This window comes from Panthera leo, chromosome B3 (assembly GCF_018350215.1).
Source record: "Panthera leo isolate Ple1 chromosome B3, P.leo_Ple1_pat1.1, whole genome shotgun sequence".
NCBI classification, from domain to species: Eukaryota; Metazoa; Chordata; class Mammalia; order Carnivora; family Felidae; genus Panthera; species Panthera leo.
The window spans coordinates 31,168,771-31,447,723 of record NC_056684.1 but is presented as its reverse complement, the minus strand read 5'-3'; the positions used below and the strand labels follow the sequence as shown (position 1 = coordinate 31,447,723).

Here is a 278,953-nt window from a genome sequence, read left to right as displayed (position 1 = left end):
TGAACTCACGGACCGTGAGATCGTGACCTGAGCTGAAGTCAGACGCTTAACCGACTGAGCCACCCAGGCGCCCCTATTTTGTGCTTTTCTAAAACCAACTGAAGAAAAACAATTTTTATTAGTTGGCTCCATGCCCAGCGTGGAGCCCAACGCTGGGCTCAAACTCACGACTGTGAGATCAAGACCCTGCGGTCAAGACCTAAGTTGACATCAAGAGTCAGATGCTTAACTGACTGAGCCACCCAGACACCCCGCTAAAATCAACTTTAAATCTACCCACTGAGCATGATTCCACATACAGACATCTGCGTGAAAGAACAGGTTTTATTTTTCCCCCTAATTAAGCGCATAATCAATATACGTCACCCCCAACCCCCTTGAATACTACCCACCACACTTGGGGAAACACTGCCATCAGGAGAGCTAGAGATCGTGGGCTTCTTTTGCCTCATTTCACATTTGGGGAAATTGACCTCCAGAGGGGTCATTGACTTGATTAAAGTCACCCAGAACTCACCGACAGAGCCAGGACTCAGACTTCTTATGGAAAGTTCCCTGGTAAGTTTTCAGCTCCTGTCACAGAAACCTCCCTTTGAAGAGTGGCCAGATTAATCAATGGAAAGGTGTTTTTGTTTTGTTTTGTTTTGTTTTGTTTTTCAGAACCCTCAGTTTTTTTACTGCTCACTCCCAGGGTCTAGGGAATCCTGCCAGACCAGACCTTGGGAGGGGAGAAGGGACTGGAAGACCACTGCCTAAGCCACACTACTAAGCCTCAGCTCTCTGAGTTCAACTGACTCATAGTTTAAAAGCAGTTGGAGACAAGCTACATTGAGGTTGCTGGTCACAGAGGTCCAGGCCAGGGTTTTTGTTGGGCTCAGTTCTCGATAAATGAGTAGTCTCAGCCTCCCCCACTTACCAGTCACCAGAGAGCAGAGAATAAAATGGAAAGCCCCCACCAGATAAGGGCTGCAAGAAAACGCTAGACTGGAATAAGGGACATTAGGAATCAATCTAGATTTAACAGAGGTGGAGATAATACTTTCTCTCTAGGCTTGTTCTAGAAAGGGTGCGCAAATTCATGGAGGATTCTCCTCAAGATTTTGGCCTCTGACTGGGGTATCTGCCAGGTGCCCTGGACTGGAGATGAGGAGACTGAGTATTCCAGGTTCCATGGCATGGCCTTGGACTTGTCATTTTGTCTTTCTGGGCTCCAGTTATATCACCTGAGAGAGGGGGTAGGATATGATCTCCGGTTCAGGGTGCCCAGCTGGATCCCAGAGAAAGAAAACCCACATCTGACCTGCGGAACCTCACGGTCTGACTAGTGAGGTTTCCCCACAGGAGAACTACCCAGGATGGGAAGATTGTCTGGCTGCGACCTTACCTGTATAGCCATCTCTCTAGGGCGGCTCCCTGGAGGAGCTGGATCTCAAAGCACACTCAAGCCCTGACTCTGAGTGAACGAGGGATGAGCCTTGGTGTGCCACAGTGTTCCCTTCTGCTCACAGGTGCCCCAAGGACCTCTAGCCTTAGTGAGATGGTAAGAGGCCAAGAGAGATGTGATTGGTGAGTTTTCAGGGACTGATAGTCCAGCTCTCTACAGCTAGCAGTCTTTCACACTGATTGCCCCTGCCCAGTACAAGCCAGAGAAGGCAGTCGATGAGATAGGGAAGGCCCGGGGCAGTGCCCGGGACTCCTATTCAGATCTGCATCTTTTGTACTGGCCAGCACATCTTGGCTCTAACAAGCCATGCCTTGGGAGGGTAGAGACAGCCAGGCGTAGCTTACAGACAAGGCAAGGTACAGCTGGTAAGAACCCAACCTTCCCCTCCATCCACTCTGACCACCCATGAAGAAGCCCTCTCATCACACCGCCTGACAAAAGGGCTGCACATGATCCCAGCTTTCCACAGTTGTGTCCGTATCCCAGCCTCCCAGGTGACCCTGATGGGGAAGCCCCAGGGCATTCAGGGAGTCAGTGGGAATGGAGCTGGAGACTAAATCCTGGAGTCCTTGGAGGGGGGCCATCTAATATCTAGAATTCTGGCACCAGCTGTGGGACCTTGGGCAATACCTGCCCTTCCCCCCGGCCTCAGTTTTCCCACTATGGAGCTGGAGAGCCTGGTCACCAAGGATCCTCTTAGCCTCCTTTTTTGAGGTGCTAGACCGGTGGCCACCTAGGAAAACCTGGAGGCATCAAAATTTTCTTTTTGTTGGGAAAGGGCAAGCCATAAGCTCCCAGCACTCACCTGTGGCTGTGAGGAGTACTGAACTCAGCTGAGATGCGTGGTCTCTTAAGCCAGGACCCCAAAGAAGATCAGGGAAGACTGCTAGACCTGTCACCTTCAGGATGAGGGTGAAGTCACTTCGACCTTTATAAAACAGCTTGCACGCTTGGCCACGCCCTCTGGAGCTCGGACAGAGGAAGGGGCGGGCTGAGGGGGGGGGGGGGGAGTGGTCGCTCTAGGATGGAGGGAAAGGAGGGAGGGAAAGGGAAGGAAAGGGGGATGGTAAGTGGGGGAGAAGACAGGATTGGGGGAACTCAGAGGGACAGGTAAGAACCCACTATGGGCACTCCTCATCTTAGTGCCAGCACGTAAAGGGGTGAGGGCTGGGGACACCTGGGACCCCAGTTCCAAGGTACCCCATGGACAGCACAGAACCCCGCTGAGGTGGGAATTTGAAGGAGAAGTCCCAGGACACCCCGAAGACACGGTATTGGGAGGCCTCCATCCCCGGGCGCGGGGACCCCTCACCCTAATTTTTGCATGCACTGGAACTTGCAAGTGCTTGCAAGTGCCTCCCCTCGCTACTAGTTGACAGGAGCCCGGCAGGCGGGGCCAGGCTGCCGTGTGATGACCTCTTTCCCCCGGGTTACTGAGTCCGGGCTCGGGCTCGCGTGAGAAGCGCGGCGACCCCAGCCTCGAGGTTACCGGGGCCGGAAGGCCAGAGGCGCCGATGGGCTGGCTCCGTTCGCCAAGAGCCCCCAGAGCCCGGGCGACTAGTTGAAGTCTGAGCTCCCGGACAGACCGGCAGGAATGCATGGAAACCTGCGGTGGCAGTCTCGCTGAGGGCTCACTGGCTCTCACTAGCTCTAGGGCCACTTTGGAATACTGTAAACCAGAGGTACTTCCAGCCGGGACCCACCCGCCCTCGAGGTTCCCTCTTGACTCCCGGGGTTGCTAGCGTGTTGGCGGGGCGGAGAAATCGGGAGGCGACTGGGGCTGCGCGGCTAGCTCCCGGTGGCCGAGGAAAGGAGGACCCTCGGGCCGGGCAGGGGAGGGGGCCCAGGGACCGTGGAGCCGGGCGCCAGGCGCAGATGCCTCCCCAGGCTAGCGTGCACGTGTCTGGTACATCCCTCCAGGGGGCAGAGGTCACGCGGCCCATCCCTGCCCCACCTGGCCGGGGGCACGATGCCCGGGAGTTGCGTGAGAAGGGCTCGGAGACCTGCGCAACCACCCAACAGCCCAATTCCCAAGCTCGGGTACCGGCAAAGTCACGCGAAGGGGGCGGGGAGTCGAGGGCGGGGCTCTTAAAGAGCCAGTCCCTAGCGAGCTTGGAGGTGAGGGTGGAGCGGGAGTAGCCGCGAAGCCTCGGGTGCACGACCGGATTGGGGGGCGGGTGCGGTGCAAAGGGCCCAGGTTTGCGTGCGGAGCTGGGCTTTTGCCTCCAAGCAGGCGCCTGCGTGTGTCCGTATTCGTGGCCCACGCCTGGGGGCAGACACGCAGACCCAACGCCTGGCTGGCTGCCTCGAACGCTGTCCTCGCCCTTGCCAAGCCTCCCTCCATAGAATGTGCAGGGAGAAAAAGTTGTATTTGCGTGTCTAGCTCAACCTGTCCCAAACTAATCACGTCACCCGCCCTCCCCATCGTGCTCCCAAACCCAGCAAATGGCACCGCCATCCCCTGGCCCAACCAAAACCAGAGCCTCCTCCCCTCTGAGGTTCCCTCACCTTGCGCTCTACTCACGCACGCATTGGACAAATATTTACCAGACCCCTACTATGTGGCAGGCGCCGTTTTGGATGCTGGCGACTGATATAAAAGTGAACAGAACTGACACCGCTCCTGCTCACACGGAACTTATGTTGGTGGCCCCCGGAGTGGGGTGGGGTCGGTAATGCACAGAGAATGTCAGAGGGTGAAAAGTAAAAGAAGGGGTAGGAATCACGTTGGGGAAAATTGCCATTCAAAATAGGGTGGTCAGGGGCGCCTGGCTGGCTCAGTTGGTGGAGCATGCGACATTTGATCTCGGGGGTTGAGAGTTCAAGCCCCATGTTTGGCGTGGAACCTACTTTAAGAAAAATAGGGTGATCAGAGAAGGCCTCACTGAGAGAATGACACTGAGCAGAGGCAGGTGTGTGGAATCAAGACTCAAGACGCACCGATATCTGGAAGCAGAGTGCACGGGGCTGAGGAAACAGCAAGTTCAAAGGACCCTAACGGTGGTCTTTGGGAGGGAGCAGTACCAGGGGCACTAGAAACGTCTCCTCCATGTGAGATGGACACATTGTGGGGTCTGAGACAAGGAAGATCACTCTGGCTACTGTACTGAGAATAGACTACGTGGAGGACACACTTCTCCACCTTAACATCTGTCCAGCCCTGCTGTGTCTTTGGCCAGGACCCCAGCATTGCTCCCTATTGTTAAAATGGCCTCCAAACCTGGTTCCCACTTGCCCGTGGCTCCCTCCGATTCCTTCTCTGGCCTGTTGGATCCAGAATGGTCTTTCCAAAAATGGAAAATCTCATTGTCACAACCATGCCCCTTCAGTAGCCCCCATCTGAACAAACCCCAGAATCTTCAGCAGAACCTACCTGGCCTGCACCTCGACTTCTAATCTCCCCTATTTGAAATCTCAGCTAAAACATCACTTTCTTTGGGAAGCCCCTACCCCACCCCAAATCCTCCCCACAGCTAGTTTGGGGTCTCCTGATCTGTGCTTCCAACACTCCCCCACCCCCGTGGTGATTCTCAGAACACTTGACCCCTGCTAGGACCCCAACCCAACTCGTCATTCCTGCCTCCATGCCCTAACACAAGACAAACACCAACCTGGGAGAAACAGATTGCTAAGTCAAGGCCTTGCAAGATATTAATAATTGGTAAAGGAGTTAGATCCACTGGGTGATATTTTTTTTTAATTTTTTTCCAACGTTTATTTATTTTTGAGAGACAGAGAGAGACAAAGCATGAGGAGGGGAGGGGCAGAGAGAGGGGGAGACACAGAATCCGAAGCAGGCTCCAGGCTCTGATCTGTCAGCACACAGCCCGATGCAGGGCTGGAACCCACAAACCATGAGATCATGACCTGAGCCAAAGTCAGACACTTAACTGACTGAGCCACCCAGACGCCCCTACCTGGGTGATATTGAGCCCTAATGCTATAATAGTGGAATTTAAGCAAAAGGACAGGCAGGAGACAAGGGAGGTATGGGCTTCCATTCTGCCTAGCATCCTTCCATTCATTCCACCTTTGTACCGCTGGCTCAGCCTGAGGAGCTTCATGGCACCCAGTAAAGGTCTGTCCTTTAATCTCAGTTGGAGCTGGAGCAACAGAGAGTGGAAAGAACCCATATGGAAACTGTGACAAGGGAGCAAAGAACAAGGCACCCCCAGATCCCTATCCTGCTCTGCAACCCAGTCTCTCCCTTTGGCTTCCCAGAATCCCCGCCAATGCCCTAGCTCTAGAAAATCATGGCAGCCTGCTCATCAGGGATGGAGACTGTCTGCTGGGGCTCCTGACCAGGGAGCCAGCAAACTCCTCTTGGTAGAAGATGCTTTGCTCACATTCTCTAAGGGGCTCTTGACCCCAGAGAAATTCATTAGCTAATTAAGCCAATTTCTTTCCCACTTCTCAGGCACTTTGAGCTGGAGAGACTGACACCAGAACGAAGGCCCAAGGACATGTGGTAAATCAGAGTCCAGAACTCTGGCCTCTTCCTTCCTGGCCAGGGCTCTACCCACCATGATTTATTATCCCAGATTACCAGCAAAGCCTCAGGGGTCCAAAGGTGGACAGGCTCAGCCCCTGGATCAGGGGCCCCCATTTCCCCATACTCCTGGACAAGAGTCTGGAGCACTGGGGTGACAGGAGGCATTGCACTTCTCATCAGCAAGCCCTGTCTCAGTGAATAGCCCACAAGAGAGAGGGGCCTCCAAATCACCAGGCAGAGAAAGAGGGAGGCAAGGCAGGTGGCTAGAGAGCCTTGGCATGGAGCTGAACAGCCCATCCTGGGTCAAAGTTTACATGCCTTTGCGTGAGAAGATCTTTGGCTAGGATTCCCTAGCAATCGATTGGTCTGAAAGCAGGAACATGGGGGCAGGGGGGGCAGTGAGGAGGGGGAAAGGGCTCTGGGCTGAGGGTCTTGGTCCAGCCAAGAGTGTTTGGTCAGCACTGCTGAAGGCAGTGTAGTAGGGGGATGGGACAGCAAGACTCACAAGAAACCCCTACCCCATGGTGGAGACGGGGTTGATGCCCCAAACATAGCCTGTGCGGAATCTGGAAGTGCTCCGGGAGCTGAGAAAAAGTTGAGACCCTGGGGTGGGGGGCAGGTAAGGGGACTCTGCTGGAGGGTAGAGTAAGAAGAGTAGAGGAGGGGTATTCCTGGCCTGCGGAGGGGACATAGCACCAACGAGGCACGGTAGCGGGAGGTTGGGGTGAGGCTGTGGAACAAGAGTAGGGTGTGAGTGGATGTGGAGCACCGAGACTTGCCTCCCAGTGTGTCTTCGCCCTCGACCACACTGACCTCTGAACCCTAAGCACCTTCACCTCTCCTACCTGTGCCCCGACAGCCAGACAGACTTGGTTTGCAGGATCCAGGGCTAGGATGGGGCAGTGCCCCCTGGCTCCCTGGCCCTTGGCTACTCTAGTTTGGGTGACAATACTTTCCCACAAAACCTATTGAACTGGTATGACTATTAAAAGTGCCCTCTCTCACTCTCCTCTCAGAGACTCGTGGCTTGGACCATAAGTCATATGATTACCCCAGTGTTAGTGGATATCTGAGGGGTTTTGTGTGCCCAGCATCCATTCTCTCTTCTTCTGGAAGTACCACTTTGATTGTCCTTTGAGGACTACCTCACTTCTATTCTTAGCCAGTAGGTTTGGCCATCAGTCTGGCACATGACTGAGGCCAGTGAGAGCGTTACAGATGTTTTTATGAAATTGCTGGAAAAGAGAAGTTCTCTTTCTGCCAGGGGTGGCCAAGCTAGTAGGAAAATAAGTCTGGGGCTACCAGTGGCCATGTTTAAAGGAGGCCTACTTTAGAATGACGTCCATTCAGGGGAAAGCAAAGCTGAGAGATGAGGAGAGATGGCCCAGGTCAGGCATCCTACCATATGCTCCCTTCACTTCTGTCCAGGGCCAGCATCTGGGCAAGGCCACACTGCTGGCCACAGGGCCGCGATCACCAGAAGTCCTCACTTTCTTTCAGTTTCAAAGCCTCCTGGCTCCTCTCAACAGGGCCACAACCAGGCCCCCCCAATAATCAGCAGAAAGCAGGCTCTGTGGGGGCCCTCCGCAGAGATAGACCTCTGCAGGATCAGGACAAGAGATCTCCATGTTTTGATAGATGGGGAAAGGCTGGGAAGGTACAGACCCTGTGACACTGCACAGAGAAGGCTGGGGGTGGGGGAAGGTGCCCAGGGGTTCCGGGCTAACTCTGGAGGGCAGTGGAGATGAAGGCAGCCCTTCTTTTCGCCTTTTTCTCTTCTTCCTCCAATGGCATCTGATATGATTAATTTAGATCCATATTACATAGCAGAGCTTGACTAATTCTACTCAGCTTGGCAGTTGCCTTTACTGCTAGGGGATGTTTGCCAAGCCAGTGCATTGTGAAAACAGCCTTGCAGGGAAATGTTTGACTAGCTAAAGGGCATGTTCAGCACACTCAGGGAAATGCTCTGATCTCCTGTTAGAGAAGCCCTTTGAATAAACACAGAGGTTTGCTGAGAGCTAACGTTCTTGTCCTCTTATCAAAGCAAGGCCTCTGCTTTGTCAGCCAGATGTTCCTGGATGACCTCCCACTGTCTCTGCCAAGGAGGAGGTCTCATTCAGACCTATGGGGCACAGCCCGGCTGCACCGCTAGCCAGAGACAGGCCACTCAACCAACTTAGCAACCCTTTCCCAACTGCCCTGCCTCTTGTAGGCGCCCAGTAGCCACTCTTCCCACCTTGAGTTTTCCTCCTTTCTCACACCGCCCCCAGCCCGTTTTGTGCAAGTACCCTTCCTCTTCCTTTCCAGAGCTATGTGCCTCTGGAGGAGGCTGACCCTAGCCCCCCAGCCGCGGGTACTGTGTCCTGGCTGCTTTGAACCACTCATTATGGCTCCAGTTGCCTTGCTGGTGATTGGATTAAACACAGATCTGTACTATGATTCTGGCTAATGAGATCTGGAGAAATCTGGTAAATCCTAGGACTCCATCTGGTGAAGGAAAACTGGTTAATGATAACAACGCATCTTCAATAAAACCTTCAGAAAGAAAGGAAAATGTTTTGTGGACCATTTGTGTTGTCTCGTGTATGAAACAAGGTCCAGTAGAGGTGGCTGTCAAGCTGTGGCCTACTGTAGCAACTTTGCTAGGTTGTGTGAGAAAAAATACCCCAGCCTCACTCTCTTGCCATCCTCCCATCTCAGGCCAGCGCCTCCCATTGACTGAACCCAACAAGGAGCCAGAGGATGGTGGTGGGAGGAGGGCACTGATATAGTCTGCAGTGGTTAACCTCTCCATGCACAGAGCAAGGGGGTGGGGGTGGGTCTGGAGGACAAAGAGGAGTTTCAGTGAGTCTGCGATGATCTCATTCCTCTGTTTGCCTGCTTGTTGTCAGTCTCCTCTGTGAAGGCAGGGGGCCTGTCTTCTTCACTGCTGTACGTTTTCTCCCAGAACAGGAGCCGGCAGCATGATCTATGCTCAATAAATATGGCCGAACATCCGCTAATGACAGGCACTGTACTAAAAACTGAGTTGTCTGGTCTAGAAAGGAAGAATGAAACCAAGCAATGTGACACCGGGGTATTAGTGCCATGGAGAGTTTGGCCCAAAAGAGGAGGATCCGAACCAGAGTAAGGGGTCAGGCTGGCCCAGAGGAGGTGGGGCTGGAGCTAAGGTTTGGAGAATTTGCTCTACTGGAGAGATGAGAATCCTTTGTCATTAATGCATCACAATATCGTAATGTAAGTAAGCATTTCTAACCTGGAAGCAATGCTTTTCCTGGAGGGTGTTTGTTGGATGGGGAAGAAGTGGTTGGAAGAGGATAGGGTGTTCCAGGCAGAGGGAAGAGCATGTGTGAAAGCACAGAGGCAGGCAACAAGAAGGATAAATGGTACCTCTGACTGGTGGGAAAGACGCCTAAGAAGGAGGGGACGGTGGGAAGTGAGGAGAGGAGTGAACAGAAAATGGCTCACATGCTGAACTGAGTTTCAAACTGAGTTTGAAATTTGTTTCAAATGTCTTAAGAAATTACTAAAGGCTTTGGGGGCACCTGGCCGGCTCAGTCTGTGGAACATGCCGCTCTGGATCTCCGGGTCATGAGTTTGAGCCCCATGTTGGGTGGAGAGATTACTAAAGAAAAAATTGAATAGGGATATAACACGTTCAGACCTGCAATTCAACAAGTTCACTTGGGTGGTGGTATGGAGCTCAGACTGGAGGGATGAGTCGAGGAGGGAGCCAAGAAGGGTGCTGGCCAATACCGCAACCCTGAGCCACATGCGGCTGCTTCCATTTAGAATTAAATGGAATTTAAAAAATAAATTAAATTAAATTAAATTAAATTAAATTAAATGGAATTTAAAAGTAAATTAATTTAATTTAAGGGAATTAAAAAATTAATTAAATTAAATTAAATTAAATGGAATTAAAATTCAGTATGTTAGGGGTGCCTGGGTGGCTTAGTCAGTGGAGCGTCGGACTCTTGATTTTGGTTCAGGTCATGATCTCACTGTTTGTGAGACTGAGCCTCTCATCAGACTCTACAGTAACAGCACTGACAGTGCAGAGCCTGTTTGGGATTCTCCCTCTCTCTCTCTCTGCCCCTCCCCTGCTTGCGTTCTCTCTCTCTCTCTCTCTCTCTCTCTCAAAAATAAATAAATAAACACTTAATAAAAAAATAAAATTCAGTATCTCAGTTGCACTAACCACATTTCAAGTGCTTGATAGCAGCATGTGGCTCGTGGCTACCCTATCGGATAGCACAGACGCAGAACATTCTACCACCACAGAAAGTTCTGTTGGACAGCACTGGCTTAGAGGCAGTGAGATCAAGTAGGAGATTCCCGCAAAAGCGAGGGCAGGAAGTGGTGTGGACAGCCTTCTGCAGACAGTGCCACAGTAACAGAGAGAAGGAGCAAGGCTTAAGAGGTATTTAGGCAGTAGGATCTTGAGAATCCAGCCGGTGGTGAAGGATTCCTGAGTTTCTGGCTGGGCTGATGATCCAGAGGGAAGGTGTGTGGGCAGGGAGGTGACATGATTCATGTGGGCATGATAAGGGTGCTGTGGGAGGGGGCTCCTGGGTGGACCCATGCAGCAGGTGATTGGATGTCCAGAACTGAAGCTCCAAATCCATATCTCATAGATCGTGAAACTCCCTCCCTAGATTTCATTATCCACCTGTGTCCAGCAAGGTCTCCTTCTCTGCCAGATCTGGGCACAGAGATGAATGGGACTCAGCCCCTGCCTTCAAGGGGCCCACAGTCTCTGCTGGAGTTTAGGTGAGATGACGGGCCAGCCAAAAACTACAGCTCCTTGTGGCCAGAGCTGTGGCAGAAGTGAGAATGGGATGATGAGAGGCACAGAGAAGGACTCACCCCACAAGGAGCAGAAAAGGGGCTGCCAATTGCTGAGTCCTGACCACCAACCAGGCTGATGACTGTGCACTGAACAAATTTGTTGAGTGATGGAGGAGTGCCCTTCACCCTTCCCCTCACCTTAGCCTTAGCCACACTCTGCACTTTCCTGGAATCCTTTCGTCAGGATAGGACTGCTGTGAAGCTAAAACAGAGACGGCCAACATTAAGTATGCAGCACAGAGCCTGGGCCATAGTAGGTGCTCAGCAAATTTTAACTGTCAGGATTATTACTTGAAATTTCCATAGAACTGATGCAGGAAATGCCCAAAGCAGAGTGTTCACAAAGCTCTCATGCAGGTTAGCACTCTTACTTGTGAACACTAATGGATTCAACAAATCTTGCTCTGAATACATGTTGTGTGCCAGTTTTGGTGCTGGAAACTAGAGGTAAGGAGAAAAGCAGAGGCTACCTCGACCCTTAAGCTCACAGTCCAAAGGGGAGACAGCATGAAGGGAACTGTCAAGGAGAGCAGTGTGAGGCCTGGGGGAACTCAGAGGAGCAGTGTGGTGACAGCTCAGCAGGGTATAGAATGATGAGCAGGAACTGGCCAGAGAACACAGGGTAGCCGTGAGTTTCGAGCAAAGGGATCAACATATGGAGAAAGACAATGGAGGTGGGCTGGGGGTATGCTGGGGGCTCATGGCAGCAAACAGAGCCATAGAGGTGAGCAACAGCTGCCTCTGAAGCCTTTGGGTGCTAAGCAAAGGAGTCTGGTTTTTATCCTGAAATCTGAGAAACATCAAGGGATTTTAAAAAGGGAAGTAGTCAATACGCTCTCCAGAATGGACAAAATGAAAAATGTGAACAGTAGTCCATGGTGGTGTGTGCATGAGAAGCATGCACCCTCACACACAGCTGGTGGACGTACCTATTGGTTCAAGTACTTTGGAAAATTGTTTGGTAGAATCCACTAGCACGGAACCTATGTCTAGCCTATGATGTAGCATGTCCTCTTATGGCTTTATACGTAGCAGAAATACATACAGAAATATGTGTAAGAACGCTCTCAACATTCAGGCTCATCATAGTCCGAGATGGAAAACAACCCAAACATCAATCAGCAGTTGAATGGATAAATAAATTGCGTGTTCATGTTATAATGGAACAGCATACAGCAAGGGGAACGAACTACAGCCACATCCAACTTGTGAATAAATCTCATAAATGGATGGAAAGGGACGAAGGTAGATACAAAGGAGTACGCACTGACTGCTCAGTTAGACACTTAAAAGTGGTTGGAATGTGTTTTATGATTTTTTATTTTATATTTTACCATAATAGAAAAAGTAAAAACAAATTCATAGAACCATACAATTCATAGAGCAGAGGGCACTCTAATGTAAACAATGGACTTTAGTTAATACTGATGTATCAGTATTCATTCACCAGTTGTAACAAATCATGCTAATGGGAGGTGTTGATCATAGGGGAAAGGGGGAGTGGAGGTAGGGGGGTATATGGCAGTTTTCTCTACTTTCCACTCAATTTTTCTATAAAGTTAGACTATTATAAAAAATAAAATCTACTGGGGGCTCAGTCAGTTAAGAGTCAGACTCTTGATTTCAGCTCAAGTCACGATCCCAAGGTTGGGGGATGGAGCCTCACATTGGGCTCCATACTGAATGTGGATCCTGCTTGGGATTCTCTCTCTCTCTCTGTCTCTCTCTCTCTCTCTCTCTCACTCTCTCTCTCTCTCTCTCTCTTTCTCTCTCTCCTCTGCCCCTCTCCCTTTCTCTAAAGAAAATCTATTAACTAAAAATATTACAGGACAGGGGCACCTGGGTGGCTCGATCAGTTAAGCATCCGACTCAGGTCATGATCTCGAGGTTCATGCATGCTGACAGCTCAGAACCTAGAGCCTGCTTCAGATTCTGTGTCTCCCTCTCTCTCTGCCCCTCTCCCACTCACATTCTGTCTCTGTCTCAAAAATAAAATAAACATTTAAAAACATTTTTTAAATATTCCATGACAAAAAAAAGAAGAGTAGACACAGCATAATTTCATTTATATAAAGAACAAACACAGGGGCACCTGGGTGGCTCAGTTGGTTAAGTGTCCAACTTCAGCTCAGGTCATGATCTCACAGTTTGTGGGTTCAAGCCCCGTGTCAGGTTCTGTGCTGACAGCTCAGAGCCTGGAGCCTATTTCAGATTCTGTGTCTCCTTCTCCCTCTGCCCCTCCCCCAGTCGTGCTCTGTCTCTGTCTCAAAAATAAACATTAAAAAATTTTTTTAAAAAAGAACAAACACAGACAAGACTAACCTGCAGTCTTAGAAGTTGGGGTGATGGCTTCCCTCAGGGTAGGAGCACAAGGGGGTTTCTAGGGTGCTGGTAACGTTCTGTTTCTTGATTTGAGGGCTGGTTACATGGCTTTGTTAAATCCGTAAAAATTCATCAAGCTGTACACAATATCTACACTTTTCAGTGTGGATCTTATAATTAATTAAAAGTTTTAAGATTTTTATTAAAAATAAGATAGCCTGTTGCATAGAAGTTCAAATATTTTATGTAGATACTCCATCCTCAAGGTTGGGGGTGGGGAGCAGAACTCTCCACTCTGGAGGTGTGGGCTGCTCACAGGGACTTCTTTCCAAAGAGCACAGTACAGAAGTGGGGTGGGGGGGGAGGAGTGACTCACCATGGAAAAACTTGACAAACTCCACTTCAACCGGCTGATCAAAGTCAACATCAACCATCCTGAGCCAAGCTGACAATATGTAGCCTTGACATGATGTGACAAAGATGACACTTTTCTTCTGTGGTCTTCTACAAATAACCCATAGTCCCAGCATCAAACAGATTCCAACACTGGGCCTCCTGTGGAATAACAGACCAGTACTCCTGAGAACTGTCAAGGCCATCAAAAAAGATACTCTGAGAAACGTCACAACCTAGGGGAGCTTAACGATGACTCAGTGTAATATGGGGTCTTCCTTGATGGGATAGTGGAACAGAAGGAGACATCAGGCAAAAACTAAGGAGATCTGAATAAAGTATGACTTTTTAATTAAAGAATTAGAGTGAGAGAGATGGAGAGGGAAATAAAGGTAGAGGGGGTGAGGAAGGAAAGGAAGGAAGGAAGGAAGGAAGGAAGGAAGGAAGGAAGAAGGAAGGACAGGAGGGAGGGAGGAGAGACACCCACAGAAAGAAAGAGAGAAATATTTAATTTTCTGTAAAACTTAGCCTAACCTCAAACTTTAATCTTTCTTTTTAGTGTTTATTTATTTTTGAGAGAAAGCATGGGGGAGGAGCAGAGAGAGGGGGAGACTAGAGGATCCGAAGAGGGCTCTGCGCTGACAGCAGAGAGCCCAATGCGGGACTCGAACTCACGATCCTTGATATCAGGACCTGAGCCAAAGTCAGACACTCAACCGACTGAGCCATCCAGGTGCCCCAAACCTTGATCTTTTTATTGCGCAAGCTGAACCCAGTAGAGATACAGACAGAAAACCGCTTTCCTTTCTCTCAGCCGTGGATCTTCAAACCCTCTCTGCAGTTGTATCAGACTTCTTGACCTTGGCCCAGCTTGACCACACAGCTTTCCCCAGTTCAATCTAAATCAAAATTTGCTACGGGGCGCCTGGGTGGCTCAGTCAGTTAAGCGTCCGATTTCAGCCTGGGTCATGATCTCACGGTTCGTGGGTTTGGGCCCCGCATTGGACTCAGAGCCTGGAGCCTGCTTCGGATTCTGTGTCTCCCTCTCTCTGCCTCTCCCCTGCTCATGCTGTCTATCTCTCTCAAGGAATGAATAAACATTAAAAAAAATTTTTAAATCAAAATTTGCTTCTCACGTCCAATTTAGGGTGTGTTCCCAGCCTCTTGGGGACCTGGCCAGACCCCATGAGAAGGAGAGAATGTTGCTCTGTTTCTATACTCCTTCCTTCCCCTGCCCTGCTCTTTACTGGCCTCTCCACCAGGGAGGGCAAAGAGGGAAGGTGCTGGAAGAGAAGCCAATCTCTTTGTATTTGCTGGGTGCTATTTATCTTCTCTCTTGGCTAAAGACGCCCTTATGTGTAGCAGATACTCCACTGCCAGCTTTGCATCGGGTGCCTTAGAGTCCCAACTGTCCTCCATATCATAGAGTCCCTAAGTAGCGCATGGACTCTCTGGCTGACCTCTTGCCCGCCCCCAGCTCACTCTCACAGGGTACATTTGCAGCCTGTGGCTGCTGAGGTCCCCTCCCTTCTGCAGTGAGGTCCCATGATGCAGCTTATGTCTAATCCCTTCAGGATGTCTACCCAGCCCTCAGGAGACTCATATCCTGGTACTGCATCCCACTCTGGCCATGCAGACTGCCCTCTGCTTCCCCCACCATCACAGCTGCTCCCCCAAATCCAGGGACACATTTCCAGCAGGTGTATAACATGTTGGTCTGGAGGACAGTCTTCTGAAGGTTTGGGTCTCAGCTCTAATACACTCCTCTGGAACCTAGAGCAAATTACACAACTTGTCTGTGCCTCTCTTACTCCATTGTAATACGAGAACAGTATTAATTTCGATTCCATGGGATGACTGAGAATGTTTTTTGTTCATATGTGAAAAGATCTTAGAACAACTGAGTCCATAACTATCAAGCTCTATAAAGTATGTGATAAATATGCAAATAGCACAGTCCTCCTCACCACTGTCCAACCCACCTGGACTCTTGGCCCGAGAAGGAGACGCCATTCTCCCCTCCTTTTTTTTAAAAAGTTTATTTATTTTGAGGTGGGGAGGAGCAGAGAGAGAATCCCAAGCAGGCTCTGAACCATCAGCACAGAGTCGGACACGGGGGCTCGAAACCACAAACAGTGAGATCACCACCTGAGCCGAAATCAAGAGTCAAACACTCAACCCACTGAGCCACCCAGGGACCCCAACAGGTATCCAACTTTCAAACCTTGGGTCTTCTGGACCCTCCTCACTTAGCGCTCTGAGATGGAGAGTTCCTCCTGCCTTCCCCAGGGAGGGAGAGCGAATCACGATGGAAATCCTCACCAAGCAACAGCCCTCTTGCTACCTTAAAGCTCCTTGATAGTCAGTGAACACCCACATACCTTCCCCTAGGACCTTGGATAGCTAACATTTGCCATATCTACTGTCTCTCCTCTCTATATGCATACACCCAGAGACATACATTTTTTCCCATTTTCTTTTTAATGTTTATTTCTTTATTTTGAGAGAGATACTGCATAAACAGGGGAGGGGCAGAGAGACGATCCCAAGCAGACTCCTTGATGTGAACACAGAGCTCAAGGTGGGGTTCAGTCCCACAAACCATGTGAGATCATGACCTAAGCCAAAATCAAGAGTTGGAAGCTTAACCGACTGAGCCACCCAGAGGGCCCTTAGACATTTTTTAACAGAATTATTTAAAAGTTGAAAAAATCAGGAGCGCCTGGGTGGTTCAGTTGGTTAAGTGTCCAACTTGACCTTAGGTCATGGTCTCACGGTTTGTGAGTTTGAGCGCCACATGGGGCTCTGTGCTGACAGCTAGAAGCCTGGAGCCTGCTTCGGATTCTGTGTCTCCTTCTCTCTCTGCCCCTCCCCGACTTGTGCTCTCTCTCTATCGAAAATAAATAAATGTAAAAAAAAAATGTTTTTAAGTTGCAAAAATCATGACACGTCACCCCCAAACACCATAACATTAATCTCCTAAGAAAATTTCCTACAATACCCTCCCACATAACCACGATGCTACATTCACATCTAAGAAAATTAACATTAATTCCTTAATATCTTCTAATCTCCAATCTATGTTCATGTGCCTCCAGTTGTCCCAAAAATGTCTTCTGTAGCTTTAAAAAATTTTTTTCTTGGGGCGCCTGGGTAGCTCAGACGGTTGAGTGTCTGACTCTTGATTTCTGCTTGGGTCATGATCCCAGGGTCATGGGATCGAGCCCCCCATCAGGCTTTGCACTGGGCGTGGAGCCGGAACGTGGAGCCTGTTTGGATTCTCTCTCTCTTTCCCTCTGCCCCTCTTCCCAACTCACACACTCTCTGTAAAATTAAAAAAAAAATTTTTTCCTTTAAATCCAGGGTCCAGTGAAATTTTACATATTGCATTTTTTTTTTGTTTTTTAAAAAAATATTTATTTACTTTTGAGAAAGCACAAGAGGGGGAGGGGCAGAGAGAGGGGGACAGAGGATCCAAAGCAGGTTCTACACTGACAGGCTGACAACAGTGAGCCCAATGTGGGGTTCAAACTCATGAACCGCAAGATCATGACCTGAACTGAAGTTGGACACTCAACCAACTGAGCCGCCCGGATGCCCCTACATATTGTATTTGGTTGCTTTGTCTCTTCAGGTTCTTCACTCTAGAAAAGGACCTTTTTTTTAAATGACGTTGACTGTTTTGAAGCCAGTTGCCATGAGGAACCGCCCACAGCATGGATATTCTTCATTTGATTTTAAATTTCTTATCATCTCTTACCAGGAGGGAGGAGGGCAAAGGGGTCACCTTTCAGAATGCAGGGTCCTAAATGTTTTTCAGATTAAAGATTTGGGCTGAAACTCGGAGTTGGCCGGAACACGCCCATTTCTGACGGGGTTTTGCAGCTTGTTGGAAGGGTGCTACAGATCACCATTCCTGAGAGGAGCAGATCAGCCTGGACCAAGTGCCCAGGCAGGGTGCCTCCTCATGGGTGCAGTGGGAGAGGAGACTGAAACAGCCCAGGGGTCTTTTGCTCCTAGACCCTGACCTGCCCTTGAGAGAAAAAAACATTTTGACCCTGGAGCCTGAAAAGAGCTGGACATTCCTCCCCAGGGACATGACAAGACCTGCCTTGGGCCCTGGGTAGCAGGTGCAGCTGAGGGATCCTTGCCCAAGGTCAAGGGCTGACCCTTCTGATTTCATTTGACATTGATATCAGGTGACCAGGATGGCCAGGCCAATCTGACAGAGGGTGATGTCTATAAAAGGCCCTTCACCCAGAGACAGAAGCTCCATGCCAGACTCCATAATCCTGCTGATCTCAAGCACCTGCCTCTACAGGTACCTTTCTTGGGCGCATTTCCCAGTCCCTGGGAAATATCTTGGGAATGAATGGAGAGGAATAGACCCTGAGTTAGGTGTAGGAGGCCTGAGTTCTGATCCACCCTGACCAGTTCCAGACCTCAGTTTCTACTTATTTATTTATTTATCTTTAGAGAGAGAGAGAGTGGGGGAGAGTTACAGAGGAAGAGAGAGAGAGAGAGAGAGAGAGAGAGAATCCAAAGCAGACTTCATTCTCAGTGTGGAGTCCAACACGGGGCTCAATCCCACGACCCTGGGATCATGACCTGAGCTGAAATCAAGAGTTGGAAGCTTAACCAACTGAGCCACCCAAAAGCCCCTCTCCATTTTTATTTTTAAATTTTCTTTCTGTCTCCATTTTTAAATTAGCAACTTGGACTGGGCCATCTCTGATTAGAATGGAGAGATGGGGAGGGGTCCCCACCTGGCACAAGGGCAGCCCTGGCTGTGGCTTGGTTGTAGCCCAATCTCAGTCTCCAAGACTGTGAGAGGGTGGGGACTCAACCTCAGAGGAGGGACTCTCCTTGATCTGGTAAAGAATGCCCCAGGGGAGGAAGCATCACCAGTCATTTGCATGAGCCCTGGGACCCTGGCCCCCTCAGTGTTTGTTGCTGGGTGGGAGCTGTTCCCCTTTCCCTGGGTAGGAGGAGGTATTGGCAGGAAGTCAGCATCGGCAGGGACCCTTTGGTATAATGTCCAGCATAACCTTGAACTGGGGGTTGGCAAGGGTGCTTCCCTGTTTTGAAGTCGTCCATTGCCTCCACTCCAGCCTCAGAATTGGAAATTGAGGTGATGGGCAGATGGGAGCATCAGGGGTAAGAGTTCAGACACTTAGGTTGGGAATTTTGAGTCTCCTTTCCAGGCCTCAGATTCGGTGATGCTCTAAGAGTGAGCTCTTGGGACATGGGACCTACGGTGGATACACTTAAGTCTTTCTGGCATCTAGCTAGGAGCCAAGTACCAATCATGTGCCAGTGTTTATTGACTGAGTGAGTGAATGAACGAGTGAATGGCTCCATCTTGATGCTCAACCTGGCTCCTCCTTCTTCCCCAGTAGTTGATACAGATGGCAATATCCCCAACGGCCACAGAGCTTCTCCTGGCCTCCTTTGCCTTCTGCCTGGTGTTCTGGGTGGTCAGGGCCTGGCAGCCTCGGGTTCCCAAAGGCCTGAAGAGTCCACCAGGGCCCTGGGGCTGGCCTCTGCTCGGGCACGTGCTGACCTTGGGGAAGAACCCACATCTGGTGCTGGCAAGGCTGAGCCAGCGTTACGGGGACGTGCTGCAAATCCGCATCGGCTCCACACCCGTGCTGGTGCTCAGCGGCCTGGACACCATCCGGCAGGCCCTGGTGCAGCAGGGTGATGACTTCAAGGGCCGGCCCAACCTCTACAGCTTCAGGCTGGTCACTGATGGCCACAGCATGGCCTTCAGCCCAGACTCTGGACCGGTGTGGGCCGCCCGCAGGCGCCTGGCCCAGAGCGCTCTCAACACCTTCTCCATTGCCTCAGACCCGGCTTCCGCATCCTCCTGCTACCTGGAAGACCATGTGAGCAAGGAGGCCGAGGCCCTCATCAGCAGGTTGCAGGAACAGATGGCAGAGGTCGGGAGCTTCGATCCCCATAGCCAAGTGGTGCTGTCAGTGGCCAATGTCATTGGTGCCATGTGCTTTGGGCAGCACTTTCCTCAGGACAGTGAGGAAAAGCTCAGCCTCATACACAGCAGCAATACATTCGTGGAGAATGCGTCCTCTGGGAACCCTGTGGACTTCTTCCCCATCTTTCAATATATCCCCACCCCTGGCCTGCAGAGATTCAAGGCCTTCAACCAGAAGTTGGTACAGTTCCTGCAGAAAATTATCCAGGAGCACTACCAGGACTTTGACGAGGTGAGCCCAGGGTTTTGGAGCGGCAGGGCCTGGGTGCCATCCCTCTCACTCAGCTTCAAGGTACACACGCAGCTGATATGCTGCTGCCAAGGCCTGGGAAGGCTCTGGAACACCCTGGACTAGCTGTGGGACCTGGAAACAATCCCTTTCCCTCTCTGGCCTCAGTTTCCTCATCCCTCCTGCCTCTCTTTCAGGGTGGCTTGAAGCCCCAGAGATATTTGGCTGTGAATGGGCCCCTGGCAGAGTCCTGCAATGTGGGGGGTTGTTGTCTTAAGAAGGCTTTTGTTCTGCAGGAATCTGAATGCTGACAGAGGCTAATCCCCAGCTCAGGTGGCACTTTGCTTCCCAGTACTCACCCCAGCCTCCTCCTTGGAAACTGGACCCTTGGGGTTATTAGGAAGAAGGGTCCCCAGGGCTGCCACCAGCTCCCACTGTAAGCCCAGCTTACTGCCTAGAGGCCAGGGGGAGGTGCCATGTGGAATGGGGCAAGGTTCAGTGGTTGGCCCTGGAAGTGCCAGGGTTGTCCCTAAGCTTGTGTCCTCACAGAACAACATCCAGGACATCACAGGCGCCCTGTTGAAGCACTGTAAGAAGGGCTCCAGAGCTAATGGTGGCCGCATCCCTCACGAGAAGATTGTCAGCCTTATCAACGACATTTTTGGGGCCGGTAAGAGTCAGACCCTTGCTCCTCCATCCATCACTGCCTGCTGTCCACCCACAGACTTGTTCAGCCCCTGAGTCCATCAGATAACTTGCCAACCACATACCAGATGGGTGCAGGACACACAGACACCTGGCCCATGTTCAGGGTCTGAGTCCAGGCCATGCCAACAACTGTCAGTGGAAATTCAACCAAACCCCTCTCTGCCTCTGGGCCTCAGTTTCCCTACCTGAATAATAAAGGGTTCTCTAGCCTGGAAGTCTGGGTCCCTGTAATTCCAGAAACGAATTCTAAAACCAGTGACCAAATTTGCGGTGAGAAGATCTGTCTCTGGCCTCAGAAAACTCATGGAGTGGGTGGAGAAGGTAGGGGGGAAGAAGGCAGAGAAAGCAATGCTTTGTACATTCATGCTGGGTGTTTGGGGAATGCCGGTTTCTTGTTCTTGGCTTTCTTACTTCCTTACCTTGCACCATGCTGCCCAGGATTTGACACTGTCACAACAGCCATCTCCTGGAGCCTTATGTACCTTGTGACAAATCCTGAGAAACAGAGAAAGATCCAGGAGGAGCTGGGTACGTGGCAGAGATGCATTGGCTGAGAGAAGCCTTGGGATCCCCAGGTGATTTGTTCGATCTACACGTGGCCGTTATGGGCCTAACAGGGGATGTAATAGGGGACATAATAGGGGACGCAGATGCTATGGAGCAATCAGGACGGCCCTAAGCCCTGTTTGGTCTTCCGTGTTCTACAGACACAGTGGTTGGCAGGGCACGGCGGCCCCGGTTGTCTGACAGACTCCAGCTGCCCTACCTGGAGGCCTCCATCTTGGAGATCTTCCGACACTCCTCCTTCGTCCCCTTCACTGTCCCCCACAGGTAAGATCTGTTTATGCTGCCCTGCCACCTTTGAAGTCCTCACCATGTCTCTTCTTCCCATCTTCTCAGCCCTGGCCCTGGCTCAGATCTCGGCATCTCATTTCTGGCCATGTCACCAAGTTCCTCACAGACCCTCAGCCTCTAGTCTGTCCCCCAGCCAGTCCAAGCCTGATCAAACTACCCCACTTTCAGGAGAAAGTCACATTCTTGACCTCAGCTCTCACTCACCTCTGCTCACATTCCCTCCCTGCAAGTACTCTCAGCCCAGCCAGGCTGGCCTCACTGTACCTCACCAGCACGATGAAGCCAACCTCCAATCCTGCTGATGCTGGATCTTCTGGCGGGAATGCCATCTACCCTCTTCTCTGGCTACCAGAATCCTGTGCTTGCCCAAGGTCCATCCTGACACAAACTTCCCCTTCGCTAGCAGGCTTTCTTGACTCAACTGGCTGGCACAGATTCATTCTCTGATATCTTGCAGAACTTTCAGCCGTTTGTCTTTGATAATGTCCTGGGATTTTTCACAATGTCAAGAGAGTTAGTGAACATTTACTTCTACCCATATATTGGTCTAGTCATTCCTGGAGCAAGAGGTCTGACTCCTCAGCCAAGCTGGGAACTCCCGCAGGGCTGGCCCAGACTGCCTTCTTCTTGGCTCCAGAGGATGGCCAAGTGCACAGCCAGATGCACAAAAAAGTTTAGTAAACACTTGCTCGGCTGAAGGTGAAAAACAGGCGCTGAGGAAGGGGAAGGATAACTTCATCGCTTCACTGCACCTGACATTCCTTCCCAGTGTGGGGTATGGAGGCTGTGGCGAGCAAGCTATTGGGCTGGGGCGGAAGTAGGAGAGAATAGTTCCCAAAGACATGCCCCAGTTTTCCTGCCCTGAGCCTGACTGCTCCCTCTTCCTTCCTCAGCACAACAAGGGACACGACACTGAATGGCTTCTACATCCCAGAGAAACACCTTGTCTTCATAAACCAGTGGCAGATCAATCATGACCAGTGAGTATACATCTCCCACTAAAAAATACGTGAGGCTCAGCAGTCAGGAAGGCTGTCTGTCCCCCTGGGAACTGGTTATATAATAGAGGAATGGGGCCTTGATTGCTATACATAGTCTGTTCTAAGTAACAGACTTTAGGTCCATGTTTCTCAAACTATAGTGCACATAGGAAATGACCAGCAGGTTGGTTAGATTAGGGTGCCTCATCCCCCAAGATTCCACTTTGGTAGGTAAAATGGAGTACCTCAGGTGATTCTGATGGCAATGGCCTGGTGACCTCTCTTTAGAAAATCCCACTCTAGCCTGTAGGTAGAGGGACCATATAATTTACCATCTAAACGGGGGCGCTCCTGAGTGTGAAAAGGGATACTGCCAACAATTCCTCCAAAGCAATAAGCATAAACCAGGATGTACTGTTGATTCCCCTTATATATTGAGTAGGATGGAGATAACATTTTCCTTCTTTTAATTTCTTGTAATTGAAGCATTATTTCTTTAAAATAACAAACTAATATTAAAAAGCACCATTTGCAAGGCCAATCATTTTAGAGAGAGATTTGTAAAAGAAATAAGCATCAAAATACGGTTTGGCCGCTTTCTCCACTCTCTTTTCATTACTCTCGACCTATCCTAACACTTGTACCATCAACAGAAGTCTCCCCCAGGTCTTTCCTCCCAGGGTCTCCCCCACCCAGAAATCCCATCTCCTCTGTTCCTCTTGCAGAAAGGTGTGGGGAGATCCATTTGAGTTCCGGCCAGAGCGATTCCTCACTGCTGATGGCACTGCCATCAACAAGATCTTAAGCGAGAAGGTGATGATCTTTGGCCTGGGCAAGCGCCGGTGTATAGGGGAGGTCCTGGCCAAGTGGAAGGTCTTCCTCTTCCTAGCCATCTTGCTGCAGCAGCTGGAGTTCAGCGTGCCAGCGGGTGTGAAAGTAGACCTAACTCCCATCTATGGACTGACCATGAAGCACGTCCGCTGTGAGCACGTCCAGGCCCGGCCACGTTTCTCCATCAAGTGAAGACACCAGCATGCCAAGGCAGAGGGAGGGGTGAGGATCACCCATGGGTCCCCAGCCCTTGTTTTTTGCCTTTTTCTTAAATGAAAGCTTTATTGAGGTATAATATACATACCATACAATTCACTTTCTTAAAAGTAGACAATCCAATGGCTTTTAGTATATTCACAGATCTCAGGGGGTTCCTGGATCTAGTTTCAACATGGGGGGGTCCCCACACATACAACACCAAGCAATTCTTGGACACCAACAGGGTGTCCAAGAATTCAACTCAATTCTAACACTGTCTACCCAGAGATAGCATTACACTTCACAGGTTAAGGGCTCAATCCTACAGAACTTCCCCCCACCCCCCACTCCTGACTTTAGTTGCTAGTCACAAGCCCCAAGCTGCTACTTGTGCTTCTGACCAACCAGCTTCAGACTGGGGGTTCCAATGACCTCCCCCTCCTTAGGTTCTTTAATTTGCTAGAGTGGCCCACAGAACTCAGGGAGACACTTACTTATGTTTACCAGTTTATTAAAAGATATGATGAAAGATAGGAATCAGCAGCCAAAGAGATATACAGGGCAAGGTCTGGGGAAGGGGTATAGAACTTCCATGCCCTCTCCAGGCACATCATTCTCCCCAATCTCTGGGTGTTCACCAACATGGAAGCTTTTGATCCCAGTCCTTTTGGGATTTTATGGAAGTTTCATTGCATACTCAGGACTGACTAAGTCCTTGACCACTGTCTCATTGAACCATCAGCCCCTTTCCCCTCCCCAGAGATCAGGGAGTGAGACTGATCCAACACTCTAATCACATGGTTGGACCTCCTGGAAACCATCTCCCAAAGTTACCTTCATTAATGCAACAAAAGATGGAGTGCCTGGGTAGCTCAGTCGGCTCAGGTCACGATCCCAGGGTTGAGCCCACACTGAGCATGGAGCCTGCTTAAGATTCTCCCTCTCTCTCTCTCTCTCTCTGCCCCTCTCCCCTACTCACTCACTCTCTCTATAATACATATATACTTTTTATATATATTAAATATATATTAATATATATTATATATTATATATAATAATATATATATACATTTAATATATACATATATATAAACAAAAGACACCTTCATCACTCTCAACACTTCGGAACTTCCAAGGGTTTGAGAAGCTGTGAGCCAGGATCTGTGGACAAAGACCAAATATATATGAGAAATATGTTTGGCCATTCATATGACCAACATCTATTTCTCATAAACCACAAATTGCAACACAGTTGTACTACCATACCATAATCAATTTTAGAAACTTCTCATTGACTGGAAAAGAAAGCTCATACCCACTGGCAGTCACTCCCCATTTTCCCCAACCCTCCTCCAAGTCCCACCAGTTCTAGGCAACTACTAATCTACTTTCTATCTCTATAGATTTTCCTACTTTGCACATTTCATATAAATGCAATTATACAACAAGAGGTCTTTTGTGACTTTTGTGACAAGTGGTCTTTTGTGACTGGCTTCTTCACTTTACTATACATTACTAGTGTGATGTTTTCAAGGTTCATCCATGTTATAGCATGTATCAGTATCAAATGTCCTGAGTACTATGAGTAGGCCCAGGTTTGTTTCCTCCATCATTGAGGGCACATTGTTCACTGCTCTCTTTTCTCCTTTCCTGTTTGACCCAAGTCTTTGAACACTTGAAGGGAATATGAAGGAAGGGACCCAGGTTTGTGGACCAAACACAGATGGCTGAATGGGGGGAACTTCATGTCCCATCCTCAAAACATCTGACTTCTCACAAGACTTTCATTTGTTCATCTACAGCTAGGGGAAGACAAGTTCCCCAGAAGTCCTCAGGTTATCTGCAAGAGCCCAGGTCTCATCAAAGGGAATTATCAAAGAGTAAAAACATAAGCCATAGAATGGGAAAAAAGATTTGCAAATCACATTTGCAAATCATATATCTGATAAGGGATTAATATCCAGAATACACAAGGAAATCCTACAAATCAACAAGAAAACAAACAACCAAATTTAAAAATGGGAGAAAGACTGGAATAAAGGTCTCTAAAGCAAACATGCAAATGAACAATAAGTACATGAAAAGATGCTGAACATCATTAATTATTAGAGAAATGCAAATCAAAGCCACAGTGAGATACCACTTCATACATACTAGAATGGCTATAATAATGATTTTTAAAAACCTAGATGGTTATAAAAATAATTCGTTATATAAATATAAATGGTCATTCCATTGTAACCATAAAGCAAAACCCTATGGTAGATACACAAAAGATAAAGAGAAAGGAATCTAAACACTCCACAACCAGATGCACACACATACAACACACATTTTTTATAAGTAAAAAAAAAAAAAAAAATACAGAAAATGAGTAATTGTGGTAAGTATTACAAACAAGACTGTCCACTCACTGTTAGCTGTGTTAATACCTATAAATGGATAAATAATTGAAAGGAACTTCACATGGTAGACATTTTTGTTGCAATTTATCTAGTATCAGATGTGGTACTGGTCTCACACTGTTTAATTTTGTTAATATATAAATTCTGCTAGTAATATATCTTGGTCCAAATCTATAATGATAGAATATAGAGTTTGGAGAGTAGCAGACATTCGAATGTTTGTCCACAAGTACATTAGTAAGACCAGACAATAGAAAGATACAGGTTGGGGCACCTCAATGGCTCAGTAGGTTAAGTGTCCAACTTCAGCTCATGCTGTGATCTCCCAGTTTACAAGTTCCAGCCCCATGTCAAGCTCTAGGCTGATAGCTCAGAGCCTGGAGCCTGCTTCAGATTCTGCATCTCCCTCTCTTTCTGCCCCTTCCCTGCTCACACTCTGTCTCTCTCTGTCTCTCAAAAGTAAATTTAAAAAAACATTTTAAAAAAGAAAGGTACAGGCCAATTTCTTTTCATACAATCTAGTTTAATGGGGGTATTGAGCCCTTAAAATGTGGCTAATCCAAATTGATATGTGCTGTCAATGTAAGTTACACTCAAGATTTTGAAGATGTACAAAAAATGTAAAATATCTCAATTTGGTATATTGGTGAAATTATATGTTTGGTATAGCGTGTTAAATAAAATGTTATATTCAAAATTAAAACAAAAACAAAAACAAAAGGGGCACCTCGGTGGCTCAATCAATAGAACATCCAACTCTTGATCTCAGGTCTTAATCTCAGGCTTCTGAGTTCAAGCCCCATGCTAGGTGTGGAACCTATTTAAAAACAAAACAAAAACAAAAATAAATACACCACTACAGAAAATAATCAAATCACAAAGGAAGAGAACAAAAGAAAAAGAGGAGCAGGAGAAATACAAAAGAGACACAAAACAATTAACAAAATGGCAATCACTACATATCAATAATTATTTTAAATGTAAATGGACTAAATTCTCCTATCAAAAAACATAGAGTGGATGAACAGATTAAAAAAAAAACCAATAACTATCTATACGCTGCCTCCAAGAAACTCATTTCAGATGTAAGGACACACAGACTGAAAGTGAAGGGATGAAAAAAAGATATTCCATACAAATGGAAACCAAAAGGAAGTTGGGATCACATCAGACAAAAAAGAGCTTAAAACAAAGACCGTAATGAGACAAAGAAGGTCATTACATAATGATAAAGAAGTCAATCCGACAAAAGGATATGACACTTGTAAATATTTATGCAGCCAACATAGAGACCCCTAAATATATAAATACTAACGGACCTAAAGAGAAAAATAGACAGTAATACAATACTAGGGGACTTTAATTTTTTTTTAAATGTTTTATTTATTTTTAAGAAAGAGAGAGAGGCAGAGAGAGACAGAGCACAAGCAGGGGAGGAGCAGAGAGAGAGGGAGACACAGAACTCGAAGCAGGCTCCATGTTCTGTGCTGACAGCACGTGGGGCTCAAACTCAGGAACCATGAGATCATGACCTGAGCTGAAGTTGGACACTTAACCAACTGAGCCACCCAGGCACTCCTACCACAATTTTTCTAAAAAGCAAGTAACACAATGAAATATTGCATGCGGTAAAAAGAAATAAGCTACCCAAGTGACAAAAAGACAGGGAGGAAGCTTAAATGCCTATCACTAACAGAGAGAAGCAAATCTGAAAAGGTGACCTACTTTATGATTCCAACTGTATGATATCCTGGAAAAGGAAAAATGGTGGAGACAGAGAAAAGATCCGTGGTTTCCAGGAGTTTAGGGATGAGGTGTGGGGGTGGGGGAGAGATGAACAGGTAGAACACAGCACTTTTAGGGCAGTGAAGCTATTCCATGTGATACTATGATGGCGGATACATGGCATCATACATTTGTCAAAACTCACAGAATGTACAACATAAAGTGAATCCTAATGTAAACTGTGGACTTTAGTTAATAATAAGAATCGATACTGGTTCATTAATTGCAAAATATGTGCCTACTCATGCAAGATGTTACTAATAGGGAAACTGGAAGCAGGGCAAGCAGGTATGTGGGAACTCTCCATGCTTTCTGCTCATTTTCTAAACCTAAAACTGCTTTAATCAATTAATTAATTAATTAATTAAGGCCTATCTGGGGCGCCTGGGTGGCTCAATTGGTTGGGCTTCCAACCTTGATTTCAGCTCAGGTCATGATCCCAGGCTCATCCCAGATTGAGCCCTGCGTTGGGCTCAGTGCAGAGCATGGAGCCTGGTTAAGTTAAGATTCTCTCATTCTCTCTCTCTCTCTCTCTCTCTCTCTCTCTCTCTCTCTCTCGGGGCGCCTGGCTGGCTCAGTCAGTTAAGCGTCCGACTTTGGCTCAGGTCATAATCTCATGGTTTGTGAGTTCAAGCCCCGTGGCTGGCTCTGTGCTGACAGCTCAGAGCCTGGAGCCTGCTCCAGATTCTGTGTCTCCCCCTCTCTCTCCCCTCCCCTACTCATGTTCTGTCTTTCTCTCTCAAAAATAAACATTTAAAGAAAAAAAAAAAGATTCTCTGCCCCTCTCAGCTCTCTCTCTGAATTAAAAAAATGAAAGTTTATCAATTAAAAAAAGACAAATAACACAATAATATATTGCCAGAACATTAAACAAAGGTCCAGGCCTTTCCATCTCTCCACATAGCTCTGGGGGGGGGGGGAGCCCCCATTTTCCACTCCGGTGCCCCCTGATTTCACCACCAGTGTTTCCACCTGCAGAATGGAGGCAGAGTTGGATTAGTTGATCTCATAAGAGCCCTAGGTTCTAAGTGTATAAGAAGTTTGCTTTGTTCTTTACAAAAAGAGAAAGCTGTTCGTCATCTTTTATCCCCTCCCCATTGAAAAACAGAAACAGGAAACTAGGGGATGCCGAGATTTAGGCTTCCCCCCTTCCCCCACACACCTGAATGGCCACCTGACTCTTTAATGCCCCTCTGGCCCCAGGCTCTTTCCAGGGACACGCCTTTATGCCTGAAGGGACCAACTGACTCCAGAGTACCCACCCAGGTGTGAGTGGGATGGAAGAGAGAAAATCATGGAGGAATCCTCAGGGCGGGCCCTTGAAGGAGGTCGGACACAGAAAGGATGGCTGTGCCCCTCCAGCTATTATGACCCCCTGCTTTCTGGAATAAACTCAGCCTCATCTGTCCTACAAATTACAATTCTCCGAGATGAGACGAGATGAAAATGAGCCAGACCTTCATTTCTGAAGTGTTCATCCAATGGCACAACGGCCCCCAACGTTCTGGAAACAATTGTGGTCATCTGTAGCTTTGAAAAGGTTGATACATTTTAAGAAGGAAAATCAGCTGGAGTCTGTGCTAAAAGACTGAAGGGAGGATGCACCCCACCTGGGTTCCAGCCAGCTGTGCCCACACCTGTCCTCAAACCTAAAGCAAACTCTCCAAGGAACCTCCATCTGAGAGAAAACTCAGTTCACCTATCGGATGGAAGAGGCACAGCTCTGCCCTAGGGAACACCAGCCTGAGAAGGACTACAAAGTCCTGCCCTGGGGACTTGAGACTTTTCTGGACATCCCAAACTGAGGGGAGGAGACACAACCCCGGGGGGCGGGGGGGGGGGCGCTCCACTCTGAGGGGGAAATGTGCGTGCCCTGAGAGTCTGGGTCTGAGGATGGGGGTGGAGCCCAGCCCTGGAATCTCAAGAAGCATGGCCTTGTCTGAAGAAGGAAACATTGCCTTGTTCTGGGAGCCCCAGTCTGAGGGGAACATGGTCCAATCCTTCAGATCCTCTCCCTCGTGGAAAACTCCATGGATGCACCCTTGTGGCACACATGAAGACCCCATCAAGCAACAAACAGTGCCATACTTTCCCAGTCTGAGATTCCAGCCAGGTCCCAGCTGACTTTCAGGCTCACAGGTCACTCTGCGGTCACCACCCTGTCCTGCTCCCTGTGGTCAGGAGTTGGCCTGAGCTTCTCACGCATGCCTGGCCAATCTTTAACTCACCCAGGCTGGCCTAGGGCTCACCTCTGGCCAGAGCCAAAGTTGGAGGAATTAGACATAGAGACTCCACAACCCCTCACCCCTGCTAATCATCCCTGCCCCCCACAGCAGGCTGGAGACCGATTGGAACAGTCATGTCCTGCCCCTTCCTGGGCAGGTGTGGGACACACATCACCGCAGGGTGTTCTCTCAACCCTAGGAGGTAGGCACCATTATACCCTGCTTGGAGACAAGGAGTCCACGCCTGGGAAAGCATGTGCTGGAACCGGTGGGGGAGGAACTCAGGGCTGTGTCACCTGTGCAGAGCCTCTTTCCCTGCCTGCTCCACCACCCCCCCTCCCCCCCCCCCCCCACTTAGCCAGGACTGTCTGGCTGGAACAGGGTGGCTCTCGAAATGCAGTTTGATCAGTGAACCCCGTGGAGAGTTGGAAAAGCACTCAGTGGGACGGTTGGGAGCCCTGAGCTCAGGTTCCAGGTGTGGGTGACCTTGGGCACGTCCCTCCCCATCTCTGGGCCTCAGACCCCTGTCTTCAACCACCTCTGATGTCTTCTCCAGCACTGTAAACCTGAAGCCAGGGCCAAGAATAATATCCCTGCTCTGCCAGCCTCATTTCAGGCTGTGGGCAAAATCCCATGAGGCTCCGGCACACCTGGAGGGGCAGTGCACAGGGGAGGGCTAATTCTGGTGAACACAGTGGGAACCCCGCCTCTGCCTCAGGGGGAAAATGAAATGACTCCTTGGCCTCCCAGCATGTGCAGTCAGATCCCCAACTTCTTTTATCTCAAGTATCATCCACCTACTAGGTCTTAGTTCATGTTCTTGGAGAGGAATGTGATGGGCTCAAGCCATCTTTTCCACCGAGGCCTTATGGGTGAGAGGTCACAGGTTAGCCAGTGATTGGGTCACCTTGGAGCAATTGCTCAAGTCTGATCCAAGTGGTCTCAGCACGCTGGAGAGACGATGGCACAAGAACTCCCATCTGTCACTTTCCTGCCTGGCCCACCCCTCCTCACACCCTCAGTGCAGAACAACCATATTCTCCTTGATACTCCAAGACTGGGCCTTCTGATTAGGAAAGGAGAAGGACCATCCCTGTTCTTACTCCAAGGCAGCTCAACCCATCTCTGAAGGGGCTATAGTGATGCTGAGCCAGGTGGTCCTGCCTTGATCCTTTTGTCAGCAGGGTGACCTCTCTCCCAGGATCCCCTCGGTCCCGATGCAAATGAACCCAGATCTGCCCAGATAAGTCTCAGTCCTAAGGCAACTTGCTCCCCAAGGAAAGATTTTCCAGTTGACAAAGAAATCTGAGGGACAGGGCAGACTGAAACCAGGGTGGTGGGTGCACGTCTGGGAAACCAAGCAGAGGCTAGATTTTCCTACTCCAAAGTTTATCTGGCTCAGAAAGTCAGTCCCTGAGTCTGTCCTCCGCCTCATCCTTGCTATTGGCTCTTGTGCCCGAGAGGGGGCTGCCAGCAGAGTTCATCACACCCTCACCTGAGTGCCCCACCTTGCAATGATGCCCTCCCTCAAAATTAGTCCGCAAGCCCCTGCACTCTGGTTATGCCTCTACCATGACATAACACCAGGTTCACAGGGTCCCCCTGGAGTTGGGGCCAAAATTCAAAGATGTGCAAGGGTAGGAGAATTTTGGGGGAAGGAGACTGCCCTGTGCAAAGCCCTCACCTTGCACTAACGAGGGGGGCCATCTCTGGTCCTCTCTGAGGCCACCTGCACTCTCCCTGGGGGCCCTGGGGGCCAGCAGATTTCTCTGGTTTTAGAAGGATAACACAGTGATACTCGATACGTTTCCCCACACTGCCCCTTCATGTCTGCACTTCCCACTTCCTTCTGGGCAGGTAATTGACGATTGGAGTCCAATCCCCAGCAGGGCCTGGGAAAGGGAAAGGAGATAAGGCAGGAGGCTGGCTCACAAGGAGAGGTCCAAATCCCAGCTCACCCCTGGGCCAGTTGTATAACCTTTCTGAGTGTAGCTTTTCCCATGGTGCGACTGGGGATGACAATCCTACCCCACAGGGCTGCTGGGAGGCTTGAAGAGATACAGGGGGTAAAGTGCCAGGTATTATTTAGGTCAATGCTCAGCACACACACACACACACACACCAGGAAGGCTGGGAAGAGAGGTCTCGGGGCAAGACCAAAACCATGACACGCATGCTGCATTTGCAGCTGTGCGTATGCCAGGCACACATGTGTGAGCCAGCATTCCCGGGACCCTACACCCTCTCACTGGGGTCTTGCCAGGGTCTGGGCTCAGCCCACTTCCTTCCACTGCTCCCCCCACCTCCCCGCCCAGAAGCTGGGAAGGGCTGGGGGTGCTGGCGTGCCAGGGAACAATAGGCCCCCAACCCCTTCCGGCCCATTGCGTGAGAAGGAGCTGCCGGAAGGAAACTCACCTCCCGGTGGGACAGGCCGCCACCACCCTGACGCCTGCTCCAGGGAAGCCTGGAGACCCCCATGCTGCTCAAGGGGAGGGCCTCTGTGTGCTCCAGGCCTCTCCCTCAGGGTGCATTCTGTCCCTACCACCTGGACTGGCTTCCTGTACTGCTCTGGCCAAGGCATCCCTGCCCCCCTCCACAGGAGCCCAGGACTCCATTGTCATTCATCCCTGTGTCCCTTAGTGTGTGGCCCGGCTGGAGCAGTCTCCATGAGTGTTGACCAACTAAGTGAGCGACCGAGTGCAGGAAGCCAGTCCAGGGATAGTCGGGGGCCCAGGGCTGAGCCAGGAAAGATGAGAGAGAGAAGGATCCAGCTCAGCCAGAACTTGCACTGCAGATAGCGATGAGGCCAGGGCCCCAGAAATCCCTCGAGAGAGCATAGGGCCCACTGCTGGGGGCCAAGGGTTCTCTCCCTCTCCCTCAAAAGTCCTTCCACCATACAGGGTTTCGTTTGTAGAGCAGTTCCTTCACCTACAACCCCAACTTTCTCACGCACATCCCCCTCACCCCGGGTGGGTCCAGTGCCTCCTCCTTCAGACTAGGGGCTCTCTAAGGCCAGGGAGGAGGGTGGAGGGAAGGGGGGCGCTCTTCTCCCACTTTGCCTGTCCATACCCAGCAGCACGTGTCAGAGGGTTCACACCAGGGGGGCTAGCCACCTGAAGCTCTGGACAGCACCCCCATCTAGGCACCAGTTTCCCCACCGAGAAGAGAAGCCGTGTGTGTATGAGGTGTGGACTGGATGAGACCATCCCTGCGGCGGGGCCCTCCTGGCCTGGGTGTGCGGATGCTGCGGCCCAGAGCGCAGCCTTGTCTGATGTGCGATGGAAGCTGAGGTCCGCCTGGATCTCGCCCCAGCTACTTGTTTTCCCCGTGTCGCCCCCGCCCAGAGCTCTGGGCAGGGTCTCAGCTCCCCTGGCCAACAGGTCCAGGTCTCCAGGTTCTCAGGTGCGACCACTGCCTGTGAGCAGGAGGAGCAAACACATACTTCCCAAACCTGCCTAATTACCCTGCCAGCCACCTCCCCACAGCCACCCCCACTGCGGAGGAAGCACTAATCTGGGGACTGAGAGATTCCTGATTCTCACGATTCTCAAGGCAAGGACTCAGGCACGCGAGCGGGCAGCTCCCGTGGCCCGGAGGGCACAGGAGATGGCAGGCACACCTGCGAACACACGCCTGGCTGCAAGCACGCACATACTTGGCTGGTGTGCTGATTCACCTGAACACACACCTGGCAAACTCACGCACACAAATCTACCTGGCCACTCCAGGCCCACACTCGCCCGCGTGCACCCACCCACCGAGAGCAGGTGCCCCCCCACCCCATCCTCAGCCTCTTACACACCCCCCCAGGACTAGTGCTCGATAGGCGTGCCCACGCCTACCGCCACTCCCCACTGGCCCACTGGTGCTCTCGGGCCACCCCCGGACCTACATCTTCTTGTGGACCCCACACTATGTCCACTTTGGAGGTTCAGAGGACACTAGGGGCGTAAAAGGGCTTTGGAGATGAACCCCAGACAGAGCCAAGGGATAATGGCGGAGGTCTAGCGCTGTGTAGCAAGTGATACAACAATGAGTTTTTGTTTTCAGCAATACTAACGATTCACTCATTCATACAAGTTATTACAAAGCATCGTTTCCAACCAGTGTGGGAATCAATGGTTCAACCATTGAATCAATGATGTTGGAAAAAACCAGATACCTCCCTCCGTCCTAACACCAAAATAAATTCAAACAGATCAAAAATTTACATGTTGGTAATAAAACCGTAAAAGGCCCAAAGAAAATGGAATTAATGGATTCTTGAAAATAATCTGAGAGTGGAAAAAGCCTTTCTAAATTTGACACAAGTCCAAAAGCTATAAAAGATTGATTCTGCTACATAAAGATAAATCATTTCTTTTTTTAAAAATTTTTTAATGTTTATTTATTTTTGACAGAGAGAGGGAGACAGAACGTGAGCGGAGGAGGGGCAGAGAGAGAGCGAGGGAGACGCAGAATCCAAAGCAGGCTCCAGGCTCCGAGCTGTCAGCACAGAGCCCGATGCGGGGCTCAAACCCACGAACTGTGAGGTCGTGACCGGAGCCGAAGTCAGACGCTTAACTGATTGAGCCACCCAGGCGCCCCCAAAATAAACCATTTCTGCATGTAAATGAATCATAAAGTCAAAAGACATGCAATGAATGTGTCTTCCATTTTGCCCCTGCAGATCCCCCTCTCTACCCTTCTCTACGCTGCTCTTTGTCATGGGAAGGCGACCTGCAGGAGCCTCCCCCACAGGCTCTCTTGCCCTCTGCTTTCTAGCTGCATTCATGGAAATTAAGCTGTAATGGAAGATGGGGGGTGTGTCCTCTCAGACCTCCCTCCCCATGCAGCTCTCTCCCTGGGGCTCAGCTGTTCCCTCCAGCAGCGTCCTTCAGACAACTGAACTATCCCTCGAGCTCCTCCCTATTCCCTGCCTATGCCCTTGTAAATAATCCCTGTATTTTTTTTTTAATTTTTTTTTTAACGTTTATTTATTTTTGAGACAGAGAGAGACAGAGCATGAACGGGGGAGGGTCAGAGAGAGAGAGGGAGACACAGAATCTGAAACAGGCCCCAGGCTCCGAGCCATCAGCACAGAGCCTGACGCGGGGCTTGAACTCACTGACCGTGAGATCATGACCTGAGCCGAAGTCGGCCGCTTAACCAACTGAGCCACCCAGGCGCCCCAATAATCCCTGTATTAAACCTTCCTCAAATTAAACTTATTTAAGAATGCCATCTGGGGGCATCTGGGTGGCTCAGTCAGTTAAGCGTCTAACGCCTGATTTCAGCTCAGGTCATGATCTCACCGTTTGTGAGTTCAAGCCCCACATCAGGCTCCACCCTGACAGTCTGGAGCTTGCTTGGGGTTCTCTCTCTCCCTATCTGCCCCTCCGCCCTCCCTCCCTGTCTCTCTCTGTCTCTCTCTCTCTCTCTCTTTATATATATATAGATCTATAGATATCTATCTATTTATATAAATAAAAAAAAAAAGAATGCCATCTGTTTCCTGTTGGAACCCTGCATGATACATAGGTACATGATACATAGGTACATACATGATATGTAGGTAAAAGGTTAATTTCCTTAGTATGCAAAGAGTTCCTACAGAAAAACAACAATCTAATAAAAATGGACAAAGAACATGAAATGTTAACAGAACAGGAAAATACAAATGAATTTTAAACTATAAAGAGATACTTGGCCTCACTTGTAATATAACTTTTTTTTTACTTGAGAGAGAGAAAAAATGCAAGCGGGAGAGAGGGGCTGAGGGAAAGAGAATCTCAAGCAGGCTCTATGATCAGCGCAGAGCCCACTGCGGGGCTTGATCCCACAACCCTGGGATCGTGACTTGAGCCAAAATCAAGAGTTGGACGCTAACTGACTTGGCTACCCAGGTGCCCCCAAAAATATAACTTAAAACAAAAATGACAGAGGGGCACGTGGCTGGTTCAGTCAGAAGAGCATGCGACTCTTGATCTTTGGGTTGTGAATTTGAGCCCCACATTGAAGGCAGAGATTACTTAAGTAAATAAAACTTCAAAAAAACCCTAAAATGACAGACATTTTTTCCCCAATCATATTGGCAAACATGAAATATTTGATAACACTGTGTTGGCCACGGGATTAAAAACAGTCACTCATATTCATTACTGGTGAAAGTGAATTTTAGTTAAAAAATAAATCTCTAAAAATGAGTTTTGACAATATTTGTCAAAAATTTTCAAGCATAAGGCCACCTGGCTAGCTCAGTTGGAACATGCAACTCTTGATCTCAGGGTTGTAAGTTCGAGCCCCACGTTGGGCGGAGAGATTACAAAAAAAAAAAAAAATTCTTAAAAAAAAATTTTTAAGTATATACTTTTGGAGGTACCTGGCTAGCTCAGTCAACAGAGCAAGCAACTCTTGATCTTAGGGTTGTAAGTCTGAGCCCCACATTGGGTGTAGAGATAACTTAAAAAATAAATTAAAACAATTTAAATTAAATTAAAATAAAGTAAAATCTTTAGGAAAAAAAGTGTATACCTTTGACCCAGAAATGCCACTTCTAGAAACTCATGCTTCAGTTAAGCTGACACAAATGACAGTATTTTCAGTGATTTTTTTGCAGCATCTCATTAATCCTAATAACCTGGAAATGACTACATAAATTATAATAGACCCATACAAGACAATATGTATGATATGGAAGATTCTCCAGGACAGAATATCTAGCTTTGTTATCATTGATGTTTTGGTTTTTTTTTTTTTTAATTTTTTTTTAACGTTTATTTATTTTTGAGACAGAGAGAGACAGAGCATGAACGGGGGAGGGTCAGAGAGAGGGAGACACAGAATCCGAAACAGGCTCCAGGCTCTGAGCCGTCAGCACCGAGCCCGACGCGGGGCTCGAACTCACGGACCGCGAGATCGTGACCTGAGCCGAAGTCGGCCGCTCAACCGACTGAGCCAGAGCGGCCGACTTCGGCTCAGGTCACGATCTCGCGGTCCGTGAGTTCGAGCCCCGCGTCGGGCTCGGTGCTGGCCGCCTGGAGCCTCCTTTGGATTCTGTGTGTCCCTCTCTCTCTGCCCCTCTCCCTCTTGCTCTCTGTCTCCCTCTCAAAAAAAATAAATTAATTAAAATAATAAAAATAAATTAAAATAATTTAAAAAATTAAAATAAATAAAATAAAAACCATCTACTAATATGTGCAGAGAGTGTCCTGCAAAGATGTAAAAGAACAAGTAAGGCTCTTCTCTAAGGAAGGTAACACACATCTGGAGGACATGGGTTTGAGAGATTTCATCCTTTTGTAACTTTTGATTTCGTACCATGTATATAGATTTCCTATTTCAAAAAAAGGAATTTATGTTATGTTGATTGAACGTCTATTATGTACTACTAGGTGCTGTGCTGGCTGGTAGAGAGACCACAATAGACAAGATTAGCATGGTTATCTTCTGCTTTCACGGAATTTATTATCTACTAAAAAGGCAGATACTAAAAAAGTAAACATACAAATAAATACCCAGTTATAAATTATAATGAGTGTTATGAAGAAGCAAGCGTGCTATAAAAAGACAAACAGGGATGACTTTTTCTGTTTATGTATTTATTTTCAAGAAAGAGAAAGAAAGAGTAGGAGAGGGACAGAGGGAGAGAGAGAGAGAGAAAGAGAGAGAGAGAGAGAGAGAGAGAGAGAATCCCAAGCAGGCTCTGTGCTGTCAGTGTAGAACCCGAATCCACAAACTGTGAGATCATGACCTGAGCCGAAATCAAGAGTCAGATGCTTAACCGACTGAGCCACCCAGGTGCCCCCAGGGATGATAACTTTAGAAGGATTGATCAAGGCAGGCTTCTCAGAGGAGGTAGGTAGAGTAAAATAGGAAGAGCTGAGGAAAGACGTTCTGGTCAGAGGGACCAATGTGTGCAAAAGTCCTGAGGCAGGAAAGGGTTTACTCTATTCCTATGGGCAAATTACCCTACCACTCCTCTCAGAAAAGGCATAGTGTGACCCGTAGACTATCATTTTAGAGATGGAGAGACAGAGGCTCAGAGAGGGGAAAACAGCTTCCCCAGAAAAGTTGATGAGCAGAACTAGCACCTAGATGTTTCAGTCCATAAACTCAGTACTATTCTGGCCATGTATTTGAGGACCTTTTGCAGGATCACAGAACCAGGAGCAGAGATCAAGAGGGGAAGAAGTTTGCCACTCCCCTGGCTCTGCCCTGCCTTCCCACCGCCACCCTGGACCATCTCAGGGACTGAGGGAGGAACAATGACAGGCATGTATGCACAAGCATATATACACATGTCATGAGCACTGACCACAGCCCTCAGAGAGCTAAGCTGCTGACTTACTATGGCCATCTTAGGCTCGGAGTTGGATCCTCCCCCACTTTGCCCCAGTCTCTAAAATGTGCCTCTATTAAAATGCTGCCTGGGGCACCCGGGGGGCTCAGTCGGTTAAGCCTCCGACTTCAGCTCAGGTCATGATCTTGCGATCCATGAGTTCGAGTCCCGCGTCGGGGTCTGTGCTGACAGCTCAGAGCCTGGAGCCTGCTTCAGATTCTGCATCTCCCTCTCTCTCTGCCCCTTCCCCACTCTATCTTTCTCTGTCCCTATCTCTCAAAAATAAGTAGATGTTAAAAAAAAAATTTTAGGTGTTGCTTATTTTGTACATAAACCTCAGTTCACATGAGTGATCGCTATGCAAATTCATGTGCACAGCCCTCTGTATTTATACTGAGGACAGCAACCAGTCCCCATTTTTCTCATTGGCTAATAATAATCCTATGAGGTACATACTATTATTTACCCCTTTTTACAGATGAGGAAACTGAGGCCCAGGAGACATCACATAAATTGCCCAGCAAGTAAAGCGGCAAAGGAAAGAGTCAAACAGAGGGAGGTAGGATGGCAAATCCCCTGTCCTTAATTGAACATTAAATAAACATGCAATGAATAAGTTAATAGGTGATCCTCATGGCACAGATAAGGAAACTGAGGTCTAGACAGGCAGCCAGGAAGCTGGCGTTTGGGCAAGGTTTAAAACCTGGATTTTAGGGGCACCTGGGTGGCTTGGTCGGTTAAGCGTCTGACTTCGGCTCAGGTCACGATCTCGCGGTCCATGAGTTCGAGCCCCGCGTCGGGCTCTGTGCTGACAGCTCAGAGCCTGGAGCCTGTTTCGGATTCTGTGTCTCCCTCTCTCTCTGCTCCTCCCCTGTTCATGCTCTGTCTCTCTCTGTCTCAAAAATAAATAAACGTTAAAAAAATTTTTTTTTTAATTAAAAATTAAACCTGGATTTTAATCGGCCCAGCATAGCCCCCTCTCAGCGCCGGTGCTGCCAGCTCCGGTCCTGCTCCTGCCAGGCTCCCCCAGCTGGGACTGGGCAAGTTCTCCTATTTGCCATCCTGGGGTCTGGCTGGACTCTTTGGCCCCTGCCCTGCACCCCCAACTTGGAGCCCAAGAAGGTCCTGGCCCTCTCTGACCTATACTTGGTGAATCTGACAAGGAGCTGCCTTCTCCTCAAGCTACTCACCACCACCCCCCCTCCGCCATCTCCTTTCCCAGAGAGGGTCCCAGCCCCACTCTCAGGGGGAGGTGGAATCCTGAAGCCTTACCCACTGCTGTGCCTGTGCTAATAAGCCAGGGAGGAGCGACCTGGGAAGACCAGTCCCGAACACCAGCACCCCTTCCAGCCTCCTTTCTCTGCAAGGTGTCTGCAAGCCGGATATGCAAGCCCGGGAGACTGGAAAGCCAGCACCATGGTCTGCCCACCCAGGGGATGATGAGAGGCACTCCAGGCACTCCCTGCCAGCTCACCACTGTGCCTGCTGTCCCCCTCCTCTATGCTTCCCACCTGGGTGTGGGCACTGCCCTGGTTGGGGGGGGGGGGGTCCTCTCCTCCTGTGCCCCACTCCCAGCAGCCACACTCTCCTGTTCTCCCTGCCACACAGGAAGGGTAATCCATTCCTAGATGCCCAGGCTTCCTTGAAGCTTGCCACAACAGTGGTCTTCAAAATTTGTTAACTTTTTCCAGCACTAGGGCTCATTGTTCAAGGAGATCTTCCCACCTGCCCCGCCTCCAAAAGTCAGCCTTGTGAGCTGCGGGAAGGCGAGTGGCCCTTTCTTGCACCCCCGCATAGGCAGCTGTCCAACTCTGTAGCCCTCTTCCTGCCCCCAGCCAGGTTCTCAGCTCTCAGGCTTAGATCTGACCCCCTCACCCCGGCCGGGAGCTGCCGCAGCGAGAATGCAGTCTGGGCCGCCCCCTCGTGGCCACTCGGAGAAGAACAGGCGTCCCGAAGCCGCGGAAGGTAGGGGGCAGCCCTGACGACCCCATCCGGGATGGACAAGCGAAGGAAAAGCAAGTTTATTTTGCAAACGCAGCCTCAAGACAAGTCTCAAGTGCTTCCCACTCAGAAATTCTGGAGAAGCCACTAACAATGGCCAGAGGCAAACGGATGGTTGCCAGAGGGGGAGATGGATGGGCAAAATGGGTGAGGTTTGGGAATGGGAGATACAGACCTACAGGCAGGGAGTAAGTCACGAGAATAAAATACATGGCATGAGGAACATAGTCAGTGATATCGTAGTCGTGTTGTAGGTGACATTTGTGAGCACAGCATAATGTATAAACTTGTCAAATCACCATGTTGTACACCTGAAACTAACGTAGCATTGTTTGTCAGCAATACTCAAATTTAGACATTTTTTCTAGAAAAAAACAATGGTCAGAGGATGCTCTCCCCCTACCCCCCTCCTCCATCATTCCCGGCACGATCTACATAGATCTGCCTGAAGTAGAAATTCCTCGTCCAACTCCCTGCCAGGAGTTAAATTCTGTTCTCTTCCGGGTTCGGGGAATCATTACCCCCAAGGCTGACCCATCATCTTTTCCGTGCTGGGGACACCAGGAACACTGATGGTGTAGACCCTTCCTGACTTCCAGGGACTCACACTGCTACTGGAGCAACAGGTGAGCAAATGAGGGTTACAGGTGCACTGACAGGCCCAGAGACAGGAGCGGCCTGTTCTACAGGGACCTACACCTTCACCTACCTCTTCTCAGAGATCTTCTATCCAAAGGGGTTAAATGCTAGAATGTGGAAGATGTCCAGATGCTCCCCTGATTCTGCTTGAGAATCCGCCTGAGTTTCCTGAGCACTTGTTTTCTGCCAGGTCCCTCCTGCTGCTTTCTTTGCCCACTTGGTCCTCACGGCACTCTGTGAGGGCAGGGTGCTCATGCCCGCTGGGTGCAGAAGAGGAGGTCCCTTGCCCAGGATGACACCACTAGTCATCTACAGAGTCAGACTTGACCTCAGCTTTGCTTGTGACTCTTGAAGCTCCTGCAGAAGTCCTTGCACCAAAGCATGCCCCCGGGGCCCACACCAGGCATGCTAAGAAAGCTCACGAGTGACCCCCGTCTGCCCCCTCATGCCCTCCATCCCAGCCCTGCCTCCACCAGTGTCCCAGCTCTGCCTCCCATCTCGGGGTCCAGGACCATTCAACCCAGACACTCCTACCTGGACTGTTTCTGGCAGGAGATGGCTCTGAAGCGGCAGCTTCCTCTCTTCCTCAAGGGAGGCCTGGCAGGCGGGGTGTAAACATCTCCCCCAGCTCACTGCCAAACAAACCTAGGACGTGGGGCCGGCCTCTGGAACCGCTGTCTGAGAGCCTCTCATGGGGTAGAAGAGAGAGCCCAGGCTTTGGGATGGTTCTGAAAATCACCTCTGTGAGCCTCTCTTTTGCTGTACAGATATGATCAAGATGCTACTATTTCCCTTGAAGGGAAATGAGATCGAGTGTACAAACACCCAGCACACGATAGGTGTTCCACAAACGGTGCCTTCTTTCTGTCTCACCCTCCCTTGCTCCTGTTTTGTTTTGTGTTTTAAGATTTTATTTTTAAGTCATCTCTATCCTCAACGTGGGGCTCGAACTCACAACCCCGAGATCAAGAGTCGCATGCTCTTCCGACTGAGCCAGCCAGGCACCCCTGCTCCTGTTATTCAGGAGAATTCCAGTGATGTCAGCAATGCTGAGGCCAGGCCAGATGCCCTGAGAGCCAGTGTGGTGGTGGCCTTGGAATCAGAGAGCAGCCCGAGGTCGGGGACCCTGGGGAATCCTAGCAGCCTGGTGCCGATCTGGCTGTCCTTCACTAGCACCCCATCTGGAAAAAGGCCTTCCAGAGCCAGATGGAGAACGGCTAGGAGTGGTTCTCTGAAGGGCTGACTTCTGCCTCTCTGTGAAGGGATGACCAACTCACCCATGTTTTCCGGAAGTCACCTTATCTCTTCCCCTTCCGGCTGCCCTTGGTTCCCTTCCCTCATCTACACGGGCCAGCCTTGCCCAGAACCTGCCTTGCAACACTGCCAATTGGAGAGGGTCAGCTCTGGCTCTGGCCCTAGTTGAGTCCGGGACAGGGTCCTCTCCAGGCTCCTAGCAGACAACTATTTCCAGACATGCACCTGCTCTCCAGACGTGGCTCTGGGGCTGCTGGCCAGAGCCCTGTGACTCTGCCCTGCCCCTCCAGCCCCTCCACCTTCCCCTTCCCTTGGGACCTCCTCTCTGGCCGCCAGGAGGCGCTGTTCCCTCTCAGACCTGGTGAGACCACAGGCCAGCACCATCAGAGACCAAACTCATTCTAAAAGAGAACAGAAGGCAAGTCATTGTGAGGAGTGCAAGGGGAAGAAAATGACCTTTGTCTGATTACTGTTATGAATCTGACACTTCCCACGCAGGACCTTACCTCATACTCCTGCCACAACAACGGGTATGGGCTCAGGGTGACTGCGGAGGGTTCTAAGTGACAAACGGAAACTGACCTCTGGCTCACATAAGCAAAAAATAAACGTACTGTTCACAAAAGTAGCAGAAGAGACAGAACACGCAGGGGAAATGGCAGTCATCCAAGGAAGACGGCCACAAGGAGACAGCTAAGATCAGGCTCTCAGTGCGGTTTGAACAGGATGCTGCCCCCGGCCTCTCGGCTCCCAGCTGCCACTGAAAATAATCTCCAAGGGTTGCTGGTGTTTGTGGCACTGCATCCTTCTGTCACACACCCTCACGCTAGCTGACATGAGGTCTGGTGTTCTCTGCACCACAGCTCAGGGGAGCAACCAGCTCCTGCCAAGCTTTGGTCACTTTCACCCCAAGCTTAATCCTTCACTCATTCAACCAACACTAGGCCCCTCGTCAACATCAAGCACCAAGGACCTTGGCTCCCAGACTCAGGCAGGCCTGACTTCTCTCTAAAGCTGCCACTCTCACTGCTGACTGGCCAGTGGAGCTGGGGATTGAGGTCTGGCGACACCCTAGCTGCTGAGGAACTGGAGTTGCATGGCCCCCTGGGGCGGGGGGAGGTCTTTGGGGAATAAGAGGGCCATCTTTCCAACCAGAACTGGCCTGCCATGGGCACTGTGCTCCCCCATGGACAGACAGAGGGAAAGAAGCCAGCCCCTGTCCTCAGAGAGCTCACCCCTCCCCAAGACACCCACAACCCAGAACTCAACTCTGGGGGGCTTAACAACCGGAGGGAAGGAACACTTTCCTCCAGGCTCCCTGCAGCCCACTGAAGAAGGGCCCTCCAGGCCTCATTCCTGACTCAGGTGGCTTCTAGAACCTCCTTCAGCTCAAGGAGGGTTCCCTCCCTGCCCAGCTCCACTCCACTCCACTCCCAACCAAAAGAGGGGTCTTTTCAAAGCTCCCCTAATCCCCCACAGGGACAGGTGTTGACACACAGGTGTATTCACAGGTGCAACAGGGCAGGAGGATTTGCATGTGATTTGCAAAAGCTTGACCCCCAGCTGCTCTCATCTTGCTGCCCAAGCCAGGCAAACCTCCTGCTCCTTCTCCTTGCCAGTCCCCACCCTGGGCCACGTTTCCAACCTTTGCACCTCAGAGAACCCCAGGATGCTTTTTCTTGCTTTCCCCCAAACAGTTCCCATGAAGAACCCCCAACAGCACCAACTGGGGCTTCCAATCTGCGAGGCAGAGCCTGGGCACTTCTGGGTGGGGGTTGGTTCAGCTCAAAGATGACACCTGGCAGGTGAAGCTCTCTGGGCAGCACTGAGGGTAGGCATCAACCTGTAAGAGGGTTTGTGAGCCCAGCACTCCAGGAAGCTTTGGCCTTGCCCAACCCCAGGGGCGCCAGGGCCTGGAGAGGAGTAAATACACCCTCAATATTTGGTGAATGGATGAAGGAGGGTTTGAATGTATCAGCCACTCTGTAGCCAACCGTAGGGACAGGCACAGACAAAAGCCTCAGGGCGGTGCACTGAATACTCACAGGACAACAGGAGAGGGCCAGGACTACACAGCCTGTTTCGGGACTCAGAGCAAAAACTCTCTTCTGCCTGCCAGTGAGCGAAAGCATGCTTTGTGCCAAAGCACTGTGCTAAATGATCAGCTTTACATCGTCTCCCGTTAGCATCACAAGTACCCTGTGAGGTGGGCCTCTCATCCCCATTTTAGAGATGGGGAAACTGAGGCTAGGAAAGGTTAAGTGACCTTTGCTTACAGTCACACAGCTGGGCAGGAGTGAGGCCAGGACTCTAACCCAGACTTGTTAAAATAAATTGGGTGATACTGATGCGGTGGCATTCTGGGTCCTTCCTCCCCTACCCAGGATCTGGTGACTGAGTTCCCTGACAGAATCCCTCTTAAGTTTCTGTATCTGCAAAACAGAGATAATGATGATACTTACTTCAAGAGTATATTGCAAGGATTAAATGACTATTAGGACACGTAAAGTGCTTAGGATATTGTCTGGCACATTGTCAGCCCCATATTAGTGTTGCCTCATTATTGGTTTTTTTAATTATTATTGATTGAAATTCACGTTATTCATCCCACCAACATCTGAGAACACTGCATTTCAGCCTCCAAGAGCAGATCAGGAAATCCCCACGAAGGGCAGTCAGTGAGTGCTGACAGGGCCTGTTGAGGGGCCCAGCAGAGGGGAGTGGTCTAGCCTTGGGATCTGGAGAAGCTCATTGCAGGACAGAAAGCAAATTCTCCACCTGTAAGCAGGAGTATCTCTCTTTTTTTTTTTTAAGTTTATTTACTTATTTATTTGGAGAGATCAAGAGTGCACGTGAGAGCAGCGGAGGGGGCAGAGAGAGAGGGAGAAAGAGAGAATCCCAAGCAAACTCTACACTGTCAGTGCAGATGTGTGGTTTGAACTCACGAACCATGAACTATGAGATCACAACATGAGCCGAAACCAAGAGTCAGAAGTTTAACTGACTGAGCCACCCAGGCAACCCAGGAGTGTCGTTTAAAAATTCAAATGCAGGGGTGCCTGGGTGGCTCAGTGGGTTGAGCGTCTGACTTTGGTTTGAGTCATGATCTCGTGGCTCGTGGGTTCCAACCCCGCATCGGGCTCTGCTGACAGCTCGGAGCCTGGAGCCTACTTTGGATTCTGTGTCTCCTTCTCTCTCTCTGCCTCTCCCCTGCTCACGCTCTCTCTCGACTTCAAAAATAAGTAAACATTTTAAAAATGTAATAAGTAAATTTTAAAAAATTCAAAGGCAGGACACCCAGAGGTGCCTGGGTGGCTCAGTGGGCTAAGTGGCTGACTCTTGATCTCTGCTCAGGTCTTGATCTCAGGGTTGGGAGTTCGAGCCCCACACTGGGCTCCGCACTGGGCCTGAAGTCTACTTAAAAAAATAATAATAATAGGAGCACCTGGGTGGCTCGGTTGAGTGTCCGACTTCACACGATCTCACAGCTTGTGGGTTCGAGCCCTGAGTCAGGCTCTGTGCTGACAGCTGACAGCTCAGAGCCTGGAGCCTGCTTCGGATCTGTGTCTCCTCTCTCTGCCCCTCCCATGCTCACACTCTATCACTCTCTCTCTCTCTCAAAAATAAACATTAAAAAAAAATTATTTTTAAGAACAATAAATAAATAAATAAACAAATAATAAAATATTCAGAAACACACAAATGCACAGCTGGACCATGGTAAAACCCTCAAAGAGCCCAGTGTCTCTACCTGGGGAGGAGCTGCACAGACTCTCAAGGTCTGCTCTGCTTCAGGGCTCGGCCACCCTGCCCTGCCCCTCACTCCATCCTGGCCTCCTTCCCCTCCTCTCAAGTTCAGTTCCTTCCAGCTCCAGTGCCTTTGCTCCTGTCATCCCCTCTGCCTCCCCCCAGGCTGGGTCTGAACACTCAGGTGAGGAGGGCTCCTCTGCGCTGAACCCACAGCACATCTGCACATCCTCTTGGTAACGCTCATCACCTTGCTCAACATGTGTGCCCCCCCAACCAGAACATTCCAAGAAGACAGGGACCGAGGAGGAGAGAAACCTGTGCCATGAGGGAGGCACCGAGACGGCTTGCAGGGATGACAGTAATCTTGACCAGTTCATGTCATGGACTTAGCTCTGCATTCTCCCACTTCAGGGAGGTTCTTTTTAATTTTTTAATGTTTTTTTTTATTATTATTATTTATTTTTGAGAGAGACAGAGACAGAATGCGAGTGGGTTAGGGGCAGAGAGAAAGGGAGACACAGAATCCAAAGCAGGCTCAAGGCTCTGAGCTGTCAGCACAGAGCCCAACATGGGGCTTGAACCCACAGACTGTGAGATCATGATCTGAGCCAAAGTCAGCCGCTTAACTGACTGAGCCAGCCAGGCGCCCCCAGGGAGGTTCTAAATCAGGCAGCCCAGTACCCGTGACCTTTGCGGTCAGGGGACTGGCCAGTTAACCCCTGTATAGCGGGGGAGGACCTGTGTGTGGGTGCACTCAGGCCACAATAGTGGGGTCCTCCAACTCCCCAGCGGCCTTTCAGTTGGCCAAAGCCACAAAGCCACCAAACTGCCACCACCAAGACTTCTACCACCATCAAGTCAGAAACAAAGACTAACTTCCTAGGACATTTCCCTTGAGCAAACTGGTGCCGTGAAAGGAAGAGACCTTAATCTGACATCAACAATGCTTGTGCATAGTAAGTGCTCAGTAAATTTTAGCTGTCATCATCAGTAATGATAATGAAGTGCCTGGCACATAGTAGGTGCTCGGTAGTTCTCTGGTCCCAGGGGGTCACCAGTTGGAGGCAGTCGGCAGCCACCTCCCCTCATCCTCAGGGCCTACACTTTTGCACAAGGAGTCAGACCTGTAGGAGACCCCCAAATGTAGCCCTTCACCACATAGGTGGAGAAACTGAGGCCTAGACAGGGAGGACTTGGCCAAAGTCGCAAGCAAGATCTGTCCCTAGAGCCCGGGTTTCCCAGGCCAACACCTCATCCTCATGATAAACTCTGCAGCCCAAGGAAGGAGGTTTTCAACGTGTGACACCTCTAGATTCAAGTGGACACTGCTCACTCTCAAGGACAGCTTTGTAAGGGTGGGAGTTCAGGTTCAGGCACAAGGGCTTATCTGGAAAGCCAAGGCTTCAGGCCTACATGAGGCAGGTGCAGCTTTGTGACTTGATGGAGCCCATGGAAGCCTGCTCCCCTGTGGGTCAGGAAGGGAAAGAGGCCACAGGCGAGGCCCATCCTGGCCCCTGGTTCCCTGAGCTTCTAACAGCTATGGATATCAGCTTGGCCATCTGGCCAAGCAGCCCCTGGCTTTGAGATATCAGAGGCCACTGTGGCTTCTTGCTTTCTCCTGGTTTCTGCCCTTCTTTAAGTACTCCCAGCCGCTGCCATTGGTCTGGTCTCCCTGGTCACTTTCCCTCAAGCCCCCCTTTCTACTGCTTCCACCCCTCAACCCAGCCCTCGGGTCTGCGAGACCCTGCAGCAGGGCAGTGGCATTCACATCAGGCCTGAGTGACCCCAAAGCCATGCCTTTTCCACCTGGTCTCATTGCTGCCCAGGTGTCCCCAGGTGCTATTTCCTGTTGGTGCCACTCGGCCTCTTTCCCAGTGACCGTCCCTTCCACCTTCCACAGCTCCTTCTGGAGGAGGCTCCTTCCCCAAGGGCCTAGCAGGACCTCCCCAGTGGGGGTGGTGATGACAAGGCCGAAGCATATTCCCGAAGCAGGAGGCCACCTGAGGTGCTGTCAAGCAAGGGCAGCTGCTCACAGTCAGCTTGGCCTGAGCACCTGCTCCGCAGGAAGTGCAAGGGGACTTTGCTGGAAATCTGCCTTTAATCTTGGCTTCCTGTTTTCTGCCCTGTGGGACCGCCCAGAAGTTCTGAGTTTCAAACTATTTCACACCAGCTTCTCTAAACTGTCATCTCAGAGCAAAGAGGCTGGGGGAGGGGAGGAGGCAGGATGGAGGGAAGAGAGAGAGAGAGAGAGAGAGAGAGAGAGAGAGAGAGGGACACCCTTCCCTTCCCAAGGGACCGACCCTGGGAACACAGCGCAGTCCGCCCATAAAGGTGGTTAAGCTCTGGACTTCTGGCAACCAATGACCTACCCATCTGTGCATAGCGCTGGTCTAGCTCATACTGTTAAGTCCAGCCCGAAGTCCTGACCTCCACCCTCCACATCCAGGAGTCTCCAGCCTCTCTTCTCTGGACTCCCTCCAGGGTGGCGACAAGTAGCCCATCCTGGGACAGCTAGCAGGAGCCTCCCTGGCTATTTGCCCAGATGCTCCAGCCACACCCAAAGATCAGGCCTGCTTTCTCCTGTGGCCTTACTCCCCACAAACAGCACCTAAACAAGAGCTGTCCCATGGCTCACCTTTGTCCACAGAAGCCCAAGCCCATCACCACTGGCTCCCCATTGGCCACATAATAAAATCCAAACTCATGTCATAAAACACCTGGCCCCCAAGGACCCCCAGGATCTGACCCCTTCCCTGAATACCTCCCTCCCCGACCTGCAGGCCTCACCACCTTGGCCTCCTGACTGTTCCTGAAGCTGCCGAGCCTGTGTGCCTGGCTCCCATAGCCTGCTCTCCTCCATCCAGAATTCACTGCCTTCCTGCCACAGTGTCTGATCGCCCTATTTGTTTATCCTGCTGGGCAAGAACCGCGGTGGCCTTGCCTACACCTTCATCTCCAGCATCCAGGACGGCGGCTAGCACTTAGTAGGTGCTCAATAAGTGTTTGTTGAGTGAGTCTGTGAATGAATAAGTGACTAAACATTGACTGGCTCTTCCACTAGAGAGGACACCTAATAGGGCAGAGTACTTATTGATCTGCCTCCTGGGCCTAGGGTTCAGGGAAGTTAAAACACGTATTTCACTGTGCTATGGAGAGGTGGAGCCAGGATTCAAATGCAACTCTATTTGACTCCAAAGTTCACACTCCTTGCCACAGCAAACCAGGGGAAGAAGTCAAATGTGTTGGAGGCAAAGGAAGATGGGTCGGTAACCAAACTGGGACAGGAATTAGAGCATTTCCCCCAAATGCCCACAGTCCCTTCCCCTTTTGCCAGCCGACTCCATCAGAGGAGGGGAGATGTCAACTTCTCCCTTTCAGAAGCCTTTGCAGAGCTATTGAAGGGCCTTCCTTTAGGCTGAGAGAAGGCCCCATCAGGCACTATTTTATCATTCCATCTTGACCTCAGAGGAAAGAAAGGGAAACCAACTGAGCTGAGAACCCTCCCCAACCCCACCCCTAGAGTTGTTATCTTGCTGAATCTGCAGCATCTCTCATGAGCAGAAGTATATTTTGAGCCTGATCTTACAAAAGAGGAAACTGAGCTCAGAGACCTTAAGTAACTAGCCCAAGGTCACACAGCTAGTAAGTGACCCGGCTGAGATTGAACTTTGAGATCTGAACCCCCAATCCATGCTTTTTTTGCATTACACCATAGCAATCTCTGGGACCTGATGTCTCCTCAAAGGGTAGGAGTGGGACTACTTCTTCCCTCCTTTGAGGAGCTAGTCCCTCACTGGGAAGCTGGCCCAGGGGTGCACTGCGTCACAGAGCCAGCCTGTGGTTTGTCTGGGGAGTCACACCCAACTCCTGCTCCTGGCATTTGAGGCTCTATGCAAACTGCAGCCACACTGTCTCTCCAGCCCACTCTTCGACGGGCCCGTTACTGTCCCTCCCATTCCGTAGGTCTGGGTGGACTAGCCTTTGTCAGTATACCTCATTTCCCCCACCAGACAGTGCCCCTCCTCTCTGCCCACCCAGCCCCGTCCCTAAGAAGTGCCTTGATGCCTCCTACCTACACCCGAGTCTCTGGTCTCTCCTCCATCAATAACCTCCCCCCACACCACCGCCACACACACACACACACACACACACACACACACACACACACACACACACACACACATCTGCTCCTGCAGCTGAGAGCAGACCACTTCCCTGCTCCTCATTAACCATGATATGTAACAGTGATACTTAACTGAGGGCTGATCAGGTGCCAGCCGCTGCATACTAAGCACCTTAGATGAATTAACTCATTTCCTCACCACAGAACCTTAAGAAATTGGTGCTATTATTTTCCCCATTTGGTAACCATAGGACAGAGTTTAAATAGCTTTCCCAAGGTCACAAAGCTACTGAGGACTTCCTCATTGCCTCCAGGCTGAAAACAAAGCGCAAGAAAGTCCCACAAAGTTCTTTGGATCTCTCTCGTCCCTGCACCTTGCAGGGACCCCGTCTCCCACCACTCTCCTGAGCCCACACTGCAATTTGCAGCCATACTGAGCTATTTTCAGTTCCCAGAGCCGTCAAGGCTCTCACCATTCTCTGCCTTTGTTCATGCAGTTCTCCTGCCTGGGGTCCCAGTTCTATGAAGTCTTCCCATTAGCCCTCTCCTCTTTTCTGCTTTCTGTGGACCTTGTACACCACGTCTCCACGTTTATCAGTCGTTTCTTTGCACTTGTGTGTTGGCCTGTCAGTTATCCCACGGAGAACTCCCTGACAGTTACCAAGTGGCCCTACTCGTAGACTTCAGAGCCCGTCACGCTGTCAGAGCCAGGAAATGTTTTTGAATGAATGCTTACTGCTGCGAAGGAGGCCCGCTCTCCACAAAGAGATCCGAGGAGAGAGGCCCAGGTCAGGCCTCAATTGCTGCTACAACGGGGGAGTCTGCGCCCAGAGAAAGCTCGGAGCAGGCTCCACGGCGGCCGGGTCAGCCCTCTGGGAGGGACCTTGGGGAGACTTCAGCGCTGACCTGCAGGTGGGGGCAGGGCGTGGGCGCGGACACACCCCCCACAGTGCCCCCGGCGCCCGGCAGGGGGCGCCGCTCCTCCGGCCCACGCCCCGCCGTGCGCCGGGCAGGCCCCCTCGCGCAGGCGCGCTGCCGCGGGCGGAGGATCCGGGCCGCGCTTCCTCTCGCCAGGCCTGCGAGCTTCCTCCCAGCGGAGCCCCGGGCAAACGGAGCTTGGCCGCCGCCGCAGACACCGCCGCCGTCCTCCCGCTCCCGCCCCACCCCGCACCCTGCCCGGGGGGCCTGCCGGGGTGGGGTCCGAGCGGGGCGACCGCCCGGCCGCGCCGCCGTCGGGGCCGTCCCCCGGCCAGCCGTCCCTCCCGCCCCAGCCAGCCTGTGGCCGCCAGAGCCTCCGGGGCGTGGAGCTCGGGGAGCCCCCGCGGCCCCCGATCCAGCGTCCGGGGCAGCCCCCCGGCAGCCGGCGCGACGTTCCAAACTCGAACCTCGGTGGCGGCGTTCGGAAGCGGAACTCTGCTGGGGCCGCGCCGGCTACATTGTTTCCTCCCCCCGACTCCCTCCCGCCCCCCTTCCCCCGCCTTTCTTCCCTCCCCGACCCGGGCCGCGCGGCCATCCCCCTGCCTCTGTCTGGCCGTCCCTCCTCCCCCTCTTTTCGCACCAATACCTCTTTGTACCGCACCCCCCGGGGACCCCTGCGCCCCTCCCCTCCCCCCTGGCCGCATGGACCGTCCCGCAGGCCGCTGATGCTGCCCGCAGCGAGGTGGCCCGGACCGCAGTGCCCCGAGAGAGGTGAGTGCCTGGAGGGCCTGGAGGAGGTGGGCGTCCAAGTGCTTCTCGAGGGGATGAGGGTGGAGGTCGCGCGTCCCGCTTCTGTTGCTTCCGTTGCAGCTGCGGTCACGTCCACTCCCATCCCCCACCTCCCTTACCCCCTCCTTCCCGGGTTCGAATTCTCCCGGGAGTCGATGTCAGCCCGACTGGGAGGGGAGCTCACCAGGGAGGTACTGCCCTGTGAGCCCCACAGACTTGTCTCAGGCCACTCCGAGTCTGTCCCGTCCTTTCCCCGCCGTGTTGGGGCTGGCTGGAGCCTGGAAGGAGGGGCAGCATGGGCCAGGGCCCTGGAGAGTGGGCACTTTGCCATTCCCTGCCCAGGCCCTCCCTGCAGGTTCCCTGGCCTGCCTTATCCTGCACCTTCCCTCATCCCCCCACTGAGAGGAGCCGGCTGGCTCTACGAAGTCCAGGGCCCAGCCACCTCCCTGGAGCCTGCCAGAGGTTGAGCCTGTCTGCCTCCCAGAAGACAAGGCCTAAGCCAAGGGACCTGTGACCCTTGGGTGGGGAGACTGGGCAGGGCCTCTGTGTGGGTGGACGTGACACTGGGCATCAGGACCATGCTCCCACCTCCTGGCAGCCTAGTCAACTCATTCTCCCAGGCTTCTCAGGGCCCAGGCCAGGTGTCAGGAAGAGGCGTGTCCAGCCACCAGATCCTTGGAGCTTAACTGGGGGTTCACCTCCCCTCCCATTTTGTGGACCAGGGTACTGAAGCTCAAAGGGGGAAGTTGCTACCTTAGGCCTCTAGCAGGGCCGGGCTGTCTGTCCGTTCATCCTCTGCTCTACAGAGCTAGACTCCTGTGGATGGAGGGAAACCAGGCAGGGACCTTCACCCACCAAGGACCCAGGCCCCCAGCCTGACCCAAGGGACCTTGTGGGGTGAACACGTGCTTCCCTGCAGAGGGCTTCCGGCCCCAGCTCTGCCTGGGTCTGGGCTCAGGCAGCATCAGCACTGCCCATGGGATTTCCCCTTGGTGCCTGAGGCTGGGTCCCACTGACAGGATGTGGTGGGAGAGGGGCACCTTGTCTGGTGTGGCCCTGGCGCTAAGTTGAAACAACCTGGTAGTCAGTCCTGACCCAAGCCTCCCACACATTTGGTCTAGCTGGCACAGAAGCAGCCAAGTTCAGAACATGAATGGGATCCAGATGGGGAAGGTGATAGCCCTGTTTCCACAGCCTTGGCATAGGAGCATTGTCAGAGTGGGGACACCCAGGGGGCCTATTCTAGCCCCCCACACTTTGGTGATTCCAGTGTCTTTTCTTGGAGGGGCCCCAGCAGGAACAGGGCAAAGGCAGCAGGAGGAAGGTTGGGAGTGTGGCAGGATCCTCTTGCTCCCTGGAGGGATAGGAGGTTCCTTGGAGGATGCTGAGCTGTGTCTGGGCCCCCTTGGGGCCGCTGGTGGTTTCGTCCTGTTCAGGACTCTGCTCTTGATGTAGGGTTTTTTAACGGTTGCCCCAGCATGCTTGGTGGAAGGGACCCAGATGTGGTGGGCCTGAGAGACTCCTGTCACCCAGCCCCCACCCAGCCCTAACTTCCTTTGCAGCCTGAGGGCCTGGGGCTTGAGGCCTGACTGTTGGGCACTTTGTACCAACCGTGAGCTGTATGGGTGCAGCCCCAGGGTCCCAAGGCCTTTGTAGAAAAGGGTTCTGGCTTCAGGCTAGCACATGTGCAGAGATGTGTTTTTTATCTGGTGAGCCTAGTGCCTTCCTCCCTCTCAGAAGTGGCTGCTCTTTTCTCTGTGTTGGGTCAGGGGCAAGGAAGGACCAGATGATAGTCTCCGGGGCCACTGCCGAGGGCACCAGGCCCCAAGAGGTTGAGCTACCATTGAGCAGCCCAGAGTACAGGCAGGGGGTGAGGCCCAGGATACACAGTGTGATCCAGCCACCCAAACAAGCTGCCAGCTGGCCTGATTGGGCAGAACGGCCTGTGTCCAGTTCTGGGCCCTACCTTTTGAGGCATTTGAAAGCCTTGACACATAGTCCCCAAAGAAAGAGGTGTTCTGTCTGGGAAAGAGAAGGTAGGGAGAGACCCTGAGGTGCCTGAGGGGCTGTTCCATATCAGAAAGGCCATCCCACGGTAGAAGATGTTCCAGACATCAGGGCCAGAGCTGGGGGCCAGATGGGTCCTAGGGAACCAAGTCCGATCTCATGGGAAAACTACGTACGGATTACTTTCTTAATGCATAAAGTAACAAAGCAGCACTATAGGAGACTTAGAAAACAAAACAGAAATCACAATTTCTTCACCAGCAGTGACCGTTTGCATTTTAGAGTTCCCTGCCTGTCTCTTCCTGATCCCCCCCCCCCCCAACTTCATCTCTGTTGTCATTTGAGTATGCGCGCCATGACACCTTTTTTCGCTTCATTCTGTGTTTCTGGGCATTTTCTCAGTCTGTGTAACTTCACCTCTAAGAAGCTACACCGCATTCCAAGTAGCTCCGCTGCAGCAGCGTCACCCAAACCCTCGTACTAAGCGCGCGCACTGTTGTTCCCATCTGTCGCTGGTATAGCTGTTGTTACTACAGGCCCCCAAAGCAGCCTGGGGTATTGGAAAGAGTGGGTAGCTTGGCACCCATCCGATGTTCCCCGCCCAGCTGCGCCATTTAGGCCAGCACGGAGGGGCCTTGGACAGGTCACCCTCTGAGATGGGGTTCTTTTATGTACACAAAAGGATGGCTTTACCTGGGCCAGACGGGAATCTGAGGAGAGTGTGAACGAACTAACCGAAGTACTTAGAACGTACCTGGTGCAGCCCCGGGCCCCCAGTAAGCACTTTGTAAGGGAAGGTTAGCGTTCACAGGGGACCCAAGTGCAGGCTGCCTTAACGTGTGGGGAAGACACCTGGGCCAGAGTTGGCTGGTGGGTCCACCCAGCAGGGCGAGGCTTTGCTCATGGAACCCTTCTGAAACTCTCTGTTCCTGAGGTACTGGGCTATGGTTGGGCATGGACCTGACCCTGGGAAGATGGGCTGCTGGTTGGTTTCTGGGGCCTGACCCTCCCCATCCCCCCTTTGCCAGCACCAGAGCTGACCGGACAAGGTCTATCCTCTGAGAACCCGGCCGCTGCCTGCCCCTGGTTTCGGCTGCTTCCTAGGCCACCCCTGAATTCCCCCAGTGGAGACAGAGGCCTACTTTCCCTGGGAAAACCAAAACTTGGGCAAGGAGCCCAGGCATCCTGAGCCCCAACCCAGGGACAGCATGCCAGCCTCGTCTCCCTACCCTTTCCCAGTGGTGGGGGGAAGGGAAGAAAACTGGAGGTGGGAGTGGGGCAGGGATTCCAGTCTCCCAAATGGGAGTTGGAAGGGAACATAGATGGTCCACAAATCACTGGGAAAGTTTCGTGCATTAGTGGCCTCCTCTTCGGCAGGTGTTCCGGGTCTGACCTGAGCACACCCTCTGCTTCCGCTTGTTCTGCTTCTGTGGAGACCAGAGTAACTGGGAATACCCTCCTGGGGCCACCCCATGGGCAGTAGGAGGAAATCAGTCTCAACCTGGCACTCCTGGGCCTAAGAGACCATAGCCCCAGATGACCCTAAGGCAGCCCGATACTCACGGGAGGCCCTCCCCCAGGTGAGCCATTCAATACAGAGATCCCCAGGCACATGACCTCAGATTCTAGCCACTAGACTTTTGCCTGTGGAATGTCTCCCTCCACCCCGGTCTTGGCTCAGGGGAAGTGGGCATTACAACTGCCCTCCTGTCCCACAGTTTGGGCTGGGATGAGGTCACAGGGTGGGGTCCCCTCCAAGATGCTGGCCTGGCTGGGGCAAACCCTTTGGGTGTTTCTCATTCCCCCCTGCCTTGGTTGGGGACAGGATGGGTGGAGGAGCAGGCTGCCCCCCATGCCAGGCAGGGAGCACTGCCTCCCTTCCTCCTCTCCTGTGGGTCCCTTCATTCGAGGGCTGGAAATAGAATCCGCTAAGTAATGATTAAAGTCAAATTCAGACCTAAAAATAAAGAGCTGGTGAAGGAAGAGCTAGTGTGCTCCCTGTGTGGCTGAGGGGAGAAGTGAGCAGGGCGAGGCTAGCTTCAGAGGCCAAGCCCCTGCTTCCCAGGAGAGGCCAGAGCCCACTGGGGTGCCAGGAGTCCTCCACCAACCGGGGGGCGTCTGTCTTATCGGCATGATGCAGCCTGCACCAATCAGGCAGGCTGGCAGGACCAGGGAGAGAATCTCATTTTTCCTGTGGGGAGACTGAGGCCCCGAAGGGGAAATGTTTTGTCCAGCCACTGTCCCGGAACGCCCCTTGGCAGCCCCCCAGGGACCTGAGGGCCCCACACAGCCTAGCTTGCCCTTTCTGCCTGCTCAGTTTCTCTTCCTGGTTTTGAGGTACTGTGATGAGAGGAGCTTCTCATCACACACTAGCTGTGTACGCCTCAGCGGGGCTGGGCCTCCAACCGCAGCTTCCCTCCGTCCCCCTGCTCCCCCCCACACCCGCCCCTTCCGTGTGATCTGGGCCCAGAGCTACAGGAACAAGCAGAAGAGAGGCGCCCCCCTGCCTGTGCTGCTCTCTGCACAGTTGGAAGCCTTGTGGGCGGGTGAGAACCTGGGTGTCATCTGACGCCTGCCCACCCTGGCTGTTGCTTCTCAGCCCTGTCCAGCCCCACACCTGGTCTTTACCCAGGCCCTGTCATCCTGTGCTGTCCATGCTGCAGGGAGACTGGAGGGCAGAATGAAGAAAACCCTGAGAGCCCCCCTGCTGGCCAGTAGAGACGCAGAGAGGAGTCAGGGGAGGCCTGTGGTTCCACTTCCTGGCAGGGCTGGTGGGAGCTCGGAAGCTGGGGAGCTGCGTAGGCTGCAGCAGCCAGGAGGGCTTCCTAGAAGGGAAAGGCCATGAAAATCAAGAAGTGTTTGAGTTCCTCTCTTGGAGCTTCTGCCTTCCTTAGAGTTGTTGGCTTCTCTAGTTGCTGTGTGGCTATGGACAGACTGTTGGCCTCTCTGTGCGATGCAGGATATGGCAGACGAGCAAGGATTGGGCACCCATGTAACTTCTGCTTCCCAGAGCAGGAGGGCCAAGCTCTAGGCAGACCTGCCTTCAGCCTCCCGCTCTCACCTAGCTGCCCTTTTTCCGAGTGTCATCCGTCCTACCCAAGGAAAGGCTGGAGGTTTCTCTCTTGACCAAGTTCAGACAGATCTTAGTTCAAATCCCTGCTCTACCCCTTGAAAGGTGGGTGTCCTGTCAGCCTGGTTCCTCCTCTATCAAACAGAGATCAACAGTAAAACTTCGCGGGGGTTTTTGAGGATTAAGTAAGTAACATAGGGTTGGGTCAGTGGGCTCTCATCCCATACTTTCATTTTTACAGCCCATCCTGCTAGGGGAGGAGGTTCCTCCCTCAGGTGGGTAGCAAGACCGGAAGTCCTTCGCGTTGGGCCCCCATAGCTTTACCTTCTGAGCTCTGTGTTCTGTGGGTCCCAGTTCTGAGATGGAGAGACCAAGAATCTGGGGGCCAAAGTTGTTAGTTCATGGGCCTCTGGCCCTCAGTCCCCCCACCTGTAATGTGCATAGGAGGCTTCAAGGTAGGGGCCAACACTCATCATTTTTTTTTTATCGTTTTTATTTATTTTTGGGGGAGGGGGGAGTCAGAGACAGAGTGCTAGTTGGGGAGGGGCAGAGAGAGAGGGATACACAGAATCTGAAACAGGCTCCAGGCTCTGAGCTGTCAGCACAGAGCCCAACGCGGGACTCAAACCCACGAACTGTGAGATCATGAACTGAGCCAAAGTCGGACGCTTAACCGACTGAGCCACCCAGGGGCCCCTAACACTCATCATTGTTAAGTGTCTGTTGGAGGTCAGTGCTGAGAGGCTATAAGTAAATGTAGGCAAATGGACACGCAAAGGCTATAGCCTGTGCTGGGGGCAGGAGAACAGAGGCCTGTGTTAGGGCCCTGGGGAAGCCCCAAGTCCCTGCTGCCCAGTGCATGTAGGTAATTAGGCTCCTGAGCGGTAATTAGAAACCTTTCTGGGCCAGGAGTGTCAGCCTCAGGCCGCAGTGGTGCCTGGGGGAGGAGGCTCCCCATTAGCCTTCTGTGACTCCAGCCCCCACCTCTCCCAAACCACTAGATGGGATTTCCGGTCCCACAAGCCACTGGAGGCAGGAAAAAGCCAGTGAGTTGCTATAATTTAGTTTTAAACATTTGTCAGCCGTTAAACTCACCCCTACCCTTGGGGCAGGGGTGCTGAAGGCTGAGGGAGGCCCGTGGCTGGCAGAGGGAGGGTCAGGCAGCGCACTCTGGAGCCGAAGTGGGGCCATCCTTTCAGCCCTTTCCTGACCCCCAGGAGGTTTAGGCATCTCCAAGGGTCTTGTGCCCAATTCTACAGTGCCTGACCCTGAGACATGTGCAGTGGGTATGCTGAGGGCTCTGGACTGCCTGCCTGGGTCAGTGGGAGCCCTCCAGCCCCACAGCCTGGTGTGTGGCAGGGGGGTAGAAGGGGGAGAGCATCACAGTGCCTTCAGCCCAAGTGTCCTTTGCAGAACTAGAGGTGGGGCTGATTTTACTGCTGCCAAACCAGCCTGACTGCTGGTGGTGCCCCACCCTCCTCAGGTGCACTGCTCTTTCAGAGGGGCGTGCCCACATCGGAAATTCAGTTTTACTTATTATCTGTCCTGTGACTGATCAGAACTTCCGGGCTGGTTCAGAGCCTGTGTGGACCCCCACCCTGAGCCTTTTTCTGCCTTAATTAACTCCCTCCATATCCCAGTTTTGGAAGCTTAATTCTGGTCTGGTCTAGCACACCCCCCTCCCAGTTGCTTTCACTGAAATCCTCCCACTTCCCCCCCCTTCTTTCTGGAAGCCTTCCCGGGTTGCCCCTGTCTCTCCTGTCTGTTGGGTCACTGAGCATACCTGGCCGTGATCATCTGGTAGCCAAGAGGAGAGAAGCAGGACTGCATTTTGGTGGTGGCCCTGGGCCAGGCGCAGAAGAGAGACAGATGAGTGGAGTTCTCAGAGCCCCCTGGCGTCTCATGGGCCCTTTCCTCCTCCTGTCCATCCTGGCCCACCAAGCAAGGGGCTGATTGCACAGGGAGGCTCCTGAAACACTGGCTCAAAGAATGAGAAGGCATAGTGAACATGCCTGTTGCTCTGGCGGCCACCCCTGCCCCCCCAGACACTCCAGCTGGGTCCTGTGGCAGGACCGAAGTCTCTGGGGGCCACAGGGTCCCTTGTGCACTTCCCTTTTCGGTGGGTATTTTTAGATGGGTGTAAACAGTTACTGAAGGCTCCCACGCCCCATTAGGCAGTGGAGTTTTGGTGAGGGGGGCAGGGCAAGGAGCCCCTTGACCTGCCCCAGCCTTGGACACATGATAGACTGTGAGGACTACAGCTGCCCCCAGGGCAGGGAAAGGGCAACTGGGGAGTTTCTGGGCTCCCAGTTCTCCTTTCTTCTCCCCTCCCCACCAGCCTGGGCGACCAAGAAAGGCCTGCCTGAGGCTGCAGCCGCTGACCTCAGTGCTTGGGCATAATGCCCGGCCTGTTCCCGGGACCCCGGCACAAGGACTGCTGGGAGCAGGGTTTGGGGCAGGAAGTCAGAGTGAAACGCTGACTTCACAGAGTTCCAAGCCCCCTGTCCCCTAGTCCTCTGTGGGTGTGGTGACAGCTGCTGTCCCTTTGGGGTTAAATATAGTCCTGTCAGTTATGGGACCTCGGTGTGATGCAGCCGGCCTTGCTTCCTCCTTTCCTTTGTTGGTTCATTCATTCATTCAGCACTCATTCACTGAGCTGCCACTCTGGGCTCAGCCCTTGCTGGGGACATGAGTCAGCTCCCGGCCTTCCCCCTGCAGAGCTCCCAGGCCAGGATCAGTGAGTTTCTCACTGGAGCGCAGGGATGTGTGAGAGGCTGCAGAGGCCTAGAGCAGCCAGCACAGCCGGGGAACTAAGGAATGCTCCTGGCAGGGGTGGTTTTCAAAAAGTGATTTATTTTCAATCTTCCTTTTAGGGGGAAGTTAGTAATAGATACATGTGGTTTAAAAAAAAAAAAAAATCAAGAAGGACAAAATAGCAAATAACACCGTAGAAGTAATTTTCCCTTAAACTTGACTCCCCCCTTCCTACCCCAGAGGCAACCGCTGTTGCCTGTTTTCTCTTTCAAAGATAATCTGTGCATGTCTGAGTTACAGAATGACTTGTGTGTCCCCTTAAAAAACACAACTTTTAACATAACATGGAAGATGGGTGTCCTGCCCCTTGCCTTTTGTCACAGCCTTTAAACGTGGAGTGTTCCAAACCTACTAAAAAGCTGAAGTAGGGGCCCCAGGCCAGCTCAGTCAGTAGAGCACGCGACCCTTGATCCCGGGATTGCGAGTTCGAGCCCCACGTTGGGGGTAGGGATGACTTAACAAAAACACAATAATAATAAAAGAAAAGGCTGAAATAATAGTATAACGAATACCCGTGTATCCTTTACCCAGATTCACCAAGTCTTAACATTTTGCTGTGCTCGTTACCTCTTTTGTATACCTACACATGTGCGTATATGTGGTTTTTTGCCAGTTTGAGCATTAGCGTGAGCATCATATCTTTCATTTCTAAGTACTTGAGCGTGCACCTCTTACATAATCACAGCACCATGATCACACTTAAGAAAATTAACATTAAAATTCCATAATATTACCTAACATTTCCATTTTCCTAACTGTCCTCAAATGATTTTTATAGCTACTATTTTTTCCCTCTGAGCCAGAATCCAGTTCAGGATCATTCATTGAATCTTGTTGTCATGTTCCTTTCTCCTTTTTTTCCAGCTTTACTGAGGTGTAACTGACTTAAGATGTTGCATAAGTTTAAGGTGTGCAGTGTGGTGATTTGGTGTACCTGTATTGCTAACCAGTTAACCACAGTAAGGTTAGTTAACACCTCCTTCACCTCACATGAATACCGTTTTGTCGTTTTGTCCCATTTCTTTAGTGTTCTGTTTAATCTAGAACATTCCCCAGCCTGTTTGTTTGTTTTGTCTTTTACGACATTTACTTCAAGAGTCCAAGCCAGTTGCTGGGGCTGTGCCTGACTGCACCTTCCTGACGTGAGTCGTGTTAGCCAGCTCTGCCAGAATACCGCCCAGGGACCCTGTGCCCTCCTCCGTTCGTCGAAGCAGGGGGCGCTCCACTCTGTGTTGTTCCTCTCACTATGGGTGATGCTTATTAATTCGATCGCCTGGTTAACAAGGTGTCTGTCAGACCTACCTGTTGTGCAGGTGCTTTTTCTTTCGATTAATCTGCAGAGTGGTCTTTGGAAGCCGTGTCACTGTCTCGTTCCCCCCAGCAGCTTTTCCTTCAGCGACTTGAACTGGGGGGTGCTCTGTGTCAGCACCTGAAAGTCTGTTTGGGCCCTGTCACCACTGGAATTTTCGTTACGTTTTAGGGATATTGGGCCATTTATTACTTGATCCCTTACTGATGAACATGAAAGGTTGTCTCCCAGTTTCTTGCTACCACAAATGGTCCCACAGGGATTTTTAGGCACACGTGAAACAGAAGCGATTCCTCAACTGCATCCCGGAGGTTGAGAGGAGGTTCCTTGGGCAAAGAAGAGAGAGGGAGTAGAGAGGGAGCAATAGGCAGGGAGGTGGAAACAACAGGTGGGACACAGGTCTGGCGGAGGTGCTGGAGAGCCAGCAAGTCCCAGAAAAGCCAGGTGACTCCCCCAAGGTCACACACAGCAAATTGGTGGCAGAGCCAGGACCAGGACTCAGAGCCTCTGACTCCACAAAGTAGCTTGAAAGCAGGTTCACATAACCCAGAAAGGACCCCTGTGTGCCCGGCCCAGGCCAGACTAGAAGCCTAGGTTCCTTATAGTTCCTCCAGCCCTTCTGGCTCTTAGTCTCTAACCTGGAGGAGGATGGCCCCTGGACCCTCGGGGCCTTAAGGAGGGAGATTACTGAGCCACCCTGGGCTTGTGACTTCACCAGAGAGGAGCTGTCAGAGAGAGCCCACGGCTTGCAGTGGGCTCCCGGCAGCTCCAGGCCTCAGAGCAGCCCCAGGTGTTGCAGGGTTATCACTACCCCAGTGCATGGATGGAAAAACTGGTCCCAAAGTCATTGCCAGTAGAAAAGGGGAGAGGAGTCAGTTCCTCCCCCTGCTTTCCGGATCTGTGGTTGTCATAGCCCAGCCCCTCAAGGAAGCCCCGCCCCCCGCCCCCAACCACTCTAGGTGGGCTCGTCCCCACTCTGGGCACCGCTTGCTTCTCTCCTGCCCTGCATTGTCCTTTTTCTAGGCCAATGTGGCCCCGGGGCATGGTGCTCCCGGAGCATGGTGCTCCCGGAGCATGATGCTCCCAGGGCATGGTGCAGGGGCTCGGGCATCTGACACCTGAGCAGAGCAGGATGCTTACTGGAGGTATAAACCTCAGGCAAGGCCACCTTGCCTCTTGACCTCGCTCAGGGTCCTCGTAGGTAAAATGAGGGTAAGAATAGCGTCAGTTGTTAGAGGATTTGATGAGCCAAGGGCAGGGCCTGGCACAGAATAAGTGCTCAGAAAACAGGGCCTGTTATTATTTTTATTATTATCATCAAGTCAGTGGGGAGGCGGCAGCAGCAGCTGCAGGCCGGGAAGGGAGTGTTTGCAAACTGACAGCAGGGAGGGTGACTAACGGTGCCACAGTCTCCACACCCTCTGTGGTGGCGTAGTGGTGGCGAGTTTGGAGGGGGGGTGGGGTGGGGAGAGGAGGCATGGGGATGTGGAAAGCTAGCAGAGCCCGTGTTCAGAAGTCCTGAAGGTCGAGGACCCAGCCAACCCCAGTGGAACCCTGTCGCCTATAACTAGCTGTGTGACTTCACACAAGGTGTTCAACCTTGTGAGCCTCAGTTTCCGCTTTTATAGAACGGGGGTAAGACAAGCTCACAGCTCACCACCGCCTGTGGAGCCCAGCGGGTGGTTCCTGACCCCAGCCCAGTCACCTGAACATGTTTGATGGTGGGGGGAGGTGTCTAGGCTCAGCCTTGGTGGGCCCCTGTCTCCCTGTGCTGACAGCAGAGGTTGACGGGCTGGCGTCCGGGGACAAGAAGCACTGTGTACCCTGGGAGGAAGGGAAGCCGTTTTGTCTGGAGGAGAGGGAGGGGGTTTATGGCAAGCCCTGTGCCAGACCCTCCCAGTCCAGGGCTCTCCTTCTCTCCCTCCACAGCCTGCTTGCAGGGGAGGCCTTTCAGGGCGAGGGATCTGAGGCTCAGAAGGGTTGAGTCATTCTTCTGAGTTGCACACTCCACAGAGCCAGGTCTGCCTGACTTGAAGCAGGAGTGAGGCCTGGGAGTGGTGGTGGCACTCCCTGGCTTCTGCTCTCCTCAGCCGCGCGCTTCTCGGCTGAGGTCCCCAGAAGCAAACCCCGGTTCCTCACATTGTCATTTGAAGCTCCTGCCACCCTGCAGGGTTTATGCCAGGCGGGCCCACCTCCAAACCGTCCCCTGATAGCAGACTGGTAGGGTGCTCCGATGGTCAGGGTCTGCTTCCCACCCTCCCTCCCCACGAGCTTGCAGCCAGGCCAGTTCCTCACGGCTGTCTCTGTCTGCCTGGACACCCTTGCTCAGCTGTCACACCAAGGAGTGGCGCCTTCTCCGGCCAGCCTTCTTGCCGTCTAAGCCCTCCGCTCTTTAGGGCTCGGCTCTGGGGCTCCAAGAAACCCGCCTACACCCTGAAGGCCTTGCCTCACACCCCAACCCCCCTAAGATATGTGCATGCTGGCGTCTCTTCCCACTGCTTGGCCTGGGGAAGGTGGTATTACAGCCAGCCCTAGACCTGGTCCATCCTGTCAAATGAGCCTGGGAACAGAGCTCATGGAGTTCTTCTTCTAACACACTGTACCCACGGAGAAGTCACTGGCCCTGTCTACACCTCAGTTGCCTCAGTTTCCCCATCTGTAAAAAGAGAACAGGAGCCCTAGCCTGTCTACTTCCTGAGACAGGTACACAAGGGCTCTGGGCTTTGGGAAAATGCCCACAGTCCAGGGAGCTCGGAGCAGGGGCCGCAAAGTATGTGCGGGACGGATTGGCTTACTGCCCTTGGGGTATGCATTGGCTGGGGTAGCTTTTTTGGAGGGGCTCGACTTTATTGAAGTAAACCTACACACCAAAAAGTGCGCCGATCATAAGGGTGCCACAGAGCGAACCCCCCTCCCCCACTTCCAGTCACGCCGCCCCCTCCCGAGGGCACTCGCCATGGTGCACCGTGGATGTGGCATATGCATTGTGAACGGGGTCACACGGTCTGTCCTCTTCAGTCTGGTGTCTCGGTTACTACTACTCGGGAGTTTGTCCTTGTGCTCTTGAACATCCACGTCCACTGCTATGCGGCGCCCCACTCGTGACCGTGCCACAGTTTACCCATCTGACTCTTGATGGGCATCTGGGCAGTTCCCAGCGTGAGGTTGGTTACAGTCATGCTGCGTGAGCGCTCTCGTGCCCATCTCAGAGGACACCAGCCCTGTTTTCTCTTGTGGGTGCACCTAGATGTGGGGCGCCTTGGGGTGTACATTTGGCTGTAGACGTACTGCCCGGGCACGTTTTTATAGGCAGAGGAACTATGAGGCCCACAGAGAACAAGTGACTTTCCCAGGTTGCACTGCACCTTCCCCAGGTTCACACAGCTGCCCTGGGCTCCCTTCCCCCACCGACCACATAAGTCACATCCGGGCCTGGGGCTCGTGGGGTGGGTGGCACTGGTGCTGCTCACCTCTGAGCTTCCTTTGCCTGTGTTGGCCATTCAGTTGGGCTGTGAGGCCCCTGTGGGCTTAGGGTCGGTGACCCCTCTGTCCCTGAGGATCCTCCGCCTTTGTGCTCCTGCTTCGTCCCTATCCAGTGCGCTCAGCCTGCTGAGACTGGAGAGGATGGCCCTGGCCCAGCTTCCGGCTCTGGAGGCCTTTGGTACCTGTTCACATTGCTCCAGGGAAGGAGTGGGAGCTCCGTGAGTCGGGGAGACCGGCTCCTCACACCCCTCCTCAATCTTCCCTTTCTCCCTGCAGCTCTCATGGTACCAAGTGACAGGTTGGCCTTCCTGTGACACGGGGACGCCAGATCTTCTGAGAAGATGTCAGCAATACAGGTACCATGGGGGCAGGGGTCTAGGGCAGTTGAGGGGTGCTGAGCAGAAGAGAGAGAATGAGGGCTCACATAGACCTGCTCCCCTTTTCCCAACCCTGGCTTTCAACAAGGGAAGATTCTAGGGTGCGCTGTTAGACCCAGGACCCTGAAGATGGGAGTACAGATCTGGGAGAGATGGGGGAATCTCAGCTGGAAGGCCCCCCGAGTTCTCATGGGGAGGAGCACCTCACTCAGGCTCACAGAAGCCAACCAGGAGGCTGTGACTTCAAGAGTGGGTGGGCAAGTGGGTGGAGGCGGACCCCGGGCTGCATCCACCCGCCCACCTGCCGCCTGCCCCGCAGGCCGCCTGGCCGTCCGGTACAGAATGTATTGCCAAGTACAACTTCCACGGCACTGCCGAGCAGGACCTTCCCTTCTGCAAAGGAGACGTGCTCACCATTGTGGCCGTCACCAAGGTAATGAGGGACCTCACGTGCCCACGCCTACCCCCTCCCACCTCCAGGTGTTCCTGCTGGGTCCGGGCTCCCCTGCAGGGTACAGTGGGCCTGAGAGTGTGTCTGGGCTTCCATCTCCCCAGGACCCAAACTGGTACAAAGCCAAGAACAAGGTGGGCCGTGAGGGCATCATCCCAGCCAACTACGTCCAGAAGCGGGAGGGTGTGAAGGCAGGCACCAAGCTCAGCCTCATGCCGTGAGTACTGCTGAGGAGCAGTTGGGGTCTCCCAGTCTGGGGAGGAAGGAGGACAAGAAGGCCTGGTTCCCCTAGAAGACTCACGAAAACAGAGGCAAGAGTAGGGGGGGAATGTGTGAAGGCTTCTCAAGATGAGGGGAAGGGTGTGGGTACTGGACCTCAAAGGCGGGGGGCAGGCCCGGGAGGAGGACTAAAGGAAGAAGGGTGGGAGGCAGGAGATAAGGGCCTCCGATACCTGACTGAGCCGGTGGGGGCCGTGGTGCGGTACCAGCCAGAGCCGGGGGCCTTCAGAAAGTGGAGCCCGGCAGACGCGTGGGGCAGGGGTCAGTACCCTTGAGCCACCACGAGCCCTGGCCTGGCCTCCCGCAGCTGGTTCCATGGCAAGATCACACGGGAGCAGGCAGAGCGGCTGCTGTGCCCACCGGAGACAGGTCTGTTCCTGGTGCGGGAGAGCACCAACTACCCCGGGGACTACACGCTGTGCGTGAGCTGTGACGGCAAGGTGGAGCACTACCGCATCATGTACCACGCCAGCAAGCTCAGCATTGACGAGGAGGTGTACTTCGAGAACCTCATGCAGCTGGTGGAGGTGAGCCAGGGCACCCGGCACAGCACCACCGCTTCTGGCCACGTGGCCTCGGCACGTGCAGCCTCTGAGAGCCTGTGTTTCCTCACGCCTTGAGGAAGCACCTGCTACGATGCCACCACAGGGAGAGTGGCACTGTCCCCACTTCACAGGCCGGGAAACAAAGGGTCAGAGCAGTTAAGGGACCTGCTTTGGGTCACATGGTTATAAATTAGAGGTGCCAGGGCTAGAATCTGAGTCTGTCTAATCCCAGAACTCGGCCTCTTTCCAGGCAGTCCGAACTACATGCCCAAGTATGTGTATGTAAGCATGTCCTCATGAGCTACACCTTGATGGCTAGGGTCCGCCAGGCTCCTACACCTACATGGATGTGCCCACGTGTCCCTGCAACTCCCAAGGCCCACTCTGCTAGCCCTGTTCAGGCCACAGCTCGCTTCTGGTAGCCCCAGAAGTCTCCCAGATGTCTCCTGCGTGCACTCTCAGCTCCCTTCCCCCTGCTAGACTGGCTTAGGCCTGTGGCTGGGAGGGTCCTGGCCACATCTGGCTAGAGGCTAGTGTATGTATGGACTGAGCCAGGGCTTACCTTCTGCCTCGGGATGCTCGTGAGGCCCGGAGTGGTAGCAGCAGCCCGCTATCTGTCCAGCACCTGGATGTGAGGTGGCATGGGAAATGGGTCACGGATCTGAGTCTGGGCCACCCTCATCCCTTCCCCTGTGGGAAATGAGGAGCCCTCCCAGCGCAAAGCCCCTCCAGGCTGGGTGGGATCGGCCTCCGCCGCCCTCTGGTGGTCAGATCCGGGCAGTGCATGTGAGCTGTTGGCGCTGGGTGGGCTGGCCCTCGAGTGCCTGTCCTGCCCTCCACAGCACTACACCTCAGACGCAGATGGACTCTGTACTCGTCTCATCAAGCCAAAAGTCATGGAGGGCACGGTGGCGGCCCAGGATGAGTTCTTCCGCAGTGAGTGCCATCCCTGCCCCCAGTCCTCGCTGGCCTGCCTGCCTTCTCCCACTCGGGCTCCCTGGCACTGCCCCCATCCCAGAGGCTCTGGATACCTCCAGGGCACTCCACACACGTAGTCCCGCCTGTGCCGTGGGCCCTGCCCTGGCTTCACCTCTCACTGACACCCTTCCCCCCACCAGGCGGCTGGGCACTGAACATGAAGGACCTGAAGCTGCTCCAGACCATCGGGAAGGGGGAGTTTGGAGGTGAGCGGGAGGGGGTGGCAGCCCTGGGAGGGCCAAGGGCCCGTGGAGAGTCTGGGGGACAAGCTCCAACCTTCCTCCCCCAGATGTGATGCTCGGTGATTACCGAGGGAACAAAGTCGCTGTCAAGTGCATTAAAAACGACGCCACTGCCCAGGCCTTCCTGGCTGAAGCCTCGGTCATGACGTGAGTCGGGGCCGAGGGTGGGTGCGGAGGTCACCTCCCCGGGATGGGGAAGAGATGGGGAGGCTTGGCTGGCAGGCTCTGAGCACGCCATCCTGCCCTAGGCAACTTCGGCATAGCAACCTGGTACAGCTCCTGGGCGTGATCGTGGAAGAGAAGGGCGGGCTCTACATCGTCACTGAGTATATGGCCAAGGTGTGCACCTGCCCCGAGATCCCATCCCCACTCCAGAGCTGAACACTTGGGCTTTCCAACTGCCCCAAACCCCTCACCACGCCCTCTGGTCCCTGCTCCCCCAGGCCCCTCTCCACAGCTGAGCTCTGAAGTCACCAGGCAGGGCTCAGCTTTTGTCCTGACTCATCATTTATTCTCTATGACCTTGGACAAGTTGTGTCACCTCTCTAAGCCTCAATTTCCTCATCTGTGAAGTGGAGATTGTAACACAGTTTATCTTAGAGATTTATGCATGAAAACTGCTGAGCGCAGTGTCCAGCTTATAGAATCTGATATTCAGAAGTGATACCCCAACCCCTCCTTGCTCCTTCCCTCCCCTCGTATATCCCTCAAGTGCTTACTCAGCCCCAGCCCACAATGCCAGAGGGCTGGAGGGCAAGTCTGACCTGTGGGGCCGGTTGGTCTGTCTGTCCCGCCCCAGGGAAGCCTAGTGGACTATCTGCGGTCGAGAGGTCGGTCGGTGCTGGGCGGAGACTGTCTCCTCAAGTTCTCACTGTGAGTGAAGCAGCACCCTTTGGGGGGGTGGGGGGCGGACCCCGTGCTGCTGTGGGACCCCTGTCTGAGGGGACATGTGGCTGGCTCTGTCCCAGAGATGTCTGTGAGGCCATGGAATACCTGGAGGGCAACAACTTCGTGCACCGGGATCTGGCTGCCCGCAACGTGCTGGTGTCTGAGGACAACGTGGCCAAGGTCAGCGACTTCGGCCTCACCAAGGAGGCCTCCAGCACCCAGGACACGGGCAAGCTACCAGTCAAGTGGACAGCCCCAGAGGCCCTGAGAGAGAAGGTGAAGCGGGCCTCTCCCCAGAGCCTGAGGAGCGGTGGACGGGGGTCCTGGGTCACCCCTTCCCCCCACAGCCTCCCAGGGTCTGACACTGCTTCTCCCATCTACGTGGCAGAAATTCTCCACCAAGTCTGACGTGTGGAGCTTCGGAATCCTTCTCTGGGAAATCTACTCCTTTGGGCGAGTGCCTTACCCAAGAATTGTGAGTTGGGCGCTGGGGCCAGGGCATGGCTGGGGCTGAGGGTGAGGCTTGGAGCAAGGGAGGGGGTGGCAGGGGAGGGGGCCCTTTCCGGGCCCTGCCTCCCATCCTGAGGCCTAGAAGCCACAGGCCTGCCCTTGGGACCTTCCAGGTGACCTCCTGGGCCAGGCTCTGAGGCCCAGGTCTGAAGGGGATCCCCGAAGCTGAGTAGGGGTCCTCTTGGGGGTGAGGCCCCGTGTGGACTTATACCACCCACCCGCCCACAGCCCCTGAAGGACGTCGTCCCTCGGGTGGAGAAGGGCTACAAGATGGACGCCCCGGACGGCTGCCCGCCCGCGGTCTACGAGGTCATGAAGAGCTGCTGGCACCTGGACGCCGCCACGCGGCCCTCCTTCCTGCAGCTCCGGGAGCAGCTCGAGCACATCAAAACCCATGAGCTGCACCTGTGACCGCCAGCCGCCGCCCAGGTCTCGGGCCTGCGGGGACTGAACCTGGATAGATTGTGGACCCGGTGCCCCCACTTGCCGGGCCCGAGCCTGAACTGAGCCCAGCGGGCCGGCGGGCCTCTCTCCTCTGACCCAGCCTGCGCCCCCTCTGGCCTCCCAGAGACCCCGCCTGGGCCTGGCACCTTTTCTCATGGACCCACCTGTGGGGCTCAGGAGCCCCACTGAAGGGGCCAAGAAGGGAGGGGGCTGAGGAGCGTGAGGCAGACGCCCCCCGTACCGCGGTCAGGCTCCCCCTGGCCTCCCATCTCTCGCCTTCTTAGAGTTTTATCCCTTTCCTTTTTTGAGATTTTTTTCCTGCGTGTTTATTTTTTATTATTTTTCAAGATAAGGAGAAAGAAAGTACCCAGCAAATGGGCATTTTACAAGAAGTACGAATCTTATTTTTCCTGTCCTGCCCACGAGGGTTGGGGAGACCAGGCCCCTCTCTGGGGACCCATCGCCCCAGCCTTGTTCCCCATTCCGTGTGCCGTGTCCCGTGTCGCCTCGGTCGCCCGTGTTTGCGCTTGACCATGTTGCACTGTTTGCATGCGCCCGAGGCAGACGTCTGTCAGGGGCTTGGAGTTCGTTCATGTGCCGCTGCCGCCCACCCACCTGCCTTGTGAGATGGAATCGTAATAAACCACTCCATGAGGACTCCGCTGCCCGGCCTCGGCGCTTCCTCCGCCGAGCCTGCCCGTCCCGCCCGGCCCCCTGTCCCCGTGCCATCTTGTCCATCCCCCTGTCTCTGTGAGCGGGGCTGTGCTTGCCCTGGGAGTGGAGGGGGGTGGGGAGCACGGCCGGGAGATGTAGCCGCCGCTTTGTGTCAGCTGCACGAGCGAGTGTCCTGTGTCTGCCGTGGGGGAGCTGTCGCCACCCGCCCTCCCCCACCGTCCTGCTGGGACCCGGTCCACAGGGTAAGGTCTGAGGGTCCCAGCCGCCTCGGCTGCCACGTTGTTCAAGCACAAGGAGGGCGGAAGCCGAGCCTGACTGGATGGAAGTGGGGTCCCCCTGGTAGGAGGCAACATACATGTCTCCTGCATCAAATGTCTCCTGACCCTGGAGAGTGAGGGAGGGGGAGGCTCTGAGCTGCCGGTGGTTCTCACGACTCACCTATGATGTAATAGCGCTGCCCTGTCCCCTCACGTGTGCCCAGCCCCGTGCCTGAGGATACAGAAGTTGGGGGGGGGGGGCTTCCCCACCCCACCTGGGGGACCACAGATGGAGAACGAGCACCAGCCACCGTATTTCCTCCCCTTACTCAGGTTCCCCGGGTGCTGTGGTCAGTGCGGAAGCTATAATGGTTGGGGGAGGCTCATTTCATTCCCTGAGACTGGCAGCTGAGGCTCTGACCCTGTCTCAGCCCTGTCCCAGCCAGCAGGACCTGAAATCCAGGGAGTTCTGACTTTGTAGTGTGCCTCGTGTCTGCTCCTCAGCCCCCTGCAGCCCAGCCGCCAGTGTCTGCCCCCACCCCTGCCCTCCAGCCCAGAGCAGGAGCCTCCTCACCTCCCCCAGTCCATCCCTTCTGCACACTGTGAGGCTCGTTTTTCTAAGACCAGACCATTCGTTCAGTGACATTTGAATACCTGCTTTGTGCCAGGACTGGGATGCAGCAATGAGCAAAATAGACCTGGTGGAGTTTCCAGTTGGGAAGACAATCACTCAGACAACTACAAACTGATAGCGTGCTATGGAAAAAGACATGTATAACGTGGGGGTCAGATCTGTCTGTAGGTCAGGAAGGGCTTCCCGGAAGGGGCAGCACGTAAGCTGAGATCAAAAGGATGATCGGGAGGTGGGGAGGTGGGGGGGGTGGGCAGCAGCATTCCAGGAAGAGAGGCTGGGACAGGAGGCAGGATAGCTTGTTCTGAGGTCTCTGGGAAGATGGTGAAGATGGGCGGTGAGCCTTGAGGTGGACAGGGAGGCTGGGGCAAGGGTTTGGCTTTTATCACACTGAGAGCCACGGGGAGCCCGTGACAGTTCTGAGCTCCTGGTGAAGTTCCTGGGAGCACAGTGAAGACTGATGAGTGTAGGAGAGGACGGTGGGAGTGGATGGCCTCCAGAGGGATATAAGGGAAAGCTGAGCGAACTTGCCAATGGATTCGTAATGTAGGCGAAGGAGGGAGAGGAGCCACTGTGACCCCTGATAAGCAGGATGGTTGGGGGTGGGGGGTGCACCAGGAGACTCCTCTTCTGGAGGAAACATCTTGAGTTCTGTTAAGGACGTGCTGAGTTTCAGGCGTGCCTGTGAACTGCCAAGAGGCAATGAGCAAGTTGTTGGAACCCAGAGGCTGGAGAGGGGAATCTGAGAGTTATCAGCATGTGGCTTGGATCTAAAGCCATGGACAAGGAGGAGGTCACTGTGGGAGGACGAGCAGAAGAGGAGAGGTCCCAGGACCATGCCTGGGGGAGCGCTTAACATTGAAAGGCCTAGGAGAGGAGGCTGACCAGGCCAGATACAGAGAGGAAGGCAGCAGAGTGCCCTGTGACAGGTGAGCGACAAGCCAGCAGGTCCCCTCTTCCCAGAAGACCGGAGCCCGCTGCCGGTGTTAGCCATGAGGAGGTTGCCGGTGACATCAGCAAAACCTGAGTTTGCAGGGGTGCAGATTTGAGGCCTCGCTAGAGGAGGGTGCGAGCGATGTGGAAAAGTCGCCAGTCTTGGGAGATCCAGCTGTAAGAAGAGGAAAGAGGATGAGGTAGAAGATTGGAAGGAGGCAGAGGCATGGGCAGATCCGATGCCAAAGGGAATGACATTTACCTTCTGGCCGCACCCATGTGCTGAGCAGACAGAGAAGATAGAGGTGCAGGGATGGTAGTGATCGAAGGGGAGCCTTCCTTAGAGCACAAGGGCGTGTGCCTGCAATGGGAGCCCGTGTCCTGATGAAGGACAGAGGGACCCATGGGCGACGCCCCGGTGACAATAATAATCAGACCCCGGGTGGCATGGCAGGGAGTTCTGGTTTGGAGTTTGCTGATCCCCGTGGCATACTCTCACCACGGCCGATGTCAAGCTCCCAACCTGACTTCACTGAAGGCACATTTGACCGTTGGCTCAGGTTCAGAAACCTGCAATGGGCCACGGGATCAGGAGCAGGAAGCAGGGAGGGGCAGGAAGCGGCAGTGTCCAGCAGATGATGAGCTGCGGGAACGCAGGCTCAGGTAGCCAGGTGCTCCCAAGCTTTCCGCCTGGTGGTATGAGTCCTCCCCATCCCTTCCTTACTTCCTTTCTCTCACTTGGTTTATGGCTTTTTTGTTCCCTCCTTTCTTTTCTCCCATCCTTCTCTTCCGCTCTGTGCTGGACGCTGGCGTATCATAGATGAGCAAAATGGAGTTCTTACCCTCAAGTTGTTCGTGACTAATAGGGATCCCACTCAGGCTCAACTTGGTGCCCAGAGGTCTGGTGAGGTGGAGGAGGCGGGAGGCGTTAGGTGGCTTCTCAGACATACAGAGGTCAGGCAGGGACAGAGAATGAGGTGTTTCTGGCAAAGGAGGGGCACTGCCCAGGCCAAGGTGCTGAGGTGCCCTGGCCAGATGACGTGCTTCAGCGTGGCTGGGCCCAAGGAGCCAATGAGGGTCTTTTGGGAGGAAGTAAGTCCGGAGAGAGAACAGGGCCCAGGCCCACCTGGCTTTGCAGGCCCCATGAATTTAACTTCATACAAAGGTGGCCAGGAGCAATTGTGTTCAGGGACAAGCAAGGAGTGGTGTGGTCAGATCTGCATTTTAGAAAAATAATTCTGGTTATAATCTGGCCCTGGGGGTGGGAGCGTCCAGAGGGGGGACAGGGAGACAGCGAGGAGGCTATGGTGGCCAGGCAGGAGGGGACTGGTGGTGGCCTGGACTGGGGAAGCCATAGGAGATGGAAGGAAGGTGAACACAGCTGACGTTTTACTGAGCTGAGTGCTCAGTGTCTGCCAGGCCCTGTGTTCTAAGCACATTAGACATATCGTCTCGCGTCCCCCTCCAGTCGACTCTCGGGGCCCCATTGTACAGATAAAGAAAAGGCTTGGGGATTAGAGGATCAGGTAAGGCAATATAAGAGTAGCAAGAACAAATTGAAGAGCTTGCTCAGGCTTGACAAGGTGGGGGTTGCCATCCATGAGACCCTAGCCCTGGACCAGGATGGGCCAGAGGCTGCAGAACACGAGTTTCGTTTGGACATGTTGTCTGGGGGCCTTTGTGACATCCAAGCAGAGAGGTCCCCTGCAGAGTTAGACATTCATTCAGGCCTGAGGCTCTGGGAGAAGCCGGGTTGACTGTAAGAGGTTTGGGGATCCATGGCTAGAAGCCATGGACGCAGGTGAACTTGGCCAGGGAGCACGTGGAGAGTGAAGAGAGGTGCAAACACAGGGAGCCCCGGTGTGCGGGGCCAGGAAGGAAGAGCAGTGGCAAAGGAGCAGCTAAGGGGGCCGTCAGGGGTAGGGGAGTCCTGCGGGGCGCGAGGAGGCTCCTCAGAGCACAGGGGAGGGGAGACGAAGCGGATGTTCTCGTCATCCCTCATTGCAGAGACAGGTTGAGAAGTAATGCACTAGAAGCAAAGAACAGGGTCACCGTCAGGCCTGCTGGAGCGGTTTTCATGGGGCAGTGGGGGCCGGAGCCAGAAGGGGACTGACTGAGTGACAGGCGAGGGAGTGGGACCAGACTGGGGCCTGCCTTTCCGCAGCGTGGCCATGGAGGTGAGGGGCGAGCAGGGGGAGGCGGCTGAGGGCTTACTTACTGTTGAGAAATGAAGGTTTGCCTTTAGCATGTCCTGAAATTTTCCATTTACAGCCTTGATTTTAATTAATTGGTAGAGCTTCGGTAACTCCATCCTACTGGGAACTTACAAAGTACAGTGAAACTTCAGCTAGCCAGAATTCTTGGCAAACGAGCCACTCTGGAAAACGAACGTTTATTGGCGTGAAAAGATTTGAAATATAGGATTTCTTTTTAAAAACATTTTTAGTATGGATATAATCACATAAACATATGCAATAGGGAGAAGACTGTAATGAACCCCCACATCCTCACCATCCCACGTGAACAGTAGCTCCAGACCAGTCCTGTGCCCTCCACACCCCGCTGCCCCCAAACTCTGGGACACTTGGAGGCAAACCCTAGACATTTTACCACTTCGTTTGTACAGCTTTGGTACATTTCTCTAAGAGACAAAAAACCCTTTTTTAAAAACTGTGACCACAATACCATTATCACGCCTAAAATCTTTAACAATAATTCCTTAATTTAATCAAGCATTCATTGTTCGGATTCCCCAACAGTCTCATTTTCCGCCCCCAGTTGGTGGGTTAAAATTAGGCTCCAAACAAGTCCACACATGGCATTTATTTGCTCTGTCTGTTAAGACTCCCTTTCTTCTCTTCGTGTCATTTGCGTGTTGAGGAAACCGGGCTGCCCGGAGGCATGTGTGTTTGGGAATGTGGGACAGAGCTGGGCACCACAGCGGAGCGAGCAGGACGGGGAAGTCCGGGGTTGGCAGGATGATGACCAGATAGTCGGGACACCTAGCTGCGGGAAGGAGGCAGGATGTGGAGGCCCGTCCTGAGCAAGGGGAGAGGCCAGGGCTGCTGAGGGCTGGGCCTGTCCTCATGATCCCCGAGGCGTTACGGCTGCCGGAGCTGAAGAGAGGTGGAAAGATGGCCAGGGCCCAGGAATGGGGCAGAGCCAGGTGGGCGACAGGTCAGGGGTCAGGCTGGAGATGAGGAAGGGGCTGGGCCTGAGGTCAGGCCTAGAAGGAACAGGATGTCTGTTGGGGCTGAAGGGAGAGAGGGGAGGGCCAACAGAAACCAGCTCCTCCCCACCTGGCCCCGTCCCCAGGGCCCCTCCCCTGGCCTCCCAGCTGCGGCTCCACTCAGGGGCCCAGACACCAGTTCCCTTCACAATGCTGGTGATCAGGGGCCCTGATCCCTTGTTCTGCCTTCTCCTCCTCCTGCTCGTGGGCCCCCACAACCCCGTGGGGGCCAGTCCTCCTCAGAGAAGGTTTGAGTATAAGCTCAGCTTCAAAGGACCAAGACTGGCGTTGCCTGGGGCTGGAATACCCTTCTGGAGTCATCATGGAGGTGAGGGGTGGGGTGGGGACCAGCCATGCCCAGGGTCCCTCATAGTGCTGGAGGGGCTGACCAGCTCTGGGTGGCTGTGACTTGGGGAAGAGTGGGCCTGCCGGTACCAGCCTCTGCCCAAGACGGGGCCAGGCCTGGGGCAGGCAGGACCTTCGCCCCGGGACCCCTCCCAGGCTTGTCTCCCGTTCCACCCACCACAATCCCACCCCATCTACCAGTCTCCATTTCTCCTCTCTGCCTCTCTCGTTCTCTGCCCTAGGATTTCTCTCTTTTCCTTTTGCCTCTCCTTGGACCCCCTCTCCTTCCTCTGCCCCTTGGACCCGTAAACACACACATGCTCATGTGCTGAGTCCCAGACACGCAGACACAAGGCAGCTGGGACCAGCACCAACCTCCCTTCTCCCTGCTCCTTGCTGCCGGGCCTGCGGCTGTCCACGAGAACGGGGGGACTGCCCGAAGGGAGGCACCCTCGTGGCCAGCTGCTTTGCCAGAGAGGGCACCAGCTCTGCCCTGTGTGTGTGCTGGGTGGAAGCAGGCACGAGAGCATCTTAATTTCAGGAACTTCCAAACCCAGACCTACAAGGAGTCTGTCTTCTACTTGATCTTGTTCATTAAGGATTTTTGAGGACTTACAAGGACCTATGCAGTAGAGAGGAGCTTAAATTAGGAATGAGCAAGAAGAATGAGACTTAGGGTTAGGGCCGGAGGCATGAAATGAATCCAGAAACAGGGCTTGTTGCCAAAATATGCTGTGAGGTCTACCCACCCTTCAGAGTTGGGCCATGGATCTGGTTCAGAGCCACCTAGCAGGCAAAACAAAAAGAGAAAGCAGATTCGTTATGTATTTCTGTGTCTGTGAGATGTAAGTTCTGAGAACGGCATGATTTCTGATTGGGTCTTGGCCCAATCTTCCCTCACAGAGGCACAGGAGGTAAACAAAGGAAGGGGCTGATTCTCACAGCACCAAGCCAGGCCCTGCCTCAAGCCTAGGATGGCAGGGCCTGTACAGCACTCACTGCCGGGGGCCTTGTCAAGTCTGGCGTGTCACAGACCACAGCGGGGAGCAGAGGCACATTCTCCAAGATCACGCAGTGATAAGCTTACCGTCCATTCATTCATTCCTTCACTCACTCATTCACTCATCCTTTTGCCAGAATTCTACCACCATGCCCCTCTGTGCCCAGGCCAGAGACACAGGGCTGAGTCAGACTCAGGGGGCCCACACTTTGGGGTGAGGCCTCATGAACGATCCACATAGAGCTGAATGAGTAAGTGTAGTATACAGTGGGCAATCCTTGCCTCCCACAAGTCACTTCGGAGGCAGTGGTGGCTTCTAAGGCCCCCCAGGACTCCTGGCCTTGCAGCTTCCGAGCCTCCCTGCCCCCAACCCTGGCCTTTGCTGAGCAAACAGCCTGGATTAGCAGTCTCCGGAAAGTCCTAGCAGGGACTGGGCCTTGGGCCAGGTTCCAGGCTGGCAGGCCAGAGGGGTGGGGAGCCAGCTGGGGTGAAGCCTCTGATCTCCCCTCTGATTCCTGCCAAACCTGCCTCAGTTTCTCTCCCCTTTCCTTCGCCTCCCCCACCCCCGGCCTCTGTGAATTCTCTCTCACACACACTCCCTTTCCTCACAGTCCTGTCAGCCAGTTGTCACCTTTGCTTTCAGGTTTTCCTCATCTTGGAATGCCCCCTGGGGACCTGCACCCGGAGCCCCACCCCGCGCCCCCGCCTCAATGGGCCACACTGGAGTCTCTCCATGCTTCCACAGCCTGGAGTCCTAAACCCCAGCATGGTTGTTCTCGCAAAGTACTCTCCTGTGTCTAGTGGCCTCGGGCGTGTCCTTTTCCCTCACGGGGCCTGTTTCCTCCCCTGAGAAACAGAAAGGGGTGGACGCAAATGTCTCTTGTTGGAGAAACGTGTTACAGCTGACACCTGAACAACGCAGGGGTTAGGGGCGCCGACCCCACACACAGTGGAAAATTCGAGTATAATAATAACCCGGCTCCCCCAGAGCTTAACCGCTAACAACCTGCTGTCAACCAAAGCCTTACCAATAACATAGACCGTGGAGTAACACTTTTTTTTTTTTATGTTGTATGTATTATATTCGGTATAAAGTAAGCCGGAGAAGAAAGGAAAATGTTATTAAGAAAATCCTAAGAAAGAGAAAATACATTTACGCTATCGTACTGTATTTATCGAAAAAAAACTCCACATGCGGGGCGCCCGGGTGGCTCAGTCGGTTGAGCGTCCAACTTCGGCTCAGGTCATGATCTCACGGTTCGTGAGTTTGAACCCCGCGTCGGGCTCTATGCTGACAGCTCAGAGCATGGGGCCTGCTTCGGATTCTGTCTCCTTCTCTCTCTGCCCCTCCCCACTTGGGCTCTGTCTCTCTCTCAAAAATAAATAAAGGTAAAAAAAAAGGTTTTTTTAAACGAAACAAAACAAAAAAAACTCCACATGGAAGTGGACCCGTGCCATTCAAAGCTATGGAATCAGATGGAGCTGAGTTCCAATCCACTCAGTTCCTTAACTTCTCTGAGCCTCAGTTTCCTCATGTGTCAGATGGGGTCTTAGAAAAGCAGGCGGCACGGATTTGTGGTGAGGCTTCTGTGAGAAGGCATCCGCCTCCTGGCAAAGGCCCTGCCAGCCCTGCTGGGCTCGGTGTCCCACTTCTCCTGCATCTGACTGCCCACCTCTTATTTAATGGCAAGCCTTGATGTTACTTCCTTCCCGCCCCAGAGCCCAGCCCAGGCCAGTGAGTGAGACTGATGGGGGCGTAGGGGATGGTGGGGCCCTGGCCCTGAGCTGCCCCCGTCCACAGATGCCATACTGGGCCTGGAGGCAGTGCGGCTGGCCCCGTCCATGCAGAACCGCAGTGGCGCCGTGTGGAGCAGGGCCCCTGTCCCCTTCTCTGCCTGGGAGGTGCATGTGCAGATGAGGGTGACGGGGTCAGGGCGGCGGGGAGCCCAGGGCATGGTGAGTGGCCCCAAACCACGCCCGGCAGAGGGGGTGAGCCAGGGAGGTGGGTGGTGAGCCCGAGGTTCAGTGTCCTGCAGGCCCCCTCCCCCCCCGCCCCGGGCTGAGCAGCTGGGGACCCACAGGCCGTGTGGTACACCCGGGGCAGGGGCCAAGTAGGCTCTGTCCTGGAGGGGCTGGCCTCGTGGGACGGCATCGGGATCCTCTTCGACTCCTCCACCGAGGATACCCAGGTGAGTAGTGATCTCCTGTCCCCCTTCCCCCCTTCCGCTCCCCCTCCACCCTGAGCCCACGGCTGAGGCTGCTTGTCACCTCCCATGCAGAACAGCCCCATCATCCGTGTACTGGCCAGTGATGCGCACACTCGCTACGAGCCGCGTGGGTAAGGGCCAGTCCGGGCACAGCCCTACCCCATTCCTGGGCCCCAAGGGCCTCAGCGGTGACCCACACTGTGTACATAAGCCCCTGCCCCAGCCTCTGACAGGGACTCATCTGAGCTGATGGCTGCTGCCCTGGAACAGCCTCTCGCTTGTCCCAGCTGTGCCTCCTCTAGGACGGGGACCAGAGTCTGCGTGCTCTTCCCAGGAACTGCCCCACTGAGTCCTCAATTCATTCAACCTAACGCCCCAGGTTGGGGGATGGGGCATGAAACGACACAGGGCGTAGCCTGCACTGAGTGTTGCCACTCACACCGTCTCATCTGATCAGCAACACTCTTGAGAAGGGGAGATCATTAGTCCCCAACTACAGGTGAGGGCATTGAGGCCCAGAGAGGTGGAGTGAATGGCCGAAGGTCACAGAGCCCTTTTCAGAGCTGAGCTTTGAGGTCAGATGGTCCCCGCCCTTCCCCTGAGCCGGCCGCCTGCCTGCCAGAGCCTTCCCTTTCTCCCCGATGACGATGACGAGGCTTCCCATCCCATCCAGGCCCTTCTTCAGTGTCTCCCAGCACGCATCCCTTAGCTCATAACAATTAGAATAATTGCTAGCATTTATGGAGTAGAGCTTACCTGTCTGCGGGGCACAGCGCCAAGCACTTTACATTCATTGTCTTAGCTAACCCTCATAACAATGTTATGAGCTAGTTCCAATTATTATCCTCATTTTAAAGACGGGGGAGCTCGGGTTTGGAAAGATGTGGTCATTTGCCCAAGGTCACACAGTTAGAGTGCAAATCGCAGAGCTGGCTTCTCCCTGCTCTGTGCGGCCTCCCTCTTAGCCGCAGGTGGAAGCGCGGTCTGTGTGCCCAGAGAAACCTGGGACCTCTCGGGCCCACAGAACGCGGCTCCCGTCCTCTGTCCTGAGTCTGTCCTGCTGCAGTCTGAGTCTGGCAGAAAAAAGAGGAAAGAGGAGCCCTCCCCAGAGGCGCAGGGGAACGAGGAGTCTGGGGTGGGGGGGACAGTGGAGGAGGTGGGGGGCCTGGGGGGTTGAGGGCAGAGCTCCAGTGCTGCTCCAGGCTCTGTCCCCCTAGGGAAGAGTCACAGGAAGGCCCTGGCGTCTTCTGCCAGGCAAGGCTTGCTTTCCAGCTCCCCTCTCTCCTGCTAAAGAAGCAAGGGAGACTCATGCTAGACAACAGGGACACGTTCCATCCCGGGTGACCCGTGGGGCAAGGGGGTGGGGGCGTGCTGTAGGCCTGGGCAGAAGGGCCCCTGGGACGACCCCCACTGTCCAGGCCTTGCGTCCTGTGTGGCCTGGCTGAACTCCAAGTGCCCACAGGGATGCAGCCAGCGGGGTGCTGGGCTCCTGCCACCGGGACTTCCGTAACCTGCCGAACCCCCTCAGAGTTCGGATCACCTACTGGGGACAGAGGCTGCGGGTGAGTAGCCCTTCCTGCTTTCTCAGATTCTCTGGGCAGGGAGTGCAAACTATAGGACTCAGAGCTACGGAGTTGCTATGTGAGTGCCCATGGCCCCAACACACCCGTGCCTGTGACACCACACAGGGGCCCGACACATACAGGTGGCACCCACACGGGACCCTCCTCCCTGCACAGACTCCTAACTCCCAGAGCACATACTGACGAGGGCTAGCATGAGACCAGGCAAGCGTGCCCTTCCACGCCATGCTGACACCAAGCTGGGTGGCCGCTTGCCCACCTTTAGAACCAGGGAAGCCAGTGAATCAAAGGTGGGGATGATAACCCGCTGCCGGGGTCAGGGGAGAGGTGGGGGGTTCCAACCGCGAGGGGCTCACTCCTCTGTGCCCCTCAGGTGTCCTTGAACAGTGGCCTCACTCCCAACGACTTAGATGAGGTCTGTGTTGACGTGGGTCCACTGCTTTTGGCTCCTGGAGGTTTCTTTGGGGTCTCGGCAGCCACTGGCACCCTGGCAGGTGAGGGCCTTCCTTCTGAGCAGGTGAGAGCAGAGGAATGGTACCTAATGAGACATCCTGAGCGCACCTTCTAAAGAGCTCTGGGTGTGGGGCCAGCCACTTCCTCTCTGTGTGGTCTGGGCAAGTCATGAGCCCTCTCTGGGCCTCTGTTACCATCGGGGCAAGGTCATGTCTGCCTTGCAGAGTTGCTGAAAGTCTCAAATAGGATAAAGCACAAGAAGCTTTATTCCAGTGATGGCCCCATAAGTGCCCCAAGCTGGGAACTGTGGGGCAAGTAGAAGAGGGACAGCCATGAGGACATTGAGGAAATTGTTACACCGCAAAGGGGTGTAACATAATGAAGAGTCCACGGAGGGACCCACAGCTGGCAAGCAGGGTGCAGTCTGAGGGTGGGAGTTCTTGAAGGCTCGGACTTTAGTCTTTAGACTGTGAGCACTAGGGAGCAGTGGAAGGTTTCCAAGGAGGAAAGGGACACGGTCTCAGAGCCATGCTGAGGAGGTGGCCATCATATGGTTGCTTCTGCCACTCTGGGGCCTGAGGGTGTCACTCATTCTGTTGCCATGGCTGTATCCCAGGACTGTCCAGTTTTCCCACTCAGTGTGGGCCCACCCTTGGCTCTGCGTGTGGGTCAGCCCTCACAGTCCACCCATCTGCTTGTCTGCCCCTCACACCTTTCCCATGAAGTGAGCAAGACGAAGGTTAGAGAGGCCAAGAGTCACCCAGATCTCCTGCCTGCCTGGAATATAATAGAGCCGGGCGGGGGGAAGGGGAGGGCGGGGGGGTGAGGGCTGAGTGAGTGGGCTGCTGGGCAAGGGCGGGGGTCTTACCTTCCCTTCTCTGCCTCCCCTTCCAGATGACCATGACATCCTGTCCTTCCTGACCTTCAGTCTGAGTGAGCCGGATCCAAAGGTGATGCCACCCCTGGGTCAGCCTTCAGGGATTGCTGGGGGACAGTCCAGGGACCCCTTCCTGCCCCAGATGCTTCTATGTCATGGTGTAGTCAGCCCTGTCATTCGAGCCGCTATCTCTACTGATCTCTCTCTCTCTTTCTCTCTGAGTTGCTCAGACCAGGCCTTGTGCTGGGCAGTGCAGGGGGCCAGAGGTGACCTAGAGCTAGGCCCCGTTCCTGAAGCACCTCCCAGGCCATCAGGGGGCTGTGGGAGCACAGAGGACGGGTCCTGACCAGCCAGGGGAGCAGGGAAAGCCACCTGGAAGGCATGAGCTTGAAAGGCAGAGAGAGTAGCTGAGTGGAGGAGCAGCACAGACAAAGGTCTGAGTCCTGGGCGAGCCGCTGGGGCCTGGGCGGCAGCTGGAGACATAAGCGTGGGGGATTGGCGGCAGCAGAGCCTGAAACCACAGGGCTTGGTGGCCAGGGTGCTTCTTCCCTGGGTGGGATGCGTGTTTGGTCCGGGAGCGGAACTGGGCTTGTGGAGGCCCCGTGGGAAGGCTCCCCTCACCCGCAGCTCTCCCACGGGTCTCAGGCCTGAGTTTGGTCTTCTTCCTCCAGCCTCCCCCACCGCCCTTTCTGGAGATGGAGCAGCTCCGGCTGGTGAAGCAGCTGGAAGGGCTTCGGGCAAGGCTGGCCCTGGGCACCAGGGAGGATGTGATCCCAAGGCTGAGCTCCGAAGTCCAGGAAGAGGGTAGGGACCCAGGGAGCAGGCAGGGGAAGTAGGGGTCCATTTGAGCATCACAGGATCCTCTTCTCTTGGAATCAGGAGTGCTTTAACCAATCGGGAGATGAAGGTTCAAGGAGGCCATATCTAGCAGACCCCGGGGCCCAGGCTCTGTCCGATCCCCACCCCACCACCCAGACACAACTTTCTGGGGGAGAGCTGGAGGCAGAAGCCATGTCTTTCTGCCCCTCCTCTCCAATAAGCCCCAAAAGATAGGATCTGCTACCCCACTGCAGTGGGCTACCGGGCCCAGCTCTGCCCCAATCTCCAGGAAAAAGGATCCTTGGCCTGGAAGAGACGCTGGGCAGACACCGCCAGATCCTGCAGGCTCTCCAGGGTCTCTCCAGACAGTTGGCCCAGGCCGAAAGGCAGTGGAAGAAGCACCTGGGGACCCCAGGCCACGCCAGGCCTGAGGGAGCCTGGGTGAGTGGCCCCTTGGGCACCCAAGGCCCTGCCTGCAGGCCTGGAAAAGCAAGCTCCCTAGCCACTGGGTTCCTGGCACCGGTGAGCTCCCTCGGTCCAGAAAGAGGAGCAAGCACTATACTTAGGATCTAGTCTCCCCCAAGGTCTGGAGGGAAAGGAGGGCAGGGGTGCAGTGCTGCAGGTTGCAGGAGGGGGTAGACCTACCAGGCGGAGGAGCATACAGGAGGGTAGCCCTGCACGAGCAAATGCCCACGGATCCCCGCGGCCGGGGCTGGGGAGAGGAGATGCCAGGTATTTGGACACGGGTCTGTAGACAAGCGCCAGAAATAGACTGGGTGCTAATTTGCATGTAGCTCCACATGTGATTTGGTTCCCATACGGCTTGCTTAATGCTCAGACGCACCAGAATCCTCGTTTTTATCTCCACTGCCACCCTGGCTTCTCCTCCAAACAGTCATGCCCCGTGGCACGCCCAGCCTGGGGCCCGAGAGCTGAACTCAGTCAAGCTGTTAGACGCCAGGCAGAAGAGGCCGGCGGCTCCTGTGGGCTTTGCTGGGCTCTGGCAGCTCAGGGTTTACATCTTGTGTCCTCAGGCCAGAGCAGCTGAGGCTGGGCTGCTGGAGTGGGGGAGTGGGGATGGGGCCACACTCCAAGGCTAGGCCTCTATGATCCTATTTCCAGGCCCGGAACTCTTGCTGCCAGATTCTCTCCACCCCAGAGAGGGGCAGCCACTTCTCCAGGCCACTCACCGAGACAGAGGCCTAAGCATTGAGAGTTGCTCGGCACTGGCCCCATCCTGGACTGTGCCCTGCGGTTGGGGTCGGGGAGAGGGGGGCGGTAGGTAGAAGACTGGACTGGGCCTCTGCCTCCTTTAAGGGCAGAACCACTTCTGAAAGGGGGAGGAAGCCCATGACCCTCAGGGGGAGGGATTTGAGAAGAGGGGGAATCCAGAAGCCCAGATGCACAGGGGATAAACTCAACGTGTCAGATAATGTCCAAACTGAGGAAGGGCCAGGTGAGGTAGTAAGGCGTTCCAGAAGGAAGAGGGCTACAGTGTCCTCGGGAAGGTAGACTCTGAGAAGAGAAAGGCTGTGGCCTGGGCCCTGGAGAACAGGCTGGCCCTGCTGCAGGATTCTGCCAAGGTCAGTGCCCTGCTCCGTGGACAGAGGACTCTGCTCCAGGACCTGCAAGAGATGAGGTAAGGGCACCTGCGAAGAGGGGTTCTGGGGGAGGGGCAGAGAAGTCCGGCTCCACCCACTTGCTCAGCCTCAAGTTCCTCCATTGGCCCCCTATTCCTTTCCTCACTTCCTGAGCATCCAGCACAAAGCCTGGCACACAGGGAGGGGCGGGGGCAGAGTTAAGTCTGTCCAGTTGACCTGAATTTAATTGAATTCAAGTTTAAAGTTTTGAAAATCCTAATTTAAAAGTAACTCTCCCTGGGGAGGGACACAAACCCCCTCCCCAGGGAGAGTTAGTAAATCTGAGCCTTCCTTCAGGGACGGCTCCTGGCATGAGAGGATGTTTTGATGGCGTTCTTGGAGGAACCATAACCAAGATCAGGCTGAGCTGAAGAGGGCAGTCCCTGACTTCTTTTTGCCCCCCTCCAGCCTCCCAGCACCCCACTCTAGGCCAAGCCCAGGGAGCTACCCATGGGGCTCTGGGGACAGGGAAGTCACCCTGATGCTACAGAGCAGGGAAGCTTCAGGCTGGGTGCTGGATTCTGGGTCCCTCACCCACATCTAGATGCTTGGGGATGGGAAGATGGGAAGAGGGAGAGGAACCAAATCCCCTGGGGCCTGGGGATGGAAAACAAAGCCCAGGGAGCCTGGAGTTGAAACAGACAACTTTAAGACCCTTCTCTGAGCTAAAGCTGTCTGAGGATATAGGATAGAAGAAGGTTTGGGGTAAGACCAGCCCCTAAGAAGGGGCCCTATGGATGGTGCCTGTTTCCCACCAGGTGCTGCCGTTAGGGATTGTGAGAAATGGTTAGGAGGCCTGGGTGCAACCAGAAGAGATAATGAGTCATCTCCCTTGGTTTCCACCCCCCACCAGGGAAGCAGCTGCCCACGTGGTCTCAAAAGCCCAGCTCTTCTATCTGCCTGTGGGCACCAAGCATCATTTCTCAGAGCTGGCCCAGATCCTGGGCCTCCTGCAGAAGGACCTTCGGGGCCCACTGGTAAGGGGGAAGGAAGGGGTGCCATGGGGGCCCCATCCTTGAGGTTCTGGCTCAGCCCCCTTCTTCCAGCACTTCTGCGTCCCCAGGCCCCTTCTGCCCTTGCACTCCCCTCCCGGGACTGCTGACAGGCACACCTGTATCTGTGCCTGTGTCTGTGATACAGATCTCACTTTCTCTCTGCCCTCTCTGCACTCTGGAGAGTCCCACAGACTCTCAATGGCAGCAGGACCCTGGGGACCATTTGGTCCAACCCCTTCAGTGACCAGAAGGGAAATGGCAGTACTAGAGATCCATGGTGGAACCTTCCCTTCCCTGTGTCCCTGGCCCATCTTGCTCCTACTTCGGCCCTCACCATCACCTTGTCTTTCACTCTATTTCTTTCTCATCTCTAGAGCCTTCAGACCCCTGGTGATCCCTGGCCCCAGGCCTTCCCAGCCGTCCCCACAGACGGAGCCAGGGGAGCTAGGGTTGGGGAAGTAGCTTCCTCTCCAAGCTCCCTGGATGAGAACCAGGGTGCCCCAAGCCTGGGGGAGGGAAATAGAGCCCACACATGGCCCAGATTCCAGGTCCCCTTTTTCCTTCTGGGTAAGAAGCCGATCCAGGACCTTAGAATGTCCCCTTTCAGAAAGCGGCAGCCAAGAACCGCCGCCCACCTGGCCAACCCCCAGGAGCCTCCTCGTGCCTGCGGCCCAGCATCTTCTTGTTCTTCCTCCTCATTCAGACTATAGGCTTCTTCTGTTACGTGCACTTCAGGTGGGTCTTCCCATGACTGAGACATGCTATACTACTTGACATCTCTTGATTCTGGGTCATAGCCATTCGATTGGAGACATGGGGCACTGAGGCCCAGGGGTAACATGCCTGGTCTACCAGGGGCAAGGAGCAGCACCCAGGCTAGGACCCATTTTTCCAACAAGCTCTACTGGCCCATCTAAGTCCTGCCCTCACAAAACTCACTTGCTAATGTGAGAAACCGATGAGTAACTGATAGTCACACCCTATCTGGTCAGTGCCATAATGGCAGGGAGCTCAGGGGCTGTAACAGTATGGGAAAAAAGCACTTGACCCAGCTTAGGGAGATCAAGGAATTGACTAGAAGGGACATTGGATGTGGGTCAAGATAACTAGGAGTTTTCCAGCCTGACAAGATAAGTAAAGGCATCAATACAGAGGAACAGGATAAGAAAAGGCATGGAAGCATGAAAAAAAAGCACAATATTCTGGAGAAAAAGTGTCAAGTTCAGTGTCAAAGCAAAAGGTGGGACCAGTTTGTGAAACTGGGCAAAGAGAATTTAAAAGAGAACAAAAAGGAGGTCACTAATTCTGCTTGACGGGTGTTTGTTGAATGAATGAAACATTTAGAGATGGTGAGTGTGCTAAGGTGCTCAGAAATCGGACTGACAGTCCTTATTGGTGGAATGTCAAGACAAGAAGAATCAGTGTGGTCTGGGATGCTCCTGGAGGAGGGAAGTGTGCTGAGCTTTAAAAGCAGAGTAGAAGGAGGGACAGCCTCCAGGTAAAAATAGCAAAGGTACCAAGTGGAAATGATGACAAGCTTATGCATTATGTACGAGTTCGACGGTGGCCATAAGGCTGGAGCCACCTAGACAGGCCTTGAATGCCAAGGAAAGAGTCTGGTCCTGATGGGGCAGGCCAAGGGAGCCATAGAAGGTCTTAGAACAAGGGAGGCTGTAATGGAGAGATGGTAGAGAGGTGAATGTAGAAGCCTGGTCTCAAGAGCCCTGAAGGAAGAGATCCAAGTAACCTTCTTCTCCTTTCCCTGGCAGTAGGCAGGAGCTGGACAAGAGCCTTCAGGACTGTTTGTCCACAGGCAGCCCTCCTCTGTGTCCTGCACCACGCATTCCTGGGGCCCTGGGGATTCTGAGGAGGCAGCCTCTCTCCTCCAGCACACACGCATGACTCACCTCAAAGCCCTGAAGGAATCTCCCCAGGAAGTGGATGGTGTCCAGGGGGTGAGGGTTTGGCCGGTACTTCTCCTTCTGGGTGCCCAGCTCCTGCCCACACCTTAGCTTTTGGGTAGCTCCAATCTCATTAAAGGTGATTTCCATCTCCCCACGTTTTGTTTGATATGCTCATTTACCTTCTGGCTTTACCTTAATTTCTCTGAAGGCTTTTTCACCTGCTCTGGATAGGTAGCTGGGAGTGGGCTCCAAGCAGGCAAGGACATCAAGGACTGGTCTGATTGCCAAAAGACCAGATACCCCACAAGCCTCGAGCCCTGGACTGTGGATCGAGAGGGAGTCACAACTGTGGTAATTCTGTCCCCAGAACAAAGCGTGGAATCTCCAGGTGCCCCTCTTGGCCCAGCCCAGCCAGCATCACCATGAACAACTCTCTCCCTCCCCACTTCCTGTAGCTCTAGGGGTCAGCAGAACTGGCATATGAGGGAGAACTCTGAGGCAACCCACGGAGACATAACTGGGATTCCCGCTTTCTGGTCTCCCTTTCCCAGCGTCCAGCTCTTTGGGCAGCTGCTGGGGCAGCGGGGTGGAGAGGATGGTGTAGGGCCCAGGGCTGGATCTTTGCCCCTTGCTGCGACTTGGATCTGCCAGCTGAAATCCTGGCTATCAGCGACCTGGGAGAGGAGGAAGTGGGGGGGAGAGTAGGAAACAGGGTTCTGGACGCGCATCAGTGCAGCCCCTTTCCCTGGGGAGCGACCCCACCCCGCGCAGGCCCTAATCCGTTGTTAGCTATGCCCAGGCGGAGCTTGGCGTTGAAGGAGGCACGTGGGGGAGGCGGGAGTGCGGAGCGGGCACGTGGTCCAGCCTCCTCAGCCCCGTGCATGCCCCCCGCCCCCCGTGAGGAGGGGTTTGGGGAGGTGGGGGCGGGCCTGGGCGGGGGCGGGCGGCGGGAGGCTCAGAGCGTGGGGCGCGGGCCGGCGGCAGGAGCTGTCCGCGAGACCTAGTGCTGAAGTAGGTGCGGACGTGCCTGGCGCCCGGCGCCCGGTGCCAGGGCCAGCGAAGACCATGGCGTTCATGGTGAAGACTATGGTGGGCGGCCAGCTGAAGAACCTCACCGGGAGCCTGGGGGGCGGCGAGGACAAGGGGGACGGGGACAAATCGGCGGCCGAAGCGCAAGGCATGAGCCGAGAAGAGTATGAGGAGTATCAGAAGCAACTGGTGGAAGAGAAGTGAGTGGGATCCCTTCCTGGCTCCAACGACCTTCCCCCCACCCCCACCCCCTCCAGCTACCTGGCCCACCTCTAGGGCGGTTTCAGACCCCGAGCCCTCTCACCCTACTTTTCTAGATGCGGTAGGAGGCTGGGTTGTGCTTTCTAGGCTGCCCCCAGAGCCGCCCCATCTCAGACCCAGGACCCGGCCCCAGCTTCGCACTCAGGGCTCAGAGGGAGTGGGGGCAGGGGCAATAGGGACCTGGGATGGGGTGGGGGCACGTGCATTTCTGACGAAACAAGTAATCCCTTAATCCGATCTGGTCCTAACCGTCTGCATCTTCCAACTGGAGCTCCTCTAAGCCTGAGGCTCCGAGAAAAGTAATGAATCTGAGGGGGCTCAAAATCACGGAGACAGATCTTGAGATGGGGCACTCATAGATACTGAGCCTCAGTGTCTTCTTGTGTGCAGGCAGTGCTGGGACAGAGAGGCAGCTGGGGTGGGATAAGGAGCTGGACCCCAGAGTTAGGTTGCTTAGATTTAGATCCAGGTTTTGTGTCTGTTTAGCTAGATGACTTTAAGCCAGTTACTTAAACCTTTCTGTGCCTCAGTTTCCTCTTCTGTAAAATGGTGATGGTAATCATAAAGCATGCCTTATATGTGTATAAGAATTAAATTATTTAACGCATGTTAATTTCATAGCACAGTGCCTGGAACATAGTAAATCATTAAATATTAGCTATTACTTTGCTTACTCCTGATAACAGTTTTTTTGTAAGTTGCAAAAGAGGAAAATAAGTGACTTATCCAAAGACATACCGAAAGTGGTAGTGCAGCCAGGACGCAAACCCAAGTCTGCCCCGAATACTTTCCCCCACAAGACACAATCTATCAGGAAGGGAAAAGACAGACGGAGTTGGAGGCCGCGAGAGGTACCCATTAGGGTCTGCAGAGTGAGCCAGACCAGCTGACTCTCCAGCCCCAGAGTCCAGTGGCCGGTGCAGAGGCAACAAAGGACAGTTATGATGGGGAGAGAGGCAGCAAAGACTGACGGAGGCCCGCCAGGTCAGACACACAGGCTAACGGGCTGGAGCAAAGCGGTCGGCGCCGGGACACGGAGACCCCGCCGGCCCTTTCCTCGCAGACCCCGCCCATTCTCTCAGCCCTTGAGATGACTCCGCCCCGGTGCCCCCGCAGGATGGAGCGGGATGCGCAGTTCACGCAGAGGAAGGCAGAGCGGGCCACGCTGCGGAGCCACTTCCGAGATAAATACCGACTGCCCAAGGTAAGCTTACGAGCCTGGGCTGGCAGGTACATCTGGGATTCTGAGCTTGGGGCTCCCCACTCTTTCTCCCAGCACAGCTGGGCACCACAACTTTCAGCTCCTAAAACTCATGGAGACGAGTTCTTGGTTGGATCCTTCGTTCTCGGACTCAAAGCCCAGTCTTCCCAAGGCTGATAGGTTTGTGTTTCTGGAGCCAGTTCAGGCCCCTTCTCTCCCCCACCTACCACTCTCCCAACCCCCAGTCAAGCCCAGGCAGATGAAGAAGTGGAAGGCAGTAGATTTTACCCCAGGGTTGAGTACACTCCGAGCTCCTGAACACCCATGGAGGGTGGGGTGGGGTAGAGAATGCACACCCTCTGTGTGCCAGGCACTTGACCTTCATGCCCTTATGTAACCCCTCAATAACACTTCCAGGTAGCTATCACCCACACTACAAATAAGGAAACTGAGACTCAGAGAGGTTGAGGGACTTGTCAAGGCCATACAACCAGCTAGTAATGGAGCTGGGGTCAGAGCTCAGCCTGTGAATACTGAACCTCAGCTTGCTCCAGGACTCCTGGCTGGCTTCCAGGGTGTGGAGTCTGTCTGCAGAGAGCAAAATGCCCCTTGGTTGGTCAAGCAGCCAGGAAGACGTCTCCCATAGGCACTACAGCAGTACATGGGCATGTAAGTGTTGTCTAAGGAGAGAAGTGAGACACAAGCTACTCCCAGTGCCTAGAATCTTCCACTTGAATTGAAAGATCAGACATGTGAACATTACATTCACTCATTCAACAAACGTTTACTGATCCCCTGGCTGCCTCTGACGTTCCACAGGGCACCAGCCTTCTGGAAGTCTCTCAGAGGGAAAACCACTCCAGAAAGCCTAGAAAGCTACTGAGTTAAACCCAGCTAAGAATGGACTCATTAAAAAAAAAAAAAAAAAACCCAACCAGGAATGGAGTCATTCCTCAAATGCTTGCACGAGCCGCATTAAGAGAAACAACTCCTGCCACCAGGAAACTCTGAGTCTAGATGAAGAGGGAAGACTTGGCGGTAACTGAGTAGGACATAAAGTGGAAAGCCCCAGGGTCCCCAAAGGGAAAGAGAAGTGCAATGGCAGTCAGTAGGTGTTGTGCAAAGAGAGCACAGATGTTGGAATCCATGATGTAGGTTTAAAACGAGCGTCTGTGCTTCCTAGTTGTGTGACCTTGCCCAGGTTGCTTACTTGAGTAATTTACTTAAACTGCACCTCAATTTCCTTACTTGTAAAATACAGATAAAAATACACACCTCACAGGGTTATTTTGAATGTCAGCCATACAGTAGGCATTTGATAAATGGTACCCATCACTATTATCAGTAACGTCCTCCAGTGTAGTTAATGATAGTCAGCATGTGACTTAGCTGATTAGCACAGTTTGACTCCTAAGTATTTTCATTTTGCTTTATTCACTATGCTGGTGTCTTCAATATCTCAGAGTGAAGTAAGGTGGTATAAAAGTGCAAGGTCTCCATGTCCAAGAGTCAAAAGCTTGATCCTGGGATGGGGGTGGGGGAGTGGGTGGCTGAACTCACAGGAGTGAGTTCTCATGCGGCTCGAGAATCTAGGGGCTGGGAGCCCAGTCCAGGCCTCCTCCCTGTCCCTTCAACTCTGGGTCTTCATGGACCTCCAACCACACTCCACCCTCCCCTCTTCCCTTCAGAACGAGACAGATGAGAGCCAGATTCAGATGGCAGGTGGAGACGTGGAGCTGCCCCGGGAGCTGGCCAAGATGATTGAGGAGGACACAGAGGAGGAGGAGGAGAGGGCCTCCGTCCTCGGGCAGTTGGCCAGTCTCCCTGGCCTAGACCTCGGCTCACTCAAGGACAAGGCCCAGGCCACATTGGGGGACCTCAAGCAATCAGCTGAGAAGTGCTACATCATGTGACTACTTCCTCTGGGGCTGCCCGCTGGGGTGACCAGAGGGCTGGGCCCACGTGAGGGCTAAGAGCATGTCCCAGTGTTCAGGGACCCATACCCCATCTTAGTTTTGTTCCCCCTGTCCCATGCTAGCTCAGGACCCTTCCCATCTGTGGCCCAAGTCTGCCTTCTGGTCTTTCTCTTTCCACTAGGAACAAAGTCCCCATTCCTCACCCTTCTCCTCAGGACCCACCCTCTCTACTCAGCCTGGAGAGGCCTCCTAAGATTGTAGGAATAGGCCCATCCCTCTCTGGCCATTGCCCTAAGTTCCTGCACACAGGATCACGCATAGAGAGACCCACAGAGGGACATAGAAGCTGTGGCATGTGCAGAGGCGTATGCCACAGCTGCATCCTGGCACACCCTGGCACACCCTGGCACAGACGCACATACACAGGGTCTGTGGGCAGATACCCTCAGGAGACAAGAGGCCCAAGGTTGAGACTCCACGTTCATTCTCCTTGAAAGCCACTGCTCTTTCTGGGTCTCATTTCATCATCTCTAAAATGGCGATGGACTGGCTAATTTCTAAGACTTTCTGGCTTGGCCTCCCCGCCTTCCGAGCCAACCCCACACCACTCCTTGGGCAGGACAGCAGCTGTAGCCGTAGCCTCTAGTGGCTGCCGTTGTACTGTGGGCTCTGGCTCTCAGGAGCTGAGCGATGCTGTGTGAGGGGCCGAGTGCCAAGGACGAAGCTGGCACTGAACGGTAGCCCAGGCGGCTCTAGGCCTTTTCTGGACCCAGGCCCAGGCAATTTCTGTTCTGTTCCCATAGAACTCTCTCCGGATTCCATAGCTGGATCTCTTCTCTCCGCTCAGCGAAAAATAAAAATTTGAAAAGATGTACCTATCCTCCCACTTCTTATGGACCTCCAGGAGTCTTGGGGTTCACAGCCCCACAACCCTCCTCAACCATAGCTTCATAGGAATGCCAGCAAGCTCTACCCTCTGGGGACCCTGGGCAAGAGCGGGGTCCCCACACTGCCCCAGCACCAAGTCCAGCCCGGGGCCAGAATAGGTCTGGGCTTTGAGGAGGATGTGGCAGCCAGCCGGATGGGGATGCACCTGGAGAAGGTCAGGCCTCCGGGCCACTACTTGGAACCTCAGGAGGGGCTGTGGCTCAATCACAGCTGTCTCTGGCACCTGCGCCTATACCCCCTTCTCACCTTGGAGATGGAAGGTATAACAAAAAGAAGGCAGGGCAACCGCTTTCCAGCCCTGGCACTGCTGTGTGACTTAGAGTAGGCCCCTTTCCCTCTCGGAGCCTATTGTCCCTGCTGTGACATGAAGAACTACCGCCTCCCTAAATAATAATACATGTTTTAAAGCCGTCTGGAAAGCCTTTGGCACATGGTAGACCATCAATAAATGACAACTCATTCCTTAACAAAGAAATGAGGAGCCCAAATCTCATGCTACTTACTTGTGGGGGGTCCAGGAAACCAACCAGGCGGCCCCACAAGCAGACCTCCCAAGGGGCCTGAGCCCCAACATGCTACAGGCTAACCCCAGGTGTCCCTGCTTGCACCAGCCCGTGGGGAAGCTAGTCAAGATTTAGAGACCGAACAGCCTTCTGAGGGTTTGGTTTCAAGGGCAGTTTCCATTCGGTTTCCTTTGTAAAATAAGGACAAGAAACATAAAACCTGTTCAGTAGGTAATGTGGGGAGAAGCAGGTGGGAGAGAGAGAAGAAAGAGAGGATGAGGAATTAGGAGGGTGGGGGAGGGAGGGACGCAGTCTCAGGACAGGGAGGCTTGGGCTGTTATGCTGGGCCTTCCCTCCTGAGCATCTCTGGGTAAGGGGCCTAGGCCCCGGGGGTAGTCTCTGGATAAAAACCGATCCTGACCTTCCGAGAGAGCTGGAGGAGACCCAAGCTGGGGCCCCAGGCTGGATGTAGGGCGGGGGGGCCTCCTCAGCAGCATCAGCAGCCAGGCCCACGTCAGCACTCCACCCTCCAGGGGCCTTCTGCCTAATGGGATTGGACAGACCCCTTTTCCCTCAGTGGTTTGCAGGACCCAGAATGAAAGAGGCAGGGAGGCAGGCCTTGCGGAGGTGGGCAGTTAGCACTCACTGAACCCTCACAAAATGAGCTGGTTGGGGTCTAAGGTCAGGGAGCGGGAGGGGGCTCAGCCCTCACACTGGTTTCTTCCTCACGCCTGGGAACCCCAGGAAGCCCTGACGTGTCTGTGTATCCCTGGAATGGGGGCAGAAGGCTCTGGAGCTAAAGGAGCCAGCTCTGGGGCTTGGGCAGAGACAGACGAGAAGGACAGGCTAAGGGGTCCCCAGGCGCTGCTGGCCTCTCCCTGCCTCCCCACTTCCCTCCCCTGCTCTCAGGGTTTCTCTGTCAGTTCCATGCCCCTTTCATTTCTGTCTTCCCCATCTTCTGCCTCATTCCTGGCTCATACCTGTCTATACCCATGCCCTCAGCTGGGGGCTAACAGCCACACTGGGGCCTCCTCTGTACCCGCCGGCACTCCCAAGCCCTCAGCGCCTGTCTACGTGACTACTCTCTTCCCAGCCTGCTTCTGCTTCCACCTGTTCAGTCACTTGGTCCATGACCGGTCTGCCCACCTGGTGTGATGTGAGGGCCACAAAGAAAGCCACTTGCCCCCAAACTTCCCTGTTCATAGCAAGCAAATCCCTGCCATTACGGCACCATCATTTAGTGTAAACCATTTACCTCTCTGGGCCTTTTTCTTTCTCCTTTCTTCCCTCCTTCTTTCCTCTCATGCTTGTAGGCAGTCTGAGGATACAGGAGATGTTGAAAGGGGACGAGACAGCCCCTGCCACCCCCCTGCACGCTTTCAGGAAGAAAGCAATGGCAAAGATGGCCGGCCTGCTCCCCTCACCCTGACTCCTGATTCTGGCCCCATAATACTGGAGATTTCAGGAAGATTGGTGATCCCTGCCCAACTCCAGTCCCTTTCTTCTGCCTTCTACCCACCCAGACAGCTCAGGCCTAGCTCTCAGAGGGAGAGTGGTACAGAGGAAAGCAGTGACTTTCCAGAGGCCAGCTGGTCTCCAGGGAGAAGTTGGGAGGGTGAGGGGGTTTGGAGTTCAGAGGACCTCCCCTTCCCCCATTAGCCAGATGGTACCTCCTCAGACATGAAGGCCCCCGGGCACGCACTGGGGACATCTGGGGGAATGTTCACTTGCTGAGCCTGAGAGGCTGGCCGTGCCTACTGACCCAGCTGATGCCTGAGGCTGGGTTGGGGGTGGGGAGCTGTGCAAGGGGAGCAGGAGGGAGCCACAGAGCCTGCTCCCCTCCCTCTAACCCTGTGCCTGCCAGGCCTAGCTGTTCCCAGAATCCTATGGTGCAAGACAGGGAGAGCAAGGGGGCCAGGGTGGGCTGATCTGGGGGAGCAGTGGCACTGAGGCTGCCTCAGCCTTATTCAGCAGGAACTATGCCTCTGTGTGCGTGATCATGAGCATAAATCCATGTCGGGTCTGCATGGTTCTGTGAACCTGAACATGGCTTTGTTGTTTTTGTATGCTGCCTGTGGCCTGTTAGGGTCTGTGTCTGTGTGTTTGTGTGTCTGTGGGATTTCAAGTGTGGGTATGAGTTACTGTAGAGAAAGTGATATGGCCCTTCCCTCATATCGCAGCCTCAGGGTTGGGCTATCTCCCAGGTCGTGGGGGGGTGGGCGGCGGCTGGGACAGCAGCTGGCTTCTGGGGACAAGAGCTTTTCTCGATGACCTCCTGAAAGGACCAAGGTTCGATGTCCTGCCCTATGTCCCTGCTTAACAAAAGACATGGCAGGCTGGGCCCAGGGACACCTGGGTCCCTCAGTCTGCTCCAGTGGCCCACCTGCTTCTCCCAGGGCTGGTTCCTTGGGAAACAGGGGTCCAGGCTCAGGTGCTCCTCCAGCTTGGCCTGGTGCTGGCTCTGGGCTCAGGGGACTAAGTGGAGGTGGGAGGACAGGGCAAAGTGAGGCACGCAGACACTGGAGCATGTCTGCCCTGCTTTGCACACTTTCAAACTGATAAAGGTGAGAAGTGGAAACTTGCTCCTAGGAGGGGAAAAAAAAAAAAAAAATATATATATATATATATATATATATATATGAACATATATACATACGTATTGTGTGTCTCCCCCTCTGGTCTCCCTCTGAAGGTCTCCCCACTGCCGTCTCTGTCCTTTGCACTTGTGCATAGGACAGATTAGCATATTTCCCATAGGTCTCTGCCATTCAAAGAGAACCCTAGAGAGTGAGCCCCACCTCCTCTGGCTGGGCTGCCTCCCTCCTTGGCAGGTGGCTTAGACAAAGGACAGCCAGGAGGTCATTTACACCTTTTGCTCAGGAAGGGCCCTTCCCCAGGACCTCCTCGCTGGCCTCAGCCTCCCAGGCCTTTGCTATACCCAAAGTGGGGCCACTCCTCTCCACACCCACACACGTGAGTTTTGGGCTCTGTTCTTGCACAGCCAATGCAGATATTGTGGGCCAACCCTCCAGCCCATAATCCTTCTGTTCAACTGTCCTTTGAATCCCATCCTTCCTCATTCCCACTGTCTCCCCCATCCAGTCTTCTCCATTCACCTGCCCACTGGGTCCGGTCATTCTTCTTCCTCCCCCTCATTTTTCTCATTGAAGCTTTCTTGTGCAGCCCATCCCGAGATAACCCAGAGTGCATTCCTCTCCCTAAATCTAAAAATTAACATTATTGAACTTGTACCATGTGTCAGGCTCACAGTAACTCAATCCTTACAAATTGCCACAAGGCGCTTATCTTTATCCTCATTTTACCAAGAAACTGGCTAATCTATGGGTCCCGAGCTTCAGGGCCAAATGGCAGAGCCGAGACCTTAGCCAGGCCTTCTGCCCTCTGGACCACTGCTCTACACTGCCCCCCAACGGCAAGGCCAAGGGTTTTGGGGAAATCCGATCCCTCTGAGCCCTTCCAGTATGGAAGGCTGAGCATCTTGGTGGTATCTGAGCTAGGCAACTGCTGCCTTGGTTGCTGCCCCAGGGGTTGGGCTTTAAGTCCCCAAAGATGCTCCTGAGACCTGGTAGGGGGAGAGTGTGGGGCCCTGGAGAGCTGGGTATGAGCACAAGACACCCTAGAGGATGCCCTGTGTCCCAGTCTGGCTCACTGCTCACTCACCGGTGCAGGGAAAGGGGGGATGGGGTGGCCAGGGGTTCTGTCTGGGACCTTCCCCCGCCCTCCCTGAGGTTTCCCAGCTTTTTCTGGGGCGTCTCCAGCCCCAGCCTGAGAACAGGTGCTACCTCTCTTGTTTTTCCCAGGGCAAGAAGAGAGGCACAAGTTCAGAAAATAATTTAATAGAGAAACCATGAATTATATTCTTTACACCTAGCCTCCTGCAAGGAAGACAGACTCCTCTTGCCCCAAGGAGGCACTGACGGGCACAAAGGTTAGAGATCGTCAACACCCTTGTGCACTTTTTAAAAAGGATCCCCCAAGTAACTCCACGTGTGTACATTCTTCTCCAGATTAAAATCACTTAGCTCACGTGGCGAGCTGAGGAGGTATTAACAGCGCCATTAGAGAGATGGGCGGATCCAGGCCCAGAAAAGGGAAGGGATGCACCCAGGGTCACACACTGGGGTAGCAGCAACATCAGACCTCCTGGATCGCCGGGTCCTCTGCAGCCTGATGGGTCAGGCAGCCCCTACGCGGGCCCCTTCCAGGCCAGAACCAGCTCTGTGGCTAGTAGGGGCCAAGGATAAAGGCTGAGGACCCCTCCCCTCGTGCCCCCTGGGCCAGAGCAGGAACAAGGCATGGCTTTCTTAAATTTGCCCCACCCATATGAAGTACATTATTTTCACGTCTGAAGGATTATCTTAAAATATTGAGAGGGTGGGCAGGGGTCAGCTCCCAGGAAGACTGGTGAGCTCTGTGGGGTGCATACCGTGGGGTGGGTGGTCCCTGAGGGGTCTTGGAGAGCCCCATTCCAGTGCAAGGAGTGAAGTGAGTTGCAATAAGGGCTCCCAGGAAGGGCAGGGGTGGGCACAGGCACAGCTGCCTGCTGACAGAGAAGGGGCAAGAGCAGAGGGCTCCCTGTCCTGTTCCCAGAACAAAAACAGAAGCCCGATGCCCCAGAAGTGACAGGCTCAGGGTCCAGCAACCACCAAATAACAGAAGTCATATGAAGGAAACTTCTCCCAGAGTCCTGCTCCCCTTCCCTCAGGGGCCAAGGCCTAGTGTTCCCAACACAAACACGGGCCATCAGGGTCTGGGAAGTGCAGAGTATCCTGAGGGGAGCTGGGGATCCTCGGATGTGGGGGGTCACAGAGTTGCCCATCCAGGAAACCTGTTCCACAGCACTGCAGAGGACCACAGAATTCTGGGCATCAGTCTAGGTGAGTGTGTCCCCCATTTCAGGTGGCTTATGGTCTGTCCAGTCATCCTTCTGGGGTTACTGCAGGGTGCAAGCTGTGGAGGGGAAAAGGAGAAAGTCAGTCTTAAGTCTCTGGCCAAGAGGCAGAATCCAGGGCTGCCCCCAGCCTTCACCCCTCCTTGGTAGAGGGTCAGACCCCAGGGCAGGACTCACAGCTACGAACAGACTCCGACAGCCCCTCTTTGTCCAGGCTCTCGGCTGCCCAGCGGGACTCCCTCATCTGTGGAGCATAAAGGCGGCACAGGGGTGAGAGGCAGCCAGAGGCAGGCACCGAGCCACTGAGAGCACAAGGGCAAAGGACAGAGACGGCAGTGGGGAGACCTTCAGAGGGAGACCAGAGGGGGAGACACACAAAGGGGCGCAGGGGACAGCCAGCCAGGAGCAGAACTCATCCGGCCCGTGTGCCCACCTTGACCTGTTCCTTCAGGTATTCAGCTCGAGCCATGAGGTTCTGAACCTGCCAAGGGAAGACGTGCCATGGGGTGTGGGTCAAAGGGGCCTTCAAATTGCTTGCCTCCTCACTCCTGAAACTCTCCACAGCCCTCTACCCCATCAGAACAACCTCCCCCTGACCTCGTCATCCCTCCCTTCTCCAGAAAGCCTTTCCACCTGAAGCAGCCCAGCCCACTTCCTGCTGCCGGGTTCCCAGATCCGTCTGTTCCATTGCCCTGACCCCCAGCACCCGTGCCCCCTGTGGAGCGCAAGGGGCTACTGATTTACCAAGTCTGTGAGGACTGACTCGCAGACTTGGAACACGCTGAGGGAAGCTGAGGAGGTCCCCCATGCAGGAGCAGGGTAAGAAGACAAGAGGAAGCCCCCCAGCGCTCCCAACCCCAGTGGGCACCTCAGCGTGAAGCAGTTCCCGCCTCCGGCCTGGGGGCTCCGCTACAAAGAGAAGGAGGACACGTGGTGAGGGCCGGGCAGCCCAGGGCCTGGGGAGTGTGGTGATAGGGGGCCTCACCTGCCAGCAGCACCAATAACTCCCCCAGGCCGTGCTGGTACAGGTCCAGGGCATCCTGCTCCCCACCAGCTTCCTCCTCCTGCAGCCACGGGGACACCAGGTCATTTCGGGTCATGACCCGGACTCTTCCTGCCCCACCGGGACCCCTTGCACTGGGCACAAACCTTGGCCATGGCAGCCGAAGCCACGTCCAGGGCAGCGAGGAGGCGAGGTTTGTCTCGGGCCATCTCTGGGATGAGGGCAAGGAAGCAGGGTGAGGAGAGCAGCCTGTTTTTCATCTCAGGGAGACCACCCCATGTTGCCTCCCCCTCGGGCTGGCGGGACGCTGCTGGGGGCCGAGGCCAGGAACCAGGCCTACCTCTGAGCAGGTCTCGGGCTGAGGTCCCCTGCCTCAGCAGGGCCTGATTGGAGGAGGAGACGATGGCTTTGAGCTCCTCAGCCCGGGACACGTACTGCCCCACCTGCAGAAGGCGAGGGGCTGAAGAGGGGCCATCCCACCCCACCTCCCTCACCAGCACCCACCTCCAAGTTCTCCCTCTGGGTCCTCAGTGACTACTCCAAGCTGTAATGTCAGGGGGTCGACTGAGGCTCAACTAGGAGAGGAAGTTCTGGTTCTAAGTTCTAAGGAACCAGTCTGCAGAGGCCCCAGGCTCCCTCACCTGCTTCCCTCCCGAGACTCCCTCACCCACCTTTGCCTTAATTGCCTCCTTCCGCTGGGCATCCACTTCATCTGTAGAAAGGGGGGGTTCACATGAGGAGTCTGCCCTGCCCCACACCAAATTCTCTGGAATCCTCAAAAGGACCAAGTTCCAGATTTACCCTCTGCTTTGTCTCCCAAAAAATGCTGGGTGGGGAGCTGCTTCTGGAATCCATCCACCGCAGCTGTGGCTGCCCCACCCCTGCTGCACCCAGGGGCTCCAGGCACTCACAGTGCAGGGCGGGCACGAAGAAGTCCAGAGCTTTGCAGTAGAGAGACAGAGCAGCCGCGGCGTCCCCGTCCTGGTCCTTCTTCACTGCCTGCACCACGAGGGCTGTCTGGGGGACAGATCGGGAGTCACGTCCGCCTCCCATGATCACCATGAACAGAGAAGGGCAGGTCCCCCGTTCGCCACCGAACGGGGTAGATGAGCCAGCCCCCCAACCTGCCCTCACCCCACCCCATCCCACCAGCCTGCTCACCGCTCGTGCCAGGCTCTCCCCACTGGGCACATGCTCCAGGTCCACCCAGGGGTGGGCGAAGAAATCCTGGAAGGAGATGCGACGGTTGGGGTCCCGCTCTAGGAGCCGCTGCAGCAGGTCCCGGCAGTCTCGGGAGAGCGGGGGCCGCAAGGGGAGCTGCAGGGAGGATGGAGGACAGATCACATGGGCTTCCAGCACTTCAACCCCACCCAGGGGTCCGTCAGGACTGGGGGGCGCCAAGCTGGGCCTGCGCATGCGCCTGCTTGGCTTTCCTCCCAAAGGGGCCTGCACAACAATCCCTAGGGCCAGCCCTTTGCTGCCTGCTGTGAGCTGGTCTGGGTTTGCAGAACCATACGGAACTTCAACTTCCCCTCTAGAGCATGCCCCAGCACCACAGAGCTGGCCCAGAGCCCACACCCCAATCTGTGCAGCTGGCAGTGAGGTCTCCAAACTCGGGGCCCTGAATCCCTCTGCCCAACAAGTGCCCAAGGCCCTTCAAGACTCACCTCGATAACCCGGTTGCTCCGGATCTTCTCTTCCAGCTCCGCAAACGACCTGGAGGCAAAGGGGGGCTGCCCGAAGAGGGCTTCTGTGGAAGGGAGGCAGATGGCAGGCTGGGAGGGGATAGGGTCAAGCCTGGCCTGGCCCACCTTTGGAAGATACCCCCAGAGCAAGGTCCCTGGGCCCGTAGAGTCACATTCCTTAGACCCCTTCAGGAGTGGCCCAGAGAGGCCCGGTGTGAGGACACGTGATGTAGGATGCAGGCCCCGGGGTAGGGCCGGGGACAGAGTTCTCACCGTACAGGATGACCCCCACGGACCAGAGGTCCACACGGGCGTCGTACTGCCGCCGACACACCATCTCAGGGGCCATGTAGAGAGGGGAGCCACGCAGTACATGCTTCTCGTCCCAGGGGGACATGTGCTGTGCGAAGCCGAAGTCTGCAGGCAAGAGGCAAGGCAGCAGAGCTCCACTTGTAGCTGCTTCTACTCCAAACCTTTAAAGCCTCACCCTGGGCTCCAGGGCAGGGCTCCTCCCTGGCTCCTCCAGGCTCACCAGGATCAATCCTACCCACCAGCCTCTGCTCACAGCCCCTCACTCCAGATCAGCCTAGAACACCCTCCTACATCCTCCTCTGGGAGCCAAAATAAATCCCACTCACCCTGCACAGCCTCCTCAGGCTTCCTTTTCCAGGAAGCCCACCCTGATCGTGTGAGCTACAAGGATAAGGGCCCACTAGGGGTTAGAAGCTCAGGTTATACCTGGCTTTCTGGCCTCCAGCCTCAAGTCCATTCTTTTCCAAGTGCCATCAGGGGCCACAGCCACGTCCTCCCCCACCTCCCACCCTCCAACACTGCCACATACCGAGTTATAGGCTGAGCCCTAATCCTGGTGACAGACCAATTCCTGACCCTGCTCACACACTGAGCCTCGTCACACACTGAGTCTTGACCCTGACACGAGACTGAGCCCTGGCCCAATCCAGTCCACTTCTGGAGTCGAGTGTGGGTAGCCTGAGAAAAGTCCTGCCTTTTGGTGGTGGGGCTGCACTCCCCAGCCCATCACTGTGTGATGACTCAACAGAGGGTGCATGAGAACCAGGGCTGCTGAATGTGCCCAGGCAGAGGGAGGCCTCTGCACACCCACCCTCCAAACTGCATCCCTGCTCTTCCGGACACACCTGCCAATTTAAGGTGGGGCTTCTCTAAGGAGCTCAGCAGAATGTTCTGTGGTTTCAGATCCAGGTGAGAGATATTCCGTTCATGCAGGAACTGCAGGGCACTAGCTGGGGAACAAGACCCACGTGAAGCGACAGGTCAGAGGAGCCCATCTCCCACCTGCCTCTCGCCTCCCCATCTGACTCTTCAAGCTTTAATACTTAAGTATCAGGTTCCTGCCACTTCTAAGAATTTGCCCCTTATGCTCTTGGACCCCTTCACAAGTTCCCCCTCCCGGCAGGCTCCCCAGCCCGTTAGGTTCTTGTTATGTTCCTTGGCAAAGCACTTGGGTCCTACCCCTGGGCCCTGGAACATTCTATGAGTTCCTTATATTATGGAAACCTGGACTCCCCACAGATAGGGGACTCTTCTCTGTCTCTCATGGCATCCTTAAGTCAGGGATAGGCACATGAGAAAGAGGGGGCCCTAAAAATCCAAGCTGGAACAGAGACAACTGCTAAGAAGGGCTCTAAGCCTGGGGAGGGGGACTGAGGGGGGGCAGAGATCATGGGAAGGGGTGTCAGGCTGGGGTCAGAGGCTTTTACCCAACTGCTGCATGAAGACACGAGCCACCTTCTCAGGCAGAATCCTGCGGGTATGAATGAAGCGAGACAGGTCACCCCCTGCACAGAACTCCATGATGAGGTAGATGTTGTCGCTGTCCCACTGTGATTATACAAGCAGACAAACAGCTTGAAGAGAACGGCCCTTCTCCAGGTCCCTTTAGGGGTGGCCCCACCCCAGGCCCGCACCTGGAAGTCTTTCAGCTGTACAATGTGGGGGTGTCGAATGCCCTTGAGGATCTCAATCTCTGTCAGTAGATTCTCCACGGATGCCTTGTTCAGACTCTTCTTGGCCACGCACTTTATGGCTACCACCTCACGAGTGTCCTTCTATGGGGACAGGAGATGAGATGGTTCTGCCTTGAAGGGGCCAGAGGGTTCTGGTTCCCTCTGCCCCTCTTCCCCCATCAACTGGGCCTACCGGCTTTCCATCTTCCCCTTCTCAGGACAGGGAGGCATCGGATTCTGGAATCACCCCCTTCCCTCCCCCCCCCCCCCCCCCCCCCCCGCTTCCCCACCCACTCTGATGTTCACCAACCCTGTTCCATAATCTGTTCCATTGTATTCTAGACTGCCCCCACTGAGGCATGTCATTCAGTGTTCTAGACCGACGCACTCCGCTTCCTAACTGGGTTCAGCCTTCTAGAACCCTGTCCCAGGCTCTTCCCAGCCCAAGTATCCTCCCTGTTTTGCGCCTGTTCTCCGGCCAGTGACACCGAGCTCCACCGAGGTCTCCACCAAACAGGGCTGCGTGGGCGTGTGTTTGTGTTTAAGACCTAAGGGTGGCAGTCGGCTCTCAGCAACCACCTCACCCACCGAAGGACACACGGACGCTGCCGGCCGCCCGCGGGCCCCTCCCTGCTCGCACGCCGCGTCTCACCTCTCGGACGGGCGCCCACCGGGGCTAGCTCGGGGTCTGGCGGGCACAGGGGCCCGGCCCTCGACGCTTCCCCGACCCCGGGGATGCACCGCCCCGCACCCACCTTGGCGTAGGCTTTGTACACTGTGGCGTACGTGCCACTGCCCAGGCGCTCGGTGAGGATGAAGCCGTCCAGCCGCGGGGGGCCCCAACCGGGCCCCGCCATCCCCGCCGCCCCGCTCCCGCCGTTTCCTGCTTTCAGGCGCGGGGTTCCGGCGCGCAGCCCAGCGGGCAGAACGCGCGGCCGCGGGGAGCACTCCACGCTGCCCCCAGCGCCGCCCGCCGGGACTGCAGCGCGGTGGGCGGGGCGCTGGCTTCGCACCAGGTTCCCCAGGTACAGTTCCCGGGCGCCTGGTGATTGCGTGATCCGCCAGTGCCCGCAAGGGTCCTTTGGGAACACTGAGGTCCTTGAGGGCTGAGGCCAGCAGACAAGGTCACCAGGAGGAATCCCATCCAGGCTTTATGGCTCACGTGAGGGGCAACAGGGGAGGCGCCAGGCTGAGCAGGTGTGTGGAGTGGGGGTTAAGTCAAAGAGGCTCCAGAGAGTCCCCCTCCGACCTAGACCAACAGCTCTGAACTAGAGGTACTGGGACAAGAAGGTGCCTTTGGAAGAGACCAATAGTCTCAGGAAGGGGTTTGGCCCCTCCTAGACCAGCCAGAACAGGGTGGCCAGATGCAGAATCGCAGAATCTTAACTGTCCCCTCATCACTGGAGCAGCTCCATTCAGGGTCCGTAGGCCACCCCCATCCTCCGAAGTCCACAAGACATTAGGACCGGTGTTGTCTGAAAATGTCATTTTTATTTAAAGCACAAAAATTGAGACATAACATATACATTTATACATGAAGAAAAAAACACCAGAAAGTTTACAAAACCTTGGTCACTGCCACTATCATTCAGTGGCTCTGGGGCTGGTGAGCTGGCCGTTTGCAGGCTGCCTCGGGATGGGATCCAGGTTCCAGAGGCAGGCAATTGGCCAGCTTTTTGAGAGGTTCCCTCAGTCCACACACCCACCCCTACAGCCTTTGGAGGACAGGGTACAGGTTTTACCTGGGGACTCCCAGGTGCCCATCACACTGACACACCTGAGGAATCCCCAGGAACAGTGAAAGGTGACCTAGGTTCTACTCAGGGTATGGAGCCTGGAACCCTCAGAAAAAATGGCTCATCAGTCCAGCATGAAGGGGTACAGTTCTGGACTGATTCTTCCTGCCCTCCCTAAGAGTCATACAGACGACTTATTGCTGATAGTGGAAGGCAGAGTAGAGTAGAATCTGAGGCCATGGTAAAGGGCTGCTATCCCTCAGGAGGAGAGGAAATCAAACAAACAGGGCCAAACCACACCAGTACAACCAGACTCCACCCTCCTAGAAAACTGCCAAAGGCTGGGCAAGACAACTTGGGGCCAATGTCTTTTATCCCTCCCCTCCCCACCCCACTCCCACATCCCAACAATCCCATTGCACATTCAGTAAGTCTAAAAAGGGAAGAGCTCAGAGAGGGCCCCAGAGGGCACAGGCGCTGCCCATACCAGGAAGGTGCAGGGGGCACTAAAGGTCTATGAATCTGTGAGAAACGTTAAGGCAGGGAAGAGCCTGGGGCGACCACGCCAGAGGCTCTGGAAGCCCAGAGACCACCCCAGAGTGATCTGGGGAACAGAGCCTGCCATCCACCTGGACTGCAGTTCACCTAAAGGGCAGCCCTTGGGAGACTACCCCAAGCCTGGGAGGGAAGGAAAGGAAGGACTGTGGAAGCCACAGGCTTTTTGTGTGGAGCCATATTTGGGCCAGGCCTGCTAGGGGAGAAGTGAAGTCCCAGGACCCTGGAGAAGTAAGACTCCACCTGGGATGGGCCCAGGTCAGTGGCTGATCCCAAGTACGTACGTGTATGTGCGTGGGTACGGGGAAGTGAACTTCAGTCCCACAGCTTCGAATCCTACCAAACTACCACCAGAGAAGGAAAGACTGTTTTGTTTTGTTTTTGTTTTTGTTTTTTTCCTGTTATGTAAAAAATAAGTCCCTGTCCCTCCCTCCCCTTCTCGAGCAGAACGGAGAGCTGGTTGCTGAGGAAGGAGGAAGAACTCCGGCAAGACCCTCCCCCGGTCTGTGCTGGGCATAACCACTGTTTAAGGCACCCACGGAAAGTGCAGCTAGAAGGCAGGCAAGAGAAAAGGCTGGGGCAGAGGAAGGACAGTCAGGGGGACTAGTTCCCCTGGAAGGCTCCTCGGGCAGCATTTGAGGCAGCGCTGCGGAAGGTCCTGTTGCTGAAGATGCCCTGGGAAAACTCCTCCTGGGCCTGCTGGAAACTGGCCCCCGTCCGGCGGTATAGGGAGTGCACCTGGGGAAAGAGGCTGGGGTGAGAAGGCCGCCCTGGAGTCCCACCTGACCTCCCATCCAGAGCCTTGGTGACAGCCGCTGGACCTCTGGGACCCGGGAAGCCCAAATGCTCTAGTGATGGGCTCGAGGCAAAGGCAGGAGAGGGGTGCCGGCTTCCTTGGGCTGCTGTTGGGCCAGCACCCAGCACTCACCCGCTTCAGAAGGAAGAGTGAGAGCACGGCACATAGGGTGAAGAAGCCAGCCACCACCATCATGATGATTGACACAGCCAAGTGGTCTTTCTTCAGTGTAGACAGGGCTGCGATCCAACCACTGCAAAGGGAGGAGGCGGCCAGAAGGGACACAGTGGGAATGGGCCCCAGAGGTCCCTGTGAGGTGTTCTTCTCTAAGTGGCCGCTGTATGCTGACCAGCCACCACCCAGGCACCTCCCTCCAGCACAGAGCCCAGGGGGCCACGAGCCCTTGGCCTGGGAGAGGCCAGGCCTCTGTGAAGGCTGAAGGGAAGGGCCCCACACAGCCCTCACAGTCAGGAGTAGCATGGGGGAGGGCCTTTTCCTGCTCTTCTAGGGGACGTGGAAAGCCTGGCTGCTTGCTTCCAAGGCCCCCCTCTGGGAAGGAGGACCACTGGCCAAGCCATCGCATTCATCCTGTCACCTCAGCTCCTCCTGCTGGGGCCCAGGGCAGCCCCTCTGCCTCCAGCATCACCTTCCTGGCCCCAGTGTCCTTATCTATAAAAGGGGATATCCTCACACTGCCTGAATTAAATAAGAACTTACCACAAAGCCACAGTTCTCAAAATAGTGCAGTACTGGTATAAGGACAGACATACAGATCAATGGAATAGAACTGAGAGTCCAGAAACAAACTGATAATTCTATCATCAACTGATTTTTGACAGGGATGCCAAGACCAGTAAATGGGGAAAGAATCCACATGGAAAACAATGAAGCTGGTCCTTCACTTCAACCATACGCAAAAATTAACTCCAGATGGATCAGAGACCTGGGGCGCCTGGGTGGCTCAGTCGGTTAAGCGGCTGATTCTTGGTCTTGACTCAGGTCACGATCTCATGATTCAGGAGTTTGAGCCCTGCGTTGGGCTCTGTGTTGGCGGTGCAGAGCCTGCTTGAGATTCTGTCTCTCCCTCTCTCTGCCCCTTCCCGGCTCCCTCTCTCTCTCAAAATAAATAAACTTTACGGGGCGCCTGGGTGGCTCAGTCGGTTAAGCATCCGACTTCAGCTCAGGTCATGATCTCACAGTCTGTGGGTTCGAGCCCCGCATCGGGCTCTGTGCTGACAGCTCAGAGCCTGGAGCCTGCTTCCAATTCTGTGTCTCCCTCTCTCTCTCTGCCCCTCCCCTGCTCATGCTCTGTCTCTCTCTGTCGCAAAAATAAAAAAAAAAAAACATTAAAAAACAAACAAACAAAAGGGGCGCCTGGGTGGCTCAGTGGGTTGAGCGTCTGACTTCAGCTCAGGTCATGACCTCATGTTGAGTTCGAGCCCCGCGTCAGGCTCTGTACTGACAGTTCAGAGCCTGGAGCCTGCTTCAGATTCTGTGTCTCCCTCTCTCTCTGCCCTCCCTGCTCATGCTCTCTCTCTGTCTCTCAAAAATAAATAAATGTAAAAAAAAAAATTTTTTTTTTAAAAACAAAAAACTTTGTGCGTCAAAGGACACTATCACAAGAATGAGAAAAATAATACACAGGGGGGAGAAAATGTGTTCACTACATATCTGATACGGAGCTGGTATCCAGACTATATAAAGAAGTCAACAACAAAAAGACAGCCCAATTACTAGAGAAAGACTTGAATAGACATTTCTCCAAAGATACACAAATGGCCAACATCATTAGTCATTCAGGAAATGTCAATCAAAAAACAGTGAGGGGGTGCCTGGGTGGCTCAGTTGGTTAAGTGCCAACTTCGGCTCAGGTCATGATCTCAAGGTCCATGGGTTTGAGCCCTGTGTTGGGCTCCATGCTGACAGCTCAGAGCCTGGAGCCTGCTTCAGATTCCATGTCTCCCTTTCTCTGCCCCTCCCCAACCCGTGCTGTCTCTCTCAAAAATAAATGTTAAAGTTTAAAAACAAAAACAAAACAAAACAAAAAACAGTGAGGTATCTTACCTCTAGGCTGGGAAAAAAACCAAACCAAACCAGAGTTGGTGAGAATGTGGAAAAACCAGAGCCCTCACACACCACCATGTGTGTACAGACATGGTACAGACTTGTACATGTACAGAATGGTACAGACTTCCATCTGACCCCGCAATTCCACTCCTACGTACATACTCAAAAGAACTGAAAATAGGTGTTCAACAGCTCGTACAAAAACGTTCATAGCAGCAGTATTCACAACAGCAAAAAGGTGGAAAAACCCCAGGGTCTATCAATTGATGAGTGCATAAGCAGATGGATGGGATATGATTCAGCCATAAAAAGGGATGAAATACTAATCCATGTTACAACATGAGCCTTAAAAACATTATGCTGAGGGGCGCCTGGGTGGCTCAGTCGGTTAAGCGTCCGACTTCGGCTCAGGTCACGATCTCGCGGTCCGTGGGTTCGAGCCCCGCGTCGGGCTCTGTGCTGACCGCTCGGAGCCTGGAGCCTGTTTCAGATTCTGTGTCTCCCTCTCTCTCTGCCCCTCCCCCGCTCATGCTCTGTCTCTCTCTGTCTCAAAAATAAATAAACATTAAAAAAAACTTAAAAAAATTTTAAAAAAGAAAAAAACATTATGCTGAGAGAAGCCAAACACAAAAAGCCACCTACTGTATGGTTCCATTTATATGAAATGTCCAGAATAGGCTGATCCAGAGACAGACAGCAGCTTAACAGCTGCCAGGGGCTCGGGGAAGGAGGGATTAAGTATGGCGTTTTCCTTTGGGGTGATATAGCGTTTCCTGGAACTAGACAGTAGTGAGGGCTGCACAACACTGTGGATCTACTACACACCACTGAATGTTCTGCTTTAAGACGGTTTAAGTAGTAAATAAAACAAATGTTATGGGTATTTCACAATCAGTAACAAGAAAGGAGGATTACATCCACCCAGCTGTGGGGGGCCGGAGGGGAGGTGAGGAAGGCACTGGGAAACTGGGGGCTGCAGGGCTCGAGAGGGAAGCCCAGGCAGGTCATGGGGGCAGGGGGGCGGCGGAGGGGAGTCTGGACCAGAACTCAAGCCTTCTGACTCCGAGTCTAGAAGCAAACAGCAGTTAGGCCACAGCCTGTCTTCCAGGATCTCACTAAGAGTAGTGAGTAATGAAACCGGGTCACCAATCAAAGAGAAAAGGGCCAGATTAGAAACAGCAAGGTGAGGGGCGCCCGGGTGGCTCAGTTAAGCATCCAACTTCAGCTCAGGTCATGATCTCACCATTACTGAATTCGAGCCCCAGGTCGGACTCTGTGCTGGTAGCTCAGAGCCTGGAGCCTCCTTTGGACTCTGTGACTCCCTCTCTCTCTGTCCCTCCCCTGCTCACTCTCTGTCTCTTAAAAAATAAATAAACGTTAAAAAAAAAAATTTTTTTTTAAAAAAGAAACAGCAAGGTGAGAGGGAAGAGGGGTGGTGGGAGGGCAGCGGGGACGTGCTCGGAGTGCAAGGTGAGTCAGCCCCTCCCTCCTCTCTGGATCAGCTGCACTGGAGGAAGGGGACCAAAATAGTGCAGCCCTTCCAGGCCCAGGCTTTCAGCCAAGCGTCAGCCTGACCATTCTGTGATGTTCCCTGTGCACTGGGGCGGAAAGGAAAACATCAGCCATCAGGTTTTCTTTCTAAGGCTAATTCTGAACTGAGGACTACAGCGCCCAGGAAACTCAAGCCAGTTATACGCTCAAAGCAAGAAGGAGGCAATCCAGGAGAGAGGCTAGGGCTCCATCTCCTGACATTACAGGGCCTCTGGGAAAAGTCACAGCACAGAGTGTGCAAAAGCCAGGGCATCTGTCAGCAGCTGCCCAAATCCAAGAGCTTGTCTGGGGCCTGGAGAAGTAGCCCTAGCCTCTGGGAGGGCGTGGCCGGAGAAAAGGAATAAATGCAGTCCTCCATAGGACTTAGGCCAGGTAGCCTAAGGACTCAGGGCAAGTCCACTTACAACGCCCCAGAAAGTGGTAGATGAGGCAAGGCAGTGAGTTGGTGAGCGGTGAAGAACTGGGGGCGGTGCACGGAGGCAGATGCAAGTCCACCCAACCCCTCTCCCGGCTAGGGTAGAAGACGGGTCATCTGCGAGGGCCCTCTGGCAATGAGGATAGCAGAGCGAGAGAGGCCAAGCCACCTCTAAAATGTAATTCCATCGTGCTGCCCCAGGTCTCACCTGTCCCCCAGGCCAGGGATGCCAACCAGTTGGATGATGTAGATCCCTATTTGACAAAAAAATACGAAGAAGAATACAAAGAAGCTGAAAGAGTTGTCAGACCTGTGGAGAGAGGGGGAAATCCAAAGTCACAAGAGGGCTTGGGGCTCATTCCTCAGGTTCCTCACTTGGCATGGCATCGGTCCTCATTAGGAGCCAGGAGGCAGGATGGGAGCACAGACAGCTCCAGGGGACCAGCCACATTGTCCATAAGGACACAGACACCCACAACCATAATCAAAACAGGCTTGCCCCTCCTTGCCTTCCAGTTTAAGGGGTCAATGCTTGACCCCTTACTCAAAGAGCTAATAAAGTTGCTCACTCAAAAAAACAATAACAGTCCATTTCCTGGTGTATGTGTTTGCATTTCATAGAAGGCAAGGAAATCTAAGCCAAAGGTATAAATATCTAATAATAAAACTGTAGGCCTGGGTGGAAGAAAAGGTATTTGGGGAGCACAGAACCCTAGACCAGACCTCCAGCTCCATGTCCTTGAGGGCTAGAATAGATTGAGGCCGCAGGTCTCCTCTGCAGAGTACATGGGAGGGTTCAGCCATTGCCCCCCAACTTCCCGGGGCCTGATAGGCTCCCAGGCCTGAAAGCATCAACTCCGAGGCACAACTGCACAAGCCCTAGGGGTCTGTGAGGTAGCTCCACTCAGGTCCACAGTATTTATTCTAGGTCAACTGCTTTGGCACTCAGCAGGCTCAAGAGAGCCTGGAGTGATAAGCCATGGAGAGCTTATCAAAGTCAGACTTTCTGAGAGTAGCTAATGCTTCAGAAGGGGGTTGAGCAGCCCCTCCCTCTACCCAGCATCTGAAATCCTAATGCACCAGACAGAATGGGAGCAGTGAGAACACAGGGAAGAGCTGCAGACCCCTCCCTAGATCTCCCATGCCTAACCCAAGGACAGTGTCCAGAGCAGACCCCAGGCACAACAACTTAGGAAAATGGCTCCTGATCCGTGTCTGCTCTCACTGTGGGTGGGAATGGGAAAGTGGATTTCCCCACCAACCTATTCTGCTCTAAGACTAGGATGGGGCCCCTAGGCTTAAGGCCCTTGGCCTGCTACCTGGGATGCCAGTCATACACTTGACCCCTTGTCCAAGCCCCACTCACCTGAAGGCTTTATAGATGGGTCGGTACCAACACAGGAAGGCACAGGGGGTGAAGATGATAAACCACAGGATCGAAAGGCCAAAGTTCACTCCGTTGGTGCTGTCAACTAAGAACCAGGCGAGGCAGGCAAGCAGGTTCAGAAACAGAGTCACCGAGTGCACTGGAGATGGGGAGGAGAGAGAGATATGGGCTCGTGCCAAGGTGACTGAAGGATTCCCAGGCATGGTGAACCACCCCCTGGGAGGACATGAGGTCCATACAGTGAGGGGAGCTGCAGAAATACTACAGGACCTTCGTCTGCACCTAGGTGCAGTGAGCTCCCAGATCCTGATTTTCTGGGGCAGCAAAACCAGGGACCAAACCACGTTCCTAAGAGGTGAAGGGACGGCCCAGATATATGATGGGGGTGGGGAGTGGCAGTGAAAGGAAGGTGCAGACTCAAGGGCTGATCCTTGAGGGAAAGAAGCCCTTGGAGACTCCTGTCCCTGTCCCTAGATGGCCCACACTGGAGCTACAGGGAGCAGCTGGGCTACTTGTGTAGAGGGAGGCCTTCACCTAAGGGTGGCCTTTTAATGCAACGAGCCCCACAGGAACTCTGAAGCCTCCCATTAGTCTCACTCTACGTGATCCATGGTGTGAACTGGCCCTTCTGGGGAGGTTCCCAGCACAGGGAGTAGACTGTGGAGGGCCAATTAGGGGGGCAGAAGGTAACTTCTACCCCGGCCCAGCACTGAGGAAGGTTGGAGTCTGCGGGGAGGAGCAGCCAGAGCACAGAAAGGGCCCTGGAGTCACACCTCATTTCACCCGTAAGCTCAAGAGGGCCGGGGCGGGACTCACACATCCAGAGATAGTAGAGCATCTTGCATATCCGCTGGTAGTCAGCAGGGATTTCTACCGAGAAATCCTGATAGAAGCAGGGCTTGACAGGGCACCAGAAGGGCAGGGGCGGCCAGTTGTTCTCTCTCACTGTGTAGAAAGACGCGACGAGGTGAGGCCCAGCCTCCACAGCAGCATGGCAGGGTGCACACTCCAGCAGTTTACGGGCCAAACCAGGGCTCCAGAAGGGCACCGGCAAGTGGGGCTCAGGGTCTCCATGGGTGGGGAGTGGGATGGGAAAAGGGTGATGGGACACGAACACACACAAGCCTGCTCCAAGGTTAACAGATCCCAAATGCACTGACAAACAGAGCAAAATGGCCTGTGTGATTATTTTTATGAACAACCAACCCATAAGCACAAGGGGTCATCTTCGTGAAGATGAAGGGGAATTGCAGGACCAGTGTCCCTACTTCAGCAAAAATTTCAGGACTGGGAAGGAGTGCAGAAATAACCACACCCGCTAGGTCCACACTGCAGGTCTCCTGGCCCCCATCTCCCTGCCCTGCCTGGCACTAGCACCAGGGCTGCTCTAAGATGATCAAAAGCCCGACAGGGGTCCAGGGCTGCCCCAGGACAAGCAGGCTCAGGAAGAGCTCCCGTGCCAGGCCTGGCAGCCCAGGGCCCGGCAGCCTCCTTTACCATGTAAGTTGGCCACAGTGTTCTGTAGCTCCCGCTCCTTGCGCTCCAGCTCGGCTGCTTTCCTGTCCAGTTCTTCCTGCTGCCGGAGCAGGCTCGCCTGGGCTGCGGAGGCCACGGCCTGGGGGGCACGGAAGTGGAGCAGCCGGACACGGGAGACAGAGGGGCAATGTCAGTCGTCAGTGTGAGCAGAAAGTCAGAAGGGCCTTGCCCCATGCAGGGAGAGACAGTCCCAGCTCCATGCTGTCTTGGGTACCAGAGACCACAGACAGGCCAAGGTGACCTGTCTCCTACTGCCTGGACACCACCTCTGTCCCCTTAGCCGTTAACCAGCCTTAATCTGGGATCAGGGATGAAGGGGAGACCCCTGAGCTGGAGATGAGAGAACATTCCCCCATTCTGGAATGCAGGCAAAGTTCAGTTACACTGACCTCTGGGGTAACAGCGAAGGGAAAACGGCATCACAAGAGACTAAGCTGTAGCCAGAAACCCAGAGAGCTGCACCTCATCTGAAGAGCCTGGAGGGTGTGTGTGCACAGGGGAAACAGTGCAACCTGCTAGCAGTGAGTGCGGAGGGGACACGTGAGGACAGATCACGTGCACCTGGAGCCTCATGGATCCATATTTAAGTACCACCCCACCACACCCCCAGGAGCTGACCCTTTGAGGTCCACCTGAAAATGTGACCGGCTACACCCCAGCGCAGCCCCCTAGGCTTGGCCCTGCTCTGCCCGGCTTTGATGACGTGCGGAGTCCAAGCTTCATCCCCTGTCCAGAAAGAGCCTCTGAGTGAGGCACCTAGGGAACGTAAGGCCAAGCAGAGCTGGCCCTGGCGTTTCAGCCCAGGGCCCCACTCCTTCCAGGGGCTACAGCTGTTGGGGCCTGGTTATTCCCGAAGTCTACAGTCGTTTTAGGAAACAGGTATCAGACCAGTCACCTCGCAGAACGGTAAGCCAGACATATGTGTATATATGTGTGCGCGCGTGCACGCGCGCATGTGCACACACACACCCTCGCTCTCTCACTCTCTCCAAAAGGCGTTCTCCAAAGAGCCAAGGCTGACTTTAGCAGGTCAATTTCAGGCACTGGGGGCCAAAGCAGGACCAGAATGGACGATCCTGGACCATGCTGAACATCTCAGCCTTCCCTCCCAAGTCTGGTCAGAAGGCGAGAGCCTCTTGGGGCCCACGAGAGCCCAAAGCCCGGCTTGGGCCTTGCCCTCCCTCATGCTCATCTACACTTCGCCTACCTTCGGAAGCTTTTGCATGTAGCTGTGTCTGAGAATACTATCTCCTCCTAGTAGCATCTGCCTCTCTGAGAGCTCGCTCACTGCCAGGAATCTGGTAGGCAGGAACCTGCTGGCCTGTCTACGCAGGAGCTGCAACATACAACTCCACTGTGGGTCACGTTCATTGGGGTGGTGAGGCGCACGGGGCAGGACGGCGAGGTGATGGGGAGTCGAGTGTCAGACACAAAGCAGACAAGATTCACGGTATTTGGTGAAGGGACAAAGGAAAATAGGAAGGAAGGCAGAAATAAAAGAGGCTAAAAAAAGAAAAGAGAGAGAGACAGAGGGAGGGAGGACAGGAGAATGGATGAATGGATGGATAGATTGATTGATTCGGGGCCCTGAGTGAGAGGACAAACCAAAGGCCCCACGAGGATCCAGAATGGCACAACAGAGGCAAATGCTCTCTCTGAAGGCACCAACGACCCTAGCCTGGTTATTGTTTGGTGGTGGTAATGGGGTGGGGGTGAGGATATAGGCTGGCTGAGCAGACCCTCCATGTGCAAGTGACCAGCTCCAAAGAGATTATCAAAAGGGCCCTTAAAGGGCAGCCAGGAATTAAGGTCCTCTGTCCACCTCCTCCCCCAATCTCAGGGCTCAGCTACTGGTGCTACCCTCTCAGGAAAAAAGAGGCAAAGGGATTTTTGTCAACAGTACCTGGGGGGTTGGCTGGGTTGGTTCCACTGAGGGCTGGAGAACCGCCGGCTGTGAGGGCCCAGGGAGCTGTGTGACAGGAACTGTTGTCGCTGCATTTGTCTGCGTGGGACACACCAAAGGAGGCAGATGAGTAGGGCTCCACTAGTTGGCCACACGGGGGCAGACCCACAGTGGGGTGAGTGCTGTGCCCCTGCCTGTGAAGGACATTCCCTCTGGGGCAGGCCTCAGCCTGGCCCTGCAGATTCTTAGCCTTTGAGCCTCATGCTCTGGGCAATGTGATGCTTCACCTGGCCCCCCTGGCCTTGCTGGAGCCACAGCTTCTCAGCGCTGTCCTGTCCTCTTCACGGAGGGGCCCAGATGACAAATCCCAAGGGGAGAACTGCTGACTTCTTCATCCTTATCCCCACCCCAAGTTCACGTTAGGACTGCAGTTTCTCAGAGCTGTCTCTGCCTCTGCCAAGGCTCCTTGCCTCAGAAACCTGGCACCACCCACGGGACCCAGGGACTCAGAAAGAGGGCATGCTCACCAACCTCGGAGAAGGGGTTGAATTCAGCCAGGCCACCTTGCGGGGCATTGGTCAGCTGGGTCACGGAGGGATCCTGCAAAGGTAAAAAGCAAAACAAACAAAAACAGCCATGAGCCACTGGAGAGAAGAGAGAACCATCTCTTGGCCCCTCCCAGGCCAGCAGGCCTCAGGGATACAGGGCTGAGGTGAGGCCCTTCCTGGTGGCCTGAAAAGCCTCTCCAGAAAGGGTCCTCTGCCCAGCCCCTGCCACACCAGAGCTGCAACCTCTTCTCCCTTTCTGGGAAAGGAGTTCAGCCCCAATGACTTCCCAGAAGAGACCTAGAGCAAGCTTTACATTCTGAGACCTCAAAACAGACACTACCATGTCCTTGTTGTGCCCTTTACAGATTCAAAAGAGTTTACAGTATTTACCTCCGGGGACTGAGTAGTTTGGGGGGGAGGGAGTGCGTGGTAGGAATACTCACTTTTTAATTTATAACCTTGCTGTACTGTTTTATTATTTTACAGAAAGCATTTATTCCTATTTATTTTAAGAAGTTTATTTATTTATTTTGAGAGAGGGACAGCACGCAAGTGGGGAAGGAGCAGAGAGAGAGAGGGAGAAAGAGAATCCCAAGCAAGCTCTGCACCAGCAATGCACAGCCCAATGAGGGGCTCGAACTTGCACACTACAATATCATGACCTGAGCCAAAGTTGGACACTTAACTGACTGAGCCACTCAGGTGCCCCTTATTATTTTTTTTTTAAGCTCATTTATTTATTTTAAGAGGGGGAGAGACAGAGAGAGTGGGCTTGTGCCCGCACACACAGGGAGAGGCAGAGAGAGAGAATCCCAAGCAGGCTCTGTACTGTTAGTGCAGAGCCTGACATGGGGCTCAAACTCACAAACCATGAGATCATGAACTAAACCGAAATCAAGAGTCGGACACTTAACCGACTGAGCCACTCAGGCACACTCTCCTCTTATTTTTTAAAGGATGGTTTAAGGTTCTGGAACAAAAACACACTGCGGGCTGCCAGTACTGATTTTGTTAAATCAGGCACACTTGCTAAGAACAGAGGCATGAAGGGCTCAGATGAAAAGCGGAGAGAATGTTTTTGGGTTCATTTTTTTTTCCCCTCAAGAAAATGCAAAAATGTCCTTCAGAACGCAGTCTTTCCCTGAGTCTTCAATTTTCCCTTCTCCATCTGACCTCTTCCAAGGCCAGCCCTCCCGCCTAGGGCCTGCACAGCACTTCCTGTCATCTCCTCCACCGAGCACCTCCCTGATGGCCTGGGGCCACTTGGCCTCATGTCACCCCCTCCCAGCACTCCATCATCCTTTCCCCTTCCCTGTACGTAATAGGTAATAGCTCAAGTCCAGCTCCACAGCGATGCCTGGGCTCTGGGAGGAGCAGCTGTGAAGGCTGGGCACACCACGGCTGGACTCTGCCAAGACCCAGGTTACAAGGCCTCCCCTAGGCCCCGCTCTGTGTACCTAACCCCCATCCCTCACTTCTGGTCCACAGGCTCCCATCCTGCTGTCCTGGCCTCACCTCCACCAAGAATCCACAGACTGGATTCTCAAACACAATATTAACATTAGACAGACCCTCAGGGAACAACCCCCTCAATTCTTTAGATGTGGAAACAGATCCTACTGTGGTGCCGTTCTTGTCCCAGGTCTCAAGATGGCTGGCTCCCTCTTCTGTACATTCACAGAATGTCAGCAGTGAGCATGTTCTCTGATGTTTTTCACACATACTAACTCTCATCTTCCCACCTGAGTCTCCAGTTCCTGAAGAGTGAGACTGTGGCTGGCTGGCCCCTGGGCCCAGAGCCCCAACTCACTTCTCTCTAGACGTACCTCATCTCTGGACCCCCACCCAATTTCCTCCGCAAGGAGGCAATGTGGCTATGTCCATTCTGCTGGACAGCATTCCTGCCCGGTGGCCCCTGAAACTTAAAGGGACAAGGTGAGGTTCAGAAGGCCACCTGAGATGGAGGAACTGGCCTTGAGGTTATTTATTGGCTGAATGATTTCTCCCAGAATTACTGGGCTCACTTTCCACAAGGAAGATCTGGAGCTCAGGTTCCATTCCCCTTTCTGACTCAGCAAACACCAAGCCACAGCACAGTGAGTGAGCTGAAGTCACTGAAATCAGATCCACCATGCAAGGAACTGGTTACCTGAGTGTGTGTCACAGGACAGAAGACAGAGGGGTGGCTCTGGTAGCTGTTTCGGGCGCTGACCCACATGTCTGGCTGAGGTGCGTGCATTTAACAGGCAACCTTCAGACCCATGCAGAGATGTCATTTTCTTTACCAAGGTCAGCCAGAAGAGGATTCTGGGGGTGGGCAAGCTGACTACACTGTCCATAGTGATCTCTCCTTTTTCTAAAGTCTTAAAGCTTGGTCCTTTACCCCTCACCAGACTTGCCATAAACAAATACTGTCTCCACCAGCATGCTGTAACCTCCACAGCCAGATGCTTCTCTCTCAAGTTCATACTTCTGGCTCCTAGTGCTTGCGGAAGGGCCGATGCAGAGCAGAAAGTCAAACAGTATTTGACAGTATGTGCCACATGCTCTCCTCTACTTTCTCTGGGTGATACTGCCCCAAAGCTGGAGGGTACCTGCATCACTGTGGCAGCCCCAGGGCCCACAAGCACCCTGCCTCGGAAGACGGTCCTGGAACATTCTGGGAGACCTGGGTGCTTTCTGAAAGATGAGAAGCTCAGGCCTGGTGAAAGAGGAAGGGAGCTGACATTTACTGAGTGTCCTTATACAATGATGCGATTTTGAAGTTCTAGTCACCCCAGAACCGGCCACTGTGTCGAGTTGTCAGAAAAGAAGGTTCTACCAGCTTTCCTCAACCTGGTTCTTCAAAAGAATTAAGGCCCAGTGCCCTAAGGCATCCACTGTCTGAAATGACTTGACTTCTCTCCTGTGCATCTAGAATAATCCTGGTTCTATTCCATCCTTGAAAGAACAGAGATAAATCGTCACTTCAACCAGCTTCTGAACCCTGTGGCTCAGCTGAGGTGTCCCCTCATTCAACCTCATGACCACCCCGTGAGGGATGTCTTTTTAGATTGCAGCTGGAGAAAGCCCCGCCTCAGAGAGGGGAAGTGGCTTGTCCAAGATCCCAGGGGTGGTAGCTGAGCCAGATTCTGAATTCAAGTTGTCTGTATCCAGGGACACGAGTGGGCAAGGTGAGGGTCTACCTTGTTCAGCAGTGTACCCCCAAAGCCTGGGGCACTTGACAAACGGAAGGTGCTCAATGTGTGGTTGAATGAATGAAGCCCCCTCCTGAGGAACACTGACGGGACACCATGAGTGACCAAGACAACTACTTCTGCTCAGTTTTTTATTCCTGGACTTCAGGGAAGTCCTTGGGGGAACACCTGTGTTAGGAGACATGCAGCGAGTCTTGCACTAAGGACCACACTGACTGGTCTGAATGAAGACCCTCAGCTTCTACTCTGAGTCACAAGTAACGAGTCAACAGCAGCAAGCTTCTTTCCCACTAAGCATCAGCTGGCTCGGAAGTGGGTCAAGTAGTCATTTCAAAGGATGGCGAGAGCTAAGTTTCACCTACAGAGAGGTAACCCAAAACCCCCCTGGTACACAAAGGACTGAGCCTGGCTAATGCCCTTTACTGAATATATAACAAAAAAAATGCTCCTGCACTCGGTTCTTTTCACTCTGGGAAGAGTCACAAACAGTGTGAGTGACAAACCAAGATCAACAGGATGCAGCTCTTGACCTTCTGGAGCGGATGACTGTCGCAGAGACACGTGCACATAGTACAAGAGCCCAGGGCAGAGTGAAAAAGAGGGGAAGGGAGGCCAGGGAGCGGAGGAGAGGCTCACCACTGCTGGGGCAGGGGAACCCTTCGTGTGGCTGGGGTGTGAGGACCCAGAGGAAAAGAGGCAGGCGCTGGAGCTCTGCCGGGAAGGGCCTTGAAAAACACATTCGTTTCCAGTTTGGCAATCACTTTCCATGTCACAGGTGTCGGCTGTGCTTGAGCTGTGACTCTTTCTTGCTTTCGCCTCCTACACTCCACCCAAGCTCCCAGTGTGGGGTTTATTTCAGGCTCCAAATAAACACATTAAATAAATACCTCATGAGCTAAAAAAACTCGGCCATTCTCTCTGGGAGGCAGAGTTACCAATACTTTGGAACTCTTGGGAAGTCCTATTTGCTTTGGAGACAAGGCTGTGTGTCATAGGACAAAAGAGAGCAATCATCCCCCAACCAAGTGGCTAGGTCCCAAGTAAAAAGAGCCACAGATAACCTCGGTACTCTCTTACCTGAAAATCCATCCTAAGGAAATATGACACAAATATGTAAAAATCTGTACCTACAAAGAGATTTATTGCACCAGTGCTTACAATAGGAGGTAAAAAATCAGGAAATGACTTAACTGTCCAACGACAGTGAGTCCAAGAATGTTTTGGTACACATCCCCTCAATGGCCTGAACAGCCATTAAAAATCACAGCTATGGGGCACCTGCGTGGCTCAGTTGGTTAAGCGTCCAACTCTCAGTTTTGGCTAAGGTCATAATCTCTCAGTTTGTGAGTTCAAGCCCCACATCGGGCTCCGTGCTGACAGAATGGGCTTGCTTGGATTCTCTCTCTGCCCCTACCACCCCTCTCCAAATAAATAAATAAACTTTATTTTTAAAATAAATAAATAACCACAGCTATAAACATAGAGCAGCAATATGGAAAAGACTTTGTTATATGAATACCACATAACAATTTTGTCAAAAGCATTCATGTGAAAAGAGACTGGCAGGAAAACACATCAGAACAACAATGGTTGCAAAAGACTGGCAGAAATACAAATGATCTATTTTGTCTTCTGAATTTTCCACAATGTGATGTTATTTTTACCTTAAAAGCACACATACCCACACATTTTTAAAAAGAGCCTGAGGACCCATCAAATGAGCAACGTGCACCCAGGCCTCTCTCCTTGCCACAGCAGTGATGGACACAGTGGCCCAGAAAAGTGAGGCTGACCCACCTGGCCTGGCGCCCGAGGCCCTCCCGGACCTGGTGCCAGCACCCCTGGCAGCAGCCTGTCCTTGGTCAAACTGAGACACTTGTCATCTCCTTCCACCTTCGTTTACTCCCTAGGCGAACCGTCCCACGCCAAGTGCGGGGCTAGGACCCTGACCAAAAAGCCTTGGTTCCTGCCCTCAAGAAGTGGACAGGACAGAGAACAAGAAGCCAAGGCAGGAAGTGACAGCACGTGACTAGTGCAGGGCCAGGGCCGATGGGAGGGCTTCACAGAGGAGGGAGGGACTAAGCTGTCTGGGAGTCAGGGTAGGCTTCACGGAGATGGCACCTGAGTTGCATCCTGAGAGAGGACAAAAGTTTAGCAAGAACTAAGGAGGGAGGCAAGAGCAGCACTGTGGGGCGCCTGGGTGCCTCAGTCAGTTAAGCACCTGGCTCAGGTCATGATCTTACAGTTTGTGGGTTCAAGCCCCACACTGGGCTCTGCACTGATGACACAGAACCTGCGTGAGATTCTGGCTCTCCTCTCTGCCCCTCACCTGCTTGTGCTTTCTCTCAAAATAAATGAATAAACATTAAAAAAAAAAAAAAAAAGCAACATGTGCAAAGGCAAACACACCTCTATGTGTTCAGGGCACAGGATGTGGGGCAACTCAATAGGGTGGAGGCCGGAATTCACCCAAGACAGGAGGACAAAGGACACAGAAGTTTATTGAAAACACTGCAAGGGAGCAGCGGGCAGGACAGCAAAGGAGAGACTGTCAAGAGGCAGTGCTGGGGGCTGGAGTTATGGGGGGAAGGTGAGGAGGTATGGGAATGCACAAAATATTCCTTTTCGGTACCTGTAGCCAATTGTCAGTAGTCCATTGGTCAGCCAGGACTAATGGCTATTTTGAGGTGGGTCGCCTAATGAGCCTGTTTGCATACAGCCCAGTGGTCACTCTGGGCCCTTTTACCTTACTCAGGTTTCCACCACTGAGGTCTGTTGCTGAAAAGTGGCCTCTATGCAGAAGGTTCCGGGGGCCGTGCAGTGAAGAGAGACAGAAGCCAGGAGTGCCAAGGAACCAGCCTGAACAAAGGGTTGGCCAGACAGCAGGAGTTTGGACTCCACCCATGAGAGGTGGAGGACAACTAGAGACTGTCATCTCTGCCACGGTGAGGAGAGCACAGTGAGAGGGGAGGGAGGACTGGCCGGGGCCACAGTCCACAGGGGTGATGGTGAGGACTGAACTAAAAGCATGATAACTGGGGGTGGAGAAGAGGCGACAGACTCCAGAGGCCCTGCTCAGGTAGATGCCACGGGCTCAGCCACTCTCTAGGGCAAGAAAGGGGGAGGGGAAGGGAAGTTGAGGAACTCAGTGGCTAACTTGGGTGACCGGGGAACAGTGCCACCCCTGAGCAAGATTAGTGATCACGGGAGAGGAACAGGCTTTTCAGGAGCGGGTGTGTGAAAGCAGGTGCCCCATGTTTGTTTTTTTAAAGTAGGCTCCATGCCCAAAGTGGGACTTCAACTCACGACCCTGAGAGCAAGAGTTTCAAGGCACCTGTGTGGCTTAGTTGGTTAAGCATCTAATTCTTGATTTCAGCTCAGGTCATGATCTCATGGTTTCTGAGATCGAGCCCCAAGTCAGGCCCTGCACTGACAGTGAGGTGCCTGCTTGGGATTCATTCTCTCTCTCTCTCTCTCTCTCTCTCTGCCCCGCCCCTGCTCATGCTTGCTTGCTCATGTGTGTGCTGTCTCTCCCTCTCTCAAAATAAATAAATAAACTTAAAAAAAAAAAAAAAAAGAATTGCATGTTCTTAAAAAAAAAAAGAAAAGGGTTGCATGCCCTACTAATGGAGCCAGCCAGGAGCCCCTAGAGCAGCTCTAGATCTGGGATCACTGGGATGTGGATGCTATTCTGAAGCCGCAGTGAAAGACGAATTTAGTTGCCTCCATTGTGACCTCACGCTTTCTAGTTGGGTTCTTCTTTCCAGTTGGTCTCTGCGCTCAGGCTGAAGACCCTAAGGGCAGAGCATCCCCTGATGAGAACAGGGAACTGAAATTACCCCCTCAAGCAACAAGAACTGCCCTGAGCCAGCAAGGCCCCACACCTGACTGACTCCAAGACTATGCTCGACTTGACCTTCACTGCCCACCTACATGTACACACCCACCACTGTCCCACATTTTCCTTATATAAACCTGAAGTATTTTCGGCACTTTGGAGACAGTCTGAGCTGCTAGTCCGCCGTCTTCCCGGTGTTGGTCTTGCTGAAATAAACTCCTTTCTTGTTCCACCACTGCTCGTCTCTCTGCCTCTGGATTCTGTCAGCGGCCAGTGGCCGAACCTGGTCTGTATGGGACCCCTGTGCACCTTGGCTATAGTGTAAATGGAAAACCTTACTCAGAGAGGTATACAGTGAGAACAAAGTCAAAGGACAGAACTGCAGCCTTCACAGCCTCAAAACAGGTGGAAGGAGGTGAGCGCCCCAGTGTTAAAGAGGCTGAGGGCAGAGAGAAGTACAGGAGAGACTGCCAGGCGAGCGAGTGTGCCACAAGCAGCAGACGTGTCCCAGGCCAGTGGCCAGAGAGGTGGCAGGCTCTAAGAGGGAGGAGGCGCCTGGGGCTGCGGGGCCACAGTATGCACAAGTGCCTTTTGCTTCTTGGTGCTCTGTCACCTGAAATATGAAATATCCTCTCTTCCCATCCGCTCTCGGCCTGAGCCTTTCTACCAAAGGACTCTGCTCTTCCTCCTCAGATCCCTCATAGTTCCTTCTGCCAAGTTTCGAATGCCTTCATCATACCCACGGTGTGTTATCATTGAACAGCTAGCATTTCTTGGCTCTCCTGCCAGATCAGAAGCGCTGGCAGGCCGTGGGCTCATTTACCTCAATCTCCTGCACAGGCCCTTGGAGCAGCAGGAGCTCAGTGATGTGCATAAATGTGTAGGCACCTCAAAGGAGCACTGCTGGGCGGGTCACACCTTGGTAATGTGCACTGGCACTCTTCTCTGAAAGAGTGGCAAGGACCCCTTGTTTGTCCTGGTTAAATATTACCATTTCTCTGAACACAGGATTATCCTGCTCCAAGTAGCTCCAAAGAAAACTTAACAGAATTGTAGGGTTAAAGTCCAGCTGTGTCTCTGACCAAGTGCTTTTGAATCACCCAGCCTGGCTCCAGGTGCCAGCCATAAAGGCAGGGAGATAACTCCCATCCCCTTTACCCTCACCCCCACCCCCCGGATCTGGCAGCTGTCTGGACTCAAACTATATGAACTTCACCATTTTCAAATTTCTTGAGACAATGCTCCTGTTCCACAGGAAAGTTCTAACAGGTCCATCTGGTGGTTGTAAGAATTCCCAAAGCTATAGTCAAGCTGGAGCCCACCCTCTCTGGGAAGTGTCTGTGCAGGGAACTTTGTTCGCACCCAAATCACGTTTCTGCCACCACTTTCTCCTCCCACAGGAGAGAAAAGTTTTAAATCCTCGGGAAGCAGCCACACCACCGAGATTATCTTTTAACTGCAAGGAGGCAATGTGTGAAAGTGATATTCTGCGATCTGGCAACTCATGGCACTGAAAGGCCTTCTCTGTTCAGCACCACCAGCTAGTTCACACACCCCACCGCCCCCCCCCCCCGCCCCCCCCTCCGCCGCCTTGAAGAAATGCCCAGTAGGAAAGCAGCCCCAGCACTGGTCTGGGTGACCTGCTTGTTAGCTAAGCGCTGAAAACTCAAATGGGCACGATGCCCACCTTTAGCCCTCTACTTCTTCACCACCTGACAAGACTGCCTGAGAAATTTTGGGGATCAGACATGCTGGAATCGGTCCATAGTAGGACCCGAAGATCCAGAGAGTACAAAGCAGATGCATCATAATAAGCACAGGAATTAGGGAGTGCCAGGGGGAGGTTGTGAAATCGGCAACACTTGGCTTGCAGTTTCCTGCTTCCGCCTGGAAGTTTGGTAAAACCTCTGCTGCACTCTTGTGACAACTTTGCATTCACAGCTCTTCCTTTGCAGGAAGTTTGCTAAGAATCTCAAGTATAACTCCACACAGAGAAGAGGTCATATAAGCCCACACCCACATTGCAGGGCGGGGAGGTGGGTGGAAGTAGGAGGTGGATAAAAAACAAGGGTAAAGGAGTCAATTTAAAGGCACACCAGAAGTTGCAGGGCATATCACAAGAGTTAGCAGAAAAAGGATTCCATGGTTGGATAACTGAGAAATTCTGGGTCAGATCAACTTGTGCTAGGGGTGCCTGGGTGGCTCAGTCGGTTGGGCATCCGACTTCGGCTCAGGTCATGATCTCACAGTTTGCGGGTTCGAGCCCCACGTTGGGCTCTGTGCTGACAGCTCAGAGCCTGGAGCTTGCTTTGGATTCTGTCTCCTTCTCTCTCTGCCCCTCCCCACTTGGGCTCTCTCTGTCTCTCAAAAATAAATAAATGAAACAAAAAAAAATTTTTAATTAAAAAAAAGTTGAGCAAATGTCTTTATTGCAGGATTGCTCAGAGCCTTTAACAAACAAGTCTTGCCAATCTTTAAGAAAAAAACAGTGATTCCCAAAATTGTTTGACCACATAACCCTGAGCACCTTTCAGGACTGGTTATTACTCAGAACATAACTGCTATAAAGTACTATCCTGGGGCGCCTGGGTGGCTCACTTGATTAGGCGTCCAACTCTTGGTTTCAGCTCAGGTCATGATTTCATGGTTCGTGGGATTGAGACTCGCTTGGGATTCTCTCTCACCCTCTCTCTCTGCCCCTCCCCTGCTTGCACGCACAAGCATGAGCTCTCTCTCTCTCAAACTTGTAAAAAATAAATAAAGTACTATCTTAAAAAGCACAGTATAATCTGTATTATCCCAGCCCCACACACTGGGGAAAAAAACTTGCATAGCTAATACTAATTAGCAAATGGTAAAACTCACTTGGCTAGTACTAATCACCCCTACCAGTACTCTCAAGAATGGGGACAGTGATGACGAAGCTGGCCTAAATAACCCCAACGCAGTTTAAGACCAATATCTGAACTTCAAAAACCTTTAAAACAGCAAGGTCCTGAGAATGAGACCCAGATCTAGGCCCCTTCCCACTGCAAATTAGCTGGTGACTCTGGCAGGTACCATCCTCACTGAGTTCCTGGTTTCCTCCTCTCTAAACCGAGGGGTTAGAATAGATTCCTGAGGATGTTCCCAGCTCCAGTACTCCACCATGGACTCTGAACACTACACTTTCATGAACCACCACGGAGTGATGGAAAGCATGACTCTGCTCTGAAAGCTGGCTAGGTGTGACAGTTTCTGAGTCTGCTGCCTCTCCCCTTGTTTTCTCCTGAGCTCTGTGCTAACACCCTGGGTAAATGAAGCTGGGTTCACACCCAGTCACCCAAGGGCTGCACCCTTCCCATGTCCCAGCCCTGGCAGTCAGGAAAGCAGACACCAGCATCACAAAAAGGGAGGGCAGCTCTCCAGGTGAAAGAGCTTGGGGGGGGGGGGGGGGCATCACGTCCAAAGTTCCTTCTCCCCGAAGAACTGTGCACCAAGAGGAAAAACACGGCCCAGGGTAAGGAGGAGCAGAGTCCCAGCCAGCCAGCTCTTGTCTTCCCACACAGGATTCCCCCACCAGATGTTGTTCTTTACAGGACCACAGCTGCTTCCTGTCCTGCCATATCCTGGAGCTGCCTGATGGACAGACTGTCTCGGTGAATGCAGAAGTTGCTTCTACCACAGTTTGCACAATCATTCCTGGGGCTGGAGATGTGGTTTAAGACTAAGACTTTCAAGCTGCTATTAATCTTGGGCAGCACTCGGGCCAACTATCTCGCCCACTGCTAGCACTGGAGACAAGCTCTCCGCATCTCTGGATGGCTGACTGCTTCTGGCAGACAGCAGCAGACATTTTATTTCCAATTCTGACAGAGGGGGAAAAAAAAGCAAATCATTACACAGAACACACTCCAAAAGACTACTAGATCCCACTCTCTCTGCTCCTCCCCTGCTCATGCTGTGTGTCTCTCTCTCTCAAAAACAAAGATTAAAAAAAAAATTTTTTTTTTTAAATGGGGTGCCTGGGTGGCTCAGTCGGTTAAGCGTCCCACTTCGGCTCAGGTCATGATCTCGCAGTTCGTGGGTTCGAGCCCCGCGTCGGGCTCTGTGCTGACAGGTCAAAGCCTGGAGCCTGCTTCGGATTCTGTGTTTCCTTCTCTCTCTGTTCCTCCCCTGCTCACCCTCTGTCTCTCTCTCAAAAAAAAATAAAGATTAAAAAAATTTTTAAGACTACTAGATCCCAGTGTCATACAGCAGTTCTGTAATTAAACCAAACTGTTACCAGATGACACTGGCAGGGGAAAAAAAATGCAAATGCTTTTTTCTTTACTTAATAGAGATGACTGAATTACATAAGAGACAAGGTCCTTGCAAAGGTCTGTCAAGAAGCATTAAGTTGTAAGAGGAATGTTCAGGATGTTACAAAGACCAAGCTACCAAAATTTGCTTTGAGGGCTCCCTTTGACTAAGTACCTTGAGACCAAGAAAGAAACATAAAATGTTCACTCCCCTGAGAGTGTACAATTATTCCCTTCTAGTCTCCTTTGTCTTTGCACCGACCTTGAAGGAATTCAAGGGGAGAAACCTCACCCTCAAAGTACTTTCCCCACGCCTGCAGGAAACTCTGCAGCTGCCAATGACCAGATAAAGCACAAGCAAGATGAGTTAATGTGCCTAGTAACATACTGACAGAGCAGAAACCTCAGGGCTCATAAATCACCAGTCAGCACAATTAAGCTTCTCTAGAACCGGTTTTGAGCAGACATGAAAAGGAGGCACAGGAGATTTGGAGTTAACAGGAGCCCCAGCCTGTCACTGTGCAAAAGATTACCCCTGGATTACCCCTGTATCCTAGCTCAGAGGCAGAAAGGTTTCCGCTTTAAGTAGGAAGACTTCTTCAGCTATCCTTTGTTCAAAAGGTCAAGCCAGCTCAAAGGTCAGCACATCTCAACTCCCTAGCCAACACACGCGTCCATCAGACCAACATTCCTTGTGTTTCAAGACCCTCAGAGCCCCCTCACTTTTCCTCCCTCCCTAACCAGGGCTCTCTCTCCTGTCTAGCCAAATCCCAGTCCAAAATAGACCCATAGCCAAAGTGTGGAATTCTTTTCAAGTCCGTATTTCAGTGTGCGTCGGTTATCCCCACACCCTCTTCCAACCTTCCTAGCAAATCTCCTAGCAAATCTAGCAAAAAGATTTGCGAGATTTCCTAGCAAATCTCGGTGGGTCTCCTATACCTTGTAGGCTAGTTTGGCTGTTCCGAGAGTGGGGGGGGAGAGTGGAACGTGGCATGTTCCCACATTTCTCTGTCCCACTAGAGGCTTCTACCTCTTCATTATGTTGTTGTCACCCCCCTCTCCTAACGTGACTCAAAGCAGGTGTCTCCCCAAGACTACGGGATGTAGTAGCCACACCTCCCACACAGGTGAAGTCGCTTCTCTCCCCGACCGTATGCTTCCCCAGCAATGTCCGGCCAAAGGGGCTAGCTACATCCGGGGAGCTAGAGGGTCCTACCACTTCTTCCCAGGCTACAGCGTCCCGCCCCTCCGCAGTTCCACCTGCTGCTAGTCCCGCCCCCCAGACACTACGAAAGGCCAGCCCTCAGAGCCCATTCTCCCATTGGGCAGACAGGCCGTCTCCTACGCCACGTCTCTCTGCTCCAGCGAGAGGCCCGGGCGGTGGCCTTTGGCACCGGGGAGAAGTGAGTTGGGGGCTCTACCTGGAAGGGGTTTACGTCCACTGGGTCTGCGAAGGGATTGGTATCGAAGGACGACATGGCGGTCGGGGACTGACCGGCGAGCTCCGCGAGTGCTTCGGCCTCCGGGCACCCAGACCCAGCGGCGCTCTCCGTGCCAACCCTCCACTTCCGGGAGCGAAGCAGCCGTTCTGGCGCAGGCGCAGCACCCTCCCAGAGGGGCGTGGTCCTGACGTCACAGAGGTCCGCCCCGCCCTCCTGCCGAGCCCACTACAGAGCGGCGGGTGGGCATTCCGTTTCCAGGCGCTCCTTTCGTATACCTGTGCCTCAAGGGTCGGGGTGGCTCAGAGGCACGAGAGAGCGGAAGGCGGGGCCGGAACCCTTCCCAGCAGCCTGTTCTCAGCAGCCTCTCGGTCTGATTGCTTCCAAATTTGTCTTGGAAAATTCCCAAGTAAACTCTGTTAAGTGGAGCCGGAAACTTAACCCCTTCATTTCCCTGGAGGGCAAGTTTGGGAAGTCCAACTGGTCCAGACAGGAGAACGAGCCTATTTTGGCCAGAGTGGGGAACGGAATTTCTGACCTGAGAGGACTTAGTCGAGCTAGGAGAGGACTTGGGGTAGGACCCAGCAGGGCAGAGGGGATGTTTTTCGGAAGAACCAACCATGCAGCTATCCCACATGATGGGGTTTTGGGGTGAGGGGGGGTTCAGAGCTGACGGCCAAGAAAGAATTTGGTGCAAAAGGTGATTTTATTAAAGCACCAGACAAGGCCCGTGGGCAGAAAGAGCTGCACTGTGGTTGTGATGGGTAACTGATTATATACCCTCAGGTTTGGAGGGGGTTAGGGATAAAGTCTCTAAGGTATTTTGGAAGCAAGGCTTCTATGATCTTGAGGCCTAGCTGCTGTTAGGAAAACGCCATTTATTACTGTTGAGTAAACCTCAGTCATGAGACCCTTCAGATGTGTATCACGGGGCCATAAGCTTGGAATATGGTCGCCAGCATATATCTTGGGGGAGTTGAGAAAGGAAGTTTCCAAAGGAATTTTTAGCAGTAGACTTACAGGATCAGGGAGGGGGGTGGGGGTGGTCAGGATAATGTTAAGCCAAGATTCCCTTTTGCCCCTAGCAAAGTGTCATCATCAAGGCAGCTGAGTTCCTAGAGGGAGGTCACTCTGCTGGTTTCAAGGACTTGTCAATGGGCTGTATACAGGGAATTTAATCTTTCATTTGCCTTAGTTTCCCACATCACCATGGCAAGTACTTAAACCCCTTTCCTTTATTCTTGGATAGCCAAGAGTGTCCAAGGAATAGCACACAAATTCCACCTGGGGATGGGGGCTGCTATTAGCCTGTACTTTGCTCTCAGCTTGCCTTAATCTCTCTCATCACCACACACATGCTGAGTCCTGACTCTTTTTAGGTCTTGCCCCCTGCTGTCAAGTTTTATCGTTTTAGAGATGAGGATCCCTGAGCCCAGAGACAGGTTTAGGACCTGCTCTGGGATTTGACTCAGGGCATCGAGCATGTGTTAGTGAATGAGGAATTTCAGCAATAGAGCCATCAGCCATGGGGGAGATGGCCGATTCACTTCTCACTACCCTTATTTCTTCACACTTTCTGCTTTGTTCATCTTTGCTGCCACCAAATCCAGCCACTGTCATTCCTTCCCCTGGACTGGTACAGGGCTGCTAATTGGTCTACTGTTGTTCATGTTGTTACCCGAGATCTCTTTAAAGAGGACAAAATAGGGGCACCTGGGTGGCTCCGTCAGTTAAGTGTTGGACTTCAGCTCAGGTCATGATCTTGAAGTTCGTGAGTTTGAGCCCTGCATCAGGCTCTGCTGACAGCACAGAGCCTGGAACCTGCTTTGAATTCTGTGTCTTCCTCTTTCCCTGCTCCTTCCCCTATTCATGCTCTGTCTCTTTATTATAAATAAATAAATAAACAAACAAAATATTATTATACAAATATTCCTCTAAAACAATATCATATTATTATAAGCGTTTCTGCTTAAAGTCATTCACTTATTTTCCATAAAGGCCCAAGTTCTTGGTGTGGCCTCTAGGTCCTATAGGATCTGCCCCCAACTATTATTCCCACTCCTTCCCGTGCCCACCCTCATGCATTCGGGCCTTTCTAGTGGCTTTTCAGTTTCTCAAACATTCCTTGTTTCCTCCTGCCTGCGGGCCTTTGCCCATGATGTTCCCTCTTCCTGGTATGCTCTTTAGTCCATGCCTTCATCATCCTTGGCTAGTTAACCCCAATTTATCCTTTTACCCAAGTTCAGAAGCCTCTTCAGGAGTTGCCTCTCTACTCAATAGGTTAGATCAGCTCCTTCCCCCACAACAAATGCTTATATTACCCTATAGTTTTGTTTCACAATACGTATTGCAGATTATAAGTATACACTTGTATAGGTGGTTATTTGTTTATTTCTCTCCCTCCCAGTAGACTGTAAGCTCCAGAAGGGCAGGAGTAGGGTCTGTTCTGCTCACTGTTGGTTTTCTGGCACTAGCAGTGTACTGAGCACATGATAGGCATTTAGTAAATATTTATTCTTACCATCATTCACTTTTCTTACCTTCCTCTTTCCTGTCTAAATTCCAACGATCCTTTATGGCCCTGTTCAACTTTTCTCCAGGGAAATTTCCTCAAGCAAGAGAAAGCAAGAGAGTCCACGCTTGTGTGCCCTTAGAAATTATCTACCTCTAACCCCCCACGACCACTCCTCTGAGGGCAGTGTAGAGAAACACTCTTGGGTTTCTCCTTTGATATTCACACAAAACCCTTCTGTAACCAAACGTGGGTTTCCTTTTCCTCACATTAACCAATTTTCTGGCACTAGCTCAGTAGCATTCATTTCAGCTCGGACACTGTCTACCTGAAGTTAACATCAGAACCCACAGGTTAAGTAAGAGCTCATTCCACAAGATTGTCCCCACTTCAGATGCCAATACCAAGCCCCAGGTTGTCACCTGTACTTCTATAAACCAGGGTTCCCATGACCCCCTCTTTAGGTTCGATAATTGGCTAGACTGGCTTCCAGATCTCAGGGAACATTTACTGGTTTGTTGTATGATAAAGGATATACAGATGAGCAACCAGTTGAAGAGATACACAGGAGCTCCTCCCTGTGGAGTTGGGCGTGCCACCCTTCTGGCATATGGATGTGATCACCCACCCGGAAGCTCTCCAAGCCCTTTAGTTCAGGGATTTTTTTTTTTTTTTTTAATGGAGGCTTCATCATGTAGGCATGATTGATTGTTAATTTAATCTCTCCCCTCTCCCTCCCCAGGGGACAGAGGATGGGAGAGGCAGGGCTGAAGTTCCCAAGCTTCTACTCATGGCTTGGCCTTCCATCCTGAAAGCTATCCAGGAGCCCACGAAGAGGTGCCTCCTTAGGACCAAAGTTGCTGTGGTCACCCAGGAAATTCCAAAGGATTTAGGAGCTCCGTGTCAGGAACTGGGGTCAAAGGCCAAAAATTGAAACAAAAGATGTCTCACACTTTGATTGCTTAGGACATTACAAAGGTTTTAGGGGCTCTGGCCAGGAACTCATTTTACCACAACATCGTAGGCAGCATAGAGATCTTTGCTGTCTGCAGCCTGAAAGAACAGGCCACAGAACATGAAGCAAGCCTGCTTCCTCCTTGTCTGCTCAGCCTAGTACAATGCTGGGCTGATGAAGAAAGAATGGAACTTGGTATACCAATGTGGAGCTTGCCTACCCATCTGTCTCTAAAGACCTCTGGGATCTATCCACTTCTCTGTGAAAGAGACATCATGCAACTATTTACTCATTCACTTATTCAACAGGGGAAGAGGTATAGCATATTGGAACTCTGTACTCTTAGAGCAGTTACTTCACTTCTCCAAGACCTATCTTTCTCATCTCTAAAATGGGGCTAAGGGCACTACCTATCTCATAGGCTATGTTGACAATGAAATGAGACAATTTTCAAAAAGGGCTTAGCACAGTATTTAGTACATAGCAAAATAAATGTCAGCTGCTGTTATAGCTTGAGCTATAGCTGGGTACTGGCATAAATATGAAGCTGAATTACATATAAGGTCTAGTAGGGAAAAGAGAAAAGAAAGCAGATCATCACTAGATAATAAAGCGTGATCAGTTCTACTAGAGAGACAAGCAAGAGGTAAGGGTGAAAGGTTCTAGGGTCTCCAAACATACCAGTCTCCCTTGCAGATAGATTTTTCTGTGTGTAAGGAAGGTAAGAGTGGAGTGGGGTGGGGCTCTATCTGTCCCAAAGATCTAAGTTCTTTCTTCCCTGTGTAGAGATACTATGAAGGAGTGACTCTGGCTTCAGTGGTGGTAGTGGGGGAGGTGCTCCAGAACACTGCCCACCCCACCTCCGTGCCTAAACTAATCCTTCATTCTTACATTGGAAGGCTCATAAAGCTGGAGGAGCTGGAACGAGGTAAAGGAAAGGTATTCAAAGGTAGGAGGTATGTGAGATGTGCTGTTTGTAGGATTCTTGTGTTTTTCATTTTATTATTCCTCAGTATATGGTGAAGCTTCTTTTGAAATGCAGGCTGATTTATCTGAGCCAGGGGACCCCAGGAGAGGTCAATGTCCACAGCTGGGCAGGGAAAAGAGCACCCCCTTTTCCCCCTGGGCATGTGAGGTACAAGCTGTGGGAATTAGTGGTGGGGTGGGGAAGCAGAGTCAGGACTGTAGCCCTCATTCCAGGTGCCCCAGCTGGTGGCCCTCCTCCTGGGCTGCTGAGTGAGGTCCGGATGTCAGAACCTTTTTCCAGAGGATTTATTTTAAAAATTTTTTTTAATATTCATTTATTTTTGAGACAGAGACAGCATGAGCAGAGGAGGGGTAGAGAGAGACAGGGAGACACAGAATCCAAAGCAGGCTCCAGGCTCTCAGCTGTCAGCACAGAGCCCAACACGGGGCTCGAACTCATGAGCTGTGAGATCGTGACCTGAACCAATGTTGGACGCTTAACCGACTGGGCCACCCAGGTGCCCCTCCAGAGGATGTATTTTAAAAAAAATGTGTAATGTTTATTTTTGAGAGAGAGACAGTGAGTGAGGGAGAGTCAGAGAGAGAAGGAGACACAGTATGCGAAGGAGAGTCAGAGAGAGAAGGAGACACAGCATGAGCAGAGGAGGGGTAGAGAGAGACAGGGAGACACAGAATCAAAGCAGGCTCCAGGCTCTCAGCTGTCAGCACAGAGCCTGACACGGGTCTGGAACTCATGAACCGTGAGATCATGACCTGAGCCGAAGTTGGACGCTTAACTGACTGAGTCACCCAGGTGCCCCATGATTACTCCACAAACAAGGCCCAGCCCAGCCTTCACCATGCCGAGCTCCTGGTGATTCTCCCTGACTTCCGTCTGTTTGACATGTGAGCAGCTCAGCCTGGAGGAGGGGCTGGGGTTTTGTGTCCTGCAGTACTTAAGGCAGGAAGGATCAAAGGAGCATGGAGCGCTGACTGTCTTCCTGCATCCCACATCATCTCATCTCACCTTCCAACATACCTGTTAGGCTGGCATTATTATCTCCCTTTTATAGAGGAAGAAACTGAATCTCAGGTTAAGGGCCTTGCATGTGACATTTGACATCATCAAGCATCACTGAGTTCCTTCTTAGATCACAGCAATTCTTTGCTACTGACAGCTACTCAGTAAAACCTGAGGTTCTCACAATAGCCTGCAAAGTTCTGTGCACTGCCTTTCCTCTCTGACCACCTCACGTGTACCACCCCCCCCCCCCCCACACATATATACACACGCTCACTGCTCCAGCCACATTGGCTTCTCTGCTATTTATTCCAAAATATAACAGACACATTCCCATGTTCCCACCATAGTCTTTGCTCAAGCAGTTTCTTCTGTCAGAATATTCCTCCTCACCTCCAAGTCTGTGCTCAAACCTCCTCTCCTCAATAAGACTTCCCTAGATATTTTAAATTCTGCAAAGTGCTTCCTACTCCCACCCCCACTTTTTGTAGCACTTATCTCTCAACCTCCTATATGACTTGCTTATTTATTATACCTATTTGCCCTTTCTCCCTTCACCAGAATGTAAGCTCCACAAAGGGAAAGGGATCCTTATCGTGTTCTTGGATCATCACCAACCCTTAGAACAGCCCGCGATATTTTGCCGGTTCTCAGTAAGTCTGTGTCCTGTGAAGGACCGAATGAATGAATACTGAGACCCAAGATTGCGGGCGGTAAGCCTCTGGGCTGCTGATCGCTGGAGGGTGTGAGAGGCATTGAGAGTGCTCCCAGTGGCCACCCCCGGCAAACGGCCCTCCAAGGAGGCACTCGAGGAACTACATTTCCCAGGAAGCTCTGGGTCAGGGGCGTTGCGGGTGCTGCCGGGAAGTGCATACGTGCCAGAAGCCAGGTCCGGTACCGTGAGGATGGCAGTTCAGCAAGGTGGGCTGTCGGCTGTGTTGCTGAGGACACTGGGGGAGGGTCGCGTCGCGGGGAACCTTCCCGACCTGAAATGCCAGGTGGGACCCAGGCTTGCGGCTCCGCGGAAAGATGGATGGGCTCTGGGCAGAGGAGGGGGCACCTGCGATGGGGAATGAGCCATTTCAGCGCTCGAAGGAGGGTCTGGCGGGGAGGGGCCGCGCATGGGTCACTTCGAGACGGGGTGCTGTCCAATAGGTTCCTCCCGCTTCCTCCTCGTCACCTCAGCGCATCTACCTGACTCATGTCCGCGGAAAAGCCTTACTGCCCGCTTTACAGATGGGAACATCGAGGCCTGCGGAGAAGGGTCTCAACTAACGACCTACAAACCCCTTATATGACTGTCCCCCAGACAAAACCCTCAGCTCGTGTCTAGTTTCCCCAAGACAGTAGGGTCAGGCCTCAGGAGTGGGGTGGAAGCTGACCCACTCTCTATGCCCTCAGTATTCCCCCTTTCCGGTGTGGTGCAGCAGTATGCCTGGGGGAAGACAGGTTCTAACAGTGAAGTGGCTCGGCTGCTGGCCAGCAGTGACCCGCTGGCCCAGATCTCAGAGGACAAGCCATATGCAGAGGTGAGACCTGGGTTGTGTTTGACTTTACCAGCAGGTGAGACCAAGGGGTTCCTTCACTCAGAGGGCCTGGGGCAAATCATTTAGGTCAGCTGGGAGAGGGAGGCAGCAAAGAGGGAGGGAAGCCCTCTTGGCTCTTCAGATCTGGGCAGGCAATGAATCCAGATGGTAGCACCAAAAGAAGAGAGGTTTTGTCATAATTGGCTGGGATTTCTGGTATCTTCCTTCCCCCAAGAACTACCAGCACTTACTGAATTTTAATTCAGCCCTCTTTGACAATTAAAACTTTGACTTTTACATCTTAATAACCTAAAATATGTATTTTTCCTGCCCATTTAGGTGAGATAAAGCCAAAATATAAGGCCAAAGGCCTCTACTTCTGAGACTGGAATAAATGAATGTTAACCCTTCTCAGAGGCATTTGAGAGCTTTTTAGTGACCTTGACAGTGCAGGTGTCATTCTCCTGATCGGACAGATGAGAAAATTGAGACCAAGAGATCAGAAATAACCAACCCAGGCTTCCACAGCCGGTTGGAGGCAGAGCCTGAATTGGGTCTCCTGACTCCTGGTATGCTGGGGTCTGCTGCCTTCCTGTATGTCTGTGATGGCATGAGCATTTATGCCCAGGCCTGGGAGGCCTGTCTCGGGATTCAGGTTGGTGGTGTCCGGTTTTTCCTTTTTCCCTCCCAAGTTTTATGTTTTTCCAGTTGTGGATGGGGTGCCATCCCCGAGGAGATGCCAAGATCCTTGACAATCGCATCTCACAGAAGACCCTAGGCCAGTGGATCGCTGAGAACCAGGACTGCTTGGGCTCAAAGGTCAAGGACACCTTTAATGGCAAGCTGCCCTTCCTCTTCAAAGTGCTCTCGGTTGAAACTGCCCTGTCCATCCAGGCACACCCTAACAAGGTACAGGATTAGAGTGGAGTGCAGAGGTCAGGGTACAGAAGAACTCAGGTCAAGGCCCTCCCACTACTTTTACTGCTGCTTTTACCCCACCCACGTGCCACACTCCAGCCCAAAGCTAAATTCAGGCTTGACGACTCCCAATTTAGCTCTGGAAGGCCAGATGCTGGTGACACATGCTGGCAGCTAAGTCTAAGCGGACAGCTGACCAGCCTGTGCCCAGGGAGTTTCCTGGGTTCCCCTCATCCAGCCCAGGACTACTCTATCTGCTGTTTTCCCACCTGGCTCTCTCAGAAAGTTTGCCTTCCAGGGCAAGGCAGGCACCCTAACTATTGCCCCAACTCCTAGGCATTTGTGTGTCCAAATTTCTCATTTCTAGATGGGCAGAGTAAGACCCAGAGAAGACAGGGATTTAACCAAACTTGCACAGCTTGTTAGTGTCTGAGCTTGACTTGGTGTTGGGGTTTCCTGATTTGCAGTCCAGGCCCTGAGTTTCTGCATTATGCCCTGACTGGGCTCATTGCCAAAAGTATGAAGCCACTGCTTTCTGGTGACCAGGGCAGGTAGAGAGCAAGGGCTGGGTGGGACTGGTGTCCTGCTAGGTATGATGACTGCACCTTGACCATCCTCCTCTTCCCTTTGCCATCCCACAGGAGCTGGCAGAGAAATTGCACCTCCAGGCTCCACAGCACTACCCCGATGCCAACCATAAGCCAGAGATAGCCATTGCCCTCACCTCCTTCCAGGGTTTATGTGGCTTCCGGCCAGTTGAGGAAATTGTGACATTTCTGACAAGTAAGACTGGGCAAAATAGAACATGCATATTGGGCCTACGGTGCATAGGCAACCCAGGGCAGAGCTGGAATAGTGGCAGAGAACAGAGACTAAGTGTCACAGTAATTGAGGGCCTGCTTAGCCCTATGAATTTTTTTTTTTTAATTTTTTTTAATGTTTACTTATTTTGAAGGAGAGAGAGCCTGAGCAGGGGAGGGGCAGAGAGGAGACACAGAATCTGAAGCGGGCTCCAGGCTCTGAGCTGTCAGCACAGAGCCTGATGTGGGGCTCGAACCTACGAGCCGTGAAATCATGACCTGAGCCGAAGTCGGATGCTTAACCTACTGAGCCACTCAGGAGCCCCTGGCCCTATGAATTCTTAAAGCCACTGGGGTGGACCTGTGAGACCAGGCTCAGGTATGGTTGGTAGGGCTGGTGGCAAGCAGTTGGTTTTCACCTCAAAGTTTGCTTAGCATTGCCTGGCTCCTTGGTTAGGGATGGGATAGGGAGGCCTCTTCCGACTTCCCACTCGTGCGGGTTCCACCTTGCCATTCCTGATACGGGCCCTGGCATGGCCTTCCTGCAGAGGTGCCCGAGTTCCAGTTTCTTATTGGAGATAATGCAGCAACACAGCTGAAGCAGAGCCTGAGCAGTGACTCCCAGTGTGTGGCCTCTGCTCTGCAGAGCTGTTTCTCCCACCTGATGAAGAGCGAGAAGAAGGTGGTGATAGAGCAGCTCAACCTGTTGGTGAAGCGGATCTCCCAGCAAGGTGGGTGTTGTAGGCCATGCGGTGCCCCCGGCCTGCACTGCCCCAGCATGGGCACCAGGCACTGAGGAGGACAGGGTTCTCAACCTCTCTGCTCAAAGTGTATCACCAAAATGGGCCTTAGATGACTTCGATGGTCTGTTAGTAACTGAGCGTTTCTTTCCTAGTCTTTGTTTCTCTAGACGGCTGGAGACAGAGTGGCCTGGAGGACTTTTAGGAGGTCTTCCACCTAGGCATTCTGAGATTCCCCCAGCCTTACAGTTGTTCTCCATGGATGGATTTATACTTTGGGCCTAGAAAGTAGGAAGGGTACATGGGGATGCTCATCCTCCTCTTCTCCAAAGGCCTGAAGCCCAGAGCTTTCAATCAGATCTTTTTTTAATTACATATATAGATATAGATAGATAGATAGATAGATAGATAGATAGAGATATATTTCCTTAAATAGCTGCTCCGTGCCCAACCTTGTGCTAACTAAGGAGGGTTCAGGAAATGACTGATGGGCGTGGCTGTCACATTTGGGTCTGGAGGTTAGTACAAGCAGTATAAAACAAGGCAGAGTGGATTCCAGCTCTGAGCCTATGTGACACACATGATGAGGCCCCAGCCCCTTCTCCAGGCGACCCCAGAGCTCTTCTGGCTCTCTACACATTTCTCCTGTCACCTCTGAGCCATAGGGAGCTCTTTTACCCAAACATACTGTTTTCTTTGGATTCTTTTGCTTTTGGTGTTTCTGCTTGCATGCCTCCCCTTTATACCTATTTGCCCGTTCTCCCTTCGCCAGAATGTAAACTCTACAAAGGGAAAGGGATCCTTATCTTGTTCTTGGATCATCACCAGCCCTTAGAACAGCCTGCGATATGTTGCCGGTTCTCAGTAAATCTGTGTCCTGTGAAGGACCGAATGAATGCATACTGAGACCCAAGATTGTGGGCGGTAAGCCTCTGGGCTGCTGATCGCTGGAGGGTGTGAGACGCATTCAGAGTGCTCCAAGTGGCACTCACGGCAGAATGGGATACTCTTGCTGGGAGCTCCCAGGACACCCTGTTCATATGTGAGGTGTAGCACCTATGAGTCTATATCACCACATGCATCACCTGGGTTTTCTCCAGGCCAGGAATCTGTCTCCTTGAGACTGTGTTCCCAGTGCTTAGCACAGAACAGACATTCAGCATGTCTGTGTATGAAGGCTCAGAACCACCCTCCAATCCAGAGCAGCCAGTTCCTTCACTGTGACACTGACACATTCAGCTTTTACTTACTCATGCCCTCCCCACTTCTCTGCACACTCAAGAAATCTCAGCTCACCACCCTCCCCTGCCCCAATTTTCAAGACTTCCCTCACTAATCTAGCCCAGGCTGAGGTCTCCCTCCCCTGGTCAGTCTCCAGGACACAGTTTTGGCCCTGGGCTCATTCTGCCTCTTGCTCTCTGGGGTAATCAACCATCTTGGTTTGTCTGGGACTTTTTCTGAGACATGTTCAGTGCTGTGAAATAGAAAGGCCTGGGCCAACTGGGGCAGTTGGTCACTCCACATGGAACTCTTGGGTTATCCCTTAAATAGATTGAGATTCTACAGCAGTGGTTCTCAATTAGGGAACACTGGCAACTGTCTAGAGCATTTTTTGTTTCAAAACATGGATTGGGGTGCTAGTGCTATCTTGGTTGTAGAGGCCAAGGATGCTGCTAAGCATACTGCAATGCACAGGACAGCCTCCACAACAAAGGATTATCTGGCCCCAAACCTTAGCTCTTCCAGTGTAATGCTGAGCATATAGACGGTCAGAACAAGGGAAAATGGCACCTCTGTGGGCTGGAAGATCAAGGAAGGCCAGCCCACAAAGGGTGGGGATGTGGCTAGACAGACACACCCACCAGTTTCTAGATTTCTGAGGGTAGGGACTTCCCCAGGACTTGGTGGCCGCGGTGGGGCTGTAAACACCACTGGGGGTTCCTAAATGGCCTTGGGGCACTCTGACCCTCAGTGGCTGCTGGAAACAACATGGAGGACATCAATGGGGAGCTCTTGCTGCAGCTGCATCAGCAGTATCCAGGTGATATTGGATGCTTTGCCATCTACTTCCTGAACCTGCTTACCCTGAAGCCAGGAGAGGCCATGTTTCTGGAGGCCAATGTGCCCCATGCCTACCTGAAAGGAGGTGAGTCACATTGTTTTTTTTAAGATTTTTTTTTTTAAATAATCTCTACACCCAATGTGGGGCTCAAACTCACAACCCTAAGGCCAAAAGTTGCACGTTCCACCAACTGAGCCAGTCAGGCACCCCTAGATGAGCAACGTTTTAGCAGTGAGTCTACCAAGCCTACCAAGCCTTGCTTCCTCATTTAGATAAAAGGGGGAGGGGGTGGTCAAGAAGAGACCTTTAAGGTCCCATCCAGCTCTGACCTCCCAGGGTTCCTGGGGTGGGCAGGGAAGTAACCAGTAGGGATGGAGAATGACAGCTTTGTGTTATATACTGCTTGACTCTTCACACCCTTTGAGGTCCCAGTACTCTCACGCTGAGTCTTATGTGCACGTGTGGTTAACAATTTGAACCCAGGCTATAGGATAAGGCTGCTGTTCTCTCCCCTACGTTATGCTACCTTTACATGTGTCTTTACCCAGAGATTTTTATGCGAAAATACATTCTCACAGAAAGGTGTCACATTTTGACTCTTGGCTATTTGTCCACTCATGGACAGGATTCTGTGGTAGAATAGTCTGGGGAGGGTTGGGGCTCCCCCAGGGGCTAACGTGACTGACAACATGCAGGTGACCTACCACCTGTATTTAGTATCTCATATCTTAGCCCATTCTCCCAGATTATACATTTCACACGTTTTACCCAACGTTAGGAGGCCCGGCCCTGGAGAGTCTAAATTCAAGGCATCCTTCATCAGGTTAGTGCATGACAACTGTCTGTCCCTAGACTGCGTGGAGTGCATGGCGTGTTCAGACAATACTGTTCGTGCTGGCCTGACACCCAAGTTCATCGATGTGCCAACTCTGTGTGAAATGCTCAACTATACCCCCAGCAAGGACAGGCTCTTTCTTCCAACACAGAGTCACGAAGACCCCTACCTCTCTATCTATAACCCCCCTGTGCCAGACTTCACTGTCATGAAGATGGAGGTGAGTGGGGAGGGTGGGGATGGTGGCAGCTATGATGGGTGTCTTTGTGTGGCATGAAAAAGCCTGGCAAGGGGCACCTGGGTGGCTCAGTCAGTTGAGCATTGGACTTCAGCTCAGGTGGTGATCTCATGGTTCATGCCCCACATCAGGCTTTGTGCAGACAGTGTGGAGCCTGCTTTGGATTCTGTCTCTCTCTGCCACCCACCCCTGCTCATGCTCTCTCTCTAAAATAAACATTAAAAAAAAAAAAAGAAAAACCCTGGCAAGGTCCACAATGTGGCGTGTACCTGGGGCTGGTTTTCCTTTCTGTTAAGCTCACTTGGTGGGGGGTACGGGAGGCATAGCCACAGGACCTACCCACTCTTCTTTGTACCAGAGACCGGATGTGGGCCTCCATGCTGACAAGAGCCTGAGCATTGGGGAAGATAACTGAGCGCTCCTCTCACTGTCTTTGGGGTTGTCCTGGGCCCACTGTGAGCCGATAGGAACAGAAAGTGAAGCGCATCATCCTGCTGTTTGTTTTGCCCAGGTCCCTGGCTCCATCACTGAATACAAGGTCTTGGCAGTGGACTCGGCCAGCATCCTCCTGATAGTACAGGGAAGAGTGACAGCCAGCACTCCCACAGCCCAGACACCAATCCCCCTGCAGCGTGGTGGGGTGCTCTTCATTGGGGCCAATGAGAGCGTCTCACTGAAGCTCACTGTGCCCGATGACCTGCTGATGTTCCGAGCCTGCTGCCTGCTGTAGAGACCACAGCCTGTCTGGCTCTCCTCTGACAGTTACCCTAAATCCTAGCCAGCCTCTCAGGCCCAGCTCAAACCCTTCCCTGTTCTGGACCTGGGTGTGCGCTGGAAGAGCTGGGGTAGAGTAGCAAGCTTGAAGGTAGTGCCTCCTGAGCAAGCCTAGGACAAACCATCATCTTTCTCTTGGGAGAAGGACCCCGATGAGAACTAAGAGCAGACACTCCCCTTGTATTCTCACCATACCTCAGCCAGGCTGTCCTCAAGGCAGGAGGCAGCAGCTGTTCCAGCCTATGGCATTAAGCAGGCTGCTAAAATCTAGTACTATTTCAGCATCACTCACAGCAAAAGGATAGGCCATTTCTAAGAACAGGGTTCTGGCCCTGGGACTGCCCATTCCCTCAAATGCAAAGGAGGGAAAAGAGTAGGCCTATGGACTCATTACTCATTGCCACCCTCTGACTCTGTCAAAGCAATTAAAGATCACTGTGTTGAGGCTGATGTAGAGCAGTCAACCTTTAGTGTTCCAGGATAGAGCCCTTTCTGGATGTCCAGTTTTTGCTTTAATTTCTGCTTTTAAGAGCTCCCTGTGGAGGGCAGGCTGGACTTCAGGGCCCTTTTATAGGAAGGGCAGCCGGCTTCAGCCTTAGATGCAGAGCTTGCAGGCAGGCCTTGAGTCCTACATATGGGGAAGGTGGATCTAAAGACAGGTACTGTCAGTGTAAGATTCTCCTCTCCAATGTTTCAGTTGGCCTTAGGGCCAGGATCAGCAGTTAAGGCCAGCAGACTGGACCTGGCCACACTTGTCATTTACATACCATCCAGCTGCTTTCAGGCTACAGTGGCAAAATTTAGTAAATGCACCAGACTGTAGGGCCTGCAACACCAAACATACGGACCAACCCTTCCGAGTTTGTCAGCCACTTCTCTAGAGCACATTCAGTCACTGTATACACAGGGATTTGGGGTCAGGGCAATCCAGTTTGTGTTGCGAAGAGAAACCTAGCTACTTTTTCTAAACTGGCAGGAAATATATAGGGCGTCTGCTCTTCCCGTGCCTACCCTCTAGTCTGCAAGAGGTGGCACAGCTGTCTGTTCTGCCACTGAAGTACCTGACTGCAGTCCGAGATCCTGTCACCTCAGACTTAGCAGAGAGCCAGGCTGTTGGCTCCTTCCTGTGGGGTAAGGGTTTAGACTGGCACAAAAGGATCTTCTTGGGCTACTGCCCACACTAGACCTCCTATACAATGGAAATCTAGGAAACTACCTTCAAAAAAGTTCTGGCCAATCTGTTCTGGGGTGTCTTTTTTTTGGCCTCCAAGTTTTCTTCAGCTAAAACCCAAAAATGACCTGGGAAGAAAAGGTCTGTCAAAGGGAACGCAGTCTAAAGAGAAGTGCTGTGCAAAGGCCTGTTCCATCCATGGTCTCCAATGACACAGGCCTGAAAATGATGCCCATTGGGAATAGTAGGAACAAGAGGTCCTAGGAGGAATGGTCACAGTTGGGGCTATTAGGCTGTTTCTTCATTTCAGAAGGCTGTGGTCTAGGGCTTTCTTTAAAATCCTATCGTAACACAGAGACGGCTTAACTACTAGCATGATTGTGTTTATTCTTAGAAACCCCCAGAGCTGTAGAAGCCTAAGCCAAAAGTTCTGTAGAGTACTCTGTAAACACCATACACATACTCCCCTCTGTGAGGTAAGTGCAAATACACCCCTCTCTCCCCAGGGCACTGTCACCTGCAGAATATCCAGCACTCTGAATTAAGGCAGTTTGGCTCTAGGCACCTTGGTGCCTTTATTGGTGACATTTTAGCCTGGGACCTCTGGCCCCAAACAGTAAACTGTTTCTACCCTGCCTTGCTACACTATTCCCAAAACTTCAAAGGTAATGCCTTCTACACGGAGTAACCAGCTCTGGAACATCCTCTCCAGGAACAGATGCAGGCAAATACATCAGTGTTGATTTATCAGCTGGTAACTACCAGCTGGAGGTCCATCTTAGGGCCCTGCTGCCTTCACCACAGCTGTTGCCAAATGCTCAGCTACCCTCTCCTAACCAATTCCCCCACAGAAATGTGGCCCCACTGGGCTTCCACAGCACTTTCTGGCCCCCACTGGGTTTCCTGCCACCACCACTGTTTTCTTTACACTGCCCTACGTCGGGGCCTCTCTTCATGTGTCTCTGCAGAAACCAGAAAGGCCTGAATAGTCTTTGGTGGATGGGCAAAGGGTTCAGGATGAGGATGTTCTCACATCTTCAAATGCCTGTGGGCATTTGCACAAAGCTATCAGAATGTGAGGTACCTGTGTGACATCGCCCTGTCCCGTTCGGGAGCATCTGTGTCCCCTATCCTCCAGACCCTAACTCGAGGTGCCTCTGGCATCTGTCCCATCTCCCTCCTGCTGTGATGCTACTAGATTACACCTAACAAATAAGGACCTTCTCAGCCGTCCAATCACCTCATGTGGTAGAGCAAGAGTCCATGTCATTCCTTATACCTCTAGAGGCCACAAGACATCAAATGAAGTAACAGACCAGGTACTTTCCCATGTGGGCCCACACCCCAATCCTGACCATCATGTCCCTTGGGCTGGGAACTGTGTCCACTCTCGTTCAATCCTCACCGGGGCTCTAGGTGAGGCCAAAAAAAAAGGAAAAAGAAAAGAAAAAGCATTGAAAACTAAATTCTAGAGAGGACTGGGATAGCAAGAGATGATGAGATGCATGAGATAATGGGGGCAGGGGGCCAGCGTGTTCACTGGGGAGATTAGGCCTGTCCCAGCTGTGTTACTCTGAGGGTTGTGTGGCACCAGAGGTTTACCGTGAAGCCCAATCCTCTGTATCTGCCGTGAGCCCCATGCTGGATGAAGGGAAACCCTCTGCAATGGCATATTATCTCCTCAGGAAGGCTCTCGGAAGCTGCCATGGGTCCCTCCTCTCCATCCTGTGAGCCTCTGACTACATCACAGCCCACACAACTGTACGACTATACTACTCACCCATCGCTATTCTCAAGTTTAAAAAGCTCAATAGGAAGGCACCTGACTGCTCCCTGCAGCTCCCTCTGCTGGTAACCCAAACCTGCAGGCTGCTGGGGCAAGCTCCAGGCCCTTCACCTGACCTTTACACTCAAAAAAGTGTATTGAACTAGCTAACAACAAGGCAAAGAATGGCCACCAAGGAAAGACAAATAAATAAATATGTACATAATGGAGCAATTTTTCTCTAACTAGGGTGGGCTGACCACAGTCACTAAACCTACCCAGACAGTTTGAGCCAGTTGGAGATGCTCTGGATCCAGGAATTCTGAAAGTCTTGATCCTGCTGTGCCATCAAGCAACCTGCTGTACTCCCTGCCATAGCCAAACAGGCACAAGGGAAGAGAGCCAAAGGGCCCTGCTTTATGCTTTCTTGAAAGTCAAGCATGTAACCCATCATGGAGCCAGGAAGAGGAGAGCATATGCAATTTCTTAAACTGGTCCCATATAGTTATTCTTTTTCAGACTCCCAAACTGAAAGCCATAAAGTGCTATTTTCTGCTTCCATACACCATCCAGCATAGCCTGGGCACAAAAGCTTTCTCCCTCCAAAGAGCATGACAAATACCTGTCAAGATGTTTGCAATTTTTCCTTAGCCAGCTTTGTCACTGACCACAAGAACCAGAATTCATCTGTTCCTGCCCTTATAAAGGTGGTTTCTCCAAACTCTGCTCCAATAGCAGAGGAAAACTGCAGAATTCCACCTATCACCCTATGGCCCAAATGGGGCCCTCTGGCCTGAGAAGCACCAGGTAAGGGGTAACTATAGGTCATTGACCTTCCCAGAGGGTCAGTGCCTCCAGTGATTCTGAGGCTGACAGCAGTCCCCACTACACTCTGTGACCTAAGAAGGGCCAAAAGGGCTCTGCAGGCATGGTGAGCAGGGTCCATCTTGGGGGCTTATGTCTATTGGAGGGTACAGGAGGAAGAGTCCCCAAGACAGCACCAGCAGCAGGAACATGTTGAAGAGGCCATAGGCTTGGGAGGGATGAGATCCAAGTCCTCATCATCTGGAATCTCATCCAGGTGATACCCATCCTGGAGCAGCTGCCGGCTCACTTCCTGGTTCACCTGCTAAGAGCAGGAGAGGAGAAAACTTTAAGCCAGGCAGTAAAGCAAAAATAACTGCTGCCCAAAAGGCAGACCTACATTTCCTTACCAGAACTTCCTGTTCATGCTCCACCCTTACTTAGGCCAACTCCACACATCACTGGACTATGTGAGGAAGTGCTACCTTTTTCTACCTGTGCCTCACCCAGCAGTGAGGGACCCCAAGTGCCCTGAGCCAATACTGTACAGGCTGCAATGTCAATAACCCCCAGGGGAGCTGTTCCCACTAAAGAATCCCAAAGCATCTGACGTAAATATCAGATTCCAGATTATGTTTGAAAGTCAATGGCCTGACCACTCCCACTGGGAACCGAGACTGGTCCTTGTGAAGGCTGAAGAATATGGGACAATGATACCAGAACAATGGGGTAGAATAGAACATGAGTTACGTTGAAACGAAGTGGGGAGCAGCTTTGTCTGCACTGCTAGTTACACATGTTAGCCTTCCATGCTAGCAGAGCTCCTTCCCTGCAAAGCAGAACCTGTCAGCCTAGCTTTACCAGTTCTGCTGAGCAGAAGGAACAGGAGGCTGGGAATGGCATAGAACTTTCCCTGGCTCTTGGCTAATTTTTCTTTTCTTAGGTTTAACAATGTTAGGCACCCAGGTAATCAAGGATAAAAATTACAGACTGCCTCTATTCTCTTTGGCAGAAACTCAGGGAGTGGCCAAGGGTTTCCAGGAGAACAAGGGAAAAATACCGGTGGCATATAGTCATGTCTCTAGCACTTCACCTCTAAGGCAGAAAGCTGCACATGTGTGTCTGGGGCTGTCACTCTGGAAACATGTCCAAAAGGCCAGCCCAGTAGTATCTTAGTCTGAGTTCCCATAGATGGAACAACTGAAGGAACAGAAGTTGTTTGGCCTGGAAGAAAGTAACCTTGGTGGAGGATGGCCAAGGGAGGGACAGGAATGCTGATCTCAGATAAAAGGCAATCAAAGGAAGGGAAACCAGAATTACTGGGTGATACTGGAAGGCAGGCCTAGGACCACTGAGTCCAGCGTGCAGGAGACATTTCAAGTTAATAATATTGCCTTATCTAAGAGCTACCTGAAAAAGGAACATGTGTGTATGTGTCTGTTTTAGAGGGAGGGCAGGCGGGAAAGCCTCCTGGAGATAGTGAGTACCCAGGCACAAGCAAGCAGAGGCTGGCGAACACTTAGGCAGGGTTTGTCAAGAGGATTCCTTTTCTCTCTCTCTCTTTTTTTTATTCTCCCCTACCTCCCAAAAGGATTTTTCTAAGTGGTGACCAGCACTAGAAGATTTGTGAGGTCCTTTTCAGCCCTATGGTCTCCTGAATTTTCAACAGCCCTCCTCAGACACCTATACCTCTGCTGAGGGACTAAGACAGAGTAGAAGATTGGAGAACAGACCGTAAGTCTGGCACAGTGCCGTGCATACAGCAGGCACAAGACAAGCATTTGGCAGTGGTGGTGACGCTGCCTGCAGCCTGGCCCCGTGCAGAAAGGCGCTCTGGACTTGCCTCTGCAGAGGAATACCCGGAGGAGTATCTGGATTCCAGCTCCCCATCACTAGAAGAGGAAAACAGTCAGTTCAGGGGGATGCCTGTGGACAGCATGCAAGGGGGTCTGGAGGACTTGTGAAACGAAGACCACACATCAGAGAACTGAAACCCAGAATCTGTCATGAGTACCAGTGGCTCTTTCCATGGGCTCAAGCAGGGACGGGGTCACTGTCACTAACACTGAAGACATAACAGGGGAGGATGATTCCCCCACACAAGGTTGGTACTCCAAATCCAAGAACAGCACGATCGCCTGAGTGCTCTAACCAAACTATCCTGGGAAGGGACAATGCTCTGAAGACAGCCCTGGAACATGCATGAAGGTTCTGGGAAGAGATCTGCTGTTTTACCCATATCACTCCCCCAAGGGATAGTTCCAAAGACAGCACTCACCTGTCAGAGTCGAGGGACACCAGGTTTTCATCTGGACTCTGACTAAGGGCAGTGTAGCCCTTGTTAAACTTCACTGACCTGAGGGGAGATGGGGAAGAGACCAGGCATAGATGAAGCACCAACATTTCCCAGGGAAAGTCAAGAGTCTTTGCCCTTATGGAAAAAAGAACTGGCTGCAGTACGGTCTTGCCTTCTACCTGGTCACACAGCCACCACTGCCTGCTACAGCTCCTCAGAATATGCAGTTCCCCACACCACTCCCCCTACTGCTCCTGAGGAAAACCACAGCTACTCTTGCCAGAACTGGGAAAGCTCCCCCTCCTCACCAACCAACTGCAAGTCCTTGGGCAAATCTCTCTTCCCCTCTCTTGAGTTGTAGCTCTTAACTGTAAGAGGCACTGGATAAGGTCCCATCCAGCCCTCAGAGTTTACCGTTCTGTTCAAAAGAAATACAGGACTGACTATTCCCACACTGCTATCCTCACTCCTGGAGACCCCAGCCACTGTGTTCCTGCCTAGCTTGACACTCACAGTGAACAAGCCTAAGCACGGACAAAACTGTTATTCCAAAGCCATTTCCCTGACATCATCACATCCTTAAAGGAAAAGAAAAGGTCATTCCTCTTCCCATTTTAAAATAGTAAACTAAATGGGTTGGCGCCAGGTGAATCACTAGCTCGGTCTTAAAGCGTGAGAACTGTCTCCCAGCGTGAGGAGTAAGGCCTTCTCTGGAAACTGCTGGCACAGAGGAGATGGCGCCTGCTGAGACCTTTTCCCTGAAGAATCGGGGCGGTTCGGCGAGGCCCCCAGCATGCCTTTTCTCCGCAGAACGGCCTTGGCCAGGTCCCGGTGCTTCTCTGGAAGTCAAAGGGCCCGGGTCAGCGGGGTTTTCCCCACTCCGCCGTGTCTCCCAAACGCCAGGAGCCCGCTCTCTCCGAACACGTTCTCGAGACGGGAGCTGGCTGCAGCTGCCCCTCCAGGGTATCCCCAGCAGGGCTCCGGAGCCCGCCCAGGGGACCAGGTAGCCCGCCCAGGCAGAACGCCCCCGCCCCAATCGGGCCGCACTCACGCAGCTTGGCCTGAATGGAAGGCGCGCGCGTCACCATGTACGGTCCCCTCTTCTCCACAACCGCCCGGGGCCGCTCCCCGAGTCGGGGGACTCCGCTGCCGCTTCGCCCGAAGGGCAGCCTCGTGGCGCCCGGTGCGCAGTCCGGGGTCCCGCCGGGCCGGGGTCCCGGGGTAGAAGCCCGCATCCCGGGCGTGCTGGGCTCCGCGCTCGCCATGGCCCGGCCACGGCCCGCCGCGACGCACAGCCCCGCCTCCTGGCTTTCGAGTCCTGGGCGGGCAGGGAGGCGGTCTCTTCCGAACAAGATGGCGGCGCGCAGGCGCAAGCCGCAGCCGCCCGAGACTTCCGGCCCCGCCTGCTGTGGGCTGGCACAATTGCACCGCACCCTGGGGACCTGGTTAGGGTCAGTTCCGGGTCTTGGGACACATTGCGGTACTTGTCGGCCACCTGAACCTGGGCATGTCGAGGCCAATTCTGTCTTCAGTGGAAGCAAAGTATTATATTTATGGAAAGCCCCGGCTGTACGGTCGCTGGGCGGGGCTCTTCACCCCTTAGCGCACCAGCACTTACCGCAGTGCCTCCTCGTGGGGTTCTCTCTGCGTCTCACCCGGTCATGGAGAGTCTGGGTTGAACTGAAAAGAGCTGTATGAGAAAGGGAGATATTAACGCCCTTCTCCAGAAGGTCGAGAGAGAGGTTCAAGGACCTTGAGGAGGTCACACACTAAGGGCAGTGCCTGGACTGATCCATCTAACTTCGAACCCATGTTATTTCTAATACTACTTGGTACTAAACCCTCTCTAGGCATCGCTTTCTGATGCGGTTTTGGAGTGGGGCGGGGAGGGAGGGGAGTGCGGAGCTGAAGGCCAAAAAAGAATTCTTAAGACCGCTTTGGAGCAAAAAGGTGACTTTATTAAAGCACGAGGACAGGACTCGTGGGCAGAAAGAGCTGCACTGCAGTTCTGAGGAGTGACTGATGTTATACTATGGAGTTGGGGGAGATAAAGGCAAAAGGAAGGTTTCTAGGGGCGCCTGGGTGACTTAGTTGGTTGAGCCTCCAACTCTTAATCTTGGCTCAGGTCATGATCTCACTTTGTGAGTGCAAGGCTGTTTCTGAGTTCAAGCCCCATGTGGAACTCTGAGCTGACAGCACAGAGCCTCAAAAAACAAATAGACTGAAAAAAATTTTTTTTTTCAAAAAAAGGGAGGTTTTCAAAAGGATTTTCATATGCTAAAGAGAACTCAGATACAGGAGGCCTGGCTGTCTTCAAGCTAAGGTTGTTTTTCCCACTAGCAAAGCATTAATATTAAAGCAGTAGGGAGTTCAGGGAGAAATGTTACTCTGCCTGCCTCAAGTATTTGCCAATGGGCTACCGGTTAACCATTTCCTTCTTGCCTTTGTTCCCCACATCACTGTGGAGGAAAGGGTGATGTTAGGGCTCCAGGAAACTGAGACTATGGGTTTCTGGAGGTTTGGCTATTGATAAGATTGTGTTTTTCTTGTAGTTTACTAAGACATTTGTAAACAGATGGAGACTTGTGTCCTGGCTGTGATCTCTATCAGTTAACCTTTTGTTTTCCCCCTTCCTTAGTTCTTGGGCAGCCAGGAGTGCCTGAGGAATATCACTCATATCTCACCTGCGGGGAGAGGAGGTTGTTAACTTGTGCTTTGCCCTCAGCTTGCCTGTGGCTCCCTTGTCAGTTTCCACATTTTACTTTATCATTTAAAAAAAATTTTTAATGTTTTTATTTTGAGAGAGAGAGAGAGAGAAAGCAGGGGAGAGGCAGACAGAGAGGGAGACAGAATCCCAAGCAGGCTCCTCACCCATCAATGCAGAGTCCAATGTGGGGTTTGAACCCATGAACTGTGAGATCATGACCTGAGCCGAAATCAAGAGTCAGACACTTAACTAACTGAGCCGCCCAGGCGCCCCAGTTTCCATATTTTAAAATGGAACCAAACGTCACTACCCGTCATACAGCAACAAATAATGCAAAATAAGCTGTGGAAAGAGGGGTGAAAGTGCACTGACTCTCTGTGTAGCAGGGCACGGAGCTGTCATCGCTCTTGGCTTCTCTGGCCCCCAAGGGATGTGCTTATGCCTTGCTGGAAAGAAGCTCCAGATCCATGTAGGAATTGCCAGATCTCATGAGGCTGCCATGAGGCTAATTGATTGGCCTCCACAGGGTAGATCAACAATACGCAATTTTGAATCCCCAGGGCCACCCTAACAGTTGAGAGGAACTGTGCTTTAGGACAGGAATAAAGGAATTTAGGACTGGAGTTTTTGAAAAATCTGAAGCACGGAGGAATGTTAACTATTTTGGTAGGTTCCACCCGTTTTTGATGTCTAGAAACAACTTCATATGGCTCAACTTTGTATTTAATTCTCATGATGATTAAATTATGAAATTGGGTTCATGAGCAAATGACTAAGAAAGAATCCTTGAGATGTTTTCAGTGCAAAAAGGTGATTTTAGGGGTGCCTGGGTGGCTCGGTCAGTTGAGCATCCGACTTCAGCTCAGGTCATGATCTCGCGGTCCGCGAGTTCGAGCCCCGCATCGGGCTCTGTGCTGACAGCTCAGAGCCTGGAGCCTGCTTCAGATTCTGTACCTCCCTCTCTCTGCCCTTCCCCCACTCATGCTCTGTCTCTCTCTCTCTCTCTCTGTGTCAAAAATAAATAAACTTAAAAAAAAAAAGGTGATTTTATTATAGCATGGGGACAGGACCCATGGGCAGCAAGAGCTGCACTGGGATTATGAGGAGCAATTGATTATATACTTCCAAGTTGGAAAGGGGTTAGGAATAGCATAAGTTTCTAAGGAATTTGGAGGCAAGGTTTCCAGGACCTTGAGGGGACTAGCTTTGTTAGGAAAAGTTCATTTATTACTGTCTAATAAAACCTTAGGAGACCCTTCAGATGTATGTCAGAGGGCCATATGCTTGGAGGATGATTGCTAACATATATCTTGGGATATAAAGTAAGTTTCCAAAGAAATTTTTATATGTTAAAGGATACTTACAGGATCCTGGAGGTCGGATAATGTTAAGCTAAGATTGCCTTTTGCCCTTAGCAAAGTATTATTGATGGGTTTTTGGAGTGGTGGTGGGGGTTCAGAGGCAATGGCCAAGAAAGAATTCTCAAAGACATCTTTGGTGCAAAAAGGCGATTTTATTAGAGCACAGGGTAGGCAGAAAGAGCTGCACTTGGGTTGTTCAGAGTGACTGGAGTTGGGGAGGTAAAGTCAAGAGGAAGTTTCTATTTTTAAAAAAAATTTTTAACGTTTATTTATTTTTGAGAGAGAGAGTGCGAGTGGGGGAGGTGCAGACACAGAATCAGAAGCAGGATCCAGACTCTGAGTTTTCGGCACAGCCTGACACGGGGCTTGAACTCACGAACTGTGAGATCATGATCTGAGCTGAAGTCAGATGCTTAACCGACTGAGCCATGCAGGCACCCCAAGAGGAAGTTTCTTAAAAGGATTTCCATATGCTAAAGAAGAAACAGATTACTGTAGGCCTAGCTATTGTCAAAATTGTTTTGCCCTCTAGCAAAGCATTATCATTAAGACAGTAGGGAGTTCCTAGAGATTAGGCTATTGATAAGATTGCCCTTTTCTTGTAATATTACTAAAATATTTGTAAACAGATGGAGACTCTAGCAGTTTAACCATTTGTTTCCTGTTCTTTCTCTTGTTCTTGGGCAGCCCGGAGTGCCTGAGGAATATCACACATATCCCACCTGGGTGGTGGGGGGTTGTGCTAGCTTGTGTTGGCCCTCAGCTTGCCTTATGGTCCCTCATCATTAACATTGAGGCAGCTGAGTTCCTAGAGGAAGGTCACTCTGCCTGTCTCATGGGCTGTAAAGTGTAAGAAAATTTAAATTTTCTTTTGCCTTTGTTTCCCACATCAGCTGTGCTGCCTGTTAAACTGATGGGGACTTCACTAAGGGCCAAAGAAAATGTCAGAACCCACATGACGTCACAAAGTCTCCAGGGACTTGTAGCAAGAGTGGGAGTGCCCTCCCCCATACCCCTCCTGGATCTTCCATCATTAGTGCTCAGTTAACTGCTAAGTGATTGAACATGGACCTTGAATCTTGATTCTGTGTTCTACCACTTACTGGCAGGGTATTTAACTTCTTTACGTCTCAGTTTCTTTAGCAGAGAAATGGGGATAATACGAGTACGTATCTAAAAGAATTGTGAGGGGCGCCTGGGTGGCTCAGTTGGTTAAGCGTCCGATTTCAGCTCAGGTCACGATCTCACGGTCCGTGAGTTCGAGCCCCGTGTCAGGCTCTGGGCTGATGGCCCAGAGCCTGGAGCCTGCTTCCGATTCTGTGTCTCCCTCTCTCTCTGCCCCTCCCCCGTTCATGCTCTGTCTCTCTCTGTCTCAAAAATAAATAAATGTTAAAAAAAAAATTAAAAAAAAAGAAGTTGCTAATATTTAAAAAAAATAAATAAAAAAAATAAAAGAATTGTGAGGTTAAAAAATAAAAGAATTGTGAGGTTAAATTGTAAAGTACTTGGAATGGCACCTCATAAGACTCAAGAAATGTAACCTTATGGGGGCACCTGGCTGGCTCAGAGAATGGAGCATACGACTCTTGATCTCGGGGATGTAACTTTGAGCCCCACATTGGGTACAGAAATTACTTAAAAATAAAATCTTTTTTAAAAAATGTAACCTTTAAAGAGTTTAGTGTTCTAGAAACTTAGTGTTCATTCTCTCACTTGGCTTTACACTCCCAAAGGGCAGACTACCTTGTTTCTTTTGTAACTCTTGTCTTTAGCACAAAGTCCTAGTAATTCATTTGTTGAATATCATATCTCTCTCTTAAATTTTAGTTAGTTTAGAATCATAGAACTTTGGGGCTGGGAGGGATCGTAGAAATTATACAGTCCAAACTCATTTTATTAATGAAGAAGCTGTGATTGCCCAACTGTCCTTGCCTGGGTGTGAGCAATTCTCCTTCCCGCTTAAGATATCATGTTCACTAGGAACCTAAGAAAAAAATAAATGACTCCCCATTCCCCAAAAGAAACAACAAAGAATAAAACCTAGGTTGTCAGAGGATGAGTCCTCAGGGCGAGAACTTCCACAGTGCACAGGACGCAAAGCCCCAGAGTGACTGTGCTGGCTCCCCTGCTGGGCCTGGGGATCCTTAGCTCCTGCAGTCAGCAAAGCTTCATTCATCTAATGTGGGGCAGTGCTATCCCAGGCCTTGCAGATCTAATGATGAACAGGGCAGGTAAGGTACCTCCTTGTCTCTGATTCTCAGACTTACTTTATTCTTCATTGTGGTCGGTGGTGGGTAAATTCTTGGCTGTTAGGAGCAAGGAGTTCCGCCCTGGCTTTCAGGCTCTCTTGACCTCACTGTGTAGTCACTTTATCCCTGACTCCAGGTAATGGGAATCTCACCCATTCCCTAACTTTTCATGGTCCTGGGACAGATGAATCTTCATCATCTGTTGAAAATTCTGGTTCTGCTCTCCACTGGAGCTGAATTCCTTTATCTACGCAAGTATTTGGGATTAGACATAGGAAGGGAAAGGGGACAGTTGTGAAGGTTTTTTTTTTTTTTTTTAATTGAGAGGTATAATTGACCTATAATACTATATTCATTTCAGGTTGTATACACTGCAAAATAATCACCACAGTTAAGTCTAGTTAATATCCATCACCATAAATAGTTACAAGTAAATTTTTCTTCTTTTTTAAATTATTTACTAAAAATTTTTTTAATGTTTATTTTTGAGAGAGAAAGAGAAACACAGAGGGGGTGGGGCATGAGAGGTGGAGGGGCAGAGAGAGAAGGAGACACAGAATCCAAAGCAGGCTCCAGGCTCTGAGCTGTCAGCACGGAGCTTGATGTGGGGCTCAAACTCACAGAGTGCAAGATCATGATCTGAGCCGAAGTCAGAGGCCCAACAGACTGAGCCACCCAGGTGCCCCGAAAATTTCTTTTCTTGTGATGAGGACTTTAAAGGTCTATTCTCTTAGTAACTTTCAACTATGCAATACAGTATAAACTACAGTCACCATGTAGTACATTACATCCCATTACTTAATTTTTCTTTTTTTTAAATTAATTAATTTACCTTTAATTTACATCCAAGTTAGCATACAGTGCAATAATGATTTCAGGAGTAGATTCCTTAATGCCCCTTGCCCATTTATCCCATCCCCCCTCCCACAACTCCTCTAGCAACCCTCTGTTTTCTATATTTAAGAATCTCTTATGTTTTATCCCTCTCTCCCTGTTTTTATATTATTTTTGCTTCCCTTTCCTTATGTTCATCTGTTTTGTATCTTAAATTTCTCATTTGAGTGTGCCCATGACTTACTTTATAGCTGAAAGTTTGTACCTTTTGATCCCTTTCACTCATTTGCCACCATCCACCACCCACCACCAGCAACCACCAATCTGTTGTCTCTATCTACAAGCTTGGAGCTTGGTGTTTTGTTTTTTATTTTTGTTTAATTTTAAAAATTTATTTGAGAGAGAGAGAGCACATGCACACAAGTGGAGGAGGGGCAGAGAGATTCCCAAGCAGGTTCTGTGCTGGGTTGGATCCCACGAACAGTGAGATCATGACCTGAGCTGAAATCAAGAACTGGATGCTTAATGAACTGAGCCACCCAGGCATCCCATTTTTTGTTTTTATTTTTTAAGATTTTTTTTTAATATAATCTCTATATGCAATGTGGGGCTCAAACTTAGAACCCTGAGATCAAGAGTTGCATGCTCTACTGACTGAGCCAGACAGGTGCCCCTGTTTTGTTTTGTTTTTTTTTAATTTTTTAATGTTTTGTTTATTTATTTATTTATTTATTTATTTATTTAATTTTTTTTAATGTTTATTTATTTTTGAGAGAGAGACAGAATGTGAGTGGGTTAGGGGCAGAGAGAGAGGGAGACACAGAAGCAGAAGCAGGCTCCAGGCTCTGAGCTGTCAGCACAGAGCCCGACGCGGGGCTCGAACTCACGAGCTGTGAGATCATGACCTGAGCCAAAGTCGGACGCTCAACTGACTGAGCCACCCAGGCACCCCATGTTTTATTTAGTTTTGAGACAGAGAGAGACAGAGCATGAGCAGGGGAGAGGCAGAGAGAGAAGGAGACACAGAATCCGAAGCAGGCTCCAGGCTCCGAGCTGTCGCACAGAGCCCGACGCAGGGCTCGAACTCACGGACTGTGAGATCATGACCTGAGCTGAAGTCGGATGCTTAACCGACTGAGCCACCCAGGCGCCCCTGCCCCTGTTTGTTTTTTATAGATTCCACATATATGTGAGATCATATGGCATTTGTCTTTCTCTGTCTGACTTATTTCACTTAGCATAATGCCTTCAGGGTCTATCCCTGTTGTTGCATATGGCAAAATTTTGTTCTTTTTCTGGCTAATAGTATTTCATTGTATATGGATTCCATATTTTATTTATCCATTCATCGATGGACATTCAGGTTGTTTACATATCTTGGCTGTTGTAAATAATGCTGCAGTGAACATGGGAGGTGCACATATCTTTTCAGATTAGTGTTTCCATTGTCTTTGGATAAATACCCAAAAGTGGAATTCCTGGATCATAAAGTAATTCTATTTTTAATTTTTTGAGGAAAACTCCATACTGTTTTTCATAGTGGCTGCACCAGTTTGTATTCCCATCAGTAGTACCTGAGTGTTCCCTTTTCTCCACATCCTTGCCAACACTTGTTGTTTCTTGTCTCTTTGATAATAATCATTCTAATAGGTATGAGGTGGTATCTCATTATGGTTTTGATTTTCATTTACCTTATGAGTGACTTTGAACACTTTTTCATATGCCTATTGGCCATCTGTGTGTATTCTTTGGAAAAATGTATATTCGGGTCCTCTGCCCATTAAAAAAATATTTTTTAATGTTTTTATTTTATTTTATTTTTTGAGAGAGAGGCAGAGTGTGAGCACGGAAGGGGCAGAGAGAGAGGGAGACAGATTTGGAAGCAGGCTCCAGGCTCTGAGCTGTCAGCAAAGACCCCGATACGGGGCTTGAACTCATGAACCATGAGACCATGACTTGAGCCGAAGTTAAGAATTGGACACTTAACCAAATGAGTGACCGAGGCTCCTTTTTTTTTCTCCCCTTCTTTTTTTGCTATTAAATTGTAGGAGTTCTTTATATATTTTGGATATTCACCCCTTGTCAGATAAATGATTTGCAAAGGTTTTTTCCCATTCCATAGGTTGCCTTCCACTTTGTTTTCTCAACACCACTTATTGAAGAGACTGTCCTTTCCCCACTGTATATTCTTGCCTCTTTTGTTGTAAATTCATTGACCATATATGTGTGGGTTTATTTCTGGACTCTCTGTTTTGTCCTATTGATCTGTATGTTTTTATGCCAATACCATACTGTTTTGATTCTACAGCACTGAAATATAGCTTAAAATCAGGAAGCATGATGCCTCCAATTTTGTTCTTTCTCAAAGATTGCTTTACCTATTCAGGGTCTTTTGTGGTTTCATACACATTTTTGGATTCTTGTTTCCATTTCTGTGAAAAATGCCACTGGAATTTTGGTAGGGATTGCACTGAATCTATAGATTGCTTTGGGTAGTATGGACATTTTAACAATATTAATTTTCCAATCCATGAGCATGGTATATCTTCCCCTTCCTATCTTATTCAATTTCTTTAATCAATGTCTTAGAGTTTTCAGAGGGCTTTCACCTCCTTGGTTAAATTTATTCCCAGGTATTTTGTTTTTGAAGTAATAGTAAATGGGATTGTTTTCTTAATTTCTTTCTGATAGTTCATTGTTAGTATATAGAAACAACAGATTTTTATATATTGACTTTGTATCCTGCAACTTTACCAAATTAGTTCTAACCGTTTTTTGTTGGAGTTTTTAGGGTTTTCTTTATCTAACATGTCATCTGCAAGTAGTTTTACTTCTTCCTTTTCAATATGGATGCCTTTTATTTTACTCAAAGACTTCCAATACTATGTTAAATAAAAGTGGTGAGAGTGGGCATGCTTGTCTTGCTCCTAATCTTACTTTCAGCTTTTCACTTTTGAGTATGATGTTAGCTGTGGGCTTGTCATACATGGCCTCTATTATGTTGAGGTATGTTCACTCTATACTCCCTTTGTTGAGGTTTTATCATAAATGGATCTTAAATTCTGTCAGATGCTTTTACTGCATCTAGTGAGATGATCACATAGTTTTTATCCTTAATTTTGTTAATGTTGTGTACAACACATTGATTGATTTGCAGACGTTGAACCTCTTTGCATCCCTAGAATAAATCTCACTTGATTATGGAGTATGATCCTTTTAATGTATTGTTGAATTCAGTTTGCTAATATTTTGTTGAGTATTTTTGCATCATGTTCATCAAGAGTGAATTTGTTATCCTATTTCCCTCTGAAATTCTTTTCCCATCTCACAGGTTTCAGACTCTAGCCTTTGACTTCTCCTATTATTGGTAGAGCAGATAATTGACAGATGGATACCATGAATCTACAGGTCTTTTGGGGGTCCCAGGTCACCAGCTCTACTTTCATCCCCACATTAACTCATTGGGAAGATATATTTCCCAATCCTCACATCCTTATGTGTCACTGTCATACCCACTTCACATATGTATAAGGAAAGTGAAGTGATAGTCACAGAGATTAACTGATCTGCGAAAGACCATGAAGTTGTAGAGGTGAGGACTGAATCCTTACCTGCTTCAAAAGCCTCTCCTCTTTTTGTACCAGTCAGGTAGAACTAGACTCCTTTTTTTTTTTTTTTTTTTAAGATTTTATTTTAGGGGCACCTGGGTGGCTCAGTTGATTGAGCATCTGACTTCAGCTCAGGTCATGATCTCACAGCTCGTGAGTTCGAGCCCTGCGTCGGGCTCTGTGCAACAGCTCAGAGCCTGGAGCCTGCTTCGGATTCTGTATCCCTCTCTCTCTGCCCCTAACCCACTTGCATTCTGTCTCTGTCTCTTTCAAAAAAAAAAAAAAAAGTTAAAAAAAATTTTTAAAAAAAGATTTCATTTTTTTAAATGTTTATTTTTGAGAGCGCGAGACAGAAACAGAGAGAAAGCAAGAGCACGCATGCACATGTACCTATATTCTCAAGCACAGCAAAGGAGTCAAATTTGACTTATAGACAATGTGGAGATTGACATGACAAAACAGGCATTTGATGGGAATAAGAAATTTATCAGTAAATTTATCTAGTCACTTTTGCCTTTTAGTAATAGGCCTATGACTTAAAAGCTTGCTTGCTTTGAAAATAATTTCTATTATTTTAGACTAGGGGTTGGCAAATTTTTCCCATAAATGGTCAGAAAGAAAATATTTTTGACTTTGGGGACCATGTAATATCCATCCCAACTACTCAGCTCTGCCACAGTATTGCAAAAGCAGCCATAGATACTTCACAACAATGTCAATGTACTTAATGCCTCGGAACTGTACATTCCGTGGGGCACCCCAGTGGCTCAGTCGATTAAGCATCTGACTCTTGATTTTGGCTCAGGTCACGATCTCAGGATTCGTGAGATGGAGCCCTACATTGGGCTCTACATGGATACCTCAGAGCCTGCTTGGGATTCTCTCTCTGCCCCTCTTGTAAGGGCTCTTTCTCTCTCTCTCAGAATAAATAAAATGTGTGGCAGTGTTCCAATAAAATCTTGTTTATGGACAATGAATTTTGAATTTCATATACTTTTCTCATATCACAAAAATCTTATTTTTATTGATTTTCAACCATTTAAGAATGTAAAAAACACTTCTTATCTTATAGGCAGTAGAAAGACAGTTGATGGCCTGGATTTGGTCCAGGGCCATAGTTTGCCACCCTCATCTTGGAGATAAAGGTGATACAAAATGAGAGCGATTTAAAAGGCAGTGCTTATTTCTGCAAAGGTACTATTGTAGCAAACTTCAAGGGCCTTAAAAGTTAGCATTTACAATAAAGTTATCAGAATACCCATCTGTTTCTAATAGCACAAATGACTTACTTAGGCAAAAACTAAATTTTGAAATATCAACAGAACTTAAGATGCAAAGGAAACAGTAACTTCCAGTCAATTCTTTCCAGCTCCATACGAAATCTCTAGAATGTCAGAGAAGTCCTAACACTTTATCACCATCTTTCCAATCACCTTCTTGGGACTTAATCATTCTTCAGGACTCCTCCCTACTACCTCATTGCCTAGAATCACTTCTTCTTCACCTATAATTCAGCTTCAAGGTCATTAGAAAAGTCATCTCTCAAGGTCAAACACCTAAACCATGGAATATTAGGTCCCACTAAAAAGCAGAAGACAGAGGTACATTAATCGATATAGAAAATGGTCTACAATAGTCTTGACCTAGCAAGGAGGAGATAAACAGGTTTGTATTACAGCATGCCAAAGCATATACACATGCACATCTGGAAAGACGGTCACCAAAATACCAGTCATGGTTGTAACTGGATAGGGGAATTTCAGGTGTGTTTTATTCTTGTACTTTCCTGTATTGTTTCATGAACATGTATCGTGCTTAAAATGAGAAAATCCAGTAAAGATCTATTTTTTTCTTAATGTTCATTTATTTGAGAGAGAGTGCATGTGTTCTCAAGGGAGGAGCAGAGAGAGAGGGAAAGAGAGAGAATCCCAAGCGGGCTCTGTGCTGTCAGCACACAGCCCAACGAGGCAGGGCTCAAACCCATGAACCATGGGATCATGACCCGAGCTGTAATCTAGAGTTGGATGCTCAACTGACTAAGCCACTCAGGTGCCCCCAGTAATAGATATTTTTATTTGAAATAAAAAAGATCACCAAAAATTCCTTTTTATAAAGGGGGGCTGGCACCTGGTGGCTCAGTCAGTTGAGCATTTGACTTGGGCTCAGGTCATCTCATGGTTCGGGAGTTCAAGCCCTACATACTGCTGTCAGCAAAGAGCCTGCTTCAGATCTGTCTGCCGCTCTCTCCCCCTCCCCCACTTGCAGTCTCTCAAAAATAAACATTAAAAAAAATTTTAAGTCTTTATTGTAGTTGTGGTTAAATACACACACACACAATGGAGATATTCCAAAATACTTTACAGATGAAATGATAGGATATTTGAGATTTGACTGAAAATATTTGGAGTGGGGGTAAATGAGAGGATATAAAGTGTGGCCATAAATTATTAATTGCTAAAGTAGAGTGATGAGTACATGGAAACTTAAGAAATAATAGTCTATCTTTGTAATGTTTGAAGTTTTTGAAAAAATTCCCCTTTCCCTCTAAATGGACCTGCTCCTGCAATTTCAGCCATTAGCCTACATTACAGCTGTCTCCAAATGGCCTTAGAAAACTCCCTTTTTGCTGTTTCAAACCTTAAATTCTTCTCTAGTCTCAAGCTCTTTTCAAAGCTCTAGGCCTAACCCTCACTGATGCCTGAAATTTGACAGGTCCAGGATCAAATGCAGTACTTACTATTAAGATTTTATTTTTAAGTAATCTTGACACCCAGTGTGGGGCCTGAACTCCCAACCCTGAGGTCAAGAGTAGCATGTGCTACCAACTGAACCAGGCAGGTGCCCCAAATGCAGTACTTTCTTGACCTTGCACCACGCTCCTGGTTTTGCTGGCTCCAATTTTCCCATGAATGGTAAGTACCAGCACTCAAATCTGTAAAATAGCCCTTCTCAGAGTTCTCATTCCCCCTCACCAAATTAGTAACTACACCTAAATCACGTGACTCTCAAAATTAGTCTCTTCCAGGGGTGTCTGGGTGGCTCAGTTGGTTGAGCATCAGACTCTTGATTTCATCTTGGGTTATGATCTCCCAGATCGTGGATTCGAGCCCCATGTCAGGCTCTGTGCTGAGAGCATGCAGCATGCTTGGGATTCTCTCTGCCCCTCAGTGGCTCATGCTCATGTGCACTCGCTCTCTTTCAAAGATAAATGAATAAACTTAAAAATATTCATCTTTTCCCATTTCTACTGCTACCATCCTAATTCAAAAGCCTTATTAAGTTATAACTACACTGTATAATTTTCTGAACTGGGGACCCTAACTCCAGTTTCTCCAAACTCCCAATCTCCAATCTCCTATGCATGGCTCTATTATCAATAATCGGCACAACGCTTGGTATATGGTAGGTATTCAAAAAATGTTTGTGGTGTGAAAACCCACATAGCACTGTTTCTTATCCTTGTAAATAGTTATAAACCTATGTTCCCTCCTCAGGCCCCTCCCATGACCTTAACAGAAACCATTTCCATCATTTTGCATTCCTCCTATATGTTAAGAGCCCATGATACTGAAACGGTCCTTTTTCATCTAGTTATAGTAAATCCTTTAGATCTGGGGAACTGAAAAAGCAGACTTAAATGTGATTATGTATGCACATATGGGAGCTGTCAAAAAAAAAAAAAAATCCCTCCTCCCCATTCCAATGGTGCAAAGGCCAAACATGTCATATAATAAATAAAATTAACTTTTAGATAAAGCTGCGGATAAACACTCCCAATTCTTTAGGCTTCAACTTAAATGTCATTTCCTCTCTCACAGGTCCCATATATAAGTTCACAAAACTTAGGTTTTTTAACTTTTTTTTTAAATGTTCCTGTCCAGTATTTTAATTTTTATTTATTTTTGACAGAGACAGAGAGCATGAGTGTTGGAGGGGCAGAGAGAGAGGGAGAAACAGAATCTGAAGCAGGCTCCAGGCTATGAGTTGTCAGCATAGAGCCCAATGTGGGGCTCGAATTCACAGACTGCAAGATCATGACCTAAGCCGAAGTCGGATGCTCAACCGAGCCACCCAGGCGCCCATTTTTTTAATTTAAAAAAAAAAAAAAAAAAAAAAAAAAAAAAGTTTATTTTTGACAGAGAGAGAGAGCACGCGCGAGAGCACATGGGCGGGGGAGGGGCAGAGAGAGGTGCAGAATGAGGATCTCAAGTGGGCTCTGTGATGACAGCAGAGTGCCTGATGCGGGGCTTGAACCCACAAACTGTGAGATCATGACTTGAGCTGAAGTCAGACACTTCCAGGTGCCCCTATGTTCACAGAACTTTTAAAACCTGTCGTGAGGTCTTTATATATGTGATTGCTCCACCCCCTCTCCACCTCTAGGATTTGAGAGGGCAGACCTACGTTGATGGTTCATGTCATTTCTAGAGGGAAGCAACATGAAGAGAATTTGGAGGAAAAACAGAGCAGTGTGACTGGGACATTATACTACATGGAACGAGGGGGAAAGAGCTAGCCCACAGAGGGGTCAAAGCTAAGAACCACATCTACCAACCATGCAATTAAATAAACATATGTGGCTGTTTTTGTTTATTTACCTTTCTCCTTTTTTAAAAAGGGGAGGGGAGCTTTTTGGTGGGGAATCAGTCATTTTCATAAAAGGTTATTTGTGTTGATCACTTACCAAAATGAATTTTACTAACATTTCCTTAGCTTTAACCTCAACCTAGTATTAATCCCATTCCTCTGAAACTGTAGTCTGAATGGCTATCCTAGAAATTCCTCAGACCTATAAGTCTGGTTCTCCAACAGCTGGGTCTCCAATATTATGTGGCTTTCGAAGTAAGATGGGATTTGTGTATTTTATTAATTCTCTCAAGAGGTAAACCTATTTATTAGCTCTTTAGGCACTGAAAGCCTCCAAATCTATCATAGCCAGTTAAGAAGTTTTCTCAGCATACAGTGGCAAAAAACCCATGAAATCAATGGCTCTATGATAGTTCATTTTCTGCTTTTCAAAGCAAACACATGGAACAATACCTAATTTCAGTTCAAACTCATTTCCCTTTTATTAAAGTCCAAGTTATCATTACATGGTTTGGTACTCAATAAAGGAAAACTTGTTCAAATAAGGTAATATGTTATCATCAGTATTTCCAGGTGATTGTTTACAATCAAGTAGCATTATGAATAAATCCTTGAGAAGCCCATCTGTAAGAGAAAACAGGAAGAATTAGCTAGAAAAATAAAGGAAGCATAGAAATCTTACTAAAAATAACCTTTTTTAAAAAAGTTTTTTATTTAAGTAACCTCTACACCCAACACAGGGCTGAAACTTATGACTGAGATCAAGAGTTGCGGGGCACCTGGGTGGCTCAGTCGGTTAAGCATCCAACTTCGGCTCAGGTCATGATCTCATGGTTCATGGGTTCGAGCTCCACATCGGGCCCTGTGCTGACAGCTCAGAGTCTGGAGCCTGCTTTGGATTCTGTCTTCCTCTCTCTCTGCCCCTCCCCCACTCATGCTTGGTTTCTCTCTCTCAAAAATAAATAAAACATAAAAAAAAAAAAGTTGTATGCTCTTCCAACTGAGCCAGTCAGGTGCCCTAAAATTAACCTTCTTTAGAGCAACGGTCCAGGGAAATCACTGTCTCTGTGTAGCCTTTTCTGTTCTTACTTACTCCTGCCTATACCCAACTCACAAGGGACTGGCTCTGCGCCTTTTTGTTGTTTACACACCTAGTACTTACTGGGGTAGTCCTCTTTTCCAGTCAGAAAAATGCTAGGGAATTGCCTTTCAAAAAAATTTTTAGGGGCACCTGGGTGGCTCAGTCATTTAACCCCTGACTTTGGCTCAGGTCATAATCTCACAGTTCCTGAGCTTAAGTCCTGCATCGGTCTCTCTGCTGTCAGCACAGAACCCGCTTTGGATCCTCTGTCCCCCTCGCTCTCTGCCCCTCCCCCGCAGGAGTGTGTGTGCTCTCTCTCACTCTTTCAAAAATAAATAAAACATTAAAAAATAATAATAAAAATACTAAACAAATTTTTTTAAAAATATATTAAAAAAGAAAGAATATCATCACAACTGGAATATATCCTATATAATAACAAAGATCTTCTAAACTCCTTGCAATACTACTTGATAAAATAAAAATTAAGCTAAAGTGTTTAGACAACCTTATAAGAGTCCATTACGTAATATGAACAACAGACAAGAGCTTCAAAAATTTAAGTAGGAAATATTCTATTCCGAATGCCTCATTTTCTCATAGAAATCATTAGTACACACATTAAAAACATTTCCATTTATTACAAAGATGAGCTATCTGAGTTTAGGAGGGAGGGGGAAGGAGGAGGAGGAGGAGGAAAAAGAGGAGGAGGAGGAAAAAGAGGAGGAGGAGGAAAAAGAGGAGGAGGAGGAGGAAAAAGAGGAGGAGGAGGAAAAAGAGGAGGAGGAGGAAAAAGAGGAGGAGGAGGAAAAAGAGGAGGAGGAGGAAAAAGAGGAGGAGGAGGAAAAAGAGGAGGAGGAGGAAAAAGAGGAGGAGGAGGAAAAAGAGGAGGAGGAGGAAAAAGAGGAGGAGGAGGAAAAAGAGGAGGAGGAGGAAAAAGAGGAGGAGGAGGAAAAAGAGGAGGAGGAGGAAAAAGAGGAGGAGGAGGAAAAAGAGGAGGAGGAGGAAAAAGAGGAGGAGGAGGAAAAAGAGGAGGAGGAGGAAAAAGAGGAGGAGGAGGAAAAAGAGGAGGAGGAGGAAAAAGAGGAGGAGGAGGAAAAAGAGGAGGAGGAGGAAAAAGAGGAGGAGGAGGAAAAAGAGGAGGAGGAGGAAAAAGAGGAGGAGGAGGAAAAAGAGGAGGAGGAGGAAAAAGAGGAGGAGGAGGAAAAAGAGGAGGAGGAGGAAAAAGAGGAGGAGGAGGAGGAAAAAAGAGGAGGAGGAGGAAAAAGAGGAGGAGGAGGAAAAAGAGGAGGAGGAGGAAAAAGAGGAGGAGGAGGAAAAAGAGGAGGAGGAGGAAAAAGAGGAGGAGGAGGAAAAAGAGGAGGAGGAGGAAAAAGAGGAGGAGGAGGAAAAAGAGGAGGAGGAGGAAAAAGAGGAAGAGGAGGAAAAAGAGGAGGAGGAGGAAGTGTTGGTGGTGGTGGTAGTGGTGTTAGTGGTGGTGGTGGTGGTGGTAGTAGTAGTTAGTAGTGGCAGTAGTAGTAGTATGGGAGTGGACAAAGATAAAATTAAGACTCCTGCTCTAAAACGTTTAACCGGGCTCAAAGGATCTTTATCTTTTGAGGGATCTGACATTAGCTCCTTCAATAATTCTGGGTGCACTTTTTGCTTTCTCTTCTTAAAGTAGGCTCCATGCCCAACATGGGGCTTGAACTCATGACTGTGAGATTAAGAACTGTATGCTCCATCGACTGAGCCAGGTGGGGATCCCTTGGGTGCACTTTTATAAGACACTTTAGTTCCACTATTTTAAAAATAAATGTCTTAGGAAGCAAATTCTCTATTTAAGCCTCATTGTTTACCTCTGAGGAATGAATATGGCCTTAGTAAATGCCTAAACAGGATGTGCAGCATAGTAAGAGCAATGGACTCTGGAGCTGGACTGCCTAGGTTTAAGTGTGAGTTCTAGTACTAGCTGTATGACTTTGGAGAAGGTGTCTCAGTTTCCTCATCAGTAAAATAGGAAAAGGAGAATAATTCTAATGATAGTTCTACCTCGGGGCGCCTGGGTGGTTCAGTTGGTTAAGCGTCAGACTTCGGCTCAGGTCATGATCTCACGGTTTGTGAGTTCAAGCCCCGTGTCAGGCTCTGTGCTGACAGCTCAGAGCCTGGAGCCTGCTTCGGATTCTGTGTCTCCTTCTCTCTCTGCCCCTCCCCCGCTTGTGCTCTATCTCTCTCTCTCTCAAAAAATAAAAATAAATAAATGATAGTACTGTCTCATGGGACAGTTTATGAAGATTAAATGAGTTAATATTGGGGCACCTCCATGACTTATCAGTAAAGTGTCTGACTCTTGATCTTAGCTCAGGACTTGATCTGAGTCATGAGAGCCCTGCATTGGGCTTCACTACTTAAAAAAAGAAAAGAAGAAAAAGAATTAATATTTATAGAGCACTTAAAACAGCACCTGACATAGTAAGAGTTATATACACTATGTATGTTTATTAAATAAAATAAAATTGAGTTCCTGCTTTACAAAATCCTTTGTAAAACAAAAGATTTTCTGCACACTCCTCACTACCTAGACAATCTTGTGGCTGTTTTTATTACCTGCCTTCCCACAGAGAACAAGGTATCAAATAAGTTTTTTTTTTAATGTTTATTTTTGAGAGAGAGAGAAAGAGAGAGAGCGTGAGTGGGGGAGGTGCAGAGAGAAAGGGAGACACAGAATCTGAAGCAGGTTCCAGGCTCTGAGCTGTCAGCACAGAGCTTGATGCGGGGCTCAAACCCAGAGTGTGAGATCATGACCTGAGCCGAAGTTGGATGCTTACCGACTGAGCCACCCACACGCCCCATCAAATAAGGTTTTTTATCAGTGAATATTTACTTGACTATTAAATTCTAACTTAACAAAAACAAATGCATCAAATTAATAAAACTCTGTTGTTAAAAATAAACAGATGTACAAAAACATGTGTAACAAATACCTTATATGCAGTGGATTACCTTTAGTTTGGGGGAGGTAAAAGGGCTGGAATTAGGGAAGGGTGCACAGAGGGTTTCAACTCTGTGAAACCAGTCATTTCTTAGAGGGAAAATGAAGCAACTATGGCAAAATATTAATATCTGAAAGATCTGGGTGTGATTACATTTATTGTATATGCTATTCTTTTTTTTTTAATGTTGATTTATTTTGTGAGAGAGAGAGTGCGCACGCATGAGTGGGAGAGAGAGGAAGAGAGAGAATTCCAAGCAGGCTCTGTGCTGTCAGCAAATAGCCTGAGGCAGGGCTTGATCCCACGAACCATGAGATCGTGACCTGAGCCAAAATCAAGAGTCAGCCACTTAAATGACTGAGCCACCCAGGCACCCCATATGCTATTCTTTACGTTTGAAATATTTCATATGGATTTTTAATTAGAGGCGTCTTTTTGTCATTACAACAGTAAAAGAACAATTATAACAACTAAAAATGACAATTCTAGCTCCTTAAACCTATCATTAGTACTCTCTAAATCTCTATGTTCATGGCCTCTAAGGAGGCCATTAAAAAGGTCTTACTCTGAGAACACTGAAATGTCATTGACTCCCCCTTCCTGGATTCATTTCCTGCCTTTATTCAGCGGTGTGTTGCTTACCCATGGGGTTTACACTTTGTCAAGGCCCAGTTCCTCTGGAGTGGAGATTCCCAGTTCATTTAAAGTTGGTCTAAGTTCCTGGATGACATAGGGGTAGATTTCCTTATGAGGTCCTGCTTTGTCCTGATGGCAAAGAAAATATTCACATTTAGCTCTCTGAAAAGCTATTTCTATTAAAAAAATGAACTTGAGAATGCTTTTAATCACGTATGCAGAGGCTAATAGCAGAGAATACAAGTCACATACTTTTAACTTATTAGTCCAACAAGCTATGTAGGTGCTATTCAAGGTAGGCTTTAAAGCACCTTGAGAAAAACTAAGACCATTAGACTAAATCCAGAAACAAAACAAAATAAAACATAACATTTTAAAGCCTGGATAAAGCCTTGAGTTACAAGAAAAGGTGGTGATGACAGAATTTTGTAAAGGTAATTAAACATGCCCAGCAGGCTACAGGAATAATTAAGTTAACACAAGAAAAAGTTTTTAAATTTGCCTCCAATTTGAGACCTTAACTAAATTAAGTACTGGTGCTGAATGGATTGATAGCCTACAGAACCCTTAATTATTTTACCCATTGTAGATAAAGTAATGTCACACTTTCCTTCTTACAGACTTGAAAAGACTACCGATTTCCAGGGCAAAAGAGTTTTGACAAATACTCAGCATAATATATAATTATACCTGTATTTTCACAAAGTTCCTCAAGGACAAATATTAAAAAGTCAAATGAACTAAGACAATAACAAGCTGTTATTCTTCTGCCTTTAACAGATTCTAGGTCTCCTTAATTGTATTTTTTTAAATTATAAAATTCTTGTTTAAAATGTAATCATTTGATCATAAGTATCAAATGAACTATGTATGAGATCACACCACAAAAACTGAAGTTTCTTCAATTAATATACTATGAATGTTTAATGTTAAATACATTTCCACACTATTAATAGATAACCTCTTGAAAAGTCTCATCTTAAGAAACCACTAATATTTAACTTCATATCACAAATAGAACAAAGATAAACTATAGTTAAACTTTTGTACATCCTTAATTATTTCCTTAAGATAAATTCTCAAATGCTGAACAAATGGGTATCAAGCACAATTTCTAAAACCTTGCATAAATTTTGCCAAACTGCCCCCCAGAAAGACTTAGTTGCAACCTACATTTCCTCTAGCTATATCAGAACTAATTTTAGGTTATTTCAACAAATTCAAAAACACATAATATGCTGATACTTAACAACAGCCCACCCACTTCCAGAAAAACTTTATTTAGCATTGTTACTTCACTGACCTTAACAACCTCTAGGATGCGAACTGCACTAGCAAAATCATTTAACCGTCTGCATGCCCGCAAAGCAGCATCAATGATTTTAGGTTCTGGAACCAGATCATAGCCAACAAGTGTGTTCATTCCTGTCAAATTAAAAACAAGAGCCATATCAACCTGAGATATCCTCATAGAAATTACAATATACTTACTTATATTTTTACTGAGTCAAAGACACATGATCTTGTCTGTTTGGCCTCTATTCTTTTATCTATAAAAATAACAGAATCTAGGGGTGCCTGGGTGGCTCATTGGGTTGAGCATCCAACTCTTGATTTTGGCTCAGGTCATGATCTCACGGTTTGTGAGTTTGAGCTCCGCTTCAGGCTCTGTGCTAACAGCTCAGAGTCTACTTGTGGTTCTGTCCCCTCCTCTCTCTCTCTCAAAAAAAAAAAAAAAAAAAAAAGAAAAAAAGAGAACCTACCTTTAACAAATTCTAGATAGTAAGACCACAGTGGATCTTCCACAGTGAAAGAACTATGCAATAGCATGCAGATTAAAGAAAAAAACAAAAAACAACCAAAAACCAAGAGTCTTCTTACATGCAAATATAATTTTCATAATTAGCTGGTTTCTTTTCAAACAAGAGGGTCATTTTTTCTTTATTTATTTTGAGAGAGAGCTAGGGAAAGAGAGATCCCAAGCAGGCTCTGCAGTGTCAGCACAGAGCCCAACGGCAGCTCAATCTCACGAACAGACACCCCAAGAGTCATTTTCTTTTTTTTTTCAACTTTTTTTTTTTTTTTTTTTTTAATTTATTTTTGGGACAGAGAGAGACAGAGCATGAATGGGGGAGGGGCAGAGAGAGAGGGAGACACAGAATCGGAAACAGGCTCCAGGCTCCGAGCCATCAGCCCAGAGCCTGACGCGGGGCTCGAACTCACGGACCGCGAGATCGTGACCTGGCCGAAGTCGGACGCTTAACCGACTGCGCCACCCAGGCGCCCCATCCAAGAGTCATTTTCAACTCATATCCTTAACTCTTACACAGTGTATGTACTTTTGTTGCTTTAAGATAGATTTGGTTGGAAAATAATCTAAAAACAACCAGAGAAATGCTTAGGGAGAGTTAATGAAGCTCAAATGAGGACATTAAGTAGATACAGAGAAGCATTAGTGCACATTCAACCAGAAAATGGGCATAATTACTTTCAGCTTTGCACAAAATGACACATAATAAAATTTAAGATTCTCTTAATGGGAGTGCAGAATTGCTGTTCTTTTCATTACTGCTACTCAAGATTATTCAGTAAGGATTTTCCTGGTTGCAGCAAAATAAGGATTATTATTCCTGTGGATAAATGTGAATCACTTAGGTTTCTCGCTTTTAATTATTTTGAAATACGTAAACAAAAGACACAGTGACTACAATGGTAGAATATAGTCACGGAGGGGCACCTGGGTGGCTCAGTCAATTAAGCATGTGATTTCAGCTCAGGTCATGATTTCATGGTTCCTGAGTTCAAGTCCTGTATTGGGTGAGCCCTGCTTCAGGTGAGCATGAGCCCCATTTCGGATGAGCCCTGTAAAGGATGAGCCCCACTTCTCTCTCTCCCCTCTCTGCTCTTCTCTCACTTAAGCGTGCTCTCTATCTCTCTCTTAAAAACAAAAAAGAGGGGCACCTGGGTGGCTCAGTCGGTTAAGCGTCCGACTTCGGCTCAGGTCATGATCTCACGGTCCGTGAGTTCGAGGCCCGCGTCGGGCTCTGTGCTGACGGCTCAGAGCCTGGAGCTTGTTTCAGATTCTGTGTCTCCCTCTCTCTCTCTGCCCCTCCCCCATTCATGCTCTGTCTCTCTCTGTCTCAAAAATAAATAAACATTAAAAAAACAAAAAACAAAAAAGAAAAAAAAGAATATGGTCACAGAGACTGAACTAAATTACCTACTCTTAAAATTACTTAGCTACCTATTAGACTAGTTATCATTAATGTTACCTACTCGTGTTCAGTACACATCTACAATTAGGAAAAACAAGTTCTAGCTTACTTAGACTGAACACAAGAGACAAATCATAACTTAGAATGAAAATAACAAAAAACCCAAACTATTACCGAGATGGGAGGAGAATCAAATAACTACTTCCTTAAATTATCTATAAAGGACAAAAGTGTTAACTCTTGTTCACATTGACCTATCATTTAACAGTGACTTTCAATCAGGGGTGATTTTGTCTCCCAGCAGACAGTTGCCAAGGATGCTGCTAAACATCCTATAATGCGAAGGATAGCCCTTGCAGCAAAGAATTATCTGGCCCCAAAAGTCATAAACTTTCCCAACTGAAAGCTGCATGATAATACCTATGCTTACATGATGCATATTTTCCAAATAGTTGTTTTCAACAGAGTAGTCAAACACTACAAACTATTTCCCAATTCTATGCCAAAGTAGACAAATATGCCTATGTTCCAATTACCTTTACGCAATTCCCAGGCATCAATATCTGGCTTGTTGAAGTATGTCACCCAGCGAGCATCAAACTCCTCATCTGTTTCATGTGACCCATGGGAGTAGCAGCGAACTGACTGGACAGCTGCAATGAAAAAAGAGCAATGAGTTCAATGTTCAGAAAGAAACACTACTTGATGTATCCTGTTAATACACTGGGGTTTTTTTTTGTTGTTGTTGGTTTTCTTTTTTAAATTGTGTTGAAATATATACAACAAATTTACCATTTTAACCACTTTTAAGTGCACAATTCAGTGGTGTTAAATATATTCAATGCATTAAATTCTGAATCAAGTATATACATTATGGTAGGAAAATTACTCAGCAGGTCAAATGAAACAAATCTTCTATACTGATACGATGGGGCATTTGGGTGGCTCAGTCAGTTAAGCATCTGACTTTGGCTCAGGTCATGATCTCTAGGTTCTCAAGTTCAAGCCCCATATCAGGCTCTGTTGTCAGTACAGAACCTGCTTTAGATCCTGTCTCCCCCTTTCTCTACCCCTCCCCTGCTTGCGTGCTTGCTCTCTCTCTCAAAAATAAACATTTGGAAAAAATTTTATATATTGATATGAAAAAAATCTTTTCCCTGGGGCGCCTGGGTGGCTCAGTCGGTTGAGCGTCCGACTTCGGCTCAGGTCATGATCTCGCGGTCCGTGGGTTCGAGCCCCGCGTCGGGCTCTGTGCTGACAGCTCAGAGCCTGGAGCCTGTTTCAGATTCTGTGTCTCTCTCTCTGACCCTCCCCCACTCATGCTCTGTCTCTGTCTCAAAAATAAATAAACGTTAAAAAATTTTTAAACAAAAAAAAAAAAAAAAAGAAAGAAAAAATCTTTTCCCTCTAATGTGTAATGCTGGCTTCAAATTGCTAAAAGTGGTTCTTTGGAAGAAAAAACTATTTTGTGTTTATTTATTTATGGGGGGGGAGAGGGAGGGAGAGGGAGGGAGAGGGAGGGAGGGAGAGGGAGGGAGGGAGAGAGAGAGAGAGAGTAAGATCAGGAGAGGGGACAGAGAGAGAATCCCAAGTGAGCTCTGCACTGTCAGCAATGCAGGGCTCGAACTTACAAACTGTGAGATCACACACGACCTGAACTGAGATCAAGAGTCAGATGCTTAACCACCCAGGCACCCTAGGAAAAACTATTTCTTTATACCCTTCCACAATGTCTGAATTTTTATGATAAGCACAGTATTAATTCCTAATTTTAAAAAATGCCCATTCCAATTCTTTTTTTTTTTTTTAATTTATTTATATATAGAGAGAAAGTACGAGTGCAACCAGGAGAGGGGCAGAGAAAGAATCCAAGCAGGCTCCATGCTGTCAATGCAGAGCACGATGCAGGGCTCGACCATGACCTGGGCCGAAATCAAGAGTCAGATGTTTATTAACTGAAGTGGGGCTTGATCTCACAAACCGTGAGATCATGACCTGAGCTCAAAGAGTTGGATGCTTAACAGACTAAGCCACCCAGGCACCCCAAATGTAAGGAGTATCTTGAACATTTTTTTTTAAAAGTAAACTCTATGCCCAATATGTTGTTTGAACTCACAACCCCAAGTCACATGCTCTATGGACTGTACCAGCCAGGGGCCCCTATTCCTATACATCCTTAATGCAATAAATGGCAGGAGAAAGCAGAGAAAAATAAAAGAAAACAGAAAAAGATGAAGATATGAACGACTAGCTAGTTCTGGAGATGGGACTGTCACTGCTATATCAAGTGAAAAGACTCTCACTTAAATTACCATTTGAGCCATAGCAAAATACTTGCCATTAGTCACAGGGGACCACAGCACAAGTTCCAATCTTCCCAGAGACCTAAATATCTCCATTATCCAAGCCCAGAATGAAGTAGGACATGTATGTAAATGGGCTGGAATTGGCCATGCTTTAACTTCTATGACAAGAAAAAATAATGTATCTCTAGACCTAAATATATTTGATAAGTGCAAACATTTCATCATCAAAAGTATGTGGATACTTAATAACTCTTACAGTACTAATATTCACATTTAATATATCAGAATGTATAGGTCACAACAATCCTCTAACCCACTGTTATCAAAAATTTAGAAGCTATCTTTTTCAAAAACTAAAATTATCCTTAGCTGAATACTTAAAGCACAAGTATAAAATGTTACAACCACTTTGGAAGACAAATTAAATACACTCACCATACCACCTAGTAAATCTATTCCTAAGTACTTACTCAAGACAAATGAAATATATCTATTCCTTCCCCAGAGGTAATTATTACAAGTACCTTTCCAACCACCCAGAAGTGTTTCATGATAATCAATTCCTTTTGCTCACTGCTGGGCATGATTTCACTAGATGGCTGGCAGCTTTGTTTTGTTTTCTAACAAAAGAAAAAGATGATCAGCAACTACACATCCTAGTCAAGGAGAACAATGGATCACCTTCAATAATTTGTTCACCATCCTTCTGGAAGTCCCAAATTACAGACTGGTTGTATTCCCAAAAAACTTTATGGGTAACAACTATTTAAAATACCAAACACACACTGCGAACATACATCCCCCTTCTAGTATGGCAAAATCAGGTTCTCCCACATGGTTTAAATTGTATTCCTCTAGAAGTAAAAATAAATAAATAAATAAAAAATAAACTGTATTCCTAATTTCAGTAATGGGTAGGAGTAGGATCTATTCTCCTCACTGTGGACATGCCTATCATATGTTTAACATTTTGATTTTTAAGTAAACTATATAGGCATTCTTTCCTTCCCCTACTAACCCAACTTTCATACAGCATTTCCACTTAGGTTTGAGGTTTGCAAGGCAAAGTATTTTGGAAAACAACTGTGCAGTGCTTTCATACAACCTGAAGGTTCCAGAGTAGGAAAAGAGAAGCATGTACCTGAAAACGGAGACATTTCTACAAACTCAGTCTAAAAAGGTATTTCTAACACTACTTTTTGGCATTCAGTTAAGCACACTATTTAAAAGAAAAAAAAAGCTAACATATTCAGAAAAATTAATCCCTTTAGTTTAAATTTAGTTAAATCAGACAGTTTTCCACTAATTACTAGTCAGCTTGGATAAAGCCCCCCAAATGGACATTTTGGTGGTGGTAATTCTAGGAGAAATGGAAAGAAACGAATAATGGCAAAGGGCACTAGAACAAGCTCAAAGGTGGCGTTGTTGAGGTGCAAGGCTGAAGAACAGCATGGACTTTGGGACTCAAAGGCTGGAAATCTAGAAGTGTGGGAACAGTGCTGAAAAGAAGGTTGGAAAGTGATTAAAAATGCTACCTAGGGGCGCCTGGGTGGCTCAGTTGGTGAACCAATTGGACTTCGGCTCAGATCATGATCTCATGGTTGTGGGATGGAGCCCTGAATTGGGCTCTGCACGGACAATGCAGAGCCTGCTTGGGATTCTCTCTCTGCCCCTCCCCTGCTAGTGCAGGTGCACACGTTCTCTCTCCCTCTCTCTCTCTCTCTCTCTCAAAATAAATAAACTTAAAAAATAAGTGCTACCTCAATTCAGCCCTATGCCAAGAAACTCACTTTCCTAAGTTATCAGGGTAGGGTTATAGGAGCTAGGGTTGTGTTAAGTTTTAAGGGTTGACTAAAAGAATCTAACCACTATTTAAAACATTTTAATTCAGCAGTTACTGGAAAACAATTGTTTCAAGTTGGAGGCTTCTGGAATTCAGGGTGCCATTTAACTAGAGCAAACTTGAAGCCCCTCAGGTTAACCCTTCCAGAGCTCTTTGAAGTATGCTCTCATTTGACCTTGAATAGTCCCATCCAAAATGTTAATCCTTTTGACTTTCATTTTATACAACCTGTTTGGTTTCATACTAATAACAAACCCTGATGTATAATTTGCAAAAATGAAATCCCCTATAATAAAGCAAAGACATATTAAGCATTTGTGCCAGGCAAGGTGCTAAGAGTTACATTATTTCATTTAAACCTCACAACTGCCAAATATCCTGATTTTAGAGATGAGGCAATTGAGTCTTTTTCCTTTAAAGTAGGATTCACGCCCAACGTGGAGCCAAAACTCACCACCTCGAGATCAAGAGTCAGAGATCAATAGTCAGTCATCCCCTGAGATCAAGAGTCTGAGTGCTCTACCCATTGAGCCAGCCAGGTGTGCCATGGCCAACTTGAGTCTTTATGTTAATTAACATGACCAAGGTCATGCAACTAGAAAGTAGCTAACATAAAAGTAACCAATACCACCTCCTTGTGGCAAATATTTAGGTTGTCTATGGGAAAGACACCTAAAATAAAGATTTTTGTTTATAAATTATACTCAAGAGTGGGAATAGAATGCCTAGGAGAGAAACCAACATATCCAAACTTACTAAGATGAATCCCCTTAACCTAGTCTGCCAAAAATCTCTGCCTTTTCCCCAGCTTGCCACAAAATGCAGCAATTCTTGGGGCACCTGGGTGGCTGAGTTCCTTTAACTTCTGACCAGCTCAGGTTATGATCTCATGGTTTGTGGGTTTGAGCCCTACATCGGGCTCTCTGCTGTCAGTGCAGAGCCCGTTTTCAGATCCTCTGTCTCCCCACTGTCTGTCCCTTCCCCCTCTCAAAAATAAAAAATAAACGTTAAAAAAAAAGGTAGCAATCTTTTTCAAGAGGCCACAAGAAAACTCCCTAAAAGGTATCTATATGAAAAAATTCTAGTACTTTAACATTTAGGTAAGGAAAAAATTAAAAAAACATAAAATCTGACAAACATCAGGATGGGCCAAAAATAACTATGGCTAAGAAACAGAAAACAGTTCCACCACTAATAAAAGAATCTGTTTTTCAAGTTGGGCCTCAATTTCCTCCTCTATAAGATAGTCTTCATAAAGTGCATGCCAGCCTTTCTGTCCTATTGTAAATGAGAGAAGATAAAGTCTAAATTGAATGAACAGAAATACATTTCCTAGGTTCTGAAGAGTCTAGTTAGAACACTCAAGAGTCAAGAGAACAACCTTATTAGTTTTGAGTTTGAGTTCATGTTAAATATGCATGCTTAGGGGCTAAATTTCATAATGCAGCATATACTATCATCATGGACCAAGATTAAAGTGCAGTCACACTAAGTAAAAGTACAGTGCTGGACACAAAATCTCCCCAAACACATAAGGGGAAGGCAAAATAAGAGACAGGAATTAGCAGCACATCTCATACTCCTGCAATCAGACTTCCAATTGGAAGCACGGAATAAAGGTTCCCTTATGTTTGCAGAACACAGTATTCCTGAGTCTGTGGTACTCAATTTTCGAAAGAGTAATATTTTTTATTTTTTTATCTTCTTTAATTAAAAAATTGTTTAATATTTATTCATTTTTGAGAGAGAAAGAGAGCACAAGCAGGGGAGGGGCAGAGAGAGGGAGACACAGAATCCAAAGCAGGCTCCAGGCTCTGAGCTGTCAGCATTAGGGCCTGGCTCAAACCCACGGACCCTGAGATCATGACCTGAGCTGAAGTCGGACGTTTAACCCACTGAGCCACCAAGGCGCCCAGAAAGAGTAATATTCTTATCATAAGACCTATCAATATTCAGGCTCTCTTCCACAGCTCAAGCAGCAGCCATACATAACGATCCATCGTAAAAACGGAAGAATTAAAACGTAGCATAGCAGTCTCTAAAATGACAGGACGGTCAGTGAAGGTGACATACAAAGCTCTAACCGAGAAAGGTCTGATAAAAAAAAAAGTATATTGTGTCCTACAAGTAAGCATATAGTGCTCGCAGAAGACACTGAGAGTGTCCATGCTGGGGTCTCCGGAAGGGCCACTCCTGCTCCTACACTGAGTGAGACACGCCTAGCGGCTCAATGTCACCTTCGCCGAAGCGCTGTAGGCCAGCGGCGGACACTCCCAGTCAGATGGCTGCAGGGGTCAGCGCCAGGGAACGGTCACACCCCAGGGACCGAAGGGGTCCAGTGGGCATGAGAGGTGCGCTGCGCCCCCTCACTGGGGCCCGCAGCAGGTCTACACCAGACTGGTCCGCGGTGCCCGCACCAGGAAGTCGCGCTGGGGGCGGGGGTAGGGGGCCTGGGGACCGCGTCTTCCAGTCCCCCACAACTGGAGGCCGCACAGAGAGCTGCCAACGGTCACCAGGTTCCGCCGCACGCCCGCAGAGCAGGGGCTAGGCCGCTGGGCGAGCCTGCCCTCGAGTGGCGGCGGGGACCCAGGTCACCGCAAGGACACGCGGGCGCGAACAGCGGCGGCGGGGGCCTTACCGGCGGCGGAGCCGGGACCCGGAGCTGGGTACAGGAGGCCTCGGGGGCTGGCACGGGGGGCTGCGGCTGCTGCTACAGCGCAACGGCGGAGAGCGGCGCCGAGCATGACGGCTATGGCGGCGCGCAGTCTAAGGCTGAAGGGAAGCCGGGTGTGAACTCGAGGGCCGCTCGGGAGCTCGTGGGGGCCGGACTCACGCACCGACGCACGGAGGGCGGAGCGTGAGGTCCCGCCCACTGCGCCGCTCGCGCCTTGGCGGGAGGGCGGGGTATCACGAGGATGTTGGGAGGCTACGGCGGCGCGCTAAGGACAAACCATTTCCAACGCTGTGCCCTGTCCCGCGCTGCCGCGTTTCTGTTTGCAGCGGCCTTCCAGGAGCCAGGATGTAAGGAAGGTGAGCGGTGGGCAGTAGATGGTATCCTGATTCAAGTCCGCTCAGGAAGCGATTTCATCACGTCAAGATGGGAACAATAAGGGGCTCCTGGCCTTCTTAGTCAGTCGAGCGTGAGCCTCAGGGTCGTGAGTTTGAGCCCCACTTTGGTCTTAGGGATTACTTAAGGAAAAAAAAAAAGGAACCGATAACGATAATAACATTGTCAAGTTGTAATAAAAAGACCTTCTTTGTTTAACGTCCCCGTTTGAGCCTAAAATAAGAGAATGGGAACAAACACAACTGCTTACATATAAGGGATCTTATTAGTAACTATTCTTATATCACAAACCCGCAAGCATTAAAAAATGAGTTCAGCCACTTCACTACAGATTAAGAAATAAGCTCAGAAAGTAGGTTGTTTGCTGGCAATCAAGGCTCTCAAATCCCCAGTTCTGAGGACTTAACCTGGGTGTTTGTTGCGTACCGACTTACGATTTCAAATCCATGTTTTGAAAGTTTGTTTTAGACAAAGTTGTTTGCGGTTTCAATCTGCTTAGAATAATTTATTTTGTTGAAATTTCTTTGAAGTTGGATATTAAGACTTTTTTTTAATGTTTATTTTGAGAGAGATGGGGCGGGGGCAGAGAGAGAGATACAAGATCCTAGTGGGCTCTGCACTTAGAGCAGAAAGCTGGATATGGGGCTTGAGCTCATGAACCATGAGATCATGACCTGAGCTGAAGGCAGATGCTTAACTGACTGAGCCACCCAGGCGCCCCAGATATTAAGACTTTGGAATGAACAATGGCACCTGGAGCGGAGGGGACCCTTAGGTCATTGACAGCACGGTGAGGGCATGATGGACTTTTAAACTCTGAATATAAAGAATTTGTGAGGGGGCGCCTGGGTGGCTTAGTTGGTTAAGCGTCCAACTTCGGGCTCAGGTCATGATCTCACGGTTTCTGAGTTCAAGGCCTGCATCGGGGTTCCACGCTGACAGTGCATAATCTGCTTGGGATTCTCTCTCTGCCTCTTTCTTGCTGCCCCTCCTCCACTTGAGTGCTCTCACTCTCTCTCCCTCTCAAAATAATAAACTTTAAAAAAAAAAAAAAAGAATCTGTGAGGACTTACCAGAGTGTCTGAACAACACTACCCTTTGTTGTTCTCGGAAGAACTTGAGACACTTGCTTCTGCCGTGGCCAGGCTGGCTGCTCTTGGCTGGCAGTGGTATTAAAGCACACAGCAGTTTTAGGTAGATAAGGGACATCTGTTCCTGCCTTGGCAAGGCCACTCCTTGTAGGCAGTGTCACAAGCCATGTAATTGTCCCTGGAGTAGTAACCTTTAGAGCAGCCTACCTTGCAGTGCCTCGGCCTGCTTACTATGTGCTCCAATAGTGAGGGATCTAGGCAGGCAGCTGATACCCAGCTTTTAGTTGGAAGGACAGACTCTACCAAGAAAGGTACACCTCAACTAAATATGGACTTTGTTTCTTTCATCTCCAGTTTGTCTGGAATAATAGTGTAATTAATCTGTCACTGGTTTGGAGTGTGTTATTTCTTATTGACTCTTTGGAAGACATTATCCTGTATGCTACTGGCTCATGAAATATTATTATTATATATTATAACTAACACTGAACCTGTGCTAAGTAAATTGTTGGCGAAGACTGTCCCAGTCTCTGAGCATGCCTCAAACAAAACAATATCTCTGGCCAGACTCCTGCCCCCAATCCCTACAAGTAGGGTTTCGACAGCAGACTGCTCTGAAAATGGGGTTGATTAAATTCCAAGGCTCTTAACATCTAATCTGGACTTATTAACTACATCCTGACATAGGATGTGGTCTGGGCCACTTCCCCAGGCCTGAATTACCGTGCCGCCACCCAGAGTCAATAAGACAGTCTCTTGGTATCCTTCACTCTCTATCCCTGGACTCACTGAGGAAAGAAAAGATGGACACTGAGGCTCCTCTTGCTCACTCTGGCCTTTTCTCCAGGGCAGAAGCATCTACCATTCTCTTTTCCCTCCCTAGCTGTGTAGTTTTAGGGGGTATGAACCTGGTTGGCAAAAGGATAAAAAAGCTTTTCTTTTCAAAACATCTGCCCTCACCTTCTCCCACCAGCCTAACCAAAGGATACTTGGAAAAGCTTTGACCTCTTTGCGTTTTAATTCGTATTCTTCAGATCTCCAAGGGCTGGAAGCGCAGGATGAGGTCGGGACTCTCATAGTTAAGAAAGTCTTGGGCCCAACTGGTCTCTCTGCTGTCGGTCTCTCCCATTGCTTACAGTGCCTTGGATTGGCTATGGAGCATTGTTGTTTAATACAATTATGGTTATGATTTATTATGTGTCACTGCATCCTGCATACTTTTTTTTATTTGTGTTTTAAAGTAAGCTGTACCCCCAATGTGGGGCGCAAACTCACGTTTTTGTTTTTTGGGGTTTTTGTTTGTTTGTTTGTTTGTTTTTTTTACATAGAGTCATTTTCTGGCTTCAGAACAATGTGTGATTAATTAACATCTTTATTTTTTATTTTTAAAATTTTTATTTATTTATTTATTCATTTATTTAAATTTACATCCAAGTTAGTTAGCATGTAGTGCAATAGTGATTTCAGGAGTAGATTCCAGTGATTTATCCCCTATGTATAACACCCAGTGCTCACCCCAGCAAGTGTCTTCCTTAACGCCCCTTACCCATTTTAGCCCATCCCCCTCCCCACAACCCCTTAGCAACCCTTAGTTTGTTCTCTATATTTAAGAGTCTCTTATGTTTTGTCCCCCTCCTTGTTTTTATATTATTTTTGCTTCCCTTCCCTTATGTTCATCTATTTTGTATCTTAGATTCCTCATATGAGTGAAGTCATATATTTGTCTTTCTCTGACTAATTTCGCTTAACCTAATACCTGCTAGTTCTATCCACATACTTGCAAATGGCAAGATTTAATTCTTTTTGATTGCCGAGTAATATTCCATTGCATATATATACCACATCTTCTTTATCCATTCATCTGTCGATGGACATTTGGGCTCTTTCCATACTTTGGTTATTGTCGATAGCTCTGCTATAAACATTGGGGTGCATGTGCCCGTTTGAAACAGCACACCTGTATCCCTTGGATAAATACCTAATAGTGCAATTGCTGGGTGGTAGGGTAGTTCTATTTTTAATTTTTTGAGGAACCTCCATACTGTTTTCCAGAGTGGCTGCACCAGTTTGCATTCCCATCGAACTCAAGGTTCTGAGATCAAGAGTCCCACTGACAGAGCCAGCCAGGCACTCCTGCAAACTATTATCCCATCTAAGTCTCCTAACAACCTTGTGAGACAAGTACTTGTCCCTATTTTATGGATAAAGGAATAGACTCAAAGGGCGCTTGGCCAAGAATCACACAGCTAATAAATAGTACTGCTTAGATTTGAGCCCAGGTTTGTCTGATTCTAGAAGTTGTGGATTTTTTTCACCCACCACCCCCGAAGGGAGGCTTTGATGGCTTCTCAGTGAATTCTGAAGCCCCTGCTACCTTGAGGACTGTTCTCAGCCCTCATCACCTATACTAGTTTTTTATTGATGGATAGCAATTTACCACAAACTAAGCAGCTTAAAACAATACCCATTTATTATTCCCCAGTTTCTGTAGGTCAGGAGTCCAGGCATGGCATGACTGGTGCTCTGCTCAGGGTCTCAGAAGACTGAAATCAAGATGTTAGTTAGGTCTGTGGTCTCATCTGGAGCTCAGAATCCTCTTCTGAGCTTGTTCAGGTGGTTAGCAGAATTCAATTCCTCACAGTTGTAGGACTGAGTGCCCCTGTTTTTTCTTGTTAACTGTTAGCATAGAACCACTCTCAGCTATGAGAGGCCACCCTCAGGGCCTTACTATGTGGCCTCTCCATAGGCCCTCTCACAGTACCACTGCTTATATCTTCAAGCCAGCAGGAGAGGGTCTCTAACACTTTACTCTCTTTTAAAGACCTCCTCTGATTAGGTCAGGGCACATCCAGAGTAACCTCTTCTTTTAAGTCAAAGTCAATGGATTAGTAGCCTCATCTTGGAAATGATACCCCATCAACATTCACAGATTCCGCCCCAATTATACAAGGCATATACATCGGGGGGAGGGGGAAGATTCTATTCAGCCTACCACATCACTTGACGGGGGCTGCTTGTTCCCAAGTTTGCCTCCAGCTATGTTCCCAGGCCCCCAGTCCATTCTGCTGCTACTGGTGGGTGCTCCTTCCCAGAGAGGTTGAGGCCAGACATCCTGGCTCTTGCTCAAGCCATCAGAGTCTTTTGTCTCTTACTACCATCATCTGCCCTGAATCCTTTTCTGCCCCTCTGGAGAAGCAGCTGCTGGACTTCTGTTGCCTCAAGGGTGTCAGTCACCAGCCTGTCAGCTTCCTGCTGCAGCCCAGAGCCTTCATCCTGGAAGAGCTGTGATAAGGCACTTCCGATGTGTGCAGAGAAGGGGGGATGAGGCGATTGAGGAGTTTGTGAGGATAGAGGCAGTGTTCCACCATGTGAATGTCTAGAAAAGGGAAGATCACAGTCCAGAAGAGCTCTTATTTTCTCTGATGGGAATGAAGCATGTACTGGAAAAAGAAATGAATGCTGCCTTTCAAGGCTGGAAATCACCCTTGTGGCCATTAGTCTCACCGATTGCACATTGTTTCCATTTCCTTGGGTCCTTCTTGAGCACCTCCAGTGATGAGGATCTCACTACTAGGGGGCTGGGGATGAACAAGGGAAGGTACCTGAGACCGTGACATTCTTGCTGCTATTGAATTATAGCTCTGCCACATGCCCTTAGACAAGTTACTTCAACTTCTTGAACCATAGCTTCCTCATCTATAAAATGGGAATAATAATGGAACCTACCTAATAGATTGGGAAGATTACATAAGATAATGCATGTGAAACACTGTCCTGGCTGGCACCCAATAAGGGCTCAATAAATGGCAACTAGAAAAAGTATTTTCCTATTGTAAAATTATAGTTCTTTTCCCAGGGCAGGGCAGGTTGTGATACGGGTAACAAGACATGGAGGTGATATGGACAAATACACCACCGTGGTCACCTGAGAATCAAGGAGAAGGGGTAGCAGAAGGAAATAGCCTTCAAAGGTAATCCTGTGGGGCTGCCATTAGGAGGTTTTAATGGCAACTTTTCACAATGTAGTTACTTATTTCTATTATGTAATTTCCTAAAATATTACTTTAAAAATTTTTAATGGTTATTTATTTATTTTTGAGAGGGAGGGAGAGCACAAATCGGGGAGGGACAGAGAGAGAAAGGGAGACACAGGATCCAAAGCAGGCTCCAGGCTCTGAGCTGTCAGCCCAGAGCCCAACGTGGGGCTCGAACCCACAAACCACGAGATTATGACCTGAACCAAAGTCCAACGCTTAACTGACTGAGCCATCCAGGTGCCCCCTAAAACATTACTTTTATAATCAGATGTAATTTTTATTGAGATATAACTTATATACCATAAGAACCACCCCCCCTTTATTTATTTATTTATCTATTTATCTATTTATTTATTTATTTATTTATTTATTTTGAGAGAGACAGAGAAAGCATGAGTGGGGAAGGGGCAGAGAGAGAGGGAGGGAGGGAGAATCCCAAACAGGCTCTGTGAAGTCAGTGCACAGAACCTGATGCAGGGCTTGAACTCACAAAAGTGTGAGTTCATGACCTGAGCTGAAATCAAGAGTTGGATGCTTACCCAACTGAGCCACCCGGGCTCCCCAAGATCCACCCTTTTGAAGTGTACAGTTCAGTTGTAGTTTATTCACTATGTTGTGTTATCACTGTCACTAATTCCAGAATATTTTCATTACCCCCAAAAGAATCTCTCTACCCAGTGGCACCCACCAACCCCATCCTAAGCAACTACTAATCTACCTTCTGTCTCTGTGGATTTGCCTATTCTGGACATGTCATATAAATAGAATCAGACGCTATGTGGGTTTTTTGTGTCTGGGGTCTTTCACTTAGCATGATGTTTTCAAGGTTCATCCATGTTGTAACGTGAATCAGTACCTCATTCCTCAGTATCGCAGAATTATACTCCATTAGGTGGACATACCACATTTTGTTTACCCATTCATCAGTTTATGGACATTTGAGTTGTTTCTACCTTTTGGCGATTATAAATAAGACTGCTGTGGATATTGTGTACAAACATTGTGATGTTTTTGTATGGACATATATTTTCAATTCTTTTGGGTATACATCTAGTAGTATGATATGGGTCATGTGGTAACTCTGTGTTTAACTTTTTGAAGAATTACCAAATTGTTCCAAAGTAGCCTGTACTACTTTGCATTCCCGCCAGCAACGTATGCAGGTTTCCAGTTTTTCTACATCCTTATAATTTATTTGTTTACAAAGAAAGATAAGTCTTTGTAGCTGTTTTAAATTTTTTTTTAATGTTTATTTTTGAGAGAGACAGAGACAGAATGCAAGTGGGTTGGGGCAGAGAGAGGGAGGCACAAAATCCACAGCAGGCTCCAGGCTCCAAGCTGTCAGCACAGAGCCCGACGTGGGGCTCGAACTCACGAGCTGTGAGATCAGGACCTGAGCTGAAGTTGGACGCTCAACCGACTGAGCCACCCAGGCGCCCCAGTCTTTGTAGCTGTTTGAGCTGGGCCCCACACCCTCAGTTTCCTTTTGGGAAACAGGGCCTAGGGCAGGGGAGCCCTGTGCTCTGAGTCCATTCATTACCTGCTCTTCAACAGGGATCTCCCTCCACCTCCCGGCTCCCTGAGCCTGGTCTCTCTTTTCCAGAACCACCTCTAGGGGGCAGCTCACAACAGTTCTTCAACAGTTAAGTTTCTCTCCCCAGAAAAGGGTTCAAACTGTGGCTGAATGTGAAGGGAAAGAAACAGGATTTAATTTCGTGTCTCTCCTACCAGTGAGTGCTGTTCTCTACATTTTAGCTCAGGGAATAGTCAACCCTGATTAACCATCAAAAATCATATGAAGATCTTATTACAATGCCTATTTCCAGGTCCTTTGTAGGAGATTCTGACCCTGTTGGTTTGGAGTTCAGCCCAGGCATTCTGTATTTTTTCAACAATTTCCTTAGGTGATTCTGATGATGAACCATGGTTGGGAAGCAAGGTATTATTATATCCTTTATCCCACAGCAATCTGGCCCATTTTGCAGAGGAGAAAGCTGAGGCTCAGTGAAGAATTAAGTTGCCCAAAATCACAGTCAACTTGACTTTCTCCAAAGCCTATGGTATGTTCTATATGACACTAGGCATTACATTTGCTAGCACAGGCCTGCAGAATAGAGAGCCTCTCTCCACGCAGGACTGGGAATTCTGATAGCAAGGACCTTGGCAAACACCCTGCATTCCTCTTCCCTGTTTCCACTGGATATGGTGAGAATACCTATTGTGTTTGATTCCTAAGTCTGCTGTAACAAACTACCACAGACAGGGTGACTTGAAACAACAGAAATTTATTCTCTCATAGTTCTGGAAGCTAGAAGTCCAAAATCAAGTTGTCGGCAGGACCATGCTCTCTCTGAAGGATCCAGGGAAGAATCTTCCATGCATTTTTCTTAGCTTCTATTGTTTGCGGGCAATCCTCAGCATTCCTTGGCTTGCAGCTGTGTAACTCCAATCTTTGACTACGTCTTCAGATGTTGTTTTTCTCTCTGCATGTCTGTCTCTTTTTATAAGGACACCAGTCATATTGGATTAAGGACCCATCCTACTTCAGTATGACCCCTTCTTACATATTAATTACATCTGTAAGGACCCATTTCCAAATAGTCACATTCGCAGGTACCAGGATTAGGGCTTCAAAATATCTTTTGGGGGTGGCGGGGGAGACACACTTCAACCCACAATATCTATGATAATCAGCAGATGTCAAACAAAACCAGATATCCTTCAGATACTTGTATCCTTCAGATCCTTGTGGCTGCCTCAACACGAGACAGAGCATCACCTCTCTGTGCTCTGCCTGGAATTGCCAGACCAGTCCTACTCAGCTGGCTAACTCCTCTGGTTCTTGGGGAACCAGCTGCATCAGCACCTGTGGGCGCATTAAGCGCCCCTTCTCAGAGCTCCCACCTTCTCCCACTACCATTGCATTGTGTTATAACTTTCTTTTCTTTCTTTCCACTAACTGGGACGTCCTCGAGGCAGGAATAATGTCTGATTTTACTGTGATTCTTTCCCCTAGCCCCCTGCCCTAGCCCCACCCTGTGCCTAGACTGGGATCTGGTACAACAATAATGAAGTCCCTTAATGCCCAGCTGGAGGTCCACTGCCCATTGACCACATGCTCCGTCCTTGTATTATATACATTTATGTTCCCAAATGGATTTTGACTGTGTGACCTGACGATGTTGTGGATGTGAGACTTCACTGCCACCCCTAGCTCCAACTGCCCCAAGCCAGGGCCCAGGAAGCTCCTGGATAGAGGTCACTGTTGGAAAGATGGGGTCTTTCAGAGGAGCTTCTGCTCCCTCCGGTTCTGCCACAAGTCAGGGAGCCATCTCTGAAGTGCTCCTGTAGCCACTCCCCCCTTATTCCAGCACTTCTCAGGTTCCCACCTCAGTCTTGGGGGGGGGGGGTGTATATGCATATCTGTCACCTTCCTTTGGAGCCTGCTCCTGGGTCAGCAGGGCCAGAGGATCAGTAAGGCGGGGATGGGGTGCTCATGGGTGCTGGGTTCCACTGGCACCCATAAGCACCTATCAAAAGCTTGGGAACTGAATGTGCTGGGGTGGAGTGGGGGTGCAGAAAAGAAAGTGTTTCATTACTTGCTTTCTGGTATGGGGGGCAGCTCAGCCCACCATCAGGGCAGGTTAATGCCCTAAAGGTGGGGAAACAAGCCCCTCTCCCCATGCCACAGGATGAGTTTCTAGGCAGGAAAGGGACTTCGCTGATCCTTGCCATCAAAAAAAGAAAGCCTCTGCAGCCTCCCCTCCTGGACAAGCCTCTGCTTGCATAGTCTTGGTGACCTGGCAATCAGGACTTCAGATACTGGTTTTGGGAAGTTGGCCCTTTTCCAGAACCAAGACCAGTCTTCTGTAAGCTTCTACCATGCAGGGCCTCTTCCAAGTTTTATCATTTCCTTTAGAGGCACAAAGCCCAGGACCAGCCCAGGGCACCTTAGCTGGCAGGATAGTGCATTTTTTCCAGCTTTCTTGGACCACCTGTGAGAGGGTCAGACAAGTACACATAAACCCCTTGGCCTTTCCCAGGGACTCATCAAGAACAAGAAATTGGGGAGGGTAAACCGTGCCAGAGTCTAGATGACAGGGCTCACTGATCCAAAGCTCAAGGAGAAATATAGGTGGGGGACAACTCCCTGAAGAGCCCCTCCTCTCAGCTGCAGAAACTCACCTCTTGTCACCGGAAGAATTTATTCAGGATTCTGCCAGCGAAGTGACTTACATTCTCTTTTCCAGAGGTGGTGTTGAGTTGCACGTGGTAGGGTCTGTTTCTGAGATCCTGGAGCTCTGTGCCGCCCCCACCCTCACCTGCTAGAGTCCTTCTGTACACAGCACCCCACCCCCCACCCAACTATGAGTTGGGCAGAATGGCTTATGAGGCTGTTATCTCTCAACAGACAGCTGTGCAGGGCTGGAGGCAGCAGCTTATCAGGGAGCCTGCAGTGATTCACAGCCCAAGTTCCAGCTTCTCTGCTGAATAGTAATTTCCAGCAGTGGATTTGTGCTCATTCTTTCTCCTCACCCTCACTCCTCCCCCTCTCCCAAGGGTGTGCTGTCCTTTCTGAGAGAGAGAGAGCAGTGAAGGGGAGATCCTACCGATGGCGATGAGGGGTTTTGTGCCAGCTTTCTGGATAAGGCTGTCAATTGGCAGGAGGCTGCGGGTTTAGGGAACCCAGTGGGGTATGCTTCCCTTGGCAGTGACCCTCAGGAGAGTTCATTGGTGCTTGCCTTCCTCCCCTTCTCAGAAAAGCAATGTGGTAATGCATCAACCCTCAGAGGCAATGCATCAAGGGACAAAGGCCCCCTTCTGGCCACAGGCCCCTGAGGCTAGAGCCAGCCAGGGAAGGCTGGGAGAGGGAGAAGCCAGAAACTGGACAATGTACCTCTTGCTCCATTTTGAGGCGGTCCAGTCTCTGTGCCTGACCCTGAAGACTCCAAAGGCCAAGGACTCCAGGCTGGTGGGGACTGAGACACAGGGGGGCAGGCCAAAACAGCCTCCACCTAGGTTAGGTGATAAGGAAAAAACCTGGGGCCAGAGCCATTTTTTGTTTTTGTTTTATTGGAAGCAGGACTCCAGCTGTGAGATTCAGGGAGTAGGCATAGACTCCTGTGCTGGGTCTCTCCCTCTGGGCCAGTGGGGAAGGGGGGGGGGGGTGTTAAAAGAGCTAGAGTCCATCCATGGAGGCACTCCTGCAGTATGATCTCAGGATGCTCCTTAAGAGCAGGGTAAGGAAAACTAGAAGGGAGTGGTGTCCCAGGGGACGTGCAGAATACACTCCCCCCCCCCCCCCAACTCAGACTCCCCTGCCCTCCAGCAGTTGCCTTCTCACCCTTGCCCCTTAGCCACCAATGAAGATGATTCCAAGAGTTTTCCCGGGCTTCCACACTCCAGCCCCCCGCATGAATACTGGATGCCTTTAACCCTTGGGGGTCTTGAGCAAGGCTCAAGAGTCCCACTGCCCACCACTACCCACCTTCGCCCCCCCTCCAAGAAGGTCCTAGTATGGCTCAGAAAAGCTGAAGGTGGGAGTTCTGCGTCTTCAGGCAACACAAGTAGAGAAGCAACCACCCACGAAGCTTCCCTAGGGTCCCTGTTGCCTTGTGCTCCACGCTGACAGTCTGAGGAGCTGTGTCCAGAGCACCGAGGCGTAAAAGGCTGGAGATATGTCTCAAGGTCGAGGCGCTGCGGGTGAGACCCAGCCGGTGTAGGTGGCCCAGACCCACGAGTTCTCAGGCCGTCTGGTCCTCTTCCGTAGCAGTTGGCTCAGGTTGTGACCGCTTCGCAGAGCCTTCTCCAGCTGCGGGTTCCCCTAGGCTCCTCTTGGACGTCGGTGCAGTTGGCTGGGACGAGGGTGCAGGATGGGAGTTCGGGGGCTGATAGCCGGGTTGGCAGGGATCCAGTGCATCCTTGGAAAGTAGGATGGCGAGGCTGGGCACGTTCTTAAGTACACTGAGACTGGCGGCCGGCTCACCAGGCTCCTGACCCGGTGTGGGCCCCGGCGGGAGGCTCTGCCACACCTCGCGCACGCTCCGGTAGCGCAGCCGCGTGACCTGATGCAGGCCCGCCAGGCGGCGCTTGAGGATCTCCGCGCACGTGACGGTCTTGGTGGTGGCCCGACCGCAGCCGCTGAAGACGATGGCGCGCGTGGCTGGCTGCGCCATGCTGGCGGTGGCGAAAGCCAGCAGGTTCCGGATCTTGCTGCCCTCTTTGACCCGCATGTGCACGGCTCCAGGCGCCAGGTCCGCGAAAGGGCCGGGGGCCGCGCCGCTCCCCTCGGCCCCGCCCCCCACCGGCGCCTCCTCCGAGCGCACCTTACGGAAGTTCTCCATGCGCCGTCGTTGCCCGGACCGCGGGGACGCGGGCTTCGCCATGGGGCCGCCTCAGCCCCGGGGCTGCATGGCCGCCGGTCGCGCCCGGCAAGGGCCGGCAGGGGTAAGGGTGCGGGAACGGCGTGGACGCTGTTGGGCGGGGTGGGACGGCGCGATCCTCGCCTCCGACTTCTCTCCAGTGGGCGCTGCTCTACGCCGCGCTCTAGGCGCGCGGTGCTCCGCGCCTTTAGCTGAGGCCCCGCCCCTGCCGCCAGGCCCCGCCTCTAACTCGGCTCGGCCCGCCCGCGTCCTAGCCTCTCCCGCCTCCAGGATCCAGTCGAGTCCAGACACTGGGGCGTGGGAGCGGTGCGCACCGGTAGGTGTAATGGCAGCGCCAGGGGGTGACTTGCCAGAGGAAGTTCCCGCATAATCGCCAGTGCCCTCCCTAAGCCAACCCTCATAAACGGACAACCTAAATAAAAACTGCGTTTGCGATGCAAAAGCCGCTTCAAGCCGGTCCCCGAGCCCTTGCGCGTTCCAACTGAAGGCCGCCCCTTGTCCCCTCTCAAGGAGGGATTTCCGAGAGGCCTGCTGGGGCCTCTGCCCCCCACCCCCCAGCTCCTTCCCTCCCGCGCCGGAGCCGCTCTTTTCGCCTCAAGGACAGCCTGTGCACGGTCAGCAGAGTGCGGAGACGCTGGCTGCCGCTGCGCCCCGTGCCGCCCTCGGACGACTACGTCGCGGCGTGGTACTCTCAGTGCGGCCAGAGAGTGGGGTCTGAGCTCGCCGCGCCTGACCGGAGCTGGAGGCTCCCGGACCCCAGTACACTCCTGGGCCGAGGGGGTGAGGCTCCAGGCCACCAGGCGAATGACCCTGAGGCGAATGGGAAGAGAACAAGGAGAGACCTTATCAAGAGGAGTTAAGCTCCCTCCACCCACGCAACGTCTACTATTAAAGCTGCAGGTTTTAGGGTAAAACAGGCACTGTTCCCTGGTAATGTGGAACCCCCTTCTTCCCAGGTGGTACTCGTTGTTAGTCAGCCTGAGACCCAGTGGGGTCCTTTTTCAAAAAGGAGGCTGGATGAAGGCACGTTTTGAGAGGGAGAAGAAAGGTGGGAAGTTGAAGCCTCGGGGGCGTTATGAAACTACTGGGTGCCCTTCTCTGGGAACTCCACAGGACCGGGAGGGTGGCCCGACCTCCTACCTGGAGAGGTGGACAGTGAGAGGTGAGGCTGGGATTGAAGGACTGGTGATGGGAGGGGAGTTAAAAGGAGCTGGACCCTCCCTAGAAGTGCCCTAGGGCCTTGTCCTTCACCCTTACAACCCCTCGCTCACGCGCACAGTCAGATAAAGCGGTGCAGACCTGATCCGGGTAGGGGGTACTACCGCCGGGCGTGGCGGGAAGGTTCCCGGAGAGCTGCGGCGGGCGGGAAACCTCAAAGTGAGGGCGGCTTGACGGTGCCTGGGGGCAGCTGGGTCCCAGTCTTGAGACGGAGCTGCCAGGGTCTCCTTCTCTCTTCTCACAGCTGTTCTCATCTCCTCGTCATCTTGTATGTCCTAGCTCTCGGCCCTGCTGTTCAGAACCCGGTTGACCCCATTTTCGCCCCTTAGGGGAGTGGCTGGAGCTAGTGGACCTTTGCGCCCCCACGTATGAGTGACCGACTCTGGCCTGGATCTCCTGATTGCACGCTGGGCTCAGGAGCTCTCGGGGTCGCCTTCCACTTGGAACCGGGACTTCAGCTGTGCCCCAGCTCCCGCGAGCCCCACAGAGAAAAGGCACGGCAGCCTCGATAGAACACAAAGACTGCAGCGCGTGGCGGGGCGCAGGGAACCTCAGACAGCAATTTCGGCTAGGCCTGGAAGAAAGTCCTGGAACGGGTGAAATCTACGTTAGAACGGGCTGGTTAGGGAAGAAGCGAGCACTCCTTGCGCAGGAGTATGCAAGCCTAGGCTGAACTTTCACTTGGTGGGGATACAGGCAGGGTCTGCAATTTAGAGGAAGGGGCCTAGGAGTTCCGGGTTTGCGTCGGGTTAGCCCGCGGCTGTTCTGCGTCCGCTTGGGTTGGCCCTCGAAAGCACCCTTCTCCCCCTTCTACTACTGCCAGCTGTAAAAGACTCGGATTCACTTCGCTCCCCAGCGAAGGGAGAGCGCCAAACAGGCCCGCATTCCCTCCCGGGCCCCTCCCTTTCCCCGCTTCCTCTGCAGCACTTAAAATGTAAATGTACATCGTGATTAGCCGCCGGGTCGCTAATTACCGCTGAAGCCATTCATTACCCTGTCAGCGCGCGTCCTAGCCTGCCGGCTGTGCGCTCCTGCTGGGCGACAGGGTGGCTGGGCTAGGGGGGTGGAAGTGGGAGGGGTCAGGCGTGGGGGAACTGTGAGTAAGGGTGAGGGAGATTGGCGGGGAAGAAGCGGGGTCGAGAGAGGGGTCAATAGGGGTGTAAAAAACGGGCGGTGATGTACCCGCGCGAGGCTGGAAGAGGGGAGAAATGCTCGGGCAGCTAGGGAGGGGGACGGAGGGGAGGTGGCGAGGATACGAGGGAGGGGGCGATGTGAGAGAGCAAACGGGGACGAGGAGCCGGACGAAGGCAGAACACGCGGGGACGCGGCCAGGAACCCCGGAGAAGGGGCGAACGCGGTTGGTAGAGGAGTAGAGGGCTGAACTCTGGGAAGGTGAGCAAGTATCTGTGTGTTTCTGTGGCGCATGCCCCGCGAGGGTTAGAAACGGAAAGACGGTCAAGGCTTTCAGTTAAAAGAGCTGGGTAGGACCATAAGTATTTTTTTTTTTTTAAGCGCGCGGCGGAGGGGTGGGGGGGTGGGGATCTATTTCCATATGTGTTTGTAGATGTAAATGTATTTTTAAAATATCTTTAAGAAAAGAGCATACTGCATCTGTTGCCTCTGAGGCAGCATCCAGATTTTGTGAGCCTCTTTAAGAAAAGCACTGCTAAATATGAATACAGAATTAAGCAGAGCCTTGGAACAGCCTGTGTAAACGAGGTACTGACCTTGGAGTCTGAGCTTCGTTTAGCTTCTTTTTGCCTCTATGTGACCTTGGGCAATTTACTTAACTCCTATGCCTTGGTTTTCTCAACTGTGAAATGGGGCTAACATAGGAACCTGCCTCATAAACTGGTTGGGAGACACATAGCATCTTAGAAACTTAGCTGGTAAATTCTTGGGAAATGTTGACTAATATTTTTCATATATTATTTGAGATTAAGATAAATTAAAATTTTTAAAGGTGGGGAGAAAGCTGCTGAAAGGAAGGGAAAATGGGCAAAGCCTTGGTAAGAGCAGTTTTCCTAATATGTTAGGGCCTAGTTAGTGGCACCGTAGACTCCTTTCATCCTTAGAGGACCTGATGGGGTGGTTAGGCTGGAGCCCAGCTCTGCAAAAGGGCCTTTCCAGCTGTACATCCTGCCTCTGGACAAGTCTCTTCTCACCCCAAGACTGGGAGAAACCCCCAGGCTCAGGACAGGTCTCCTCCTCTTCTGTCTCCAAAGGCAGGAAGAGAATGGGGAGCTCCTAAAGCTGCTGGTCCTAGTCCCAGCCTCTGTGGGCAAGGACTTGGGAACATGCAAAGGGGTCAGGAACTGGAAGAGTAGAAGGGGGCCAGAGGGAGCTCATATTTATCAGGTGCCTACCAAACATCCAGCATTGGGCCAGGTATTCTCACAGATCTATTCCCTGATTCAGTCTTTATAATGTTCCTTTTCATCATTGTTTGACAGATATGGAAACTGAGGCACAGAGAGGTTAAGTAACTTTGCCCAATGCACCGCAGCTAAAAAGCAGCAGCCACAGGTATTTGAATGCAGGGTTTGCTGACTCACTTTACTACCTCACCTGAGTGTAAGAGGAAAGGAAACTTAAATGATTTGAGCCGCTTGGGAAAGGTATGAGTTGGTTTTGGGGAAAGTGGGGGTTCCTACAGTGAGGAAGATATATTGGTTATCTATTGCTGCATAAAAAATTACCCCCCAAACTCAGCAGGTTGAAACAAAAACATTCACACCTTATACAGTTATTGAGAGCTAGAGATCCAAGGGCAGCTTGTAGCGGGGGGGGGGGGGGGGGGGGGGGGGGGGGGGGGGAGGGGGGTTCTAGCCCAGGACCTTTCCTGAGATTGCAACCAAGATGTTGGCCAGGTCTGGCAGATCTCCCCTGCTTACTCACATGTTGATTAGAGGTCTCAGTTCCTTATCACATTGGATGTCTCCATAGATGTGCTCATTACATATCAGTGGGCTTCCCCCAGAGCAAGTGATCAGAGAGAGAGGGAATGAGCAGGAAGCCACAGTGCCTTTTGTAGCCCAGCTTCCTCTGAAGAGAAATTAGGTTTTACTTCTTGAAGGGAGCAGTGTCAAAAAATTTGTAGATACTTCAAAGCCACAGCAGAAAGGGGGTGTTTGGGAGGCAAATTTAGGAGGAGGGGCAATCAGGAATCAATATATTGAAGCAAATATGTGGCAAGACCTTAAATCAGGAAAGCCGGATTTATTTCCTGGCATACAGAGAGCACTTAATAAATTTTGCTAAATGGGTGCATGCGTGACAACTTTTCTAAGATCGTTTTCAAGACTTTGGTCATGAGCACAAGAGCATCCGCCACTTTAGAGGGCTCTCCTGAAGGATGCATAGGGTTATAGCTATCAGAGCTCTTTGCAAATTTAACGTGGCTAGGCAAAGAAGCCTGGAGGGGAACTTGGCCTGAGAGAGAGCTCGGGCTCCGCCTTGGAGGAGTCCCTGCCCAGGCTGGGTTCCTCTTCTCTAAAATGAGTCTCAAGCCCTAGGGCAATGCTCTAATTCCAGCTTCCCATCTCTGTCTCCCCAAGCCCAGCCCAGCCCAGCCCAGCTTCCTTAAGATGTCTCATCTCTAGTTATTGCTTTTGCCCTTGGGCCAGCCACGACAGCCTAGGAGTTCCAACAACAGCCAAGCCTCTGCCTTCAGGCTGCTCCTTCTGTGCTGGCTCTGGCCCTACAGACGGAGAATAGGAGTGATTCAGACCCAGTGAGCCATCAACCTTGCATGAAATTCAGTTGCTTTCCTAGCATCAGGCCAAGACACCTGAGTCCCAAGAGAAAGACGAGGAGAGGGGATATGTGGGGCCTAGAATAAGTGAGGAGATGGGAGTGTAGGAGGGGGAAGGAGAAGCAAAAAACCAACAGAGCTGTTTCCCCATCTTCCCAAAAGTTGGGTGCTGCCACTACCCCCCGCTCCCCGTCTTCCTTCCAGACTCCAGAGGCAAGTGTATAAAGCCACTCACCTGGGCAAAGTTAAGAGTTCCCAGGAGAGTGAGTGCTGGTCCCTAAAAGACTTCCCAAGAGTCTGCAGTGATCCCTGAAATCCCCATTATTGCTTACACCTTTGGAGCAGCTTTACCCTCAGAAGAGAAGATTATACTTCTAAGGGGGGAATTGACCCTAAACCAAAGAAACAGGATGCTTGAGAACTTTGGGGGTAGAGGAAGGTAGAGAGCTGATAAGGTGAGGGAACAGTTACCAATAATAGCCGACATTTACTTAGCACTTACGGCGTGCCCCACACCGTACTCTGCACTTACCACGTACTAACTCGTTTCATACAAGCAGCACTATGCAGTAGCCGCTACCCATGTCATAAGTAAGGTAGAACCAGATCCAGAGTCAGACAGCCTGGCTCCAGAATCTGTCCTTGACCATGGCACTTGACCCCCTGCAGGAGGAAGGGCAGCAGGGCTGAAAGCCATCAGCTTTAGGCATCCTAGTTATCCATAACGAAGTTCCTGGAACCCCGGGCACGGTTCTGCTCTGCCAGCGCTTGCCTGGGATGGGGGCACCAAGGCTGCTCTTCCTCCTCCAACCTGGAGGTTCTTAGTTTATGCCTTACTAGAATTAAAACTGTCCTTCAGGGATACACTTCAGGGGTGTGAATTTTTCTACAAATTGCAAAATGCTTGCTCATCTGACACGCAGATGCAGCTAGTGCAGCGGTTCAGGGCATAGACTCTGGAGCCCATTCCCTGGGTTTGAATCCCCAGCTCTGCCACTTGCTAGCTGTGCCCTTGGTCAAGTTTGGAACCTCCCTGTGCCTCAGTTTCCTTCCCTGTTAAATGGAAATGGCGATGTTGGTGGTAGTAGTACTTACCTCCTGGAATTGTCGGGTTATCCTCCCAATACTACCATGAGATCATCACTCCTGCTTTTCAGAGACAGGCTAAATCCCTTGCCCAAACACTCAGGTACTGAGCAATAAAGCTTGTAGGCAAACAGAAGGTGTGATAAAAAAAAAAGAGAGAGAGAGAGAGTCAGAACAAAATGATAGCCTCCAGGGGCAGCCAGGACTGTTGGGCCCCAGCTGTTGACAGGCAGGAATGCAGGCCCAGTGGTTTTATTTGGCTTGTGTGTGATTTAACGCTTTGGCTTCATTTCAGTGGGGAGTGACTGCATCAGCTTTTTTGCATGCTACATATAGAGAGCCCTTCTCCCATCATATCCTGTTGGAGTCAGGCTTATGAAAAACGATGTCATTTTGTTGCTGTAGAGACATCTAGGGTCTGGAGCACTGGGAAGGAGCCAGGAAACAGTTCTCTCTTCCCTGGGTCACCTCTCTTCCTGGCAATTGCCCCCTTCCTCTCCGTGGTGGTGAGAATAGAAACAGCTCTTTCTACATGACACCCTGTCACCCCATCCCCCTGTCCTACCAGCCTAGAACAGAGCCCCCAAATCAAGCTGGATGAATTGGGGCTCCTTCCAGTTCAGGGAGCTACCTGGTCAAGTCCCTTGATGGCCATGAGGGTTCCCTGTTCTCACCAGGTAATTAATTTTGTCTTTCCTTCTCTTGAGCAGAAGATGAAGTTAACCAAGTGTGCCTGCTGTCTATTGTTCTGAAGTAAGTCACAAGGTGCCCTGTACATACTGTCCCGGAAGATTAATTGTATATATTTCAACAAGGGAAAGAGCATATTTTGTTTGCAGAATTTCTGGAAGAACTCTCTCTGCCTAGAAATAATGTGTATTTGCTGATTAATGACCTTCCTGGTGAACCTGCCTCAGGAAAGGTAATAGAGTTAGGAGTGGATGTCACTAGCCCCTGTCATTTCTGCCCTCCAGGAGAAGTCATGAGGACAGACAGATCTCTGAAGTACTTGTCTTTTTTTTTTTTAATTTTTAAATGTTTATTTATTTTTGAGAGAGAGACAGAGCACATGCTGGGGGAGGATAGAGAGAGGGAGACACAGAATCTGAAGTAGGCTTCAGACTCTGAGCTGTCAGCACAGAGCCTGACGTGGGGCTCAAACTCATGGACCGTGAGATCATGACCTGAACCAAAGTCTTGGATGCTTAAGTGACTGAGCCACACAGGTGCCCCTGAATTACTTGTCTTTTGTGCCCACATATCTTCACTGTGGGTTGGGGGTGCACACTTTCTGCCCTGAAGTCCAAGTGTTTTCAAAAAAACAAGTTAAGGGGCACCTGGGTGGCTCACGCGGTTAAGCGTTTGACTTTGGCTTAGGTCTGATCTCACCAGTTCGTGAGTTCAAGCTGCGTGTCTGACCCTCCCCCACTCCCACTCTGTGTCTCTCTCTCTCAAAAATAAACATTAAAAAATTAAAAAAAAAAAAAACACGGTAAAAAATTTCATGTTTTTGTGTTACAGTTTCATGTCCCAAAATGTTATCAACCTGTTTCAGCTCCCTATTTCTGGGTAGCAAATCACCTTAAAACTTCATGGCTAAAAATAATAATTTATTATTTCTTTTAATTTAATTTAATTATTATTTTTTTTAGAGAGGGAGAGAGAAAATCTTTTTTTTTAATTTATTTTAATGTTTATTTATTTTTGAGAGAGACAGAGTGCAAGTGGGAGAGGGGCAGAGAGAGAGACACAGAATCCGAATCAGGCTCCAGGCTCCAGGCTCCAAGCTGCCAGCACAGAGCCCAACGTGGGGCTCAAACTCACGGACCTGAGCCAAAGTCAGACGCCCAACCAACTGAGCCACCCAGGCACCCCTAGAGAGAACAAATCTTAAGCAGGCTCCATGCTCAGGGCAGAGCCCAACACAGGAGGGTCCGTCCTTGGGATCATGACCCTAGCTGAAACCAAGAGTCCCACGCTTGGGGCTCCCGAGTGGCTCAGTCAGTTGAGTGACCGACTCTCTATCTCTTTTTTTTCATTTGAGGTAATTTATTTTTTAACAGTTTAAATGGTTTTATTGTGCCCTTTTGATGCTAAGGATACATAAGATGAAAAAGATATAGTTTTTCATCTTATGTATGAATGGTTTAAACTGCAGTGAGAGATGATTTTTTTTAATTTTATAATTTGTTTTTTTTTAAATTTACATCCAAGTTAGTTAGCATATAGTGCAACAGTGATTTCAGGAGTAGATTCCTTAATGCCCCTTCCCCATTTAACCCATTCCCTCTCCCACAACCCCTCCAGTAACCCTCTGTTTGTTCTCCATATTTAAGAGTCTCTTATGTTTTTGTCCCCCTCCCTGTTTTTATATTATTTTTGCTTCCCTTCTCTTATGTTCATTTGTTCTGTGTCTTAAAGTGCTCGTATGAGTGAAGTCATATGACATTTGTCTTTCTCTGACTAATTTCGCTTAGCATAATACCCTCCAGTTCCATCCATGTAGTTGCAAATGGCAAGATTTCATTCTTTTTGATTGCCGAGTAATACTCCATTGTATATATATGCCACATCTTCTTTATCCATTCATCTATAGATGGACATTTGAGCCCTTTCATACTTTGGCCATTGTTGATAGCGCTGCTATAAACATTGCCTCTTCGAAACAGCATACTTGTATCCCTTGGATAAATACCTAGTAGTGCAATTGCTGGGTTGTAGGGTAGTTCTTGTTTTAATTTTTTGAGGAACCTCCATACTGTTTTCCAGAGTGGCTGCACCAGTTTGTGTTCCCACCAGCAGTGCAAAAGAGATCCTCTTTCTCTGCATCCTCACCAACATCTGTTATTGCCTGAGTATTTAATGTTGAGTGTCCGACTCTTGATCTCATGGTTCTTACGGTTCATGAGATTGAGCCCCACGTCGAGCTCTATGCTAAAATCATGGAGCCTGCTTGAGATTGTCTCTCTCCCTCTCTCTCTCCCCCTCCTCTGCTCATGCACACACTTTCCTGCTCTCTTTCACTCTCTCTCTCTCAAAATAAATAAATAGACATAAAAAAAAAAGAGAAGCTCAACCAACTGAGCCACCCAGGTGCTCCATTATTTTTAATGCTTATGTAGTTTGACTGGACTCTGCTGAGCATTTCTTCTGTACCACATCCTGGGGTCATTCACTCCTTTGTATTCAACAGGGAACTTGACTGGGGCTAAAATACTCAGTGTGGCTTCCCTCACATGTCTGGTGCCTAAGGTGGACTGGTTGGAATGGCTGGGGTGCTGGCTGAACTTCTCTCCATATTGTCCCAGGTGTATTTCTTAAGTGGCTTGATCCCCAAAAGATGAAAATGGGGGCTGCAATGCCTCCCTGGCCTCGGCCTCAAAGTCACACAGTATTACTTTCCCTGCATTCTGTTAGTCAAACCAAGATAAATGTCCGGCCTGGATTCTAGCAGTAGGGAAATAAACTGCACCTCTCAGTGGAAGGCCTGACCTGTAGTACAGGCAGGGGAGATGGCAGCCATTCTATGGACAGTCTACCACATCAACTAACTCATGCTTTAAAACAAGACCTCATGCAGGTCTGTGTGGCCCACAGTTGCAATTTCTACTTGAAACTTTTAAGGAATTCACCTGGAAGTTCTTCATGACCAAGAACTTTTTTTTTTTTTTTAATTTTTAAACAAATTTTTTAATGTTTATTTATTTTTGAGACAGAGAGAGAGACAGAGTGTGAGTGGGGGAGGGGCAGAGAGAGAGAGAGAGAGAGAGACAGACAGACAGACAGAATCCAAAGCAGGCTCCAGGCTCTGAGCTGTCAGCACAGAGCCCAAGGCGGGGCTCAAACCGAGATCATGACCTGAGTCGAAGTCGGACACTGAACCGACTGAGCCACCCAGGCTCCCCATGACCAAGAGCTTTTTTTTTTTTTTTTTAATTTTTTTTTTTTAAATGTTTATTTATTTTTGACAGAGACAGAATGCGAGTGGGTTAGGGGCAGAGAGAGAGGGAGACACAGAAGCAGAAGCAGGCTCCAGACTCTGAGCTGTCAGCACAGAGCCCAACGCGGGGCTCGAACTCACGAGCTGTGAGATCATGACCTGAGCCGAAGTCGGACACTCAACCGACTGAGCCACCCAGGCGCCCCAACCAAGAGCTTTTTAATGGCTAGAAGAAGGGGTGAGAATAGCCTGGGAAGGAGACCCTTAGTTTTCTCTTGTGTTTATGTGGCCTGTGTTCCTTGGAGGAGAAGAATGTCAGGAACTAGGCACTGCCCATGCCAGACAATTACTACTTCTTATTACCCTGCTTTGGGACTGCTTCCATTTATTAGCCTGAATCCCAGAGCTGCCCAGTCATAACCTCGTGGGAAGAAGGCCAAGTGATCGCTGACATCTTTTCTAATACCTTAGTGGGCTCACCACCTTTGACTTTAGCCTGCTACATCATTGCAGGATTAAAAAAAAAATTTTTTTTTAATGTTTATTTATTTTTGCGTGTGCACGAGAGAGAATGTGAATAGGGGAGGGTCAGAGAGAGAGGGAGACAGAATCTGAAGCAGGCTCCAGGCTCTGTGCTGTCAGCACAGAGACCAGTGTGGGGCTCAGACTTGTGAACCGTGAGGTCATGACCTCGGCTGAATTGAGACACTCAACCGACTGAGCCATCCAGGCGACCCAATCATTGCAGGATTTTAATCAGGCCTATATTGATTATATTAGTAATTTGGAAAGGTCACACAGAATGCCAAGAGCCCTCTGTTCTAGTTATCAGTTGCTGAATAACAATTATCCAAAATTCAGTTGTGTAAAACAATCATTTGTTATGCTTAGGAATTTAGACAGGGCATAGTGAGGATGCCCTGTCTTTTCCATGATGTCTGGAGCTTCAGCTGGAGGACTTGAAGGCTGGGGACTGAAATAATCTGAAAGTTTGTTCACTGGCTTGTCTATTGGTTCTTGCTGGCTGTCAGCTGAAAGCCTCAGATCTCCGTGGGTCTCTCCATGTGGTCTTTCTGCTTGGATTAGTTTGGGCTTCCTCACAGCATGGTGATCAGGTTCCAGGGTGAGCATGCAATGACAGAGAGACAACCAGGCATAAATCATACTGTGTTTTACGACCTAGCCCTGGGTGTCACACAGTGTCATTTCTGCCACATTCTGTTTATCAAGGAAGTCACTAAGGCCTGCCTAAGTTCAAGGGGAAAGGAAGTAGACTTTATTTCCTGATTGGGAATGGCAATGTTCTGGGAGAGTATGCGGGGCTAGAAATATTTCTGTGGGCGTTTTTGGAGAATGTAAACTGCTGTGGCCTCAAAAAGGAACACGAATGATAGTGAAACTCTCATTACCCATTTGAAATATACCCAGAATCTGAACACTCATCCCTCCTCTGACCTCCTCTCCTACTCCCCCGTCACTCATTCCACTCAAACATCACCAGCTTCCTTGCTTTTCCTCAAACACGATGAACATACTTCTGCATCAGGGCTGTTGCAGTTGTTGCCCCTTCTGCCTGGAAGGTTCACTCCCTGACTCTCTCCCTCATATCCTTCAGGCTCTGCTCAAATATCACCTTCTCCAAGAGGCCTCCCTGACCACCCTAAAATAACATTCCTCCTCCTTCAATCTCTGTTCTCTTCTCTGGTTTTATTTATTTATTTTTGTCATGGCATTTGTTATCACCTGACATAACTATATTTGTTTATTGCCTTCTTTTCCCACTAGAATGTAGGCTCCACGAGGGCAGGGACTTTCTTCGGTCCCCAGCTGCGTCTCTGGCACTCAAGAACAGTGTCTGATACTCAGTGCACAGTAGTTGTTGAATGAATGAGTGATGGGCTTCTCTGGATGTGAAGAGTCAGCATTCCACCCCCAGGACATGGTCTAGAGCAATGAGTGGTTCTTAAAGTGTGATCCAGGGGAAGCCCCGAGGACTTTTTCTTGGTGGGGGGAGACCTTGAAGTCAAAACTATTTTTATAACAATGCTAAGACATTATTTGCCTTTTTCATTCTTATTATTTCATGAGTGTACAGTGGAATTTTCCAAAGGTTGCATGATGTGTGATACTGCAACAGATTTTTTTTTTAGCTGTTCTTTTTTTTAAAATAGCATTTTTTAATGTGTATTAATTTTTGAGAGAGAGAGAGAGAATGAGCGAGGTAGGGGCAGGGAGAGAGGAGGACAGAGGATCTAAAGTGAGCTCCGTGCCAACAGCAGAGAGCCTGACGTGGGGCTCAAACTCAACAAGCTGAGATCATGATCTGAGCCAAAGTTGGACGCTTAACCGAATGAGCCACTCAGGCGCCTCTTTTTTATTAAGTTTATTTGTTTATTTTGAGAGAGCATGCACACATGTATGCGTGAGTGGGGGAGGGACAGAGAGAGAGTCAGAGAGAGAATCCCAAGTAGGCTCTGCTGTCTCACAGAGGCTGAGTCAGAACTCCATCTCACAAACCGTGAGATCATAGCCTGAGCTGAGACCAAGAGTTGGTCGCTTAACCAACCGAGGCACCCAAATGCCCCTATTGTAACAGATTAAATGCAGAAGCAGATATGGGACTTCAGCTGTTTCGTATTCATGCAGACATTAAAGAGATCTGCAAAATTGTAAAACAGTGCCACACTTCTCACTACTTTTTTTGTGTGTTTGTTTTGGAAAATAGAATTCTTTTATTATTATTTTTTATTTTTATTTTTATTTTTTAACGTTTATTTATTTTTGAGACAGAGAGAGACAGAGCATGAACGGGGGAGGGTCAGAGAGAGGCAGACACAGAATCCGAAACAGGCTCCAGGCTCTGAGCTGTCAGCACAGAGCCCGACGCGGGGCTTGAACTCACGGACCGCGAGATCATGACCTAAGCCGAAGTCGGCGGCTTAACCGACTGAGCCACCCAGGTGCCCCAAATAGAATTCTTTTAAATAAATATATTTTTTTATGTTACCATGTGATGAGTTTATTGTTATTTTAAATGACTTTATGAAGAAACATTTTTTAGATTCCCAATTTTAATTTATAATACAGCAAATCTCGGTAAATCATGCTTACAAAGTGCTATGGTGTTAGGAATAATTTTTAAAAATGTAAAACAGGGGCATCTGGGTGGCTCAGTTGGTTAAGCATCTGACTTCGACTTAGGTCATGATCTCACAGCTGGTGAGTTCCAGCCCCACACAGAGCTCTGTGCTGACAGCTCAGAGCCTGCTTTGAATTCTGTGTCTCCCTCTCTCTCTGCCCCTCCCCCACTCACACTGTGTGTGTGAGTGTGTGTGTGTGTGTGTGTGTGTGTGTGTGTCTCAAAAATAAATAAACATTTAAAAAATAATAATAATAAAATAAAAATGTGAAATAGCTCTCAGACTAAAATGTTTGAGAGAATAGAAAGTAGAGGCTAAACTATTCTTCATGCTACAGAATTGGGGATTTGGGAGCTGATCACCAGCAGTTCCAAAAAGAGATGAGGGTTGGGAAGAGGCTAGGGGCCAGAACCCAGGGAAGAGTTGAAGTGTGCAAAGGAGCCCAGCATCAAGTGGCCCAAGCACCATTGGAGGAACAAGGCCAGAGCAACAAGTCTCTGAATTTGATGATAACCAAAATTGTTATTTAGGGACAGTCATGTATGATATTAACTGTTTTGATTGGTCCAAAAAGATGGGATGCCTGAGTGGCTCGGTTGGTTAAGCATCTGACTCTTGATTTCGGTTCAGGTGATGATCTCACGGTTCATAGGTTCGAGCCCCACATTGGGCTCTGCACTGACTGTGCAGAGCCTGCGTGGGTTCTCTCATCCCCACTTGTGCCTGCACATGTGCATTCTCTCTCTCTCTCTCTCTCTCTCTCTCTCTCTCTCTCTCTCAAAATAAATAAATAAAAACTTTAATTGCTTCAAAAAGATTTAATTTTTCTGGAGGAATATGCATAACCATGTTGTTCTTTTCATAGTAAGTTGCATATAAAAACAAAAGAATGAAGCAGCCAGATCCTTGAAATCAAAAGTGAAAAGCATAACACTAGTGCTAGAAGCAGTTCATACTGGCTCATAATAGCCAATTGTTAAATTTTTGATTTTCAATTTTCAATACAGCCATTATTAAAATTTTAATTATATTGGGGGCTCCTGGGTGGCTCAGTTGGTTAAGCGTCTGACATCAGCTCAGGTCATGATCTGGCAGTCTGTGAGTTCAAGCCCTGTGTTGGGCTGTCAGCACAAAGCCCACTTCAGATCCTGTGTCTCCCTCGCTCTGTCCCACCCCCACTTGTATTCTCCCTCTCTGTCTCTCAGAAATAAATTAAAAATATATATATTAACAAATTTAATTGTATTAGCTTACAATTAAGTGTAATGGATTAAAAGAAAAGTAATATTCAACTCATTCAGAACTCGTCACTTTTTTTTAAATTTTTTTAACGTTTTTTAATTTATTTTTGAGACAGAGAGAGACAGAGCATGAACGGGGGAGGGGCAGAGAGAGAGGGAGACACAGAATCGGAAGCAGGCTCCAGGCTCTGAGCCATCAGCCCAGAGCCCGACGCGGGGCTCGAGCTCACGGACCGTGAGATCGTGACCTGAGCTGAAGTCAGACGCGTAACCGACTGAGCCACCCAGGCGCCCCAGAACTCATCACTTTCTGATAACTTTATGACATTTTACTATTCGTGCTCTTGAATTAATTTATGCTTCTCATATTTGTGTGATGGAAATACTATAGGAGGGTGCATTATGGTGTATCTTTGCCCAACACAGCATTTAGTAACATCATATTGGTAGCTTGAAATCAGCCATGGGAGAAGTACATCACAGAAATCGACAAACACTATAAATACAGAGCTTGGGGGACCCTGGGTGGCTCAGTTAATTGTCTGACTCTTGATTTTGGCTCAGGTCATGATCTCAGGGTCGTGAGATCGAGCCCCATGTCGAGCCCTGTGTCAGGCTCCTTGGTGAACGTGGAGCCTCCTTGGGATTCTCTCTCTCCCTTTTTCTCTGTCCCTCCCCCCTTCTCTCTCTTAAATAAATAAACATTGAAAAAAATACAGAGCTTGATTTATTGTTTTTTGTTGTCGTTGTTAATTATCTCTGCTCATTCATCAGTTATAACTGTAGGCTGCTATGGATAAAGGACAAACCAATGAAAGTATTCTGTGAGACTCAATTGGCTATATGGAATTTACAATAAAATTTTATTGTATATTTGATTATGCTTGTTATGTTATACATCCTTTATATCAGTAAAACTTACAATAAATATATATGTACATTTTTTCCCTGAAGAGCTGGTTGTTAAACATTTACCAAACACACGCTCAGCTGAGGTCCCCAGTCCCTGAGACTGGCAGTGGGTCGTGGTGTGCAACACAGATGTGGGCCTGCTCCTTCAGCCCTGGCCCTGAACTCAGTCTGATGGGGAGTCAGAAACCTAGGTAACAACACAGCACTGGGTGGCGGGGAAGGAATATGCTGAGGTTTTTAGTCCAGGGAAGTGTTCAGAGAATCTGAGACTCGTGGGCACTCAAGGGATGAGTAGGAATCAGCTAGCCAAAGGACCAACATGAGCAATGCCCAGCTGTTGACAAACAATAGGGACAGAGGATGGGAAGTTGAGGGACCCAAGGTGTGGTATGCCTTCAGGTAGGATAGAAACCTGCAGGCAATGCGAAGGTGGGGAAAGACCAGCTTTTACTTGACAGTGTCTTCTGGAAGAGTAAGAATTTCTGAGCAAAGGAACAAGGATGGGAGTCGGATGAGGGGAAGAGAGGACAGTGTGTGTGTGCTTAGAACTGTAAGCAGTACTGGGTGGCTGGAGTGTCTGTAGGGGAGGGTGTGCAAGAGGTGAGGCTGAAGAAGTGGCCAAGGGTGAGGTAAGGAGGGCTGTGAGCCAAGCCTGGGGAGAGGGTATGTATCCACAAGAGCAGTGGGAAACCTCAAGAGGGTCCTACATAGGAGAGTGGCATGATTAAGATCCCTGTGGCTGCTTGCAGGAGAATGGCTTGAGAGGGTATCAGGTGGAGAAAGACTGGAGGAGGTGATAATTTTGGGGACACTAACACAGAGATGATGGAATTGGGGAGTGGGTATGAGGATGTAAAAAAGAGAATTGATTCTGAAGGTATGGGGAAGCAGAACTGTTAGGACTTAACTTCCAGGGGTCTGGCTTAGAGGACAGAAGATTGGCAGAATCATTTTTTTTTAAGTTTATTTATTTTTCAGAGAGAGAGAGAGAGAGCACATATGAGTAGTAGAAAGCGAGGAAGAGAGCAAGAATCCCGTGCAGGCTCTGCACTGTCAGAGCAGAGCCCGAAGTGGGGCTTGATCTCATGAACTGGGGGCTGAAATCAAGAGACACTTAAATGACTGAGACACCCAGGCAGGTGCCCCGTAATCATTTTTGAACACTACTGGTCAGTTATTTTGTAGAATGTCCCTCAGTTTGTTTTTTCTGATTTTCCTGTGGTTAGACTAAAGTGCATTTTTTGGCAAGAATATCACAGAAGTCAATCATATCAGGAGGTACATGATGCCAATATGTTTCATTACTAATGATAGGACCATTCTTGGGGGCAGGATCACTGGAGGAAGAATATAGGGAAAGATCTGGGGTTCCAGTTTGGGATAGAGCTGGAGTGCAGAGAAGAATTCAGACCAGAGACAAAACTCTAGGAGTATCAGGCACCACAGATGTGGCTGAGGACTTGGGAAGGGGTGAGATTGCCAGAGCAGAAGGGTCAGGGGAGGGTAGACCATGGGGGTAAAAGCAAGACTGGCTTTGCAATATATCTAAGTGGTCAAGCAGGTGAGGACTGGAACAGGTCCTATGGATTTGGCATCTAGGGGCTCAGCCAGAGCCCAAGGTCACTACTGCCGAGGCCAAGATCAGGCTGGGACTTGAGAAAGGCATTTTTTTTTTTTTCTTTTGGCAGTTGGTAGGAGCAATTTTGGATGGGTAATTCTGTTTTGTTTTGTTTTGTTTTTTGTTTTTATAAACGACAAGATCATGACCAGGGCCAAAACCAAGAGCCAGCTGCTTAACCAACCTAGCCACCCAGGTGTCCCAAAGTGTTTATTTATTTTGGGAAAGAGAGCACGCATAAGCTGGGAAAGGGGCAGAGAAAGAGGGAGTGAAAGGATCCCAAGCAGGCTCTACACTGTCAGCTTAGAGCCCGATGCTCGAACTCAGCATTCTTAGGGCTCGAACTTAGGAACTGTGAAATGATGACCTAAGCCCAAATCAGATGCTTAACTGACTGAGACACCCAGGCGCCCCTGAAAGGGCACTTCTGTTCTAAATTGACAAGTAAGCAGTGCGTGTTGCATGTTCAGAGCTGCTGGCTAGGTTATCAGAGGTGGCGGTGAGAAGATGAACTGTGTGTAGGCCAAGGGGGTACTCAGCACCCAGTACTTAACAGCTGCTAGCAGAGCAACCTAGCGGTGGAAAATTAGCTCTTGCAAGTTTTAGTCACTGCAGGCGTGGGTGCCCCCAAGTGGTCTATTGGAGGCACTGATTGTAGAAGGGAAGCACTGAGGAGTGGCTGTTGACTAGGGCTTGTTACACAGCCAGAGGTTGGGGGCTGGGAATCATCCTTGTTTCTTAGGTGCAAGCTGCTCCCAGGATCCCCATCTTTTTAAGCTAACAATACTTTACTGAGTTATAATTTACATACAATAGAGTACACAGATGTTAAGTTTTCAGTGTAATAATTTTTGACAATTTTATATAACTTGTATCTACCACCCAAAACAAGATCAGGAATATTTCCATCACCCTAGAAAGTTTTCTTCTGTCACTTTCTAGTCAGTCTATCTCCCAATCAGCAACCACTATTCTATTTGTATCACATTAATTTTCCCGTTGTTAAACTTCAGATAAGTGGAATCATAGAGTGCGGTTTTTTTGAGCGGGGGGGGGACACTTATTTTGCTTCGTATAATGTATTTTAGATTCATCCATATTGTTTGCACGTATCAGTTACTTATTCATTTTTATCCTTGAGTCATATTACGTTGTATGAATATACAAAAATTTGTTTATCCATTCTCTTATTGATGGTTATTTCCAGTTTTTAGCTACTATGAATAAAGTTGCAATAAATTTCCAAGTCTTTTGTGAACCTATGTTTTTATTTCTCTTGGGTTTATACTTTGCTAGGTCAAAACGTAACTCTATGTTTAACTTTTTGCAGAACTGCCAGACTATTTTCCAAATTGGCTAAACTATTTTACAATCCTACCCACAGTGTATGAGGGTTCTGATTTCTCCACATCTCCATTAATACTTATTATCTGTCTTTTTGATTATAACCATTCCAGTGGATATGAAATGGTGTTCATTGTGGTTTTGGTTTGCATTTCTCTGATGACTAATGATGGTGAGCATGTTTTCATGTGCTTATTGACCATGTGTATATCTTCTTTGGAGATCTTTCTTTCTTTCTTTCTTTCTTTCTTTCTTTCTTTCATGTTTATTTCTTTTTCAAAAATTTTTAATGCTTATTTACTTTTCAGAGAAATACAGAGACAGAGACAGAGTATGAATGGGCGAGGGGTAGAGAGAGGGAGACACAGAATCCAAAGCAGGCTCCAGGCTCTGAGCTGACAGCACAGAGCCCAATGCAGGGCTCAAACTCACTAACTGTGAGATCATGACCTGAGCTGAAGTCAGATGCCTAACCTACTCAGACACCCAGGTGCCCCTAAAATGTTTATTTCTTTATTTTGAGAGAGAAGAAAGAGAGAGAGAGAAAGAGAGTTTGAGTAGGGAGGAGGCAGAGAGGGAGAGAGAGAGAGAGAGTGGATCCCAATCCCTGACTCGGGGTTCAATCCCACAAACTATGAGATCATGACCTGAGCTGAAATCACAAGTTGGACACTTAACTGGCTGAGCCATTCAGGTGCCCCTGTGAATCCTTCATATATTCTACATGCAAGTGTTCTATCAGATATGTGATTTGTCAGTATTTTTTCCTATTCTGTGGGTGTCCTTGGGGAGTTTCTAGTCTGGTTGGGGAGAGAAGACAAACAAAAGGAGCAGGGTGGTAAGGAGGAGGTGTGGAGGGGAGAGGCACTGTATGGGGAGACCTAAGGTGAATTCTCTGAGTTTCAGGGTTGCCCACCTTTGTAGTAAGTGAGCTTGATGAGCTACTATGACATTGCCATGGTTCTGGAGGCAAGAATATGTATCATTGTAAATGCAGTGCTGTGCGATTAGAAACATATGCTAAGTGTAGGGATTTGGCATCTCACAAGACCAGGAGTATGGAGTGGGATGCGGGGAGCAGGGAGTTCTTTCTTAACTAAGGAGACTCCATATTGCAAACTTCCACAGGACTAATGGCCTACCTTGGAGGAAGCACGATGTGGCTTGAGAGCCAGGCGGACTTGGGTTTACATCTTGGTTGTAGTAGATGCTACTACATAGTGCTCTCTTCATACTTCCTTAACCATCTGATGGCTTCTTACTGAAGGTCCCTGGAATTTTCTGCATGAGGGCTTTCTTTGCTCAGAAGGCACACAGGAAAATCTAGAAATGCCAGAAGCCCTCAACCTTTAGCTTAAACAAACCTCATTTGTCTGGTGGGACAACTGTGTTGTACTCTGCACTGTGTCCCAGAGGTCCCCAGTAGGATGGACCCCTGCTCCCCATTGCCCATAGTGGTAACCTGCTCATTATTGCACTTTGCTTTTATTATTATTGTTGTTGTTGTTGTTATTATTATTATTATTATTATTATTATTATTATTCATTTCTTTGTTTCAACTTCTCCCACTCCTCTACTAGTGCTTCCCAGGATCAGCTCTCAAATAGACTATTTGTACTCACATCCTTATCACGGTGTCCGCTTCTGGGGAAACTCAACCTTAGGTATTTTTAAACCAGGTATTTTTTAAATACCGGTTCTTTCGTTTCTTAGATACATCCATTTTGTTTCCTTGGGCATATCACTTTACCTTTCTGAACCTCACTTTCCTCATATACAGATTGGGGATAATAGCACAACTTTATGGAATAGTCATGAGGCTTAGCATCTCATTTGGACACATTAAATGCTATTTATTTAGTAAAATGCATTTATTTAGTAAATTCTAGAGAAGTCCTCTTGTATTTTCAGTTGTTTACTGACCTGTAACATATATATTATCCTATATTATCCCAGAGACCCTTTGTTGGACATGCCTCAGCAGCCATAGCTGGGCAAGAAAAGAGAAGCAGCCTGGAGCTGACCCTATGAGTGATTGGATTATTGCTCCCAGTTACTTTCTCCCTCCCTGCAATAGAATTAGACATCCTCACTGTTTTTCATGCCTTGCATCCTCTAGAGAGAGCATATCTTTCTGTCTATCATGAATTAGCCATATGACAAGGTTTGGTGAGTGGCATGTGGCATTCACCATATTTGAGAAGAAGCCTTATATATATTATTGCATGGTTTGGCCCAGGCTTTCTCATTCCTGCCCTCAACCATCAGAAAGACATATTCCCAGTGTACACAGTATAAACAAACACTGTAACAGGCATTGTCCATGTGTTACATGTGTCTACAGGTGTTAATTCATTTCATCATCACAGGAAACCTAAGATACAGGTCCTATTATCACCTGATAATATCACTGAACTAAGTTTCAATAAGAATGAGTACCTTGATCAAACTAACACAGCTGGGAAAAGCCAGGTAGTCTGCTTTCTACGTCCATATTCTGAACCACTGCACTATGCTGTTTCTCATAGTAGGTGATCAACAAATAATTGTTGAATAAAAGTTTGTTTAAATGATTGTCATTACTGACAGATTATTCCCTTCCATTTACCCACATTCTAAAGGTGCAATCTATTGGGACAAAGATGCGCTTATGACTTTAGACATGGATACTTTTCTTTCCTTAGTTGTTGGAGAAATTAAATGCCCTTCTGATTCTCCTGACTGGGAAAAAGTCATCTGTGGTCATCAGATGGGAACCCAAACATTTCTCCTGTAGGACCCACATGAACCACAAATATCTCCTGTAAATTCCATGTGGGTCCCAGACATGTACTCTGTAAGCTCCAATGTGGACCTCAGACCTCTCTCCTAAAGGCTCATGGGAATCCCTATATCTTCCCTGAGGCTCACGTGGACTCCCAGAATCTCTCCTGTAGGAGGTTTGACAACCTTCTCAGGTTTCCATTCATCATCTTATTGGGTCCTCCCCACAGCTCTGTAAGTCAGTTAAAGCTTGCATTATAGCAGGGACAGAGAGCAGTGACCATGTGAGTGAACCAGGCACAGGACTAACAGCAGAACCCAGTGTCCTGCCCTGTAGCACATGACTTTTTCCTCCTTATTGGCCTGGTGGCTAGATTATGGTTCCTGCTCAACCCTGCATAGTCCCTGAGTCTCCCTCCCTTCTCTTCCCTCTCCCTCACTATTTCTTGTGTGCTTTTCTTCACTCCTACCCCCTTTCCATCCCAGCTGTGGGAGTGAGGCCCCACTCCCAGCAGGCTAGAGCCAGACAATGGGCCCTTATTCTGGACAAAGAATCCCCGCAGTGTCTCCCACCCACTGAGGCCCCCTTCCAGGCCTAGGATAGTGTTAGTGGAGGGCACTGTGGAGGGCAGGAGCCATTTTCTGGCAGGACAGAGGGTGGCTCTGGCAGTAGAGATCCCGCAGGAGGTTTACAATGTAAACACCATTTACAATAAAAGCTTATCTTTCACTCCCAGCCCCACCCCATCTCTCCAAGTGGGTGTCTCAACTGTCATTAGTTCTGGGTTGTTAAATATTAACTCTGGTCTCTACTCTCTTTAGGTGTTCACCTCTGCCTATCACAGTCTCTTTCATTCTTTATTCTGTGTCTCTCTTTCTAAAGTTCTGTCTTTCTATTCCCTTGTGTAGCTTGCCTGTCCTTATTTCTTTCTCATCTCTTTCTCACTTCGTGTTTCTCTTTCTCCTCTCTATCTTTCCATGTCTCTGTCTCTCCGTGTTTCTATGTCTTTATACTCGTGACTCTCCTCGTCTATGTCCATCTTTCCATGGATTTATGTGTTCATTCTCCTTATGTCTTGTCTCTGTCTCTTCATGTCTCATCTAAGATTTTCCATCCTCTGTCTTCTCTCTGTCACTTTGGGCCTGCGGATCTGAAGGACCTTCATCAGTTATCCTGCTCGCAAAGCTCTTTCTCTCTCCTCTTTTCTGGTACGTCCCAGCAGCCCCTGGGGTCAGCATGGGAGGTTATTCTTCCCAATTTACAGACTTGTAAGCTGAGGCTCTGGCTGCTGGTACCAGGCTCCCATCTTTGGTTCTTTTTCTCTACGTTCTAGTTCTCCATGTATTCTTGTTCTCTTTGTACCCACCAACCACCTGATCGGCCGTGCCTGGGAACTTAGCACCTCGGACAGTTCCTGTAAGGTGCGGGGGTGGCCAGGCCTTCCTTCTCGCGAGCGCGGGAGGAGCGGCCCTAGAGGTGCCGCGGGAGTCTCGCGAGAGCGGCTGCTGCTTCGGGCGAGGGTGGCGCGGGCGCGTGAGGAGCCGGCAGGAGGAGCGCGCGCGCGCTCCCCGCCCCCAGCCCCGGAGCGGCTCGCGGCAGGCTCCGCGCCGCATCGCTGGGTGAAGCGCAGAGCAGGGCGACGGCCTTTCGGCAGCCGAACGGCAGCGGCGGGTGAGTCCTGGGCCTGAAGGCCGGGAGAAGGGATTTCCAGGAAAGCTGGGCGCAGGGCGAGATGCGGTCACCCACTATCCAGCTTTGTACCCCCTAACGCTTCACCTTTGCATGCAGGGGCAGGCAGGCCGAGCTGCTAGAGAGGTGGGGAGTCGAGGTGACCTTCCCTGATTGGGGCAGGAGAAGAGCGTCCCAGGTGCTTCCAGGTCCCTCTAACCCCCACCATCCCCATTCCCAGCTCCCGCAGAGGGAACCTGGGTCTTGGGTGACGTCAGACCCCTGGATTCTGGAGCCTGGGCCTTGGGCCCTACTTTCCCCCAGCCCCACCTGGTGTTCCCTGGAAACCGGCCTCTTCCCCCTGTCGGGGGGTGGGGGAGATGTTGCACATGGCCGAGGATGGGGGCGACTGGAGACGGGGGTGACAGTGGCCTCCTTTGGGTCTTTTCTCACAAGAGGTCCCTGCAGATGGACCCAGGCTGTGTCCCCTGTCCCTCTCCCGACCTTTAGTCGGCGGGTCCGAACCGCCTAAGGGTTATGGGGGATGGGTACACTGGCTTGATTGAGCCTGGGCTCCACCAGGGTTTTGGGGTAGTGAGTTGGGGACGCAGGACGTAGCTCATTCCAATATTGGCAGGAGTTGGCTATGAGGGTGGGGGTGAGGCGTTTGGGAACCCATCCCAGCCCCTACCTCAGGGAGCTCCTGCTCTGGGGGTTGGGGAAACCAAGTAGAGATTTCTACTGAGAATTCATCACAATCTCTGGCGGTTCAAACCGGTAATGCCCCAGCTCCGGGATGGGGAAATCAGCTAGGGCCTGGCAGACTTTCCCAGGGACATAAGGAGAAAGGGAGGCGAGAGCCAGTGAATAGACTTCTGGGGGGAGGGGAGATTTGGATGGGGGAGAGTGAAGAAAGAGCATTCCCTGGGAGTGGTATGGGCAAAGCGGTAGGAACTAAGCACAGCTGTTGGGGAGGCCCCCCTGGGACCCCAGCCATGTGAAGGTGCCCACGGGGTGGCGGAAGTCTGGAGAATTTTGCGACCTGTGCCCTACCTGTTCTACCTGCACAGGCTCAGGGCTCTGAAAGAGAAATGGTTCTTGTAGGAGCATGACTGACAGATTTTGTTTGGGGCTATACAAATCTTGTTAGTTTAAATTTAACCTGGGCTCACTTGGTGAGCCTGAAGGCAAAGTCCCTAGAGCTGAGAAAGGATGTCTCTGGTAATAGGTCACAGAAAGAGTTTTCGGTGTAGCAAACCTGTGGAGAGTTAGTGGGATCCTGGGAGGAGAGCTCTGGATAGGGGCCTTGGGCTCTGTAGCTGTTTCTTTCACTTTTTCCCTGGCTAATTGGCTACCTCTGAACAAGTTGGTTCCCCTCTTGGGTAGCTCTTTGCCAGCACTTTTCTCTGGGGAAGAAGTAACAGGACTAAGTACTGTCCTCCCTTGAGGAAGGGACTTGTTCTAGTTTAGAGTGTCCCTCCCAGTTCTTCTAACTTTTCCTTTCCTGCTCCCTCCCCCCCACCTCTTCCCCCTCCCCACAGCATTTCCTCTACTGATTCCACTTTGTTCCCTGCTGACAGCCTGGAATCTCTGAAAGTTTCCAGGAGGAAGTGTGGTAGAGCAGGGTTGACAGAGGTTGTGGGCTTAGCCTGACTGGGGAGAGGGCAGCAGGCACTCCACTCTCACCCCTTGGGAGGGTACTCAAATCTTAAGCAAGAACAGGGATTGACTGTGCTCTGCGCCCTGCCCTGTGCTGCATCCCTGTGCTGTGCTGTGCTGCATCCCTCCTGGAATACTCATCCATGAGGGAGTGAGGAAGAGATTGGATGAGAATGAGTGAGCACTTGCTGCCCAATAACAGATTCAGAATTTAAGCAGTGGGATGTGCAGCAGGGATGTCTGGAAAGTCTTCCCAGAAGAGGTGGGATGTGAAAAAATAGTAGGACTTAGAGGAGGTGACAGGTTATGGGGCACTGGAGGCCAAGGAGGTGGCTGGACATGATCTTCTGTGTGAAACTAGGTTGTGTCAGAGGCAGGTCAGCCTATGGTGGAGAGGCAGAGGTGGTGGTTTGGGAAGTTTGTAGCTGATTGACACGAGGCCTTGAATGTCAGGCTCGGGATCAGCACGGGTACTGAAGAGTAATCACACGACAGTGATAGCAATGCCAGATGAGTGCTGTTTTCTGAGGATGATTCATAGTTCTGGGACTTCAGGGCTGGGGATGTGGGGTCTGGGGTGGGATAAGGGGACCAGAGGTAGAGCAAGAGGGGGGAACTTCCATCTTAGCAGATAGGCTCTGGACAGGCGGGAAGAAAATGACCGTTACTAAGCCAAGGATGAGAGACTCATGCTAGAGAGGAGGGAAGGCTGGTAAGCAGGAAGCCCTTGAACTAGCCCCAGGTCTCTAGCCTGATCTGAGGCCAGGCTTGACTCCCTTCTCTCTGCCATGGACCTCACTCTCTCCACTTCAAGATTTTCTGTCCTCCCAGCTTCATAGTAAGAAATGGAATAAATGACAGTCTGGGTTCTTTGGAACAAAATTCAGGTAGTGTTTGCTATCTTATTAATAACTAAGGAGGTGCTTCCTTAGACCTACATTTTTAGGAGGTATGTAGCACCCCTCTAGCTCTCTATCCAATATTATGAAAGCCTCAGTTGAACAACAGATTGTTCCTTCTCCCATTTTGCAGTCTAAGAATTTTGGTTTGCAGAGACCAGTGACTGCAGGCTTTCTCTCTCTCTCTCTCTCTCTCTCTCTCTCTCACACACACACACACACACACACACACACACACACACACACACACAGGCTAGCCCTGAAATAAGGGCAGAGTAGCTTAGAGCCCTCCATTACTGTGACCCTAACCTTCCACAGCCCTCCCAATCCTAAATTCTCTGGATTAACAAAAGAAACAGTCTTGCTCTGTCCTCTGGCTTCTCCTGCACTGAGTCATCCATAGTCTGCTACACTGACTTCTCTGTAACCATGGGCACACCTTTGGGTGACAGCCTGGGAGCAGGATGGGAGTCAGGCTGGAGCAGGGTTAGAGTCTCCTCCTTTGAGTCTCCCACAATCTGAGTTATTACCTGCCCCCTATGCACACACACCTCTCTTCTTTGTTTTCGTGGAGGACTTTAGTGCTGGACCGCTGTCATTCACTCCATTGCCTCCTTCTACCACCCTTTCTACCAGCCACATTTGAGTCTGGTCATCATTGGCATGTGACTACCTCTGAAATCTTAAGCTTCAGTCTTCTTGAAGCACAGTTTAACTTCTATTTTATCTGCTTTGTGACCTTGAGGAGACCTCTAGTTTTCTGACATCTCCATTTTCTCTGTCCCACACCTTCCATGTCCTTCCAAGACCCCATGGCCCACTGGCCCGCGCTCTCAACAGCCATACAACTTTGCTAGTATGTCCCACTCTAACAGCAGACCCCTCAAATCTGGATTCTACACTCAGAATGTGGAAGTTTCTGGGGGCTGTCACATACCAGAGCAGTCTGGTTCTACTTCAGAGCATGGTCTACAGCCTCAGCTGTCCCTCCGTTACTTGTAGAAACCCTTCCCCTCTTCCCATCAGCTCCCCATTCCATTTCATGGGAGGAGTTTTCCAAACTGGACTACTCTCCTAAAACTCTACTCACAGAGAGGGTGGTTGGTTAGGTATGTGGGAGGTGAAGCCGCAACCATGTTTCCCCATTTCTTGAATTGGATTTCTCAAATCCTAGGGGAAGGAGGGCTCCTAGTCTAATGCTCCTACTCTGTGCTATGGATGCTGGCTGGCCCTTTCTGTCTTCTGAGGTCCCACTGGCCATCAGCTATTTTCCCTTCTCTTGTATCTTCAGCCTCTCCACTGTTTTCCATAATGCCTTCCTCCCGCTTCTAAATATATATGCTCAAGTATTCTATCTGGATAAGTCTTTCTAACCCTATGTCCTCCTCTAGCTGCTGCTGTTGTAAACCTGTTGCTTTGTCCTCCACAAAAGTGATATGAGACCATTGTGGAAATTTTAGAAAATAAAGAAAAAAGGAAGAAAACCAACAACTTTAATTTCACTACCCAGAGGTGACGGCTGTTCGTTCTTTGCTTTATGGTGTTTCAGTGTTGTCACTGATATTCTCTGTGTGTGTGTGTGTGTGTGTGTGTGTGTGTGTGTGTGTGTATTTAAAATTTCAGCCAAGGGTGCCTGGGTGGCTCAATTGGTTAAGTGTCTGACTTCGGCTCAGGTCATGATCTCACAGTTTGTGAGTTCAAGCCCTGCGTCGGGCTCTCTGCTGACCACTCAGAGCCTGGAGTCTGCTTTGGATTCTGTGTCTCCCTCTCTCTCTGCCCCTCCCAGCACTCACTCACTCTCTCTCTCTCTCTCTCAAAAATAAATAAAAAACATAATTTTTTTTTTTTTTAAATTTCAGCTAAAAGTTTGGAAAAACTAGTCTGCTAGACTTGTTCCTTTCTCTTCCTCCTGTTTTCATTTCTTGGCAGCTGGCCTCTACCCCACCCACCACTTCCTGAAACTGTGGCCTCTGAATTGCCAAATCAGCCCATGTCACACCTGCTTCATGGCCGTGATAGCGTCAACCCAGTTGATCAGTCATTAAAAATATTGAGATAACCTGTATTCATTGATATGAAACATTTTCAAGAGATATTGTTGAGTGGAAAAAAACAGGTTATAAACAGCATGTATAAAATGATCTCGTTTTGGTCATGTATGCTGATATATACATTAAAAACAAAACCCTAAAGGTCAAACTGTTAAAGGGGTGGCCTCTGAGAAGGTGGGTTTAGAAGAACTTTTATTTTCAACTTTATGCACTTTGTTTTTTTAAGATTAAAAACATTTCTTTTAGAGAGAGAGAGAGAGAAAGAGAGAGTGAGAGAGCACGAGCAGGGGAGAGGGGTAGAGGGAAAGAGAGAATCTTGAGCAGGCTCCATGCTCAGTGCGGAGCCCAGCATGGGGCTCAATCCCACATCATGACCTGAGCCAGAGTCAAGAGCCAGATGCTCAACTGATTGAGCCGCCCTGGCGCCGTGTGCACTTTGTTTTTTATAACTTGCAAATATTTTTATACATAGGTAAAAAGCAACATATTTTCATTTTATATATAAAAAAAAAAAACCAAAACGGTGAGGCTATACAAATATATTTTTACTTTTTATTTAAATTACAATTAGTTAACAATGAGACTTTCTCTCTCTGTCTGTCTCTAGTTCTCTGACACTAAGATTTTGTTTTTAAGTAATCACTGCACCCAACATGGGGCTGGAACTGACAACCGTGAGATCAAGAGTTGCATGCTCTGCTGACTGAGCCAGCCAGGTGACCCCCCGCCCCTATTTTTCTTTCTTTCTTTCTTTCTTTCTTTCTTTCTTTCTTTCTTTCTTTCTTTCGTGAGTTTTATGCCCAATGTGGGGCTTGAACTCACAACCCTGAGATCAGGAGTCACATGCTGTACTGACTGAACCAGCCAGGTGCCCCATCAGGCTATATACATATATATTTATATATATATATATATATATATATATATATATATATATATATATATATATATATATATATATTTTACTATATATTTTTTAAGTTAATTTATTTTTGAGAGAGCGAGAGCTCCAGTGAGTGAGAGGCAGAGAGACAGGGAGAGAGAGAGAATTCCATGTAGGCTCCACACTGTCCACGTAGAGCCTGAAGTGGGACCTGAGCTCACCTGAAGCGGGGCTCAAACTCATGAGCCATGAGATTGCAACCTGAGCCGAATTCGGACACTCAACTGACTGAACCTATTTATTTATTTTTGAGAGAGAGAGAGAGAGAACATGAGTGGGGGAGGGCAGAGAGAGAGGGGGACAGAGGATCTGAAGTGGACTCAGTGCTGAGAGCCCCCAGTGTGGGATTCAAATTCATGAATCATGACCTGAGATCATGACCTGAGCCAAAGTTGGACACTTAACCGACTGAACCACCAAGGTGCCCCAAGGCTATATATTTAAAAAAAAAATTTTTTTTAACGTTTTTATTTATTTTTGAGACAGAGAGAGACAGAGCATGAATGGGGAGGGGCAGGGAGAGAGGGAGACACAGAATCGGAAGCAGGCTCCAGGCTCTGAGCCATCAGCCCAGAGCCCGACGCAGGGCTTGAACTCACGGACCATGAGATCGTGACCTGAGCCGAAGTCGGACGCTCAACTGACTGAGCCACCCAGGCGCCCCGAGGCTATATATTTTAAAAGAAAAAGAGGAATGTAATATTTCAGTGGCTCACAAGGCTCCTGAGGATAAAGCCCAAATTCTGCCGGTGGCCTTCAAGGCCAGGATGACCTGGCCCCTCCTACCTTTCAGCACTATTTTTGCCTTTCCTTCTCTCCCTTCACTTTGAGCTTCATTCTTGCTCTACCCTTTCAATCCCTTGAATATGCATGCTGTGGCTCTCCTGACCTTCACCTGCTTTCCTATCGTCTCCTGGCCGACTCCTATTCATCCTTCAGGATTCAGCTCTGATATTGCTTCTTCTATGAAGCCCTCCGTGGCTCCTCCAGGACAGACCAGGGAGGTGCTCCTCCGTTCCCACAGCTTTTTGTACTTGTTCTTCCAGGGCATCTCTCAGGCTGTGTTGTAATTGTCCATTGACTTAACTGGGTTCTCCACCCTTACCTCTTCCTTCTCAACCCCATCCTGTCTCCTATACAATAAACAAAATTGAGGCAGATACAAGGAGGGGACTCTTACTGTCCTCTCCAGGGTCTCAAGCCTGTATGTGCTTGCATCATGTTCTCCTTCCCATCTGCTAGCTTTGGGGCTTGTCCCACCTCCTTGACCCCGTGCTTCTCCCCTTTTTAGGGGCTTGTTTTTCCGGTTAACCTCTGTGTCTGTTGTAAATGCAACCTTTCCCTTGATCTTTCACATCCCTAGCTTATTTCCATCTTGAACAATCATCAGCTGCAGCCCTTTCTGGATCCCATATCTCACCTATCTCTATTCTCTTCCTAGGCAGGCTTCTTCAAAGAGCTGTCTGTGTCTACTCTCAGTTTGCTAGTTTGTTCAGCTAGCTGTAATTTGGCTTCTGCTGCCCACCCCACACATCTCCATGGCCATCAAAACAATTCTTGCAGGGTCACAGATGACTTGAGGTTTTTGAGTGTTATATGTACCTCAGTGTTCAGCTCTTTTCATGCCAGACTTCGCAGTGGCATCTGTCATATTTGTCCACTGTCTGCTCTTGGCTTTGGAGACCCCATGCTCTCCTGGTTTTCCTCCTGCCTCAGTGGCTGCTCCTTCTCATTCTTTGCCAGCTCATCCTCTTCTGCCTTTTTTTGTTTTTTCCATTTATATTTTTGAACAGATAATACATTTACGTGATTTTTAATTCAGAAAGATGTCTCGGGGTCACTTGGGTGGCTCAGTGGGTTAAGTGTCTGACTCTTGATTTTGGCTCAGATCATGATCACACAGTTTGTGAGTTCGAGCCCCATGTCGGGCTCTGTGCTGACGGCCTGGAGCCTGCTTTGGGATTCTTTCTCCCTGCCCTCCCCTGCTTGCACTCGCACACTCTCTCTCTCAAAATAAATAAATAAAACTTAAAAAAAACTATTTCCATAATAATACTAAGATGTAATGATACCGAAACATCTATTAAAAACTTGCTTTTCCTGGGCTCTTACTTTCCCACATTGCATATTCTCTCTCCAAACTCTTAACAGTGAGAACCCAGGTTCCAACCACATCAACCCCGGACATCATATGTCCTCTCTTAGCGTACACATGACAAGGTTTCAGCATTGCTACACTATACCAACAGTAACAGTAAAGTTGCTTATACTTCAGGTTTCTTTCCAGTTATTTTTGTCCTTGAGATGTATCCTTTTAAGAGAACACAGAGTGCTCTGATAAAGTTACTTGGCCAGTTCTTTTTTCTATGTGGTTGTTATCAATTTCCTGTACAGTTAGCTTCATTTGATTTTATTTCACTTTTAGAATTGCTTTTCTTTCTGGTGTACATTTTTGAATATGTAAGATATTATATGTACAAAGTATGTATAAATTCTTGCCCAGGGAAGTCTCACTACTCATCCTAGCTCTTCTATCACATTTTTTGGTGGCCATTTTTTTTTTTTTTTAGTGTCTGGTTTACTTTTTCTGTGCTTCTTTTGCAAAAATAAGCCAATTTGTATGTATATTCTTTCCCCTTCCCCCCCTTTTTGCACAAAAGATAGCATAGTATTTATACTTGTTTGTATTTTGCTTTTTTCATTTAACGGTATATCCTGGAAGTCATTCCACAGCAATTAATAGAGATCATCTCCATTCTTTTTACATCTATGTAGTACTCCGTTGAATGATATACCATAGTTTATTCAAACAGTTGCATTTAGGTTACTTCCAACATTTCGCTATTGAAAAATAGTGTCACATTGAATGACATATGTATTTATTGTTTCTTATTTGTGGGTAAATAACCAGAGTAGGATTATTGGGTAAAAGGGAAAAAACATTTTTATTCTCCTCTCCCCTCCTTTTTTTTTTTTCTACTATGAAAGGTAGCATATTATTTGACTATGTCTATATCTTTTGTTGTCTGTTGTCTAGACTGTTTTATGTCTGTCATTTTTTCAATGACTAATAATCATGAAGATCTTCATGTTTTGTTTTGTTTTTTTAAATAGGTGTGGAGCCCAGTGCGGAGCTTAAACTCACTAGCTTGACATTAAGACCTGAGCTGAGATCAAGAGTTGGATGCTTAACTGACTGAGCCACCCAGACACCCCTACATCACTGTTTTTTTTTTTTTAATAGCTGCAGAGAGGGGTTGCCTGGGTGGCTCAGTCTGCTGAGCATCTGACTTCAACTCACATCATGATCGCAGTTTGTGAGTTCGAGCCCTGCATTGGGCTCTCTGCAGTCAGCACAGAGCCCGCTTCAGATCCTCTCTCTCCCTCTCTTTCTGTCCTTCCCCCACTCACGCTCTCTCTCAAAAATAAATAAACATTAGGGGCATGTGGGTGGCTCAGTCAGTTAGGTGTCTGACTTCGGCTCAGGTCATGATCTCGTGGCTCCTGAGTTCAAGCCCTGTGTTGGGCTCTGTGCTAACAGCTCAGAGCCTGGAGCCTGAGCTCCCCCACCCCCGCCCCGCCCCGCCCCGCCTCTGCTCCTCCCCAGCCCGTACTCTATCTCTCTCTCTCTCTCTCTCTCTCTCCCAAAAATAAATAAACATTAAAAAAAAAAAATTAAAGAAAAATAGCTGCAGAGGACTGCAGAACAGTCCATTGTATGACTGTACCATTTATTTAATCAGTCCCCTATTGATGTGTAGATTGTTTCCAATCTTTTGGTGTTACAAACAATGCTACAATGAATGCATCTGTATAAGGGTGTCATTTCTTGTGGCCCTCTATCATGCCTATCTTTTTCCCTTTTATAGTAGGTGTTGTTGGGTTTCTATATAGGTATTTGATTTAATATCACAAAGGAGCCATTAAAGATTATAACTGCCCCGGGGCGCCTGGGTGGCTCAGTTGGTTGAGCTTCTGACTTTAGCTCAGGTCATGAACTTACAGTTCATGAGTTTGAGCCTTGCATCAGCCTCTGTTGACAGCTTGGAGCCTGCTTCAGATTCTGTGTCTCCCTCTCTGCCCCTACCCCACTCGCACTCTGTCTTTCTCTTAAAAAAAAAAAAAAAAAAAAGCATTAAATAAAAGATTATGGGGCGCCTAGGTGCACAGTTGGTTAAGCGTCTGACTTCAGCTCAGGTCATGATCTCACCACTGGTGAGTTGGAGCCCCGCATTGGGCTTTGTGCTGACAGCTCAGAGCCTGGAGGCTGCTTAGGATTCTGTGTCTCCCTCTCTCTCTGCCTCCACCCACCCCCCCCATGCTCTTTCTCTGTCTCTCAAAAATAATAAATAAAAACATTTAAGAAAAAAAAAAGATTATAACTGCTCAAACCTTTAGTTGGATCCAGAGGAATTTGACTGGAACTCTACGAGGGTTTTGTTTTTTATTTTTATTCTTGCTTTTTATGCAAACTTTTAATTTCCTAACACACAGGAAAGTGCACAAATTGTAATCTCATGCTTGATGAATTTGCACAAAGTCAACACTATGTAACCGGCTCCCAGACCCAGTAGCAGACCATTACCAATACTTCAGCTTATGCTCCCTGCTCCCTCAATGGTAACACTATCTTGACTTTATTTATTTATTTATTTTTTGTTTCCCTGCCTCTTGACTTTTAACACCATAGATTCGTTTTGCCTATATATATATATATATATATACACACACACACACACACACACACACACACACACATATATATATACACACACACATATATAATTAAGTTTATTTATATATTTTGAGAGAGAGAGAGTGCATGAGAGCAGGAGAATGAGAGCAGGGGAAGGGCAGAGAGAGAGGGCGGGGGGAGAGAGAATCCCAAGCAGGCTCCGTGCTGCCAGCACAGAGCCCTACATGGGGCTTGATCCCATGAACCATGAGATCATGACCTGAGCTGAAATTAAGAGTCCAACATTCAACCAACTGAGACACCCAGCCTCCCCTTGTTTTGCCTATTTTTAAGCTTTATAGAACTCTCTACCCAACTTTTAAGTGTTGCATCACCTTGGTGCTTGGTCATAGACCATTTTCTGATTTTGAATATTCCCAATGCCCACAAGGCAGCCCTGGACTTAGCATGTCTGTAAGGCAGCAGCTTCTTGTATTTCTTGGGACCCTGTGCCTGTTCTTTTGGTTTCTGCCCATGATGGAGATCTCAGTTAATAGCCCCACCGTCATGCAATCAGTGGTTTAAGCTGGCAGGAAGTCTTCTTGATGGTCTCACTCCCCCCACTCCCCAGAGCCACCTCTGAGCCCGTTCAAACTTGCCTCCTAAGGGCCTCAAGAATCATTCCCTGCTTCCTTCACCTCCCCTCCAGTCTCACTCCTGCTGCTTCCCATTTGTACTCTTTGCTTTGGCCAAGGTCGCCCTCTTTCCCATAAAAGTGTGAGACTTCTTCCTGCATCAGAGTCTGTGCTTGCCTTCTGCTGTGCCTGGAAGGCTGCCTTGCTCTGGGCAACTCCTCTGTATTCTTCAGGTCTTTGCTCACTGCTTACATTGAATTTCCCTGACTTCCCACACTGGGTTAGATCACCTTGCTCTATATTGTGCATATTTTCATGGTGGCCACCCTTCCCTTTTAGTGTAGGTACTCCACAGGTTATTGACTGTTTCATGCAGAGGGGAGGAACCACATCATGCTGTCTCCCGGTGCCTAACATATTACAAATCCTCAGTAAGTGAACAACTGACGGAAGGCAAAGGCGGGAGAGCGGGGAGGCCAGCCTGTGACTGATGCCAGGTCTGCCATGTTCAGGGTCAAGGAATAGAATTTTCTCTTTCAGAGGTCTCTAGCCTCCTCAGGCCTTCTCTGTCATTTGCCTTCCCTCATGGGGTCCCCTCCCAGGTTTGTTTCTGAAGATAGACTTTATGCCTTGAAACAAAGGGCAGGAGTGCTTGGAAGGAGGGCTGGTGGCTCAGTATGGGAGCTGCCTCCATTGGGTTCATCCCACTGTGGGGGGTTACAGCTCAGTTCTTCCCTGAGGAGCTTCTAGCCCTACCAGGGCTGAGAGAGGGACTGGGTCGGGCCAGTCCTGATCTTCATCCTTCTCTGGCTTTTCTTTCCTTCCAGGTCAAGACAAAGAGGCGTGGGCAGGCCTCTGGGCCAGCTGGTGCCACCCGTTCCATCATGGCAGGTAAGGACAGGGTCATGTGGATAGGATATGCAGGTGAGCACAGGGTGGGTGGCCCCCTTCCTAGTTTCCTTATCCCTTTTAGTTTTTGGAGGTCAAGTTGTTTCTGTCTTCCTTTCTGTCCTCCCCAGGCTTTCCCTGGTCTCCCCCTGAGGCTATCTATTTGAGACCCTCAACATGACATTGTCGAGCTCTCTGTCAGATCTCTGACCCTGGGGACCAGAGATTGAGCACCCTGATGCCTTGGTCCTGCTGGCCATCTGAGTGATAAGCAGCAAGGGTGGCTCAGTCCCTGTCCCCTCTGTCACTATTGCTCTTTAATACTCTGAGACCCTTTCCTTCTGATTTCTGAGTTGTTTGGTTTCCAAAGGCTCAAACACAGTGCCAGAGCTGGAGGGACCTTTAGAGACTATCTAGCTCAAGCCCTACCCGACTGGATAAACGGAGGTCCTGGGAGGGGTGGTAACTTGCTCCTAAACATGAATATTGGAGTGGACACGGGAACTCCTGTCTCCAGGCTCACCCATCCTGCTTCATCTGCCTGGAACTGGCTCCCCCACCATGGAGGCAGCTGTGCCCCTGATGGACAGTATTTATTGTTTCTCTTCTGAGAGACAGCAACACTGCCTCAGGGCCTTTGGTTATTTTGGGAACCTTGTAGCAGACTTGAGGAAGCAGGGATGGCTATGTGGGGATAGCAAAGTAGCCTGTGACCACAGGGGCCGGGGGACAGCTGAAACCAGGGCAAGAGTGATCACACTGGGTCATCGGGGAGTGGGACGTTCAAGGTGATGCTATGTGATATGCTTCACCCACAGAGAAAGTGAACAACTTCCCACCATTGCCCAAATTCATCCCCTTGAAGCCATGTTTCTACCAAGACTTTGAGGCAGACATTCCTCCCCAGCATCTCAGCATGACCAAGCGCCTCTACTACCTCTGGATGTGTGAGTGCTGTAGGATGGGGGTGGGCCACGGGGGCGGGGTGGGGGAGGGAGGACGGCTGGTGCGTGCCAGACATCAAGGTGGGGTGCCTGCAGGCTTGGCTGTCCACCCTTGCAGCATCTGCATGGGCCACCTCCCAGCAGGTTCTGCTCATGGGTTGACTACCCATCTGGGCCCTGGTTTCCCTCATCCTCCCTGCCCCCCATCTAGGCCTCTCCTCCCTTCTCTCCCTACACTTCCCATTCACAGAGCATCTAGGTGAGGGGCTCTGTCTGTAGCATCATTTCTCTTTTTGCTCTCCCTTCCCCTTCCCACTGGAGTGGTTCTCCAGGTGGCTGCCAGGACCTCAGGATTCTGGATTTGGACAGGAATCCTTGTCTCAAAGCCACATTTGTCTTGCTTTCTTTGGAAAACTGCTCAGAGAAAAGAGCACTGACTAGAAGTTGGGAGATACAAGATCAAATGGGGCTGGTTGCCCTATTTCCTAAGCCACAGGTTCCTCACTTATAGGAAGAGGGTGTTGGCTCAGTGATCACTGTGGTTCCAAGGAGTTCTGTGTTGTGCGGTCTGTACTTCTCTAAGAATCTAGAGTTCTGATGTTCTACAATGTCGAGATCCAGAGTTTAAAGACTCCAGTTGCTGGTGGGCTGTGGCAGGTTGGTGGGAAAGTGTCATCTTAGGGGGATGGGACTTTGCTCTGCCCAGGCTGGTCAAAGGTACCTCTTAGGCATGTATACGCAGGGCAGGCTGGTTTTCCTGTGCTGGGTACTGGCCTCAAGGTACCTTAGACCTGCAGTGTGACCACAGCAGGGTGTGTCAGGTGTGATGTTGCCTTGAGTCAGGCCTGCACTTAGCTGCTGACTTGGGGAGGTGATTGCTTGTGCCAGGAAGGTGGTAAAGAATGCTGTCTTTGCAGCAGGTCCTTCATGGAGTGATAGAAAGAGTGTGGGGACAGACAGACTCAGTTTCAAGCCCTGGCTTAGCCTTTGGGCAGAGAAGGAATCTTTCCCTGTGTAACATGAGAGGAGGAAGAGATGGGGCAGGTGTGAGAAGGTCTGTAGATGTTGGGAAGAGAATGAGGAGGTTGCCTCTGATGGCTTCTATTTCTTCCCATCAAATGTGAAGTAGAAGTGAGGATGGGAGTTTTGAGGAAAGTGGGATTAGAATGATAGCATTTGTGGGCAGAGGGTGAGGACACTATCCAAAGACACATGACCCTGAAGACTTCTGGGCCATGCTCAGGGTCTGTTTGGGGTTGGCCGCTGTGAATTCATAGTCCTACCAGGCTTCTCCGTAGGCTCCTTCTTTTCTAGCAACATTCAGCTCAGATGCAGGTGGGCATTGTGTTCATCAAGGGTGACTGTGATCAGAAGACCAGGCAGGGGAGGGAATTAGAAAAAGTGTGATGAATTATGGAATCCAAGCTTGACAGAGAGAAAAGTGGAGATAGAAAAAAGCTGATGGTTGGAGAGAGAGTAGCCAAGTCAATGGATGTCTGTTCCAAAGAGGTAGTGGAATAATTGCAACAGAGGCACTAGATCCAGGGAGCTGGAGAGAGATGGGATCTGGGAAGAGAGATATAAACCAATATAAAAACAAGTTAATATCTGTTCTATGTAAAGAGCAAATAAACTCAGTAAGAACACCAAAGTTGTGGGGAATTGGGGGGCAATACACAGAGATGGAGGAAATACAACTGAAGTGGACAGGAAGAAATGCTCCAGGGTTAGGAGGGGCCCTGAGATGGGTTTTTTTGCCCAGGTGACAGCATTGTCAGAGCAGACTTGGGGAGCACCCCACTTGACCCTGAGCTCTGGGAATTCTGCCCCTGAGAAAATCCAGGGGCTGGATTTAAGGGCTATAAATATCTTCCTAAGTCCTCACCAGGCACCTGTCAGATGCTATGCTCCCAAGGAAATGTATATAACCCTTGAGATGCTTAAGGGTTCTATTCAGAAACCAAGACCAGATGTCTCGCTGTTTGAGGCCACGAGTGAGCCCGCCTGCTTTTGTTTATTCAGCAGATCTTTGTGGAGCCTTGAAGGGACTCAACTTAACGTTTGAGGAAGGGAGCACCTTGAGGTCAGAAGCCCTGTGTGTGAGGTTTCTGCTGGCTGTGACTCAGTGATGCTGTGATTCTGAGTTCATCTAGAGTATATGGACACAGAGGAGAGGGAGCCTGGATTCTGCTCTTGCAGAGCTTCTAGTGTGGTTGATGGGCTGGCATTTGTACTTGGGAAACCATGCATGAGAGTAGCCCAGGTCTGAAAGCGGTCAGAGGGATGGGACATGAATAAAGTTGGAGTAGTAAAGGAAGGCTTCTTGGAGGAAGTGGCATAATAGTTATCTAAGAAATGAATTAGATAGAGATTGAGATCCCAGCCACTGCTGCATGCCCTATTTTTTTTTTTTTTTTTACATTTTTAATGTTTATTTATTTGAGAGAGAGAGAGAGAGAGAGCGAGCATGAGTAGGGGAGGGGCAGAGAGAGAGGGAGACAGAATCCAACGCAGGCTCCAGGCTCTGAGCTGTCAGCACAGAGCCCAATGCGGGGCTCGAACCCACAAACTGAGATCATGACCTGAGCTGAAATCGGAGGCTTAACCGACTGAGCCACCCAGGCGCCCAATGCATGCCCCATTTTAAGAGCAGGGTAGATGGTACAATGGCTTGAAGAGATGTTTCCACGAGGCCTTTTACTCTCCACTTTTTGGACCCCTTGCAAAAGAAGATGTAAGGGTTTCCTGTGCCTTGGGCTTGGTGATTGCTGTGAATATGGGAGGGCCAGCAGCTGAAGCCATTCTTATAAGAAGAGCGTTTCTACCACCTGGAGGCTTTGGGGGCCCTTTAATGGGGCTTGTTGGGCTGAGGCTCTGGGTTCCTGCTCTGGAGACTCTTTGTTCTCCGGATTTCTCAGATCTCTAGGAGTGGGTGTGGGGAGGGGAATGGAATCGGTCTAAGCTTCCAGTTTTCTTTCTTACAGTCTGTACTCCCTCTGTGTGTGTATGCATGTGTGTCTCGTGTATCTGTGTGTATTCACTGATGTGCGTTGTGGGTGTGAATCTCTGTAAATGTGGTTTTCATGCATGTTTGTGTGTATCTACCTCTCTGTGTATATGCTGTTTCCATGTGTTTGATTGTGGGTCTGTTGAGTTATGTGTGTGTGTGTCCATGTCTGGGTGCTCACATATCTCTGCATGGGCCTGGGTGTCTGTGTGCGTGTCTGGTGTTTGTCTCTGTGCGTGCATGTACTCCTGGGTCTGCAGTGAACAGCGTCACGCTGGCCGTGAACCTGGTGGGCTGTCTCGCGTGGCTGATCGGAGGCGGGGGAGCCACCAACTTTGGCCTGGCCTTTCTCTGGCTCATCCTCTTCACACCCTGCTCCTACGTCTGCTGGTTTCGGCCCATTTACAAGGCCTTCAAGTAAGTTGTTGGTGCTGACCCCAGCTCCTAGCCCTGTCTCTTTGCCCATCTACCCTGTCTCTTCCCTACATATTTTCTCACTTTTTTTTTTTTTTTTGACCACCCCCTAGACTCACTTTCACTTCTGCACCCTCAGCTCAGACTGCCAGGTAGGACTTGGGCTTCCTGAGAGCTCAGTGCTGGGAGTCAAGAGTCTTAGTTCCTTCCTTTCCCACCCCTCACTTACTTTCTCACTTCCTTGGGTGGGCACCACATAGATATCAGGCCTATTTTAGTTTTGCCTTCCCCAGGCAGCTGTATGTTAAGTTTTGCCAATGGGACCACCTGTCTTGGTGGAGCTGCCCGTCTTTGTGCCTGTGGGGCTAGCTGATTTGGCACCAGGTGGAGTATCTGCCATGTGCTAATGGAACCAGTCATCCAGGTACTACTGACACTATGTGCTAATGATGTCATCCAACTCACTGGATGCTAAATGTGCTAAAGGGAACACCCATTCATGTACAAGTGGGGCTAACTCTCTTGGTGCCAATGGGTGTCTACCTTGTGTAAAACAGACTTTCTGTCTTGGTGCTAATGGGACTATTCATCTATGTACCAACAACGCTATCTGTCTTGGTGCCAGTGGAGTATCAATCTCAGTGCTAATGGGGCCTCAGATGTCTTTGCCAATCAGATCATCCAGCTGTATACCAATTAGGCTACTATTTGGTGCCAGTAGGGTTCCATTCTTGTACCAACGAGACTTTCTGTCTCTGAGCTTATAGGAATGTCCATCCATGTGCCAGTGGAGCTAGATATCTTGGTGCCAGTAAGGCTGTCCATCCCCTTGACAATGGGGTTACTTATTCCTACCATAATCAACCCATCTATTTCTATGCCGATAGGGCCAACCATCCGTATACTGTGAGGGTCCATTTATGAGGAGATCTCTCCCTATGTAATGTTGCACGCACAAGATTAACACACGGAAACTTGCAAAGATCCTCGTAAACACTGTCCCATTTTTGCCTCTCAATTAAGGCCTTTGGGTCTCTTCTGTCCGTTGCATACTCATTTAAACTTGGAAGGGCTTGGGGGTCCTGAAGGCAGGGAAGCCCTGGCCCTCTTCCCAGGTGATGGGAGTCATCTCCTTTGGTGCAGGACTGACAGCTCCTTCAGCTTCATGGCATTCTTCTTTACCTTCATGGCCCAGCTGGTCATCAGCATCATCCAGGCTGTGGGCATCCCAGGCTGGGGAGTCTGGTAAGAGACTGGGGTGTCTGGGATTGACCCAGGGCTGGTATGGGTGGCACTTCGGGTGTGTCCATTGTTTACCTCTCTGTGTTAGCTGCCTAGCCTGTGAGAGGATTCAGGGTAGTCTGGTTGTCATAGTGACATACCCATAGCATCAGAGGGGAAGGAGAACCTCGCAGTGGCTTTTGGGGGTGCTAAGGTGTGTCAAGCATCATGGGAGAACCCAAGGGAAAGAAGCCTTATGCCTGAGGAGCTTGTGTCCTGAGCGGTGGGGAAGGATTCTTCTGAACTACTGACACAGGCCCTTTGGATGGTCTCTTTGCATCCAATGATATGGCCCCTCCTTGTGACATTGAGATGGCTCCTGGCTGTGGTGGGGTGGCTCCTGGCTACCCGTCACCATGCCAGCAGCCCCACAGCTGGCCTCTTCCTACAGCGGCTGGATCGCCACCATCTCCTTCTTCGGAACAAACGTTGGCTCAGCAGTGGTGATGCTCATTCCCACCATCATGTTCACGGTTGTGGCTGTGTTTTCCTTCATCGCTCTCAGCATGGTATGTGGTCACCTCAAGGTTGAGAGGGTGGCTTTGGGAAGGGGCTGCGATCTGTAACGACCCTCCTCCAAGTTACAGGAGGACCCAGAGGTCTTCCAAGGGACTCACTCTAGAACGGCTTGGTGGACTTTGCTCCTTGTACACAGGGCAGGTGTGGGAGGGAGGATTGGTTTTTACAAGGACTTGTCTCTGGTTTCCAGGTCTTTCCTGGAAGGTCTGCCCCTTCCCTTTGATTAACCCTTCCTTGTGCTCCTCCTCCTACAGGTTCATAAATTCTACCGGGGCAGTGGGGGGAGTTTCAGCAAAGCTCAGGAGGAGTGGACCACGGGGGCATGGAAGAACCCACACGTGCAGCAGGCGGCCCAGAATGCAGCCATGGGGGCGGCCCAGGGTGCCATGAATCAGCCGCAGACTCAGTATTCCGCCACCCCCAACTACACATACTCCAATGAGATGTGAGCCAGCCACGCCTACCAGGAGGGCAGGGCTGGGGGTCAGTGGGATGGGGACTCAAGCCACATCGTCAGTTGTGGTGACCAAGCAGGGTTCCCCCCCTCCCTTTTCTCCTCCCCCACTTTGTACAAAGAATCAGAGTTATATATATATATACATATATATATATATGTATATGTCTCCCCCCTTTCCCCACCCCTCTGGATTTTGCTCTCAGAACTCTGAGAGCTGTGGGCTGCACGTGGAGCTGTCCCGTGCAGTGGTAGCTATGTCCATGTCCCCTTGTGAAATAGTACACAGTGGAGGTCTCTGTTGTTGTGGTGCTAGATGTATGTTTAGAACTCAACCAGCCCCCACCCTCCACCAGGGATCTGACCTGGGCCCAGGGATCCCTTATGGGCCAGGGAGGCATAGCAGAAAGCCAAAGCCTGGCCCCTCCCCAGGGTCATGAGCTGAAACTGTCTCCACTTTTGGTCTTACTGGGAAGCAACAGTATTTAGCGCTCATGGGGGTGGTAGGTAGGAGGGTGGGGACAGGCCAGGGATCTTCCTTTGCTCCTTCTGATCTGGTCTCCTCCACCTCCCACTTCTCCTCTCCTCTTTTCCTGGTGTCAGATTCCCTGTGGCTTCTTTTCTTGCCCAGGGTCTCTGTCTTTCCCATGTGGCTTTTCTTTGTCTTCCCCAAGGCTGAGTGTGCCAGTTGTGTCTGCTCCTGAGACTGAGCCCATTCCCAGATCAAGGAAGTAGACAGGAGCTGAGCTTAAGTGGTGACGTGGGAGGGCACGCAGCTGGAGATGCAGAGCCCACCTGGGAACCCGACTCCCAGGGAGTGGAAGTGCAGGGTCATCTCCTTGATTCTCAGAGCGTGGCCTACAGGGGAAGGCTCCTCTCTTCTCTGTCCTGCTTCTCCTCCTTCTCTTTCCAGAGTCCCCTTGAGCCCCTCTGCCTATGTCACTCTCCTCGTCCCATGCTAGGTGGCATCTGCTACCCATGAAGGCAGATTCCACTGTCTTCTCTGAAGAGCTGGGTGGTGTCCAGGTGATTTGGGGGTATAAAGGTGCAGCTGGAGCAGAGGGTATGCAAATAATAATTGGTCTTTGAGGGAGATCTGGCTGGCCCAAGCCCATTGGGCAGGTGCCAGGTGTCTCTGAAAGACCATTGGATTTCTGGGGGCGATAGCTGTTGTTTGGGTCTGGTAGAGGGGCAGGCTCAGAGGGCTGAGCCTGGACGGAAGATTGGAGGAGAAGGCAGGCAGGGCCCAGTGAGAGGAGAGGGTGCCTCTTCCCACCCCAGCTTGCTTTTGGTCACAGAGCAGTTCTGGGCTCTTGAAGTCAGGGCCCAGGAAGAAGCACATGCTCAGTCCTATCCACAAGCACAATGAATGGCTGGAATAGGATTTCAGGGTAGACCGGGTGGGAGGGAAAGCCCTCTGGCTTTTTTTTTTTTTTTTTTTTTTTTCAAATCAAGATTACTTGCTCCTTTCTGCCTACTAGACTTGGTTTTTGGCCCTTCCTCACCCTGTCAGAACTCCTTTTCCCTTGCAGGGTGGTGATTTAAGTCTTGTGGGGCTGTTCTGTTCTAAGCATCGTGAAAATGTTGCTGGTGGAGGCCCTGGCTCTTTCTGAGGCCTGGAGGGGAGTGGATTCTCAGCAAAGGAGCAGCCACCTGTTTTCCATCCTCCCTTCTGCCTGGGCTATTTAGCCTGAAAACCCAAACCCAGCTTGGTCACTCTGGGCTGGAACCCAGCACTTGGGCTTCCAGGTACCATCTGAGCTTTGAGCTCCAGGTACTTCATTTTCTGTAAGGGGAGCCAAGGGCTCTGGAAAGTTCTCTTCCTAATGGTCCTTTAGGCTTGGGCCAGAGTATGATTGGCTCTCTGCTCTACCATTTTCTCTCTGGAAGGCAGAGCCTTCTAGTCACAAGCCTCTAGTACCTAAAAAGAGACCCTAGGTCTAGGTTTTCTTCACTTTTCCTCTCCCCTACCCTAGACCTCTGGCTCCCTTTCTCTTGGTCTCTGGTAGCTCCAGGAGGGCTGTGGTGGTTCCCATTCCTGTTGGATGCCACCTGTGGTCGATTTGTTGTCCTACCTGCCCCTCTTCTTTCCTGGCTGAGACCTATATGGCCATGCCCTGGCTCTGCTCTTGGGAAGGCCTGCTACCTGGTTGTGGCCCAGCTTGTCCAGGCCCTGGGATGCTGCATCTCCAGGCAACTATGCACTTTCCTAGGGTGGGAACCGGTATGAGAAGTGGGGGCTGGGCACGAATTTATCTCTGCTGGATGGTCTGTCTTGGGGGAGTGCTGGAGGAAGGCCAGGTCAGTTCTGGGAATCCTCAGGTCTGGCCAGCCAGTGACCTGCTTTTGCATTTTGCTGGTGCCCGTTGCTCCTCCTTGTTTCTGGGGGACACAGACCATTGTCCAACTGGCAGTTGACCTGCCTGAGCTAATGTCTGTCTGTGGTAACTGAGTGAACCATAATAAAGGGGAACATTTGGCCCTGTGTGTCCTGCTGCGTCACGTGTCTTCATGTGGGCCTGTGTGGAGCCTCACTGTGGGCTGTGGGACATGGAGGTAGGGTGGGTCAAGTGGGTCTGTGGCCTGTCATTCCCAGGGCCCAAAAGTCACACATCTGTTTGTGGTTTTTTCTCTGAGGCAGCCTTGAGTAGGCCTTGAAATTACCACAGAGGCCTCCTGCCTGTTAGAAGGAGGAGTTCTGAGTTGCCTGAGGAGGAAGTAGAAGCCTGGATTAACGGGTGAGGGGTGGTTTGGTCCAGATGGTTGCTGCAAGACAAGGGCAAGGATAGAACACAGGGGGTCACCTCAAGTCTCACTGATGGGAGACTGGCAGCTGATTGAGCAGCCTCAACAAACAGGGCTTATGGGGGTCTGGGTGCCAGAGAATGAAGAAGGCAGTGAAGTGTACCCAATATGCTTTCTCATGTTGCTTCCCCTTTGCCAAGGCTGTGCCCTCCATTTCGGTTGCTGTGCTGGCACTGTAAGCTTCTGGTCATCCTTCAAGATTCACCTAGAGTACCTCCTCAGAGGGCTTCCCTGCCTCTCGTTGTTTAGCCCCTATGCTTCCGCATGGAGGATCTTATTCTGTAATTCCCTGTGTCCCTGCTTGTCTGGAGCAGGGACAGGTCTGATTTAGCCTTGTATCCTGTACACCTAACACAGGAAAGGCTCGGCAAATGTTCAGTATTAAGTGCCACAAGGATGAACAGTGCGTATGTGTGGTATGAGGGTGTGGGGTGAGGTCAGACAATTAGGCTGGCCCAGGCGAGAGCACCAGCAGTATCAAAAACAGCTAGCGGACGTCCGCGGAAGGATTCCTTCGAATGGACTACAACTACCAGAAGGCAGAGAAGTAGACTACAACTCCCAGAAGGCGGCGCGAGCACGTAGACAGCCGGGTGCTCTCGTGAGACTACCTGCTAAGCGGAAACGGCGGGAGTGGCGGCTGAGATCTCGCGATATTTGGGGCTGCCCGAGACGCGCCTGGTGCTGGAGAGGAATCTCAGGGTACTTGGAGGTTGTGTCCTCTCGGCCGGGTGGTAGGGAGGTTCGAGGAGCTTCGCTTGATTGTGTATCTGCGACTGTTTGTGCGTGACCTTACTGTCCCTGCACGCGTGCGTGTGAGTGTGAAGGCTGTGGGTCTGCAGGTGTGTGTGTGTGACCTCAGTTTCCTATCTATGCCTGTGAAGCTCTGCTCGCCACTGTGGATTAGCCGCTGTGTCTGCGTAGGGACTGTTGAACCTTTGGGACTGAATTTACCTATCTGCCCGTGGGGCCGGAGCATTAGGGTCTTCTTTCTGACTCGAGTCCGGAGTGGGGGATTTGTATCTGTGCGTTCCCACTCCTGCTTTTTGCTGCACTGCGATTGTTTAGTGCCGTTTAACTAAATGCATTTAGTGCCCTATCGGTTCCCCTTATTTTATTTTATTTTATTTTATTTTATTTTATTTTATTTTATTTTATTTTTTATTTTTAGTGTTTATTTATTAGTTTTGAGAGAGAGGGAGACAATGCGAGTGGGTTAGGGGCAGAGACAGAGGGAGACACAGAATCCGAAGCAGGCCCCAGGCTCCGAGCTGTCAGCACAGAGCCCGTTGGGGGGCTTGAACTCACGAGCTGTGAAATCATGACCTCACGAGGTGTGAAATCATGTCCCGAGCTGAACTTGAGTGCTCAACCGACTGAACCACCCAGGCACCTCTCAGTTCCCTTTATTTTATTTATTTTTGGGACAGAGAGAGACAGAGCATGAACGGGGGAGGGGCAGAGAGACAGGGAGACACAGAATCGGAAACAGGCTCCAGGCTCCGAGCCATCAGCCCAGAGCCTGACGCGGGGCTCGAACTTCACAGACCGCGAGATCGTGACCTGGCTGAAGTCGGACGCTTAACCGACTGCGCCACCCAGGCGCCCCGATTTTAAAAGTTAGTAAAATAGAAAATGCAGAGCCTTGGCATGTTGGAATTATATCCCCTAGATCCTCCTAAAATTGCTGAATGGTATTTAAAAATTAGAGTGAGGCTAAATTTTGCCAGAGGAAAACTTCCTACTGTCTTTAGAAGTGTTTAGAAGCCTGTACCAGAGGATAAGTAGGAGACATTCCTAAGTAGGGGAAGTGGTGCATGTCTGGGGAGCAGGGTTTTTCCCACACATCTCTTGTAGTGGCTGTAACCACCTTGCTCGGTAGCGTGTGTGTATGTGAATATGTTACATATGATTTAAGGTAATACAAATATATATAAAATATGTACAATGTAGCATATAATATATGTATATATCCCCAACACGTGGGCTTCAGGAGTGCCTAAATGGGATTTCAGAAGCTGCGGAGTCAGCGAGAAGAGCAGTCTTAGCAGAATGCCAGCCCCTTGAGCTCTCTCTTGAGTTCCTTGCCTTACGTTGGAGCCAGGGATTTAAAGTGCCCTGTGGCCTTTTAATGTCTTTGGGTTTGGGAGCAGGGTGACATTTGGGGGAGCTAGAAGTTGTTCATTATTATGAGGGCAGAGAGTAGAGTGTGTTGACTGGTGGGGGAGAAGGCCAGAGCAGAAGCCAGTAGTGAGGGCATCCTGGCTCCCTTTCCCCCAACCCCCCATGTTTGGTTCTGCTTTGTCCTAGGCTCCAGCCCCTCACTGTTCCTGTGTTGAGCAGGGTTCTTACTCTCTGGCCCTTTTTTTTTTTAGCCCTGGTTCTGTGTGGCTCCACACATGCCCCTATTGTGACTGGCAGATATTCCTGAAACCTTTACTTTGCCCTAATTACACTCAACAGAGGAGGCTTACACATCACAAGCTTGCCACAAGCTGAGGCTCTTTATTCTGGCCCTGTCTTTCTAAAGGGTAAATAGAGAACCTGCCATTTTTCTGGCTGTGGCTTACCTGCATGACTGATGTCCTGGGAGCTTGAGGCTCAGTAATCATAGGCTTCAGCCCTACAACCTCTCTGCCTGCCAACTCTTCCTGCTGCTCAACAGTTCCTATGAGTCCAGCAAAGCTCAGAAGAATCAAGCACTATCAACAGCTACCTTGGCTGTGTAAATAGGTGGTTCCAACAGGAACTAACTAGAGTAATGGGCCTACTGGTTTGGGATTTGATCTTTTTTGAGCGTAAACATAAAGAACTGCCAGCTATCACCCTTCACGTAACTGTTGGATTGAACCAATTTGACCTCACCTTCAAACGTTGGTTAAATTATCCACTTTCTATTCCTCAAGTACACCTGCCCCCCCCCTCCCCCCCAACCTGCAACACACACACACTTTTCTAGAAAGGTAAGTAGGCTTTGGCCCTTAGCAAAACTTGCTCAGCAGGCTAAGTAGTAAATCTCGGGCTATACCACCTAACTGTGAGGAAGTAGTTGAAGTCGCCAACATGCATTTGTGTCCTAAGTTTAGCTGATTACTTTCAGTAACATGTTCCTTGGGAATGATCATCAGCTTGATATAGAGGAGGTTAAGGGTCTGCCAAAACGAAGTTCAGTCTCTGGTTTGGCACCAGTTGGCTGGGGCGGGACAGTGTCAGGGTTTGAGATCTGGAAGGTAGGTTTCCCTGGAGAGTCAAGAAATGTGTTTCTGTCACCTACTGAGGGTGCTAATCAGCGTGCTGATTAGACCTGGGAAGGAGCTTGCAGGTAAGCCCTCTAGACCTTGCCAGTTGCTAACAGGGCTCCCCAAGCCCTGGAGTAGACTCAGTTCTGCTCTGGGCAAGCATGGCCCTGGCTGAGGCCCTGATGTAGAGCAGAGATTGAAATTACTGGCAAATGGAACTTTGGAGGAGTCTTGCTCTAGGGAACTGGCCTGTGCTTAACCTCCTGCTGATTAACCCCTGGGTCTGGGCTTCTGGGAGACCTTTCCAGTAGGAGTGGGATAATAGACCCAAATATGATCCTCAGCTCATGTGGGTGTGTGCTTGAGTCTCGAAGGCAAATACTGGGCAAAGAGACCCTAGGGAGCCAAGGGGTCGGTGGAGTGAAGAGGCAGACCCTTTGGGTGTGCAGTCACTGAGGTAGCCACTGCGTGACTCACAGATGCTTCTCCTTGGAGTTGGCCTTGGTGTCCCCTCTTGCTGCTGATTCTGCCCATTTTGAGTGCATCTGCCAGGACTCTGCTACAGAGAGTCCTCACCACTGTCTTTTATACATTGACTCAAGTTTCAGCTGGAAGGAGATCACCTGGTCCTACCTCCATATTTTTCAGATGAAGAGACAGGTCCACAGAGGGAAGTACCCAGAACTGAGCTCACACACCAGCTCGGGAGCCCAACCATGGACAGGGCTTAGGGCTCCTGCTTCATCAGCCAGACTTCTGTGCCCCACCTTGCTTTAGAAGGTGCAGTTTATTATTCATCCAGCAGGTGCCTGGTGGTTGACAATTAGACCTGGTCACAGTGCAGAGAGCTTGCTGGTGGCAGCAGTGGTGGTGGAGAAGTATAGAGGAAGAGGCAAGGAAACAGATGAACAAATTGAATCACTGATCACCAGAAAGGTGCCTCCCAGAATAGGGCCCATCTCAGATGATTGCAGGTATGACACCTGTCTTCTCAACTCACTTCCCTGAAGGCAGTGGCATGTTTTCCACAATTCCTTTGCCCAGTGCTAGATTTCACTGTCCCTCAGTGATTGTCCTGATGGAGCGGGTACGTTTTGCTGGCCCAGCTTGTAGAGTATAGGTTTTGGTGTGTCCATCAGTCATATTATCGTGGGCACTGGTTTCTGGCAACATCTGAGGGCCAGAGGAAGAGACTAAGCAGCTGGTCTCATGGGGGTGGCCAACATCCCTTTTATGCTTGTTTCTTCCTGGACTTGGATTTGTAGGGTTTGAGATACCAGGACAGTGACAGAGAGGCCAATCTCTCAACTGCCGGGAGCACCCAAGTCCCCTTGTTGCCTAGGGTTTTACCACCTCTCAGGCATCCCTGCACCTGTCCCATCCCGCTACTCCCTTCAGTCAGCCCAGCCTCCTCCAATCTCCGAGTCCTGGGCCCCCTCCACAGTCGGCGCCAGCGCTGTTTTTCTAAAATGAAAACTCACCCTGGCCCTCACTGCCCTTGACCCAATTGCAACCTTACCTCCTGCTACCCCCAACCTCCCATCGCACTTCAGCCTCATTACTGAGCTTCTCCTTGTTCCCCAAACCTGCCGCCTTCCTTAGGCCTCTTCACCTTTGTGAGATGGTTCCTTCTTGCAAAGTTATTTTCTTCTGTCTCTGGAAAACGTACTCGTCCTTCAGGACTCAACCTAAATGTCATTTTTTTGGTCTCTGACTTTCTCAGACAGTTACTCCTGGACAGGCACTCCCCGGTATAGATGTTCTTCACAACACTGGGCTGTGTTACATGGTGACTGACTTGTGTCTGGTGAGGGTATCTGACCTCATTAACTTGTGTTCTCCCAGCAGCCGGGACTGCTGACCCCTCTGCAACCCCAGCATCTGGCCCTAGGTAGTCTGTACATTTTGGTCGAATATATGAATGAAGTGGGTACCCCTTGTTCTGCTTTTAGATTTTAAATCCTGATAGAGCCCTCTGGAGGCCAGTCCTGGCAGTTTCCCAGCATTCGAAGCTATTAGACCCCACATGGAATCAAATGCGTCATGTCCAGCAGATGCTGCACCCTTGGCGAAGAGACAGTTTCGTGTTCTCGTGGGTGTCACTGGGAGTGTTGCAGCCCTGAAGTTGCCTCTTCTGGTGTCTAGGCTTTTGGACATTCCTGGCGTGAGTATCCTTATTAGACGGGCATGGTAGCCTCTGGCCTTGGAGAGCTGCTGCTCCTGGAGCCAGCCCATTTTATGCAGTGCTTGGGGTTTTTGTTAATGGTGTTTGTGGAAGCCCTCTGTGTGCATTGGTGTGTAGGGGGTCCCTGAGACAGTCCAGTATAACCCGGAGCTAGATTAGCAGGTGTGGACAGAGCGTGAGGGGAGGAATTCTTTGCTAGTGGAGGGTTTGTGTTCCCATATGTTGACCCTGGTTCCCTGAGGTTCTGACGGGGGAGGAGGCTGGCTGCAGAAATGTAGCACATTCACCGGGTCCCCTTGCTGCATTGGACTCCCCACCCCTGCTTCCACTCCGTCTCAAACACTGCAGCTCTGTTCTCCCTCTTTGTTAGACACCATGGCTGTCCTGTCCAAACGCACTGGAGCCTTAGGGGTACCCCACTGCCTGTGGCTCTGGTTTTAAACTGTTCCTTCATGTGTTCAGAGATGCCTAGGGGCCACCACAGTGTACTGGGGAGGGGTACCTCAATTTTGATTAGTTTTATGTTTTTATATATATTGGGCTTCTGGGGCAGATTCTTCTGTGGGAAAAGTTCAAGGCTTTAGACCGTGTGAAAGCCAGCAGGTAATAACCTCATTTCCTTGTCTAGTATCTAAGGTCCTACATTTGTCTGTTGAACGCCCACTGCCTATACTCACCCCGATGGCCTTTGCTTTGGCCTGTCCCTGCCAGGCTGTGCTGCCCTCCTGCTCCTCTGCCTCTCTAAATTCTGCACAAATACTTCACAAGAAAGCCTTCCTGGCCTGCCTCAACCCATGTGGCTTTGGTCTGTTCCTTTTCAGACTCATTTGATGAGGGGTGCCTGGATGGCCAGTTGATAGAGCACACAACTCTTGATCTCCAGGTTGTGAGTTCAAGCCCCAGGTTGGGCATAGAATTACTTAAAAATACATAAAATACTGGGGGTACCTGGGTGGCTCGGTTAAGCATCCGACTCTTGATCTTGGCTCAGGTCATGATTTCATGGTTCGTGAGTTCGAGCCCTGTGTTGGGCTCTATGCTGACAGTGTGGAGCCTGCTTGAGATTCTGTCTCTGCCTCTCTCTGCCCCTTCCTGGGTTGCATGCTCTCTCTCCCTCTCAAAATAAACAAACAAACAAACAAACAAACTCATTTGATGCATTAAAGAAAAACCAGGGTGACTCCATCTGTTAAACATCCATCCAACTCTTGGTCTCAGCTCAGGTCTTGATCTCAGGGTTGTGAGTTCAAGCCCCACATTGGGCTCCATGCTAGACGTGATGCCTACTTAGAAAAACAAACCATGGAGCGCCTGGGTCACTCAGTCAGTTAAGGGTTCGACTTTGGCTTGGCTCATGAGCCCTGCATCGGGCTCTTTGCTTGGAGCCTGGAGCCTGCTTCAGATTCTGTGTCTCCCTCTCTCTCTGCCCCTCCTCCACACATGCTCTGTTTCTCTCTCTCTCAAGAATAAATAAGCATTAAAAAAAAAAAAATTTTTTTTTAAAAACCCAGAGATGGGCAGTAGTTAGAGTGGTAAAAACAGATTTTGTTCAGAAAACCTATCATAATACGGGAAAAGAGGCCTCAGCATAGAACTAGGTTTTGATTACAAATACAAGGAAGAGTGGGGATTTATAGGCAAGGAGCCAGGTGGAGGGCAGTGGATGGGAAATTACTAAGAGGAAACATCAGGAATAAGGAGGGTTCTGGCTACACTGCCCTGACAGGATTCTTGGTACAGGCAGGCCAGGGTGATGAATCACCGGGGGGGGGGTTGTTGAGGGATGAAGAGCCTGATGAGCTGTCCAGGCTGGTTAGACATTGAGGGTGGGGGATTCTGGCTAAACCCACTTAATGGGAATCTTGCTCTTAAGGACCAGGCCCCAAGATGGCCCTAGTCAAAAAAGGGACACATAGGAGCCTGACTAGAGTTTGACCATATCTTGACCAAGATATGGGATCATTGGTTGCCTTTGATATTGTTCATGTTGTTGCCCATTGCTTTTGTGTGTACGCTGCTGGGGCCCAGGCTGTACTTTTTCCTTGTATCTGCCCCATAGCTTAACGTGTGACACAGGTGCATGTACCCAGTGTGTCCAGCAGGGGGCAGTGCTCACCTGCAGATGACCATGTCAGCACGGAAGGCAGGGGTGAGAAATCTTTCATTTTTTTTCTTCTTACTTTCCACAAACTTCTACCCAGAAAGTCACCCCCTCACCCCACCCCTCATGCGGAACAAGCAGTGAAAGGCAGCCAGGGATGCCAGCCAGGTCAGAAGGGGGAAGGGAGGTGAGTCTCATGGATGCTCTGAGGCACCACCTGTGGCCTCCCGCACCCAGACACATGCCCAGCACCTTTGGTACAGCTGACTAGCTACACCCGGAATGGGGGGAGGCCTGGGGCCTGGAAAGGGTTGTTGCAGCGGTGACAGCCTCCGCCTCCTCCGGAGGGAGGGAGCCATACAGTTCCCTTTTCCCATAGCCCCAGAGCAAGTGAATTTCCGGACTGGGGGTGAGTGGGGGCAGGGCGTCCTATCCCAGGAAACAGATGGGCAGCCTCAGAGCGGAGGGAAATGGCAACTCCACAGCTTCCTGTCATCCCACACAGCCAGCATTTACAGGGGTGTGAGGAAAGGGTTGCCTGAAGTGGGGAGGCTCTCCAGCCCACCCCAGGCCTTCTGGCCTGGCCCACTGTGGGGACAAGCCTTGTCTGGAGCAGGAACTTTGCTCTCCCTCTCTGGCTGGAGTTGAAGCTGAAAGTCAGGCAGCAAGAAGGGCACTGACCTAGGAGAGAGGACTCCATGACTTGGCCTCTTGGAGCCTGCCTTTCTCATTTATGTTTTGTTTTTTTTTAACATTTATTCCTTTTTGAGAGACAGAGTGTGAGTGACGGAGGGGCAGAGAGAGAGGGAGACGCAGAATCCGAAGCAGGCTCCAGGCTCTGAGCTGTCAGCATAGAGCCCGACGTGCAGCTCGAACTCACGGACCTCGAGGTCATGACCTGAGCTGAAGTTGGACGCTTAATTGAGCCACCCAGGTGGCCCCTGCTTTTCTCATTTAAAATAAAGCTGATTGGGGTACCTGGGTGGCTCAGTTGGTTAAGTGCCCAACTTCAGCTGAGGTCATGGTCTCGTGGTTCATGAGTTCGAGCCCCACATCGGGCTCTGTGCTGACCGCTTAGAGTCTGGAGCCTGCTTCGGATTCTGTGTCTGCCTCTTTGCCCCTTCCCCACTCTCACGTGCTCTCTCTCTCTCTCTCTCTCTCTCTCTCAAAAATAAACAAATATTAAATTAAAATAAAGCTGATTAGTGGGGCACCTGGGTGGCTCAGTTGGTTAAGGGTTACGCATCTGACTCTTGATTTCAGCTCAGTTCATGATCTCGAAGTTCATGGGTTTGAGCTCCACACTGTGCAGAACCTGCCTGGGATTCTTTCTCTCCCTCTCTCTCTGCTCCTCCCCTGCTGGTGCTCGCTCTCTCTCTCTCAAAAAATAAACTTTAAATAAAAAATAAAGCTGATTACTGCCACCCATCGCCTCAGGCTCTTGTAAAGGCTTCAAGAAGGGATAGAAATAAAAGTTTCTCATCTTGTGCCAATAACTGGGTGCAGCTCCTGGCACATGGACGCACTTACCAGTGTGTGTTTCCTCTCCTTCACCCTTTTCTTTCCCCTTGCTGTCATGTCCTTTGGGCCAGGCACGTGGTGGGCTTGTTGGGTTGGTGAGAGACAGCCCATGTGGGAAGAGCCGTGGGAGCCACAGTCCATCTGCTCCTGTGGAGGGGCCTGCCACCTTCTCACCTCTTCCTGCAGATAGAACAGCTCTCCAGAGAGCCTGGGTTTGCTTGGTGGTGTCCTTGTGAGGTTTTGGTAACCAAAGGGGGATCCTTGCTTGCCTCGTGTGGGCCTCGATGCAGTGGCTTTCCCCCTCTTCCTACCCCGCGCACTCCCCTTACTCCCTGATGGTACTGATCTCCCCTTTGCCGTCTTTCTGGGTCACCCCCAGGAGCAGTCTTTGTCGCTTGGAAAGGTCCTTCTCAGCCCTTTGCCTACATTGTGAATTCATATGCTTGGGTCTTTTCTGAGCTCCCTGGGCATTGCTAGACTTTGACCAGCAAACAAGCAGCTGAAGTGTGGGGTGCAGGGAGCTGAGTGAGTCTGCAGACCTGGCTCATAACTATAGGTATACTTAATTTAATTGTGCTTTGTACATAACTGAGTTTTCTTACAAGTTAAAAATTTGTGCCAACCCTGCATCGAGCAAGTCTACTGGTGCCATTTTTCCAACAGCATTTGCTCACTTTATGTCACATTTTGGTAATTCTTATAATATTTCAAACTTTTCCATTATTTGTTATGGTGATCTGTGATCAGTGATTACAACTTGCTGAAGGTTCAGGTGAGTTAGCCTTTTTTAGCAATAAGATGCTTTTTAAAAATTTACTTTTGGGAGAGAGAGAGAGAGAGACTGGGGGAGGGGCAGAGAGAGGGAGACAGAGAATCCAAAGCAGGTTCCAGGCTCTGAGCTGTCAGCACAGGGCCTGATGCGGGGCTCAAACTCACGAGCTGTGAGATCATGACCTGAGCCGAAGTTGGACACTTAACTGACCGAGCCACCCAGGTGCCCCAGCAGTAGGATACTTTTAATTAAGGTATTGTTAGAAGTGGGTGAGAGAGAATAGAGTATCCTCCAGACTGAGAAGGCACTTTGAGCTACTCCGTTTATACCGTTTATAGAGATTTATTCTCTATACCGTTTTGAGCTATACCGTTTATAGAGATTTATTCAGGGTAACTTACTGATGAATGGGAGGGCAGGCAGGTTGGGCAGATGATGACCCAGGCGCTATGCAGCTATTCTCTGCAAAGTCTGGACCTTAATCCACAGCTTCTATAGAGTGCAGGTCATCGTGGTGAGGTCAGAGTAGTTTTCTAATGTGGTGCCCTCTGTGCGCAGATCATCTGTGGTGGTTTTCTAAAGTGATCCCCTCTGGGGCACCTGGGTGGCTCAGTGGGTTAAGCGTCCGACTCTTGGTTTTGGCTCAGGGCATGGTCTTGTGGCTCGTGGGTTCAAGCTCCGCATTGGACTATGTGCTGACAGTGCAGAGCCTGCTTGGGATTCTCTTTTTCTCCCTCTGTCTCTGCCCCTCCCTGCCTCCCTCTCTCTAAATAAACTAAAAAAAAAAAAAAAAAAAAAAAGCTTTAAAGTGATGCCCTCTGTGTGCCTGTCATCTGTATGTTACCTCAAGTGGCTCCCTCTGTCCAAACAAACCTTCCTACATTCTGGTCAGGGCATACGTACATGCATCTGCAGGGAGGTCATTGCACAGGATGAACAAGATGGAGAGTCCAATATGGAGTCGGTGTTGTCAGCACTCCTACAGCACAATCCTGCAGATATGTGCGTTGCTTTTTCAGACATAATGCTCTTACACATGTAAGAGACTACAGTGTAAACCTGACTTTTATATGTCCTGGGAAACCGAAGAAAGTTTTATTGTGATATTTGCTTTATTGCAGTGGTCTGGAACCAGACCCACCATATCCCAAGGTATGCCTCTACTCCTGATTCACCAGTGTGCCCAGGCATGGCTAGAGCCAGACCAGGGAGATTGTGAGGGGGTGCTGGAGAGGGTGGATTTGGCCTCATGACCCATATACCAGCATTCAGGAAGAATGGTCCTTGCAAAGAAGCCTTGGAGCCTTTATATGATCGGGGAAGTTGGATAGTGGGGGTCAGCTGTACCTCAAGAGAGGCAGCTGAGCAAAAGGATTCTGGGCAACTTAGGTCTTCATATGTCCCTATTTTTCTCAGCCCTGCAATGAAGGGGTTGGGGGGGGGGGAGTACTAAAATGATCTGTCTCCAAGGCCTCTTCTGGCACTAGTGGTGGAAGGTTCTAGATGTGAGGGCAGAAAGGAATAGGACATGAAGGCAGCCTGGGAGAAGGTCCTGGGATTCAGGAGCTTCAGGGCGCTTTTGCAGTTCCATAATTGTCATGTTAATTGGGCTGCAGTTCTGTCTGAGCACCCTTCTCACTTGGGAGAAGACAGACACCTCTTTAGCTTTTGCCAGGGCAGAAGTCAGCAGGGCTGGAGCCAGAAGGGGATTTCTAAATTTTTTTTTTTTAGTATTTTTTTAAGTTTATTTATTTTGAAAGACCACATGCAAGCAGGGAAGGGACAGAGAGAGAGGGAGAGAGAGAATCCCAAGCACGCTCCACACCATCAGTGCAGGGCCCAACACGGGGCTCGAACTCACGAACCATGAGATCATGACCTGAGAGAGTCAGACACTCAATTGACTGAGCCACCAGGCACCTCTGGCAGGAGATTTCTAAAGGTGGAGAGAGTCTGCCATTTGGGGAGTTGGCAGGCCTTGGGCTTAGAGAAGGTTAAGTTTCTAGAATGCCTGTCAGGACATTCAGGGCTGAGGGGAAGAAGTTCCCACTCACGTGCAGGGTGAAGTGAATTCTGCTTCTCTGGAGGACCATTTGACAGTGTCTGGAGAGGTCAAAAGAGTTCATAGCTCTTGATTCACCTGTAGGATTGAATCCTGTAGTGTGCCAAAATTCACCATATGTAGGAGGATGTTCATTGTAGCATTGTTTATAATTTTAAAACAAAAGTAAAAGTGGAAACAAAACATCCAAGGAGAGAGAGAGCTTTGGTGCAGCCTCACAGTGGATGACAGGCGCCCTTCAGAACAATGGCTGGATCTCTGTGTTGATGTGGGACAGTCCTCAAGATAGAAATGAAATGAGTTTGGTACAGGAGTTAGCAAACCATGGGCCACAGGCCAAATCTGGACTCATTACCTGCTTTTGTATGGTTTGTGAGCCAGGAATGGTTTTTATATTTTCCAGTGGTTAAAAAACTTTTTAAAGAATATTTTGAGAGCACAAAATTACGTGAAATTCAAATTTCTGTGTCCATAACGTTTTGTTGGAACACAGCCACACATTTGTTTAAGTATTGCCCGTGACTGCAGTCTTGCTACTACAGAGTTGAGTAGTTGTGACAAAACCGAAAATAGTATCTGGCCCTTTATAGAAAAAAGTTTGCTGACCGCTGGCGTATTGTCTGGTTCCTTTTATATGTTCACATATCTGAGTTAGTGCCTACAGATTTTCCTCTGGAGGTAGTTACCTTTGTGCAGAAAAGGGGGCAGGAAAGGAGACTCACATTTGGTATCATTGTGTTCAATCTTAATTTTCTAACCTCTGTGTATATTTATTTTTAAAGTCAGTGGGACTCTTAGTGGGAATATTATGGAACATTCTTTGTAACTGTATGCTTTTTTTTTTTTTTTCTTTAAATGCTCGCTGAGGAAAGGAAGCAGGAGAAACAGGACCTGGTTTGAGGTTTTCCTTTCTTTCTGGGCAGGGCCCACCTGCCTGCTCTGTGGTGGTGTTGTGGAAAGGGGTGTGTTCAGTAGCAGTGGTCTGAGGCGCTTATCTGGGCTTCTGCTGGTTTGGCCAGCCCCTTCCGTCCTTGGCCCGCTCCTCCAGGGAGTCAGCTCTGCAGTCTGCCTCTCGAGTTCTGTTCTTGAGAATTTTCTCTAGTTGGGGAAGGGCACAGAGGGATTGGCAGCCTGGTCTCACTTGAATGGCAGGAAGGGCTGGTGAGACCAGAACACCAGCTCCCCCAGGAGGCCCACAGGGAGGCCCAGGAGAGAATGGCTCCCCCCGCCCCCAGAGCCTGGTGGGAAAGGGCAAGGGCCACAAGAGGGCTGGGACAGCATAGTGAGCTGGATGGGCCCCTGAAGGCCATGTGGTTTAAATGGCTCATGGCTCAGAAGGGGAAACCGAGGCCAGAGAGGAAGGGGATTCGCCCAAGACCACCTCCCCCCACCTGGCTCCCATGTATATAGTAGGCTCAGTAAATGTTTGACAAGTCAAGGCATCATTATGAGCTGGAACATTATAAGTTGGGACACCCACTCAGCCAACCGGAACACTCTGGGGTATTTGTTAATGAGGCCGCCACCGCCACAGCTCCCCACCCTATGTGCTAACTGCTCTGGGCACCAAGGGTCCTTTTTCCTAGAGTATATCCTCCCACCCCCGCCCCCATGCTCAGGTTTGGGTCAGCTTTTTGGCTGCTCTCCAGGCCCTGGGCACTGCCAGTGTCAACACCGGTCAGCTCAGTGTCAGAGTCTGCTATGTGTGTCAGCCCAGAGGCCTGAGCCACCAAATCTCTGGGTTTCTTGCCTTGCAGGTTAAATCATGGCAGGTGCTTCCACTTTAGAATCCTTACAGCCTCCTGTGGAACCATCATCACACGCCCTACTAGAAACACCTGCTCTTTTGGGGCCACTCAGCTGGGGGTTCCCGCTGGGTCTCTCCTTTACTTGTATATGCCAGAGCTGTGCTATCTAATACAGTAACCACTAGCCACATTCAAATGTAAATTTAAATTATTAAAATTAAATAAAACCAAAACTTCAGTTCCTCAGTCACTCTAGCCACACCTCAAATGTTCAGTAGCCACGTGTGGCCAGAGACTGCCATAGGGGACAGCACAGGTGTGACATGTTTCTATCGTTGCAGAGTTCTGTTGAATAATCCTGCAGAGTGGTCGTTCTCAACTGGGGCAGTTTGGCCTCCCAGGGGACATTGGACTATGTTCAGAAACATCTTTGGTTGTCTGAACTTGGGGAGGGGGTGCTGCTGGCTCCTGGTTATAGGTAGAGGCCAGAGATGGGATTGGAGGGGAAGTCAGGCCATGGGATTTGTCTCAACCTATGGCTGTGACAGTGCTGCTTCCCAAGATCCTTTGATAGTCTGCCCCAGAGGCAGCCTGGGCCAGACTCGGGGCCTAAAAGTCAAAGTGGAGGTTTCATCCCCAAATCTGTTTCCATTTCCCCTCTCTGACTCTCCAGGAACCCCAGATGGGATTGCTAACGTACCTTCAGCAGAGAAAAGGAAACTAGACTTGCCAACTGGTTTCAGGAAGGAACCTCTGTAAATGCCAGGCAAAATGCAGACAGCTTATATAATAAAGTCTGGCCAAACCTCAATCGCATCACACAAAGAAGTTCAGGTTTTAAATATTAGATATAAAAACTCTTGGCAGGGGTCTCACTAGGGGACCAAGCACAGAGCTGCCTTTCAGGAACTCTCTAATGTGGGGGAGATTGTTTTCATCCCAGCCCTACTTCTACCAGGACCCAGGGAGGGTGTAAGAGAAAAGAGGGTTCCTGCCCCTCCAGGGCTCCTTGGCATTTGCTAGGAGAAACGTCAGGGTGAATGAGTGAATAGTCTGAGTTATTTAGTATTTCAGAAGGTAACCCAACATGTCCTTTTTTTTTTTTTTTTTTTTTAAAGAGTGTGCAAACCCAGGACCTAGCCTTTGGCTCCTAGGACGTTTGGCAGAGTGAATGAAAATGAAAGAACAAAGCCCATGGGGTTGATGAATCAGATCAAGTGACATCCTTCTAAAACCAGAAAAACTGGCCTGGGCCTGCTGGACAGCCTGGGGGTCAGGGTCACTGCCAAGGAGAGGTAGCTGCTTCAGTGGGGGTCAGGGGACGGGCAAGGAGAAGGTTGGCTCATCACATTCTCTTCATTTGAGGTAAAGACATTGACCCCGGACGCTCCCTAACAATGACTATGTAACCTGGGAGGGTAGCCAGAGAAGGAATTGATTTAGAGACTGGGGGAGGAGCTCAGAGGAATAATTCATGCTGGGGCCCAAGGTGGGAGGCTTACCTGGCCCCCTGGTCAGAACTCCCTAGGGGCCAGGGAAGGCGGGGCTCAAACGGTGAGTGGGGATGTAGGCGTAGCTGAGAGGGAGGAAGGAGCCCCAGAACAGGGCCATTACCAAATTGGGAACATTTCTGAAAGCTGGCCTTTGGCACAGTCCTCACTTGAGAACTGGCAGGCAGTTTGGGAGTTAGGGAAAGTAGGGGAACTAGATCTTTAGGAAGCTGCTTTCTGTATTTCAGGATAGAGGATGAACTGGAATATTCTTTTTTTTTTTTAACATTTTTTTAAGTTTATTTATTTATCTTGAGAGAGAGGGGAGGGGAGGGGCAGAGAGAGAGGGAGAGAAAGAGAGAGAATCCCAAGCAGGCTCTGTACTGTCACAGTGCAGAGTCTGATGTGGAGCTTGAATCCACAAACCATGAGATCATGACCTGAGCCGAAATCAAACATTGGTCACTTAACCAAATAAGCCACCCAGTTGCCCCAGAAAGCATCCGTTTTTGATTCTTTCCCATCATCTCTCACCCCCACCTTGTGGACCTTGTGGAAGAGCTTTTCTCTTGACCTTATGTTCAGGATTTGGATTCATGTCTCAGCGGGGCTCCTGATGGTGGTGCTAAGAAGACTGAGATCTTAGGAACTCTGTGGGCCTCCTCTGGAAAGTGGGATTTACCAGGGAAGCGTGACGGACCAGAAAAGTAGCTGTGCACTTATAGGCTGGGGTTTGTGGTTTAGCAGCAACAGGGGTGAGAAGAACTCTTTTGAGTTTGCTGATTGCAAACTCCGTATATGTCAGCAGGAGGATGTTGCTTCCAGAAGAGCTGATGTGGGCTCAGGCTCCGTAGGCAGACACTCAGTGGGTGCCAGGGACTTTTACTCCAGGTCTCTGAGCCTCACCAAACACCGGGCAGGCAGAAGAGCTGTCTCCCACCTCTGAGTTCTTCAGTTCTGGGAAGTTTCCTTTAATTTCTTTCATAATTTTCTCACCTCCATTTTTCTGTTCTTTCTGGAACTCAGATTTTGGACCTCTTGAATTGATCCTCTGACTTTCTCATCTATTTTTCTAACATTACCCATCTTTTTTTATCTTTTCTGTTCAGCTTTCTGGAAGATTTCTTCTAAACTTATATTGAGTTTTTTATTTTCCTGTTTATAATTTTAAGTTCCAAGGTTTTTTTGTTGTTGTTGTTCCCTGAATGTTCATAAAAAAACATTAGCATCTGATCTCATCTGATTTGATCTGATCTTCCAGAGTGTTGACATGTCTTAACTGCTGGTTTCTGGGTTTTTTTTCTGTTTGTTTGTTTTCATTTTCATTTTTTAATTTTTTGGTCCTCTTTTCATTCTTGGTTTATATCATTAAAAAAATCCCTTTACTTTTATTTCATTGGGCTTTTGGGAGGGAGCAAAGTTGAATCCACATTATTTAACTGAAAGTTTATTCTTTTATTTAACATTTATGTATCCTTTTTTAAGATTTTATTTTTTATTTTTTAATTAAAAAATGTTTATTTACTTATTTTGAGAGAGAAAGAGAGAATCCTAAGTAGTCTCCACACTGTCAGTGCAGAGCCTGATGTGGGGCTCAATCTCGTGAACCATGAGATCATGACCTGAGCCAAAATCAAGAGTCGGATGCTTAACTGACTGAAGCACCCAGGAGCCCCTATTCTTTTTTTAATTTTTAAAAATGTTTTATTTATTTATTTTGAGAGAGAGCACGAGTAGGGAGGGGCAGAGGGAGAGACAGAATCCCAAGCAGGCTCTGTGCTGTCAGTGCAGAACCCGACATGGGGCCCGAACTCCAGAACTGGGAGATCATGACCTGAGCTGAAATCAAATCGGCATGCTTTACCAACTGAGCCAGCCAGGCACCCCAATATATCCTTTTGTTTTAAATGTGTCTTTTTTGATGTGATTGATGAATTTTAAAACTCCAATATGAGAGTCTGAATTTTGATCAGAGAACTTAGCTCATTATATATTACTATTCTATTAGGGCTAAATTTCTGCCATCTTATTTAATGCTTTCTACTTGTCACGTGCCCTCTGCTTCTTGTTTTCTCTCTCCTCTCCTTTATCATATAGATTGAGCTTTCTTCTGCTGGTTTGAAAGTTGCCTATTCTTCTTCTGGTTACCTCTGACTTACCATTCCCATAACTTACCTTGTCACTGTCTTGTGTCTTGAGAGTCTCAGCACCATTCTGCCTCCCTCTGCTCTCCCTATCTGTGCTGGGCCCATGGACTGAGCTCTGTGGACAGATGGCAGCCCTGTTCATCTGCCATTTTTTTTTTTTTTTTAGTAGGCTGAGTACTTTTGAAGTAGGCTTCATGCCCAGCGTGGAGCCCAGTGTGGGGCTTGAACTCACAACCCCGAGATCAAGACCTGAGCTGAGGTCAAGAGTCAGATGCTTAACTGACTCAGCCACCCAGGTGCCCCACTGCCATCTTGTTCAGAGCTGTCCTAGAAACGGCTCCAGTGCTCAGTGGGAGTTTGGTTTAAATGACCTTTAAAAAGGTCACCGAGGTTTTGTGCAGGTTCTGGGGATGCCACGTTCTAAGGGGAGTGAGAGAGAGCGGACACGCCTGAGAGCTCTCCAGCAGAGCTAGGAGCGGCAGACCTTCTGAAGTTGTGCACTCTGTCTCTCTGAGACTTCTGCTGCCTGCTGCCGGCTTTGCTCTTACATGCTATGCAGAATGCTGTCGCTTGGTAGGCAGGAAGCATGAGGGGGGCCTCAGTGACACGGTAGGGAGGGTTGGGGGACCGGAGTTGGCACGGGCATGTCCCATTCCGAGAGGCGGCCGTTACACGATACCTGCAGTACCACCATTATCAAGTAGGAATGTGGGCTGGGCCGTGCCAGAGCTTTTAGTTTTCAAGAGAAGCCAGGAAATTGGATTTTCTATGTGAAATCTCCCGATTTGTATATATTGGCTCAAAAATGTTTGTAACCTCATGCAGGCCAAATAGCATGTCTGTAGGCTGGATCTGGCCTGCATGCCATATGTGATTCCTGTTCTAGTCAGTTGATGATCCTGCCCTTGTCACCCTTGACTCTTCTCTCTCCTGGATAAAATGTCCCCCAAAGATATCTCCTTCACCTCCCAGCCGCTTCTGAGCCCCTTTACTGTGCCGTCTTAGTTTAACATCTCATTTTACAAATGATGGCAACTGGTCTAGCGCTGTCCACACTACGTGTGCTGTTTCTCACAACCGTTTGTTCTGAGCACCTTAGCCACCACCCCACCCCCCTCCTTGTTTGCTTTATTAATTACTTGTGAATGAGTAGTGTGGAGGTGAACTCCATTTTTGCCCCATGAGTGAAGGGCACACTTCCAGGTTTGGTTTTCCTGGAGTCTGTCTGCAACCAGAGCCCACGAGGCCTGGTTCCTAGAAGTAGAGAAGGGACCGACCGCCTATTTTCTCTCTGGGGCTTGGATGCAGCCACTGCAAGCCAGGCCCCAGCTCCCTGGTACCTTGGCCTGCAGAGGGCAGGGTTGCGGTGTGGATTAGAGCTCAGGACCTGTGAGCCTCTTTGAAGTGGCCCCTCCTGCCTTCTGCGGCCTTCTTGCCCTGCATTCCTTCCCCGCTGCCTCTGTCTTTCTGCCTGAGTGGCAGGAGCCTGCAGCTTTATATGCACTGGGCAGTTGGTGACTCATTCCTCGGCAGCCCCTCAAACAGGGAAGTGAAACAGCCACATCTGGTGGGGCCTGACCTTTGGGTGACAGCGGAAGTAGCTATGCAAACATGGGGCTCCCTGCCGAGGAGGGAGAAGTCTCCACAGCCAGGCCCTGAAGAAAGCACTTGCCTGGCCTGGCCCCGTGTGGCATCCAGGCCTGTGGCTCTGGTAACAGTTTTCTTTCCCTCTCTCTCCCCGCCTCTATTTTTTTCTTGGTGACAGCTGGAAGTAGCAGTGGTCACCACCGAGAGAGCCAAACATTTCTACAGCCCCCAGGACATTCCTGTCACTCTCTACAGCGACGCTGATGAATGGGAGGTCAGTGTTGGGGGCCCCAGGGCTGAGTTCCATCGTGTTTCCACCAACGGGACAGGAGTGTCCTCCTTGCAGTTCATAGTCCTGGTGGCCAGAGCAGACAGGCCGGGCTCAAGTCAGTGGTCAGGGCCCTCTGGGCAGAGGCGATGAGGAAAACATCTGTCTAGCTTCTGGCCTGCGGGAGGCCTGAAGTCTCCTCCCACCCCAGGCAGAGCTCAGCTTTGGCCCTGTGCCTGAGGTTGAGTGTCCTTGTACTTATCTGGGCTGATGAAACCACAGAGGAGCTCTGTTTCCCACCACCCTTGTCCACGTGGCTCCCAGTGTCAGGCCTGTCGAGAGCGCCTCACTTCCCACGGCCACTGGGCTCTGCTTTGCTCTCCCGCAGAGGGGCGGGCACCGGCCGATTCACCAGACGTCGAGTGTGGGCCTCACAGGGGTGCCCTGCCAGGCATTTTTAAACATTCTCAGCCTAGAACATTTCTGGCTGGCCTGTCTTCTCCACCCCACCCCCTCCATTCTCACCGCCCCAGAGCCCTTCCACTGGCTTGGACAACCCAAGCATCCGCCTCAAGCAGACAGGCCAGGAGTTCCCTGCCAGATGTCAGTTCTCTTGAAAACCAAACCATAAAGGGAATAGCTTGGAGAGACAAGGGGCGTTTGTTTCCTCAGGCCTGGTTTCTCTCAGGCGGTTGGCTCCATAGCCGGTGCTCACCAGCTTAGCTATGAGAGGGAACAGCAGTGGACTCGGGCCGGGGTGCTCAGGTGGTCTTCCTCAGTTTCTGACTTAGTGCACCTGGCCTGCGTTGCCCCCCCACGGCTTCCTCCCTCCATGCTGAGAGAGTAGCTAGCTCAGTGACCCCATTTCCTTCCCTCTGCCAGATGTGGAAGGGCCGATCCGACCCCGTTCTTCACATTGACCTGCGGAGGTGGGCAGATCTCATGCTGGTGGCTCCTCTTGATGCCAACACCCTGGGGAAGGTGGCCAGTGGTATATGTGACAACTTGCTTGTGAGTGATTCTGCTTTCTTCCTCCCTGGGCCTCACTCCCAGTTTGCTGAGCTGCAGGACTGCCTTTGTATGGGATTCTTGCCTTGGAATTCTTTATGGTGGGCTGGTTTGCCCCCTGGACCCCCTGCCCTCCACCTGGTCTCACCTGTGTTCCGGCAAGTGGGCACATGGATGGACTCAGCTTGTATGTACTCTCTGAGGGCATCCACCTCTCACCTGCCCCTTGACACTTTGTCCTTCGTTCACGGGCTACCCTCCACATGCTCGTCCATTGGTCTCCCTGCCTGGCCCCATTGCCTGTCCCCCTTAGCTCTGCCTTCTCCCCAGGATCTGGACATCCACATGTGCAATCTGATAAGAGTGTTTACTTCCTCATGGATCTCTTGTGCACACTTATCTCTCCTGTAGCATTGGCCGCAGAAATGCGGTTTTCCTGTATGTTCTGGAAAACTTAGAGAGGAAGAGAGGAGCAAGGGTGAGAGGTGCCAGCTGGTGGATGGTGGAGGAGAGGAACAGAAGTCCAGCTACACAAAGTGGGGATTGTCTTAGGCCTAAGGGACCTCCAGGGAACTGTTGTCCTTAAAGGCCTTGTTTATGTGATCACCCTGGGAGGAGCTAGGTGTGTGATCTCTCTCCCCTCCTCCCTCTCCATTGTTACCCACTTCCCTGTGCACTGAGCTTTCCCCTATCATGAGCTGGGCCCCGTGCTGAGGGACCCACAGGACACTTGGAGCTCTCAGTCTGGAAGGAGAGAGTTTTTGGTTACCCGTACAGGTGAGAAGGGAATGTGCTCTGGTGTGTGGTGCAGCCTTAAATGACCCCAGTCGGTCCTTTGACTGTGGAGTCACCACTTTGCACAGTGCTAGGCATATAGTAAGTGTTCAGTGAATACTGTATGTACGAGGTAATTATTCTACTTTGGCAAAGAGCAGAGTTTTTCAGAGTTTAATGTGATAAGCTGGGCCAAAGTTTTTGGTGGTCAGACAGGAACTTAGTCTCCTTGTATGCTTGTTGATGGGTGCTTATGCACTTCTCGAAGAATCTGCTAGTGACTCAAGCATCATTTGAATAAGAGCACAGGATGACCAGAAGAAGAGCAACACACAGATTGTGTGGCAAGGAGCAGGGGTAGGGGAGTAGAGACAGGGGCGAGCCTAGGGGCAGTGTTATCAGGAAGGCTTCCCAGGGGGGCTGGTGCATGGCTGGCCGGGCAGTTGGAGCAGGTGAGGCTCTTGGCCACTTTCATCTCAGTGGGTCTGGGCTGTGTGTGACCTCTGGGCTTCCCACTGGCTGGCCAGCACTAGCTGGTGGGATGAAACACACTGGCCTCTGGGAGTCATGCCCTGGGCTGGGCTGGCTCTCCGAGGGCTCCTTTCTTCCTCTCCAAAGCGCTGCTTCCTTTTTTTTTTCATCAGAACTGCCCCTGCTCCCTGAAGTCTTGGGGGTTCCCTCCTCCTGAGTTGGCTGAGCAATGTAATATGTTCCCCCAGGAATTTTTTTTTTTTTTTTTGCCTGAAAAGGTTTCACTTGAACACACAAATATTTCAGGCAATTAGAAATCTCATAAAGTTTAAATTGTCATCATCCTTGCTCTGTGGCTCTGTCCTCACTCAGAAGATATTTTGTCCTTTTATCCCTGAAAAGATCACCCTGCTGCCCCCTTCCTTCAGATCTTGTCCCTTTTCCAGGACCCAGAACTTGTGGGGCCTTTAGAGCAGTGTGCTACCTGTGACCTGTGACCTGTGCACCAGGCCTCTGGGCCCTTGGCCTGGGTGCTGTGCATCTCCATCCACCTTCTCACCTGCGCGGGCCCCGGCCCCTTCTGTGTGCTAAATAGCCCAGCAGAGGGGCACCTGGCTGGCTCAGTCTGTACAGCATGCAACTTTTGATCTTAGGGTCGAGTTTGAGCCCCACGTTGGGTGTAGGGATTACTTAAAAAAAAAATTTTTTTTTAAATATCTAAGCAGATCTAGAAATAGGAGGTGACTTCCCTGGGTCACCAGTCAACTGGGAGCTGGCCTCCTGATCAGAATCTAGGCCTTCTCTCCACCCAGGTGGGTTCTCAGGGGCAGAGCCTGAGGTACTGAACACAGCACTGGCCAAACAGATGTGACTGTAGGAACTGACGCCTCCTTTCATCCCTCCTGCTGCCAGAAGGTTCAGAGGAGCTGTGGTTTGTCCAGGAAGCACTGAGCTTTGAGATGAGGTGGGAAAGCTAGAGAGGCATGAGACACGGACATACTGGTTTCTTCTCTGTTGGTGTGCTTTGCTTTGAAGACACTCAGAAACCCCAGCCCAGCCCCCACTGTACTTGACACTCAGGGGGCTCTTCTAGGTATGTTCGTGACTTTTGCAGAAGCGGCAGGTGGCACGGGGCCAAGAGGAAGTGTGACTGAAACTGTCCACTCAGCCCAGTTGCCAAATTGGGAGGACTTGGTGGGAAACAGACGCTGGTGTCTGGGACTACACAGGCAACCAGATCCTGAGGCTGTGTGCTGTCCCACTTCCTTCCTATCCCCAGGAGGGGGCAGGGGCACTGAGAGGGGTAGGCATCAGCTCTGGCCTGTTCACGGCATTGTCTTCTGGACTCCCCCTTCTTTTACCAGATGGGTTGCGCTTCGGGGAAGGGCTGTGTTGACCTGACTGTCTCCCCAAAGGGCCCACAGCTGGAAAGGAGGTGCTGGAGCAGTGAGGGCCCAGGGGAGCATGCTCCTGCGGGCCCCAAGGCTTATTTCTCTCCCAGGCAGTGCCTGGTCCAGGGAGCCTGTGCCTGTAGTAATCACAGGAGCTACTGTTTCTGGAGCCCGTACTTGGGGCCAGGCCCTGTGTGAAGAGCCTTAAGCATGTTCACCTTCTGTGCTTACAACCATCCAGTGAGCTTTTGCAGAGAGGAAGCTAAGACTCCTGAGGTTAAATTATTCATCCAGGTTCTCACGGCTAGCAGAATCGTACATAGCACAGCCAAGATTTGAACCGAGGTCTGTGTGATTCCGCAACTCACTGAGCCGGTGGGTCCCTCTCACAGCTGCTCTGGCATGCACGTGGCGGGATGGCCTCAGCGGAGGATCACACTGGGTGGCGTGCAAAGCTTCATGCCCCGGATCATTGTCTCTGTGGGACTGTGGGGAGTGCAGCTTCCCCATCTGGGAAACAGGACAGCACCTTCTTTGCAGGGTTGTGGTGAGGGTGCATGGGATAATACATATGAGAGAGTTTTTGTCACGTGGCAGGTGTTCTCATTGCCCAACTCTAGTCAGCCTCGAAGTAGAGCCTGTGTTGGGGTAGGTGAGCCGCACCTGATGAGTGGTCTGAGCCTTCGCTTTGGGGGGTAACTGTGAAGCTTGACTTCTGCTCGCCTGGCTGCTTTCTGTCTGTGGCGTGTGTCCCACAGTGGAGAAGCCTTGTGGTTTGGCTCAGAGGCACCTTTCTGCATAGGAGTGGAGGTCTGCGTGGAGGTGGCTGGGCCATTGCGAGTGTTGGAGGACCTCCTGTGTGTCAGGCCCTGTGCCAGCACCTGTGGAGAGGGGGAGAGGGTGAGGAGATTCGAGGTAGGGGGATACAGACAAGTGTCACCCGGTCATCCCAAGGTGGCTGCGACCCAGAGGATGGTGGGTAGGATTTGGGAGTCCAGAGCAGCAGGCACCCACCTGCCCCACTCTGGCCGTTCTTCACAGACCTGTGTCATCCGGGCCTGGGACTGCCGAAAGCCCCTGCTCTTCTGCCCGGCGATGAACACCGCCATGTGGGAGCATCCCGTCACCGCGCAGCAGGTGGGCCTGCTCAAGGCCTTTGGCTATGTGGAGATTCCTTGTGTGGTCAAGAAGTTGGTGTGTGGAGATCAAGGTGGGCATCTGGCCAGGCTCACAGCCCAGGGTCGCAGAAGGGCTCAGCTCTGGGGTCACACCCCAGTGTGTTGTGACCTTGGATAAAACCATTCTGTGAGCTCAGCTTTCTCATCTGGGAAATGGAAGTCCTAGTTCCTCTCAGAGTTGGTAAGATTAAACAAGGTAGTGTTTGTAAAGGGCCTGCGTTGTCCCTGGCACGCAGCCCATATACAGTTCATGATGCTCCCGTAACTGTTACTGAGTCCTGTCCTGGGGGTGCCTTGGAAGGGATTTGATGGGTCTGGCTCATGTAGAGGTGGCTCTGGCCTTCAAGGCCTTGGGCTTTGGGTGGAACACTCGGGGGGGGGGGTGTGCATTGAGCAGGGTGGGTGGGGGATGGGCCCTGCCTCGGTCTGCAGGCCACAGCAGAACTTTGCTCTCTAGGTCTAGGGGCCATGGCTGAGGTGGGCACCATTGTGGACAAGGTGAAAGAAGTCCTCTTCTGTCGTGGCAGCTCTCAGCAGAGCTGAACCTGGGATTTCTGTTGTTTGTATCCTTCTGTACCCTGCGTGTTTTCAGGCCAAGTCTATGAAGAAGATGGACGTCGGCAAAATACGGTGAAGACTTCTGGGTTTACCCAGAAGTAGGGGTGTAGCCTGGGCCTGCTCCAGAGCCTCCCCAGGGGCCTCACTTGCCTCAGGTTAAATTAGACCAAAGGCCCAGATCCCAACTTCTTTCCAACTAAGAGATGGCTGCATTCTGGGCCCCTCCCCACCTTCTCCTGGGATAGGCATAGCAAGCTGCTGCTGTGTGGCCCTGTGCTCTGGGAGGGGGACTGAGGGAGGACTGAGAAACCTTGATTCTGCATCGTGCAGGGGACCCGCTTCAGCTCCTTGGTGGGGTGCCCAGCTGCCATGCAGAGAGTCAGGGAAGCCTGTAAGTTGGCAAGATGCCGAGTTTCTCCACAGACCATGCTGTGAGATCGGGGGTACTGGGGAATAAAGAAGAGTGACTTTTAGGAGACTGTGTCCTTCCTTTACCTGTGGCCTCGGAGATCAGGGGCATTGCTTGGGGTGGCTGGGGGAGGGTCTGGGCTGACGACTGACTGGCCAATATCATATGGTGGTTAAGGGCAGAGGGCTCTGAAGCCAGACAGACCCTAGTTCAAATCCCAGCTCTGCCGTGTGCTAGCAGTGGACCTTGGCTCAAGGCTCAGCCTTTCTGACCCTCACTTTCCTCATCTGTATTATCCTACCCTCATGAAGTTTTTGAGAGGATTAAATGAGATAATGTGTGCAAGATACCCTCTTCCCCCCCTTACATAGTAAATGTCAAAGGGAAGTTAAAGCTTGGTATGCATTCACGCCAATGAGTTTTTCTAACATTGACTGAAATAGACCCTCTCATTTTGGGAAAAATAAAATCCCCAGCCCGAGGCCGAGATGGCCTTTATGCAAATAACAGGCACACAGACAGCAGGGTTGGAACCCACCTTGGAATCCAGGCCCCTTGCTTCCTGATGTCCACATCAGCTTTGCTGCACCTAGGACTGGGAACCTGGGTGTCTCTGCCTCCCCTCCAACCCCACCCAGTGGCACCTGTGATTATGGGAAGTAGACTCCAGAGAGAAGCATGTTCTGCCCTAGAAAACCCCACCACCCTGTCTTTGACCTAATTGCTGTTTGGTGGCTGCAGTGGGGAGGGGCTTGTTTGCCTGTTTGGAGCTGAGGTTGGGTCTGATTCCTGCTTTCCAGCCCATGGGTGAGTCGGCACTCCATGCATGCTCTTGGACCACTGATGGGGGGAGGTACCTCTGAGGGGCACCAGGAAGCCTGCTGGCTGGGACCAAGACCTCCAGTAGCCTCCAAGAGCCTTTATCTCTACAGTGCTTGACTTAATCAAAGTGGCCCTTTGGGATGAAATTGCCAATAAAGAAAATATAACTAAAGTTGTATTGCAATAAAGAAAATATAACTAAAGTGGTAGCACCACAAACCAACCTCTTGACAGGTTTGAAGGTTGAGGTGTGGGGAGGGCCTAGATAATTGAAATCCAGAGACAATCCCAAAGTTCCATTTAAATGGTTTCCAACTCCCCTCCTCATGTCCACATTGCCCTGTCTTTTCCTCAGCAATGTGCTAATGAGTGGTGAGGCTCTCCAATATTAACAGAAACTGCTACCATTTACTGAGTGCTTATTGTGTGCAAGGCTTTGTGCTGGGCATTTTAGGAAGACCTGCTAATAATGCCTGTTTTATTTTTTATTTTAAGTTTATTTCGAGAGTACACATGTGCACACACACACACACACACACACACGCATGCATGCACAAGCAGGGGAGGGGCAGAGAGAGAGAGGGAGAGAGAGAATCCCAAGCTGGCTCCATGCCATCAGTGCAGAGCATGAAAATGGTGCTCGATCCCCCAAAACCCTGAGATCATGACCTGAGCCCCAAAAAGCAGTTGGATGCTCAACAGACTGAGCCACCCAGGTGCCCCCACAACACCTGTTTTAAAAGGCCACAGGAGCAGAGAGGTTGATAGGCCTCTACCTAATATGTCTGCAAACGGCTGTGACTCCTCAGAGCAGGACTGAGCCTTGTTGGCTGGAAGGGAAGAGATGTCCCCATGGACGTGGGCCAGCAAGAGGTTCTGTCCTGGGGTCCACCTCTCCCATCACTGCAGTCCTGATCCCTGTTGCCCATTTTGAATGAGGGTCTGGATGAATGGGCCTGGGCTGGAGCTGAAGAGCCCAGTTGTCCCCTGAGCCCCTAAGGTTGGAGTTAAGAGGAGAGGGCAGTTAGCATCCAGACTGCATTTAGCTGGCCCCAGCTGCAGAGGAGTGCTGAGGTGGGAGTAGTGGCCACAGCTTTCCCCACCAAGAGTCAAAGCTCTTAAAGTTGTCAGCATTTAAGTTCAAAGTGTTTCTCAGAGAAGGCGCTAGTTTCTCTGATTATTTTTATAGAATTCTGGAAGCTTGACAGAACAGAATACTTGGGTCTAAAAGTCACACTCTTGTTTGGCACCCTGGAGCCTCTCTAGGCTCCTGTGGCTACTGCCGGGTGAGAGGCAGAAGTTTCCAGGCCAGGGCCCAGCCTCTACACTGGTCTGTCTCTAGCTCTTCTGATGCCTCCCCCTCCACCCGCCACTGACTCCTGGGCAGTACACAGCTTGGCCCTCCATGATCTGGTCCCTGCCTACCTTTCCAGCTTCACCCCTATTACATGCCACCATGCAAGGCTCCCTGTCTTCTAGCCAGACTGGACAGCCTTGACTGAGCCCTGTAGCTTCTTACCTTTGCACTTGCTGCCACTTTTACTGGAAGGCCATTCTTCACCCAGCTAACTCCTATTCATGCCTCTGATACACCTGGGTGCCACCTCTTTTGGAAAGTCGTCCTTGGCCAACTCAGGCTAGATTAAATGGTCTTTATTCAGGGCCTATTATTATCCACTGAAATTGGGATCTGGAGGGTAGGAGTTGTCCTATTCCTCACAAAGCCTGGTAAGTCATTCCAAGCTTCTTATACTGACAAAATAAAAAAAGGTGTGGGGCAGGGGGAAGGAGGGGGAGTCTGTTCCTTTCTGAGAAAGACATACAACCTAGGAGCCATAAAAGCAAAGGCTGATAAATTTGCCTACAGAAAAATAAACAATTCCGCCTAGCAATAGCCCATAGGCAAGGTCAAAAGGCAAACATAAATGGGACATTATCTGCAGGTCATATAACAAAGGACTAATTCCCTTAGTATATAAAAAGCCATACATTGATTAGAAAAAAGACCAAGAATGGGGTGCCTGGGTAGCTCAGTCGGTTAAGCATCTGACTCCTGATTTCGGCTCAGGTCATGTTCTCATGGTTTGTGGGATTGAGCTCTGTGTAGGGCTCTATGCTGACAGTGCGGAGTCTGCTTGGGATTCTCTCTCCACTCTAAATACATACATACATACATACATACATACAAGAGAGCAAGAATATAAAAGAAGTGAGCAGAGGATAAAAAATAGAGTCCACGTGTGTATGCGTGTGTGCATGTGCGTGTATGTGACACGTGGCTCTTAAATATTAAATGCTACTCATAGGGCTGCCTGGGTGGCTCAGTTGGTTAAAGGTCAGACTCTGGATTTCACTCAGGTCATGATCTCACGGTTTGTGAGTTCAAGCATCATGTCAAACTCTGTGCTGGCAGCTCAGAGCCCGGAGCCTGCTTTGGATCCTGTGTCTCCCTGTCTCTCTGTCCCTCCCCTGCTCTCTCTCTGTCTCTCTGTCTCTCTCAAAAAGAAATAAACATTAAAAAAAACAAGAAGCTCAACCACATGCATGGGAGAGGGGTGCAAACCAAATGGAGACTGCACTGCAAGGGAGGTTCTAGTAGATCAGTGAGGGCAAGGGCACTGGCATCCTGCTGCATTGCTAGTAGGAGTGCAGATTTGGTACAACCTTGTTGGAGAACAATCTGGAAATATCTATCAAAATTACATATGTACTTTACCCTTCGACCCAGCAATTCTACTCCCAGGGATTTGTCCCACAGATACATTATGTTTGAATAAGGCTATTCATTGCAGCGTTGTATGTGGCAGTAAAAGGCTGGGAACACCCTTGCTATCTCAACAACTGGAGCTTTGGTTACATAAATTAGAATTGTTCCTACACTGGACACTACGCAGCTACAAGGTAAGTGTGAGGGAGCTCTCTAGGCGTGGTTGGGGGATGCTGTCTGAGATACATTGCTAAGCAGAAAATGCAAGACGCAGAACAGTGTCATTGCACGCTGGCTTGTGTATAAAAAAAAAAGTGAAGGGCGAGAAGGAGGATATGTTTCTATTGGCTTGTAGATGCATCAAACACCTATTAAAAAATGAACAGGAAACCAGCCCAATTGTTTGCCTGTTGGCCGCAGAGCTGGGTGGTTGAGAAATGTGGGAGGCCGACTTCATTCTAAGTTGTGAGGCAGATGAATGTGTTATCTACCAAGACAGTGGTAAATACACACATTTTTAAAAGGGTTCCTTCTGTCCTTTAGCCAGAAGTTCCTAAAAATGACTTGGCAGGGAGCTAATGCAAAAGACTTGGCAGGGGCGTCTGGAGATTTCCATCAAGGCGTTTGGAGTAGAAACGGATCTGTTTTTCTTGCTGTGAGCTAATAGACGACAACTTTTGAATACTGGGTGCTACTTACAAGCCTTTGAGGCCCCTGATCTCAAGGAGCTTATGGGAAGAAGATCTAAGGCCTTAAAACAACCAAATGACAGAATCAAACACCAGACTGTGTGGTACAAAGTGTGGTGTTCAGAATCAAGAAGTAGTTAGGGCGGGCCCTTTTGGAGGGCGGGGAACTCAGGCCCATGTGTACTGGAGGACCAGTGAAGTTAAAAGTGGGTGTGAAACTGGGGTACCTGGGTGGCTCAGTCGGTTAAGCGTCCAACTTCAGCTCAGGTCACGATCTCGTGTTTGGTGAGTTCAACCCTACATTAGGCTCTCTGCTGTCAATGCAGAGCCCGCTTCCGATCCTGTCTTCCTTTCTCTCTGCCCCTCCCCAGCTTGTGCGTGCACACGCGCTCTCTCTTGCTCGCTTGCTCTAAAATAAATATTAAAAAAAAAAAAAAAAGTGGATGTGAAGGGTGAATACATACTGCCATATGCTTCATGTGGGGTACCTGGATAGGCACGTAGGCTTTGTGTGTGGTGGGACATCGGGAACTTCAGCAGGGGAGCAGGACGAATGGGGAGTGTGGCAAAGATCAGCTGTGTGATTCATGGGACAGAATGGAGGACTGAGACCCTGGGGTCAGGGAAGAAGCCAGATGCGAAGCCAGGGAAGCAAGGCTGTGCTGAAGGCCTTGGTCAGACCTGTGGTTCTGGAAAGGAAATGGAGTGCAAAAGTGAGTGATGATGTGAAGAAAAGTCAGCATGATTAGAAAGTATAAGAACCACTGTCCTTGTGGCGAGGCTGCGGGGGTTTCTTAATAGCAATTATGTGTGTGTGTTACTGTAAGATTTATTAACAGTCCCCAGTGCCACCCACTAAAAGGAATTTTGCTTTGCCTGCCACTGTTTTTTCTTTTGGGATAATTTAGTCTGCCCTCATGGTTCCTGGGCATTTTGTGTGTAGAACTGGAAAAAGCAGACTGAGCTAGAGAACTGGGGAGATGCGAAGGAAGGGAAGGGAGGGAGTCTTACTTTTGGGGTTGTGTCTCCTTTGTGTGGTACATTCTGGTACTGGGTAAATGGGGACAGAAATTAAAGCCAGGAGCAGAGACTTGAGTAACTCCAAAATAGCTGAGAGAGACTCTCGTGAAAGGCCATGCAGGCTGGCCGGGAGTTGGGGTACAGTTTGTGTGTTAGCTTAATAGTTTTTGAGCTGCTAGGGGGCACAAGAACCTGGAGGTGGGGAAAAAAAACAGATTTTTTGAGGGATGTTGCTGAGTGATGAGGTTTTTTGGGGTGACACTGGGGTTCATGGGGTTCAGAGCCAAGGACCAAGAAACAATTCTTGAAGATGTCTTTGGTGCAAAAAGTTGATTTTATTAGAGCACCGGGACAGGACCCATGGGCAGAAAGAGCTGCCCTGGGACCATGAGGAGAGACTGGTTTTATACTATGGGGTTGGTGGAAGTAAAGTCCAGGGGAAGTTTTCAGTGAGGTTTCCATATGCTGAAGAAGACTCCCACTCCCAGGATACTGGAGGCCTAGCTATTGTCAAGCTAAGGTGGTTTTCCCTCTAGCAAAGCATTAGCATTAGGACTGTAGGGAGGTCCTGGGGAAACCTTTTACTCTGCCTGCCTCAAGTATTTGTCAATGCAGGTTATAAAGAAATTTAGTTCTGTCTGCCATTTCCTTCTGCCTTTGTTTCCCACATCACTCTGGAGGGGTGATGTTGGGACTCCAGGAACCGGAGTCTATAAGTTTCTGAAGATTAGGCTATTGATAAGATTGCCTTTTTCTTGTAATTTACTAAGATATTTGTAAATAGATGGAGACTCGAGTCTTGCAGAACTATGATCTCTATCAGTTAGCCATTTGTTTTTCCCCTTTCCTTTGTTCTTGGGCAACCAGGAGTGCCCGAGGAATATCACACATATCCCACCTGGGGGTGGGGAGGGGGTGTTTGCGGCCTGTGAGCTTGCCTTACGCTCCTGAATTGGGCACACTTAAAGGTTCTTCAAGAGACCCATGTAAGGATTGAGGATTGGGGTTCCTTTTCTTTTTTTAATGTTAATTTTTGAGAGCGAGAGGGAAAAATGTGAGTGGGGGAAGGGGCAGAGAGGGGGACAGAGATCCAAAGTAGTCTGTGCTGACAGCAGTGAGCCCAATGTGGGGCTCGAACCCATGAACCATGAGATCATGACCCGAACTGAAGTCAGACGCTTAACTGACTGAGCACCCAGGCGCCCCAGGATTGGGGTTCCTCTTAAATTCCTCTGCCAGTGTGTGCTTCTCCGAATGTGACTCTGTGCAGGACTGAGCCACCTGGAGCCCTGGATTATATTCAGGTTGTGCATATATGTTATGTGTTGATTTCATTTCACCCTCCTAACACAACAACAGCTTCAGGATGGAGTCAACTAATATATTTAATTCCATCTTATAGATGGGGAAGTGAGGGTCCCCCACCCAGTTTCTCTTTCTGCCCTACAGCCACCTCCACTCTGGCTGTCGCCTCAGAACCAGAGCTCCACCCTCATTAGCATTTACCTCGCTGGGGTCCTTTGAAACACTCCTTCTACCACACACCACTACTACCCACAGATACCTGTTTTTCTTAGCCTCAATTTAGTAGCTGCCTCATTAGCTTTGTCCTCCTATGGCTTCCTTCATACATGCATTGTGGTTTCTAGGGCAGCACAAAAATCTGAAATGTCACGCAAATGCCTCTGAACAAAGAGGCCTGGAATCAGATCCCAGTGACTGACAGGTTGTTTATACCAAGAGCTTCCTGGTGGAACCGAATATTCTACAACGTTCAAGGCAGGTTTGGTGCTACCTGGAGCAAGGCAAGGATCAGGCTGGAGGAACTGTCAGTTGTCTAATAGCAAAGGAATGTCAGGAGTGGGTGGGTGTGAGGGCAAGAGGCATGGGAGATTTGGGCTTCGGGGCCTTTGGAGGATATGCTGCTAATCCAGCTATGATCTGAGAGCATGTCATTTCCTTGCTGCAACAGGCTGGTCTCATGGTGGCTTTATCTGCTGAAAGTACATGGTTACCCTTTGCCTGTTGGCCCAGATAGCAGGTCCCTGGGGATTGGAGGCCCAACAAATTCCCTTTTGGGCCTCTGGATTCCTGGAAGAGCAGAGAGAGTTCAAAGGTGCCTTCACTCCATGTGGGCCAGGTGGTGAGGGCTGAGGTTTTCCAGCTGTAGCGGCGGGCTTGGAAGCAGCCGACGTGGGTAGAAACACATGGATGCATGCAGGAAGGGGAAGCTGGGATGCCCCTCAGAGTCTGCAGTGGAGCATGGGTGGGGGTGGGGGTGAAGATCATTTCTGGCTCTCAAGAAAGAGCACAACTTGGGAGCTCATATGTCACTTTGATGGGGTTTCGGAGTGATGGTGGGGTCCGGAGCCAACAGCCAAGAAAATTCTCGAGACGTCTCTGGTGCAAAAAAGGTGATCTTATTAAAGCACGGGACAGGACTCGTGGGCAGAAAGAGCTGACCTGGGGTTGTGAAGAGTGACTGGTTATATACTATGGAGGTGGGAGAGGTAAAGTCCAGAGGAAGTTTCTTAAAGGGATTTCCATATGCTAAAGAAGACTCACAGGTTACTGGAGGCCTAGCTATTGTCAAGCTTAGGTTGTTTGTCCCTCTAGCAGAGGATTAAGAAGGTAGGAAGTTCCTGGAGATTAGGCTATTGATAAGATTGCCCTTTTCTTCTAATATGACTAAGATATTTATTTGTAAACTGGTGGAGACTCTATCAGTTTAACCATTTGTTTTCTGTCCTTTCCTTTGTTCTTGGGCAGCCAGGACAGACTTAGGAATGTCACACTTATCCCATCTGAGGGGGGCAGGGTATGTTTGTAGGGGTGCGTCAGCTTGCCTTAAGCTCCCTCATCAACTTGGAACTTTGAACACTCTCTCTCTCTCTCTCTCTCCTTTTTTTTTTTTTTTTTAAACGTTTATTCATTTTTGAGAGACAGAGAGAGCATTAGCGGGGAAGAAGCAGAGAGAGAGGGAGACACAGAATCTGAAGCAGGCTCCAGGCTCTGAGCTGTCAGCACAGAGCCCAACGAGGGGCTCGAACTCACGAACTGCAAGATCATGACCTGAGCCGAAGTCGGACGCTCAACCAACTGAGCCACCCAGGCGCCCCAGTCACTCTCTCTTTTTAATGTTTTATTTGTTTTTGAGAGAGAGAGAGCACGCAAGTGGGAGAGGGGCAGAGAGAGAGAGGGGAACAGATGATCTGAAGTGAGCTCTGCATTGACAAGCAGAGAGCCCGATGTGGGGCTCAAACCCAGAACCGTGAGATCATGACCTGAGCCGAAGTTGGAGGCTCAACCGACTGAGTCCCCCAGGTGTCCCTAACAATCACTCTCTTGACAGGGGAGAAGTTGAGCTCTGGAGCTCCACTCTTGTGGGAAAATTGGCATGATGGGAACGAGGGAGAGACCATGGAAGGGAAATCTTGCTTATCTGGCACCTGGCATGTGCTTTGTATACCTTATCTCATTTAATCCTCCTAACCATCCTTCAACGTAGGCATTGTTAGCCCATTAAAATAAAGAAGCTGAGGGGTGCCTGGGTGGCTCAGTCAGTTGGGCGTCCGACTTCGGCTCAGGTCATGATCTCACAGCTCGTGAGTTCAAGCCCCATGTTGGGCTCTGTGCTGACAGCTCAGAGCCTGGAGCCTGCTTCGGATTCTGTGTCTCCCTCTCTCTCTGCTCCTAACCCACTTGCATCCTGTCTCTGTCTCTCTCAAAAATAAATAAACATTAAAAAAAAAAAAAAAAAAAAGAAGCCGAGGTTCAGAGAGATGGGTGCAAAAGTTGTCCTAACTACAAACCAAGACATGGCTTCTTGGAGAGTACTGTCATGGGAGAGTAGAGGTGGGTGGTGCTGCTCACATGGGCTGGGCCTGATCTGGAAATAGAAAGACCTGCAGGTAGGCTGAAGATGTATTTGTCATCCAAAGTGAGCACTTCTGAGAGTAAAAAGGGGCACTAAACACATTTAGGACAACAGGCATCAACTGGGACTGACCTGAATAAACCAGACTGTGTGGTCACCTATACACAGGGCACCAGAGGGAAGTGACAGGCACGATTTCTAATGTAATCCTCATGGCAATCCCTAAGGTGGAAATTATCCCCATTTGGCAGATGAGCAAACTGACGCTTAACTTCCTACAGCTTTGAAGTGGGGAAGCACCGGCCGGCTCCAAGCCCTGGCTGTCTGCCAGGCCCAGAGCCTTTGGAGGATGACCAGAGGAAGAGGCCAACTGGAGAAACAGCTGGAAAGCTTGGGTCTTGGAGTGTGACAGACTGTGTGGCAGGCAGTCTCCGTGTGGCCTCTTCCAGGACTGGCCTACGAGCAGTGGCTGGGGAAGGTGAGTGAGTGTGTGGTAGGAGGCTGGGGCAGGGTGGAGGTCCCAAAGGCTTCTGCAGCCTTTCCTGATCTTCCCGGACCTCCAGGGGGGCAGTGGCCAAGGCATGGAATTTCTAGGGGAAAAAAATCTTCACTGAGTTGCCCCCTTCCTACAATCGGTGAACAGGAACACTAAGAAATCTCATGGCATACTTCCTGGAGCCAGGAATGTCCCCTCTGGTCTAAAGATCCTGCCCTTGGCTCCGGCTCAGTCCTTCTGGGGCTCCCAGAGAGACTGTGGTAGTCTGGGATGCCAGAATACTCTAGGTTATGGACAGAGAGTGAGTAAGACCATGCATGCCTGGAGGGGTTGTGAGCCTCCGAGTCACTTCCTCCTACATTCACTAGCCAGGCTGGCCTTCCAGGAGTGGGGTCAGCGGCAGACACAGAGGGCCTGCCCCAAAGGTCAGGTGGCTTTTGCAGACCCGTCGACATATTGCATCCCAGGTGGATGGGCAGGGTTGGCCGCTGGGCATCCAGCCCGGCAGACCACACCACCTGGGTGCACCCACGCCCTGGTGGGTTGCAGGCTGGAAGGGAGGGGAAGTCTTTTCCCTCAGGGGTGACTGGTCTGTGGGTGGCGTCTCCACAAGTACAGTAGCCTGAGGCCTCTGTAAGCCAATGTTGTGTCATCAAAGGCTGATCATCTTTCTTCATTCCTTCATTCACTTAAAAAAGAATGAATGGACTTTAATTTTTAGAGCAACTTTAGGTTCACAGCAAAATTGAGTGGAAAGTATAGTGAGTTCCTACATATCCCAACCCCAACACATGCACAGCCTCCTTGTATTCATTCATTTTTCGAACTCTGTGTCCAGATACTGTCCTGGGGCAAGGTCCAGGCTTGTTCTTAGGGCACTTCCTTCTTAGTGAAGTAGACAGAAGAGCAGATAGACCAGCCCAGGGAGGGGGTAAGGGACGGAGGTAAGCAATCCTAGGGTGCCAAGGGAGCTCTGCAGGACAACCCACCCAGCCTGCAGACGCGGTCTGAGGAACGAGGAGCTCTATAAGGAGACTGCCTGGGCTGAATTCTAAAAGAGGGGTAGGCATTAGCAAAGAGGACGGGGAGAGCAGGAGTAGGGTGCAGTGTGTGCAAAGGCCCGGGGCTAGCTGGCCCATCTGATACAGACAGGTTCTAGGTCTGGCTTTGAGTTTGGATGTGGTAGCTGGAGGCAGGAGGAATTCCATCCTGCAGATCCTAAAACTAAGGGGTTTAGTTGAAGAAGGAAGGGTTCAGATGGGCCAGAGCAGGCAGGAGGAGCTTATTGGTGTGGGCTAGGCCAACAACGGCCCTTAAAAGAGTCTGGGAAAACCCAGGTACTGGATTGTGCAATTTGTGGCTTTAAATGTGTCCTGAAGATGCTTCAGAGGTTTTCATTGGTGCCTCAAATGCAAGCTCCTTGAGGACAGGGTCATTTTTCTAATGGCCCAGGGGCTGATGCCCCCTTCCCTTCTGCCCAGAAATAACTTTGACTACTCAGTCTTATCTCACAGGGAAGCAGATAAGACCCACCTGGCACAAGTCTGTGCCTAGAAGGGCCTCTTAGATGATGTCAGGTTTTTTCCATTTACTTATCCCTGGTGCTTATTGTAGGAAAATGGCAGGAAGAAAGGAAAACCCCCTCCTTTTAAAAATATTTATTTATTTATTTTGGGGGGGGGAGGGGCAGAGAAAGAGAGAAGGAGAGAGAGAGAATCCCAAGCAGGCTCTGAGCTGTCAGCGCAGCTGACATGAGATCATACCAAAGCCAAAATCAAGAGTCCGGTGGTCAAGCGACTTAGCCACCCAGTCACCCCACAGGAAAACTCCCTTTCTTTCTTTCTTTCTTTCTTTCTTTCTTTCTTTCTTTCTTTCTTTCTTTCTTTTTCTTTTTTGAAATTTATTTATTTATTTTGAGAGAGAGCAAGTGTGAGTGGTGGAGGGGCACAGAGAGAGAATCAGAAGCATGCCCCCCCCCCCCCAACCAACCATGTGGGGCTCGATCTCACAAACTGGGAGATCATGACCTGAACTGAAATCAAGAATCCATTGCTTAACCGACTGAGCCACTCAGGTGCCCCAGGAAAACTCCTTTCTAATAATGTGAGCCAAGAAGGCACAGAGAGGGCAAGGACTTGGACCCCTCTCCCCAGCAAGCCTGAGGCACAGCCAGAGTCACCTGGCCCCCCAGAGTCCCCTGTGAGGGACATCACCAGGCCTGGAGTAGACGAGGGTGCCCCGTGCAGCCGGCGCGCAGAGCCTCAGCTTGCTTGGTCAGAAAACGGCGACAGTGAAGTGTGTCCTTTCCTTGTGATTCTGAAAAAGGGATGAGGATAGAGGGGCTCTGAGGCCATCTGAGAGTGAAGATAGTCCCAAACTAGATTAGAAAATTCCCAGAGCAATTCTCCTACGAGGGACAACCTCTTCCCCACCCCCACCGTTTTGGGCCTGCAGCGGAGGAGCCCTGCACAGGTGATGAGGACATACCTGTTGGAGGTCCTAGGATGTGAGCACGCCTTTCTCACCGCCTGGAAAAGAGAGTCGTTATGTTCTGAGCACTGTGTGTCAGGTTCTTTGTGTACATGACTGTATTTCACCTGTCATCCTGTGCGGTAGACACTGTTAGCATTCCCATTTTACCGGTGAGTGAACTGAGGCCTGGAGAGGTGAAGTGACTCACCAAAGGCATAATCTTGGTAAGCGGCAGTGCTGGAGTACGGGCCCACGTGGGCCTGTGTCTCAAGCCCACATTCCACATTGCGGCGTCTTGCTCTGTCTTGGCAGGGTGGAGTGGTGTGGCAAACCGTCCGTTCATTCATTCCCTTGATCCCTCTTTATTGTACATATACCTCAGGCCAGGCACTGTGTTCAGTGTTGGGGGTACAGTGAGGGGCAGAAGCAGATAGGCACCCTGCCCTCAGGGGCTAGCTAACTAGATTAGGGGAGAGACAGACTTTATCAGATAAGGAAGAGGAAACACTCTGATAAGCACCCTGGAAAAAAAGTACAGAATGCTGTGGGAGTGGTAACTGTGGGGCCTAATTTAGTGAGGGCAAGAGGGGGGCTTTGGGGAAGATTTCTGGGGGAAAGGAGCAGAAGAAATATGAGTGACCAGGAATTAGTTGGAGAAGATGAGCCAGAAAATTCCAGGCTGAGGCTACTACACATGCAAAGGTAGGAAGGGGAGGGCTAGCTGGGGGAACTGAAAGAAGAATCTTAAATAGGGCATAGGATAATGGGTGAAGGTGGATAGGATGGGCAGAGGCCCAGTGGGGCAGGGTTTGGAGGGGCACAGCAAGTATCTGTGGGAAACCAAGGCAGGTGCCTGTGAAATGAGAGTTTCCTCTCTTTGCCACGAGGTAAATGAGAACACACAACAATGCATGTATCTTCCCCAGAAGTTTGGGCTGCATTAATAGTGCCATAGCATACAGATCAAAGGAGGTGATTGTTTCTCCTTCTGGCCCAGACTGCACCTGAAGGGTTGTGATTCTTTCAGAGTCCTCACCACCCAATATCTGCAGAAGAGCCAACAAACTGAACCGGTGCACAAGAATGCTGGATGAGCAGAGAAGAGCAGCCCCAGGGGACAGGAGTGTGTGTTAGACTCCAAGGAATCTACTGGAGACAAAGTTCAATCCCATAGAGAGAGAAATATCCTGGGACTTCGGGTTTATGAAAAACGGAGTGAGTTGCTGTGAGGTGCTGAGCCTTCCGCTCTGGGGGATCAGAGATGTGGAGAGGGACACTGCTTAGCTTAACGGGCAGTCTAGATTCAGCCCTCGGCACTGATTCAGCACATCCTGTCTGCCCTCTCTCTTCCACCTCTGAGTTGGAGACTCACCCACACATGTCCCCAGAATACAGGGTCTTGGGCCAAGATGGTGGTGGGCTGACCTTGGCTAGCCTAGACTGGGCTCTGGGTTTGTTCTGTTTAGATTGCTTTCAGGAAACCAGGCATTGGGAATGGGGATGGTCTCTGGGCTGTGGGCTAGCTGCTGCTGCTCATCATTTGAAATCATTAACCAGGGCACCTCTTCCAAAATCCTGAGTGTTTTCTGGTACCCTGGACATTCTAGCTGTCCATCATATGGTCCCCGTTCAGTCAGAATCTAAAAGAAGCCAGCAAATCCGTCCCTCACTTCCCCATCAACTGTGTGCATACTGAGACTTTCCAGAACTCCTGTTTCTCTAAAGAGAGGGCTGCTGTGGCTTTTGTACCCCAGAACGCTCACTCTTGATCTTCTCCGTCTTTGCCATTCTGTTAGTCCCCAGGCCTTTGTCTTCTTTCTTGACAAGGGCTCCATCCTGTACTCTTAGCTCCTTCCTACTGCCGCCAGACCTGTTCTTCCCCATGGCACTGCCTCCTGCCTTCTGTTCCCCACTTGTCTACTCTCTGCTGAGTTCTGCGGTTGGGGCCAGTTACAATTTTTTTGTAACTGAAATGTAAATATCTTAACTGTGCAGCTTGATGATTTTTACACGTGCATACACCTGTGTGACTACCACCCAGATCAAGCTAGAGAACATTTCCAGGTCCATCCTTTTTTTTTTTTAATTTTTTAATTTTTTTAAATGTTTATTTTTGAGAGAGAGAGAGAGAGAGAGCATGGGAGAGGGGCAGAGAGAGAGGGGTACAGAGGATCTGAACTGGGCTCCGTGCTGACAGCAGAGAGCCCGATGCAGGGCTCAAACTCACAAATTGTGAGATCATGACCTGAGCTGAAGTCAGACACACTCAACTGAGTGTGCCACCCAGGTGCCCCTCAGGTCGATCCTTTTAAAATAGATCCGTCCTCTAGGCTCCTACTGCATTATTATCGGACACTTAGCAAGTGTTGCCCTTTATTCCAACTAGCTGGAGGACAGGGATACATCCTGTTTACTGTTTTTGCCTTATCCTACCTGACCTAGCACAGAGCAATGCCCATAGGAAGTGCCCCTTGAGGTCCATTAGATGGAAGGGTGTAGAGTTCGCCAAGTATATCTCAGAATATGTGCCCAGTATGTGTCCCTCAGAAATGTGGGAGAGGTGACAGAGATGAAGGATGGGGTCACTGGAGTGCAGGAGAATCCCTGAGCACCGACTGTGCTGGTTCCACTCAAGTGACCCGCCACCTCTAGGGTGAGGTACACAGGTCTGGAGGCACATATTCTCAACAGAGGGCTCAGATGTGTGGAACTCCTTGCATGGAATGCCCTTCCCAGAAGGCACTGTTTATGGCATGGGTGCTAGCCAAGCTCCCAACCTGGGCCCAGAGACCTCTGGTTTGAGCACTAGCCATGGTTGGTTCAGAGACCTGAAGGAATAGGGCCAGACCCAATTCAGAGGAGACTTTGAATGGCTGGTGCAGAATGTTCTGAGGGTGGTTAGAGGGCATGGATTCTCACTAGGAAGCAAGACCTTCCCTGCTGGGTGTCCTTCCCTGGGAGGGCCTGTCCCTTCCCTTCTCTTAGTTCACAACCTTGCTCGGGACATGGTACCCTCAAGAAAATAGAACCTTGGCCTCGGCTTGAACAGCAAAATGGGAATGGCAGGAAGAAGTTGGGGGGAAGTGGGAAGGCAGGGAAGCATGTGTATGTGGCACAGGAAGTCCAACAGCTGTTCCGGAGAACCGTGTCTTCTCCAGGCTGTTGAGACTTGAAGATGTGCTCTTTGCTCTAAGACATGACTCTCCAGTTCTTTGGGGGAACAGAGAGGGACCTCTTTTCTGGGGTCCAGATGCCAGTTGTCACTGAGGATCTTCCCCTTGGGTGGGCTCTACACCCCTCAGAGTATATTGTTCCTGTTTCCTCTCATCTTTTTTGCTTATTTTTATTTTTTTATTTTAAAATATTTTTTAAAGTTTTTTATTTATTTTGAGAGAGAGAGCATGGGAGAGGCAGAGGGATAGGGAGAGAAAATCCCAAGCAGTCTCTGCACTGTCAGCACAGAGCCCAGTGTGGGGCTCACACTCACAAACTGCGAGATCATGACCTGAGGTGAAATCAAGAGTCAGACGCTTAACCTACTGAGCCACCCAGGCTCCCCTCCTCTCATCCTTTTGACTGTAGTAAATACGGGTCTCACATAAGGCTTGGGGACATTGGGTGAATCTTTGCTTTTACATCATATCTGTTGTTTCAGGGCTCAGTGCAGGGTGTGCATCCCAGGTCCACCTGATACCAAAATTTGTCTAGTTAACCACTCTTCTTAAGACAGCATGATGGCAAACTCTTATGATTAGGAATGGCCTGTTCCTCCATAATTGGCAGAGACATGGTCATGACAATATGTCAGATAGGAAAGGAGGGAGAGAAGGAGAAGTGCACATTGATGCTCAATGGAGACAGTAAGGATTAACTAAAGTACCTTACATTGGGTTACTAATGGGAACATCTGGGATCTGCAAGGGTGTATTATTATCCTTATTCTACTAAAAGAGAAACTGATTCTCAGGGGATTTACCCAGTCAGATTCAAGAAGCAGGGAGGTGTGGAGGTGAGGTTTGAGTCAGGTGTGACTAGCTGCCAAGCTGGCTCTTTTTCTCTTCCATGGAAAGTGATGTCCAGGTGCCATGAACATGACTTCAGGTTGGGATGTCTGTCTCCAAAACAAAGAGCCAATCCCCAGGCATTTGAGGGAAGCTTCCAGCATGTAAGAGAGTCCAAAACAACAGAAAGAAAGAACTCAGAAACGAAGATCTCAGAATGAAGATGCTGCAAAGAACAGAAGAAAACCTCAAAGAAACTATCATTGATAATCTCAGAGAGAATGGGAAAAGTATTGCACCCTGAAACAAAAACAAGATGCCACAAGAAGCGGAACAATGAGAGAACAAGTACATTTAAGTGATAGAAAAGATAGTCAAGGAAACCTTTCAGAGAGTTAAACAGAAAGAAACAGAGATAGATAATAGAATAAAAGAGATAAGAAAATTAGATCTATTTGAGATTCACCATCTATCTTACTGATTCCAATTCCTGAAAGAGAGAACAGGGACAACTGTCAGGGGAGAAGATATATAGATATAAATGATATAGATAGATATAGATATAGATATAGATATAGATATAGATATAGATAGATAGATAGATAGATATAGTTAGGTATGAGATATATATAAGATATATATTTGCTGCTCATATAGATATATATGATATATGATCATATATATGATCATATATCCTATATTTATATCTATATATATCTGGGTCTACCTACAACTAAAACCCACAATAAACATTTCCACATTGAGTCCACTGACTATCCAGCACACTAAATGAAAACAAAACAAAGCTAAACCTCTCACCAAGGCTTGTTATTGTGAAATCTTAGAACACCAGGATTTAAGAGATTTTAGGGAGATGATTTCTGGAATGGTGACAAGAAGAGCTCCACAGATCTTCTCTCTAATAAAACAATGATAACCAATGAAATTTAATTTAAAAATTCTCTCAAAAGTATTCTGAAGACATACAGCAAATAAAGAAACATTTATTTAAGAAAATCTACTAAAACTTGGTAAGAAGAATAGGAGATTGTGGCATCTGAGCTATGACTTGCTTCCTCCCTCTCTCCTTGCAGCTCACTGTAACAGAAGCACCACTCTAGGAGAGTACAGCCAAGAACACAGGGTTCTTGTTACCTTGGCTCCCACTTGAGGGCTACTGTATCTCTCTGGGGGTGACAGACCACCAGCATTTCCCATTTCCTTCACCCCGGTGTTGCAGAAGTTCTATTTCAGGAAAGAGTAGCTAAGAGGACTTTCTTTCTCAACCCATCCCCAACTCATAGGGTGAGAAAACTATCCCAAACATGGCAGGCTGAGACTATGGGGGCCCTGATCTTCTTCACCCTGGTTCACCCATGGAGTGGAGTTTCCACACTGGGAGAGGCTAGTTTTCTAAACTAGCTACTGCTAATTAGGCTACTGCTCCAACCCAGCACCCCTGTAAAGTAGGGGAGTCACTCCAAGACACACACTTCAGAGGTTTGATACAGGGAGAGAGAGAGAGAGAGAGAGAGAGAGAGAGAGCACGAAAGGCCTTAAGAACAGAACCCTGAAGCTTTCCCCGAGGGAACTGATTTTATTTGAAATAGAGGATGGGGAAATTCAAGCCTGCGGATGCTCTCACAAACAATGGAGATATTGGTGGTAAGCAATGAAGAGAAAGCTGGTAGCTCCATGAGAAAAACAAGCTACACCATTTAACCAGTTAGAAGTTTACCTGAGAGACGAAGGGAAAGAGACAGCTGAGAAGAGCCCTTCTGGGTTCAGAACAGAACTCGAAATCTAGCCTCAAAGACTGCCCCTGCAAAGGGCTTAATTTAATTGGATTAGATTGTGAAGCAATTTATGACCAAGGGCATTGTTGAAAACAATACAGTAATCAGCAATTAGTGGAGACTAATAGATAGGTGCGATACTTAACAGAAAGTCAAGGAAAGAGACAAAGCCCTCTCAAAACCACTGTCATCCTGAGGTGACAGTGCACATGTCCAACGTTGTGTCTTTTAGGAGTGGCATCAGAGACTGCACACTGCAAAAGAAATACTTTTCAAAATAGTCCAGCCAGATCACTAAATAAATAAGCAAACAGCAAGAGCAAACTGTGTCGGGGTTGAGGCTAGTATCCAATTGCTGCAATATATTATCTAAAGTGTTAATATATTTTTATATTACAAATACACATTTGTAATATAGTAAATAAATACAATATAATTTTCAACAAAAAAGTATGATGCATGCAAAGAAACAGGAGTGTGACCAATACACAAGAAAAAAAAGAGCAAATGACAAAGCTGCCTCTTGGTCCCAATGTCAGATATAGCATGCAAAGACTTTACAGGTGTCATTCTAAATATGTTCAAAGAACCAAAGGAAACCATGCATACAGAAGTAAAAGAAAATATGATGATACGATCTCATCAAATAGATAGAATCCATAAAGAGATAGACATTATATGAAAGAATCTAATAGAAACTCTGAAGTTGAAAAATATAAGAACTGAAATGAAAAAATCCACTAGAGAGGCTCAAAGCAGATTTAAGCTGGCAGAAGAAAGAATCAGCAAACTTGAAGATAGATGGTATAGAATATGCAATCTGAAGAAAAGAAAGAAAAAAGATTTAAGAATAATGAACACAGCTTTAGAGAAAAGTGGGATACTGTTTAGTGCACCAACATAAGCATAATAGGAGTACCAGAAAGAGAGGACAAAGAGAAAAGAACATAAAAAATATTTGAAGAAATAATGGCTGAAAACTTCCCAAATTTGATGAAAAACATTAATCTATACATCTAAGATGCTTAATGAACTCCAAGTAGGATAAACACGAAGAGATACACACACACACATTCACACACACATGCACACACATGCACAGACACAGACACACACACATTATAGTAACTTTTGAAAGTTAGAGACAAAGAAAATCTTGAAAACAGCAAAGAGAAAAATGACTTGCCATGTCCAATGAAACCCTAATAAAAATAAGAGCTATGTTCTCACCGAAACAATGGAGGCCAGAAGGTAGAGGGATGACATATTCAAAATGCTGAAAGAAAAAAAAAAAACTGTCAACCCAGAATCTTATATTCAGCAAAACTAGCTTTCGAAAATGAAAGTGAAATAAAGACATTCCCAAATATGAGAGAATTTGTTACCAGCAGACCTATCTTATAAGATATACTAAAGGAAGTTCTTCAGACTGAAAGCAAGTGAACCCAGAAAGGAATTCAAAACCATATGAAAAATGAGAATGCTGGTAAATGTAATTATGTAATTATAAAACAGTATAAGTATATTTCTTCTTCTTTCTTCTCTTAACTTATTTAAAAGGCAGTTGTATAGAACAATGTCTACAATTGTATTGTTGGGTCTATAACATATAGACATGAAATAAATTTGACAATAACAACAGAAAGGAGGTGGGTGGAAACAGCTCTATTGGAGTAAGGAAATGACAACAAATTTTAACTTGGATCCACAGGAACAAAGGAAGAGATCAAAACTGGTAAGTAACAAACTCTATAAATACACACCCGTTCTTCTCTCAGCTTCTTTCCAAAACATACAACTATATAAATGTAATAATCTCAACAATATACTGTTGAATTTGTAACATATAGACATTTATAAACATAATTTATAAACATATCAACATGTATAATAACAATATATAACAATAATAATAGCACAAGGAAAAGAGAACAAAGCTGTATAGGAGTAATGTTCTTATATCTCACTGGAATTAAGTTAGAATAAATTTGAACTACATTCTGATAAGTTAAGATGTATATGGGGGCTCCTGGGTGGCTGAGTTGGTTAAGTGTCCAACCCTAGATTTTGTCTCAGGTCATGATCTCATGGTTCATGAGACTGAGCCCCACGTAGGGCTCTTCGCTGACTGCATGGAGTCAGCTTGGGGTTCTCCCTTTCCCTCTCTTTCTCTCTGCTCCTCCCCCACTCGTGCATGCTCTTTTTATCTCCCCCCTTCTCCCCCCCTCAAAATAAATAAGTAAACATGTGAAAAAAAGAGTAGAAGGGCACTTGGGTGGCTCAGTTCGTTGAGTGTCTGACTTCAGCTCAGGTCATGATCTCGCAGTTCATAAGTTTGAGCCCTGCATTGGGCTTGCTGCTGTCAGTGTGGAGCCTGCTTGCATGCTCGCTCTTTCAAAAAAAGACAAAACATTTGAAAAAAAAATTAAAAATAAATAATTAAAAAAGAGGAGAAAAACAGAGAAAAACAATAAGAAGTCAGATCTTTGAAAAGACCAACAAAATTGAGCAAACTTTTAGCTAGACTAACCAAGAAAAGAGAAGGAAGTCTCAAAATTCTAGAATCAAGAATGAAAATTTCACTACTGACCTTAGAAACTTAAAAAGGATTATAAGTGAATACTATGAACAACTGTATGCCAATAAATTAGATAGCTTAAATGAAATGGACAAGTTTCTAGAAAGAAAAAATGACTGAAATTGATTCAAGAAGAAATAGAAAATATAAACAGATCTATAATAAGAAGATTGAATCAGTAATTTAAAAACTTCCCAAAGAAGTGCTCAGGCCCAGATTTCACTGGTGAATTCTACCAAATATTTGAAGAAGAATTGGCAACAGTTCTTCACAAAGTCTTACAAAAAAAATAGAAGCAGTAAAACTTACTAACTCATTCTATGAGGCCAGTATTACCCTGATATCCAAACCAAGGACACCATGAGAAAATAAAATTACAAACTAGTATCTCTTACAAATATAGATGCAAAAAATCCTCATGAAAATACTAGCAAACTAAATCTAGAAACATGAAAAGACTCTAGGTTCTTTTCCAGATACTAAAACAAAACAAAACAAAACAAAACACCATGACCAAGTGGAATTTTTCCTGGAATGCAAGGTTTGCTCAACATATAAAAACCAATCAATAAGATACACCGTATTAATAGAATAAAGGAGAAACTCACACAATCATTTCAATAGATGCAGAAAAAAAGCATTTGACAAAATCCAACACTCTTTCATGATAAAACAAAAGGGGGGGGGGTGCCTGGGTGGCTCAGTCGGTTGGGCATCCGACTTTGGCTCAGGTCATGATCTTGTCGTTTGTGAGTTCAAGCCCCCCATCGGGCTCTGTGCTGACAGCACGGAGCCTGCTTGGGATTCTCTCTCTCGCCCTCTCTCTGCCCCTCCTCCATTTGTGCTCTTTCTCTCTCTCAAAATAAATAAACATTTTAAAAAATTGACTCAAAATGGATCAAAGACCTAAATGTAAGAGCTAAAACTAAAAAATCTCTTAGAAGAAAATAGAAGGGAAAGCTTCATGACCATGAATTCAGTAAAGTATTGCTAGATATGACACTAAAAACATGAGCAGCAGAACAAAAAATAGATACATTAGACTTCATCAAAATTAATATTGTTTTTGCCTCAAAGGACTGGTTTCTGTTAGTATTGGCTAGAAAGGCCCAAGGCACTCTCCTGGACCCATACTACTGTACTGACCCCCCATAGACATTTCTCCATCTGGAGCCAATGTTGAGGCTGGACTGGCCCTTGACGGTCTTATGATTTTGAGA

The 278,953-nt window shown here is 50.0% G+C and overlaps 13 protein-coding genes and 1 long non-coding RNA gene across 33 annotated transcripts in view; 7 read left to right on the top strand and 7 right to left on the bottom strand.

The window, feature by feature from the left end:
* LOC122221160 (cytochrome P450 1A1) overlaps positions 1-2,370 on the bottom strand; it is a 6,932-nt gene extending 4,562 nt beyond the window's left edge. For both annotated transcript variants that reach the window (XM_042940481.1, XM_042940482.1), the window contains exon 1: positions 2,250-2,370. The gene's annotated coding sequence lies outside the window, so the exon portion shown is untranslated. The remainder of the gene's footprint in view (positions 1-2,249) is intronic.
* A 16,543-nt stretch (positions 2,371-18,913) lies between these two features.
* LOC122221159 (cytochrome P450 1A2) lies at positions 18,914-23,358 on the top strand. The gene is made up of 6 exons (XM_042940480.1): positions 18,914-19,732; positions 20,279-20,399; positions 20,876-20,965; positions 21,145-21,268; positions 22,186-22,272; positions 22,998-23,358. Exons 1-6 carry the CDS (start codon positions 18,914-18,916, stop codon positions 23,293-23,295), a joined length of 1,539 nt encoding a protein of 512 aa, XP_042796414.1. The 3' UTR covers positions 23,296-23,358.
* A 28,019-nt stretch (positions 23,359-51,377) lies between these two features.
* Positions 51,378-69,570, top strand: CSK (C-terminal Src kinase). The gene is made up of 13 exons (XM_042941408.1): positions 51,378-51,492; positions 64,470-64,549; positions 64,890-65,003; positions 65,126-65,238; positions 65,608-65,827; positions 66,688-66,781; positions 66,964-67,029; positions 67,113-67,212; positions 67,314-67,404; positions 67,865-67,938; positions 68,034-68,229; positions 68,342-68,428; positions 68,692-69,570. The coding sequence occupies exons 2-13, from the start codon at positions 64,535-64,537 to the stop codon at positions 68,872-68,874; spliced, it is 1,353 nt and encodes a 450-aa protein (XP_042797342.1). The 5' UTR covers positions 51,378-51,492; positions 64,470-64,534; the 3' UTR covers positions 68,875-69,570.
* Positions 69,571-74,435: 4,865 nt separating this feature from the next.
* LMAN1L (lectin, mannose binding 1 like) lies at positions 74,436-86,550 on the top strand. The gene is made up of 14 exons (XM_042941410.1): positions 74,436-74,960; positions 77,779-77,933; positions 78,059-78,166; positions 78,257-78,315; positions 79,647-79,746; positions 80,141-80,261; positions 81,115-81,170; positions 81,769-81,901; positions 82,206-82,357; positions 83,039-83,097; positions 83,472-83,555; positions 84,410-84,533; positions 85,159-85,286; positions 86,324-86,550. Exons 1-14 carry the CDS (start codon positions 74,555-74,557, stop codon positions 86,451-86,453), a joined length of 1,815 nt encoding a protein of 604 aa, XP_042797344.1. The 5' UTR covers positions 74,436-74,554; the 3' UTR covers positions 86,454-86,550.
* LOC122221792 lies at positions 81,856-88,595 on the bottom strand. Its single transcript, XR_006203433.1, has 3 exons — positions 88,484-88,595; positions 86,459-86,777; positions 81,856-83,541 (listed from the first exon to the last, which is right to left on the bottom strand). It is a non-coding gene; the product is annotated as an uncharacterized LOC122221792 (long non-coding RNA).
* On the top strand, positions 87,521-92,229 carry CPLX3 (complexin 3). The gene is made up of 3 exons (XM_042941409.1): positions 87,521-87,684; positions 88,862-88,949; positions 90,635-92,229. The coding sequence occupies exons 1-3, from the start codon at positions 87,521-87,523 to the stop codon at positions 90,857-90,859; spliced, it is 477 nt and encodes a 158-aa protein (XP_042797343.1). The 3' UTR covers positions 90,860-92,229.
* Positions 92,230-96,154: 3,925 nt separating this feature from the next.
* Positions 96,155-103,076, bottom strand: ULK3 (unc-51 like kinase 3). 5 transcript variants are annotated; one of them, XM_042941391.1, is made up of 16 exons: positions 102,654-103,075; positions 101,860-102,000; positions 101,653-101,773; positions 101,071-101,175; positions 100,187-100,330; positions 99,896-99,978; positions 99,390-99,545; positions 99,140-99,245; positions 98,900-98,940; positions 98,569-98,671; positions 98,375-98,439; positions 98,211-98,289; positions 98,094-98,134; positions 97,659-97,706; positions 97,403-97,469; positions 96,155-97,284 (listed from the first exon to the last, which is right to left on the bottom strand). In XM_042941391.1, the coding sequence occupies exons 1-16, from the start codon at positions 102,753-102,755 to the stop codon at positions 97,268-97,270; spliced, it is 1,419 nt and encodes a 472-aa protein (XP_042797325.1). In that variant the 5' UTR covers positions 102,756-103,075; the 3' UTR covers positions 96,155-97,267. The 5 variants fall into 5 exon arrangements, with proteins under 5 accessions (XP_042797325.1, XP_042797326.1, XP_042797328.1 ...); XM_042941392.1 differs by lacking the exon at positions 102,654-103,075 and adding an exon at positions 102,209-102,444; XM_042941394.1 differs by lacking the exon at positions 102,654-103,075 and adding an exon at positions 102,092-102,119.
* A 295-nt stretch (positions 103,077-103,371) lies between these two features.
* On the bottom strand, positions 103,372-127,411 carry SCAMP2 (secretory carrier membrane protein 2). 2 transcript variants are annotated; one of them, XM_042941402.1, is made up of 10 exons: positions 127,129-127,411; positions 114,376-114,444; positions 113,845-113,943; positions 113,149-113,277; positions 111,903-112,020; positions 111,222-111,350; positions 110,385-110,544; positions 109,227-109,328; positions 105,118-105,238; positions 103,372-104,927 (listed from the first exon to the last, which is right to left on the bottom strand). In XM_042941402.1, the coding sequence occupies exons 1-10, from the start codon at positions 127,183-127,185 to the stop codon at positions 104,793-104,795; spliced, it is 1,119 nt and encodes a 372-aa protein (XP_042797336.1). In that variant the 5' UTR covers positions 127,186-127,411; the 3' UTR covers positions 103,372-104,792. The 2 variants fall into 2 exon arrangements, with proteins under 2 accessions (XP_042797336.1, XP_042797337.1); XM_042941403.1 differs by lacking the exon at positions 113,149-113,277 and having other exon boundaries at positions 103,373-104,927; positions 127,129-127,395.
* MPI (mannose phosphate isomerase) lies at positions 127,026-141,735 on the top strand. Of its 5 annotated transcripts, XM_042941397.1 has the most exons (10): positions 130,401-130,929; positions 131,400-131,569; positions 133,162-133,521; positions 134,002-134,129; positions 134,835-135,035; positions 135,686-135,827; positions 136,393-136,575; positions 138,557-138,730; positions 139,499-139,701; positions 140,231-141,735. In XM_042941397.1, the coding sequence occupies exons 3-10, from the start codon at positions 133,506-133,508 to the stop codon at positions 140,447-140,449; spliced, it is 1,266 nt and encodes a 421-aa protein (XP_042797331.1). In that variant the 5' UTR covers positions 130,401-130,929; positions 131,400-131,569; positions 133,162-133,505; the 3' UTR covers positions 140,450-141,735. The 5 variants fall into 5 exon arrangements, with proteins under 5 accessions (XP_042797335.1, XP_042797331.1, XP_042797332.1 ...); XM_042941398.1 differs by having other exon boundaries at positions 130,401-131,541; XM_042941396.1 differs by having other exon boundaries at positions 130,401-131,569.
* A 291-nt stretch (positions 141,736-142,026) lies between these two features.
* FAM219B (family with sequence similarity 219 member B) lies at positions 142,027-147,860 on the bottom strand. Of its 4 annotated transcripts, none has more exons than XM_042941404.1 (5): positions 147,581-147,860; positions 147,281-147,368; positions 146,512-146,589; positions 146,077-146,125; positions 142,027-144,558 (listed from the first exon to the last, which is right to left on the bottom strand). In XM_042941404.1, the coding sequence occupies exons 1-5, from the start codon at positions 147,792-147,794 to the stop codon at positions 144,391-144,393; spliced, it is 597 nt and encodes a 198-aa protein (XP_042797338.1). In that variant the 5' UTR covers positions 147,795-147,860; the 3' UTR covers positions 142,027-144,390. The 4 variants fall into 4 exon arrangements, with proteins under 4 accessions (XP_042797338.1, XP_042797339.1, XP_042797340.1 ...); XM_042941405.1 differs by having other exon boundaries at positions 142,027-144,555; XM_042941406.1 differs by having other exon boundaries at positions 144,468-144,558; positions 145,967-146,125.
* Positions 147,861-162,332: 14,472 nt separating this feature from the next.
* LOC122221783 (cytochrome c oxidase subunit 5A, mitochondrial) lies at positions 162,333-176,781 on the bottom strand. The gene is made up of 5 exons (XM_042941390.1): positions 176,567-176,781; positions 170,316-170,432; positions 167,868-167,989; positions 166,571-166,693; positions 162,333-162,499 (listed from the first exon to the last, which is right to left on the bottom strand). Exons 1-4 carry the CDS (start codon positions 176,670-176,672, stop codon positions 166,580-166,582), a joined length of 459 nt encoding a protein of 152 aa, XP_042797324.1. The 5' UTR covers positions 176,673-176,781; the 3' UTR covers positions 162,333-162,499; positions 166,571-166,579.
* Positions 176,782-184,421: 7,640 nt separating this feature from the next.
* RPP25 (ribonuclease P and MRP subunit p25) lies at positions 184,422-188,678 on the bottom strand. The gene has a single exon (XM_042940479.1). The coding sequence runs from the start codon at positions 188,507-188,509 to the stop codon at positions 187,868-187,870; it is 642 nt and encodes a 213-aa protein (XP_042796413.1). The 5' UTR covers positions 188,510-188,678; the 3' UTR covers positions 184,422-187,867.
* Positions 188,679-211,099: 22,421 nt separating this feature from the next.
* On the top strand, positions 211,100-232,042 carry SCAMP5 (secretory carrier membrane protein 5). The gene is made up of 7 exons (XM_042941389.1): positions 211,100-211,195; positions 222,882-222,945; positions 223,761-223,889; positions 227,154-227,310; positions 228,451-228,552; positions 228,980-229,097; positions 229,362-232,042. The coding sequence occupies exons 2-7, from the start codon at positions 222,939-222,941 to the stop codon at positions 229,554-229,556; spliced, it is 708 nt and encodes a 235-aa protein (XP_042797323.1). The 5' UTR covers positions 211,100-211,195; positions 222,882-222,938; the 3' UTR covers positions 229,557-232,042.
* Positions 232,043-233,005: 963 nt separating this feature from the next.
* PPCDC (phosphopantothenoylcysteine decarboxylase) lies at positions 233,006-257,339 on the top strand. 7 transcript variants are annotated; one of them, XM_042941382.1, is made up of 6 exons: positions 233,006-233,068; positions 237,558-237,769; positions 251,397-251,492; positions 252,369-252,497; positions 256,172-256,340; positions 256,766-257,339. In XM_042941382.1, the coding sequence occupies exons 2-6, from the start codon at positions 237,632-237,634 to the stop codon at positions 256,849-256,851; spliced, it is 618 nt and encodes a 205-aa protein (XP_042797316.1). In that variant the 5' UTR covers positions 233,006-233,068; positions 237,558-237,631; the 3' UTR covers positions 256,852-257,339. The 7 variants fall into 7 exon arrangements, with proteins under 7 accessions (XP_042797316.1, XP_042797321.1, XP_042797322.1 ...); XM_042941384.1 differs by having other exon boundaries at positions 233,041-233,078; XM_042941385.1 differs by lacking the exon at positions 233,006-233,068 and adding an exon at positions 233,191-233,208.
* The last annotated feature ends 21,614 nt before the right edge of the window (positions 257,340-278,953 follow it).

Coding starts and splice junctions, on each gene's coding strand:
- LMAN1L (XM_042941410.1), top strand. CDS start 74,555: ATGGGGCAGAGCCAGGTGGGCGACAGGTCAGGGGTCAGGCTGGAGATG. Junction 82,358..83,038: donor CCAGGCCTGAGGGAGCCTGG/GTGAGTGGCCCC, acceptor TCCTATTTCCAG/GCCCGGAACTCTTGCTGCCA. Junction 84,534..85,158: donor AGGACCTTCGGGGCCCACTG/GTAAGGGGGAAG, acceptor GTCCCCTTTCAG/AAAGCGGCAGCCAAGAACCG.
- CPLX3 (XM_042941409.1), top strand. CDS start 87,521: ATGGCGTTCATGGTGAAGACTATGGTGGGCGGCCAGCTGAAGAACCTC. Junction 87,685..88,861: donor AAGCAACTGGTGGAAGAGAA/GTGAGTGGGATC, acceptor GTGCCCCCGCAG/GATGGAGCGGGATGCGCAGT. Junction 88,950..90,634: donor ATAAATACCGACTGCCCAAG/GTAAGCTTACGA, acceptor TCTTCCCTTCAG/AACGAGACAGATGAGAGCCA.
- PPCDC (XM_042941382.1), top strand. CDS start 237,632: ATGGAATCAAATGCGTCATGTCCAGCAGATGCTGCACCCTTGGCGAAG. Junction 237,770..251,396: donor GGCTTTTGGACATTCCTGGC/GTGAGTATCCTT, acceptor TCTTGGTGACAG/CTGGAAGTAGCAGTGGTCAC. Junction 256,341..256,765: donor GTTGGTGTGTGGAGATCAAG/GTGGGCATCTGG, acceptor TTTGCTCTCTAG/GTCTAGGGGCCATGGCTGAG.
- CSK (XM_042941408.1), top strand. Junction 65,004..65,125: donor CCATTGTGGCCGTCACCAAG/GTAATGAGGGAC, acceptor CCATCTCCCCAG/GACCCAAACTGGTACAAAGC. Junction 65,239..65,607: donor ACCAAGCTCAGCCTCATGCC/GTGAGTACTGCT, acceptor GGCCTCCCGCAG/CTGGTTCCATGGCAAGATCA.
- MPI (XM_042941397.1), top strand. Junction 136,576..138,556: donor GAAGCGGATCTCCCAGCAAG/GTGGGTGTTGTA, acceptor TCTGACCCTCAG/TGGCTGCTGGAAACAACATG. Junction 139,702..140,230: donor TCACTGTCATGAAGATGGAG/GTGAGTGGGGAG, acceptor TGTTTTGCCCAG/GTCCCTGGCTCCATCACTGA.
- FAM219B (XM_042941404.1), bottom strand. CDS start 147,794: ATGGCGAGCGCGGAGCCCAGCACGCCCGGGATGCGGGCTTCTACCCCG. Junction 146,126..146,511: donor GTGTCCCTCGACTCTGACAG/GTGAGTGCTGTC, acceptor TTCCTCTTCTAG/TGATGGGGAGCTGGAATCCA. Junction 144,559..146,076: donor CCGGGTATTCCTCTGCAGAG/GCAAGTCCAGAG, acceptor TCCTGCTCTTAG/CAGGTGAACCAGGAAGTGAG.
- LOC122221783 (XM_042941390.1), bottom strand. CDS start 176,672: ATGCTCGGCGCCGCTCTCCGCCGTTGCGCTGTAGCAGCAGCCGCAGCC. Junction 167,990..170,315: donor TGCCTGGGAATTGCGTAAAG/GTAATTGGAACA, acceptor TTAATTTGACAG/GAATGAACACACTTGTTGGC. Junction 166,694..167,867: donor GCATCCTAGAGGTTGTTAAG/GTCAGTGAAGTA, acceptor CTTTGCCATCAG/GACAAAGCAGGACCTCATAA.
- RPP25 (XM_042940479.1), bottom strand. CDS start 188,509: ATGGCGAAGCCCGCGTCCCCGCGGTCCGGGCAACGACGGCGCATGGAG.
- SCAMP5 (XM_042941389.1), top strand. Junction 223,890..227,153: donor CCTCTACTACCTCTGGATGT/GTGAGTGCTGTA, acceptor CTGGGTCTGCAG/TGAACAGCGTCACGCTGGCC. Junction 229,098..229,361: donor CCTTCATCGCTCTCAGCATG/GTATGTGGTCAC, acceptor CTCCTCCTACAG/GTTCATAAATTCTACCGGGG.
- ULK3 (XM_042941391.1), bottom strand. CDS start 102,755: ATGGCGGGGCCCGGTTGGGGCCCCCCGCGGCTGGACGGCTTCATCCTC. Junction 101,774..101,859: donor TACAGCTGAAAGACTTCCAG/GTGCGGGCCTGG, acceptor GTATAATCACAG/TGGGACAGCGACAACATCTA. Junction 98,135..98,210: donor GTTATTGGTGCTGCTGGCAG/GTGAGGCCCCCT, acceptor TTCTCTTTGTAG/CGGAGCCCCCAGGCCGGAGG.
- SCAMP2 (XM_042941402.1), bottom strand. CDS start 127,185: ATGTCGTCCTTCGATACCAATCCCTTCGCAGACCCAGTGGACGTAAAC. Junction 111,351..111,902: donor CACTGTGGCCAACTTACATG/GTAAAGGAGGCT, acceptor CTTTCTACACAG/TGAGAGAGAACAACTGGCCG. Junction 105,239..109,226: donor ATCCCTGGCCTGGGGGACAG/GTGAGACCTGGG, acceptor CTCCCTTTGCAG/TGGTTGGATCGCAGCCCTGT.
- LOC122221159 (XM_042940480.1), top strand. CDS start 18,914: ATGGCAATATCCCCAACGGCCACAGAGCTTCTCCTGGCCTCCTTTGCC. Junction 20,400..20,875: donor CAACGACATTTTTGGGGCCG/GTAAGAGTCAGA, acceptor CATGCTGCCCAG/GATTTGACACTGTCACAACA. Junction 22,273..22,997: donor TGGCAGATCAATCATGACCA/GTGAGTATACAT, acceptor TTCCTCTTGCAG/AAAGGTGTGGGGAGATCCAT.